The sequence below is a fragment of the Carassius carassius genome, chromosome 27 (genome assembly GCF_963082965.1).
Source record: "Carassius carassius chromosome 27, fCarCar2.1, whole genome shotgun sequence".
NCBI classification, from domain to species: domain Eukaryota; kingdom Metazoa; phylum Chordata; class Actinopteri; order Cypriniformes; family Cyprinidae; genus Carassius; species Carassius carassius.
Window position 1 is genome coordinate 19,105,161 of NC_081781.1, and position 288,358 is coordinate 19,393,518.

The 288,358-nt window shown below is 38.8% G+C and overlaps 6 protein-coding genes, 1 non-coding gene and 1 pseudogene across 16 annotated transcripts; 7 read left to right on the forward strand and 1 right to left on the reverse strand.

The window, feature by feature from the left end:
- The first annotated feature begins 4,258 nt into the window (after nt 1–4,258).
- On the forward strand, nt 4,259–40,474 carry LOC132106949 (meprin A subunit beta-like). 2 transcript variants are annotated; one of them, XM_059513061.1, is made up of 14 exons: nt 4,259–4,489; nt 4,730–4,748; nt 4,833–4,892; nt 4,984–5,021; nt 5,276–5,354; nt 5,518–5,635; nt 36,778–36,956; nt 37,101–37,319; nt 37,485–37,637; nt 38,317–38,532; nt 38,608–39,075; nt 39,215–39,400; nt 39,477–39,589; nt 40,137–40,474. In XM_059513061.1, the coding sequence occupies exons 1-14, from the start codon at nt 4,433–4,435 to the stop codon at nt 40,176–40,178; spliced, it is 1,947 nt and encodes a 648-aa protein (XP_059369044.1). In that variant the 5' UTR covers nt 4,259–4,432; the 3' UTR covers nt 40,179–40,474. The 2 variants fall into 2 exon arrangements, with proteins under 2 accessions (XP_059369044.1, XP_059369043.1); XM_059513060.1 differs by having other exon boundaries at nt 4,261–4,489; nt 4,978–5,021; nt 40,137–40,473.
- Nucleotides 40,475–47,864: 7,390 nt separating this feature from the next.
- On the forward strand, nt 47,865–48,028 carry LOC132107443 (U1 spliceosomal RNA). Its single transcript, XR_009424297.1, has one exon. It is a non-coding gene; the product is annotated as a U1 spliceosomal RNA (small nuclear RNA).
- A 10,921-nt stretch (nt 48,029–58,949) lies between these two features.
- LOC132106950 (meprin A subunit beta-like) lies at nt 58,950–138,094 on the forward strand. Of its 6 annotated transcripts, none has more exons than XM_059513064.1 (15): nt 67,799–67,892; nt 70,015–70,095; nt 70,326–70,344; nt 70,444–70,503; nt 70,589–70,632; nt 70,884–70,962; nt 71,121–71,238; nt 96,090–96,268; nt 96,408–96,626; nt 96,789–96,941; nt 97,723–97,938; nt 98,014–98,481; nt 98,621–98,806; nt 98,883–98,995; nt 99,560–100,216. In XM_059513064.1, the coding sequence occupies exons 2-15, from the start codon at nt 70,039–70,041 to the stop codon at nt 99,599–99,601; spliced, it is 1,953 nt and encodes a 650-aa protein (XP_059369047.1). In that variant the 5' UTR covers nt 67,799–67,892; nt 70,015–70,038; the 3' UTR covers nt 99,602–100,216. The 6 variants fall into 6 exon arrangements, with proteins under 6 accessions (XP_059369048.1, XP_059369047.1, XP_059369049.1 ...); XM_059513066.1 differs by lacking the exon at nt 99,560–100,216 and adding an exon at nt 137,937–138,094 and having other exon boundaries at nt 67,820–67,892; nt 69,964–70,095; XM_059513068.1 differs by lacking the exon at nt 99,560–100,216 and adding an exon at nt 137,937–138,094 and having other exon boundaries at nt 67,820–67,892; nt 69,964–70,095; nt 98,883–98,992.
- LOC132107367 (meprin A subunit beta-like) lies at nt 67,802–137,292 on the forward strand (annotated as a pseudogene).
- Nucleotides 138,095–147,825: 9,731 nt separating the features above from the next.
- On the forward strand, nt 147,826–153,289 carry LOC132106956 (MARVEL domain-containing protein 3-like). The gene is made up of 4 exons (XM_059513076.1): nt 147,826–147,958; nt 148,511–148,637; nt 148,722–148,831; nt 152,567–153,289. Exons 2-4 carry the CDS (start codon nt 148,513–148,515, stop codon nt 153,220–153,222), a joined length of 891 nt encoding a protein of 296 aa, XP_059369059.1. The 5' UTR covers nt 147,826–147,958; nt 148,511–148,512; the 3' UTR covers nt 153,223–153,289.
- Nucleotides 153,290–154,569: 1,280 nt separating this feature from the next.
- Nucleotides 154,570–199,162, forward strand: LOC132106945 (tensin-3-like). 3 transcript variants are annotated; one of them, XM_059513051.1, is made up of 27 exons: nt 154,570–154,719; nt 156,453–156,631; nt 156,746–156,796; nt 157,351–157,473; nt 157,598–157,662; nt 158,189–158,272; nt 159,764–159,873; nt 160,437–160,497; nt 160,612–160,687; nt 160,772–160,901; nt 162,120–162,197; nt 162,313–162,405; nt 168,226–169,056; nt 174,298–174,401; nt 174,590–174,719; nt 177,843–177,923; nt 190,172–190,328; nt 191,660–192,012; nt 192,093–192,179; nt 193,853–193,984; nt 195,304–195,399; nt 196,185–196,262; nt 196,340–196,417; nt 196,495–196,663; nt 197,343–197,411; nt 197,619–197,648; nt 197,753–199,162. In XM_059513051.1, the coding sequence occupies exons 2-27, from the start codon at nt 156,482–156,484 to the stop codon at nt 197,895–197,897; spliced, it is 3,561 nt and encodes a 1,186-aa protein (XP_059369034.1). In that variant the 5' UTR covers nt 154,570–154,719; nt 156,453–156,481; the 3' UTR covers nt 197,898–199,162. The 3 variants fall into 3 exon arrangements, with proteins under 3 accessions (XP_059369034.1, XP_059369035.1, XP_059369036.1); XM_059513052.1 differs by having other exon boundaries at nt 174,298–174,347; XM_059513053.1 differs by lacking the exons at nt 154,570–154,719; nt 156,453–156,631; nt 156,746–156,796; ... (2 more) ...; nt 160,437–160,497; nt 160,612–160,687 and having other exon boundaries at nt 158,191–158,272.
- Nucleotides 199,163–250,715: 51,553 nt separating this feature from the next.
- Nucleotides 250,716–264,826, forward strand: LOC132106958 (insulin-like growth factor-binding protein 3). Its single transcript, XM_059513077.1, has 4 exons — nt 250,716–251,287; nt 256,565–256,848; nt 256,996–257,115; nt 262,589–264,826. The coding sequence occupies exons 1-4, from the start codon at nt 250,930–250,932 to the stop codon at nt 262,706–262,708; spliced, it is 882 nt and encodes a 293-aa protein (XP_059369060.1). The 5' UTR covers nt 250,716–250,929; the 3' UTR covers nt 262,709–264,826.
- Nucleotides 264,827–266,037: 1,211 nt separating this feature from the next.
- Nucleotides 266,038–269,464, reverse strand: LOC132106961 (insulin-like growth factor-binding protein 1). Of its 2 annotated transcripts, none has more exons than XM_059513081.1 (5): nt 268,971–269,464; nt 268,101–268,258; nt 267,415–267,543; nt 267,012–267,164; nt 266,038–266,975 (listed from the first exon to the last, which is right to left on the reverse strand). In XM_059513081.1, the coding sequence occupies exons 1-4, from the start codon at nt 269,344–269,346 to the stop codon at nt 267,039–267,041; spliced, it is 789 nt and encodes a 262-aa protein (XP_059369064.1). In that variant the 5' UTR covers nt 269,347–269,464; the 3' UTR covers nt 266,038–266,975; nt 267,012–267,038. The 2 variants fall into 2 exon arrangements, with proteins under 2 accessions (XP_059369064.1, XP_059369063.1); XM_059513080.1 differs by having other exon boundaries at nt 267,008–267,164.
- Between the last annotated feature and the right edge of the window lie 18,894 nt (nt 269,465–288,358).

The following is a 288,358-nucleotide window of genomic DNA, read 5'->3' on the forward strand; positions in this document are numbered from 1 at the left end:
TTCACTGTCTTGTGCGGTTCATTGTTTCATTGCTACACATTGTCTCACCTTGAAGAGTTGTTGTATTTCCCGTGAGTGTTTACCTGTAGTCAGAGTCCCTGTGTTAAGAGTCTTTTGTTTATTGTATGTTTCTAGTATTGCTAAATCATCTTGTCTTTGCCCTAGTCATTGTTTTCCCCCTCGTGGGTTTTGTTTTCCCCTTTTGTGATCAATAAACCCTGTGTATTGTGCATCCTGTCTGCGATTGAGTTCATCCCAACCCTCCACGTGACACAAAGAAACAACTTTTGTCATTCTTTGGAAGGTGTTCACACTGTAGCACATTCATCACAAATTATGCAATCCTAGAAGCCCCTCTGAACGCAATGACTCATGAGAAGTGTTTACAGTCTCATGACAAAGTGAAATGGACTGAAAAGGCAGAAAATGTCTTCAAAGTTTGAAAATGAAATTACTGATGCATGCCTCTGTATCTAACTGATGTGATCCATTTGTGCAGACTGTGGATGAAAAAAATGTCTGTATGACATTTGTGCAGTGCATGGGTGCAGGTTGAAACCAGTAGGTAATTTTTCTAGAAAATTTTAGAAAAAAAGTAGAAAAAGCCATAATGGCTTCCCAAGAAATCATTGGTTACACTGATGCAACACTGCTGGTTACACACGCTGTGTCAATAATTCTGCTGAAACAGGAAACTTCATATCTGTCTACTGCTCGCTGGCTAAGATACCACACTGTATTTAAAAAAAAAAATATATATATATATATATATATATATATATGTGTATAAAATATGACAGGTCGCTGTGTTAAATCTTAACACTCTGTTAACAACAGAGAGGAAGAAGGTATAACTTTACTGTGTAACTGTGCTTGAAGCTGTTTGGAAGCAATGGCCAGACCTCAGAGAGACCCTCTCTGACAATGCTGACATGATGCTTTTTGAGGGATCAGCCTCTAGAGACCCTGAGACAGGCAAAACGAGGTTGGCTATACTGTAACTACGGAACATGATGTGATTTTGTCGGGGTCATTGCAGTCTATTCAGCCCAAGCAGCTAAACTAGTGGCATTAACAGAGGCTTGCAGAATACTGCCTAATGAATTTAACTTTCTGATTCTATTTCAGACGTGTAGACCTTTGCAAAAATAGAGAAAAATAATGTATATACATCACCAAATGATGATGTAAACACAGGTGCCCAAAAATGATGATGATGATGATTTCCCAGATTTAGTCTATTCCACCATGGGTGACTAAGCCCCCAAGATTTAGTACTAGTTCAAGTTCATCAGATAATGACAAAGAAACCATTGTGTAAGAATGATATAAATCTTTATTAACCATCTATATTAACATGCTGTCCTGATGATTGAATATACGTAATGATTAAAGAATAATCTAAAATCTTAGAAAAACTGTTTGTTAACAGATTAGACAAATTTATTGACAAACACAAATTACTTGCTGAAAGTCAATATGGATTCAGATCACAAAGATCTACTTCATTGGCAGTTTTGGAATTAATAGAAGAAATCACCAGTTCCATAGACCAAAAGAAATTTGCAGTTGGAGTCTTTATCGATCTTAAAAAAGCATTTGACACAATAAATCATGAAATATTATTTAAGAAACTGGAGCGTTATGGGATCAGGGGTGTTGTTTTACAATGGATGAAAAGTTATTTAAGTAACAGGCAACAATTTGTGAAAATAAGTGAATAAGTGCTTGGACATTGTTTGTGGTGTCCCCCAGGGTTCAGTGCTGGGTCCTAAACTATTCATCTTATACATGAATGATATATGTAAGGTATCAAAAATACTGCAATATGTTCTGTTTGCTGACGATACAAATATTTTGGGTATTGGGGAAAACCTCCAACAGCTTATGGAGGACATCACCTCAGAACTGATCAAAGAAAAGAAATGGTGTGACTTAAATAAATTGTCTTTGAATTTGGATAAAACTAAATTTATGTTGTTTGGGAAGCATAAGGGGAACAGCGATGTAAAAATGGTGATAGATGGTATAAATATTGATAGAGTTACTGAAATTAAGTTTCTGGGGGTGATGATCGACCACAAGATCAGCTGGTAGCCACACATTCATCATGTTCAGTCTAAATTATCCAGAAGTGTCTCCATTCTTGGTAAAGCCAAACAGTTCTTGAATATAAAAGCATTACATATATTATACTTTCCATTAATTCTGCCTTATTTAAATTACTGCGTGGAAGCCTGGGGTAACACCTACAAATCCTCACTCCGACCGTTGTGCACACTCCAGAAAAGAGTCATCCGGATAATACACAAGGCAGGTTTTCAGGATCATACAAATGAGTTATTTAGAAATTCCTGCCTACTAAAATTTTCAGATCTGGTAGAATTTCAAACAGCTCAGTTAATGTTTAAAGCCAGGAACAAACAACTACCAGATAATATACAGAAACTTTTTACGGATAGGAAAGGGGGTTATGATTACAGGGGAAGGTGCAACTTCAGGATAGAGGGTGTTCGAACAACCATGAAGAGGATGTGCATTTCAGTCTGTGGGGTTAGGGTTTGGAATAAACTCTGTCAAGAACTTAAGCTATGTCCAAGTATGAGTTTGTTTAAAAAGAGGTTTAGACTAATGATTTTTGTGAAGTATTTAGATGAAAGCTAGAGGTGAATTGAGGTCTAGTACGGTGTAGATATAACTGTACATGTGAGTGGGACGAGATATTTTTGTGTAGGTGTGTATGCATATGAATGTGTATGTGGGCATGGTAGGGGGATGTGTATAAGGATTTGAAGTCAAGGCTCTAGAATTTACTATAAGAATAATATTAGATTACGTTCTATTGATATATGTTTACATTAATTTTCTTTGATTTATTTGTTTATTATTATTATTTATTTATTTTTTCTCCGTAGATTATAAGACTTTGGAAACAAAGTTGTTATTATTGCAAATGCAAGTTTTGAATACTGGAGAGGGGGTAGGATTAAATAAGTTTTTTACTTCTTCCAACCCCTTTTCAGACATGTTAAAGAGTGTTAGTGTGTATTTGATTGTGTGCATATGTATGCGTTTGTGTATATATGTAAGCGTTTGTATATGCATGTTGGTATGTATATGTACCTGTATATGTGTATATGTATATGGGTATGTATGTATGCACGTAGGTGTGGGTATGTGTGGATATATACATGTATGTTCATATGGATATGGATGAGGGTTTCGATTCACATATGTGTCTATGCGCTCAATCTCATGTGGGAGTTAAAGACTGGCTGTATGTGATAGAAACAAAGTGTAGGAACTTATTAACATGTCTGAAATAAATTAAAAAGAAAGAAATAAAGAAAGGTCTGAAAATTAACTGTATATTTGACCATATACATTAAAAAATATAATGCTTGAGCTAAAAAAATCCTGATACTCATTTGTGATCCTGGACCACAAAACCAGTCATAAGTAGCACAGTTATATTTGTAGCAATAGCCAACCATATATTAAATGGGTCAAAATTATTAGGATATTAAGTAAAGATCATGATCCATGAGGATATTTATATCCTACTATACTGTACATATATCAAAACATTTTGATTTGTAATATGCATTACTAAGGACATCATTTTGACAACTTTAAAGATGATTTTTCTTTGCACCCTTGGATTCCAGATTTTTAAATAGTTGTATTTCAGCCATATATTTTCATATCCTAACAAACCATACATCAATGTAAAGCTTATGATGTAAAATTAAATAAATAAATAAAAAAATAATACTAATAATAATGACTCTCATGACTGGTTTTGTGGTGCAGGATCAGAATTTTTGATGATCATGTTCATCACATGCGAGACAAGTGAAAAACGAGAAATTCTGTTTTTTTTTTTACAACACTCTAAACCCCTGACTTTGAAGTAGATACTTAACATTAAATACTTATTCAACCCTAGTCTGGGAGGAAATAGATACCCTAAAAGGAGACATATGAGTATGCATTATGATTGGATGAGATAGAAACATCCTGGTTTGATTGGGTTATAAATACTGAGTCGAAGTGTTCCTCTTTGTCACACACTGTGCAGATGCTCTGTATGATTGTCTGACTTTCTTGCAAGAATAAACCTCGTTTTTTATATATATTTTTTTAGTTATTGTCTCACAACAAGAGTTGGAAAAATTTTCCATACCAAGGGTGAGTAAATCTTCAGCAATATTTCATTTAGGTGAATTAAACTCCTTCTAACTTTTAGCCAAATCGTTTTCAATAATTACTTTTACCATGTCTAATAATATCAAGTTTACCATTAGTGTAATAAATCATAAACCATCGGATACAAGCTCATATCATTGCAGACTAGGCTCTTTTGTTCTATAAACTGGTTAATACACAATGCACTGATGTTCTGAAGAGAGTGTCTCAGAGTGAAGTTCTCATGGCGTCTCTCCATACATTACTGATTCTGTGTGGATGTGCCACAGCCCTGTGTTTGGTGAGTAAAATAATTCAGATGTCAGAGAAACTATTTTGCGATCATGTGTTTATTAATATTGTGTTAAAGCAAAACTTACACAGCTATTGTTATATTAAAAAAAAATGACCTTGTTGAAGACTGAATGAGTTTTATTATAGTTTGTGGTTATTTCATACAATATCAAAACTTACACTGTAATAGCTTGTTTTTGTAAATGTCCACCTCTGACACTTATCTCTCAAATGTTTTCTTTAAAAGCCAACATCTTCACTCACTGGTGAGTATAACATTCACATCATTTTAATATAACTGTTTTTTCTATTGATATTCATATAATATTTTCAGAATTTTTTTTTTGTAGGCAATACAGTGATTGATGTGGATAATGGAAAAGAACTGGATATATTTGAAATAAATGAAGGTTTGTGTTAACAATAATATTGCATCTTAAATCTGTAGCATAATTTCTATAACAGTTTTGCATTAACTGCTGTCTCATTCAACAGCGGCAGGACTTGACCTGGTGGAAGGAGACATTCTGATAAATGAGGTCAGTGTTTCTTTGAACGAATTCTCATGCTACTTTCCACAAACACGATACAAATTAGGGCCTGAATCTCTGGGCTTAAAAAAATTATGGAAATTTTTTTTATGGACATTCTTAACCTTCAGAAATTGTCAACATTAACCTCAGGAGGTCAAAATAATGTGTAAATACAGTTAGATACACTAAACATCACAAACATAAAAATGATAACATTTTATTTAAATAAAATAAATCCTTGTTTGGTTTATATTTAACAGGGAGAAGACAGAAACACTATTCTGGATGAAAAGTATCGCTGGCCGACCACTGTGCCATATGTCCTAGACAGCAGCCTCGGTCTGTGAATATAATAATAACTGATTCAGTTCTGTTGAATTTATGCTTTGACCTGTATCTGATATTATAATTCTAACTTAATATTTGCTCCAAATTACTCACTCGCTGTCCTTATTCTTTTCTTATTTTATTTATTTATTAGTATTATTCTTTTTTTCTGTAGAAATCAATGCTAAAGGTGTGGTACTGAGAGCACTTGAGCAATACAGACTTAAGACCTGTATTGACTTTAAACCCTGGGATGGAGAGCCAAACTACATTTTCATATTTAAAGATGATGGGTAAGAAAACACTACACACATTTAAACTCATCTTCACACATTGTGCAATAATCAAATTGCCATTCACATTTATGTAAATGGATGTCACATTTCTTTCAAAATCTTATTTATAAAATCTCCATGGAATCAAAATTGAATTTTTTTTTTGTTTTTGAGTATGAATATGTTATCTGTAAGCTATAGTGTGCTCCAAAACAATTACAAAATTTGCATTTAAAGATGTAACCATTCAAAACTTACAGGGCCCGATCATACACCTGGCGCAATGCGACGCAAGGCATTTTCCCGTCCAGCGCCATGTTTAATTAGCAAATGTATTTGCGCTCTTTTTTGCGCCCATGGGTGTGCTGGTCTAAAAAACAGGTGTTCAGGCGCATTGCTGGCGCATTGCTATTTTAAGGAGCTGAAAATAGACTGCGCCATAGACCAACTCAAACCTGGTCTAAAGTCTAAAGTCAATGTATTTTCTTTGTTATTTAAAGAGCGTACATGCTGCTTATTAAACACAGGGATGCACAGCAGCACACAAACATGCCAATTAATAAAAATTAAAGGATCGCAATGCATAAGATTTTTTTCTAGGCTAATTATATATATACTGTATATATATAAAAGCCAACATATATATATATATATATATATATATATATATATATATATATATATATATATATATATACTGAGAAATATGTCATGGAATATGAGACTCTGATTGGTTTATTGCACGTTACACCCAAAAAACACCCATTACTCATTAAGAGAATAGGGAAAGCCCGCTTAGACCATGCGCACGGGCGCGCCAACCGTTTTTCCGTCGTTAAAATAGCAAAAGTGGATTTGGACATGCCCTGGGTGCAACTGCGCTATGAACTTTACACTTTGCATTTAGATCGTTAAAATAGGGCCCACAGTCTCTAACTTTTCTCAATATGAATAAACTATTTTTCAGCTTCTCGTCAAACTTTCTGTCCAAACAAATGCTTTCTATAATCCAAAGCACCCCTTCCCTTAGACTAGATGCTGAAATCGGTCACTTGTTCACAGAATTATTATTATTATTATTATTATTATTATTATTATTATTATACAGCATTAAAATCTATTCTTCTCACATTTATTTGTGGTTGTACTGGCGAATCCAGATCTCAACAAGAGATCACAGCAATTTACCCAAGCACCTTACGAAGGATATGTGCAGTGCCCATGAGTGTGATCTTTTGCATTTCACTAGCTGACAGATGTCCTGTGAACATTTTTAAGTTCTGAATGAAACCTTTCTTTAATGTTCCTAATTCTCCTATTATCACTGGTACAGGTCGAGTGGTACAGGTCGAGTTTTACCAGAGGTGGGTAGAGTACCCAAAAACTGTACTCAAGTAAAAGTAAAAGTACTTCTAGAAATATTTACTCAAGTAAAAGTAAAAGTACTAGTCTTGAATAGTTACTTGAGTAAGAGTAAAAGAGTATCGGATAAAAAATCTACTCAAGTAGTTAGTTACTAGTTACTTTGGGTCATATATACTGAGCCTATTTTTATTTAGATATATAGATAAAATGTATGTAATGTATGTGTGCGTGTATAAATGTATATATTTCATCAGCCTTTACTCCTATTTATGTAATTTATTATAAAACCCTGCATGTTTACTTAAGTAACAGATATAGGTGTCATTCCATAACATATTTTTAATACGACTGACTTTATATTAAATGTGAATTTAACATTGAAAGTTAATGTGATATAAATATTGCTACTAATCTTTCATTGTTCAGAAAGAGAGCAAATAACATTTAAATTATTAAAGATCATTTTCACTGACAGTCTAGATTTCAATCACTCTCAGAAACTCCCATTAAAATCACTGAAACTGTTAACACTCTGAAATCAATATCTTAATTAAAGATTCGAACACACATCTGCACTTTGTTGTTTCTGACGAGAGAATTCGCCAGAAAGAGGTATTCAGTCAGTGAGCGAGTGAAGGAAGCACCGGCATTTTAGCGATGACTCATCGGAACACCTTCGGATTGGCTTTAATAAGCTCAAAAGAATCAAGTGTGAATAATGCGCAGCGCTGTAAAAACGCGTCTGTCTCATGCTCAGCGCCAGCAAGCAATCACAGATCTGAATTTAGCAGCTGGAAGTGCTGAACGTACTTGGACCGGTGTGATTGTATTAAAATTAATAAAATCTTAATCGGCTATTTTTTGTCTTTTGGAAGCTGCATTCAAATTGACTCCCCTCTGTTATAAGCCACACACGTACAACAAACTAATGTCACAGTGGTATCGCGTACTGTAATCGAATGTAGCCCAAGTTATTACCTGTTAAACAGTAGACAGCACACGCGTTGTTCATCTAATAAGGATCTCCATCGCTAGCAAATAATAGCCTTTGCAGATTTGCTTTCAATTCAATGCAGTTCCAGCCACGTTTTCAACGCTGCTGATGTTAAACGTTACAACTCCGAGTGAACCACTTCAGACGCTCAGCGCGCGCGGCAGGGAACTGAACAAATCATTCAAACTGATTCATGAACCAATTCACTCGTTTGCCAATTGGTTTGATCAAGCCTTTGAACAGAATTGACTCAAAAGAATGAATCATTCACAAATGGGCATCGCTCATTGCCCAGAGAAAAGTAGACGGCGCGTTTGGAATAAACTGAAGCATTTATAACATTTATTGGATTAAGATAAAGTAACGAGAGGAGCGTCGCCCACAGTAACGGAGTAAAAGTACAGATTTTTCCCCAAAAATTTACTCAAGTAAAAGTATAAAGTACCCATCTTTAAATATACTCCGAAAAGTATTAGTTACCCCAAAAAATTACTCAAGTAAATGTAACGAAGTAAATGTAACTCGTTACTACCCACCTCTGAGTTTTACATTTCCACATCCTTATTATTATTATTATTATTATTATTATTATCTGTAGTAGTAATGGTGTTTCATCAATGTTACAACCAAAAAAGGTACATAATCACATTCCAAAATACAGTATAACCAAACTTGTTCAGCCTTGGTTGATGCTGCACATCTACCATCACACGTGCAATGCAAATTTTGCACATATTTTACACACCTGCATTTAAATGCAGCTGCATTTTTTTAAATTAAATTATATGAAAGCAAGTAGGGCTGGGTGATACATCGATTTTATCGCTTAACTTGAATTTGTAATTTACATCGGTTTGTTTGAATGAAAATCTGTTTTCTTTTTAACATCAACATTTTTAACACCGACGCTCCACTCAGGCTCCCGTAGTTCTGAGTGGCTCAACCCTCCCCGCGAGTCTGACAGAGACACGCTGCAGAGCAAAGGATGAGCGGAGCGTGTGATTCTGACTGGAGCAAGGAGAGGATATTAAGAGTCTGAGCGTCGTGGTTCTCTTACGAGAGTTCTCTCGTACTGCGTCTTAGCTAAGACGCCATGGGAAAAGTCTCTTTTCACGAAATACTGAAGCAAAAAATTATCCTTAATTTTGAATTGTTGTAAAGCGCATTTGCAGCAACACACAGCCATAAGCGAGACGGCTCGCTCGCTCATTGGCTGACTCAAAGGCTGACTCACCTGATTTTTCATCTCTTCAGCGAAGCTCACGCATCGTTGGATCACGAAGGAAGCAAGCGCCGTCTGATGAGCATCTCAGCGGGACGAGCCACTTCTGAAGCCGCTGGCCTTCACCGCCTTCCACTGCCGTTCCTGCTGCGCTCTCCGGCGCCTATATCCTTTATATCCTTGTGTGTATCCTTTATATCCTTTATATCCTTACGAGCTGCGTCTTTTTAAAGATGCCCTCGTGCGGCTCGTGCAGAGCCCCGCTCAGCGAAGGAGACCGTCACGTCATCTGTGTCTCCTGCCTGGGTGAGGATCATGCAGCACTCGCGCTCGCTGACGGCGGCTGCCCTCACTGCGAGCTACTGCCGATGGTGACTCTGAGGACTCACCTGGCATTCTTCTCCGAGCCTGCATCCTCCGCTCCGCCGCAGCACCATAAAAAGCGCCGCTCCCAGCGATTACCGGAACCACCTCCAGCTCTACCGAGCTCGCCGGTTCTCCCTGCTTCACCGGCCTCCCCTGCATCGCTTCCCGATGGTGAGCGCCCGCTGTCTGCTGCCGCGTCTTCCGAGGAAGTGGATCTCAGGGCCGCGTCGGATGAAGAGGACACGTGCTCTCGGCGAGCTTCGGGCAGTGAGGGTTGGGCGTGCTCCGGGGATCTCGCGCCTTCTGCTCAGAGGCCCGGCAGACGGGCTGATATCGAGAAAGAGCTGATGCGAGTGCTCACGCTGGCCGCGGCGAGCCTCGGCCTCGAGTGGTCTGCACCAGCGCCCCCCTCTCGTTCCCGGCTGGATGGTAGCTTTCTGCCAGATGAGCGTATTTCTCCCAGCTCGAAGCCTGCTTCATGAAGAAGTGGCGAAAGCTTGGAATGCTCCATTCTCGGCGCGAACTCGGTTGTCTGTTTCGCCAGCATTCTCCACACTGGATGATGCTAAAAACAGAGGCTACCAGTCACTTCCGCCGGTGGAACAGGCTATAGCAACGCACCTTTGCCCGCCCTCTGCTGGACGGCGGACGAAAGCGGCGTTGCCATCGAAAGCCTGCCGCATGACGTCATCTCTGCTCACACAGATCTTTTCTGCTGCTGGGCAGGCTGCGTCTGCGCTACACACCATGGCCAAGCTGCAGATTTTCCAGGGCGATCTCCTCCGCAAGCTGGATGAGATGGGACCTGAAGCTATCTGCCTCGTGGATCTGAGGAGTGCTTCGGATCTCTCCCTCGTTCTCGCTCTACCAGCCGTCGCCCCGCGCCGCGGGAGTCACGGCAGAGGATTGCGGTGAAGCCGGAAACCCCGAAGGCATCCTAGCACTTCTAGGAAAGTGCCATGGCCAAGCTCTCACCCAAGCGCGCCGCTGTTGCAGTTCCAGGAATTGTGACTGTATCAGCGTTTTCTGCAAAGCGCAAGCCTGCACAGTTGCCCGCTTGCCTGCACACAAAAGTTGTTATCACGGCTACCCAGATATTTCTCGAAAAGAGTGTTATTTCTGGTGTTCCGGCCACGGCCGATGGTGCTATAAATGTAGTGACGATGCCCACTCCTCAGTGCCCATCTCCACATATAAGCACAGCCCTGCACACAGGGCTCGCGCCCATAAGATCGACTCAGCTCGGTCGCGCGTGCTACATAGTAAATTTGCCCACTCCTCAGTGCCCACAAACACTATGTCACACACGGCGCGCGGTTTCTGTAAAAATGAAACCTGTGCACGTACGCTCTGCCCAGGCAGACAGTGAGTCGAAAGCAGTAAATGTGCACGCTTACAGCCCACAGTTACTCGCAGACATCACGAGTCCCACGGGACCCGCTCAGCCCTCCCTCAATCGGTTAAGCACCGTGGCGGGGTCGAGGAAGAGCGATCTGCCCGCTGTGATCAGCGCGCTCCCCGCCTCAAATGCCACAGGCATAATGCCCATGGTGCAGCACATCGAAGCGTTGCCGTTGCCCAGTCAACAGAGCGCGCTTCACATCCAGCCCTTAGCCATTCATGCAGATGCATGGTCAGCGCTTCCAGGGGTTTCGGATTGGGTGCTAGGCATTATAAAGAGAGGCTACTCGCTACAGTTTTTTCGGCACCCTCTGCGCTTTTTAGCGCGCATCGAAACTACGGTCAAAACAGAAGTAGCACACCTACTTAGGGCCGAAATATCAAAACTGTTGAGCAAAGGGGCTGTGGAGCCTGTATCTCAAGCTCAAAGCGAAGCGGGGCTGTACAGCCGATACTTTCTAGTGCCCAAGAAAGACGGGGGTCTCAGGCCCATACTGGATCTAAGACAGTTGAACAAGGCATTGGTGAAACACAGTTTCAGAAACTGATCTAACTGATCTAAATAGATCTAAAGGACGTGTATTTTCAAATACAGATAGCGTCACATCACAGGCGATATTTGAGATTCGCCTTCGAGGGCCAGACATACCAGTTTACAGTCCTGCCATTCGGCTTGTCCGTGGCTCCTCGTACATCGTACATCCTCTCAGACTCAGAGGCATGCGAGTGCTGAACTATTTGGACGACTGGCTGATTCTGGCTCAATCACGATCAGAGCTCGTGGAACACGGGGCCATTTTACTCGGTCACTTCGAGAAACTCGGTCTCAGTGTCAACTGGATGAAGAGTTCGCTGAACCCCAGTCAGACGATACTGTTTTTGGGTATAGCTCTGGACTCACGTTCCATGACGGCGCGGCTGTCACCACAGCGCGTGTTGGGCATTCAGCGCGCAGCGAGTTCTCTCCTCTGCGGCGCGACCGTCTCGCTCAGAGAATTTCAGAAGATGCTGGGTTTCATCGCCTCAGCATCTCCAGTTCTTCAGTTGGGCCTGCTCCGCATGCGCCCCCTGCAGTTCTGGCTGAGAGCGCAAGTACCGCACGGAGCGTGGATATCTGGTCGGCTGCGTCTCAGGGTCAATCAGAGCTGCATTACAGCCCTGAAACCCTGGATGGCGAACGACTGGTACCAATCAGGTGTAAGCCTGGGGACTTCCTCGAAAGTGAAGATGGTGTCGACGGACGCCTCCACTTAGGGATGGGGAGCGCTGCTCGAGGGCAGACCGTCCTTTGGCCTGTGGTCAGAACGGGAAAAGCTCCAGCATATCAACTGTCTGGAAATGCTGGCAGTGGAGAACGCGCTGACGCGTTTTTGTCCCCGAATCAAAGGCCACCACGTCTTAGTCCGTTCGGACAACATGTCTGTGGTGTCCTACATAAATCGCCAGGGCGGTCTCGGGTCCCCAAAACCTGTACGGGTTGGCGGAACGCCTCCTGGTTTGGGCTCAGCGCAACTTGCGCTCGCTGAGGGCAGTTCATGTGCCTGGGCTACAGAATCTGGGTCCAGACAGGCTGTCCAGAAACAACATTCCCACGGGTGAATGGTCTCTACACCCGCAAACAGTCCAGCTGTTGTGGGAGAGATTTGGCAGGGCGGAAGTGGACCTCTTCGCATCCCACGAAAACACTCACTGCCCCGCGTTCTTTTCCAAGAATGAAAGCGCTGTCACGGAGATGGCCGTGCTGACCGCTTTATGCTTTCCCCCCCGTCTCCCTCCTTCCGCAGGTGATAGAACGGGTGAGGGAAACGAGATGCTCAACACTGCTTGTAGCACCATTTTGGAAGAACCAACCATGGTTTCCAGATTTGATGCAGTTAGCAGACACTGCCCCGTGGCCAATGCCGTTGAGGGGGGATCTCCTCTCGCAGGCCGGGGGCTCGATTTGGCACCCTCAACCGGAGTTGTGGTCCCTCCATGTGTGGGCGCTCAACGGTTACCCGCTGATCTCTCAGTGGGAGTGCTAAATACCATCACTCAGGCTAGAGCTCCGTCGACACGACGGCTGTATGCCTCGAAGTGTTTGGTGTTCTCCAGCTGGTGCAAAGCTCGGGGATATTCACCCCTTAGTTGTGAGGTGACAGAGGTTCTCTCCTTCCTGCAGGAGCTGTTGGATAAGGGCAGAGCCCCCTCCACGCTTAAAGTTTACGTGGCGGCTATCGCAGCGTTTTCTGAGACAGCGCTCGGTCAGTCAATAGGAAGGAACGATTTGGTCATCCGCCTCCTTAGAGGAGCTAGGAGGCTGAATCCTCCCAGACCTCCGTCAGTCCCTGTATGGGACCTCGTGACGGTTTTGGAGGCCATGAAAGGTTCCCCTTTCGAGCCTATCCTAACGATTAGCCTCAAGCATCTGTCGTTCAAGACAGTGTTCTTGTTGGCTCTCGCTTCAGTGAAGCGTGTGGGTGACCTGCACGCGCTCTCGGTGAGCCCGTCGTGCTTGGAGTTTGGGCCTAATGACTCAAGGGTCATACTCAAACCTAGGCACGGTTATGTGCCGAAAACCCTCAACACGCCGTTTCGGGCTCAGGTTATTGCCCTGTCTGCCCTGTCGGTGTCAGGAGAGGATGGAGACTCGAGTCTTCTTTGCCCTGTTAGGGCTTTAAGAGCTTATATGTCTCGCTCTGCTGTCTTTAGACGGACTGAGCAGCTGTTTGTCTCATTCAGTGGACGTTCCAAAGGAATGGCTGTTTCGAGACAGAGCCTATCCAGATGGATAGTTGACGCCATAGCGTTAACTTACGCTTCCAGGGGCCTTCAGTGCCCACTGGGCGTCAGAGCACACTCCACAAGTGGCGTTGCCTCGTCGTGGGCGTGGTCTACTGGGATCTCCTTGCAGGATATATGTATGGCGGCAGGTTGGGCCTCGCCGTCTACATTTATCAGGTTCTATAACCTGGAGGTTCCCGCCTTGCAAGCAAGGCTGCTGTCGGTATAGTCGAATCAGGGCCCTGATTGGAACTCTGAGATCGTGAGCGTTATGCGCTGCCGACTGTTATATGGGCAGTATTGTGTAAGACCTGCATTACCACATTGGTCAGGCCTTGCCTCGACTGTGTGATGTCATATTGCCACGTCTACGGGCTCTCTGTGAGTCCCTCGGGTGACTGTGCACTGTAAATCCTGGGCGTTGCTTCCAGGTTTATTGGTGTGTGATCCCTGCGCGCACGGCGCTTTACATGGGGTTCCCGTAGCGTCTTAGCTAAGACGCAGTACGAGAGAACTCTTGTAAGAGAACGTACTCGGTTACTAACGTAACCTCGGTTCTCTCTAGAAGAGGGAACGAGTACTGCGTTCTCTGCCGTGCGTACGATTCACTCTGGTTCGCTTCGGCGATGAATTAAATCAGGTGAGTCAGCCTTTTCGAGCTCTCTTTATAGGGTTAGGCCACACCCGTTTCGGCGGGATGTTGCATCAGCCTGCCGTCGATAGACTTGTGCAGTTGCCGCAGAGCAGCCAATGAGCGAGCGAGCCGTCACGCCTATGACTGTGTGCTGCTGCAAACGCGCTTTACAACAATTCAAAATTAAGGATAATTTTTTGCTTCAGTATTTCATGAAAAGAGACTTTTCCCGTAGCGTCTTAGCTAAGACGCAGTACTCGTTCCCTCTTTTAGAGATAACCAAGGTTACGTTAGTAACCGAGTATGTTTTCACTCGCTTCAAGAGCCTCCATCACGAGTAGAATTCATGCCAACAGCCCGTAATATAATTGCATATTCAGCAATAATTCATGTTAAACATATTTAGCTATGGTTTGATCAGGTTAAAATGACTGCAAGAGTCAAGCGGGATGTTAAAGGCTAAGGAGTTTGTCTGTTTCTATTACTGATTATTTTCGGGTTAAAGCATGATTTAAACAGATACACCACATTCACACGCAATCGCTTTAGCAATAATGCATTCAAACAAATGTAATCTTACAGTGCTACTACATCATCAGTAGGCTGATCTGTAATTGATCTGTTTAGATAAAATAACTGACAAAAATGTACTGTTATTTTCCTCACAAACAAAATTTGCACAGCAGAAAGCAGCAATTAAAGATTTAATGCTTACAATGTTATTAGTTTGGCATGTGATAGGGAAAAAAGTTTACACACAATAGCCTAAGCCACTTTGAAACTCTCCTGTTATTTTTTTATTATTATTATTTTATATAGGCTACGTTTTGAACATAACATTTCAAACATACTGAAGGCGGAGCGGAGTTTATAGTATCAGTGCGCGCGGAGCTGATGCTCTGAGCGCGGAAGAAAGTTGTTGCTGCTCTAGCTACTCTCACAGACTCTGCTGCTGTAAATAATACGATGATATAACCATGCAGTCAATACAGATATTTAATAAAAACATTAAAAACAAGCAGGGCTGTAACATAACCCATTAAAAAACACACGCCAGGTCTACACCGGACATGAGTGGCGTGATCTGACAAAAGACAACAGAACCTAGTGATGGATACACTGGACACGATCCCCATCAGTGACCTGATGCTCGTTCTGTTTTATGATGAAATGTACTGATACTGTGTTCAGATGATTTGACACTATAGTGTGATGTCATCAAGTTTAGACACCCTTTTAGCCCAGTGGGGCGTCCGTAAATATAATAAAATATATTTACACTTGCTCTGTCCTCCGTCCATGACACTGACTCACTGCGGAGCTGCAGTTTGAATATGAACAGCTCTTAACACTGAGTGGATGGTTAGATGCATGATGGGCTAGTATAAACAAATAATAATAATAAAATAAAGGTCTTTTCAGCATTAAGGTAATAACATTACAGTTTTTTTATCATCTTGTCTCAGTTTTACATTTATAACTATATTAAAACTTGTTTTGAAAAATTTCTTTGTCATTTGAATATTGATTTTAAGATCGATTTAAATCATAAATCAGATTTTTTTAGGCCATATGCTATCGCCCAGCACTAAAAGCAAGTAAAGAAGGCTCCCTTTAAAATCACTTAAGTTGTCAATTAATAAAGTTATTTTTTACATAGTGTGCATTTTGTTGATTATAATGAGAGAACTTAGTTTAATCGTGAGGACGGTTTATTAATCCGTCCATTCTTTAGATTTTCAAAGATTTAGCTAAATTGTGCAGGTGTAATTTATTCGTTTCTTGTTTTAGGCTAATTAGGCATAAATAATGTGAACGAAATTATACAGTGCTTCAGGTTTAAACATGGAACAATCCGATCGCCTCAGAGTCAGTCCCCTTAAATTTCATGTGATACCGGCGTCAGACCGGTCTCCTCCCCGTCTTTCAGCGCGCTCTTCAATCCGCAGACCGCGTTGGAGCAGCGCAAGCGCACTTAAACACAAACAGAGGACACAAGGTATGTGTTTATCGATAGATTGTTAGAATATCCGTAACTGTGCAGTTCTTTGTCATAAATACATTTTACAAAAGGTCACGAGGGAGCAGTCGGTTTCTCATCTACTGTAAAGTTTTCGCTTGTCACCGATCATCATACCACAGCTGTTTCCTCCAGCGACAATCTAGCCCTTAACACATATGAACGAACACATACTTTAATTACACTTATTTAAATATACTTAATTTAATAAATATACTTGATCATAAATCAGATTTTTTTAGGCCATATGCTATCGCCCAGCACTAAAAGCAAGTAAAGAAGGCTCCCTTTAAAATCACTTAAGTTGTCAATTAATAAAGTTTTTTACATTGTGTGCATTTTGTTGACTATAATGAGAGAACTTAGTTTAATCGTGAGGACGGTTTATTAATCCGTCCATTCTTTAGAGTTTCAAAGATTTAGCTAAATTGTGCAGGTTTAATTCATTCGTTTCTTGTTTTAGGCTAATTAGGCACAAATAATGTGAACAAAATTATACAGTGCTTCAGGTTTAAACATGGAACAATTTCTTAATCAGTTTACAGACAAATGTCTTTTTTCCAAGAAGTTATCTGTCAAAATAAAAGACATGTAACAATTAACAAAAATGCATGTTGTTTTATTAAAGGAATTTAAAAATATAAATTAAATATAGGCATAATATATGAAAATATTGACATTGCCACTTTTAATGCTCCAATGCAAAGTAAACCACAATTTCTTTTAAATAATATAACACATAATCCATATAATATAAATAATACTGCAAACCTTTTAAATGTATCAAATCTAAAATATGGTTGAATACCATGTAGCTTAGAGAAAATATAAGGACAAGCACAGGCTTGACATTTATCCTGCTTGAATTCATTCTAAGAAATGCACATAACTTCATAAGTACCAAACTTTCATCTGTGAATATTACATATTAAATATTTTAAATATTTTAACTATAGTGTTTTTCTTTCATTTTCCGTGACTGAAGCCATCAAATGTAACACATCAGCGAGGCAAAACTGATGTCTATTTGCGAAAATGTGCTTTGATGCGCTTTTTTGATAACTTGTGGTTAAAGCGCCACTCAGTGGTCAAAAGCTGCAAATGCACTTTACACTGCCGCGGCGGCGGTACCCGCGGCAGTAAAAAGGGCCTTTAGGCTGTCCACTTACTGTAAAACATGACATAAGATACAATTGATAAGGATATATAAAAGTCATGTAAGGGAAACCGGTCAATTTAGCTCAAAAGGAATCATTTAAGATTTAAAAGGGAATTTGAACAGAATCACTGTTTCATGGTTGATCACTGAGATGCCCTGCGATTCATTGAATGAGCCATTTAACATCAAATCCGCACTGGATATTAATATCCAAAGTATAGTGAAAACACTATTAATTAGCACAGTAACAAGATCGGCAGTTTAAGACATTAATTTGTAAGCAGAAAACACAAGATACTTCTCTTTTCAATATGAATAAGGCTTTATTAGATAAATCTAAGACATATAAGCTAATCTAACACATAAGCACTCGCACTCATACATTCACACTAGTTGCAGGAAGATAGAAAATTAGGGAAGAATTAGTTTAAGAGAATGAAAATATGAAATCCCAAGTTTACAGCAATACGTGACATTGCAAAGATATGAACAACCATCAGTCACTTAATTAACCCTCGCATTGAGTTTAAAATGAGGTTAAAATTATATTAGATACACCAGTACAGATCAGAGTCTGGAGGTAAAGTTACTTGCATCAGCTGTGTAAAGGGGTTCCCTTTGTTGACGTTGAAAGCAGAGGTGTCAAGTAACGACGTACAAATACTTCGTTACCTTACTTAAGTAGAAATTTGGGTTATCTATACTTTACTTGAGTATTTATTTTTCAGCCGACTTTTTACTTCTACTCCTTACATTTCCACGCAAGTATCAGTACTTTCTACTCCTTACGTTTTAAAAATAACTCCGTTACTGCTATTTAATTTCAGCTTGTTTTCATTCCGGCTTGTCATCATTCCAAAAAAAAAAAAAAAAAAAAACTATCCAGATAAATTGCGCAATCCGGATGGAGTGAATTTTATTGTGGTTGGATGAGAAGTATAAACATATACCATTCCGACACCCTATTGGTTTGTATGCGATCCATCACACCTGAACATGAGACAAATCACATCACACTCCAGCAAGGACATAGCCAGTTTTGGGTTCGTTTATCAAAAAATATATTTCTTAAAAGTAGGGTTGGGTATGGAACCGGTATCCGATCGCCTCAGAGTCAGTCCCCTTAAATTTCATGTGATACCGGCGTCAGACCGGTCTCCTCCCCGTCTTTCAGCGCGCTCTTCAATCCGCAGACCGCATTGGAGCAGCGCAAGCGCACTTAAACACAAACAGAGGACACAAGGTATGTGTTTATCGATAGATTGTTAGAATATCCGTAACTGTGCAGTTCTTTGTCATAAATACATTTTACAAAAGGTCACGAGGGAGCAGTCGGTTTCTCATCTACTGTAAAGTTTTCGCTTGTCACCGATCATCATACCACAGCTGTTTCCTCCAGCGACAATCTAGCCCTTAACACATATGAACGAACACATACTTTAATTACACTTATTTAAATATACTTAATTTAATAAATATACTTAATCATAAATCTGATTTTTTTTAGGCCATATGCTATCGCCCAGCACTAAAAGCAAGTAAAGAAGGCTCCCTTTAAAATCACTTAAGTTGTCAATTAATAAAGTTATTTTTTACATCGTGTGCATTTTGTTGACTATAATGAGAGAACTTAGTTTAATCGTGAGGACGGTTTATTAATCCGTCCATTCTTTAAATTTTCAAAGATTTAGCTAAATTGTGCAGGTTTAATTTATTCGTTTCTTGTTTTAGGCTAATTAGGCACAAATAATGTGAACAAAATTATACAGTGCTTCAGGTTTAAACATGGAACAATCCGATCGCCTCAGAGTCAGTCCCCTTAAATTTCATGTGATACCGGCGTCAGACCGGTCTCCTCCCCGTCTTTCAGCGCGCTCTTCAATCCGCAGACCGCATTGGATACACCAGTACAGATCAGAATCTGGAGGTAAAGTTATTTGCATCATCTGTGTAAAGGGGTTCCCTTTGTTGACGTTGAAAGCAGAGGTGTCAAGTAACAACGTACAAATACTTCGTTACCTTACTTAAGTAGAAATTTGGGTTATCTATACTTTACTTGAGTATTTATTTTTCAGCCGACTTTTTACTTCTACTCCTCACATTTCCACGCAAGTATCAGTACTTTCTACTCCTTACGTTTTAAAAATAACTCCGTTACTGCTATTTAATTTCAGCTTGTTTTCATTCCGGCTTGTCATCATTCCAAAAAAAAAAAACTATCCAGATAAATCGCGCCATCCGGATGGAGTGAATTTGATTGTGGTTGGATGAGAAGTATAAACATATACCATTCCGACACCCTATTGGTTTGTATGCGATCCATCACACCTGAACATGAGACAAATCACATCACACTCCAGCAAGGACATAGTCAGTTTTGGGTTCGTTTATCAAAAAATATATTTCTTAAAAGTAGGGTTGGGTATGGAACCGGTATCCGATCGCCTCAGAGTCAGTCCCCTTAAATTTCATGTGATACCGGCGTCAGACCGGTCTCCTCCCCGTCTTTCAGCGCGCTCTTCAATCCGCAGACCGCATTGGAGCAGCGCAAGCGCACTTAAATACAAACAGAGGACACAAGGTATGTGTTTATCGATAGATTGTTAGAATATCCGTAACTGTGCAGTTCTTTGTCATAAATACATTTTACAAAAGGTCACGAGGGAGCAGTCGGTTTCTCATCTACTGTAAAGTTTTCGCTTGTCACCGATCATCATACCAAAGCTGTTTCCTCCAGCGACAATCTAGCCCTTAACACATATGAACGAACACATACTTTAATTACACTTATTTAAATATACTTAATTTAATAAATATACTTAATCATAAATCTGATTTTTTTTTAGGCCATATGCTATCGCCCAGCACTAAAAGCAAGTAAAGAAGGCTCCCTTTAAAATCACTTAAGTTGTCAATTAATAAAGTTCTTTTTTACATCGTGTGCATTTTGTTGACTATTATGAGAGAACTTAGTTTAATCGTGAGGACGGTTTATTAATCCGTCCATTCTTTAGAGTTTCAAAGATTTAGCTAAATTGTGCAGGTTTAATTCATTCGTATCTTGTTTTAGGCTAATTAGGCACAAATAATGTGAACAAAATTATACAGTGCTTCAGGTTTAAACATGGAACAATTTCTTAATGGGTTTACAGACAAATGTCTTTTTTCCAAGAAGTTATCTGTCAAAATAAAAGACATGTAACAAATAACAAAAATGCATGTTGTTTTATTAAAGGAATTTAAAAATATAAATTATATATGAATATATTGACATTGCCACTTTTAATGCTCCAATGCAAAGTAAACCACAATTTCTTTTGAATAATATAACACATAATCCATATAATATAAATAATACTGCAAACCTTTTAAATGTATCAAATCTAAAATATGGTTGAATACCATGTAGCTTAGAGAAAATATAAGGACAGGCACAGGCTTGACATTTATCCTGCTTGAATTCGTTCTAAGAAATGCACATAACTTCATAAGTACCAAACTTTCATCTGTGAATATTACATATTAAATATATTCAATATTTTAAATATTTTAACTATAGTGTTTTTCTTTCATTTTCCGTGACTAAAGCCATCAAATGTAACACATCAGCGAGGCAAAACTGATGTCTATTTGCGAAAATGTGCTTTGATGCGCTTTTTTGATAACTTGTGGTTAAAGCGCCACTCAGTGGTCAAAAGCTGCAAATGCACTTTACACTGCCGCGGCGGCGGTACCCGCGGCGGTAAAAAGGGCCTTTAGGCTGTCCACTTACTGTAAAACATGACATAAGATACAATTGATAAGGATATATAAAAGTCATGTAAGGGAAACCGGTCAATTTAGCTCAAAAGGAATCATTTAAGATTTAAAAGGGAATTTGAACAGAATCACTGTTTCACGGTTGATCACTGAGACGCCCTGCGATTCATTGAATGAGCCATTTAACATCAAATCCGCACTGGATATTAATATCCAAAGTATAGTGGAAACACTATTAATTAGCACAGTAACAAGATCGGCAGTTTAAGACATTAATTTGTAAGCAGAAAACACAAGATACTTCTCTTTTCAATATGAATAAGGCTTTATTAGATAAATCTAAGACATATAAGCTAATCTAACACATAAGCACACGCACTCATACATTCACACTAGTTGCAGGAAGATAGAAAGTTAGGGAAGAATGAGTTTAAGAGAATGAAAATATGAAATCCCAAGTTTACAGCAATACGTGACATTGCAAAGATATGAACAACCATCAGTCCCTTAATTAACCCTCGCATTGAGTTTAAAATGAGGTTAAAATTATATTAGATACACCAGTACAGATCAGAATCTGGAGGTAAAGTTACTTGCATCATCTGTGTAAAGGGGTTCCCTTTGTTGACGTTGAAAGCAGAGGTGTCAAGTAACAACGTACAAATACTTCGTTACCTTACTTAAGTAGAAATTTGGGTTATCTATACTTTACTTGAGTATTTATTTTTCAGCCGACTTTTTACTTCTACTCCTTACATTTCCACGCAAGTATCAGTACTTTCTACTCCTTATGTTTTAAAAATAACTCCGTTACTGCTATTTAATTTCAGCTTGTTTTCATTCCGGCTTGTCATCATTCCAAAAAAAAAAAACTATCCAGATAAATCGCGCCATCCGGATGGAGTGAATTTGATTGTGGTTGGATGAGAAGTATAAACATATACCATTCCGACACCCTATTGGTTTGTATGCGATCCATCACACCTGAACATGAGACAAATCACATCACACTCCAGCAAGGACATAGCCAGTTTTGGGTTCGTTTATCAAAAAATATATTTCTTAAAAGTAGGGTTGGGTATGGAACCGGTATCCGATCGCCTCAGAGTCAGTCCCCTTAAATTTCATGTGATACCGGCGTCAGACCGGTCTCCTCCCCGTCTTTCAGCGCGCTCTTCAATCCGCAGACCGCGTTGGAGCAGCGCAAGCGCACTTAAATACAAACAGAGGACACAAGGTATGTGTTTATCGATAGATTGTTAGAATATCCGTAACTGTGCAGTTCTTTGTCATAAATACATTTTACAAAAGGTCACGAGGGAGCAGTCGGTTTCTCATCTACTGTAAAGTTTTCGCTTGTCACCGATCATCATACCACAGCTGTTTCCTCCAGCGACAATCTAGCCCTTAACACATATGAACGAACACATACTTTAATTACACTTATTTAAATATACTTAATTTAATAAATATACTTGATCATAAATCTGATTTTTTTTTAGGCCATATGCTATCGCCCAGCACTAAAAGCAAGTAAAGAAGGCTCCCTTTAAAATCACTTAAGTTGTCAATTAATAAAGTTCTTTTTTACATTGTGTGCATTTTGTTGACTATAATGAGAGAACTTAGTTTAATCGTGAGGACGGTTTATTAATCCGTCCATTCTTTAGAGTTTCAAAGATTTAGCTAAATTGTGCAGGTTTAATTCATTCGTTTCTTGTTTTAGGCTAATTAGGCACAAATAATGTGAACAAAATTATACAGTGCTTCAGGTTTAAACATGGAACAATTTCTTAATCAGTTTACAGACAAATGTCTTTTTTCCAAGAAGTTATCTGTCAAAATAAAAGACATGTAACAATTAACAAAAATGCATGTTGTTTTATTAAAGGAATTTAAAAATATAAATTAAATATAGGCATAATATATGAAAATATTGACATTGCCACTTTTAATGCTCCAATGCAAAGTAAACCACAATTTCTTTTGAATAATATAACACATAATCCATATAATATAAATAATACTGCAAACCTTTTAAATGTATCAAATCTAAAATATGGTTGAATACCATGTAGCTTAGAGAAAATATAAGGACAGGCACAGGCTTGACATTTATCCTGCTTGAATTCGTTCTAAGAAATGCACATAACTTCATAAGTACCAAACTTTCATCTGTGAATATTACATATTAAATATATTCAATATTTTTAATATTTTAACTATAGTGTTTTTCTTTCATTTTCCGTGACTGAAGCCATCAAATGTAACACATCAGCGAGGCAAAACTGATGTCTATTTGCGAAAATGTGCTTTGATGCGCTTTTTTGATAACTTGTGGTTAAAGCGCCACTCAGTGGTCAAAAGCTGCAAATGCACTTTACACTGCCGCGGCAGCGGTACCCGCGGCGGTAAAAAGGGCCTTTAGGCTGTCCACTTACGGTAAAACATGACATAAGATACAATTGATAAGGATATACAAAAGTCATGTAAGGGAAACCGGTCAATTTAGCTCAAAAGGAATCATTTAAGATTTTAAAGGGAATTTGAACAGAATCACTGTTTCACGGTTGATCACTGAGACGCCCTGCGATTCATTGAATGAGGTCACGAGGGAGCAGTCGGTTTCTCATCTACTGTAAAGTTTTCGCTTGTCACCGATCATCACACCACAGCTATTTCCTCCTGTGGCAATCTAGCCCTTAACACATATGAACGAACAAATACTTTAATTACACTTATTTAAATATACTTAATTTAATCATACGTACTTTATACATACACTACTGTGCAAAAGTCTTAGCCACGTTAGTATTTTCACTTAAAAGAATGGTGTTCGGCCAGTTATTTATATATTTTGCTTTAGTGTGTCAGTAGAAAATATCTGTTTACATTTCCAAACATTCATTTTGCCGTTGTCAGACTGCTTGTGCATTCAGAATCGCACAAGGTTATTATTAAAATTAAAGGCAAACTGATATTTCCTACTGACACTACAGCAAAAGATATAAATAACTCTTTTTTTTGAGGTGAAAATAGTAATGAGCCTAAGACTTTTGCACAGTACTGTATTTTTAAAAACGACATTGTTGCTGCTTTATAAAGAATGAGCATACAGTAATTCACAGAGCTGATTAAAGACAGTGACCGACAGCACTCATCTTAACTAAATATCAGAGTGAGTGACAGAGATACAGTAGAAACATTATGTATGGTTTTGTATTAAATAATGACCATGATTGTGAAATACATTTACATACATTTATTAGCCTTAGATAAAGGGAAGCACAACTTGAGAAATGAGAGCATCCAAGGTGAAAGCTATGGATTTATTTGAAATATTTGTAATGTTCTTTAATGTTATCCATAGTTTTTTTTGTGGTTCTTTTTTTTTAAGCATCGGTACAGGCACCGTTTAGGCGCCGGTACCGTTTTAATAGTATCGAAAAGGCAATGGACCCTACTTAAAAGTTATTATTTCTCACTGGCTCATTTACCAAATGCTACTATAAGAAGTTCGGTAGCGAGACGTTTTAATAAATTATCGTTTGCGATTGACGACGCGATTGACAATGTTGTGATAAGTAGGCTATACCAACTTTGTAACTCGTTACCGTTGCATCTTGATTACTTGCCCCAAATTTGACAATCGCTTCTCTGAATTGAAATTGTCACAGATTGTTCAAATGGTGTTAATGTTGAAAGCTGTTCTGTGAAAGAGTTGGTTGGTTATCTTGCTTCTAACTTGTGGCACTAGGAATGATTTACAACATCATGTTGCCTTTCTGAGGAATTTGGCTCGTGTTTCAACCACGGTCCTGATTAACTCTTTAATTTGTCCGGTTCGAGTCTGATACGCTACAGTCAAATGCACCTGTAAATAAATTTAAGGGGGCAAATATTGTCCTTTAATTCACCTTATTTTCCACGGCAACAATGGTGCCGCAATTGTGTTTGATTTGTGATCTTACTTCCGGCTGAGGAACCTGACGTACCTAAGCTAGTGGCTAGATAACAGAACGCAAATATATTGAGTATTATATGCTCAGTTAGGGGCTGCATAACAATTGTATAAAAAAAAATTGCTCCAACGATGTAACGTACACAATGTGAAGCGGTCGGAGTGTTGTGGTGCACCTGACAATTTACACCCACCACCTTAAGAAGAGGAGCACCTGAGGCGATGGAAGAAGGCGCTAAATTTGAAGCGCCCACCCAAGTGCTCTTATGTGTGTTCATATCATTTCATGGACGGGAAGCCGACTGATGAACACCCTTACCCCGAGAAATGGCTCGGCTGTGATGTTCCTGTAAAGAAGTCACGATGGTTGCTGAAAAGATTTGGGTAAGCTAACCTTAGATAGCTATGTGCTTGTTTGCCTAACGTTAGATTTATGAAGTCCGTTCTATGAATACATTTAAGATCAGTAACAAGCATCTAACAAAGTACGTTTAAACACCAGTGTATACTGTTTTGATTTTAATTCATCTCTCTCTCACACACACACACACTATTCTAAGTATGGGTCCCATTATATATTAATTTATTAATTATCATGATATATTTTAAGTACTAATGTAAAAATGTTAAATTATTTCCAGAGATGTATCGATGACCGCCAGTGATGCAGTGGACAACTATGAGGGTGACCAGATCCACATGCTCCTGATCTTGCTGAAAGTCACCAGAAGTTACCTGCTGTAATTGTTATTTTTATGAACCTTTACAATATCACCAGATATTACCTGCTGTGTATTGTTCCCTTTCGATACTTCACTCATACTGCGTATGGGGAAAAGCTCCTTTTTTCCTCGATACTGAAGCCTTTTTTCAATAACGCAGTGCAACTGCACTGCCATTGGTTTAATCTGTAAACTTTCTTAAACCAATGACAGTGCTGCGTAGCTGCACGAGCCTGTGGCGATGCAGCACGCCAAAGCCCGCCAAAATGGGCGGGGCGAATGGCTATATAAGTAGGCGAATTGCCAGAGGAAATCAGATCTCACTACTTCAGCGACGACTTCATTTTGCTGGATCTCAACTGAACGCCTTCGCAGGAACGAGCTCTCGCCATCAAAGAGGCATCGCAGCAGATCAGCTGAGACCGCCGACCGCCTGCAGCACCGGCACTTTTGAAGACAGCCGCTCTTCAGCGCCGATCTCGGACCACCGCTTCTCACTTCTGGCCGCTTCTCAGCGATCTACTGCCTCCATCCGGCCATCACAAAAGAGCATTTCCAGCGGTTTTCAACGCTCTGAAACAGCTGTGGCATATGCAGAGCCCCTCTGCATGAGGATGATGGCCATGGTGAGTGCGTCTTTTGCCTGGCTAAAGCCCACGCTGAGGCGGCGCTCACTGAGACCTCATGCTGCTTATGTGAGGGCACGTTAGTCTCGCCTCTCTGCGCTCGTGGATTGCTTTCTTTAATGAAAGGGACCCCCCCCCTCGCGCCAACACCACCTTCGCACTTCCTCTGCAGCTCTCACCTCTGTAGACGGCTCTCAGGAGAAGGGATATGAGCAATTGCCGGCCCTAGACGGGGCCGTGGCTGCTCACATCTTCTCCGTTCCCTGGATGAGTCTAGCCCTAATGAATCTGCTATTCGTGACCTCCGCAGGGCCATGGATTTGGCCCTGCACGCCACGAAAGCCACGGCCCAGGCCATCCGATGATCTATGTCCTACTTGGTTGTGCTGGAGCGCCACCTCTAGATCAACATGACTGAAATAACGGAGAGCGACAAAGTGGCTCGATGCCCCAGTCTCTCCGTCCGGTCTCTTCGGGCCAGCCATAGATGGATTTACAGAGCGTTTCACTGCAGCACAGAAGTCCTCCCAGGCCATGCAACATTTTATGCCCAAACGCTCCAGCTCTGCCTCGAGTCGCCCCAGGAATGCGCCGACTCAGCACCAGAGCAAGCTTACTCCTTCTACTACCCAGGCAATGGCCCCTAGGGAGCAGCACTCAGCTCGCCCCGCTAAGCGCCAGGGCCCCTGGCAAAGGATTATGCTGGACCCGGAGCCATCTAAATCCTCCTGATTGTGGGGGAAGAAAGAGGATGGGGCAAAGTTCCACCACGGCCAGACCACCCCAGAAGCTCACTCGCATGCCTACTTTGCGACCTGGGCCCACTGTTGTTGCGTCCATGCAAAGCGACATTATTATGGCGAACACAATAAATGTTTCACATTTTCAAAAAGAGAGTGTTTTTCCGTTTTCCACATTCGTCAGTTTTCAGGCTCCTAACCAGTGGCTTGCGATCCGATTCTATCCAGGACTCACTGCAGTTCGCCCGAAGAGATTCCCACTTTGGTAGAGCCGGACGACGCTCAGGTCCTCCACACCGAAGTGATGACGCTGTTAAGGAAGGAGGCTATAGAAATAGTTCCTCCCTCAGAAAGTGATTCAGGGTTCTACAGCTGTTATTTCCTTGTCCCCAAGAAAGATGGCAGTCTCAGACCCATCTTAGACCTCAGACTCCTGAACCTCTCCCTCATGAAATGGAAGTTCAGGATGTTGACATTGAAGCAGATCCTCACGCAGATTTGCCGCAAGGACTGGTTCTTCTCGCTGGACCTGAAAGATGCTTACTTTCACATCCAGATAGCCCCCCATCTCAGATGATTATTGAGATTCACGTTTGAGGGTGTGGCTTTCGTTCAGCTGCCTCTGTGCACTGGCAAAGCACCTCTTGGAATGGGCACTACCCAGGTTGCGATCGCTCAAGGCGACGCATATACTTGGCAAGGCGAATCTGGGAGCAGACATGCTATTGTGGAGCAATGTCCCCTCGGAAGAATGGATGCTCCATCCCCAGACGGTTCTCAAAATCTGGAAGATTTTCGGGAAGGCAGAGGTTGACCTCTTCACCTCAGAAAGCAACTCTAATTGCCCAACTTATTTTTCGAAGGACACAGATACGCTGGCCCACGACTGGCTCAGTCTCCTTCTTTACAGAGTCCTCCTGGTGGCCCCGCTATGGAGGAGCCAAGTTTGGTCCTCGGAGCTATTCAGGCTCCCCATTAAAGCCCCATGACCACCCCCATCCCCCTGAGGTACCTCCTCTCTCAGGCGAACAGGACAATCTGGCATCTGCAGCCAGAACTCTGGGCTCTGCACACATGGTCCCTCGATGGGAGCCTCTAAGCCTCCCCGGGGACATGCTACACACCATTGCTCAGGCGAGAGCCCCGTCTACAAGACGCCTCTACGCCCAGAAATGGTCAGTCTTCGTTGACTGGTGCTCAGCACGGAACGAAGACCCTGTTGAGTGTGATGTATCTCCGATACTGTCATTTCCCCAAGAGCGTCAAGACAAGGGTCCTACCCCTTCCACTCCTAAGGTGTACGTAGCAGCCTTCACAGCATTTCATGCTCCTATTGCTGGCCAATCTGTGGGACGAAAGAGCCTCATTGTGCATTTCCTGAGAGGTTCTAGGTGGTTGAAACCCCCGCGTCCCCTCACCGTTCCCACTTGGGACCCTCACATGGTCCTTGGAGCACTCAAAGGACCTCCCTTTGAGCCGCTGGGGTCAGCTGACCTTCGGCCCCTAATGCTCAAAACCGCTCTGCTACTTGCTCTAGCATCGGTCAAGTGTGTTGGCAATTTGCAGGCCCTCTCGGTGAGCCCTGCATGCCTTGAGTTTGGGCCCAATGACTCGAAGGTCATTTTAAAACCCAGACATGGCTACGTCCCTAAAGTGCTCTCGACGCCGTTCAGAGCACAGGTAATTTCGCTCTCAACTCTGGCTTTGTTAGGTGACCGAGAGCTGGATTTACTCTGCCCAGTGAGGACTTTAAGGATATACATTGAACGGTCACAGCCGTTCAGGCAGTCTGACCAGCTTTTTGTCTGCTTTGGTGGCTGCACCAAGGGGTCTTCGGTCTCAAAGCAACACCTCTCGTGTTGGATAGTCGATGCTGTTGCTCTATGCTACTACTCTATGGGCCTTGAGTGTCCCATAGGAGTAAGAGCCCACTCCACTAGAGGGATGGCCTCTTCATGGGCCTGGTCTAGTGGTGTCTCTATCAATGACATCTGAGGCGGCCAGCTGGTCCTTGCCGTCCACTTGTGTCATATTCTATAACCTGGACATCCCGACCTTGCACGCTCAGGTTCTTTTGGTTTGATACGACGGCCTCTATCAGACTCCATCTTCATGCCACCGCCAGGGAGCTAGCTCCCTCTTAGCATTGTAGCATCAAGGGTTCGACGGCTCCGGCCTCTCACTTATCCCCTGGACCCCAAGGTGTTCAAGATAATTCTTGTCGTTCCCTACCGTGGCACAGCACGGTTGAATTCGTTCCCCATGAGTGAAGTATCGAAAGGGAACGTACTCTGTTACGAACGTAACCTCGGTTCCCTGAGATACAGAACGAGTACTGCGTTTTATGCCGTGCCACGAGGCTGCGGCTTCAGTGTCGTTGCTTCAATCATATAACCTGATTTCCTCTGGCGATTTGTCTGCTTATATAGCAATTCGCCGAGCCCATTTTGGCACGCTGCATCGCCACAGACTCGCGCAGCTAGGCAGCACTGTCATTGGTTTAAAAAAGTTTACAGATTAAAAAAATGGCAGTGCAGTTGCACTGCGTTATTGAAAAAAAGCTTCAGTAATGGGGAAAAAAGTAGCTTTTCCCCATACGCAGTACTCTTTCCGTATCTCAGGGAACCGAGGTTACGTTCGTAACAGAGTACGTTTTTTTATTGTTTTTTTTTATCTTAATTTGATCTTTTTTTATCCTAAATGTCTGATTTGAAGGAATAAGTAATGTCAAGTTTGCAAGTTAATTCAATCTTAGTGTATTACATATGGAAATTAAATGGTGAAATTTTACAGGATGGTCAGTAGAAGGTGTCTCTTGCTTCCTGAAAATAACAAACACTGATCAACAAATCACAAATGATTTTATAAAACTTACATTAAATTATATATTTTCTAAAACACAAATCACAGTCTGTCTTTTGTTTAACACAACTGATTTAAAACAACTTATTTAAAATAATTCAAGTCATCACCCACACCCTCTACATCCCACCCCAATTACCTAATATCCTATCCTTAACCCTAATTATTCTCATTATTTACATATACTATAGTATATAGTATATACTATACTATATAGCATATACTTAAAATAAAAAGGTTTTTAGTCTAGCTACAGTCTTGGCACAGAATTGCTCATTGTATGGCACATGTAGCAGAACTTGCTGTGATGGAACCCAGATGAGCAGCTTACAGGCCCTCAGCCCTGTACAGAAAATAGCAAACTTAAAATACATTTCAAAGCTTTCACAGTTTTCTTATTTAAGAATCATTCATTTTTATTACACTTGATGTTTACCTTCCTTATTCATTGGTTATACTTAATGTTACACTCAGTGTACACCTACCAAATCTTACCGTTACCTTACATTTTGCATATACACTGTGCAGAATTTCTAGGCAAGTTGATTTTAAGATCATATTCTTTTCCCAAATATATTTGACCAATTACAAACCACATCAATCTTAATAACTATTAATTTTGCATTTAATCTTTTATAAGTGATATATAATCTTTGTTTTTTTGGCTCATTTTATCTTTAAAAATAAAATCTGCCGAATAATTATGCACACCTGAATATAATGCAGCGTTTCCACCGAAATTACCCGGAACATTTGTACCAGGAACTTTTTTCCCAGGAACTTTTTTCCCCCCAGACCTGTTGCTTTCTGCGTTTCCACCATGGTGTAAAGTACCGGGAAGATTAGGCTAATAGTCTGGTGATGTAGGTCTGCGCGCGTTTCTCAATACAAAGTATGCTGATTTTGGATGTGCATCCTCGGTAGTTCAGATTTTGCTTATTCGACTCGGGAGTGTGATGTCCGCGACGACGCGAATACGGTAATACTGCAAACAGCAGCGTACTTCATAACTTCAGTAAGCTCGTCTTGGATACTGCAATTTTCCTCTCTGTATATTTACAATAAAACAAAATAGGATATCAAATACCACTGCCTCCTTTCGTTTTCATTTAAACATAATAACAGCTGCAGAAATGTGCTTAGTTCAGGGATATGTGTATATATACAGCCATTACAATGAAACGAAATATTATATAAATTTGCCATTTTTATTTTCATTTTAACATATAGATAAACTGAATACAGACCAAAGATAACCTGTTAGATTTACCCAAAACGAATTATATTTTATGTTTAACCACTAAAGAGACATCAGAGCCAGCGGCACATATCAGAAGGTCTAGCCGAGGAGAGGCTGCTCTCGGCGGATACATGAGGACTGAGCTCTCGCTGATCGAGTGGAGCTCACCGTCTCACAGATCGACGAAACACAATTTTAAATAGGCTCTGTCATTATAAATAAACCACAGATTTGAGTTTTAAACAACTACATTCTCGCCTGAAATACTTTTAAAATTACAGTTCATGACACAATAACAGTAATATTTTGAAAATGATCCAAATAAATGGTGGTTGAACTCAACCAATGCTGCGTGAACTCAACCAATCAGGATGTTTAGCGCCCAATTCCCCGCCCCCGAAAGTTCCGGAACTTTGAAAAAGTACTACCTCACCAGCAGGGACTTTCTGAGGGGCATTTTTTTACCCAGAACTTTATTTAGTTCCTGGTTCCTGCGGTGGAAACACACCGAGTACCAGGCCAAAGTCCCTAGTTCCTGGGTAAAGTTCCTGCGGTGGAAACGGGGCATAAGGCATTTTCACTTCCAATTTCCAGCCTCCTCCTTATGTAATTTATAAATTTCCACTTACCTTACTCCAATGTACAATTAAGAGAATAGACAAGATACTTAGTCTGATGATGGTCATCAGGTCAGCAGCTGTGCATGTCACAAACATGTTAATAAAATGTTATACATTTATAACATAGTATATGTTAAAAACACAATCGCTGCAAGATATTATCATGAATAATAATTAATAATGATGTGTGTGATAGTATCACCTTCCATAATATTGATGCTGTATGGCTACACGACCTTCCCAATCCAGCGATGCATGAACATCCAGTGGTCTCCACCGATCCCTGCTCACTGACCACCACCCACGCAGAGTAGTTTGGATTGCTCAACTGACTGGGTGCACGTTTGCTTTTAAAAGACAAAATCATCCTCGCTGTGTAACTGTAAATGACCCAATTTCCCACTATGTAAATACCTGTAGGCCTCAGTACTTTTATCATTTTTCCTTGCTACTCCACATCTACCCACGTTAACAGTGATGATGGATGGGACAATTTGAGACTATTTGATCATTGTAAGAAGTTTTCATCGTGCTCCCAATTTATAAAATATACAGTAATAACGTTCTTTGTCATTTCGCCACAGTTATAGTTAGCTATAAACAATCTTACAACTACTGAAATAGTTACCGGATGTGCCGTATCAGTTGGATGACAAAATGCGGAAATGCGAAGCATTAAAAATGGGCAGGGCAGAATGAGGTGAAAAGAAAGGATGTAACTGCGGTCTAAGTGGAAGAGAGGGGAATGCAGAAGGATGTTTAATGCTCCAGTGGTACGCCGCTGTAAAAAGTTTGAGAATCACTGTGCTATGTCATTCAGTAAAGTATTACAATTTCCACAAAGCCATGCTAAAAACATTAAAAAGAGTACTAGACAAAGTTATCATCTATACAGCCATGATTAATAATGAAAACTATAACAGTAATATGTATTGTTGCATGAATAATAAGCAACAAATAAAATTATCCACCCCATAGTAAAGTATGAACACATTTTCATACAATAAATCGGCTGCAATTTAAAAATGATCATCCCTTTAAAACAGAGAAAATACCTTTTACAAGCATCTACATGCAGGTCTTTTTTAAAGTGTTCATAGCAGTACTTAAAAAATAAAAAAAAAAATTAAATCTGTTCACTCCGAGCAGAATCTATATTTTAACATTTCTGTTCCTGTGTTCCTCTGATATTATAACCGTTCCGAAACCGGTTCATCGAATGAATGTTTCGATGTGAGGTAAACTTCAACAGATTTCCCCTGCTCAGAGAGTAGGGAGCAATGAACATTTGAAAAACAGTTCATGCATGGAGTTCATTTCTAACGAGCTGATTATCTGAATCAGGTGTGTTAACAAAGAGAAACGTGCAAAATATGCAGAGCAGTCGGGCGCGAGGACTGGAATTGAGAACCGCTGCTATAAGAGGACGTTTTGCCTCCAGAGGAACGTTGGGTGATGTCAAGGGATTTTGAAACATGACATCTTCAAGCTACTCCCCTTCACCTTTACCAGTGAATATGTTCATATTCGTTTTGTTCATATTACATTGAGTTGTATATACACATTATTTGAATTAAATTAATTTGACAGACAGCATTCTGTCAACATCATTGGTCGACATCAGCTGTCAACCAACGTAACCAGAGCTGCCAACTCTCAAGCATTCACCGTGAGACACACGCAATTGACTCTTTTCACACGCTTTCACGCCACACATCAATTTTCTCACGTACAGAAAAACCACGAAGCAAAGAGGACACGGAGACCAACAGACTAGTTAGAGCAGATTACTTATGATATAAAAAAATGGTTAAGTTATAGCTAGCTAATTATCAAACGAAGCTACGGTTAGCCATCGCTAACATTAGCACGTTTATAGAACAGCCTTCGATACATTTCTATGTTATAACTTCCCGAAAAAAAAATACACAAACATATAAAACAAACTTCTAGCGAAATACTAACAGCATCTAACTTACCAATCCAAAAGAAATGTTGCAAGTTCGGTGTCGAACCTCATTTCTTTCAGGTCCATCAGTTGTCTCCAGCGATTGAAAGCAGTGCCGATGTTTACTCTGGTTCGGATCCTTTTCTTATCGGATTTGATTTGTGATTCCGAGCGCGGTTGTTTCCCTGTAGCTGGTGGTGGTCTCATGCCAAGGGCTTAAGTCATCCTTCCGCTCTCTTCCCTGAACTGAAATGAAGTAGTGGGCTGTACTTTCCACATGATTGACATCAGGTATAAGTACGCCCACAAGCCGTGCAATGTTATGCGTGTATTGCAGGTTGGCTGGTGGTTATGTTGCCCACATACCGCCTCCCATGGCCGAAACTGGTATTACGACACCTGTCGGGCCGGGGCTAGTAATGCTACTGCTAATTAAGGTTGATATCTCTGCAGCACTATAACTTGACATTTTTTTAATGACATCATCGCCCTTATTTCTTCTCATACTTTTGATGCGTGTACAGTAGGTCATTTTTTTTTTATATTTTTACCTCAATTTTTGCACATGGCACCTTTAAGGTGAAGCTGATGCCTACCTCTCTCATTCAGCAAGAATCCAAATGTTTCCATATTCCCGAAATATCTGGATGCTTAAATATGATTTATTATATAGTGTTTGTACTTTCATCGACATAAAGCATCATCCTTCACATCGGCTTTATCAGCACAGCACAGCACAGCACATTTTTTAATGGAATGATAAAATAACGTTATTAACTGGTTAATGGCCATTTAACATTTTAGATTCTGTTCGGAACCATACAATTTGATTTCTTTCCGTTTCTGGTTCTGTTCCTGCCAAAATGTCATTCATTTCCGGTTTTCGTGAGTTACTGTCACAATACTGTGTCGGAAGGAATACGGAGCTGAGGATAATCGAAATAGACTTTATTTATCCAACACAATAGGAAATGCAACAGGGAGAACACAACATTATGAGTCTAGGGGTGTGACAGTTCCAAAATAGAGTAAATGAAGTAGCCTATAATATATTTAGTCTGATTAACATGACACACAGGTTTCAGGTTTCTTGATTCTAGGTTTATGTTTATCATTGTCATTACACATTTTGCATTCTGCTCTTTTATGTAGTTTTAGTTTAAGTATTTTTTTCATACAGTAATACATTTCTTTCTTTCCTGCAGAATAAAAAGAAACCATCACATAATTTGTTATGGTTTTACTGGTTATAATGAAAATTTTTTGGTTTTAATGGAAATTTCAATGGTGTCTGTTGGTCTCTGTTGGTAATTGGTCGCCTTCTGTTGGTGACTTTTGCTAAAATCACTAAATCCTAATGTAAAATGTCCCAAAACACACTTCAGGAAACTATTATTTAATGGTTTTAATGGTTAAAATGATGGTTTGTAATATTTGTAATGGTATTTATAGTGGAAATCCTTAGAATTTCTGTGATGGATTCTATTGTGTTGTCAGTAGGGTCATGATGGGTTTTTGTGATGTGATTTGCCATAAATGCAATAGGATTGCTGTAATATCGTGAGATAGAAGCTTCTATTTGTAGTTGTGGTGGGCCTATTTGAGAGAACATTAAGGTTTTTTTTTTTTTTTTTTACTCCCAGTCCGTCCCTGGTTATTACGAATGAATGATTTTCATACTTTTTAATCATGTTATCCTTTCTTGTGTACTGACATCATTTAAATTTGATCTATTTATTGCATTATTAAATCATGTTGATATGGGTAAGGAGAAGGCTGGATATACGAGTATGGACAAACTATCCATTTTAGACAAAATAAATCTTCCCAAGATTGTAAGATCCCTCTGCAGCCATTGATTTAATATTTTTTTTACATTTACCTATGCAAACTAATACGCCATATTATTGTTTGCCTATCCAACACAATATTTTTATTAGTTTTGAATCAATATAGATAATAGCTGTGCAACCATTATAAACAAAGTCTTGGAAAACTACCACAACCTTCATTAATTCCTCTTTTAGTTGGGGAATATTTTACAGGTTCCATGACCTAAAGCTATAGCGCTGATTGTTATATTATATAACATTATATAACATTTAAATGACATTTTTAAATCTTACTCCAAAACCAAAATGCTTAATAAAAAAGAAAAGAAAAAAGGATTCTTAACAGCATCAAACGCTTTATAGAAATCTTAAAAAAATAAAATAAAAAGAAGACCACCTCACCACAATTGAGTAAATCTATTCTAAAATTGTTATGGATTGACAAGTGATCCAATATCATTATCTTTTTTCTCTTCTATGCCTTTGATAACTCATTCTATATCTTTCCTGTTCTCTAACCCTCTCCTTAAGATCAAGATTCTTGCTAAAATAATCATTTTGTATCTCCAAGTCCTTAAATTATTATTATTATTATTATTTGCACTCATTCACCTCTTCCATGCTGAACTGAATCTCCTTCGTTAGGTTTACAATCATGGTGCTGCTTTGTTTGGATTTTTCAATTAAATAAACCAGCTTCTCATACACCCTCCTTACCAGATTTAATATCACCTCCAAAATGGTTTCACTGGCCATCCCACATTCTCTGTTATTTTGCACAACAATCTCCATTGCTGTGTCATGGTCCATTACAAACATTAGGACAAAGTACAAACAATGCACATGTACAAACGTATCTGTACACTGTATCTAAAGGGTGTATACATTTAGGGTGCTGAAAAGGTGATGTTTTTATGTTCAATCAGATGTTACTCAAAAGTGGGGAATCGACGGAGGGGGAAACAAAACTTGTCAATTGGTGCAGGCTGTGACAGTTTAGGAATAGTGGAGCACGAGTTTCTGCATGCGCTGGGTTTCTGGCACGAACAATCCAGATCTGACAGAGACGACTACGTCACCATCATGTGGGACCAGATTGAAGAGGGTAACTATTGAATTCTTAAATACACGCATCAATAATAAGATCATTCTGTCTTACAAAACTCCCAAAATCTACAGTATGAATATAATTATATTAAATACAAAGTAATTTGTTCATCAACTAATTCACGGTTTGTTTTTCACTTAGGTAAAGAGCACAACTTTAATTCATATAATGAAACGGTGTCAAGCTCTCTCGGTGTCCCCTATGATTATGGTTCAGTCATGCACTACAGTAAGACATCCTTCAGCAAAGGCAGTGAACCAACCATTGTTACTAAAATACCAGAATTCTTGGATGTGATTGGTCAACGCATGGAGTTTAGTGACAGTGACCTGCTCAAGCTGAACCGCCTATACAATTGTAGTAAGTTTATGATTAAGCACGTTATGTGGTATAATCCTCCATTATTTATTCCTATATATAAATACACTGACATTAGTTTGACTGAAAAGATAAAGACTACTTTCTCATCTAATACTTTGCTTCTCATACTCATCTTGTTCTAAACATATTTTATAATTCTTCCAGCTACAGCCTCAATATTTCTGGACTCTTGCCAGTTTGAGGAGCCAAATATCTGTGGTATGATCCAGGGTGATGGTGGAAATGCCAAGTGGGCTCGTGTACAAAGAGTAAAGGGCGGTCCACAGACGGACTACACCAACCTGGATCAATGTAAAGGTATGAACACCCCTAACCACAAAAGCAGGATTCAACCCAGCTATGTTTTGCATTTATTTACCATGAAAATTGCCATTTTTGAGCCACAAGATCACTAGCAATAAAACTTCATGCAAGTACCATGAAGTTTTATGCACCATCATGCTCAGTAGCCCTGTCCATTGTGAAACCTTATTTGTCCAAACTCCATATAAATGCAAATATCTTTGATTGCGATGTGTCAAAAATCCAGACTCTAGTCACTGTGAGTCACAACAAGCAGGAGTTTTGTGTGTAATATTGAACTTTTTCACATAGAATATATATTTTTTGCAAAGTTACCACCAACTTTCTCAGCAGCTATATTAGAAAATCCTTATGTTACACTCCCGATATCACATGGAAGACTATTTGTTTTATTTAAATTTTTGTTACTTAACCACTTCGTAAAAGGTTGAATAATACATAGTCCATAATCCTGCATTGATATCTCTTTTTTGATGGTGGCACTTTGGTCTTCATGATAAACACATTTTACTGATACCATTAGGAAATATTCTTTGATTTTCTCAAGACATTTCTTGTCAAGGATTGTAATATGACATGAAAAATATTTTTTCAACTCAATTATAAGGTCCAAAGAGAAAGTGAGAAGACTGGTTTAATGGTCTATTATCTAATAAAGTTTGTACTTCCACAGGTGTTGGGTTCTTCATGCATTTCATCACAGCCACAGGAACCAAGGGTAAAAATGCTTTCCTGGAAAGTCGCCTCTTTCATCCCAAAAGACGCTCCCAATGCCTGCAGTTCTATCACTACAACAGTGGAAGCGTTGATGACCAGCTAAACATCTGGGTGCGTGAATACACAGTTAAAAACCCCAAAGGAGCTCTGAGACTCATTCAGAAGATAAGTGGTAATAATTTTTTGTTTAATACACCAATAGATTAATGCCTTTAGCCTATGTGTAACTTATACTTGTACAACCTAGGTGGACTTCGAGGCTCCTGGGAACTATACCATGTTATGCTAAATGTCTCTGATAAATTCAGAGTAGTGTTTGAAGGGGTTAAAGGAAGAAAACCATCAAAGGGTGGTCTGTCTCTGGACGACATCAACCTTTCAGAGACCAAGTGTCCTCAATACACTTGGCGCATTCGTGATTTTAAAAGGCTTCTCGCTACAACCCCTGCCGGTTCCGATACCTACAGTCCCCGCTTCCTGTCCCCAGATGGTTACTCATTTCAGATTTCTTTGAACATTAATGGCTTGAAGGATAGTCCACATATAATGGCAATATACCTCCACTTAACCTCTGGACCCAAAGACAACAATCTCCAATGGCCATGTCCATGGCGTCAGGCATCTATGGAGCTAATGGACCAGAATCCAGACATCCAACATCGCATGAACAACATTAAGATGATCACTACAGATCCAAACATGACCTTCACAGACTGTAAGAAACAAAGTTATAGTTATGAGTCATTTTTATGTGCCATTAATGCTGATATGATAAATGCAGATACTTGGTTACAAATTTCTTAGAGATAAAAGGCAATATGTGTTTTTAAATAGAATCTTCTCTCTTTGTGCAGCCACAGGTAATGTTAAGTATTTTTGGGACAACCCACGAAAAGTAGGCAGTCTAGTCACTGACACAGATGGTAGTAAATTCTACCGGGGGAGGGGTTACGGTACCAGCCATTACATCACACATGATCATCTGAAGAGTCGAAGCTTCATCAAAGGAGATGATGTCATCTTTCTCCTCTCCCTTAAAGGTGTGCAGTTCTTATTCAATACCAGTGAAATTCTTATGAAATATGACAAGAGTTTAAATTTCAACTTCACCAATAGATGTGACTGGACTTTTGGGGACTCAGACCAGAGAGTCTTGGAGACCGGAAATCAGAGACCTGCGATTAGAGATTGATGACCGTGATGCGGGGGAGCCAAAGAGACAGATGGTTGTATGCATCTATTTCCCAGTTTTCTCTTACTAAACTTGATAATTGTACCATTTTTAAATGTAAATGTATGTACAGTAACTCCCATTCAGTGTTGTTGAGTAACTTACATGTAACCAAATTATGTAGCTTAATTACAAAATAAATATTATAATCTGTTAGTTACTGAATATGTGTAGTTAAATTACAGTTACCTATAAAAAATTACAGATTACAAAAAGGTTATCAGAATATTTTCACTCACATACATATGATTGATTTCTTACAACTGTTTTATTTCCTATTTATGTTTATGTATATGTTTTCTTTATTTAAAGACTGAAAGATTAACCCTGCCTGCTTTAAATGTTTGAAAATGATTAATCATCAAAAACATTAGAAATTTAGAAAAATAATCAAATGTAATCAGAAACATTACTTTATTAAAGCAATTGAAATACACTATTTATTAAATTTTACATAGGGTAACTTGTAATCTGTAATCTATTACACTTCCAAATTTCCAAACCTTCTCAACACTGCCCCCATTAAACTGAATTTTCTCTTACAGAACCCGACAGTCCTGGGACCATGGAATAAAAGATCCCCATGAGATGCAGCATACATCAAGAAGCCTCTATGGAGAGAGAGAAATCTTTCCAGAATTGGCCGTATATTGTGAGCTGAACTGGAGCTACTGAATTATAACCTGCATTAAAAAAAAAAAAAACCTGATAAGTACTATGCTCAAAAAACGTTATTACTAGATTACTAGAACTTCTCATGTTCATTGCCTCCTTAAGATGATTTTCTTCTTGTTTTCCTCATTTGTAAGTTGCTTTGGATAAAACAGCCTGCAAAATGAATAAATGTAAAAGCATCAACACAAATAGTCAACCATCAATGCTCCCACAGTTTATTAGTGGTATATTGTAGTCTGTAACAAAGTGATGTTTTATAAATAATTGTAATGTAATTTACATTCCTGAATTATCAAGAGATGCAGCTGTCCATTGGCACTGCTCTATGTGAGAAACATCACATTCTCTGAGATCATGACCTGGTTGTCATCCTGTAAATTTATGCCTGCGATTGGACTGTAGGTTTAACCAGATATGAAATTTTATTAATAAGATTCGGGAGGAGCGCGTCAGATACTTATCAACTAATCTAATCAACTAGCCTAATCAACACAGGTGGACCATAATCAAGTACTCAATCCCATAGTATAAATATATCGCTGACTTCCCTCTATCCATTGACGGTTTATCAGCATGCTGGTTCGCTTCGTCTGTCACCTTACCACAGACCCAATTTTCGTACCAACGAAGAGAGCTACACAGGGGATTTATAAGACCTGCTGCTTTTGCCGGACCCGAGATCATTTCTACCCAGCCAAACACGGCCGTTGAGCAGCATTAAGCGTAATCGTGACCGCTGCTCTCCTCGCCAAGCCACATGTCGTGGCCAATAGACTGTGCAAGCTCCGAGCTCGCCTTGCTCGACACAACGATCGTGCCGCCCGAGACCGAGCTCTCCAGCAGACCGAATCCAACCAGCCTTAGCCGAACCCCAGTTCTCACCGCGGCTCAGCCTTTCACGCCGGCGTTCCGGCCGAGTGTCAGTTTGAGGCCGCTTCCTCTAGCGGCGCAGACCGCGCGATGTTAACCAATACATTTTCAGGCGAAGACGCTAAAAACAGGTTCTTATTTTTCTTCATTGGATTTTTACGGCAGTTGGCATCTAAAAGCAGGTTAGCGGCTAAAGTTTGTTAAACGACGTCATGACGCAGTTCCGTCTTCTTCTGCTAGTGTTTTATGGCGGTTTTGGCAAACCAGCGTAAAGGTGCATTACCGCCACCTGCTGATCTGGAGTGTGGATTGCGCATAGATTTGGACTACAGATACAAACGTTCCGTCGGATGATGATGCCACTTTTAACCAAGAAGCAAAGGCATTACATTCGCCTTACCGCGCACGTTTAAACCTCACGGAAATGATACAGACATAAGTTCCATGAAAAAAAAACAACAAAAAAAACGACAAAAAAAGTCTCTGGATAAAAGAGTTTCTGCTAAATGCTTAATTTTAATTTCCATGCAAGTTTCCTGGTAGGACCAAATCATTTAGGGACCTATTTCACCGGTGTGATCACTCAAAATTCATCTAAAACGCATATGCCCTAGTGTTTCGACGCAGGATAGCAAGTGTGAGTAAACCCAGATAGCAACAGACTCCGGGGCGAATCCGCCTTCAAGTCGCCTGCTCCGCTGTACGCTCGGATTCAATTCGACAACGCGCACAGAATATGCCCCGCCTCCGCACAGCGCACTGTCAGTTTGCGTGCTCGTCACAGACGCTGGGCGGATTAACTAACCGGACGCGCCTTTTTCAATTATCATCGTCACTGAATCCTTCTCCTCACTGTGGAAAAGCTGGAGCCGACAGGTCGGTGAAGACTGAACACGGTAAGAGTAGTTAAAATATGCTTTATTTGAACAGTTGTATCAAGTAACTTTACCATTAATTGATTTTTTTGAATGTTTGTAATTTAAAAAAAAATGACTGTGGCCAAGTTAGCTCTTCAGTGTCATTAGCGTTAACTCAGATTTGAGTAAAAAGTAAAATATTTAATAAGCTTTTTAAATAAGGTTTCAGTCCAGTGTGACCTAAACGCAAATTTTCACTCCTTTCGAGTAAAATAGCAGGCAAGCTAATATTAGGCCTAAGGTTACCTGTTTTTTCACTGAACTTCTAGTTGTTTGAGTCTATTTTTTTGTTTACATATGATATGACTATTCTCCACCTCATGTAATGTTGTTTCAGATCATTATTTCATATCATATTAATTCATAATTAATAAGTTACCGTGTGTGTGTGTGTGTTCTGTTGCAGCTCATTCAAGTGCCACCAGTGTGTTTTTGGAGTATTTCTTCTTTCTATTTAATCTCGTTTGAGGAAAGTAAGATTAAAAACTGTTTTAAACTTGATTTTGTCAAATACTGATAATGGTCCACAACTACAGCTTTTAACATGTAATAAATGTGCCATTTCAAAAGATTCATACCATTTTATTTCTTACCATATTAATTCATAATTAATAAGTTACTGTTTGTGTGTGTGTTCTGTTGCAGCTTACAGCTCATTCAAGTGCCACCAGTGTGTTTTTGGAGTATTGCATCTTTCGATTTCATCTTAAACAAACATCTGAGTAAAGTAAGATTAAAAACTGTTTTAAACTGGATTTAGCCAGCTATTTTGTCAAATACTGATAATTAGGGCTGGACGATTAATCAAAGTACTCGAAACCGAAATTCAGAACCTCTAACCGACGCAATTGACGTAAAACACAGAGATGGCGCACGAGCAGTGAGTCTTGCGTCTTCACTAAACTGTCAGTTGTATGTGTTTTATGGTTTGTGTATTAGCCTACGGTTTGCCAGTTTAGACATTCAAACGATTATATGATCCGATGTGTATTATATCGAGCTCGGTGCTCATGCTCAATAATTGAGGTAAAATGTTTAATCGAGGTTTTGATTTTAGGTCCTAATCGTCAAGCCCTACTTATAATGGTCCACACTACAACTTTTAACATGTAATACACGTGCCATTTGTTTTCTAAAGATTCATACAAGGTTAAAAGTTTAAAACCTACGTTTTAGGCTGTTTCTTAGGTTGTGTTTGTTATTTGAAACGAGATTTGCATTATATATAACACTGTGGAAAGCAGTGATGGAGTGTACATAGTATACAAAGAATTTTCAGAGAAGTTTTTGTTTAAAAACCTACTTTTTAGGTTTACAACCTACTTTGTTGGTTTCACTTCCATGCATCGGATATAATCAAAATATCTTAATTTGTGTAATTAATGACAGAATTTTAATTTTGGGGTGAACTAACCTTTTAATATATAAGAAATTGACCGCATTTTTGTTACATTTTAGATTTCTTCCCTTGCAACTGTTGGGGGCCATGACACAAAACATGTCAGGTGGAACATCCTTTCCAGCATGTTCCATGATGATGTTGGGAGGAGGATCAACTGGAAGGGTGTGAATGGGGAAAAAAGTATTCAGCCAGACGGAGTCCAAGAAGTTCCTCCTGTGTAAGTAAATGTGGGAATGTCAGCGGGAGCAAACAGTTCTGACGCACACACAACGAGCAGGTACGAAACACATAGGGCGAGGGGAGATTTTCATTCAATCGCAGATGGTTTCATTATCTTGGCCGGATACAAAAGTCTGAGAGGATAAAAGTAATAAAAGCATAAATGTGTCTCCAAATATACCTGGGCGACCCACCCAAGTAAAGTCTATGGTTGCGTCTCAATCAGCTCCCTAGTTCAGTAGTCAGGGCACTGATCAGGGAGTCAGCCACATTAATTCACATGATATACTGATTCATCGACTTAGGAAGCTTTTGGAATTGACTTTGTTCTTTGACAACATGGCTGTTGTCGCATATTTTTGCTGTATGATTGGCTCTTATATTAATCCATATCGAATAAAAATGCCTAGGGCTTCTCATCATTATTGACATATTTTATCGCAATTCAATATAATATCGTTTATCTGCACAGCGCTATGCTAGAGCGCCAAAAGTTACATATTGTACCTATTAAATTTCAGGTTGTACACTTTTGTTTTAAAGGCAGTGGTTATATGTATCCTTTGAAAAAAAAAAAAAAACTGGTAGCTTCAATGTGAATGAATTTTTTAAAATGAAAATCTGCTTGTGTATTACAGGTGCTGTGAGAGCCATGTATCACGTGCCGCCACTGATGAAGAAATCACAAAACGCACAATATATAGTGGGTCAGCCTGGCAGCTGATAAGGGAAGCTCAAGGAACGTCCCACTGTGAGCACCCAGCAGCAGAGTTCTTCAGAGCTTCATTGTTACCTTCAGTGTTTTGAACAGTTACAATAAAATAAAGGTACAAGGTTACTATTTTAGATAAATGTTTTTTTTATTCAAAGAATCAACTTGTTTTTAATTTTCTTTTCAAAGAAAATTAAATGAAATCCAGTTTCTACAAAAAATCAAATAAAAAATTAAGCAGTACAACTGTTAACAAAAAGATGTTGCTCAAATATTTACTCTTCTTAATGTTGTAAAGTCTTATTTTTCATTAAATAATAAATAAAAAAATTGGTACAATTTATGGTTGCATTTCCTTTACTGTAATAATTCTATTCAATACCAATTAATGAACATAATTAATCTAAAAATAATTACAGATTGTAAATGCATTTACAGACTTTTTATAGTTTTATTGTAACTGGCTAAAGTTCTGAATGATTTCATCATGTTTTATTAATATTAATAAAGGCAGACATTAAATATTCAAGCTTTTATAGAGCAATCCAGTCTATCTGATGTTGGTCCATTTAGATTTTAAATATTTATGTGTAGCGAGTTGTGACCAGAGTACTAGTTCGAGAGTGATCTGAAAGGTATCCAGACCAAATGACCCACTTAATAAACGGGTCCATAAATGGATCTGCGGCGGATCAGGTGCTTCATAAACGGCTCCTGATCGGATCCGCGGCGGATGAACTACCTTATCGGCGGACACGGGGCAGCTCTGCCCCGGATCTGATCTGGATCCACAATCCTTATCTGTTCCGGACCCGTTTTGCGGATCCGTTCTGGAGCTTGTGATACCTCTGGGGCGGATCCGTTGCGGAGTCAGTTCCCTTTCATAGGTCACTTCGATGCTGCGGTGACGTCACCACGTATGGGAACACCTTCGGTGTGACGAATGTCTGAAGCCCTATACCATCCCGCCAATCCTATTGGCCAAATAGCGCGCGGCACCGCCCAGCATGCGTAGGCATATATATACCTGGTGCCGCGCGCCATTTACCTCAGATTTCATTCCTTCAGTACGAAGCGAATCTTCTGTGCCCTATTGTCTCGCGTTCTCAGCGATCGTCACGAGCAGTATACTCCTCTCCGCCGACGCGATGAGTTTCAAGAAGTGCAAGGACCCGTGTACCAGGTACATCGTTCAGGGGGACACTCTTGACAGGTGCGTAGTCTGCCTAGGCTTACACCACGCACAGGAGGCGCTTAGCGGCCTTTCTTCATGCGCCCATTGCGATGGCCTGCGACTCAGGGTCCTTCGCTCGAGGGTAGATGTGTTCTCCGATGTCGCCGTGTCTAACCCCCGCCACACCACTTCTGCGACTGCCGAGGCACCGCACGAGGTGATAGCTTGGGGTGACACGTGTGACATGGAGCTCGAGGACAGTTCAGCGATGGAAAATTACTCTCCACATCGCTCGCTCTCCCCTACCCTAATACACAGGAAAACTTTTGAACCTGTCGTCTTTTCCTGTGAGGATTTACGGCCCACACCGGGGGCATGTAGTGCCATCTCCTTCGGTTGTGACCGCCATGATGACGACCTTCTTTCCACTGCGGCCTCGGGGTCCGAGGACTTCGCGGCCGACACGAGCCCTCTCCCTCCTAGTGGACAGGAGAGGCGTGTTTCCCCCTCCTACAGTGAGCTGTTGGATGTGGTTTCCCGTGCAGTGGGTACATTGGGGCTGGAATGGGAGGTTGAGAAGGCCGAGGCCCAACCTTCTTCGAAGCTGGACGACCGTTTTCTAACTAGTCGGACACCTGCGCAGCCCCGGAGGCCTTTACCCTTTTTCCCGGACCTCCACCAGGAGGTTTCGAGGTCCTGGAAACAGCCGTTTGCGGCGCGCATCACGAACGCTGCGGCCGCGGATTTCGCCACCATTTCGGGCATGGCGAGTCACGGCTATACAGCGATACCGCCGATGGAGGAGACTCTCGCCGAACATCTTGCGCCTAATTCGGCCGCGGCGTGGAAGTCCCGCCCCCTCCTCCCCTCGAAGGCGTGTCGAGTCACGTCTAGTTTAGTGGGAAAATCCTATATGGCCGCTGGTCAAGCGGCTGCTTCGCTTCATTCCATGGCGGTCCTTCAGGCCTACCAAGCGGAGCTGTTAAAAGGATTGGACGAGGGGGACGGCATTACACCTGAGGCGGTCAAGGAACTACGGCGAGCAACTGATTTGGCGCTTCGTGCTACCAAACATACTGCTCGAGCAGTGGGCCGTTCCATGGCTGGATTAATTACGGTTGAGCGCCACCTCTGGCTTAATCTCACCGATATAAAGGAAAAGGATAAATCTTTCCTCATGGATGCCCCTGTGTCTAAGGACGGTTTATTTGGAGAGGCGGTCACTTCAGTGGTGGAGAAGTTCACAGCAGCGAAACAACAATCAGCCACTTTCCGCCAGCTGATTCCCCGCAGACCCAGAGAGGTTGAACGCCGTCAGGCGCCCGCGCGTTCTCGCTCAACCTCCTCTCACCGCCAGCGAGTGCCCTCTCGGGAAGAGCCTTCACCTATGGCGCCCCCTCGCAAGGACTGGGGCCCTAGGGTTGTTCCACCGGCTCAACAACGCCAGCGAAAAAGGTTGAACCTGAGTTCGACGGCCAAGGCCTCTCGTTCTCGGGCACATAACAGCAGCTCCTGATTTTTTCGCTGCCTGCCAGGGACTGTGCCCTCCGCTAGAGAGCGCTGTTGGACCGCTTTCGCGCATCCAACACTCTCATTGCAGTCCCCACGCTCAAACCCTGACTGTTTCGCCGCAAACAGCGCCTCGAACAGCATTGGAGCGAACTGTAACACCAATCGCTTCCTCAGACACTATGCACGATCCAGTTTTCAGAGCTCGAGGAGCGCTTCAAAGGGTCTTCATCGAACGGCCCGTCATGACGGCTCGCTCAGCCGCCGCTGTTTCGCTAGCGGCAGAGCCCGATGCTCAATCTGTTGGCCTAATTCCTGCCGTGGACACGTTTCAGGATTACGTACAACGAGATACAACGCCTGCTCTGCATATACTTCCCCTGTGCACGAACACCGTGAGTCTTTCGTGCCCGGACATTTCTATGTGTGCAACAGCGTTGCAGGAAACGAACATGTTGAAACCGCTAATATTGTTTCGGGCCGCGTGGGAACGCTTGCCTGGCATTTCTCAATGGGTGTTACGCACAATTTGTCACAGATACACCATTCAGTTTCGGAAAGGCCCGCCCCCTTTCCGCGGAATTCTCTCCACGGTGATGAAACCGATGGACATGGCGGTGCTGAGACAGGAAATGTTAGCTCTACTGAGCAAAGGGGCTATAGAAGAAGTACACCCCTCTCAGATGGAGTCAGGGTTTTACAGCCGTTATTTTGTGGTACCAAAAAAGGACGGCGGATTACGACCCATTCTGGATTTACGCCGTCTAAATCTTGCACTCAGGTCGAGCAAATTCAATACTTACCTGGCAGGGGAGACGCCATGATCAAGAAGGCGGTTCACCCAGGGCGAGGCTTGTCCATTGCACTACGGCCATGCTGACCCCTGCGAATTCCCCAAATGTGGGAATCTCGACTGCATAATTTATGGTAGTGGGGGACTGCGTTCGCGCTCTCCCCTGAATTATAGGGAAGTCGTGGCCTAATGGTTAGAGAGTCGGACTCCCAATCGAAAGGTTGTGGGTTCGAGTCCCGAGCCGGCAGGAATTGTGGGTGGGGGGAGTGCATGTACAGTTCTCTCTCCACCTTCAATACCACGACTTAGGTGCCCTTGAGCAAGGCATCAAACCCCCAACTGCTCCCCGGGCGCCGCAGCATAAATGGCTGCCCACTGCTCTGGGTGTGTGCTCACAGTGTGTGTGTGTTCACTGCTCTGTGTGTGTGCACTTCGGATGGGTTAAATGCAGAGCACAAATTCTGAGTATGGGTCACCATACTTGGCTGAATGTCACTTCACTTCACTTCACTTCACTTCAAGATGTTGACGGTAAAATCTATTTTGTCTCAGATTCAACCAAACGACTGGTTTGTCACGATCGATCTGAAGGATGCTTATTTTCATATTCAGATCATCGAGAGACACCGGAAGTTCCTCAGATTCGCTTTGGAGGGCAAAGCGTATCAGTACCGCGTTCTTCCCTTTGGCTTAGCGCTAGCTCCCCGTACATTCTCAAAATGCATGGACGCAGCTCTGGCCCCGTTGCGGCTCCGGGGCGTCCGTGTGTTAAACTATCTGGACGACTGGCTGGTGTTAGCGCAATCTCAGACTCAAGCACACTCTCATCGAGATATTGTGCTAAATCATTTACACAGCCTGGGTTTACGCACAAACTTCCAGAAAAGTGTATTAATCCCCTCTCAACGGATTACCTTTCTGGGAGTAGATTTGGACTCTCGCGCGATGACAGCAAAGCTTTCTGTCCCGCGCGCTCAGTCGATTACGTCATGCGTTCAGCACTTCAGGGCGGGTCACACAGTGACAGTGAGACTGTGCCTCAGACTACTAGGTCTAATGGCGGCGGCGCTTCCCGTGATTCATCTGGGTTTGCTTTACATGCGCCCGTTTCAGTGGTGGACGAAACGACAGAATATTTCACCCCGTTGTTCTCCGCATCGAACGATCTCGGTGACGCGGAGGTGTGTGATGTCGTTAAAACAATGGACATCAGCCGAATTTCTCCTCACCGGGGTTCGGCTGGGAATTTGTGCTTCCCGAGAGACTGTCACGACAGACGCGTCTTTGACCGGGTGGGGAGCTGTTTGTCAGGGGCGCCCAGCCCACGGAGTGTGGACAGCGGCACAACGCAGCTGGCACATAAACAAATTGGAATTACTGGCGGTTTTTCTGGCTCTCCAGTATTTTTCGAGTCTACTGACCGGCCGTCATGTGCTTCTCAGAACGGACAACACTGCGGTCGTGGCTTATCTGAACCATCAGGGAGGATTACGTTCTCGCCCTCTGTGCAGACTGGCGAGGCGGATTCTTCTTTGGTCTCACGACAAATTTCTGTCGATCCGGGCTGTTCACATCCCCGGACGACTGAACTTCGGACCAGCTTGTATGCGTTTCCTCCGATTCGGCTGGTCCCAGCGGTATTATGCAGAATACGGCGGGACAGAGTGGGACAGCTGTTGCTGGTGGCTCCGCGATGGCACACACAGCCGTGGTTTGCGGATCTCATCAATCTGTTAGCGGGCTCTCCGGTGGAGATTCCCCTCAGACGGGATTTATTATCGCAAGCACAGGGACTGATCTGGCATCCCAGGCCAGATCTGTGGAACCTGTGGGCGTGGCCTCTGAGCGGAGTGAGTTGATATGTCCCGGTCTTTCTGCTGAAACTACCGAGACTATACTGAACTCTAGAGCAGTTTCCACGAGACGCTTATATGCTTTCAAGTGGAAACTGTTTATGACATGGTGTGAAACTCATGATGTGAATCCAGTTTACTGCCCTGTGGCTTCAGTACTGGAGTTTCTTCAAGACCGTTTTTCGGAGGGATTGACACCAGCCACCCTGAAGGTTTATGTGGCAGCTATCTCAGCTCACCATGAGCATATAGGTGGTGTTTCAGTGGGTCGTCATCCACTGGTTTCTCGCTTTATACAGGGTGCGCGACGGTTGAGGCCTTTCCGCCCTGTGCGAGTTCCTTCATGGGATTTATCCATTGTGTTACTGGGTTTGTCAGGGCATCCGTTTGAGCCCCTGGAAACTGTATCGGATAAGCTCCTGTCTCTGAAGACACTTCTTCTCATGGCTTTATCCTCCCTTAAAAGAGTTGGGGATTTACAGGCTCTCTCTGTCTCACCCTCGTGCATGGAGTTTGCACCAGGCTCTGTGAAAGTGTTGTTGCGACCTAGGCCTAATTATGTTCCTAAGGTCGCGTCTAATCCTTTTCATTTTCAGCAGGTGGTCCTGGAGGCCTTTTCTCCTGCTGCGACAGAGTCTGGAGATCTAAGTCTTTGCCCTGTGAGGGCGTTGAAGACTTATGTGGATCGCACTGCCCCATGGCGTGAGTCTGACCAGCTGTTTGTCTGTTTTGGACATAAGAATAAGGGCCATGCAGTTACGAAACAGCGCATGTCCCATTGGCTGGTGAAGGCTATTTCCTTGGCCTATGAGGCGCGCGGGCTCGCTTCGCCCTTAGGAGTAAAAGGTCATTCCACGAGAGCAGTGGCTTCTTCTCAAGCCTTTCTCAGTGGATCTTCTATGGATGATATCTGTGCTGCGGCAGGCTGGTCCTCACCGAGCACTTTTATCAGGTCTTACAGTCTGGATGTGAGGATGGCTCCTGGCTCCCGGGTTCTCTCCGCTTGAGCAGATGCTTCCTTGGATCCAAGCTATCAGGTACGTCAGGCGTGATGGTATAGCGTTCCCATACGTGGTGACGTCACCGCAGCATCGAAGTGACCTATGAAAGGGAACATCTCGGTTACGTATGTAACCTTGGTTCCCTGAATAGGGAACGAGACGCTGCGGTTCTGGCCGTGCCGTACCTTGATAGCTTTCTTCTCTTCTCGTCATGAAATCTGAGGTAAATGGCGCGCGGCACCAGGTATATATATGCCTACGCATGCTGGGCGGTGCCGCGCGCTATTTGGCCAATAGGATTGGCGGGATGGTATAGGGCTTCAGACATTCGTCACACCGAAGGTGTTCCCATACGTGGTGACGTCACCGCAGCATCTCGTTCCCTATTCAGGGAACCAAGGTTACATACGTAACCGAGATGTTTGCTATCTGGGAAATAACTGTCGCCTTTTAAAGTCCACATGAAATCAAAATTGACTATATTTACTTTGTTCGCCTAAATTGATCGTTTTGTGCTGAACAATTCATCCATGCGAGCCAATCCACTCAAAAAAAATTTTGGCTTCATAATCTTTAATCAAAATCTGAAAATGTCCCTCCCCTCTGCATTGGAGGACCTTCACTGATGACGTAGGCTTGAGGAATTTGGTGTCTGCTTAATCCGTAACCATGCCCCTCCAACTGACACTGACAGTAGACAGGCTGACAGTAGACAGGCTGCCTGTGTGTTTGCGAGCATTGACAGCGCGTGAAAGGAGAGATGGCGAGGAGGTGCATTTTTGTAAATGATCCTCCGTGTGTTCCTGTTCTTCATCTTCCTCCTCCTCCTGCTGAAAACTAAATTGCGACGATTCAGGTGGCGAGTAATCCTCAACAACCGATTGTAAACTTGCGTTTAGATCTGCCTCCATTTTTTGAATAAAACACCTACTTATCTAGATCCAATCAGATGCTAGTTGGAAAATAAGCCACGCCCATTATTTTCCTCATTTATTATTCCGTTTCTCTTGGAAATACGTCACAACACTGGAGAAAAGTCGTTTGCAACTTCCGTTTCACGGGGACTTAAAGGACCGTAATACGAAAAAACTGGCAAGTAAATATCTTTAGAAACCACTTGGAAGCGAATAGCACATAACTGCTATTAACCCATTTGCTTGCAAGCATCGCCAACGGCCCCAGTTTATTATCGTTTCACTTTCACAGCACGTTAAACATCACTCTCTTACTTGATCTGGATAAACCCTGCATCAATTGAAAGTCTAAAGACTTTGGCTTTGATATTTGACCAATATCTCAATAAAACATAATATCAGTGACAGTTATTTAGTAATTATGTCAGGAAAACGATTCCTATTCCTGAACGGTAAACGTCGAAGTGTTAGCTCGTGGACAAATGTTGATCATGGATCTAGTCAGAAAGAATCATGAGCAGAAACATCTTTATTTTGGGTATGTAATTTCTGTCTCCATGCCAAAAATGGGGGGTGACTGGTAAGGGGTTAACGTTACTGCTTAATCATGTCTTTCGGTACAACGTCTTACAAGACTAAACATGCTTCATCATTTCCAAAAGCCTCTGTTTCCACAGTCCATACTACAACGTGAAAACAGCGTTCCAAACATATCCGCTCGGGAGCCCGGAGGCCAAATGAGAGGAAAGATGCTTTTCCAACAGGAACATAATAATGTGGACAAGGCTTGAGGAATTGTCAAATCAGGCAACCAATTGCTGAGCTGGTGACACAGTAGGCTACCAATTCATTTTTGGCTTGCTCCATCAATTGTTACTAACCCTTATTTACTCTTCCCACAGCCAACATCTACAGCAGCCGAAGCAAGTAGCCTTGCACGTACCTCCTCACTGCCGCAGCAGTGTCTGCTCCCACAGGAGCCTCTCCCGTATCTCCCCACTGCCGCAGCAGTGTCTGCTGCCGCAGGAGCCTTTCCTGTACCTCCTTACTACCGCAGCAGTGTCTGCTCCCGCAGGAGCCTTTCCTATTCCTCCTCACTGCCGCAGCAGTGTCTGCTCCCGCAGGAGGCTTTCCTATACCTCCTCACTGCCGCAGCAGTGCCTGCTCCTGCAGGAGCCTTTCCCGTATCTCACCACTGCCACAGCAGCGTTTGTTCACACGCAAAAAAAAAAAAAAAAAAACACACATCACCTCCGCTTATAGGTATGCCATGCATCCTAGGTTGCGGTGATGGCATGATGTATCGACAATAGCCAAGACGATATTAGGCCCATTCTCCAATCAACGTTGGAAGGAAGGGGGGGTACTCTAGGTTCAGGCCATTCCCGAGCTCGGAGCCCTTCCCTGGACAGCACGCCAAATACGCATACCATACCTCAGCTAATTATATGTAAGCATGAACTAGTGAAATGTAGTCTCAAACCAAACATTTTCTGTTTGTTTGGAGTGTTTGTTTGTTTGTTTTCTCTTCTTAGTTTTTGTTATGGTTAGTTTGCAATAATATTTTATCAAAACCTACAGAAGTTGATCAGTGGATATTATTTTTGTCTTTCCAGGGGTAAGAGAGGGCTCTCTTTTGCTTTTGTGTATTTGTGTTTGCGAGTGTTTATTAATTTATTTATTGTTTTTCTGCATTTCTGCAAAAATGTTGTTGTACCGAAGTGCATTTTTCTGATTTTCTTTCCAACGCATTCATTATCTCTTCTCAGAATGTGCCCGTGCCATCTTTTTATTTATTTATTTTTTAACTCTCAGCTGTCCACTTGCAGCTGTTTTCTGATATTGTCATTTTTTCTCCCGATCATATTTTGTTTGCCCTAAGGAGAATCGCAGCATCTTCATTTCTGCTACTTCCATCTGTCGTTCTTATGCTTTTGTTACTGCCTCTGCTTCCTTCCATACAGCATTGCTGATCTGATCAGAGTCTAATGAAGTTTTCCTTTTACTCTGGGGGGTATCTTCTTCTCACACATTACTCCTGTTATTCTTTGCCAGCTGTTCCATCCTGCTTGAATCCTTGATACTTCACCCTCCATGTTCTTGAACTGTGGATCCCAGGTACTTGAACTCTTTTGCTCAACTCTTTTACTCAGTCTGGTGACCTTCTTCTCCTGGGTGTCTTTGCAAGTTGCCATATACTCAGTCTTCTCTCTACTAACCTTCATGCCTCTAATCTCTAGGGCTTTGGTCCAGCTTTTGAGTCTTTCTTCTGCTTTGGTTCTTGCTTTTATTGCACAGAAAAACATCATGAGCAAACATCTTGTCCCATGGTGTTTCCCTTCTCACAGCATCGGTCAGGCAGTCAATGATGGTGATAAAAATCAGCTGACTAAGCGCTGATACTTGGTGGACTCCAATCTTCACTTCAAAACTGTCTCAATCAACCTGCACATTTACCAGGACAGCAAGCAGTTTCAGCCCAGATGCATCCCATATCTTGCCCGCATGGATTTCACGTCTGAGATGTTGGTTTATGAAATACAATTTTAAAAGTAATTAGATTTAAATTATAATTACACCGATTTAAAAAATTATGTTCCGCTAATTACACACTGGTAAAAATGTTGGATTTACTTAAAATATATATGCACCATTTTTGCAACACACTTTTTAAGTAAACCTAACTTGGAAAAATTTTACTAAAAATAAACAAGATAATCTTTGTTATATGAACTTAATTATTTGAGTTGACTCAACGTTCCTTACTTAAAATATTCAACATTATTTAATCTACCAAGTAATTTCAAGTTGTGTTAATTTAACATTTAAGATCATTTATATTTAAAAAATTGAGTTGAACCAACTTAACATTTAAACAGATTTTAGATCTTCAGATATTGGTCTGCTTAGTCATCGCATCTTAAATAAATTAAACAAGCAAATTACACAAAATAAAGCAATTCAGTTTATTTTTTTGACAGGCTGCGGTGAAGGTGAAGCCTAAAACCACACATCATGAATGTACAACAAAATGTGACAAATATACAAATGGAGCTTCATTTCCAACATGTTATTTTCTTGATTTTTCACCCTTTGCAACACTTCTTAAAGGGTTTACATTTTTCAAACATTTACCTTTGTACAAAATTCCTAAAAAAGCATTTTCTTTCTTTCTTTTATGTTTTGTTTGTAACACAGAGATTGCAAACTTCACAATAGATCACTTTTTTTCACCCTTTGCAACAATTTTTCTAACATTTACTTTTGGATCACGCGACAAACATCCTAAGAATAAGTCAAGAATTTAATCGAACAGTTGCAGATAAACATTGCACATTGAGCTCTTTGAAGTAACTCAGATTAATTGCATAAATTAGGCCAAGCAGAAAAACACAAGCCTTTGCAACACCTGCCAATCCCATCATCACCTCTATGCCTTCCAGCACTATCCCAGTCTGTAATGGATCATCTGTTGAGCCACCTTTCATGATAATTTTAAGTGTGAGCAGTTCCAGTTTCTCCTTATTCCCATGAGTATCTTTAAAAAACAAAACAAAGCAAATGTGTATTTACTTACAACACCACTTGATATTTTTTCTGATTGTTTCTCAGTGCAAAAAAAATACATTGCAATGAAATAACACACACACACACACACAAAAATAAGATTTTGAAATAGACATTTATATTTTAAAATTAAATAGGTTATTTATAGCCATTCGTTTTATTTCTATCTATGTTGGTTGAATTTAATTAACTGCCTTTATATAAGTTGTTTATTTAGTTTTGGAGAGTTAACTTGGTTTTTGATCGATTTCAGATGCTCACCTGATGGTGCTTGATGAGATTCTCAGAGAGGCAGACAGTTAAGCATAGAATTACAACTTCTTTACTTTGTTCCACAGGGCTGGTCTAAAAAGTAAAATAAAATGCGGCTTGTTATGCAGCATACACACAAAATCACAACTATACAGTGACTCCATAGAGTTTGTGAATCAAGGCATTATTTGACCAACTCATCTCTGATGACGGTGAAACTGCTGATGGAAATGAAGTTGAAAGGAAAATGAATTTTGAAAGAGAAAATAAAAATCTATACACCACAACAATGATCTGAAATTTCTACAGTGAAGATTTTTTTTAAGCTAATTGGAGAATGGCCAAGTCAGTCAGTTGGTTCACACAAAATGTTTTCATTATTTACTCATCCTCACACTGTTCCTGATTAATGACTTTCTTTAGATAAACAGATAAACAGAAATAGATTTTCAATCCTGTTCCTGAAGAGCCACCACTCTGCACATTTTGTATCTACCTTATCCATTAATGGCACTCTCTTCGGATCAGCGGCAGAGGAAATACAGGTTTAAATTTACTGTTGTGATCATAATTTAGAAGGTTTACTAGACAGAGGATGTCATTTAGAAATAAGTTTGCATGTGTCTGAATCGAGATCACCATTATTTAATTATCATGCATACATATTGACATGTAGCATATGTTTTACAATGTAATATAAACCAAACCTCAAAATTAACCTGTGTCCAGGCCCAGACTGACACTTATAGAGAACATGAGAACAATTATTATTATTATTCTGGAATGGGTTAACACGAACAGACTCTGTTTTCATAAGTATTCATAACACGTTTCTAATTTCAGAAGCATTATTCCAAGTGATTCAGAAATTCAGTTTAACAGTTCCTTTTTAGATCACAAATGCAATAAACGAGATAAATCTAATATTATACTTAGTTTTCAAAAAAAGTTAGCTTACCTCTTCTCACCGTCTTCACATGTGCTTCACAAAATGGCTCCTTGGCAGGAAACAGCATATCGCATGGCTCACAGTCAAATACTTAAAATTTCATGCTATATTTACTTAATTTTAACATAATTGTACTAGTAGTTGTCATGACTTATTTTCTTTCATTGTATTTATGCATACACTTAAGTTCACTTTGTAACTTATATGTTTGTGTTACATGAACTATATATGTTAAGTAGACATTGAAAAGTTACAAATACTTAGTTTTTTGTGTTTAATATATTTACTTTTATAAGTAATGGTTGTTCAGACAACGAATCATTTTTTTCAGTGCAGGGCCTAACATTAACCCAACTGATAGTTGAGTTTTATTGCAAAGCACAAAATTATGGTGAAATTAGATCTCTAATAGATATGAATCTTTCATTTATAAAACCTGACAGATAGGTAACATTTTTCTCACTCTTGCAACACATGAACCAGGCATGGTATATTACTGTTCATGTGTATTACCATATATTAGAGCTGTCAGTCAATTAAAAAATAACTTGTCACATTTTTTTCCTGAAATGAATCACAAATAATCCCACCTAACATTTCATTTTTAAATATACTTTAATATTGCAATAGTTTCAGATTAAATGTTTTAATGAATGTAGAAACAACATGCATTAGTGTATTTTTAATTTTAGTTTAATGGCATATTTTATGACTGAAGGCAAATATCACTGATACCATACTGATATCTCTTGTTTTCCCCCCTAGTATTTAATCATTGACTAGCCATTCAACATTACAGTATAACTGAGAGCTATCAGTTTGAACATTTATTAGACCTTTTAAAAATCTATTTATTTAGCTGCCTGTGCCCTTGAATGAAGTTTGTCAAACACTGATCTTGAAATACAATATAGATGAATACTTAAAGCTACACAATTATTGATTTTCTCTTTCTTTCTTTTGTTTTGTTTTTTTTATTAACAGAATTAACACAGCAGCTTGTGTTATTAGGTTTTTGGTTGCTTTTATTTTAAGAGCTGCCACTGCTGAACTAAATGCGGAACTGGCACGCATCCTGTTTTCTCACTTCTTTTTACCTTTTCTGGCATGCTTCTGGTCTTAAAGTCTCTACTAATGAACTAACAAGTTGAATCAGGTGTGTTAGATGAGGAAGACAGTGCTGGGCTGCACCAGGACATTTTTGAAAGTCACTGCATTTCAGAGACGTGTTCTTAATGTGATTCAAACATAAATACTTATATGCATGCATACTTTAAACTTTATGTTAACTTTATTGTAACATTATGACTTAACTGATGACATAACTATGACATTGCATGCTCTAAGTTTCATTTGCACTTTAAACAAAAATTATATACAGCACACGCCACTGCATTTGTCAGTGGAAATTAAGTGCATTTGCTACAAGCACAGTATAACGACTGACAGGACAGGAAGATTAGATTTTACAGACATATGGCCTGACAACATCTCATCTGACCGCAGTTCACTGTTGTTCTACTGAGGCTCCCTCATCACCTGTCCGTTTCCTTGCCCGTTTGACTCGCTCTGAGGTGGAGTGTGGGTCTGAATAGTCTCTCATTTGATGTGGTCATATAAAGACGTTCTGTGTCTAAATAAACAATTCTTGTCAGGAAAAAAAAGCCCTAGAATCCCTATCCCTGCCCCTGCCCCTGCTTTAATTGCATTAAATATTTTAAACTCCTTTTATCACTTGCGATAACATAATGTTGACAGCACTAATTTTTGTATATTAACCTACAGTGGAAAATATTATTTTTCATTACAGACTGCAGAAAATGTGTACAATTAAAGAAATGGTTGACCCCAAAATGAACATTTACTGAAAATTGACTCTCAGGCAATCCAAGATATAGATGAGTTTTCCCTTCATCAGAACAGATTTAAAGAAATTTAGCATGACATCATTTGCTCACCAGTGGATTCACTATGCAGTGAATGGGTGCCATCAGAATGAGAGTCTAAACTTGCAATCCCCTTTTGCAAAAAGCTGTGTGTTTGTAAGAAACAAATCCATCAATCCATCCATCATCCATTTTTAACTTCAAACCTTTGCTTCTGGTTAAAATACACGAGAGTACAGTATTGATATCAGTCCAAAACAGTTATAAACAAAAATAATTTGGTTTTATCAACTGTTTGGACTCTCATTCTGATGGCACCCATTCCCTGCAGAGGATCCAATGGTGACCAAGTGATTTAATGCTAAATTTCTCCAAATCTGTTCACATGAAGAAATAAACTTATCTATATCTTTGGATAGTTTGAGGGTGAGTAAATATTTAGCAAATTTTCATGTTGGCTGGACTATTGCTTTAAAATCATTCCAAGTCTTAGCCAAATCTTTATCAATAATTACTTTTATCATGCCTAATAATATCACATTACCTATTAGTGTAATAAATCATACACTATCGGATACAAGCTAATATCATTGCAGACTAGGCTCTTTTGTTCTATAAATTGGTTAATACACAATGCACTGATGTTCTGAAGAGAGCGTCTCAGAGTGAAGTTCTCATGGTGTCTCTCCATACATTACTGATTCTGTGTGGATGTGCCACAGCCCTGTGTTTGGTGAGTACAGAATTCAGACGTCATCAATTTTGTGATCATGTGTTGATTTATATTGTGCTTAACAGAAGCAAATGATCATACAGTATGTTATAGCATAACTAACACAGTTATGGTAAAATGGTAATGGCCTTGTTTGAGACTGAATGAGTTTTATAATGAAATAGTCTTTGGTTATACAAGTTTGTTGTTGTAAATGTGCACCTTTGACACGTATCTATCTAATGTTTTCTTTAAAAGCCAACATCTTCACTCACAGGTGAGACATAATCACATTATTTTGAATATAACAATGTACTGTATTCATATGGAAGTGACATGACATACAGCCAAGTATGGTGACCCATACTCAGAATTCATGCTCTGCATTTAACCCATCCAAAGTGCACACACAAACCGTGAACACACACCCAGAGCAGTGGGCAGCCATTTGTGCTGCAGCGCCCGGGGAGCAGTTAGGGGTTCGGTGCAGTTAGTCGTGGTATTGCCGGCCCAAGACTCAAACCCACAACCCTAGGTTTAGGAGTTAAACTCTGTGTATGATGTAATGATTTGATACTATACTATAATTTTTTTAAGGCAATACAGAGATTGATGTGGATAGTGGAAAAGACCAGGATATATTTAATATAAATTAAGGTATGTTGAAACAATAAAGGTCCTGTTCTTCGTGATCCCATGTTTTAAACTTTGTTAGTGTGTAATGTTGTTGTTAGAGTATAAATAATATCTGTAAAATTCTAAAGCTCAAAGTTAAATGCCAAGCGAGATGTTTTATTTAACAGAATTCGCCTACAAAAAACGACCCGTTTGGACTACATCCCTCTAGTTCCTGCAGTAATGACGTCACTAAAACAGTTTTTTGACTAACCTCCGCCGACATGAACACCCAAACAGGGGGGCGTGGTCTTGTTGCACTCCGACGGAGAAGGAGGAAGAGCTGCGTTGGTGTTTGTCGCCATGTCGTCGAAACGCTGTTATTTTCATCTCCAATCATCTTTGTCTGGCCTTCCCAGGGACACTGTACTTGGAGATTAATGGTTAAAATTTATGTTTAACTCGGTTCCTGAAAATTATAATCCACATGTAAAACTATGTGCAGCACATTTTGCTGAGGACAGCTTTCTCAATCTCAATCAGTTTAATGCCGGATTCGAACAAAGATTATTCCTGAAAGATGGAGCAGTTCCCTCTTTGTCTGGAGAAGGCGTTGTTTATGGACCACAACCGGTAAGTGTATTTTATTATTTATGTTGGTGCGTTTAACAGTTTCCGTAACTTATTACACAAAGGGCAACGCTGTTTAGCTTTGTTAACTAGATGTTAGGGCTCTGCAAAAAAATCGAATGCGATTTTCATGCGCATCTTGTCAGTAAAAACGCTCCTGTGATTATAAGTACATCTCCAGCACATGCTCCTTCCCACTTGCTTCTCAAAACTAGTCCAATCGCATTTCCAAGAGGGCAGCCTGCGCTCAGCTGGTGTCGAATCACAACACAGGAACTGCTGGCACAATCACAACTCAACTCGTTACGTATTTTATGAAGGAGGGACTTTATTGAACAAGGAAGTCATCAGCCCGTTTTTATGACAGTGACAACAGCGGTATACAGATGAATTGTGTGAAAAATACTGTGTTTTTTTACACGCGAAACATGAACACATGTTATATTGCACACTGTAAACACAATCAAAGCTTCAAAAAAGCACGAAAACGTTACCTTTAATATCAAATCTTAAATCTGTAGCATATTTTCTAGATCAGTTTTGCATTAACTGCTGTCTCATTCAACAGCGGCAGGACTTGATTGTCACAGTGCCTGGTCTGTGTTTCCCTGTGTGTCCACTAATGGTTTCACTTCCCTATAGTCACCCCACTGCTGGCGCTACAATGGCCACGGGGCAGTGTCTGCTAGCTGCATCAAATCTGGAAACCATGGTTGGTTCTTCCAAAGTGGTGCTACAAGCAATACTGAGCATCTCGTTTCCCTCACCCGTTCTACCACCTGCGGAAGTAGGGAGACGGGGGAGAAAGCATAGAGCGGGCAGCACGGCCACCTCCGTGACAGCGCGCTTTCGTTCATGGAAAAGAACGCGGGGCAGTGAGCATTTTCGTGGGATGCGAAGAGGTCCACTTCCACCCTGCCAAATCTCTCCCACAACAGCTGGACTATTTGCGGGTGTAGAGACCATTCGCCCATGGGAATGTTGCTTCTGGACAGCCTGTCTGGACCCAGATTCTGTAGCCCAGGCACATGAACTGCTCTCAGCGAGCGCAAGTTGCGCTGAGCCCAAACCAGGAGGCGTTCTGCCAACCTGTACAGGTTTCGGGACCTGAGACCGCCCTGGCGATTTATGTAGGACACCACAGACATGTTGTCCGAACGGACTAAGACATGGTGGCCTTTGATTCGGGGACAAAAGCGCGTCAGCGCGTTCTCCACTGCCAGCATTTCCAGACAGTTGATATGTTGGAGCTTTTCCCGTTCTGACCACAGGCCAAAGGACGGTCTGCCCTCGAGCAGCGCTCCCCATCCCGAAGTGGAGGCGTCTGTCGACACCATCTTCACTCTCGAGGAAGTCCCCAGGCTTACAACTGATTGGTACCAGTCCTTCGCTGTCCAGGGTTTCAGGGCTGTAACACAGCTCTGATTGACCCTGAGACGCAACCGACTGGATATCCACGCTCCGCGCGGTACTCGCGCTTTCAGCCAGAACTGAAGGGGCGCATGTGGAGCAGGCCCAACTGAAGAACTGGAGATGCTGAGGCCATGAGACCTAGCATCTTCTGAAATTCTCTGAGCGAGAAGGTCGCGCCGCAGCGGAGAGAGCTCGCTGCGCGCTGAATGCCCAACGCGCGCTGTGGCGACAGCCGCGCCGTCATGGAACGTAAGTCCAGAACTATACCCAAAAACAGTATCGTCAGACTGGGGTTCAGCGAACTCTTCGTCCAGTTGACACTGAGACCGAGTTTCTCGAGGTGATCGAGTAAAATGGTCCTGTGTTCCACGAGCTCTGATCGTGATTGAGCCAGAATCAGCCAGTCGTCCAAATAGTTCAGCACTCGCATGCCTCTGAGTCTGAGAGGAGCGAGCGCTGCGTCCATGCACCTCGTAAACGTACGAGGAGCCATGGACAAGCCGAACGGCAGGACTGTATACTGGTATGTCTGGCCCTCGAAGGCGAGTCTCAAGTATCGCCTGTGACGTGACGCTATCTGTATTTGAAAATACGCTTCCTTCAGATCCATCGATATGAACCAGTCCCCTCTGCGAATATGCGCGAGGAGTTTCCTAGTTGTAAGCATTCTGAAACTGTGTTTCACCAATGCCTTGTTCAGCTGTCTTAGATCCAGTATGGGCCTGAGACCCCCGTCTTTCTTGGGCACTAGAAAGTATCTGCTGTACAGCCCCCCTTCGCTTTGAGCTTGAGATACAGGCTCCACAGCCCCTTTGCTCAACAGTTTTGATATTTCTGCCCGAAGTAGGTGTGCTACTTCTGTTTTGACCGTAGTTTCGACGCGCGCTAAAAAGCGCGGAGGGCATCGAAAAAACTGTAGCGAGTAGCCTCTCTTTATAATGTCTAGCACCCAATCCGAAACCCCTGGAAGCGCTGACCATGCATCTGCATGAATGGCTAAGGGTTGGATGCGAAGCTCGCTTTGTTGACTGGGCAACGGTGGCGCTTCGATGTGCTGCCACATGGGCATTATGCCTGCGGCGTTTGAGGCGGGGAGCGCGCTGATCACAGTGGGCAGATCGCTCTTCCTCGACCCCGCCACGGTGCTTAACCAAGTGAGGGAGGGCTGAGCGGGTCCAGTAGGACTCGTGATGTCTGCGAGTAACTGTGGGCTGTAAGCGTGCACATTTACTGCTTTTGACTCGCTGTCTGCCTGGGCAGAGCGTACGTGCATGGGTTTCGTTTTTACAGAAACCACGCGCCGTGTGTGACATAGTGTTTGTGGGCACTGAGGAGTGGGCACATTTACTATGTAGTGCGCGCGATCGATCTGAGTCGATCTTATGGGCGTGAGCCCTGTGTGCAGGGCTGTGCTTATAGGTGGAGATGGGCACTGAGGAGTGGGCATCGTCACTACATTTATAGCACCATCGGCCGTGGCCGGGACACCAGAAATTACACTTTTTCGGGAAATATCTGGGTAGCCGTGATTACAGCTTTTGTGTGCAGGCAAGCGGGCAACTGTGCAGGCTTGCGCGTTGCAGAAAACGCTGAGACAGTCACAATTGGAACTGAAACTGAAAGAGCGGCGCGCTTGGGTGGGAGCTCGGCCACAGCGGAACTCGTACACCGGCGCTTTCCTAGAAGTGCTAGGATGACTTCGGGGCTTCCGGCTTCATCGTAATCCTCTGCCGCGTCTCCTGAGGTGCGGGGCAACGGCTGGTAGAGCGAGAACGGGGTTCCGAGCTGCATTGCTGGCGCTGTCGCGATGAAGCAGCTGGAGGCGTGGGCGTGACTGAGAGCTTTGCGGGGCCGGTCTAGCGTGACTCGCTGCAGAACCGGAGTGATTCGGCAAGAAGTGCTTAAAAGCTTGCGACGCTTTCTGGTCCTCAACGAATCTTTCAATGAACTCGTTGACAGACGATCCGAATAGGCCAGCAGGAGTCAGCATTGCGTCGAGGAACGCAGCGCGCTCAGACTCTGCCATGTCTGAAAGCGTTAGCCATAAATGTCTCTCAGCCACAGTAGCGGAAGCCATAACCCGTCCCATGGCCTGTGCAGCGGACTTAGTAGCGCGGAGGGAGAGATCAGAAGCACTCCTCAGATCTGCAAGACAGATCACTTCAGGTCCCATCTCATCCAGCTTTAAAAAGACGCAGCTCTTTTATGAGTGAGCTTCGCTGAAGAGATGAAAAATCAGGTGAGTCAGCCTTTTCGAGCTCCCTTTATAGGGCTAGGCCACACCCGTTTCGGCGGGAAGTGGCATGAAGGGCGCGAATCGCCCTCATTGGTCTGATGTTGCATCAGCCTGCGCTCGATAGGCTTGTGCAGTTGCCGCAGAGCAGCCAATGAGTGAGCGAGCCGTCTCGCCTATGGCTGCGTGCTGCTGCAAATGCGCTTTACAACAATTCAAAATTAAGGATAATTTTTTGCTTCAGTATTTCGTGAAAAGAGACTTTTCCCGTAGCGTCTTAGCTAAGACGCAGTACGAGAGAACTCTTGTAAGAGAACCTTTATCTCATAACACCATTTATTGCAGTTGTAATTGTGCAATGTAAATTATATTAATAAAAATTGTATAGGGCCTTAGTCTCACTGTTGAGTAATTCAATTAAATTGAATCTATTGATCAGCTGTAAGAATTGACATGAAATATGATGCATAAATTTAACAAGGTTTAAAAAAATCGACTTTATGAAGGTAAATAACATCCTGAGGTTAATATAAAAAATATGCAGATAAAATTTAAAAGCTAATAAAACACAGATAAAATCTTGCTTCAGAATAAATTTTACACCAGCAGAAATGTCGGTGATGCAGTGCTTTTGTGGGCTATTTTTTATGGGTCTTTTTTGCTGTAATATTTGCTGTAATACATACCCTAAAAGCAGACGTATGTTGATTATTTTTCTTTGTCACACACTGTGCATATGCTCTGTATGATTATCTGATCTTCTTGCAAGAATAAACATCGTTTTTTTTCTTATTCTACAATGTCTGTGTTATTGCCTCATAAGAGTTGGAAAGATTTGAAATAATTTAGATTTGTTTTTGTCTATGTGTTGGTTTTTGTTCATTTTAATAGCATTATCTGGCAACACAGCATCACACTTAAACTGTATCAAAAAGGCCTGAATTAAAAAAACTTTATTATCTATCAACGCTGTCAAAAACAGTAGGGGAGCACGGGGCACAAAGTAACGCTGAGTTATAAGTTGTAGCACACGTGGTTTGAATATTTCCACACGTTGTCATAACAAAATGTACAGTATTTTTTAGTTACAATATGAAGTGAAGTGAAAGTGACACACAGCCAAGTATGTTGATATAAACATTATGAAAAAAAAAAAAGTGCACCAAAATTCAAATATATTTTTTGAAGATATCGCTGAACATTTATTTTAGTCAAATTAAAATTCTGGCTTAAGTAAATTTTTCATCTCAGTTTTTTATATTCATTAATGAGACAAATCTGCTATTATTTTAATCGCCAATCTGTTATTTTAATTTATTTTTTTAATGCTTTGATAACTAGCAGAAGACAGTAACCAGTTTTAAATTCCACTTGCACATATGGGGCATGTTGTAACATTGCGTTACAATGTGCTATTCTATGATATTGGCGATGTACTATACACTATTTACTTTAATTCATTTTAATGAGTAACAATGAGAAACATGTGAATGAAGACTGACAGTCAATGTTTAGTCAGTTTAATGTTTAGAAATTATTATTTGCTCATTTATGTGGGCCGTCACAAGCATGGTTGCAATGTGTTCATTGTCAAACTCTAAAATCTGATTATTTTTCATTCTTAAAAAATGCCTTTTTTTATATTTTATTTTATTAACAAAATATTTTAGTTTGTCATGTATATATTTTTTTCATTTGATCAGACATTTTAACCTTGTTGCATGTTGTCACATTTCACTTCCATTTTTTGAGGGTAGATAAAGAAAAATGTATACACTGTAATTATGAAACAAAGCAACATATTTATACTAGACAGGTGTAAAATTACTGTGGATTATATGTGTGTGTGTGTGTGTGTGTGTGTGTGTGTGTCAAAAAGTGTGGAAAGTGTGGAAAGTCAAAAAGTGTTACTTTGTGCCCTGCTCTCCCCTGGCATTTAACACTAGTGCACAGACTTGTAGAACAAGTAGAGTAGGTTACAGAATGAAATGAAATATTAATTATATACTATTTCATTCAGTATAGTAGTAAACATTTTCCCAAATCATGCTATAAACATTTATAAGAGCACTAGAGAAAGTTATCAGATATAGCAATGCTTATTAATAAAAACTATTACAGTAATATGCATTGTGGCATGAATAACAAACAACTGATATAATTATCCACTCCTAACTAAGGCCCCATGCTTTCAGGTAGTCTACATTCATAATCCTGTGAAGTTTTGGGGGGCTTTTTTAATGTTATTAATTATTTCACCACCAACAACAGATCTAATAGTCTCTCTGAGTTTCCATGTTTCATTATGAACATTAAATTGTTTTAACATGAATTAAACCAAAAATCATGGTTCTTGCAGCCATGGGAATCGCAAATTAAAAATGGTTTTAATACTTCAAATAATAATTTACAAAGAAGTATTAAGGTGATATTTTTTGTGGTTTAAAAACAGATCTAGCCAACAATAGAGCGAAAACACTAATGGTGCTAGCGGTGAACACTTACAGTGTTGCCCTTATGAAAAAAAAATTTATTCAAATGTGCTATTAGTATATTTCATTAAAACATTGGAAAAAATGGGAAAGTATGCTTTTAGTTTACTTTTTATGTACTTCTCAGAAATTGACTTTATGTATTCCTCATAAATATACTTAAATTGACATTTAAGCATACTTTATTTATTGAAAAAGTCTAAATATATTTGAGCTATACTTGTGCTCCTAGAATATGTGTTTTAAATGTTTTATGGTAGAGGGCGCTAGTACACATCTTCTGAACAAAATAAAAAAAAAACACACAAGTAAAGAAGAAAACAAAACAACAGATACTAACACATGTAATCTAACACGATCCTCTGACATGAAACAGCATAAAAACTGTAACATTATGGAATAAGATGTAGACCCATGAAGAGGTACTAATTACAGTCAAGCTTTGGGGTGTTCATCGAGTCTATCTATGTTCTGATTATCATCAAATTATGTTATGTTCTAAATAAAATTAAAAGTCTTTTTTCAGCTTTTTGTTCAAAAAAGCTTTTTTTTTTTTTTAATGAAACTTACCCACATTAAAGTGTTTTAAAAAAAGGTTGCATGAAGCTAGAATAAAATGTTTTTATTTACAAGCAGATACCCTGTTCTTTCTTTGGATGTTTTGTTTGTTCAGATATTTATATAACAAAATATATACAAATTCAAACCTAAATAGGGACATAGTAGTATACTTAAAGTATGATGTAAAGTTTTTTTGTTTTGTTTTTAGTATACTTGCAGTATAAAACTACTAAACTAGTATTTTACTGAGACTATACTTCAAAGTTTACAAAGTATTTAATTAGTAAACTATCAGTATACCTGTAAGTTCACTTTTAGTATAATTAAAGTACAATCTACAAACATAGAGGTTAACTAGTTGTGTACTCAAAATTGGCTACTGTTATACATAAAGTATACTTAAAAGTGGGCCAATTTAGTCCCAAGGAGTATTGAAACAGTACACTTACAAGTATACTACTAGAACACTGATATTTGTATACTTGCTACATAAAGTATACTTAAAATATACTTGAACTTTACTTAAGTATACCTATTAAAATAAAAGATGTATAAAACTTTTTAGAAAGGTTTTTTTTTTACTCTGCAAGTTTTAAAAAAAAAGTGTTTAAAGTGTTAATTTAACTCTATCTAGGGTGGACCTGTATATAATCCAGAAAAAAGTGTTAACTTTCTCACTGTAAGTGTTAATATAACACTATCAAATTTTCTGTAATAGATACCCTAAAAGGAGATGGATGTTGAGTATGCATTATGATTGGATGAGATAGAAACATCCTGGTTTGATTGGGATATAAATACTGAGTCGAAGTGTTCCTCTTTGTCACACACTGTGCAGATGCTCTGTATGATTGACTTTCTTGCAAGAATAAACCCAGTTTTTTCTTATTCTACAATACTCTCAGAGTTATTGCCTCACAATAAGAGTTGGAAACATTTTTCCATTACAAGGGTGAGTAAATCTTCAACAAATTGTATTTATTTGTATATATTTATTTGTGGGGGGTGGTAAGACTTTATATTGTGTCCCTAATGCATGTGTACTTACATAGTAACTAAATGTGTACATAGTATGTAACCACAGTGTAAGTACACAATGGTACATTCTACAGCTGTAATATTTCTGTAACTACACCCATGTAACAATCTTCAGGATGGTCTGTGTAATTACAAATGTGTAAAAGGACATTGATAACAACACTTTTCACTTCACTAAGTACGCGTGTAACATGAATTATATAACTACATTTTGTAACAACAATATGTATAAGAGTAATTGGAACCATTTGATCCAGTGGTTAGAGATGGGTATGTTAAGGGGAGAAAATGGAATTCTGCGGGAGGAGATGGGTAGGTTTAGGGGAGTAATGTGATTCAGGGGGTGGAGATGGGTACAGTAGGTTTAATGGAGGAAATGGGATCCAGTGGGTGGAGATGGGTAGGTTTAGGGGAGGAAATTGGATCCAGGGGGTGGAGATGGGTACAGCAGGTTTAATGGAGGAAATGGGATCCAGTGGGTGGAGATGGGTAGGTTTAGGGGAGGAAATGGGATCCAGGGGGTGGAGATGGGTATGTTTAGGGGAGGAGATGGGATCCAGGGGGAGGAGATGGGTACAGTAGGTTTAATGGAGGAAATGGGATCCAGGGGGTGGAGATGGGTAGGTTTAGTGGAGGAAATGTGATCCAGGGGGTGGAAATGGGTAGGTTTAGGGGAGGACATGGGATCCAGGGGGTGGAAATGGGTAGGTTTAGTGGAGGAAATGGGATCCAGGGGGTGGAGATGGGTACAGTAGGTTTAATGGAGGAAATGTGATCCAGGGGGTGGAGATGGGTAGGTTTAGGGGAGGAAATGTGGTCCAGGGGGTGGAGATGGGTACAGTAGGTTTAATGGAGGAAATGGGATCCAGTGGGTGGAGATGGGTAGGTTTAGGGGAGGAAATTGGATCCAAGGGGTGGAGATGGGTACAGCAGGTTTAATGGAGGAAATGGGATCCAGGGGGTGGAGATGGGTAGGTTTAGGGGAGGAAATGGGATCCAGGGGGTGGAGATGGGTAGGTTTAGGGGAGGAAATGTGGTCCAGGGGGTGGAGATGGGTACAGTAGGTTTAATGGAGGAAATGGGATCCAGTGGGTGGAGATGGGTAGGTTTAGGGGAGTAAATTGGATCCAGGGGGTGGAGATGGGTACAGCAGGTTTAATGGAGGAAATGGGATCCAGGGGGTAGAGATGGGTAGGTTTAGGGGAGGAAATGGGATCCAGGGGGTGGAGATGGGTATGTTTAGGGGAGGAAATGGGATCCAGGGGGAGGAGATGGGTACAGTAGGTTTAATGGAAGAAATGGGATCCAGGGGGTGAAGATGGGTAGGTTTAGTGGAAGAAATGTGATCCAGGGGGTGGAGATGGGTACAGTAGATTTATTGGAGGAAATGGGTAGGTTTAGTGGAGGAAATGGGATCCAGGGTGTGGAGATGGGTACAGTAGGTTTAATGGAGGAAATGTGATCCAGGGGGTGGACATGGGTAGGTTTAGCGGAGGAAATGGGATCCAGGGGGTGGAGATGGGTAGGTTTAGGGGAGGAAATGGGATCCAGGCGGTGGAGATGGATACAGTAGGTTTAGTGGAAGAAATGGGATCCAGGGGGTGGACATGGGTAGGTTTAGGGGAGGAAATGGGATCCAGGGGGTGGAGATGGGTAGGTTTAGGGGAGGAAATGGGATCCAGGGAGTGGAGATGGGTAGGTTTTTGGATATGTAAAGTGGGTGGAGTTGGTGCACCACTGTAATACCAGTGTACTTACCAAAAAGTGTTGTTACCAATGTCCTGTTACACATTTGTATTTACACGTACCCTTCAGTGGGTTGTTACATGTGTGTATTTACACAAATATTACAGCTGTAGATACTATGTACCAATGTGTACTTACACTGTGGTTACATACAGTACTGTACTATGTACACGTCTAGTTACTATGTAAGTACACAGGTATTAAGGATGATTAATATAAAGTGGGACCTTGCAGACTAGGCTCTTTTGTTCTATAAATTGGTTAATACACAATGCACTGATGTTCTGAAGAGAGCGTCTCAGAGTGAAGTTCTCATGGCGTCTCTCCATACATTGCTGATTCTGTGTGGATGTGCCACAGCCCTGTGTTTGGTGAGTATAGAATTCCGATGTCTGAGAAACAATTTTGCGATCATGTGTTTATTAATATTGTGATTAAGCAAAACTAACATGGCTATTGTTATATTAAAATACAATGACCTTGTTCAAGTCTGAATGAGTTTTATGATAGTTTGTGGTTATTTCATACCATATAAAAACTTGCTCTGTAATAAATTGTTGTTGTAAATGTGCATATTTGACATAAATGTTTTCTTTCAAAGCCAACATCTTCACTCACAGGTGAGTCATAACAATTTCTATAAAAATATATTCAATAAACACAACTGTTTATTTTATTTATATTTATATAATATGTTTTGAATTTTACCTTTTTTGTAGGCAATACAGTGATTGATGTGGATAATGGAAAAGGCCAGGATATATTTGAAATAAATGAAGGTGTGTGGAAACATTATTATCACATCTTAAATCTGTAGCATAATTTCTATAACAGTTTTGCATTAACTGCTGTGTCATTTAACAGCGGCAGGACTTGACCTGGTGGAAGGAGACATTCTGATAAATGAGGTCAGTGTTTTCTTTGAACAAATTCTCATGTCACTTTCCACAAACAGGATACAAATTAGGGCATGAATATCTGGGCCCAAAAAAAATAATACAATATTTTCTTAAGAACACTCTTAAACTTCAGAGAATGTCAACATTAACCTCAGGAGGTCAAACTAATGTGTAAATACAGTTAGATACACTAAACATCATAAAAATCTAAATAATTTTGTTTTATTTAAATAAAATAAATCCTTGTTTATATTTAACAGGGAGAATACAGAAACACTATTCTGGATGAAAAGTATCGCTGGCCGACCACTGTGCCATATGTCCTAGACAGCAGCCTCGGTTTGTGAATATAATAATAACTGATTCAGTTCTGTTGAATTTATGCTTTGACCTGTATATGATAATATAATTCTAACTTAATATTTGCTCCAAATTATGCACTCACTATGCTATCTTAGTTTACTTTTCTGTCTTTAAAAAAAAAAAAATATTTATAGACATCAACGCTAAAGGTGTGGTACTGAGAGCACTTGAGCAATACAGACTCAAGACCTGTATTGACTTTAAACCCTGGGATGGAGAGCCAAACTACATTTTTGTATTTAAAGGCAAAGGGTAATAAAATTTCAAAACACTACACACATTTAAACTCATCTTCAAACATTTTTTTTTATCTTATTTTTAAAATCCCCATGAAACCAAAACTTTTTTTTTGAGTATGACTATGTTATCAGTAAGCTATAGTGTGCTCCAAAACAATGACAAAATTTGCATTTAGAAGAAATAAAAAACAAGCATGAAAGAGACGTAAATAGACGTAATTCTTGAAACAGACAGCAATATGGAAGTATCTGCTTAATCTTCTTCTTATTTTTGGCAACCTGGCAACTCTGTGCACGCACTCTCTCTCTCTCTCTCTCTCTCTCTCTCTCTCTCCACTGTGGATAAATACGCTTGCTTTCTGAAAACACTCTTGCAGTTTAGTGATCTCCACTTAAATATTCTCAGAAAAGTGTAATTTATCAACTGTTAATTTACGACACACACACACATACACACACACAGAGAGAAAGAGAGAGAGGCTGTGCATGTATGAATAACCACCATTTTGCCGTGATTCTCTATTAACAGTGAAGCCATAGCTTTAATTCCTTTAGAAACTGATGGTACCAGATGGTACTGATGGATGTTGAGAAAGATGTAGCTCTTGAGCAATTAAGTTTATTAATTACTGCAGGGCAGTGCTAAAAAGTTTGCTCCTGAATGTCTGATTTTGATCGCAACGTGATCTATGTGTGTGACAGAACTTAACGTCAAACTGCTTCTGGTTCACACAAATGCTGGCACATGCTTTGAACTCATCTGTGCACACCTAAGCAAACTAGCAGACGCAATATTTTCTACAAAAAATGTAAATATTGTAAGGGTAAGCCTTTCTTTAACCTTTTTCTGGAATAGTTAAAACCAGGGGCGTCACTAGGCCCTTTTTAGGGGGGCTTCAGCCCCCCTAAACTTCTGCCCAGCCCCCCTAAAAAAATATTTGATTAATACATTTTTGATCACTTCAGTCCCCTTTAAAAAAACTCATTTGAAACGGCGGCAAGCTGGGTCAAGTTTCGGCTCCTCCCCTTATCTGAGTCTGCTTGGATTTAGCGCATTTGTCAATCTGCTGCAGGGGCGCCGAGCAGAGCGAACATCAGAGAGCACAAGGTGTGTCGTGTGTGCGTGCATTTATTGATGGATTGCTAATGCTATGATATTACATTTGCATCGGTGCAGTTCTTTGTCATAAATGCATTGCAGTTTACATAATGTAATGTTACTGGAGCATTGGGAGCACACGGGACGGCTCGGTTTCTCATCCAATACCAATACGTTTCGCTGCGTTCACCTTTAGCCCTTGTGTGATAGTTGTTTTTTATTCCTACAAAAATGAAGTGATTAACACCCATGAAAACATACTTTGGATTCAGAAAACGATCATGATTTATTTTCATTTACTTTTTAAAATTACAGACATATTATTATGTATTTTGACATTACATTATGCAGCCATGCACAGAAATAATTAAAGACACACATCATTGTCTGAAAGCACTAGATGGCCCAGAGAGAGAATGTGGAGTTATTTTGTTTTGTATTATTAAATATAGTTTTGTATTAAGTAATAATGAATCAGGAGGAGTGTCATGATACATAAATTAGAGTAAGCGTAGAGTAAAGGGATTTTTGATTTTCTTGATTTATAGCCTACTATTTATACTAGATTTGTACTTGATTTATAGAAGTGGCAAATTGATGTTCAAACTCATGTTGTTATTTTTAATAAATAGAAATAAATATAGAACAGATTAATCATATTGCCAATAGACAATTACATTAATACATGGTTTGTCTATATTCTTAATGAATATTAGCTGGTTAGTTAAAATACTTAAAATGACATCAATTTTCATGGGGTGACTTTTTGAATATCCAAACTGTATTGTTGATTATAAAGGCTAAAAAGCTAAAAAACTTCAATAATTAATATTTCATTGTAGATGGATATACAAAATTTTTTCTTGTCGTGCAGGAGTAGGTCTGCAAATGAGCAACAGTCAGGTGAGAATAGAACGTAGACAGTCTCTCACACACACAATACCACTATGTTCCCAAGATTCATTTCAGTCATTGAACCCGGACATTGTTTTAATTGTCTGCCAATTTCCCTGTACATTTTATAAGAAAAAGCAGTGGTATCGTCAAAGGAAAAAAATCCTATCTGAGGTTTGTATGTGAGCATAGAAATGCAAAGAGTAAAATGTTGTGTTTGTACTGGAAACATGTGTGCGTGTGTTTGTACAGTGAATGAATCAGGAGGTCTTCATTGTAAAAAAAAAAAAAATAATCGACATTCCCTATTTTCTAGTGGTCACATCCAATAATTATTTTTTTATTACAGTGTTGTATATGGCTCAGTCAGTACTCCTACTCCCATATATGAAAAACAGGGAATACAATGGAATAGTGGATTGCAGTAAGGTTAGTAGCATACCACCCTACCCTAATAGTCAAATAATATTTTTTTAATCATACCCTTATTGGGGGCTGAGCCCCCCTAAAATCAAAATCCTAGAATCGCCCCTGGTTAAAACTATATGTATTTGATTTCTGACTCTTCCATTAAGAAAGCTGTAAAAACGGTTAATCTTTTTAGAAGTTATATTATATTCTTGCTCCCTGGCATGTAGTATATTAATGTCTTTTTGCCTGCTCTGCCAATAGTTAAAAATGGCAATATAGTATGCAGTCTTTGTTTAATAAACAGCTGTTTTACTAAATTCTGCTGAGGTGAAATTCAGTGCAGTCTTTTATCGTGATACGCATTGTATCAAATCAAATCAAGTTTATCATGAATACATTTTTCCATCCAACAGTCTTAAAAGTCCATTAACTGATCGTCTTTTTCCCGTAATATTTGTATATTATTATTAGCCTATTATTATTGGTTATGTTTTTATTTTCATTTATATTATATATCCGAATACTTTTGTAAATAATAGCCTAGTTAACGTTACTCCGCATGAAAGATAAAAACTGACAGAGTTGAGCTGATAATAAAACCCAGTCTAACGTTACAGCCTTTATCAACCAATCGTCCGCATCATTATGATGGCAAAATAGCCTCAGTCAAAACATATAACTTGCTTGTACAGCTACTGTTATTTTTAATAAAACGAACTGTTTGTTCACTTACCAGTGCTAGATATCGCAATTTTACATGTCATGCACAAATCACAAATGGCGGGCGCTCTCACTTGTGAAGTTCATCAAAATGGCTGATCCCGTGATAATCAGCAATCTGCTTTGCTGCAGAAACAGGAAACGTTAACGTTAGTTGTTCGAGCAAACTAACAAAATCGCTCTTTTTATCTCAGTTAACGTTACGCAGCATGAAAGAAAAATACTGACAGAGTTGAGCTGATAATAAAACCCACATTAACAGCTTCGTCAGCATCATTATTATGATGGGAAAATAGATATCAACATATACTTGTAGGCTACAGTTCACGTTACTGTTTTTGAAGAAAACGAACTGTTTGTTCACTTACTGCAAGAGCTCGCAATATTACATGATGTCACGCAAAAACTCCACTAGCTCACTGGCAGAATTGGCGCGCGCTCACACTTATGAAGTTCGTCAAAACGGCTGATCACGTGATATTCAGAAATCTGCTTTGCTGCAGAAACTACAGTTGGTCGTTTTTGAGCAAACTAACAAAATCGCTTTTTTTATCCTAGTTAACGTTTCTCAGCATGAAAGAAACAAACTGAAAGAGTTGTGCGTTGAACATGAAACCCAGTCCACGCAAAATAGCCTCAGTCATAACATATAATTGTCTTACAAGTAATGTATTTCAAGTTTGTAGAAAACAAACCGTTCACTTACCAGATTTGATATGTCATGCAAAACTCCACGCACTTGCTGGCAGAATTGGTGTGCGCACACTCTCGTCGTGAAGTTCATCAAAACAGCTGATCCGTGATCCCGCGATAATCTGAAATCTACTGCTCGACATTCAAACGCAGATGTTCATGTAACGTTACATGGGAATGTAAATTTTACATCGACAAAATATAAATATGAATAAATTACATTATTCTGTAAATGAAAAAAAGAAAGAAATTATTTTATTTGATCATTTACAATTTAATTAATTGTTCAAAATAACAAGTGAACGGTTTGGCTATTGTATAATGTCCCCTTAACTGTTGACAGATAGCCTACAATGTGCAATTCCTACCAGTTTATATTTAGCTAGTCATTTTACAGTGCTGTTGGACCTAAAAGACCCATTGCCTGTTTTTAAATATGAATTTTAAAATTCATATTAACACAGTTATGCTGTACTTGAACATATTTTGTCTGTAAAATATATCATGTATAAAATGTACAGGTTCTTGTTGATAGGCTATTGAGAATATGTATGTCCGAAAAATATTTTAACACTGTCATGTTGTAATTTTAACTGCATTGTTGCTTTCTGCATAGTTTTTTTTTTCTGCTTAAATTGCATAAGTCTGTAAATCTGTAAATTCTACAAATTAATATGATTATTTTAACACATTCTTGTAAAATCAACAGTTTTGTTTAGTTCAGTATTTTACAACAGCATTTGTACTATTTTCAAAATAGTACTGTAAATTTAACAAAATTTCATTGTTTTTCTATTTACAAAATTTTGATGTCACGATTTTACAGGATTACACAGTTAATTTCACAGACATTTTTTACAGTGTACTGTAAATGCTCAACATGCCAATAAAGCTTTGATTTTGCTGAATGGAATATTTGCTGCATTTGCTAGCATTTGCAGTTTAAATTTAACACATATTTAATTTTATTTTGGCTACTTAATAGACCATAATTATAAATACAATAGTGCTTCAGTGAGGAATTTATCATTTGTAAATGAAAACACAACACAGTAATTTATCATCACATATGGGCATAAATACAATCATAAAGTCTAAACTTTCTTGGCATAATTGTTAGGCATTTATTTACAAAATATATGGTAGGCTAGCAAATGGTAGCATAATTATACAAAACATTAGGTAAAGCAATGCACAAATTGAAAGGAGAAATAAGCATATGTAACAATAAATATAAAAATATAGTCCTAATAAGTTAATGCAATATTAATAATATTAATATACCAACATTAAATTAAATGTTTAATGTTAATAAAATGTTTTATCTATTTTTGATAATCCCGGGTTGCTATGGTCATGCAGGTGTATTTATATATTAAACTTGTGGCCCGAATAAAAATATGTCATTACCTCAACATAAGAAGTCGTGGCCAAAAGAAATGAATGTCGTTCCCTCAATATAGCATCTCGAGGCCACGACATAAAGATGTCGCTACCATGACAAAATTATTTCGTTGCCACGACATAATATCATGTTCCCACTAGTTACTATGTAATTCCATCAAATGAATATCTCGTGGACATGACATTTATTATGTTCCTATGAGTGAACTGAACATTTCACCATTAAAAAAAAAACAGCATAAGCATATAAACATTTTTAATATGAGCATAAATATCTCACTGGCTCTTGAGGTTAGTGAACGCAGTCTCGGCTGCGTCCGACCACCTGAACGGAGTACTGGGGGAGGTCAAGGCCATCAGAGGTGAGGCTAGTTGGCTGAAATTGCAAATGAAACGCCGATATAAGTTGGCAAACCCCAGAAACCGCTGTAGGGCCTTACGGGAATCTGGAGATGGCCAATCTATCACAGCCCTAACCTTGTCAGGGTCCGTACGTATTCCCTTGGACGAGACGATATACCCTAGTAAGGGAACAGACTGTGCATGGAATACGCATTTCTCCGCCTTGACAAAAAGCCCATTCTCAAGTAACCTCTGGAGCACTCGTCTGACGTGTTGAACGTGTTCCTGGAGAGATGAAGAAAAAATCAGTATGTCATCCAGGTAAACATATATAAACTGATCTACCATATCTCTCAACACGTCATTAACGAGTGCTTGGAAAACCCCTGGTGAATTGGAGAGCCCGAACAGCATCACCAAGTTTTCAAAGTGCCCTCTAGGGGTATTAAAGGCGGTTTTTCATTCATCCCCCTTCCTGATTCGGACCAAATGATAAGCATTACGTAAATCCAATTTTGTGAATACGGATGCTCCCTGTAACCTCTCAAAAGCTGAAGACATTAGTGGCAAAGGATAGGTGTTCTTTATCGTAATGTTGTTCAGCTCTCGGTAGTCAATACAAGGTCGGAGAGAACCATCCTTCTTACCCACAAAAAAGAATCCCGCCCCCGCTGGAGAAGAGTAAGGGTGGATGAACCTCAATGCCAAGGAATCAGAAATGTATTTCCCCATGGCCTCCCTCTCGGGAATAGAAAGAGAGTATAGTTTGCCTTTAGGCAGACTCTACCTGGCTCTAAGTCTATCGCACAGTCGTAGGGACGATGCGGAGAAAGAGAAGCAGCACGGGACTTACTGAACACCTCCTTCAGGTCCAGGTACTCTGCGGGCACGTTTGATAACATCATGTTCTCTTTCTGAAAGACAGAAACAGGCACAACAGGACAAGCTGAAACCAGACAAGACTCATGACAACTTTCACTCCACAATGTGACAGTGTTGGAACCCCAATCCACTCGCGGATTATGTTTGATTAACCAGGGGTGACCTAAAACAAAGGGAGCTACAGGGGAGTCCATGAGGAAAAAGGATATGGTTTCACAGTGGTTGCCTGATGTGAGTGATGAGTTCAGTATAGTGGGTGACGTGTGGCAGTTCCTGGCCATTGAGTGCGTTGACATGGATGGGTTCGTAGTCATCGACAGGACCGACCGCGTTCTCTCGACTCCAGCGGCCCCTTTCCGGAGAGATGGGATGGCGTGTAGGACTGGCCTGTCTACCCAGGTGGTTAATCCGAGCATCAACTCGAAGAGCCAGGTTGATTAATCCGTTGAGTGCAAGGGGCAGCTCGAGGAGGTAGATCTCCTTCTGAACACGGTCGGCCAGCCCATGCAGGAATCGATCCCACTGCGCCGCCTCGTTCCACTGGCACGCGGCCGCCAGGGTGCGGAACTGGATGGAATAGTCCGTGACCGAAGATCTTCCCTGTCGCAGGTCTGAGAGCTGGTGGGCGGCTTCCCTGCCGGGCGCAGCTTGGTCGAAGACCCGTTTCATCTCCTCAGAGAGGGTGTGGAACGAGGCGCAACACGGATGTTGGTTCTCCCACACCGCCGTCCCCCATAAGACGGCTTTGCCAGATAATAAAGTTAGTGTAAATGCAACCTTGGACTCCTTGGTCGCGAAGGTGTGGGGCTGTAAAGCAAAGTGCATGGAACACTTGTTAAGGAAAGTCTTGCAGAAATTTGGCTCACCGGAATAATTCTCTGGCGCCGGAAGTCGCGGCTCTGGCCGGAAGTGATCCTGGAAGGTCTCCTGGGGGACGGGTGGCGCAGGCGGTGCGATGGGCGCAGTGGGAGAGGTGAGCTGATGGATCTGCTGGGTGAGCTCGGACACCTGTGTCACCAGCGCTAGGATTGCGCGTCCGATGTTTGTGATGCTCTGCTGCTGATCCATTCGATTGACGCTGTGATGGATGAAGTCAGACAAGGAAGTGGTGCTCGCTGCTTTCATGGTGGTGAGAGCATTCTGTGACGCTGTGATGGATGAAGTCAGACAAGGAAGTGGTGCTCGCTGCTTTCATGGTGGTGAGAGCATTCTGTGACAACTGGGTGAAGGAGAAGCTGGAAGCAAGTGCGAGTATAAACAAAGTTTTAATGAGAGTAGGTAAACAAACAAACTGGAACACAAACAACACTGGGAAGGAGATACTGTCCGAGATGGTGGAGGGAAGTGATGAGTCCAGATGGCGGTGGTGAGTTGGCAGCAGGAGAGGGTGGCACAGGAACTGCGGGGAAGCGAGCCGAAGGTAAGTCGTGATGCTTGTGGTGGTTGCGAAGAGTGGACGAGGTTCCGGGGGAAGACACGGACATCCAAAAACACAGAACACAACAGAAAGCAAAGCACGGTTAACAACATGAAACAACGCTCTCACAAACACAAGACGTGAGACAAGCCATCATATAGAGAGGGTAATGAGTGACAGCTGCTGCTGATGACAATTAACGGAGACGCCCACAAACTAATCAGTGCAGACGCGTAACACACAGACTTCACCCACAAAATGCAAAACCCAGAGATCACGGTTTACCAACCGTGACAAAGATCCATCTGCAGCCAGTGATTTATGATTGTTTTACATTTATCTATGTAAACTAATACGCAATATCATTATTATTTTTGAACCAATATAGATAATAGCTCTGCAACCATTATAACAGTCTTGGATAACTACCACCAGGGGCAATTCTAGGATTTTGATTTTAGGGGGGCTCAGCCCCCAATAAGGGTATGATTAAAAAAATATTATTTGACTATTAGGGTAGGGTGGTATGCTACTAACCTTACTGCAATCCACTATTCCATTGTATTCCCTGTATTTCATATATGGGAGTAGGAGTACTGACTGAGCCATATACAACACTGTAATAAAAAAAAATAATTATTGGATGTGACCACTAGAAAATAGGGAATGTCGATTATTTATTTTTTTTTACAATGAAGACCTCCTGATTCATTCACTGTACAAACACACGCACACATGTTTCCAGTACAAACACAACATTTTACTGTTTGCATTTCTATGCTCACATACAAACCTCAGATAGGAATTTTTTCCTTTGACGATACCACTGCTTTTTCTTATAAAATGTACAGGGAAATTCGCAGACAATTAAAACAATGTCAGGGTTCAATGACTGAAATGAATCTTGGGAACATAGTGGTATTGTGTGTGTGAGAGACTGTCTACGTTCTATTCTCACCTGACTGTTGCTCATTTGCAGACCTACTCCTGCACGACAAGAAAAAATTTCGTATATCCATCTACAATGAAATATTAATTATTGAAGTTTTTTAGCTTTTTAGCCTTTATAATCAACAATACATTTTGGATATTCATAAAGTCACCCCATGAAAATTGATGTCATTTTAAGTATTTTAACTAACCAGCTAATATTCATTAAGAATATAGACAAACCATGTATTAATGTAATTGTCTATTGGCAATATGATTAATCTGTTCTATATTTATTTCTATTTATTAAAAATAACAACATGAATTATCAATTTGCCACTTCTATAAATCAAGTACAAATCTAGTATAAATAATAGGCTATAAATCAAGAAAATCTAAAATCCCTTTACTCTACGCTTACTCTAATTTATGTATCATGACACTCCTCCTGATTCATTATTACTTAATACAAAACTATATTTAATAATACAAAACAAAATAACTCCACATTCTCTCTCTGGGCCATCTAGTGCTTTCAGACAATGATGTGTGTCTTTAATTATTTCTGTGCATGGCTGCATAATGTAATGTCAAAATACATAATAATATGTCTGTAATTTTAAAAAGTAAATGAAAATAAATCATGATCGTTTTCTGAATCCAAAGTATGTTTTCATGGGTGTTAATCACTTCATTTTTGTAGGAATAAAAAACAACTATCACACAAGGGCTAAAGGTGAACGCAGCGAAACGTATTGGTATTGGATGAGAAACCGAGCCGTCCCGTGTGCTCCCAATGCTCCAGTAACATTACATTATGTAAACTGCAATGCATTTATGACAAAGAACTGCACCGAAGCAAATGTAATATCATAGCATTAGCAATCCATCAATAAATGCACGCACACACGACACACACCTTGTGCTCTCTGATGTTCGCTCTGCTCGGCGCCCCTGCAGCAGATTGACAAATGCGCTAAATCCAAGCAGACTCAGATAAGGGGAGGAGCCGAAACTTGACGCAGCTTGCCGCCGTTTCAAATGAGTTTTTTTAAAGGGGACTGAAGCGATCAAAAATGTATTAATCAAATATTTTTTTAGGGGGACTGGGCAGAAGTTTAGGGGCTGAAGCCCCCCTAAAAAGGGCCTAGTAACGCCCCTGACTACCACAACCTTCATGAATTCCTCTTTTATTTGGGGAATATTTTACAGGTTCCATGACTGTTACGTGCTCCGAGGATATGGTGTTTTTATCTTGTTTTGCTGTCACTCTCTCCGCTATCATTTTTTAGGGTGGTGCTGCTGGCTGTCCATCATCATTATGACGTACACCTGAATGGGCAGATGTAGTAGTGATGGGAAGTTCGATTCTTTTCCGCAAACCGGTTCTTTCGGACGGTTCGATTCAAAAAACCGGTTAAAAAAACCGGTTCAGCGGTTCTTTTCCGCTCGACGTAATGACGTCATTGGCGATGACGTAATGGCGTCAAGTCTATCAAACATTCAAATATAAAAAGTCAGTTGTCACGGCTTACGCTGCTGGAAGGAACACGGAGCCGAGGGATAAACGAAACAAGGATTTATTAAAACAAACATAGGTTAGGTAAGTAGCAAATAACAGGTGGCAAGTGGCAAGTAACAGGTAACAAGTAGACAAGCTGACAAGTAACAAGTAGACGAGTGGACAAGTAACTAGTAATGAGTAGACCCGACAAAACAGAACTGAAAGGACAAGGCTTTTATACAAGGGATAATGGGGAAACACAGGTGGATGGCATGACTAAATTACCAGGGACATGGAACACATGCGGAAATGACTAGACACACCTGGGAACTAATCAAACCACATAGACAGAAACTGGGTCACAGGGGCAAAAAAACACACAAAATGAGTCCAGGTGTGTGACAGTACTCCCCCCTCCCGGTAGGTGCGTCCTCGCACCGTAGAAACAACAAAGGGAGGCGTGGGTGGGAACTTGGGAGGAGGTTCCGGTGGAGGACAGCCTCCCAGGAGGGGGCCAGCAGACAGGGACTACAGAGGAAGGAGCCAGGGAGGAGATGACGGAGGGAGGAGCCAAGGAGGAGACAGGAAGGATCTGAAGCAGGAGGTACCCAGCAGGACCCAGGCCACAGCCATAACGGCCCAAGGTGGGGCCGACGGTGGAAGGAGCCATGGAGGAGGAATGGTCACCGACTCCAGGGACTCGACCCACGGCAACGGAGCAAGTGGAGGAGGAGCCCGAGGCGGAGACGGAGAGCCGAAGAGCCAGGGTGACGGGGAGGAGCCGGAGGTCCTAGGCGGAACTGATGGCTCTGGTGACTGATGCGGCGATGTGGATCCGGAAGGCCGCGGTGAGGCCAGAGTGACCGAGGACTGAGGTGTAGCCAAGGGGATGAAGGAGCCTGACGGAGCCGGAGGGACGGAGGGATGAGGCGAAGCCAGAGGAGTGGAGTCCCGAGGCATAGGATGGACGACGCCAGACCAAGGCGGAGCCGGAGGGACGAGGGAGCCAGGCAGAGCCTGCGGACTGCCGGGCCACGGCGGAGAGGAAGGAGCTAGGAGCCATGGTGGAGCCGACGGGTCAACGGGCCGAGGCGGAGTCCAGGCCTCAGAGGCTGGAGGCGGAGGTGAGGGAGACGCCGACCAAGGCGTCGCTGGAGGATCGCGGTCCCGCTGAGCTCGCACCACAATGATGGTAGGCTGAGGGCGAGCAGAGGGGCAGCCAGACGACAGCGGAGGAGGAGGCCGGAGTGGGTGGGAGGAGCAGGCATTGGAGTAAGCTCTTGGGCTGGAGCCCTTCCTGGGCTTAACGGAGGATCAGGAGCCCGTCCTGGGCTTAACGGAGGATCAGGAGCCCGTCCTGGGCTTAACGGGGGTTCAGGAGCCCGTCCTGGGCTTAACAGGGGTTCAGGAGCCCGTCCTCGGCTTAACGGGCGATCAGGAGCCCGTCCTGGGCTTAAAGGATGATCAGGAGCCCGTCCTGGGCTTAACGGAAGATCAGGAGCCCGTCCTGGGCTTAACGGAAGATCAGGAGCCCGTCCTGGGCTTAACGGAGGATCAGGAGCCCGTCCTGGGCTTAACGGGGGAACAGGAGCCCGTCCTGGGCTTAACGGAAGATCAGGAGCCCTTCCTGGGCTTAACGGAAGATCAGGAGCCCGTCCTGGGCTTAACAGAAGATCAGGAGCCCGTCCTGGGCTTAACGGAGGATCAGGAGCCCGTCCTGGGCTTAACGGGGGAACAGGAGCCCGTCCTGGGCTTAACGGGGGAACAGGAGCCCGTCCTGGGCTTAACGGGGGATCAGGAGCCCGTCCTGGGCTTAAAGGAGGATCAGGAGCCCGTCCTGGGCTTAAAGGAGGATCAGGAGCCCGTCCTGGGCTTAACGGGGGAACAGGAGCCCGTCCTGGGCTTAACGGGGAATCAGGAGCCCTTCCTGGGCTTAACAGAGGATCAGGAGCCCGTCCTAGGCTTACAGGAGGATCAGGAGCCCGTCCTGGGCTTAACGGAAGATCAGGAGCCCTTCCTGGGCTTAACGGAAGATCAGGAGCCCGTCCTGGGCTTAACGGAAGATCAGGAGCCCGTCCTGGGCTTAACGGAGGATCAGGAGCCCGTCCTGGGCTTAACGGGGGAACAGGAGCCCGTCCTGGGCTTAACAGAGGATCTGGCATAGGTGAATTGGAAACCCCCTCATTTTGACCCATTTGGCGCTCCACATTTTGCTCCCTCGTGGTGGGCAGTGTCGCCGGCTCTCGCACCTGGTCTGACGGGTTGCTCTCTGGCTCTCCGTCATCGGTGGGCTCGGGCTTATGCCTCGTACCGTGGGGAGATTGTAGGCTGGGCTCTGGGTCCAGAGTGGACCTGGCGAGATCCTCCATTGGGCCGACCGTGAGAGGTGACCCATTTCTCACCAGATTCCACTCTATGAATGCGGCGAAATCCTCCCGAGGACCATCTTCGGGCGACAACGCTCTGCACCTGGAGTTCAGGCTGGCGTGATAAAAGGTGCAGAGCGCGTGGTCCGGGTAGCTGGTGGCATTAGCTATCAAGAGAAACCGTCTGGTATGGTCCTCGAGAGACAGTCCCTCCTGCTCCAGCAGGAGGAGGAGGTATTCGGGGCGATAGAGGGGATCCATGACACACTACGGAAAGAAAAAGACTGTGAAAAAACGGAAAACAAAACGGGGGGAAAACACGCAGTTTTTTTAACTTTTTAGGTCGGGTCTTCTGTCACGGCTTACGCTGCTGGAAGGAACACGGAGCCGAGGGATAAACGAAACAAGGATTTATTAAATCAAACATGGGTTAGGTAAGTAGCAAATAACAGGTGGCAAGTGGCAAGTGGCAAGTAACAGGTAACAAGTAGACAAGCTGACAAGTAACAAGTAGACGAGTGGACAAGTAACTAGTAACGAGTAGACCCGACAAAACAGAACTGAAAGGACAAGGCTTTTATACAAGGGATAATGGGGAAACACAGGTGGATGGCATGACTAAATTACCAGGGACATGGAACACATGCGGAAATGACTAGACACACCTGGGAACTAATCAAACCACATAGAGACAGAAACTGGGTCACAGGGGCAAAAAACACACAAAATGAGTCCAGGTGTGTGACATCAGTTAAAAACCTCATAATCATGAAACGTTTACAATTAAGTTTTGCAACAACGCACCCAAATACAGTAACAGCAATAATGTGCATATGACGATTTAAGTCTTGAAGATATAAAGTAAATAAATTAGGTGTCATCAACGCAGAAACCATGATCCACTTACTATACATAATCCATTGCGATGTATTTGTTATTAAATGAACTTACGTTTCGCCAGATTGCCCTTCATTCAAGCCCTCGGTTTACCCGCGCTCATAACATTAACACAGAATCAGAACGACAAGGAGAATCGCTCTAACCGGCACGTGCCGCAGTTCAGTATCATCAGCTGCTCTACTCGTGGTCATGTTCTGTTAACTTCAAACTCAATTTGTGAATGTGTCATCAGTAACTATGAATACAGTACAGATATTTCATAAATCATCCCTTATTCCTATTAAACATAGAGTCTTTAGAGTCTTAATTATTGTCCAACTTCCCTGAAACCCCCTTTTGGCCTATACATTATCTACAATATACAGATTAGAAACATTCATCTTAAAAAAAAAAAAAAGGAAAATAAAATATAGTTTATCACACTTTCCAAGGTTTAACAAAATACTTAAAAAATTACACGCATGCGCAATTCATCGGTTCTCAAATCGGACGCGTCCGAAATAAACGGTTTTCGGTTCAGTGTACTGGTGATCCAGAAACCGATGCAACCGGTTCTTGACTCGAGAATGAGAATCAGCTCATCGGTTCTTAAATCGGACGCGTCCGACAGAAACGATTCTCGGTTCAGTGTACTGGTGATCCGAAAACCAATGCAACTGGTTCTTGACTAGAGAACGAGAACTGCTCCAGGAGTGGGCGTGTTCGTTCGTCATCTGGCTCGGCTCAGTGTTCATCTTCAGTTCGGTCTTCACAGCAATTCAGTCAGTGTACTGTTTGAGTAAATTCATTTCTCCGGGATATTGAGTGTCAGTCACGTTAAAAAAGGTAACAGCTTAAGTAATTTGTGGATTAATGCTTATTGGAGATGCGAACCGTTTCAAACGATTCAGTTCGATTTTGTGAACTGGTTCATCCGGTTCACTAAGAAGAACCGGTTAAATTGAACGATTCGTTCACGAATCGGACAACACTAGGATGTAGCTCGGAAGCGGGAGAGAGAAGGAGCTCTGGTGGTTTTCTTTTTGGGCTCACACGGTAGCATGCCTTTTTTTTTTTTTTTGTTAACCATGGTCAGGGTATTTTCTGGCAAACCGTTTACCAATCACGTTTCTCACTCGGCAAAGCAATCTGTGGTACACGGCTCTACCAACACACGATGAGTGACTCGCGAAGCACAAAGTTCCTCCGTGTTTTCTCAGCACTATATCATAGAAAATACGAGATTTGAGAAGTAGACGGCGGGGCAACATTTAAAACATTTCAAAGTTAAAGTTCATGCAAACACATTTTGATAGACAAGTTTCAGTCAAATATTTATGGTTAATGCCTATAACAAAACCCAGTGTTAAAGCAAAGCGCAAACAATTATATCTGGAACATTAGAATGGGCTAGGTGCACAAGATGGCGCCGGTGAGCTTCAGCGACGCGAGTGTGTGCATACTTATTTCCAGTCCTGTGACGCTCGCATTTACTATAAGGGAAACTTACATACGAAACTTGGCTAGATGGATATAATTAATGTTTTTCAAATTTAACAGCTAATAGTGGTATATCAAAGACACGAGGAAACATCCTCCCTACATTTTTGCATACCTCTGTGTGGAAATTCATCAAGATACAAGGTTTCTGACTGTCAAACGAGACAGATATTTCTGATAAAGTATGTATGTTTTATTAACTTTATTTGATAACAGTTTATAACAGTGTACAATTAAACGTAATGCTATTAAGGTAGGTTTGCATTAATTAAAAGATCGCTGTTTGCATGCAACATTTTATCTATGTTTTTATCATGTTTATCTGTTTTGTAAAATATCTGCAGCATCAATAATTTTGTCTATAAGCAGCGCATGTATTTTGTTACGAATTCTTCAGATAAAACAAATTTTAAAATTAGTCATGTATTAGTTGTATTATTTTACAGCCCGTTTTTTTTTCATTTCAAAATGTTTGATGCAAAGTTGACTATGTCAAATAATAAAATATGTTGTGAAAATGATGATGAAACAAACTAATGTACGTGCACAATTGAGAAATGTGAAGATAAATCACAGCCCATGTCTCACAAGGTCAACATTTCATTAACAAAGAAATAAAAATAATAATCAATGTAATACATACATTTTCTAGAAATAATTTATTTTTACATTTACATAATTGGTAAGGTAAAAATAAATTATGTATCTGTGTGTACACACCATGAGTTCAATTTTCATTTCGTGAACAGTAGGGAACATTAGTGTATTTAATTCATTCACCGGACCCAAACATACAGTTTCAAATGCACTGGCTCAGTTAACATTTATCGAATAGTAATAATAGTAGTGTAAATCATATTTGTATTTGAAGTGATATTATAAATCCTGTAAACATATATAGAAGGTAATATTTGGATTTCTCCGGTTCTCTGCACTGGCGTTTAGCACAATCGGAAGTATCAAAGCACACACTCGCAAGACCGGAAATCCAAGATGGCGGAGATATGCAACTATTTATTTATTTTTAATTTTTTTTTGTGCAAAAATTATACAAAAAAATGTACAAGCATATACATCTCACAACAATTACAAAAACAAATAAACATTCATAAGAATATGTAAAATAAAACAATTCATGCCTTTTTGTTCTTAATTTTATCTAATGTAGTACCATATTGTTTAATCTCTTTTATAAAATGTTCAAAGTTTGGCTTAGCTTTAGACCATTTTTTCACATGAATGTGATATTTTCCAAGCAAAATTAAAAGTTGCGTAAGAAAGCACATTGTACTTTTTGAATCAACATTGTCCTGTACAAAAAAAAAATACAATATCATACAGATCAATTTGTATACAGGTTCCAAACAATCTAGAAATGAAATTAGATACATCCAACCAAAACATTTTTGAATAAATACAATAAAAAAAAAGATGAGTCAAAGATTCTTTGGCAGTGCTACAGAATTCACATGTATTTTCAGTATTTAAATTGAAACGTTCGAGCAATTCCTTAACAGGGTAAATTTTGTGTAATATTTTATAGATACCTCTCTAATCTTGTTATTAATAAAAAACCTATTTGTTATTGACCATACTTTTTTCCAATTAACGTGTTCATATTTAGTAGACCAAAACATTGTTGAACATGGTAAATAGTTTGTTTTTAAAATGTTTCTAATATATTTATTACTACATTTATCTACTACAATATTAATATCTCCAATAAATATTGTATCACTACAAAAACTAGTTTGATGATCAATGCTAACAGGAGAGAATCCTGGATTTCGCAATAATGATACCACTCTGCCAGGGATTGCATCAAAGATAATAGAGTATTCTCTTGGCCTCACAGGGATCATAAATTTATTGAGAAATTCAGAATATGTTAAAAGGAGACCTTGTTCATTAAGCAACTGACTAACTGTAAGAATTCCACTGTCGTACCATGTCTGATTAAAGATTGACTTTTTTTTGTACAAGATATCTTTATTATTCCATATAAAATATCGGTGCGGTGAAAAGTTATTTTTATAGATGAATTGCCAAGCCAGCAGTGCCTGCTTATGAAAGTTTGCCATTTTCACTGGGATTTTTTCAACTGGAAAATTACATTTTAAAAGGAAATTAATGCCACCCAAAGAGTTAAATATGTAATTGGGGAAAACATTCCATACACTATCTTTATTTTTAATAAATTCAATTATCCATTTGATCTTAAACACATTATTAAGATCTGTAAAGTTTAAAACTTCAAGGCCACCAAAGTCGGAGATATGCAAACTACCCCATACTGTAGACTATCCAATATGCGTCACTTCCACGTATCCATTGTGGGCATAAAGAACACGTTTTTTAACGATCACATGCATAGTTACAGTATGTCCAATAACAATATAACACGATATAATAAAAATCAGAGATGGTTTAAATGTCCTTTGAAATCACGCTAACCAATTGTTTTTGTCACAGTGTCTGGGTTGTGTTCCCTGGGTGTCCACTAGATGTCCTCTTTTCCCACGGTGTCTTTCACTTCATTAATCACATTCCTCACGTCCCTGCTTAATTATTTTATAATTATTTAATTATAAATAATTATATTAGCACCCAGCTGTCACTAATTACCTATCATCACAGCCTGTCAGTTTCCCATTAGCATTTGTCTCTCCTTGTGTATATAACCCGGTCTGTCTTAGTATGTGTCTTAGTATGTGAGTCGTTGTGAATTCATGTCCGTCAATCTGTCTTGCCCGTGCCTTGTCTTCTTGTTCTTGTTCTTGTTCTTGTTCTGTTTATGTTTGGATGTATGTTTTGGTTTCGACCCCTGCCTGGACTGTTATTCTTTTGGATTAACCCTTGAATAAAGACTTATCTGCAATTGGTTCTATCTCCGTGCCTCATTGGATCCCTGCCGTGACAGTTTTGGTATGTGGGGCATTTTAAGTAGATCATTAATTAAAACATTTATATTAGCAGATTATTTTATTACTAATAAGATCAATAAAAGCAGTCAAAATTATTTTATAAATAAATTATATAAATAAATTACAATATCGTATTTTGGATTTAGGTTTTAGGACAGCTTTGATTAAAGGATTTGATCCACTTCAAACGTTGACTACTGTATAAACACACACACACACACACACAAAGAAAACAAGTAGTTAGAATATAAATATTTAGAATATAGAAAGAAAGTGGGTTTTTTTATGAAAAACAAGTAGCCTAAATAGAAAACGAACAGAAAGCAGGTAGAGGGTCAAGTGTTTTCTTTATTTAAATGCAAACATGTAAACAAATAGGTTCAGAATTATGTGAAGTTACATATTGACATTATTTTTAAAGTTACATTTTGTGACATAGGTAAGTATAGTTTCCAGATGTGAATGGGTGGGGGGTATTTTCTTCATCAAACCAAAGTCACAGTAAGTGATGTATCATTCCTGAATCCTGATATGAATCAGTCTTTGAAAGACCCATTATTAAAGACAATTCAGTGACAAATTATTAAACACAGACACTTTAATTTTTCCTGAATGAATCTGAATCTCGGACGAATAGATTGAATAAAAGGCTTCTTTATTAACACAGTAACTTACCGACATCTAGTGGCGATATTATTTTCATACGTATCATAAAGTAGGCATATCATTTCATTTTGTCATTACACATTTCTGTGTTAAAAATGTTGTATTAAACATTAATCTCATTTCATTATACATCTGTAATTGCTATGTAAAGGCATGTAAAGCCGTCTGATCAGCATTAAACTGTAAACAGGCCTACTACATCTAAAAGCAGCTTCAGACACAGCTTCTATCTCTGAAGGCTTAATTAATACTTATTTAATTGGTAACAGCCTATTGTCATATTACATGTATTCTAATTTAACATTATCATTTAAGAATTTTACATTAAATATGACATACATACAAACCCGATTGCAAAAAATTTGGGACGCTGTAAAAATTGTGAGTATATGGAATAATTTACTAATCTCATAAACTTATATTTTATTCACAATAGAATATAGATAATATATCAAATGTTGAAAGTGAGACATTTTGAAATGTCATGCCAAATATTGGCTCATTTTGGATTTCATGAGAGCTACACATTCCAAAAAAGTTGGGACAAGTAGCAATAAGAGGCTGGAAAAGTTAAATGTACATGTAAGTAACAGCTGGATGACCAATTTGCAACTTATTAGGTCAATTGGTAACATGATTGGGTATAAAAAGAGCCTCACAGAGTGGCAGTGTCTCTCAGAAGTCAAGATGGGCAGAGGATCACCAATTCCTCCAATGCTGCGGCAAAAAATAGTGGAGCAATATCAGAAAGGAGTTTCTCAGAGAATAATTTAAGAGTTTGAAGTTATCATCATCTACAGTGCATAATATCATCCAAAGATTCAGAGAATCTGCAACAATCTCTGTTCGTAAGGCTCAAGGCTGGAAAACCATACTGGATGCCCGTGATCTTCGGGCTCTTAGACAGCACTGCATCACATACAGGAATGCTACTGTATGGAAATCACAACATGGGAATACTTCCAGAAAACATTGTCGGTGAACACAATCCACCGTGACATTCGCCGTTGCCGGCTAAAACTCTATAGGTCAAAAAATAAGCCATACCTAAACATGATCCAGAAGCACAGGTGTTTTCTCTGGACCAAGGCTCATTTAAAATGGACTGTGGCAAAGTGGAAAACTGTTCTGTGGTCAGACCTATCAAAATTAGAATTTTCTTTTTTTTTTTGGAAAACTGGGACACCATGTCATTTGGACTAAAGAGGACAAGGACAACCCAAGTTGTTATCAGCGCTCAGTTCAGAAGCCTGCATCTCTGATGGGGTTGCATGATTGCATGTGACATGGGCAGCTTTCACATCTGGAAAGGTACCATCAATGCTGAAAGGTCTAAGGAGCTGGAAAATTTGAAACTTCCACATCATTGCATTCTGTTTTTATTCACAATGTCCCAACTTTTTTGGAATCGGGTTTGTATTTAGGCCTAATACGACATTGTTTAAATGGTTTATAAAAATTATTTTCCCCTAATGGGAACGCAAATTTCTGACACTGATAGAATCATTTCTGGTGAGTGCAGGTTTGAAGTAAATTTCATTTTTCAGATTTCTGAATTAAATTAAAAAACGATTGGGATGAAACCCTGATTTTATGCAGATTCTTCACAAAAACGACAGTCTTCTTTAGGCTATTCATTTATTTTATGTGAGAATTAAGAATAAAAAAAAAATCTGCTGGCAGAATTTGGAAGAATATAAATCATTAAAGCACAAACATCTGCAATTATCTTAAAGTAATTAGTCATTTTCCTATCAATACATAGTTGCTGAATATAATTTTTCACTTGCTGCCTTTTCAACCTAAGGAAATAGGCAGCAGAATTCTGCTCACTTGTCGCCAATTCAGATGAGATCTGATAAAGCCATGGATTTACAGAAGCCTACTAAGTGTATAGTTACTTCAACCCTGATACTACATAAGTAATTGATAACTGAAAACGCCACACAGCAGTAGATTAGCTGATGCTAGGATTAGACATAGCACAAGGAATAAATTAAAAAAACATTTTACAGATTGCAATGTAACGGTTAAAATAATGTAAATATGTAACTTCATAGTTCTGTGCATATTTGTTTACATGTGCACCACTGTTTGTAAGTGTGTATTGCTACTAGATCTTAAATTTCAAAGTACAGCTGTGCAATAAAGGTGTTCTATACTATAAATTCACTATAATGAAAGTGTGTAATATATTTAACTGATACAATAATTGCCAGGTAAAATACTATTACAAACATTATTACAGTATGTCAACCATTACATCTTTCATCTTTGACCCTCAAACTCTAGCACTGTCTATTCTAATTATATTTTATCTATTTTTTTTTTATTCTAACTGCTTGTTTTTCCTCCAACACTAAATTTCTGTATTCTTTTTAAATTCTTTCTATTTGTTTCTTTGTTTTCTTTGTATTGTATGTATTTATGGATGTGTGTTTTGTGTTTATATATATGTAACGAATTAAAACTTCCTAATTACGGTAAGGAGGCGGGAACCGGCGGACAATCAAACGGAAACTTTAATGACAAAATAAAGACAAAACAGTGCGTCAGCCCCTCACAGACGACTGACGCGCACAAATAAAAACCAAACACAACTTAAACCCAGGCCTGGTCCTCTCTCGTCCGTCACTGTCATCACTCCTGTTTTGTATCCTTCCATCTCCTACATGGGACTCGAGACCGGTGGGTCGAGCAGGTGTCGCTCATATCCAGAGGTGGGTAGAGTACCCAAAAACTGTACTCAAGTAAAAGTAAAAGTACTTATAGAAATATTTACTCAAGTAAAAGTAAAAGTACTAGTCTTGAATAGTTACTTGAGTAAGAGTAAAAGAGTATCGGATAAAAAATCTACTCAAGTAGTTAGTTCCTAGTTACTTTGGGTCATATATACTGAGCCTATTTTTATTTAGATATATAGATAAAATGTATGTAATGTATGTGTATGTGTATATATATATATATATATATATATATTTAATCAGCCTTTACTCCAGTCTTCAGTGTCACATAATCCTTCAGAAATCATTCCAATATGTTGATTTACTATCAGTGGTGTTCTTTTTTTTTATCTTTCTGTTCATCAAATAATCCTAAACAAAATCTCACAGGTTCCAAAAAAATATTAAGCAGCAAAACTGTTTCCAGCACTGGTAATAAATCAATATATTAGATTTATATTTTGAAGGATCATAACTCTGAAAACTGGAGTAACAGTTGATGAAAATTCGGATTTGCATCACAAAATAAATTATATTTTAAAGTATGTATTATATATGTATAAATAACCTCTGACACAGAGAAGAGAGAAAACTCCTCACATGACCGCTAAGTTACCGAACATCTGAACATAACAAACCAAATGCACATTGATGGATCTTCTTCTGTCTGCACGCAGAAGTATATTTCTGCAAGCGTAAATATTGTGTAAATATCATAATTAATTGTGTCTAGGCATATGGGGGTCATCATGTGACACACAGCAGCCAAAACAGCATATTGGCAAATTATTATTAAGCATTATTTTTTTTTTTTTATTAGAAACATTCCAAGATGCATGAAATATATAATGAAATATCTCGATTCTCGAGCCTAATTATGTAATTTATTATAAAACCCTTTCTAAGTAACAGATATAGGTGTCATGCCATAACATATTTTTAATACGGCTGACTTTATATTAAATGTGAATTTAACATTGAAAGTTAATGTTATATAAAAACTGCTACTAATCTTTCATTGTTCAGAAAGAGAACGAATAAAATTTACATTATTAAAGATCATTTTCACTGACAGTCTAGAGTTCAATCACTCTCAGAAATTCCCATTAAAATCACTGAAACTGTTAACACTGTGAAATCAATATCTTATTTACCGATTCGTACACACATCTGCAATTGGTTGTTTCTGACGAGAGAATTCGCCAGAAAGAGGTCTCCAGTCAGCGAGCGAGTGAAGGAAGCACCGGGATTTTAGCGATGACTCATCGGAACACCTCTGATTGGCCAATGCTTTAATAAGCTCAACAGAATCGTGTGTGATTGGTTATAATGCGCAGCGCTGTATACACACATCTATCTCTGGCTCAGCGCCAGCCAGCGAACACAGATCTGAATTTAGCAGCTGATGATATAACTTGCTGAACGTTCTCATGCCGGTGTGATTGTATTGAAATGAATAAAATATTAATCGGCTATTTTTTGTCTTTTGGAAGCTGCATTCAGCTTGGTTCCCTTCTGTTATAAGCCACACGTACAACAAACTAATGTCACAGGTATCGTGTACTGTAATCGAATGTAGCCCAAGTTATTACCTGTTGAACAGTAGACAGCATCATCTAATAAGGATCTCCATTGCTAGCAAATAATAGCCTTTGCAGATTTGCTTTCAATTCAGTGCAGTTCCATAGCCTCGTTTTCAACGCTGCTGATATTCTTAAACGTTACAACTCCGAGTGAACCGCTTTAGACGCTCAGTGCGTGCGGCAGGGAACTGAACGAATCATTCAAACTGATTCATGAACCAATTCAATCGTTTGCCAACTGGTTTGATCAAGCCTTTGAACAGAATTGACTCAAAAGAATGAATCATTCGCGAATGAACATCACTCATTTCTCATTGTCCAGAGAAAAGTAGACGTCGCGTTTGGAATAAACTGAAGCATTTATAGCATTAATTGCATTAATATAAAGTAACGAGAGTAACGAAGTAAAAGTACAGATTTTTTCCCAAAAATTTACTCAAGTAAGAGTAAAAAGTACCCATCTTTAAATATACTCCAAAAGTATTAGTTACCCAAAAAATTACTCAAGTAAATGTAATGAAGTAAATGTAACTCGTTACTACCCACCTCTACTCATATCCAATTACTCCACCGGCCTCGCTCCTGTTCCCACGGTTCTCGGCCCCGCCCCACTTTACAAATAGCAGCAGGCGCCGGCCCCCTGGCGACTCCTCAACTCCCTCACGGATGGCAGCTGCCCCTCCACATTACCAAAACAAGTGGTTAGCGTGATTTCAACACGACATTTAAACCATCTCTGATTTTTATTATATCGTGTTATATTGTTATTGGACATACTGTGATCGTTAAAAAAAAACTGCACGTGTTGGATATGCGGAAGTGATGCATATTGGATAGTCTACAGTATTCTAATGTTCCAGATATAATTTTTTGCGCTCTGCTTTAACACTGGGTTTTGAACCATAAATATTTGACTGAAACTTGTCTATCAAAATCTGTTTGCATGAACTTTAACTTTGAAATATTTTAAATGTTGCCCCGCCTTCTACTTCTCAAACCTCGTAGAAAATACCCTGACCAACCATTTGGTTTTCTATTGGAGGTTGTTACTTTTGAATAACGTGGAACTTGAGTTCTTACGTGTTTTTTTTGTATATTGCTTTATAAACCAGGGAGTAGTGAGTAGGAAAGTATGTCACGTGACTTCCATGGTAAGGAACGGTGCTACTTGTGTATGTTTTGGTTTTTATTTAGTGCAGGTTAGGTAGGGCGTGTTGTGCACCGTTGATTTTGTTTTTGTTTTATTTTTTTGGTTTAGTAGATTAGTGAGGATGGGGAATGTAGTTGGATAGTGGGTTTTGTTTTGTTTATTTCTTTAATTTAGCACCGCTCAGGTTCCTACTCCCTGGGCATGGTTTTTGTATTCCTCTTTTGTGCATGTTGGTGATATAAATGAATATATGTAATTTTATGAATCAAACCCTATTTTTGTCCTTGCGTCCTTTTTGCACCAGCACCTTAAAAACGTTAAAAGGGTTAATTAATATTATTTCATGTTGTGTTCCCTCATGCCCTTAGCCATTTCAGGGACGTAACAATGACCTAAAGCTATAGAGCTGATTGTTATATTATATAACATCCTATAACATTAAAATGACATTTTTAAATCTTACTCCAAAAAGAAAGAAAAAGGGATGGTAAACAGCATCAAATGCTGAAAACAAAGATGGAGAAATCCACCTTACTACAGATTTAATATCACCTCCTAAATGGTTTCTTTTGCCATCTTTCCATTTTTTTTTTTTTTTTGCACAGTAATCTTCATTGCAGTGTCATGCTCCATTACAAACATTAGGACAATGTACAAACAATGCACATGTAGAAACATTGGGGCTTTTATTCCACTGGCTGTATCTAAGGGGTGTAAATATTTGCAAAAATATGAAATTCAGGTTGATGAAAAGGGGATGTGTTTATGTCCAATCAGATGTTACTCATATGTGGGGAATCAACGGAAGGGGAAACAAGAGTTGTCAATTGGTGCAAACTGTGACGATTTAGGAACAGTGGAGCATGAGTTTCTGCATGCGCTGGGTTTCTGGCACGAGCAATCCAGATCTGACAGAGACGACTATGTCACCATCATGTGGGACCAGATTGAAGAGGGTAACTATTGAATTCTTAAATACACTCATCAATAATAACATCACTCTGTCTCACAAAACTCCTTACATCCATACATATAATTATATTAAATACAAAGTAATTTGTTCATCAACTAATTTGCGGTTTGTTTTTCACTTAGGTAAAGAGCAAAACTTTAATTCATATGATGAAACGGTGTCAAGCTCTCTCGGTGTCCCCTATGATTATGGTTCAGTCATGCACTACAGTAAGACATCCTTCAGCAAAGGCAGTGAACCAACCATTGTTACTAAAATACCAGAATTCTTGGATGTGATTGGTCAACACATGGAGTTTAGTGACAGTGACCTGATCAAGCTGAACCGCCTATACAATTGTAGTAAGTTTATGATTAAGCACTTTCTGTGAAATAATCCTCCATTGTTGTTTTTTTATAAATATATTGACATTAGTTTGACTGATAAGATAAAGCCTACTCGCTCAACTAATAATTTACTTCTCTCACTCATCTTGTTCTAAACATATTTTATAATTCTTCCAGCTACAGCCTCAATATTTCTGGACTCTTGCCAGTTTGAGGAGCCAAATATCTGTGGCATGATCCAGGGTGATGGTGGAAATGCCAAATGGGCTCGTGTACAAAGAGTAAAGGACGGTCCACAGACGGACTACACCAACCTGGGTCAATGTAAAGGTATGTACAGCCCTAACCACAAAATCATGTTTCAACCAAATTGAGTTTTGCATTTATTTACCAATGACAATTGCAATTTTTGAGCCACAGGATCACTAGCAATAAAACTTCATGCAAGTGAGTTAGGAGCATTTCACAATAGTTTTTTACCATTTATCATGCTCAGTAGCCTCACCCATTGTGAAACCTTATTTGTCCAAACTCCATACAAACACAAATATCTTTGGTTGTGATGCATCGAAAATACAGACTCGTCACTGTGAGTCACATCAAGCAGGAGTGTTGTGTGCATAATATTTAACTTTTTCACACAGCAAATATTTTTTTTTAAGTTTACACCAACTGTAAAAGAAAAAAAAATCTACTATTGCATTTTCATGACTTTACAAGAGGAATCAAAATATATAGAAGTATAAAAAATAAGTGCAAACTTACAGTCACTTTCTCAGCAGCTATATTAGAAACTTCATACTGTATGTTACACTGCCAGTGTCACACGGAAGACTATTTGTTTTAATTTTTGTTACATAACCACTTTGTAAAAAGTTTATTAAATCCATAATCCTGCATTGATACCTCTTTTTTGATAGTGGAAGTTTGGTCTTCATGATAAACACATTTTACTGATACCATAAGGAAATATTCTTTGACCTTGTCAAGACATTTCTTGTCAAGGATTGCAATATTACATGCAAAATTATTTTTAAACTCCATTATAAGGTAAGAAAGTGAGAATACTGGTTTAATGGTCTATTATCTAATAAAGTTTGTACTTCCACAGGGGTTGGGTTCTTCATGCATTTCAGTACAGCCACAGGAACCAAGGGTAAAAATGCTTTCCTGGAAAGTCGCCTCTTTCATCCCAAAAGACGCTCCCAATGCCTGCAGTTCTATCACTACAACAGCGGAAGCGTTGATGACCAGCTAAACATCTGGGTGCGTGAATACACAGTTAAAAACCCCAAAGGAGCTCTGAGACTCATTCAGAAGATAAGTGGTAATAATTTTTTGTTTAATACACCAATAGATTAATGCCTTTAGCCTATGTGTAACTTATACTTGTACAACCTAGGTGGACTTCGAGGCTCCTGGGAACTATACAATGTTACGCTAAATGTCTCTGATAAATTCAGAGTAGTGTTTGAAGGGGTTAAAGGAAGAAAACCATCAAAGGGTGGTCTGTCTCTGGACGACATCAACCTTTCAGAGACCAAGTGTCCTCAATTCACTTGGCGCATTCGTGATTTTACCAGGCTTCTCGCTACAACCCCTGCCGGTTCCAAAACCTACAGCCCCCGCTTCCTGTCCCCAGATGGTTACTCATTTCAGATTGGTTTGTACATTAATGGCTTGAAGGATAGTCCACATATGATGGCAATATACCTCCACTTGACCTCTGGACCCAAAGACAACAATCTCCAATGGCCATGTCCATGGCGTCAGGCATCTATGGAGCTGATGGACCAGAATCCAGACATCCAACATCGCATGAACAACATTAAGATGATCACTACAGATCCAAACATGACCTTCACAGACTGTAAGAAACAAAGTTATAGTTATGAGTCATTTTTATGTGCCATTAATGCTGATATGATAAATGCAGATACTTGGTTACAAATTTCTTATAGATACAATGCAATATGTGTTTTTAAATAGAATCTTCTCATTTTGTGCAGCCACATGTAATGTGAAGTATTTTTGGGACAACCCACGAAAAGTAGGCAGTCTAGTCACTGACACAGATGGTAGTAAATTCTACCGGGGGAGGGGTTACGGTACCAGCCATTACATCACACATGATCATCTGAAGAGTCGAAGCTTCATCAAAGGAGATGATGTCATCTTTCTCCTCTCCCTTGAAGGTGTGCAGTTCTTATTCAATACCAGTGAAATTCTTATGAAATATGACAAGAGTTTAAATTTCAACTTCATCAATAGATGTGACTGGACTTTTGGGGACTCAGACCAGAGAGTCTTGGAGACCGGAAATCAGAGACCTGCGATTAGAGATTGATGACCGTGATGCGGGGGAGCCAAAGAGACAGATGGTTGTATGCATCTATTTCCCAGTTTTCTCTTACTAAACTTGATAATTGTACCATTATTAAATGTAAATGTATGTACAGTAACTGCCATTCAGTGTTGTTGAGTAACTTACATGTAACCAAATTTTGTAACTTAATTACAAAACAAATGTTATAATCTGTTACAGGCACTGAGAGAAAAAAAATATGTGTAGTTAAATTACAGTTACCTATAAAAAATTACAGATTACAAAAAGGTTATCAGAATATTTTCACACACATACATATGATTGATTTCTTACAACTGTTTTATTTCCTATTTATGTCTAGCCTATGTATATGTTTTCTTTATTTAAAGACTGAAAGATTAACCCTGCCTGCTTTAAATGTTTGAAAATGATTAATCATCAAAAACATTAGAAATTGAGAAAAATAATCAAATGTAATCAGAAACATTACTTTATTAAAGCAATTGAAATACACTATTTATTAAATTTTACATAGGGTAACTTGTAATCTGTAAACTATTACATTTCCAAATTTCCAAACCTTCTCAACACTGCCCCCATTAAACTGAATTTTCTCTTACAGAACCCCACAGTCCTGGGACCATGGAATAAAAGATCCCCATGAGATGCAGCATACATCAAGAAGCCTCTATGGAGAGAGAGAAATCTTTCAAGAATTGGCCGTATATTGTGAGCTGAACTGGAGCTGGAGCTACTGAATTATAACCTGCATTAAAAAAAAAAAAAAAAAACTGATAAGTACTATGCTCAAAAAACGTTATTACTAGATTACTAGCACTTCTCATGTTCATTGCCTCCTTAAGATGATTTTCTTCTTGTTTTCCTCATTTGTAAGTTGCTTTGGATAAAACTGCCTGCAAAATGAATAAATGTAAAAGCATCAAAACAAATAGTCAACCATCAATGCTCCCACAGTTTATTAGTGGTATATTGTAGTCTGTAACAAAGTGATGTTTTATAAATAATTGTAATGTAATTTACATTCCAGAATTTTCAAAAGATGCAGCTGTCCATTGGCACTGCTCTATGTGAGAAACATCACATTCTCTGAGATCATGACCTGGTTGTCATCCTGTAAATGTATGCCTGCGATTGGACTAGGTTTAACCAGATATGTAGTCTCGAACCAAAACTTTTCTGTTTGTTTGGAGTGTTTGTTTGTTTGTTTTCTCTTCTTAGTTTTTGTTATGGTTAGTTTGCAATAATATTTTATCAAAACCTACAGAAGTTGATCAGTGGATATCATTTTTGTCTTTCCAGGGGTAAGAGAGGGCTCTCTTTTGCTTTTGTGTATTTGTGTTTGCGAGTGTTTATTAATTTATTTATTGTTTTTCTGCATTTCTGCAAAAATGTTGTTGTACCGAAGTGCATTTTTCTGATTTTCTTTCCAACGCATTCATTATCTCTTCTCAGAATGTGCCCGTGCCATCTTTTTATTTATTTATTTTTTAACTCTCAGATTTCCACTTGCAGCTGTTTTCTGATATTGTCATTTTTTCTCCCGATCATATTTTGTTTGCCCTAAGGAGAATCGCAGCATCTTCATTTCTGCTACTTCCATCTGTCGTACTTATGCTTTTGTTACTGCCTCTGCTTCCTTCCATACAGCATTGCTGATCTGATCAGAGTCTAATGAAGTTTTCCTTTTACTCTGGGGGGTATCTTCTTCTCACACATCACTCCTGTTATTCTTTGCCAGCTGTTCCATCCTGCTTGAATCCTTGATACTTCACCCTCCATGTTCTTGAACTGTGGATCCCAGGTACTTGAACTCTTTAGCTCAACTCTTTTACTCAGTCTGATGACCTTCTTCTCCTGGGTGTCTTTGCAAGTTGCCATGTACTCAGTCTTCTTCTTACTAACCTTCATGCCTCTAATCTCTAGGGCTTTGGTCCAGCTTTTGAGTCTTTCTTCTGCTTTGGTTCTTGTTTTGTTGCACAGAAAAACATCATGAGCAAACATCTTGTCCCATGGTGTTTCCCTTCTCACAGCATCGGTCAGGCAGTCAATGATGGTGATAAAAATCAGCTGACTAAGCGCTGATACTTGGTGGACTCCAACACTTCACTTCAAAACTGTCTCTCAATCCACCTGCACATCTACCAAGACAGCAAGCAGTTTCAGCCCAGATCCAGCCCATATCTTGCCCGCATGGATTTCACGTCTGAGATGTTGGTTTATGAAATACAATTTTAAAAATAGTTCGATTTAAATTATAATCACACCGATTAAAAAAATCTGTTTCGGTAATTACAGGGCCTAACATTAACCCAACTGATAGTTGAGTTTTGTTGCAAAGCACAAAATTATGGTGAAATTAGATATCTAATAGATATGAATCTTTCATTTATAAAACCTGACAGATAGGTAACATTTTTCTCACTCTTGCAACACATGAACCAGGCATGGTATATTACTGTTCATGTGTATTACCATATATTAGAGCTGTCAGTCAATTAAAAAATAACTGGTCACATTTTTTTCATGAAATGAATCACAAATAATCCCACCTAACATTTCATTTTTAAATATACTTTGATTAAATTTTTTAATGAATGTAGAAACAACATGCATTAGTGTATTTTTAATATTAGTTTAATGGCATATTTTATGACTGAAGGCAAATATCACTGATACCATACTGATATCTCTTGTTTTCCCCACTAGTATTTAATCATTGACTAGCCATTCAACATTACAGTATAATTGAGAACTATCAGTTTGAACATTTATTAGATTAAAAAACCCAACTAATTTAAGTGAACTTAAAACAATCTTCACATAAACCCATTATAATAAATTTCATATTTAGCTGCCTGTGCCCTTGAATGAAGCTGTCAAACTCTGATCTTGAAGTTAAATATAGATGAATACTTAAAGCTACAAAATTATTGATTTCCTCTTTCTTTCTTTTGTTTTTTTTTATTAACAGAATTAACACAGCAGCTTGTGTTATTAGGTTTTTGGTTGCTTTTATTTTAAGAGCTGCCACTGCTGAACTAAATGGGGAACTGACACGCATCCTGTTTTTTTTTTTACTTCTTTTTACCTTTTCTGGCATGCTTCTGGTCTTAAAGTCTCTACTAATGAACTAACAAGTTGAATCAGGTGTGTTAGATGAGAAAGACAGTGCTGGGCTGCACCAGGACATTTTTGAAAGTCACTGCATTTCAGAGACGTGTTCTTAATGTGATTCAAACATAAATACTTATATGCATGCATACTTTAAACTTTATGTTAACTTTATTGTAACATTATGACATAACTGATGACATAACTATGACATTGCATGCTCATAGTTTCATTTGCACTTTAAACAAAAATTATATACAGTGCACGCCACTGCATTTGTCAGTGGAAATGAAGTGCATATGCTACGAGCACAGTATATGACTGACAGGACTGACAAAATCTCATCCGCAGGTCACTGTTTTTCTACTGAAGCTCCCTCATCACCTGTCCGTTTCCTTGCCCGTTTGACTTGCTCTGAGGTGGAGTGTGGGTCTGAATAGTCTCTCATTTGATGTGGTCATATAAAGACGTTCTGTGTCTAAATAAATAATTCTTGTCAGAAAAAAAAGCCCTAGAATCCCTATCCCTGCCCCTGCCCCTGCTTTAATTGCATTAAATATTTTAAACTCCTTTTATCACTTGCGATAACATAATGTTGACAGCACTAATTTTAGTATATTAATCTACAGTGGAAAATATTACTTTTCATCACAGACTGCAGAAAATGTGTACAATTAAAGAAATGGTTGACCCCAAAATGAACATTTACTGAAAATTGACTCTCAGGCAATCCAAGATATAGATGAGTTTTCCCTTCATCAGAACAGATTTAAACAAATTTAGCATGACATAATTTGCTCACCAGTGGATTCACTATGCAGTGAATGGGTGCCATCAGAATGAGATTCTAAACTTACAATCCTCTTTTGCAAAAAGCTGTGTGTTTGTAAGAAACAAATCCATCAATCCAGCCTGATCTCACAATCAAAACGTACATATTTAGACGTAAATTAAAACTGTCCAATACGTATGTGCCTTTACGTATTTACAGTGTCATTTACGTATTATCTGGACGTAATTACAGGTTCGATACGTATCGAAATTTACGTAAAAACAACCTCAAATACGTACAGATAGAACGTGTTCTCTGACCAGTCAGTTATCCATAGAAATTTGCTCATGAAGCTGCTTTTCAATGCGTATCAGATTACTTTTTTTTTTTTAAATATGTATGTATATTTTCCCTTTTTATAATTTTTTTTGATAAATGTAAGATCCCTATACCTCACCCGAACCTAAACCTACCCATTTTATACAGAATGTTAAAAGAATAAAACACAATTTTAGTAAAAATATAACATTAAAACGTTATTTTGAGCCACTAACGTTAATCTTACACCTACCCCTAAACCTACCCATAACCATTTCTTAAAACTACATAACGTTAATGTTATAAATAAACAAATAACAGACAAACAAACATAATGTTAATCATTTATTTTTTGCGAAAAAATATCAAAAGTGGTACCAAAAGTAGTTCAAATGATAATGAGTTCCAGTCGCAGTCCTCTCTGGAGGTAATAGTTTTTATAGGGTACAGAGCAGAATTTAATTTATTAATCCGTGAAATTATGAATCTGTCTTCTCTCCGTGAAGGCGCACTGGCGCAGTAGCAGTACTGATTTCAAATGATCAACTGAAACACGACATATCGCAATCTGTGACGAATTATGTGAGAACCAATGAGAGTTCGATGTTAGTGCCGTAAACATGTCGTAATGCTTTTGTGTATCTATGGTTTGCAGCATGCACAGAAATGTTATTTCCTATTAAGTAGATGAGTAAACTGCTTTCAATAAATTCAATAAAAACATTTATTGATATGACAATTAAATACAACAGATTTAAATCATTAAAGCCACGATTTTAATATTAATACATGGGAATTCATATAAATTCACACTTTACGTTAGATTATTTAAGTTTTTTTAGCTGCTAACACCTACGTATTTGTACGTTTTACTGCTATAATTACGTCTAAGTTGTACGTTTTTATGTGCATGAAAACGTAAGTAAATGTACGTGTGGTAGAACCACATTTAACGTAAAAATACACACGTATTCTCATGAGATCACGTTGATCAATCCATCCATCATCCATTTTTAACTTCAAACCTTTGCTTCTGGTTAAAATACACGAGAGTACAGTACTGATATCAGTCCAAAACAGTTATAAACAAAAATAATTTGGTTTTATCAACTGTTTGGACTCTCATTCTGACGACACCCATTCCCTGCAGAGGATCCAATGGTGACCAAGTGATTTAATGCTAAATTTCTCCAAATCTGTTCACATGAAGAAATAAACTTATCTATATCTTTGGATAGTTTGAGGGTGATTAAATATTTAGCAAATTTTCATGTTGGCTGGACTATTGCTTTAAAAATCATTCCAAGTCTTAGCCAAATCTTTATCAATAATTACTTTAATCATGCCTAATAAAATCACATTACCTATTAGTGTAATAAATCATACACTATCAGGTACAGGCTCATATCATTGCAGACTTGGCTCTTTTGTTCTATAAACTGGTTAATACACAATGCACTGATGTTCTGAAGAGAGCGTCTCAGAGTGAAGTTCTCATGGCGTCTCTCCATACATTACTGATTCTGTGTGGATGTGCCACAGCCCTGTGTTTGGTGAGTACAGAATTCAGACGTCATCAATTTTGTGATCATGTGTTGATTTATATTGTGCTTAACAGAAGCAAATGATCATACAGTATGTTATAGCATAACTAACACAGTTATGGTAAAATGTAATGGCCTTGTTCGAGACTGAATGAGTTTTATAATGAAATAGTCTTTGGTTATACAAGTTTGTTGTTGTAAATGTGCACCTTTGACACGTATCTATCTATAGTGACATGACATACAGCCAAGTATGGTGACCCATACTCAGAATTCATGCTCTGCATTTAACCCATCCAAAGTGCACACACAAACCGTGAACACACACCCAGAGCAGTGGGCAGCCATTTGTGCTGCAGCGCCCGGGGAGCAGTTAGGAGTTCGGTGCCTTGCTCAAGGAGACCTAAGTCATGGTATTGCCGGCCCAAGACTCAAACCCACAACCCTAGGGTTAGGAGTTAAACTCTCTGTATGATGTAATGATTTGATACTATACTATAATTTTTTAAGGCAATACAGAGATTGATGTGGATAGTGGAAAAGACCAGAATATATTTAATATAAATTAAGGTATGTTGAAACATTAAAGGTCCTGTTCTTCGTGATCCCATGTTTTAAACTTTAGTTAGTGTGTAATGTTGTTGTTAGAGTATAAATAATATCTGTAAAATTCTAAAGCTCAAAGTTAAATGCCAAGCGAGATATTTTATTTAATAGAATTCGCCTACAAAAAACGACCCGTTTGGACTACATCCCTCTAGTTCCTGCAGTAATAACGTCACTAAAACTGTTTTTTGACTAACCTCCGCCGACATGAACACCCAAACAGGGGGGCGTGGTCTTGTTGCGCTCCGACGGAGAAGGAGGAAGAGCTGCATTGGTGTTTGTCGCCATGTTGTCGAAACGCTGTTATTTTCATCTCCAATCATCTTTGTTTGGCCTTCCCAGGGACGCTGTACTTGGAGATTAATGGTTAAAATTTATGTTTAACTCGGTTCCTGAAAATTCCACTTGCACATATGGGGCATGTTGTAACATTGCGTTACAATGTGCTATTCTATGACATTGGTGATGTACTATACACTATTTACTTTAATTCATTTTAATGAGTAACAATGAGAAACATGTGAATGAAGACTGACAGTCAATGTTTAGTCAGTTTAATGTTTAGAAATTATTATTTGCTCATTTATGTGGGCCGTCACAAGCATGGTTGCAATGTGTTCATTGTCAAACTCTAAAATCTGATTATTTTTCATTCTTAAATTTTTTTTTTTTTATATATATATATTTTATTTTATTAACAAAATATTTTAGATTGTCATGTATATATTTTTTTCATTTGATCAGACATTTTAACCTTGTTGCATGTTGTCACATTTCACTTCCATTTTTTGAGGGTAGATAAAGAAAAATGTATACACTGTAATTATGAAACAAAGCAACATATTTATACTAGACAGGTGTAAAATTACTGTGGATTATGTGTGTGTGTGTGTGTGTGTGTGTGTGTGTGTGTGTGTGTGTGTGTGTACACAAACGGAAAGTCAAAAAGTGTTACTTTGTGCCCTGCTCTCCCCTGGCATTTAACACTAGTGCACAGACTTGTAGAACAAGTAGATTAGGTTACAGAATGAAATGAAATATTAATTATATACTATTTCATATAGTATAGTAGTAAACATTTTCCCAAATCATGCTATAAACATTTATAAGAGCACTAGAGAAAGTTATCAGATATAGCAATGGTTATTAATAAAAAACTATTACAGTAATATGCATTGTGGCATGAATAACAAACAACTGATATAATTATCCACTCCTAACTAAGGCCCCATGCTTTCAGGTAGTCTACATTCATAATCCTGTGAAGTTTTGGGGGGCTTTTTTAATGTTGTTAATGATTTCACCACCAACAACAGATCTAATATTCTCTCTGAGTTTCCATGTTCCATTATGAACATTAAATGGTTTTAACATGAATTAAACCAAAAATCATGGTTCTTGCAGCCATGGGAATCGCAAATTAACAATGGTTTTGTTACTTCAAATAATAATTTACAAAGAAGTATGAAGATGATATTTTTTGTGGTTTAAAAACAGATCTAGCCAGCAATAGAGCGAAAACACTAATGGTGCTAGCGGTGAACACTTACAGTGTTGCCCTTACGAAAAATACGTTTATTCAAATGTGATATTAGTACATTTCATTAAAACTAAAAATTGGAAAGTATGCTTTTAGTTTACTTTTTATGTACTTCTCAGAAATTGACTTTATGTATTCCTCAGAAATATATATAAATTGACATTTAAGCATACTTTACTTATAGAAAAAGTCTAAATATATTTGAGCTATACTTGTGCTCCTAGAAAATGTGTTTTAAATGTTATATGGTAGAGGGCGCTAGTACACATCTTCTGAACAGAATAAAAAAAAACACACACAAGTGAAGAAGAAAACGAAACAACAGATACTAACACATGTAATCTAACACGATCCTCTGACATGAAACAGCATAAAAACTGTAACATTATAGAATAAAATGTAGACCCATACTCAAGCTTTGGGGTGTTCATCGACTCTATCTATGTTCTGATTATCATCAAATTATGTTATGTTCTAAATAAAATTAAAAGTCTTTTTTCTGCTTTTTGTTCAAAAAGCTATTTCTTTATTTATTTTTTTATGAAACTTACCCACATTAAAGTGTTTTAAAAAAAGGTTGCATGAAGCTAGAATAAAATGTTTTTATTTACAAGCAGATACCCTGTTCTTTATTTGGATGTTTTGTTTGTTCAGATATTTATATAACAAAATATATACAAATTCAGACCTAAATAGGGACATAGTACTATACTTAAAGTATGATGTAAAGTTTTTTTGTTTTGTTTTTAGTATACTTGCAGTATAAAACTACTAAACTAGTATTTTACAGAGACTATACTTCAAAGTGTACAAAGTATTTAATTAGTAAACTAGTAAATCAGTATACCTGTAAGTTCACTTTTAGTATAATTAAAGTACAATCTACAAACATAGAGGTTAACTAGTTGTGTACTCAAAATTTGCTACTGTTATACATAAAGTATACTTAAAAGTGGGCCAATTTAGTCCCAAAGAGTATTGAAACAGTACACTTACAAGTATACTACTAGAACACTGATATTTGTATACTTGCTACATAAAGTATACTTAAAATATACTTGAACTTTACTTAAGTATACCTATTAAAATAAACGATGTATAAAACTTTTTAGAAAGGTTTTTTTTTACTCTGCAAGTGTAAAAAAAGTGTTTTTAAGTGTTTAACTCTATCTAGGGTGGAGCTGTATATAATCCAGAAAAAAGTGTTAACTTTCTCACTGTGAGTGTTAATATAACACTCTAAAATTTTCTGTAATAGATACCCTTAAAGGAGATGGATGTTGAGTATGCATTATGATTGGATGAGACAGAAACATCCTGGTTTGATTGGGATATAAATACTGAGTCGAAGTGTTCCTCTTTGTCACACACTGTGCAGATGCTCTGTATGATTGTCTGACTTTCTTTCTTATTCAATTATACAATACTCTCAGAGTTATTGCCTCACAATAAGAGTTGGAAACATTTTTCCATTACAAGGGTGAGTAAATCTTCAACAAATTTTATTTATTTGCATATATTTATTTGTGGGGGGTGGTAAGACTTTATATTGTGTCCCTATTGCCTGCGTACTTACATAGTAACTAAATGTGTACATAGTATGTAACCACAGTGTAAGTACACAATGGTACTTACCATTCAGGGGGAGGAGATGGGTAGGTTTAGGGGAGTAATGTGATCCAGAGGGTGGAGATGGGTACAGTAGGTTTAATGGAGGAAATGGGATCCATTGGGTGGAGATGGGTAGGTTTAGGGGAGGAAATGGGATCCAGGGGGTGGAGATGGGTAGGTTTAGGGGAGGAAATGGGATCCAGGGGGGTGGAGATGGGTATGTTTAGGGGAGGAAATGGGATCCAGAGGGAGGAGATGGGCACAGTAGGTTTAGTGGAGGAAATGTGATCCAGGGGGTGGAGATGGGTAGGTTTAATGGAGGAAATGGGATCCAGGGGGTGGAGATGGGTACAGTAGGTTTAATGGAGGAAATGTGATCCAGGGGGAGGAGATGGGAACAGTAGGTTTAATGGAGGAAATGGGATCCAGGGGGTGGAGATGGGTAGGTTTAGTGGAGGAAATGTGATCCAGGGGGTGGAGATGGGTACAGTAGGTTTATTGGACGAAATGGGATCCAGGGGGTGGATATGGGTAGGTTTAATGGAGGAAATGGGATCCAGGGGGTGGAGATGGGTACAGTAGGTTTAATGGAGGAAATGTGATCCAGGGGGTGGAGATGGGTAGGTTTAGGGGAGGAAATGTGATCCAGGGGGTGGAGATGGGTAGGTTTAGGGGAGGAAATGTGATCCAGGGGGTGGAGATGGGTAGGTTTAGGGGAGGAAATGTGATCCAGGGGTGGAGATGGGTAGGTTTAGGGGAGGAAATGGGATCCAGGGGGAGGAGATGGGTAGGTTTAGCGGAGGAAATGGGATCCAGGGGGAGGAGATGGGTAGGTTTAGAGGAGGAAATGGGATCCAGGGAGTGGAGATGGGTAGGTTTGGGGATATGTAAAGTGGGTGGAGTTGGTGCACCACTGTAATACCAGTGTACTTATATGGTAATTCCTCAGGAACTGTCCACTTAATATAAAAAGTAACATTCTGGACACCAACCACAAATTATATGTAAAGCCTAACTTACTGGTCGCTGCTGTGTAACATCAGAATAATTGCATGATAAATATAATATAAAGTGTAACACTTTCTTTACCAAAAGTGCTGTTAGCCCTGTAACACATTTGTACTTTCATTACCAAAAAGTGTTGTTACCAATGTCCTGTTACACGTCTAGTTACTATGTAAGTACACAGGTATTAAGGATGATTAATATAAAGTGGGACCTTGCAGACTAGGCTCTTTTGTTCTATAAATTGGTTAATACACAATGCACTGATGTTCTGAAGAGAGCGTCTCAGAGTGAAGTTCTCATGGCATCTCTCCATACATTGCTGATTCTGTGTGGATGTGCCACAGCCCTGTGTTTGGTGAGTATAGAATTCCGATGTCTGAGAAACAATTTTGCGATCATGTGTTTATTAATATTGTGATTAAGCAAAACTAACATGGCTATTGTTATATTAAAATACAATGACCTTGTTCAAGTCTGAATGAGTTTTATGATAGTTTGTGGTTATTTCATACCATATAAAAACTTGCACTGTAATAAATTGTTGTTGTAAATGTGCATATTTGCACATAAATGTTTTCTTTCAAAGCCAACATCTTCACTCACAGGTGAGCCATAACAATTTATATAAAAATATATTCAATAAACACAACTGTTTATTTTATTAATATTTATATAATATGTTTTGAATTTTACCTTTTTTGTAGGCAATACAGTGATTGATGTGGATAATGGAAAAGGCCAGGATATATTTGAAATAAATGAAGGTTTGTGGAAACATTAATATCACATCTTAAATCTGTAGCATAATTTCTATAACAGTTTTGCATTAACTGCTGTCTCATTCAACAGCGGCAGGACTTGACCTGGTGGAAGGAGACATTCTGATAAATGAGGTCAGTGTTTCTTTGAACAAATTCTCATGCCATTTTCCACAAACAGGATACAAATTAGGGCATGAATATCTGGGCCTAAAAAAAATAATACAATATTTTCTTAAGGACACTCTTAAACTTCAGAAAATGTCAACATTAACCTCAGGAGGTCAAACTAATGTGTAAATACAGTTAGATACACTAAACATCATAAAAATCAAAATAAATCCTTGTTTATATTTAACAGAATACAGAAACACTATTCTGGATGAAAAGTATCGCTGGCCGACCACTGTGCCATATGTCCTAGACTGCAGCCTTGGTCAGTGAATATAATAATAACTGATTCAGTTCTGTTGAATTTATGCTTTGACCTGTATATGATAATATAATTCTAACTTAATATTTGCTCCAAATTATGCACTCACTATACTCTCTTAGTTTTCTTTTCTGTCTTTAAAAAAAAATATTTATAGACATCAACGCTAAAGGTGTGGTACTGAGAGCACTTGAGCAATACAGACTCAAGACCTGTATTGACTTTAAACCCTGGGATGGAGAGCCAAACTACATTTTTGTATTTAAAGGCAAAGGGTAATAAAATTTCAAAACACTACACACATTTAAACTCATCTTCAAACATTGTGCAATAATCAAAACTCTATTTTTATAATACAAAATTCGCATTTAGAAAAAAAAAAACAAGCATGAAAGAGACGTAAATAGACGTAATTCTTGAAACAGACAGCAATATGGAAGTATCTGCTTAATCTTCTTCTTATTTTTGGCAACCTGGCAACTCTGTGCACGCTCTCTCTCTCTCTCTCTCTCTCTCTCTCTCTCTCTCTCTCCACTGTGGATAAATACGCTTGCTTTCTGAAAACACTCTTGCAGTTTAGTGATCTCCACTTAAATATTCTCAGAAAAGTGTAATTTATCAACTGTTAATTTACGACACACACACACATACACACACACAGAGAGAAAGAGAGAGAGGCTGTGCATGTATGAATAACCACCATTTTGCCGTGATTCTCTATTAACAGTGAAGCCATAGCTTTAATTCCTTTAGAAACTGATGGTACCAGATGGTACTGATGGATGTTGAGAAAGATGTAGCTCTTGAGCAATTACGTTTTTTAATTACTGCAGGGCAGTGCTAAAAAGTTTGCTCCTGAATGTCTGAGTGTGATCGCCATGGGATCTATGTGTGTGACAGAACTTAACGTCAAACTGCTTCTGGTTCACACAAATGCTGGCACACGCTTTGAACTTGTCCGCGCGCACCTAAGCAAACTAGCAGATGCAATATTTTCTACACACTGTAAAACCCGACATGTTAACTTAACTCAAACCGTTTGAGTAAACAGATTGCCTTGATTTAAACCATGTAAGGCCTAGTCCACACGGACACGGGTATTTTTATAACCAGAGTTTTTCCTCCTGCGTTTTAAAAAAAAATCCCGTCCACATGAAAACGTCAAAACATGCTATCAAGCGCTGTCAAGAGCATGCCACACCAGCAGGCGGCGATATAACCCAAATTGTAAAGTCACCTTGGCCAATCAGAAGCAGTCAGCAGCGCACAATCTGACGTCAAACACAGCGGATAACGGCGCACGCTCTGACGTCGCAAGGCAAAAACCCCGGTTATACTGTCCACACGACAACACTGCAACCGACGTTTCTGAAAATGCTCACCCTGGCCGTAGTTTTCAAAAATGTTCGGTTTCGGTGCCCTGAAACTGCGTTTTCATGTGGATGAAAGGCCGAACCGCGTAAAAAAAGTCACGGTTATAAAAATACCCGTGTCCGTGTGGACAGGGCCTAAGTTTTAAAACTTTGCATTCAAGTAATTAAGTGAATAACTAACTACAACTGACTTCAGACACAGCCTTAGATGAAATCAACTGAAATAAATTACATGAAATCTCTCAAGATCTGATTAAACAACCCCACAAACAGCATCACCAGCTCCACTTATTAATAACCAGACTGACTTTATTTCTGTCAGACGTCTACAGAAGATCTTATTGAGAATGAACTAAGGTTTAGATGTTGATTTATTGTTTCATTTGAAGTAACCATGTTAGAGATCAGTGTTTGCTTTAGTTGGGCTCTTGACCCTTGATTTTTGTCTTAGTCTTTTCTTTGGCTGTTATAACCGTGTGTTTCTAAAACACATTTGTTGTAATCCAAAAGCCCAAAAGAAATATCATCAGGTGTTAACCTGTACCTAGGTGTAGGTTGTTATACTCTATATTGGTGATGATAATCATCAATTATTGAACTGTACTGAGTCTAATCTCTGATGAAATAGGTGTTGTAAAATTTGATTATATAGTAAAAGTGATTCTAAGTGGAAGTGGTTCTGTGATAATCAGTTAATGACTTTTCAAACTGTGTGGTCTTCTATGGTTTCAAACAGTCACACAAAGACATCAATAATCAGAATATGAACCTCAACAATGGTGACCATAAAAAAAAGGCTGCAGAGCATGCTGGGAGCCATGGATGAGTTTTGTACTACAATAGTACCCAGCATGCATTGCAGCATGTTTTTTTCGTCACCACTGTAGAGGTTAATATTCTGATTATTAATGTCTGTGTTTGACCAATTACTGGCATAGAAGAACTAGGTCCACTTCTACTAATTGCACATTTATTAATCAGAGATTAGACTCTGTACAGATCAATAATTGTGAATAATAATGAATAACTATCATCACCTATATAAAGTATAACAACCTACATCTAGGTACAGGTTAACACCTGATGGCATTTCTTCTGGGTTTCTGAATTACAACAAATGTGTTTTAGAAACACATGGTTATAACAGCCAGAGAAAAGACTAAGACAAAAATCAAGGGTCAAGAGCCCAACTAAAGCAAACACTGATCTCTAACATGGTTACTTCAAATGAAACAATAAATCAACATCTAAACCTTAGTTCATTCTCAATAAGATCTTCTGTAGACGTCTGACAGAAATAAAGTCAGTCTGGTTATTAATAAGTGCAGCTGGTGATGCTGTTTGTGGGGTTGTTTAATCAGATCTTGAGAGATTTCATGTATTTTATTTCAGTTGATTTCATCTAAGGCTGTGTCTGAAGTCAGTTGTAGTTCTTGTGTTTCTCTTTTCTTCAGTGATTCTGTTTGTTAACAGCAGCTGTTCATCACTAATTCACAATTATCACTCAATTAATCACTTAATTACTTAATTGCAATGTACAGCTTCTTTCAGTGAACTCAACTGAATTAAGTTCAGAGTACTTATAACTGTTAGTTTTTTCAACTTAAATGGTTTAAGGCAATCGGTTTCCTCAAATGGTTTGAGTTAACATAACTTGTCAGGTTTGAGTGAGGCTGTGTCTGAAGTCAGCTGTAGTTCCTTTCTCTCTTTTCTTCAGTGATTCTGTTTGTTAACAGCAGCTGTTCATCACTAAAGCTCAATTATCACTCAATTAATCACTTAATTGCAATGTACATCTTCTTTCAGTGAACTCAACTGAATTAAGTTCAGAGTACTTATAACTGTTAGTTTTTTCAACTTAAATGGTTTAAGGCAATCGGTTGCCTCAAACGGTTTGAGTTAACATAACTTAAGGATATCTGTTTACTCAAACCGTTTGAGTTAAGTTTAATTGTCGGGTTTTAAAGTCAAGGCAATTGGTTTACTCAAACGATTTGAGTTAAGTTAACTTGTTGGGTTTTACAGTGCACAAATGTAAATATTGTAAGGGTAAGCCTTTCTTTAACCTTTTTCTGGAAGAGTTAAAACTATATGTGTTTGATTTCTGACTCTTCCATTAAGAAAGCTGTAAAAACGGTGAATCTTTTTAGAAGGTATATTATTTTCTTGCTCCCTGGCATTTAGTATATTAATGTCATTCTGCCTGCTCTGCCAATAGTTAAAAATGGCAATATACAGTAGTATACAGTCTTTCTTTAATAAACAGCTGTTTTACTAAATTCTGCTGAGGTGAAATTCAGTGCAGTCTTGTATCGTGATACGCATTGTATCATGACCTCTGTATCGTGACATTTGTATTGTGATATGTATCATATCAATACCTCTGTATCGTGATACGTATTGTATCGTGACTTTGTTGGTGATACACAGCCCTACTGACCATACCAACCCGGATTGTTAGAGATGGATTCATTAATATTTTATTTTGAATTAAGAAATTATTATATTATTTATTATATAAATTATTACATTATTAAATTATTATATTAACCATAGGCCTTGGCCACCAGACTGTATTACGTGCGATAGCCAGCATTCAAATCAAGTTTATCATGAATACATTTTTCCATCCAACACTCTTATAAGTCCATTGACTGTTCGGCTTTTTCCCGTATTATTTGTTTATTATTATTAGCCTATTAATATTGGTTATGTTTTTATTTTCATTTATATTATATATCCGAATACTTTTGTAAATAATAGCCTACTGTAAATGCTCAACATGCCAATAAAGCTTTGATTTTGCTGAATGGAATATTTGCTGCATTTGCTAGCATTTGCAGTTTAAATTTAACACATATTTAATTTTATTTTGGCTACTTAATAGACCATAATTATAAATACAATAGTGCTTAGTTGAGGAATTCATCATTTGTAAATGAAAACAAAACACAGTAATTTATCATCATATATGGGCATAAATACAATCATAAAGTCTAAACTTTCTTGGCATAATTGTTAGGCATTTATTTACAAAATATATGGTAGGCTAGCAAATGCTAGCATAATTATACAAAACATTAGGTAAAGCAATGCACAAATTTAAAGGAGAAATAAGCATATGTAACAATAAATATATAAATATAGTCCTAATAAGTTAATGTAATATTAATAATATTAATATACCAACATTAAATTAAATGTTTAATGTTAATAAAATGTTTTATCTATTTTTGATAATCCCGGGTTGCTATGGTCATGCAGGTGTATTTATATATTAAACTTGTGGCCCCAATAAAAATATGTCATTGCCTCAACATAAGAAGTCGTGGCCACAAGAAATGAATGTCTTTCCCTCAATATAGCATCTCGAGGCCACGACATAAAGATGTCGCTACCACGACAAAATTATTTCATTGCCACGACATAATATCATGTTCCCACTAGTTACTATGTAATTCCATCAAATGAATATCTCGTGGACATGACATTTATTATGTTCCTATGAGTGAACTGAACATTTCACCATTAAAAAAAAAAACAGCATAAGCATATAAACATTTTTAATATGAGCTTAAAATATCTGAGAGCACAAAAAAAAAACAGGGAAACATAGCCAAGGAAACATAATTTTGTGTTCAAGTTAGTTAATGTTTGAAATATTATCTCAGTTTGTGCAATACTATTTTAAAGTATGCTTATGCTTATATCATTACATATTACATTTACATTACATTTGCTTATTTCCCCTTTCAATTTGTGTATTGTTAAACCGAGGTCCTGACTCTCTGTGGTCAGTTAAAATTCCAGGATGTCTTTCGAAAAGAGTAGAGGTGTGACCTCAGCATCCTGGCTAAATTCACCCATTGGCCTCTGACCATCATGGCCTCCTAACAATCCCCATATCTGCTGATTGGCTTCATCACTCTGTCTCCTCTCCACCAGTAAGCTGGTGTGTGGTGGGCGTTCTGGCGCATCATCCAGGCTATGACTATGTAAGGCGCTTTGAGTGCCTAGAAAAGCGCTATATAAATGTAAGGAATTATTATTATTATTATTAATAAAGTTTTTAATATTGTTTAAAGTTTTGTTTCATGCTTATTTTTTTATATGTGTTTATACATTTTTGTATATACACGTATTATTTTTTGATCCGTGACAATTGTTTTCTATTCTAAAAACATTGCTTTTACATTTTTTTTTATTTCTTGCAATATAATTTTTCTTGCATTTTTACATTTTGGTTTCATACTTGTTATTTTATTATAATTTTTTTCTGTGACTGCAATACATTTGGCGGGATTCTGATCCCATACCGCGCCCCCCCCCCCCCCCCCCCCCCCCAAAAAAAACCAGCCGGTGGTCAAAGGGGTATTTGGCATGTACGGCACCAGGCCTTAATGATGAATTTGTGAGAACCATGGAAGGCTGGGTTCCATATTGAGACCTAAGCAGTAATCCTATGTGTATAGTCCACGGTATAGTCTTAGAGCCCGTGTTTCCCCGGCAGACTTCTCCCTTCCCAAGAGGATTTTAATCACCTTAAATTTCTCCATATACACCTAAATTGATGCTACATGTGCCTTTGCTTTCGAAAACTCCTTTGGGAAGGTTGGGGCTTCCGCAGTGTCCCTGTTCCAATCGGAATGTGTACATTATCCCAGTGTTATCCAATCTCACCTAGTGAGGTAGTGCTTTGACAATGGTGAGTGGAACTACTTGTTCCAAGCCCTGTCCTACACCTAATAGGTGCGCAGGCGGCTCGCACAGGGCGCTGGAAGGGGCAGGACCCATGGTGCTTTGGTAGGGATCCCAATTAGTCGGTCACCGACGTGATGTTGAGTGTGACCAACTGAAAGGGAACATATCAGTTACGTATGTTAACCCTCGTTCCCTGAAGGAGGAAATGGAGACATCACGTCCTGTCGCCACAGTTGCTGTACCACAGCTGAGCCGCCGGGTCACTGGCTCGGCTCCTCAGTGAAAACCTGGTATACATTGCACCTGCTGCCTTATTATAGTCAAGCTGTGATCAGCAGCTGGATGCAATACTTGGATGCCAGTGTGCATTGGCTTGTTTAGTTTACAGTCAAAGTAGATTGGTCTATCGAAGCGATATTCCAATTGGTTGGTTCCCTGACGTGACATCTTCGCTACTTCCTTCAGGGAACGAAGGTTACCACACGTAACAGAGATGTTTATAGTACGGTGTCTTGTATATTAAAGAGAAGAATCTTTAAGATAACTCTGTCTATCTATTAGCAGTCTAAGAAATGTACGGCATCTTTTTTTATATTTATCGTCAGAAATGTTTATTATATATAGTATGTTATATATAATCTCATTTCATGTATTACCATCTTTTTTAAAAGAAGAGAATGGTGTGTTTAATAAGTACAATAAACTTAAATGTTGATTACTTGTTTAAAATGATTTTTTTCTTTAATAGCATAATAGTAACATGCTGTCATATATAATTATATATTTTATGTATATATTTGCATATTCTTTAAAATAGTGATAAGTCTCTTTTTAAGTTAATATGTTTCTGTACTGTATATGTATGCTTGTTCGTGTGATTTATCAGAATACAAATTTTTATAGTGGCATGGATATTACACTGATATAACAGGGTAAAAGCAGTTTATGATGAAATTTCTTAAGCAGTCATAATTCAGATCGCTTAAAAACTTTTATCAATTTAATAAAAAATGTAAGTGCATGCAGAATTTTATTGTGTGGTGGTAGGTGTACAGTAAAGAATAAAAAAGACAATATATATATATACGTATATATAAATCTTTTGAAAAATATAAATTAATACTACATGATCTATATAATTTTTGTAATGTTAGGTTTAGGGGATGATACTGTATAAAAATCATTAATATAATGTAAATATGAATATTAAAGTTATACATATAATGTAGAAAATGTGTAGCAACAATTAATGTGAATTGAATGGAATGGAATTGTGCCTATGCAAAGTCTGCATAAAACATGTCAATGACATGTCCGGACATGTCGGGGTCCACAATAGCCCATATCATTCAGGCCTGTTAAATTATATATTTTTCCCGATCCTGGTAAAATGTACAACATTTAATTTTTTTTAGTGATGATTAAAACTAGTGTAAAAGGTTTGCATTGTTTTATATCATGTGATTACATAGTTAAATTATTTTTGTTTAAAAGTAGAAAATAAGACTTGGGGGCGATTGAAAGTGTACACGTGCATGAGAGGGAGGGGGGTGGTGTTGGGTGAAAGAGAATTGTTCTTTCAACCTAAACCAAGCACAATTTGGGAAATATTTCCCTCATTGAGCGGTCATTCCAGTATTAGAAGGAAACCTTTGTCTCGCAGAAAAAAAAATTTAAGGTTAATTTTATATATTTATTGTTTTATTTTCAATTTATTAATAGTCAAGTAACCTATTTTATGTAAATTATTTTATACAGCCAACAGATTATATGTATGATCTGTTCTCATGAAATGTTTAAAATTGTTTATTTATTATTGACCTTAAAACCAATATCAATATCAAAAAGTCAAAGCCATCAATCAAATTTTGACGTTTGGTGTAGCATACAGTATCTCTCTCTGACATGGACTGTACATTGAGATCGATTTAAAATTGTTTTCATGATTAAAATACAAGCAAGAATGCAAATTTCCCTGAAAATCCAAACAAATGTGAAATACATTTTTAAAACAGTTTAACAAAAAAAAAGGACATTAAATTTTAAACGTAACCTTAATTTTAAACAGAATATTGTCATGTTTGTTCTATTTTACAAATTTATAAGACTTCAGACGAAATCCGTATCATGGTGTGCATCTCCAAGCAACATACAGCGGTGTTTCATTAGTGCATGAATCTGCAGCTTTGAACGATTCGGAGAGTCAGTGATTATTAACCTATTCACAACTTAAGCATTTTGCTTTTGAATGAATGAATGAATGAATGAATGAATGACATGATGACTGGCTCATAAAGACAGTGATTGGCTGACACCTATTGGTGGTTTTATTTGTAAGTCTAAAAATAGCCTATCTCTTCTATTTGCCATGATTTATTTCTTTATTTATTACATTAATAATACACTTAATGGTGTGTTAAGAATAAAACATGCATATAAAACACGACATAAGATACAATTAATAATGATAGAAAATATTTGCCTATATAAATTGTAAAATGCACCTGTAAATCAATTTAAGGGGGCAAATATTGTCCTTTAATAGAAAAGTGTAACTGCGGTCTGTAACGACTGGTACACAGGAGACGAGAGATCCAAGAGCAGTGTGAGTTTAATGGGTAATCCAAAATCAGAATCAAACAAGCAGGGGGTCAAAACCAAAAATCAGTCCAAAACACAAACAAACAAGAACAGGAACTCGAAATACTAGGAACGCGAGGAAACCATGTAACGGAAAGTAAGGACTCCATGAAACAGACAGAAGTGCCTGAGGTGAGGTGCCTTGGGGAAGTGAGACCACTAGTGGACACCCGGGGAAACACAGACCAGACACCGTGTCACAGTCTAAGTGGAACAGAGGGGGTATGCAGAAGGATGTTTAATGCCCCAGCGGTACGCCGCTGTAAAACGTCTGAGAATCACTGTGTTATGTCATTCAGTAAAGTATTTAAATTGTCACAAAGCCATGCTAAAAACATTAATAAGAGTACTAGACAAAGTTATCATCTATACAGCAATGATTATTAATGAAAACTATGACAGTAATATGTATTGTTGCATGAACAGTGTTGGGGAGTAACTAGTTACATGTAACGGCGTTACGTAATTTAATTACAAAATTATTGTAACTGTAATTAGTTACAGTTACTGCGAAAAAATGAGTAATTAAATTACAGTTACTTATGAAATTTTTTAACGATTACAAAGGGGATTACATTTGAATGTTTACACGCATCCACATACAGATTTAACTGATTTATTTCCCAAATTGCACTGACTATTCTGAGACATACCGCCCTAATAATTTCTGGGATGCGGAAATACAGTCTGGTTCATAGAATCCAGTCATAAAAACGGAATGCCTAACGCGGACGGAATATGGCACATTTTGGATGACTAAATCAAAAGTAGGTCAGTACACTTGAATCAAAACATGACATCCTGTACCCACTAAATTACTAAAAGAGCTGTTGCCTGTAGCCGAAGAACCGCTTCTCAATATCATTAACTCGTCGTTATCTTTAGGTCACGTCCCAAAACCATTCAAGCTGGCGGTTATCAAGCCTCTTATTAAGAAACCAAAACTAGATCATAGTGTACTGGCAAATTATAGGCCTATTTCAAATCTTCCATTTATGTCTAAAATTTTAGAAAAAGTTGTGTCTGCTCAATTGAGCACCTTCCTGCATAAAAATGATCTGTATGAAGAATTTCAGTCAGGTTTTAGGCCCCACCATAGCACAGAAACTGCACTTGTTAAAATTACAAATGACCTGCTTCTTGCGTCAGATCAAGGCTGCATCTCATTTCTAGTCTTACTTGATCTTAGTGCTGCGTTCGACACCATAGATCATGACATACTCATAGATCGATTACAAAACTATACAGGTATTCAAGGGCAGGCTCTAAGATGGTTTAGATCCTACCTGTCCGATCGCTACCATTTTGTTTACTTAAATGGGGTGTCATCTCATTTATCATCAGTAAAATATGGAGTGCCACAAGGATCCGTCCTAGGTCCCCTTCTATTTTCAATATACATGTTGCCCCTTGGTAATATTATTAGAAAATACGGAATTAGCTTCCACTGTTATGCTGATGATACTCAGCTATATATTTCAACGAGACCAGATGAAACTTCCCAATTATCTAAGCTAACAGAGTGTGTTAAAAATGTAAAAGATTGGATGACAAATAATTTTCTCCAATTAAATTCGGATAAGACAGAGATATTAATTATTGGACCAAAAAACACCACACAGAATCTTGTAGATTACAATCTGCAACTAGACGGATGTACTGTTACTTCCTCTACAGTCAGAAATCTGGGTGTTATATTAGACAGCAATTTGTCTTTTGAAAATCATATTTCCAATGTTACAAAAACCGCATTCTTCCATCTTAGAAACATTGCCAAGCTACGAAACATGTTATCTGTTTCTGATGCAGAAAAGCTAGTTCATGCTTTCATGACCTCTAGACTGGACTATTGTAATGGACTTCTAGGTGGTTGTCCTGCTTCGTCAATAAACAAGCTACAGGTAGTCCAAAATGGAGCAGCTAGAGTCCTTACCAGGTCAAGAAAATATGATCATATTACCCCAATTTTACAGTCTCTGCACTGGCTACCTATTAAGTTCCGTATCTGTTACAAATTATCATTACTTACCTATAAGGCCCTAAATGGTTTAGCTCCTGCGTACCTAACTAGCCTTCTACCACGCTACAACCCATCACGCACCCTAAGGTCACAAAACGCTGGACTTTTGGTAGTTCCTAGGATAGCAAAGTCCACTAAAGGAGGTAGAGCTTTTTCACATTTGGCTCCCAAACTCTGGAATAGCCTTCCTGATAATGTTCGGGGTTCAGACACACTCTCTCTGTTTAAATCTAGATTAAAAACGCATCTCTTTCGCCAAGCATTCGAATAATGTATCTCTTAAATTGTGAGTGTAGTTGCATCTGCATTTTTATTCTTTAGCTTGGGTTAAACTAATTTTACTTTGTTGGATCAGCAGCTATGCTAATGATGTCTCTATTTTGTTTCTATGTTTTAAATCCCGTGGTAACTAGGATTTACACAAGCTCCAGTCTGGATCCAGAACACCTGAGAAGAGATGATGCTGACCCTCAGAGGACCCCAGATGATGCTAACCTTGAATCAACAAACAGAACTAACAATTATTGCTACATGTGTGACTGCATCCTATAATTACTATTAATTAATAATATTGATAGTTCATCATCTAGCTGACTACGTCTTGTATTATTATTATTATTTTTATTTTTCTAAAATCCTGTCAAACGTGCACAAACTACTAGCTACTACTAAATATTGTAGAAACATAATTTTCTGTAAAGTTGCTTTGTAATGATTTGTATTGTAAAAAGCGCTATACAAATAAACTTGAATTGAATTGAATTGAACATCGACTAGTGTCTGTGAATATTAAGCCACAAAAATGCAATATATGACTTGCACATTCTGCGTGTCTGTGGAAATCAGGCGCGGACTGGACACCGGGAGAACCGGGACAATTCCCGGTGGCCTGGCAGCCGATTTTGCCCCACTATTTAATATCATTATTGTATAATTGCCTGCCGAATGTACTAAAGCGATCATTTGCGAATCCGCCATTTGATAATAAAATCTCTAAGTCATGAATTGTTAGTCATGACTCGCGCGCTCTCCGCGCCTCCGCCAAACGGTTTGGATCAGACTCAGAGAGAGAGAGAGAGAGAGAGAGAGAGAGAGAGAGAGAGAGAGAGAGAGAGAGAGAGAGAGAGAGAGAGAGAGAGAGAGAGAGAGAGAGAGAGAGAGAGAGAGAGAGAGAGAGAGAGAGAGAGAGAGAGAGAGAGAGAGAGAGAGAGAGAGAGAGAGAGAGAGAGGACTGCTGGAGCAGAGAAGCAGAACTATACTGTTCAGGGTTTCAGGTCAGTTTCATCTGTAAAGATGCTTTTTTGTCTTTGTTTTTTTTATTTATTTAATCAAGCAGCAGCACGTTGCTCACCAGTCATCACTCAAAATACTATATAAAGGACATCATTATTATCTGTTGTAATGTTACAGTAGTAATTTAGCTGAAAAACAATCAGATTTTTTTATAGGTTTAGGGGGAGCTACGACAGACAACAAAACAACCCTTACGAAAATTAACATTTTAATATTTATCTATAAATCCAGAGAAAATGGTTACTATTGTTTAACTGTGATAACCAAAAATTTTAAATTATTTTACAAATGCATTTATTTAAAAATAAATACAAATTCATTAGCAAAAAAAAAAAGAAAAAAAAAATTAAACAAGGTTATTTTACTTTTATATAGGCTAATAAAATCAAGGTTAATTTTTGTAAGGGAAAAATATGACTCGTGTACAGTATTAGGATTTTTCTATAAAGATATTGTAGTATTGTAGAGTATTGTATTGTAAAGTATAGTTGTGTTCAATCTTGAGTATTAAAGTCACGAGAGAGATGGATAACAGGGCAAAATAAAGAGAAGTGAAGGTGCAGTTCAGGAGAGAACTTTTAATTATTTTGCATGTCCCCAAATTAAAGATTTAAAATAGATAAAAATCGTTAGATAAATGATTATAGACGAAATAGATAAAATAAAAAATAGTTTGGTCCATGAATTTGTTTGTATGAGTTTGAATTTTCCAGTCAGAATTTTTTTCCATGGTTTTTTTCCATGGTTTTTATTTCCAAAGACATGGTTTCATTTACTACACATAGGCCTACTGAAGCTCGCAGTGTTTTCAACCTCTGCTGCCTCAATATAGGAGTACACGAGCACATAAACATAATTTCTAGAACTGCTCTGTGTCACTTCATGTGCATTTTACTTATTTTTAGAAAACTATCATCATATACAAAGAGACAGCAAAAACACCAATGTTTAGGAGTTTATTACACAGAATACATCACATGCTTATTAGATAACTGTATTTAAGTTTATGTATATGCTTTTATTTATTATTCTTTAATTTTCACAAATTTAGAAAAGTAATCAAAAAGTACTCAAAAGTAATTAGTTACATTACTTTAATAAAGTAATTGAAAAAGTTACACTACTATTACATTTTAAACAGGGTAACTTGTAATCTGTAACCTATTACATTTCCAAAGTAACCTTCCCAACACTGTGCATGAATAATAAGCAACTGATAAAATAATCCACCTTCATAGTAAAGTATGAACAGATTTTGATACCATAAATAGGCTGTGATTTAAAAATGATCATCCCTCCCTTTTTTACAAGCATCTACATGCCCGTCTCTTTTTTTAATTGTTCATAGTTTATATTAGAGTTGTATTTGTAGGGGATGTTATAGCACAATTCTTTAACACCCGTAGTCCTAGTTCCCTAGTTTACTGCTATTTATACTCCACATTGTCTGACATGAATATTCCATTCATTCATAAAGATACAGCAGCGATTCTACAACAGGTTACATTTGAGAGATACAGAGTTACAAAATAGAGTAAATGAAGTAGCCTATAATATATTTAGTCTGATTAACATGACACACAGGTTTCAGGTTTCTGGATTTTACTTTTATCATTGTCATATTACACATTTTGCATTATGCTCTTTTTATGTAGTTTAAGTATTTTAGTTCTTACAATAATACATTTATTTCAATCCCCTGCTGAAAAAAAGGAACCATCACATAAGTTGTAATGGTTTTACTGGTTATAATGAAAATTGTGTTGGATTTAATGGAAACTGCAATGATGCCTGTTGGTCTCTGCTGGTAATTGGTCACCTTCTGTTCGTGGCTTTTGTTAAAACCACTAAATCCTAATTTATTATGTCCATAAACACTATTCAGGAAACTATTATTTTACGTAGTTGAAGGTTTGTAATGGTATTAATAGTGGAAATTCTTAGAATTTCTGTGATGGATTCTATTGTTTTTGTCAGCAGGGTCAACATGGGTTTTGTGATGTTATTCGCCATAAATGCGATAGGATTGCTGTAATATTGTGAAATACCTGAAGTAGCTACTGTTTGTACTGTAGTTGTAGTGGGCCTATTTGAGAGAAAATCGAGGGCTGTGTTTTTACTCACAGTCCATCCCTGTTTATTACGGATGAATGATTTTGATAATTTTTAGTCACATTTGTCTTATTTATCTCATTAATAATTCATGTTGATATGGGTGAGGAGAAGGCTGTGTATATGAATATGGACAAACTATCCATTTAAGACAAAATAACTCTTGCAAAGATTGTAAGATCCCTCTGCAGCCATTGATTTAAGATTGTTTTACATTTATCAATGCAAACTAATACACAATATCATTATTATTTTTGAATCAATATAGATAATAGCTCTGCAACCATTATAAACAGTCTTGAAAAACTACCACAACCTCATTGAATTCCCCTTTTAGTTGGGGAATATTTTACAGGTTCCATGACCTAAAGCTATAGAGCTGATTGTTATATTATATAACATTTAAATTAAATTCAAAAACAAAATTCTTAAAAAAGAAAGAAAAAGGGATGCTAAACAGCATCAAATGCTTTATAGAAATCAAAAAAAAAAATGCTCATATAAGGAGTTCCTTCCTCGTCTACGTCATTAGATCCACGATTGGAAAAAAAAAACAGCCGAAACTTGTACCAACCCGGAAGTACGACCTTCAGCACAGAAATTCTCAGTCATTTTTCTAAATTATTTTTTAAAACTTTGGCCATGTTTAGCATGAAAATCTGTCTCTTTAACACTGTGAACAACTCTGGATACATGAAACACCATTATAACCCCCCTTTAATATCACCTCCAAAATGGTTTCTTTTGCCATCTTTGCGTTATTTTGCACAATAATCTTCATTGCAGTGTCATGCTCCATTACAAACATTAGGACAATGTACAAACAATGCACATTATTTATTTATTTAACCAGGAAAGAGGACTCACTGAGATTAAAATCTCTTTTACAGGAGTGTCCTGGCCAAGATAGGCAGCTGAGTTTACATAGACAATTTTACATCGAAGTTACAACACACAAACATAAACAAACATCATTTCATAGATATAAAGAATATGCATCTGATTAGAAACATTTACACACCATTAATTTACTCTGATGATTGTTTAATAAATATTTAAAGTGACCGCAAGATACTAAATTTTTTAACTTCATCTCAGTCTGGAGAAGATTCCAATCTGAGTTCATATCAACCAATAGGATTCCATGTACGATGTCGCGTTTTCATTGGTCAGTCGTTAAAGCCTATTTCTGATTGGTTGTTGCCATTTTGACAGCGTTTATGCCAAAAGCAAAGAGAAAGAAATCGAAGAGAAGAGTACTTGGCAATGCGCGAATGCACTGGACGCAGTCTAAGCACATACACGCTTACATTAAGCGAAGAGGAGAGATTCGCGATTGCACTGAACACGTTTTAAGTGCAGGCATACTCTCTGAGCGAGCCCAGAGAAAATTCTTACAAGAGCAACGTGTATCTGAGAGCGCGTGCCCAGTTCCCGCACGCGAGCAGAGAGATTTGCGCTCTGCACATTATATTCTGCGCGCGAGCAGAGAGATTCACGCTCGCGCATTATATTAATGTACTTTCGCACTACAATTATGCGCTCACATATGACAGGGAAATAACACCATAGAAAGCAGACTGTAAAAAGGCTACAGATTGTTGCTTAGAGGAAGCTGAACAATATATAATAGTGTCATCAGCGTAAAAATGGAACCTTGTATTTTCAATATTAAAATCTAAACAATTTGTATATATGCTGAACAATAGTGGTCCTAGCACAGATCCTTGAGGGACTCCCCTAATGACCTCTAATGGATCTGACCGAATACCTTTCATCTGGACACATTGGGATATTCCCCTTAAATAAAAACTAAACCACAAGATAACATTTTCTGATAGTCCTACTGATCGAAGCCTTTTTAGTAACATATCATGATCCACAGTGTCGAAGGCCTTTGATAAGTCGACAAAAATAAATGCACAGTGTTTCTTGTCATCTAAGGACTCCACTATATCATTCAAAACTTTTAAAACGGCTGTAGACGTACTGTATCCTTTACGGAAACCGGATTGGTTAGTAGACAGAATATTATGAGTATTTAAATACTTTGTCAATTGCGCACTAACTAATTTTTCAAGATTTTCGAGATAGTACACAGTTTAGATATAGGTGTATAATTGTCCATTAAAGAAGGATCACCCCCTTTGGACAAAGGAACGACGAATGCTGACTTCCAGATCCTTGGAATTTTGTTAATAAAGAAAGGTTAAACAAATACGTCAGTGAGGGTGAAATAAGATCAGCCGCTAATTTTAAAAACAATGGAGCAATATCGTCAGGACCTGGTGATTTATTTAAATCCAGTTCCTTTAAAGCAGAACAGACGTGAGAGCAAGTAATTTGTTCAAAAGCAAACTCATTTTGCAATAGATTATGTTCTGCTTCAAGAAAATCCAAATTTGAATGTATATAACTATTTGTTTGAATTAAAGACCCCGATACTATAAAATTTTTATTAAAACTATTAAGCATTTGCTTTTTATCTACGATTTTAATAGAATCTTTAATAAAACTGGAAGGAAGGTCTGCAGTTTTATTACCAATTAAGAGCTTAATATCCCCCCAAAACTTCCTAGAGTTTGTTGAATTTATTGTAGTTTTATCAAGGAAATAATCTGATTTAGCCTTTCTGGTCACCACCGTGCATTTATTTCGAAGCTGTCTAAAGTGCAGCCTATCAGAACCTAGATTTGTTTGTCTAGCCTTAGTCCATGCAGCATCCCGTTCTTGAATGAGATCACATAATGCAATCGAGAACCATGGATTATCACGACATTTAACTCTAGGTTTTTTTATGGGTGCGTGCTTATTAACATAAAATTGTCATAAAAATATTCCCATGCGCAGTCAACATCCGGTATTAGAACAATTTTGTTCCAATCAATTTGAACAAGATCGTATAAGAATGCTTGTTCATAGAAATATTTCATGAAACGTCTCGTAATAATTTTTGGATTTTGCTGAGTTAACTTCATGTTTCTAACTACTGCCACAACACAGTGGTCACTAATATCATTGGCAAATACAGAAACTGACGAGTATTTATGTGGGACATTTGTAATAACAAGATCTATTAATGTCGATTTTTCCATAGATTTCGAGTTAGGCCTAGTTGGTGAATCTACTAATTGAAAAAGATTTAGATTGTCCAATTTAAGTTAAAATCACCTAATTAGACCAGTTCTTTATAATTTAAAGAAGCCAACGAATTCAATACTAAATGCAAAGTACAACTAGTTGCCGACAGAGGTCTATAACAACCAGCTATGGTGAGCTGCACGTTATTAGACACAGATAAATTTAGAGCTAATAATTCATATTGCTTAGCTATGGAAGTTGAAAGTAGCAATGTTGTCTCAAAATGTTCTTTGACATAAATTGCCACCCCTCCACCCCTTATTGGTCTATCAGCTCTAAAAACCTTGTATCCAGAAATACTAATTTCTTTGTCTGAGATCGATTTATTTAACCAAGATTCTGATATATGACATCCGCATTTGTATTTCTTGCCCAAATATATACCATATCTAATTTTGGCAACAGATTACGAACATTTAGATGAATAAAACCCAGTCCTGACCTGGATTTTAGTTCAGTCGGAGTAGTAAAATTTGAAGCAGCATAAGGTCCTGGGTTAGACAATACATTCCCAGACATTAATAATATTAAAACTATTAAGCACCTTCGTTTAACTAGATTACTCACTCTAATTCTAAAAATCGGCCGACAATTATATATATTAATAATACAATAATTCTCTTCCCTGGTTAAAGCACACCTTGTAAGATCAAAATACATAATATTTAAGGGATACAACAACCGATAATATTGTTCAGAAGAGACAATGTTAGTAGACAGTCCCTAGAGAGTCCAGTTTTTTTAATTGCACAACAATGGTAGAGCACCAGAAACATACCCACGGCCGCTGATGTAAACTTGGTACGGTGTCCAACAAAAAGAGCTCAGAAAGAGCACACATCCAACGGTTACACACCACATTTTTCGCCGAGTAATCTATAGCCACAGGGTCCATTTAAGTCCATACAAGTCGAAGCACGTACCGAAACTCCTTTGTACTTGACCAGGTTCACCAACCAACGCCCAAATTGCGGGACCGAGCAGCCATTTCTCAGGACTCAGATCGTTCCAAAAATGAAAAAAAAATAAAAATGTGCAGACAAATCCTGCTCTCCTTCGTGCACGTGCTGTTTCACAAAGTGGCTGCAACTACGAAGCTGTTTTCCCACGCTGTCAAGCCCGTGGATGCAAGGTTGACAAACTCCTTTGCGCATGACCAGGATCCCCAGCACACCGTCGAAAAAGCCAAGTTTCAAAATAAAAGCAGCAAATTCTAGATGTAGTTAGGGAACAATACCAATAAAGCAACAGCAAACAAGCCTTTGTTAAAAGGCTCGAATCCGAAGTTACAAAGACGTCTAAGGATAGACTACTGTTCTCCTTCACATGCGGGCTGCTTTCCCTCGCTGCCAGGCCCATAGAATTTGTGCTGAGCCCCAAGCATACGTTGGTTAACCAAAATTTACTATAATAAAAACGTTTGCGGAGGTTGAAATCATTTGTTTGTTGTATCTGTAGTCCATTCAAACATTTAAAACAAAATATAAAACATACAATAATAAAGAACAAAGAATAAAAACAGACACTGTTAAACGCAGACGCTGATAAACTAACAAGCTGCCATCTTGGAATCATGTACAAACATTGGGGCTTTTATTCCACTGGCTCTATCTAAGGGGTGTAAATATTTGCAAAAAGGTGAAATTCAGGTTGATGAAAAGGGGATGTGTTTATTTTCAATCAGATGTTACTCACAAGTGGGGAATCAACGGATGGGGAAACAAGAGTTGTCAATTGGTGCAGGCTGTGGCAATTTAGGAATAGTGGAGCATGAGTTTCTGCATGCGCTGGGTTTCTGGCACGAGCAATCCAGATCTGACAGAGACGACTATGTCACCATCATGTGGGACCAGATTGAAGAGGGTAACTATTGAATTCTTAAATACACTCATCAATTATAACATCACTCTGTCTCACAAAACTCCTAACATCTATACATATAGTTATATTAAATACAAAGTAATTTGTTCATCAACTAATTTGCGGTTTGTTTTTCACTTAGGTAAAGAGCACAACTTTATTTCATATGATGAAACGGTGTCAATCTCTCTCAGTGTGCCCTATGATTATGGTTCAGTCATGCACTACAGTAAGACAGACTTCAGCAAAGGCAATAAGTCAACCATTGTTACAAAAATACCAGAATTCTTGGATGTGATTGGTCAACGCATGGAGTTTAGTGACAGTGACCTGCTCAAGCTGAACCGCCTATACAATTGTAGTAAGTTTATGATTAAGCACTTTCTGTGAAATAATCCTCCATTGTTTTTTTTTTTATATAAATATATTGACATTAGTTTGACTGATAAGATAAAGACTACTTGTTCAACTAATACTTTGCTTCACATACTCATCTTGTTCTAAACATTTTTTTTATAATTCTTCTAGCTACAGCCTCTATTTTTCTGGACTCTTGCCAGTTTGAGGAGCCAAATATCTGTGGTATGATCCAGGGTGATGGTGGAAATGCCAAATGGGCTCGTGTACAAAGAGTAAAGGGCGGTCTACAAACAGACCACACCAACCTGGGTCATTGTAAAGGTATGTACACCCCTAACCACAAAATCAGGTTTCAACCAAACTGAGTTTTGCATTTATTTACCATGACAATTGCAATTTTTGAGCCACAGGATCAATAGCAATAAAACTTCATGCAAGTGAGTTAAGAGCATTTCACAATTGTTTTTTACCATTTATCATGCTCAGTAGCCTCACCCATTGTGGAACATTATTTTTCCAAACTCTATATAAACACAAATATCTTTGGTTGTGATGCATCAAAAATCCACTCTTGTCACTGTGAGTCACATCAACCAGGAGTTTTCTGTGTGTAATATTTAACTTTTTCACATAGCAAATATTATTTTTGCAAAGTTTACACCAACTTTAAAGGAAAAAAAATCTACTATTGCATTTTCATGACTTTACAAGATGAATTAAAATATATAGAAAGTAGTATAAAAAATAAGTGTCAAACTTACATTCACTTTCTCAGCAGCTATATTAGAAACAATAGGTTACTGTCGTAACCCCGGTTCTCTGAAACATTGAGTGGAGAGATCCACCAATGGGAAGGGCATCCGTATCTGACCTCTGCAGAAGTAACCAATTCCACCAAGTCTGGCTAGACAGACAGAAGCGCGCAGCCAATGCCAGGTAAGGCCCCGCCCCCTTAACTAAGGGCATATAATGGCTGTGGCGCTGCTATTCTCCAGTAAGTATATTCGCTTCTCGTGCTGCAAGTGGGGCAAAGCTGGTGGATCTCTCCACTCAATGTTTCAGAGAACCGGGGTTACGACAGTAACCTATTGTTCTCTTTCATCATCTCGTGTTCGAGATCCACCTATGGGAGAGACATGGACAGCTCCCCGATTGCCCAATACACTCACAGTGAGGTTCTGAAAGCCAGAGAAGGATGGTCGCCCCAAGGAGGCGGTGCCTGACACGCCCCAAAATCATGAAACTTCAATGCTGATGCACACACGACTGCTGTGCACATGCAGCACATGAAACATGTATGCAGCACACACATGATAATAACTCCAGCAACACCAATGTGCATATAAATACACCCAGAAAAGGAATGGAAATGCATGCTTGGTGACAAGAATGTGCATGGCCTGCTGGCCCATTCACTCCTTATTCGTTACTTTCAATGGGGTTGCAGGGAAGGGATAAGAAGACCCCACCCCTAAAACCGAATGTGCTACCGAGGTTCTGGTGACATCCAGCCAGTAATAACGCACAAAGGTATGAGGAGAAGCCCAACTGGCAGCGGAGCAGATGTCCTGCCGTGACACTCCCCTAAACAAAGCCCAAGAGGCGGCTATGCCCCTCGTGGAATGAGCTCTGATGTCCCCCGGGGACTTCACTCCTTTGGATTCATAAGCCAAAGCTATAGCATTCACAGGCCAATGTGAGATGCGTTGCTTAGATATGAGATTCCCTCTATGAGGGGGTGCCCATGAAATAAAGAGCTGGTCACTCTTCCGGAAAGCACTGGTCCTGGTCATATATGTCTGTAAAGCACAAATGGGACACGGAGCATTTAGGCTCTCATCCTCCAGGGAGGAAAAAGCGGACAGTTCCAACACCCCCGAAGTGAACGCAGGGAAGCACTTCGGCATGAAGGCCAGATTAGGCTTAAGGGAAACCTTATCTCCACTAAGAGAGAATTTAGTGCTAAAGGGATGAACCGACAGTGCATGTAGCTCACTGACACGTTTAGCCGATGCCAAGGCCAAGAGCAAAGCTGTCTTGAAAGACAGCAGCTTTAGGGAAATACATCCCAGAGGTTTAAAAGGATATTGAGATAAAGCCTCCAGCACCATGGAGAGGTCCCACTCTGCAACAGATTTCCTGATGACTGGCAAGGAGCGACGGGCACCCTTCATAAATCTGCGGATTAGAGGATGCTGCCCGACTGTTGAGCCCTCAAAACCCACATGACAGGCTGAAATCGCAGTCAAGTAGACCTTGATTGTAGAAAAAGAACTCCCTTTTTCCAATAGGTCTTGAAGGAAACATAAAATATCAGGAACTGAGAACTGATAAGATGTGAGACCACGCCCATCGTACCACCCTTCGAACACTTGCCACTTACAGCCATACAAGGACCACGTAGAAACGGCCCTGGCATTATGTATAGTAGCAATCACACAGGGCGAAAGCCCCAGTGCACTTAGGTTCGTCCTCTCACAGCCAGGCCCAAAGAGCCACCTTGTCTGGGCAGCGGGGAGGCGCCAAGGCTCAGCATATAACAGAGGGATTGTCTCCGCCAGCCATGGTGCTTTGGGCCACCTGGGTGCTATTAGAATGAGAGGCAGGCCCTGCTCTCTCACCCTGGCCAGTGTGGGAATTATCAGGTACAGGGGAGGAAAAGCATACAGCGGCACTCTGGGCCACGGTTGGGCCAGTGCATCTACCCCAAGTGAGTCATGCGTAACGACAGGAAAACTCATCTGCTCCACAGCAAATGCTTGTAAACTAGAGCGTGAAGTTTCGACGAGCGCACGCCGCCCTGACGGTTGATATAAGCCACTGCTGTGGTATTGTAGCAGCGTACGAGCACATGATGTCCCTGCAGGCGAGGCAGAAAACGATTCAGAGCCTTCCATACAGTCAGAAGCTCTAAATAATTTATGTGTGCTGAACGTAGTCTGCTCGGCCACAGACCGTTCACCATTCTGCCCCCCTGGGTGGCGCCCCAGCCTGTTAAGGACGCATCTGTCGTCACAACTTTCTTGTGCATAAAAGTCTGCGCTCTTCCAGTGGCGCAAGGCTGCCAAGCAGGCGCACGTCACTATTACAGAGCGGCAAAGATCACATGTCGGGTTGAAATGTAGTGACAAAACCCATTTCATGAACGCTCTCTTTCTCAGGAGTCCCAGCGGAACAACCTGGATAGATGAAGACATTAGACCCTACAGCCTGAGGCATGTGCAATATTCTACTTTCGCCCCCTCTCTGAACTGCGACAGACAGTTCATTCGAGAGAGAACACGCTCTTGAGAGAGACGAGCTCGCATTGAGACTGAGTTCAACTCCAAACCCAGGAAAATTACATTCTGACTGGGTGTAAAATTGCTCTTACTCACATTCACTCTGAACCTGAGAGATGTGATGTGCGTGAGCACACGGCAGGTGTCCTGCAACACTTTCTTCTTTGATTCGGCTATGATGAGCCAATCGTCTATGTATGTCAGAATCCTCAGACCTGACATTCTCATGGGTGCTAAGCCCGCCTCTGCACACAGACAGAAACACCAGGGGCTTAGACTGAGCCCAAATGGCTTATCTGTGAATTCGTAACATGTGCCCTGTTAGGCAAAATGTAGAAACTTCCTGTGTGGCGGATAAATGCTTATATGGAAAAAAGCATCTTTCAGGTCGACCGATGTGAACCAGTCATTCTGTTTGATGGCGCGGGTGAGTGAGCCATGAGTCAGCATTCTGAATTTTTTTTCCTCAAATGTTTGTTCAACACACGAAGGTCCAAGATAGGGCGGAGAGAGACGTCCTTTTTTGGGACCAGGAAATAAGGAGAATAAAATCCCTGATTCGTCAGACTGGGGGGCACCACCTAAATCGCTCCCTTGTTTAGGAGGGAGGATATTTCCTCTTTCAGAATGTGTGCGGCGTTCTCTTCCGTGTGCGAAGAGAGAACGCCGCTGAAATGCGGGGGTTTCATTGTAAACTGCAGTCTGTATCCCTGCATTATAGTATGCATCACCCACTCGGGAGCCGAAACAGTTTGCCAAGCCCGTTCGTGACTCGCTAGTGTTGCCACCTGAGCCGCAGCGGAGCTGTGTAAGCCCAGCTGAACATCAGGTAGGCCGCTTACGTTTCAAGTCAACGGCGGTGGGGTTAGATGGTCCTCCAGCCACGGCGGGAGTTGATTTTCCCCAGTGCTTAGCAGGCGGTGGGTTATTCTGCCGTGGAGGGGGTTTGTTGCGGGGCCTTTCCTTGCCCTGGTGGAAATGCCGTCCCAAGGCAGGAGTCGCACAGGGGTTGCCTGGCGTGGGGCTGCCTTCCTAGGAAGTCATAACTTGAAGGCCTCATTTTCCTTCTTTTGTCGTCACACCGTTGTTGCATCAATGCGACGGCGGGGCCCAAGAGAGCTCAGCCGGGCTCCACCGATGCGTCGCAATGTGCCGCTTCTCACTGTCAGGAAGGCCACCACAGAAAGCGCCATAGAGCGCCCGCAGGCTTGGATGGCCCGCCGAGCATTACGGAGGACGAGGTCGTTCACCGTGAGGATCTCCTTCCACAATGGTAGAGAAGGAGTTCCCTTTTCCAGCTGTTGCCCTAATTCTTCCAAAACCTGGTAAGCGGAGAGGAGAGAAGAGACGTTCAGGGCCCTGAAAGCCAAGGCCGAGGACTTGTATGCTGCCTGGTGAACCGAGGCAGAAAAACTGTCCATCGTTTTGGGCAAGACCAGCTTAGGGGGAGCGAGCAGCCCACCTTGAGCGGGCTTAAGGTGCCTGGTGATGGAAGGCTCGATAGCGGGGGAGTCACCCATACCATGAGCTGTCATTTACTTTAACTCAAGGCCCGTAAGGCTGTGTTTGAAGTCGAGCGGGGCGCTCCAATTGTGCTCATGTGCTTAGCGCACGCTGGAAGGATGGGGAATAGTTGTTTGCTCGGACCGGGAGGAGGTCCCAACACTTTTCCGTCGTAAATATCCCTCTCCTGGTCGGTGGCACTCTGTGGAGCCAGCCACTCAATGTTGAGGCGAGCGGCCGCTCGCTCACAAACTTCCAGGAGGATGGACTGAGGCAGAGCTGCGTGGGCGCTAGCCTGGGGAACACCAGAGGGCGGGATGGCCTCCTCGTCCTCTGAGACCCCAAGAAGGGCCGCATCATTCTCATCACCGAAACCGGCCAGTTCGTCGGCAAGTGTGAGATTGCCCGTGAAGATGTCCTCTTCGGGGAATGTGGAATTGGGCTGGTCAGCCCAAATAAGTGAAGAGGAGCCCACAGAACACAGCAGAAGGCTGAAAAGACGACTGTCACGTCTGGCGGAGGCTGATCAGGCGATATGTCCTCCTGAAGACATGAAAATGAGCAGCATAATCCAACCGAACTGTGTCAGTGCAGAGATCGCGAGAAGCGAATGTCAACTGGAGAATAGCAGCGCCACAGCCATTATATGCCCTTAGGTAAGGGGCAGGGCCTTACCTGGAATTGGCTGCGCGCTTCTGTCTGTCTAGCCAGACTTGGTGCAATTGGATGCTTCTGCAGAGGTCAGGTACGGATACCCTTCCCATAGGTGAGATGATGAAAGAGAACTCCTTATGTTACACTCCCGGTGACACATGGAAGACTATTTGTTTTAATTTTTGTTACATAACCACTTTGTTAAAAGTTTATTAAATTCATAGTCCATTATCCTGCATTGATATCTCTTGCTCGATGGTGGAACTTTGGTCTTCATGATAAACACATTTTATTGAAACAGTGAGGAAATATTATTTGACCTTCTCTAGACATTTCTTGTCAAAGATTGTAATATGACATGCAAAATACTTTTTCAACTCCATTATAAGGTAAGACCGTGAGAAGACTGGCTTAATGGTCTATTATCTAATAAAGTTTATACTTCCACAGGGGTTGGGTTCTTCATGCATTTCAGCACAGCCACAGGAACCAAGGGTAAAAAAGCTTTCCTGGAAAGTCGCCTCTTTCATCCCAAAAGACGCTCCCAATGCAGTTCTATCACTACAACAGTGGGGGCGTTTATGACCAGCTAAACATCTGGGTGTGTGAATACACAATTAAAAAACCCAAAGGAGCCCTGAGACTCATTCAGAAGATCAGAGGTAATAATTATTTGTTTAAAACACCAATAGATAAATCCCTTTATCCTATGGGTAACTTAAACTTGTACAACCTAGGTGGACTTCGAGGCTCCTGGGAACTATATCATGTTACGCTAGATGTCTCTGATAAATTCAGAGTAGTATTTGAAGGAGTCAAAGGAAGAAAACCATCAAAGGGTGGTCTGTCTCTGGATGAAATCAACCTTTCAGAGACCAAGTGTCCTCAATTCACTTGGCGCATTCGTGATTTTACCAGGCTTCTCGCTACAACCCCTGCCGGTTCCAAAACCTACAGCCCCTGTTTCCTGTCCCCAGATGGTTACTTATTTCAGATTGGTTTGTACATTAATGGCTTGAAGGGTAGTCCAAATAAAACAGCTATCTACTTCCACTTAACCTCTGGCCCCAAAGACAACAATCTCCAATGGCCATGTCCATGGCGCCAGGCATCTATGGAGCTGATGGACCAGAATCCAGACATCCAACATCGCATGAACAACATTAATATGATTACGACAGATCCAGCCATGACCTTCACTGATTGTAAGATACAAAGTTATACATATGAGTCATTTTTATGTGCCATTAATGCTGATATGCTATTTTTAAATAGAATCTTCTCTCTTTGTGCAGCCACAGGTAATGTTAAGTATTTTTGGTACAACCCACGAAAAGTAGGCAGTCTAGTCACTGACACAGATGGTAGTAAATTCTACCGGGGTCCGGGTTACAGTACCAGCCATTACATCACACATGATCATCTGAAGAGTCGAAGCTTCATCAAAGGAGATGATGTCATCTTTCTCCTCTCCCTTGAAGGTGTGCAGTTCTTATTCAATACCAGTGAAATTCTTATGAAATATGACAAGAGTTTTAAATTTCAACTTCATCAATAGACGAACTGGACTTTTGGGGACTCAGACCAGAGTCTTGGAGCCCGGAAATCAGAGACCTGCGATTAGAGATTGATGACCGAGATGCGGGGGAGCCAGAGAGAGTTTTATTTATCTATATCCCAGTTTTCTCTTACTAAACTTGATAATTGTACCATTATTAAATGTAAATGTATGTACAGTAACTCCAATTTAGTGTTGGGGAGTAACTAGTTACATGTAAGCAAATTATGTAATTTAATTACAAAACAAATGTTATTATAAACTGTTACAGTTACTGAGAAAAGAAATGTGTATTCAAATTACAGTTACCTATAAAAATGTTAGATTACAAAAATAGTTTATCTGAATATTTTCACACACATACATATGATAGATATCTTTCCCAAATTGTATTGATTTTTTCTAAAATATGAGACAGCAACATTTCAAGAGTTTAGGATACAGAATAGGACAAATTTTTATTTTTTGACGGTTTTATTTCCTTTTTAGGTTTATGTATATGCTTTATTTATTCACTCTATAAGTTTGACAGTAATAAGTGTTAAATTCTGCTGAAAGATTAACCTGCCTGCTTTAAATGTTTGAAAATGATTAACCATCGAAAACATTAGAAATTTTGAAAAGTAATCAAAAATGATAAAATGTAATCAGAAACATTACTTTAATAAAGCAACTGAAATACACTATTTATTACATTTTACGTAGGGTAACTTGTAATCTATTACATTTCCAAATGAACATTCTCAACACTGCTCCCATTAAACTGAATTTTCTCTTACAGAACCCCACAGTCCTGGGACCATGGACTAAAAGATCCCCATGAGATGCAGGATACATAAAGAAGACTCACTGGAGAGAGAAAAATCTTTCCAGAATAGGCGGCATTGTGTCTTCATTACTGAGCTGGAGCTGCTGTATTATAACTTGCATACAAAAAAATACTGATAAGTACTATGCTCAAGAAACGTTATTACTAGATTACTAGCACTTCTCATGTTCATTCCCTCTTAAGAATGAATTTCTTGTTTTCCTCATTTGTAAGTTGCTTTGAATAAAACTGCCTGCAAAATGAATAAATGTAAAAGCATCAAAACAAATAGTCAACCATTAATGCTCCCACAGTTTATTAGTGGTATGTTGTAGTCTGTAACAAAGTGCTATATTATAAATAATTGTAATGTAATTTACATTCCAGAATTTTCAAAAGATGCAGCTGTCTATTGGCACTTGCTCTATATGAGAAACATCACATTCTCTGAGATCATGACCTGGTTGTCATCCTGTAAATGTATGCCTGCAACTGGACTGTAGGTTAAACCGACAGACAGACAGACAGACCTACCGACCGATCGATTTGTTTGTTTTCTTAGTTTTTGTTATGTTTTGTTTGCAGTAATATTTTATCAAAACCTACAGAGTTGATCGGTGGATATTATTTTAGTTTTTTTCCAGGGATTAGAGAGGACTCTCTTTTGCTTTTGTGTATTTGAGTTTGCGAGTGTTTAATAATTTATTGTTTTTCTACATTTCTCCAAAAATTTTGTTGTACCAAAGTGCAACTTTCTGATTTTCTTTCCAACACATTCATTATCTCTTCTCAGAATGTGCCCGTGCCATCTTTTTGTTTGTTTGTTTGTTTTTTTACTCTCAGCTGTCCACTTGCAGCTGTTTTCTAATATTGTCATTTTTTCTCCCAATCATATTTTGTTTGCCCTAAGGAGAATCGCATCATCTTCATCTCTGCTACTTCCATCTGTCGTACTTATGCTTTTGTTACTGCCACTGCTTCCATCCATACAGCATTGCTGGTCTGATCAGAGTCTAATAAAGTTTTCCTTTTACTCTGGGGGGTATCTTCTTCTCACACATCACTCCTGTTATTCTTTGCCAGCTGTTCCATCCTGCTTGAATCCTTGATACTTCACCCTCCATGTTCTTGAACTGTGGATCCCAGGTACTTGAACTCTTTAGCTCAACTCTTTTACTCAGTCTGATGACCTTCTTGTCCTGGGTGTCTTTGCCAGTTGCCATGTACTCAGTCTTCTTTCTACTAACCTTCATGCCTATATATACGGCTTTGGTCCAGCTTTCAAGTCTTTCTTCTGCTTCACTTCTTGTTTTGTTGCACAGAACAACATCTTCAGGAAACATCAAGTCCCATGGTGTTTCCCTTCTCACATCATTGGTCAGGCAGTCAATGATGGTGATGAAAATCAGCTGACTAAGCGCTGATCCTTGGTGGACTCCTTCACTTCAAAACTGTCTCTCCCCACCCTGACGGCTGAGCCGCTCACCTGCAGAGCCAGGTTGATGTAGTCCTCCAGAGTCTCCCCGGGGTGCCAGAATGGCATAAGGGACCTGAAGGGCTCGGCTAGGCCTCCCCAAAAGCACACCATAAGGCAGGTCCTCTCCGTAGCAGACAACTGAGCCGCCCCCACAAAGTCCCTGGCATAATCCTCGATGGTCCGATCTCCCTGTTGAACATTGAGAAACCTCCCTGCTGGACCCATGTTTGCTGGCTGGATTCTGTCACGGCGCGCTAGGACACGCAGAGGAAGAAACAGGGTCTGGGTCCAAGTGCAGGGAAGAAATTTATTTTTAATAAATGAGAACAAAAAGGCCAACAAGGCAAAAACAAAACAAAACCAAAACAACAGGGACATGAGCAGAAGCAACCGGAATGTAAAACATGAAGGACAAGCAACAACCAACAAATCACAATTAACATTAATCCAGCCAGACAGAGTGGTGTGAGAGAGGAGAATATATAGCCAAGGCAATGGGCACCAGGTGTGTGTGTGAGTGGGTGAAACAGGTTTGCGGATTGAAGGTAATGAGTCCGGGAATGAGAGAGAGAGAGAGAGAGAGAGAGAGAGAGAGAGAGAGAGAGAGAGAGAGAGAGAGACAGGTGGAGCAACTAAACAGTAATGAGGTGACAAGGTGGGCGGGGTCAGATAAGGACAGGAGAGAGCACATGGCACCAAACCAAAACAACACTCGCAGAAGACAGTGACAGAAAGAGAGAAGACTGTGACACAAGTACAGTTCTTTACTCAAGCAATGTAGCACTGAGAAGAAAAAAAGAAAAAAAAGAATATGGTTCACTTACAACCCAGCAAACATTGGTCCGACGGTGACGTCGTGTGGCCAGCCAAAAATAGTCGCGGTAGGACGGCATAAATCGGTAGAAATATGTAACACAGAACATTTCCTAAAAATGCATTCAGATATGTTTGTACATGTCTATAGTTCTATGGGGTTGCATGTATAATTGTTACTTTGTGTTACACCTTGATTAATACTGCAATAATTAATTTAAGTGCACCAAGTAGTTTTTAAGAGGTTTTAAAGAGGTTGTGAATAGACGTCCACTGACGTCTTTTACACGTCTGGTCATGGTTGTGAAAAGACGTCCAAGCAAGACTAACAGGAAAAAAGATTTTTTTTATACAAAGTAAATATATTTACTTTATCTTGTTTAAATAAATTATAATGACAAACTGCCCAGTGTGGTTAAGTGATTGCCATGCTACAATTTAGTCATCATTTCAACTTGTTTTATGTATTCATTGTTATTATTTTTATGGAATCTATGCGTCATGTAAAACAGATATATATCCGGTCACCATTTCGGTTGTATGTAATAACCAAAACGGTGCTGCCAAGATGTACTGTAGACACAAAACATAGTAATATATTTCGTAATTTAAAAAAAATAATAATAATAAATAAAAATTTCGTGATTTTACAAAATCCCGCGATAGGATAGATTATCTCGCGAGATCTTGCGGTCTTCCGGTTCCCGGTGAGGACTCGAAGAGGACTCAAGAAGGGAGATGTATCGATATATATTATATAAAATCTACTGTTGGGTAAGTACATTTTGTATTATTTGATTAACGTGCTTGAGTTTTACTTGTTTGACACGAAGGAACCGAGAGAAATGATGCCCACGTTGTCAACTGAAATTCACTGAGTATGGCTAAAATTCGCTAAGGTTAGAAGGCTAAAAGTTACTTATTGATGTAATTTTTATTGGCACGCTTTAATTAATTATTCAGGGGACATCACAGCCCTCCTGTCTTATCAGAAATGTCCTGTTTACTTTCTCACAGTTACACACCCAGTTAAGGGTGTTTCTCAACGGCAACACATTAAAACACAACATCTTTTATATAATAAAAATAAAATCAAATGCATGTTGATTGCCTTTTTCTAATGTTTCATTCATGATTCATTCGTCTTGTTCCAAGGTTTTTTATTTATTTTTTAGCTGTAGACCATCCATCCATCCATCCATCCATCTTCTTCCGCTTATCCGGGGCCGGGTCGCGGGGGCAGCAGTCTAAGCAGAGAACCCCAAACTTCCCTCTCCCTAGACACTTCCTCCAGCTCTTCTGGGGGGACACAACGAGGCGTTCCCAGGCCAGCCGGGAGACATAGTCTCTCCAGCGTGTCCTAGGTCTTCCCCGAGGACTCCTCCCAGTGGGACGCGCCCGGAACACCTTCCCGGGAAGGCGTCCAGGAGGCATCCGGAACAGATGCCCGAGCCACCTCAACTGACCCCTCTCTATGTGGAGGAGCAGCGGCTCTACTCTGAGCTCCTCCCGGGTGACTGAGCTTCTCACCCTATCTCTAAGGGATCGCCCAGCCACCCTGCGGAGAAAGCTCATTTCGGCCGCCTGTATCCGGGATCTTGTCCTGTCGGTCATGACCCAAAGCTCATGACCATAGGTGAGAGTAGGATTGTAGATTGACCGGTAAATCGAGAGCTTTGCCTTGCGGCTCAGCTCTTTCTTCACCACGACAGACCGGTACATCGACCGCATTACTGCAGAAGCTGCACCGATCCGTCTGTCAATCTCCCGTTCCATCCTTCCCTCACTCGTGAACAAGACCCCAAGATACTTAAACTCCTCCACTTGAGGCAGGAACTCTCCACCAACCTGAAGTGGGCAAGCCACCCTTTTCCGACTGAGGACCATGGCCTCGGATTTGGAGGTGCTGATTCTCATCCCAGCCGCTTCACACTCGGCTGCAAACCGTCCCAGTGCATGCTGAAGGTCCTGGCTTGATGAGGCCAACACGACAACATCATCCGCAAAGAGCAGAGACGAAATCGTGTTGTCACCAAACCTGACCCCCTCCGACCCCTGGCTGTGCCTAGAAATTCTGTCCATAAAAATCATGAACAGAACCGGCGACAAAGGGCAGCCCTGCCGGGGTCCAACACACACCGGGAACAAGTCTGACTTACTGCTGGCAATACAAACCAAGCTCCTGCTCCGGTCGTACAGGGACCGGATAGCCCTTAGCAAAGGGCCCCGGACCCCATACTCCCGGAGCACCCTCCACAGGCCGCCGCGAGGGACACAGTCGAATGCCTTCTCCAAATCCACAAAGCACATGTGGACTGGTTGGGCAAACTCCCATGAACCCTCCAGCACCCTGTAGAGGGTATAGAGCTGGTCCAGTGTTCCACGGCCTGGACGAAAACCACACTGTTCCTCCTGAATCCGAGGTTTTACTATTGGCCGGATTCTCCTCTCCAGTACCCTGGCATAGACTTTCCCAGGGAGGCTGAGAAGTGTGATCCCCCTGTAGTTGGAACACACCCTCCGGTCCCCCTTCTTAAAAAGAGGGACCACCCCGGTCTGCCATCCCAGAGGCACCGTCCCCGACTGCCACGCGATGTTGCAAAGGCGTGTCAGCCAAGACAGCCCCACAACATCCAGAGACTTGAGGTACTCAGGGCGGATCTCATCCACCCCCGGTGCCTTGCCACCAAGGAGTTTCTTGACTACCTCGGTGACTTCAGCTTGGGTGATGAACGAGTCCACATCTGAGCCCTCAGCCTCTGCTTCCTCAATGGAAGACGTGACAGCGGGATTGAGGAGATCCTCGAAGTATTCCTTCCACCGTCCAACGACATCCCCAGTTGAGGTCAACAGCTCCCCACCTCTACTGTAAACAGCGTTGGTAGGGCACTGCTTCCCTCTCCTGAGGCACCGGACGGTTTGCCAGAATCTCTTCGAGGCCGACCGATAGTCCTTCTCCATGGCCTCACCGAACTCCTCCCAGGCCCGAGTTTTTGCCTCCCCAACCACCCGGGCTGCAGTCCGCTTGGCCTGCCGGTACCTGTCAGCTGCCTCAGGAGTCCCACAAGCCAACCAGGCCCGATAGGACTCCTTTTTCAGCTTGACGGCATCCCTTACTTCCGGTGTCCACCACCGGGTTCGGGGATTGCCACCTCGACAGGCACCGGAGACCTTACGGCCACAGCGCCGAGCGGCCGCTTCAACAATGGAGGTGAAGAACATGGTCCTAGAGCTAGTTTCCGTGTCCAGGGATCGGGCTGTCGAGGCCCCCGCCTTCGACTGCCGCCCGATTCTCTACGCACCGGCCCCTTATGGTCCCTCCTGTAGGTGGTGAGCCCACGGGAAGGCGGCCCCACATCGCTCCTTCGGGCTGAGCCCGGCCGGACCCCGTGGGGGGAGGCCCGGCCACCAGGCGCTCGCATACGAGCCCCAACCCCGGGCCTGGCTCCAGGGTGGGGCCCCGGCTGCGCCATACCGGGCGACGTCACGGTCCTATGATTTAATTTCCTCATAAGGGGTTTCTGAACCGCTCTTAGTCTATAGACCATAGTCTGTAGACCATAAAGATATTTTGAAAATAAGTGCATGTCATTTATTTCAATTTTTTTATTTTATTTATTTAAAAAATAGATATATTCTCTTCCCTCAGATGCTGTGAAGAGGTGGAGGCTCTGAGACTGATGCAGCGATGGTAGAACACCTGAAGCTCGCTCCAGAAGAGCTGAGGGTGGAGGTTACAAGAAATGAGCCAAACTACTGTAATGTGTTTAGGGATAGTTCACCCAAAAATGAAAATAGTCATAATTTTCTCACCCTTATGTTACGATCATAATAATTTTTTCCTACAATGGCAGTTAATGGATTGTGAGATCTGCTTGGTTACAAATATTCTTCCAAATATCTTTGTGTTTATAAGACAACTGTGTAAGTCAATGACAAGATTAATAAAGACATGATAAAAAGAAACCATCTTTTAACATTTTAGTCGAAAACACGTGAACGCATTCTCAGAAATGTTATATTTTAATTCATGTCAGTTCTATATAGTTTAACATCATTTACGCTACTTTGATTTTATAAATAGCAATGATTTCAAACATATTTTATGATGAGGGTCTTCTCCCACTGCGCAATGTGACGTCGTAGGGACGTCATTTTCATGTAATTTTTGGATGTCCAAATTTGGTCCATTGAAGGGGTTGTTTTGTAACGCCAGGCGACGTCTTTCGCACGTCATTTTTCGACGTCCATCCACAAAAGTTTGTTTACAATAAATCGCGCTCAGTGCTCTCAAACAACACACACATGCTCTCAAACAAAAAGTTTGTTTACAATAAATCACGCTCAGTGCTCACTCACACGCTCAACCGCGCTCAGTGCTCAGTGCTCACACAATCGCGCTCAGTGCTCACTCACACGCTCAACCGCGCTCAGTGCTCACACAATCGCGCTCAGTACTCACTCACTCACACACACACACACACACTCACACACACACACACACCTTGCTTTGCCTGGGATTCGAACTCGTGTTCATCTGCTCCACGTGCCAACGCTCTACTGTTTGAGCTACAGCATCAGACTTGTATGCGTTTCCAGTTATCAGTCTAAATGTTGAATAATGATTATTAAATCAAACAATCGATCGAGTGATTTGAGGGTGAGAGAGTGAGATAATTTCTGATTATCGCGTTTAGGCTAAAAATAGGTTCGGCGCTTGGAACATAAGATCACGAGCATCTTGCAGTACATTTAAAATATTTTAAATATAATATTTTAAATATTTCAAAAATATATTACATTTTAAATATAGCGATTTAGAAACGTGGATGGAGCAGTGAATAGGTTCATTACACAGCAAAATGACATGACAAACTCGCGTTTTGGAAAAGAGCTCTTCATTTGTAAATTAAAAAAATTATAATAATCATGTAAATTTCCTGCACCTGTCATAGACGTCCAAATGACGTCCAAAAAATTACCCAGTTCAGGTCCAATGTTGAACGTCAATATGACGTCCAAGTTGGGTCATGGTTGGACGTCCAAATAGTGGACCTAGTTTGGACGTCGAAAAAAATTACCCAGTTCAAAAGTCCAATGTTGAACGTCTATATGACGTCCAAGTTGAGTCATGGTTGGACGTCCAAATAGTGGACCTGGTTTGGACGTCGAAAAAAATTACCCAGTTCAAAGGTCCAATGTTGAACGTCAATATGACATCCAAGTTGGGTCATGGTTGGACGTCCAAATAGTGGACCTAGTTTGGACGTCGAAAAAAATTACCCAGTTCAAAGGTCCAATGTTGAACGTCAATATGACGTCCAAGTTGGGTCATGGTTGGACGTCCAAATAGTGGACCTAGTTTGGACGTCGAAAAAAATTACCCAGTTCAAAAGTCCAATGTTGAACATCTATATGACGTCCAAGTTGAGTCATGGTTGGACGTCCAAATAGTGGACCTGGTTTGGACGTCGAAAAAAATTACCCAGTTCAAAGGTCCAATGTTGAACGTCAATATGACGTCCAAGTTGGGTCATGGTTGGACGTCCAAATAGTGGACCTAGTTTGGACGTCGAAAAAAATTACCCAGTTCAAAAGTCCAATGTTGAACGTCTATATGACGTCCAAGTTGAGTCATGGTTGGACGTCCAAATAGTGGACCGAGTTTGGACGTCGAATAGATGTCCAGAATTGGTCATGGACCGACGGACCCAATATAGATATGATTTGCACGTCTATCCGACGTCCAATGTTTAGTGGGTATGTTTTATGATTTTCTTGTCACATGAAAACAATGGCTCCTGCAAGGTGGTTATGCCACGTTCAAATATAATATTCTTAATATTATTTATATGATTAAAGTATTTAAAAATAAATGCAATTAATAAAAACATTAATAAACAAATACTGCGAAAATAGAAATTTTTGACAATAATAATGGACTTCAAGAGTATTTCAGCACTTTTTATTCAGTGATGACCCTCATTAAATCATATTTCTGACGAAAATGGTAGACCTGTAAACTTATTTCAGAAATCCAAAATGGATACAAAGATTACATTGAAAAACTAATTTTTTAAATAGATTTTTATCATCTTGAACATTCTTATTTGTCATTGACCCAGTAAAGCAAACGTGAAAACAATATCGTCAGAACATAGAAAGGTATACAGGTTTGAAACATGAGGGTGAGTAAATGACAGAATTTCCCCTTTATATAATAATTCAGTATTTTGTAATTGGTATTTTAGTTTGGTTAACAGATGCTAAACTGTTCAAAAACAATAAAATGTGCTAAATCAGAACATGCTTCTTTTTTGCATATGTCCACAAATAATGTGTTATTGTTTGTGATGTACTCTTGATTAAGACGTTTAATGGACGTTCATGTCTGAATGGACCGATCTAGAACTTTTGTCAAGATGTGTTAAATCTCAAGACATAGTTGATTGCCTTTCGCGATGTTACACAGTGGGTGTGTGATTATTTTATATGCAGGCTTATATATACATACACTTAAACTATGCAGCAACGCATTTAAACATTTAAACGACGACGTCCAGAAATCGACGCATTTGGACGTCCAGAAGACGACACATTTAGACGTCCAGGAGACGTGCAGAAAAGACGTGCAGTTCACGTCCAGAAGACGTCAAAGACGTCGGTTCAACTTTCATTTTGGAACTATTTTTCAAGACGGGACGTGTCGGACCGACGTCTTTTCAACGGTCAAAAGACGTCCAAATGTTTGCTGGGTAGACATATAAATACCTAGACGCCTCATTGGCCGCTCGACCGCACGTCAACGTCGCCACCATATTGGAGCGGGCAACTCTCATTACTCACATCAGGACAGAAGAAAACATACCTAATTCATCGACAGATTAACACATTAACAGATTAACATCAATAACATGTGTTATTATTTGTTGTGGAGTTCATCTGTAGGCTATAGTGCTATCAAAATGAAAAGCAGACTACAATTGTGTCACTTTTTGATTTGTATTTACTTGTTTTATTCAATTTTCTCAATTAAAGATGTATCATTTAGATTTTATCCCAGTATTTCAAAGGGAATGAGCTGTGTTCTGACCTGAGACACAAGAAAGAGAGAGAGAAAAGAACGAAATATGTTGGGATTGAACAAAGAGAAAGCAATAAAACAACTACATTTCATTTAATGTACATTCAAATTACATTACATGCATATGTCACAGTTATACTAAATTAACATTAGAATTGTAAACCGAAAAAAAACGACGAAATCAACAAGTGAGACAAATGTGAGCTTTCACAATTCCTTACGAAAATTAATAATTTTCCAAACCTAACTAAATAACTGGAGGCAAAGTTTTTTTTAGCTGCACGTAGATCACAAACCTCTGAAATCGGTTGATAAATGTGAACGTTATCGTGTTTTTATTCAGAAAAAACCGCAGCTCCCCCGTTTACTTTCATTTGTTTTTAAGGCAGTCTTGCCCTCACCTAACATGACGGACGCGTTGACGTATCGCGGCAACGGCTCAAAGCGGCCAATGAGGCGTCTAGGTATTTATATGTCTATGGGTGCGTCTGTCACCCAAGTAAACCCCACCCATTGTAGGTAATCATCGCGTGACTTCACTGACGGGGTTCGATCAAAATCTCATGTCTGCGGTTTTGATTAGGAAAAACAAAACAAATGTTATCGACGTCTATTAAGCAGGTAAGATGTGTTTGTTCAGTGTGTTTAGAAACATTATTTGATATATGTATACGATAAAAAAATTAAAGTTTAATATTTTGGCTGAAGTCATCTGAAACGAGACGAGTGAAACTTCTTTACTGATTCTAAGGCGCAGGTGAGGCAGAAAGCGGAAACAGAAGGATTGTGATTATGTATAATTGACAGATCTGCTTTTTAAAAATACAAACTACCTTAGCCTGCTCAAATCTTTGTAGTGTTAATTATGTATAACAATACAGATTGCAGGCTATTTTATAAATCTATAAAATAAATAAATCTATGGACCTCTGGATGTTACGGTGAGTCTGTGCACTCACACACACCCACAAAAAAAATACTAAATAAAACTTATATTCTATAATTGAGATATACATAAAATGTATGTACATAAATGTCATTAATGACAGTTATTACATCCCTTTTTATATTGGGGTCTCTGGGTTGCCTCAAAGTCAGTCTCTCTGGTTCTGTAAAATATGCAAACTTATGCTATAAGCACATAATGCACCAAAGCATATTTCCTTCATGAAGCAATGAGCCAGCCGTCCAGAAACCATCGTCCGCAGAGAGAGAGAAATGGGGGGTACTACAGTGAGAGGCGAGACCGAGAGCCCCGCAGCCAACGAGACAATCCTAGAGAGCGATCAGGCAGTGAGAGGTGAGATGACAGTCTGCCTTTTCAAATAAACATACACATTTAAACCGGATTGTTTTTCATCTTTTATAATTGTATCTGACCCAGGTCATCTGGCCAGCCGCCGTACTACCCCAGAGGTTCTCAGAGACATGTGAGGAGCGCTCCTCGAGAGGAGCACCGGGAGTCAAAGTGCTCTTACATCTGTTCCAGGAGAGGTAGGCATTCACAGACAGATGCAACTATGGAAGGGAGATGAATAATAGGATGAAAGGCAAACACTGCAGTGTGTATTTTAGAGTTAAGTATCCACAAAACCACGTCAAAATGTCTGAAACCAGTTTCAGTTAATTCTCTTAATTTGGGTGTCAGATTTTCAAACATGCACTCACACAGGTTTGGTTTCAGTCTAGCTCAAGTCACACCTTCTGACATGACACAATGTATTTTACCCCCCTTCCTCCTTTCCGCTGGTCTAACCGGTTTGGCTTTTTTAAGCTTGTTGATACCAATCTTTCATTTTCAAACCCTAAGAGATATGTAACAATTTTTTTTCTCATTCTCGCAATATACAGTGTATTACTGTTTATGTGTATTACTGTATGTCATTTTTATTTTAATATATTAAAAAAAGTTTTCACTTGCTGTTATGTTAGCAGGTGACCTGTATTTGCATGCTTGTATAAACAAAAGTTCATAAAATGGAGCACATACATGTCAGTATGTTTTTCTTTCACACTTAAAAACATGCTCAGTTGCACAAAATAAAACTGAAATTTAAGGGCACTTACAGATATATTGATTGTCTTTGTAGGAGTAAGGGGTTTTCTATAGTATTCTCGTCCCTTTTGACTTAAAGTCCAACCATTTTTCAACAAAATATATTTGAAGGCCCCCATGTTTCCTCTTGTATTTCTTCTGTTTTCAAACGGTTTTATTAACAGAATCTGGGGTTTTTGTATATTAAGCTAATTAAACAAGATTAATTACATGATTCTGTAAGGTTTAAGATTCTGATTCTCTATGTATTTTATTTGAGAAAAAAATACTTGAGGTAAAAAAAAAAAAATATATATATATATATATATATATATATTTAAAAAATGCATAAAAAGGATAAATCCTCTAGTAGTAATCCTCTAAAATTTATTTATTTAAGAGTAAAATATATAATTTTGGTTATTAATCCTAGTCAAACCAGGTATCGAGATCCTTGCAGGTGGTTCATTCTTTTGAATGGAGAGAATTCCATCATATTACCCTTCCAGTTTTGGCAGATATTGTTGTACATCTTAATCTAAAAGTGATGTTATGTCACCTCATCTTTTTAAGCCGATTTTTGCTAGTGTAGGGACCAAATGTCTTAGCCAGGACACCTGTCCAGCAGATTTGAAAGCATGCTACAGTAGGCCTAATTTGGCAATAGAGGATCATGTTAGAGCAGTCTCAAATGTACCTTTTTTATTCAAGGTAAGGGTCCTTAGAAAAAGTGCTCTTTAAGCAATTACAAGCAGATATCACTATGGATTAAATTGGGTGAGACCTTTTAGTCGGCCTTTAAGCCCTGCCATAGCACTGAGACACTGTTGGTCAAAGTGTTAATTGACATCTTCGTTTCACTGGATAATGGCGAAAATTATATTTCAAATTAGCTTGACCTTAGTGCAGCGTTTGATATGGTGGACCATGAGATTTTAATTAACCGCTTAGAACACTGGGCTGGCCTAAAAGGTAATGTTCTCAAATGGTTTAAGTCTTCTCTCACAAACAGAGTTTTTTTTGTTAGTATTGGGGGCTGTAATTCTTCAAGATTACATCTTCATTGGGGAGTCCCACAGAGATCAATTATTGCTCTTTATTCCCTTTATATGCTTTCTTTGGGGGCTATTTTTTTAGAAATATAAAATTATCATTCCATTGTTATGCTGATGATACGCAGATTTATTTGCCAGTGAGTGATTCAAATTCAAATTCACTTGATGCTCTATATCAGCATGCATTACAAGGTGTTAAGGACTGGCTGGCTGCACATTTTTTTTTAAGCTTAACAAAAACAAAACTAAAGTTATTGTGTTCAGCCCTAGAAAACATGTTGTGCTTTAGTGCTTTAATGCAACTTCTTTGACTGATTTTGTGAAATGTATTTAAAGGTGGTGAGACCAATTTATATATATATACAGGTCCTTCTCAAAAAAAATTGGCATATTGTGATAAAGTTCATTATTTTCCATAATGTAATGATAAAAATTAAACTTTCATATATTTTAGATTCATTGCACACCAACTGAAATATTTCAGGTCTTTTATTGTTTTAATACTGATGATTTTGGCATACAGCTCATGAAAACCCAAAATTCCTATCTCAAAAAATTAGCATATCATGAAAAGGTTCTCTAAACAAGCTATTAACCTAATCATCTGAATCAACGAATTAACTCTAAACACCTGCAAAAGATTCCTGAGGCTTTTAAAAACTCCCAGCCTGGTTCATTACTCAAAACCGCAATCATGGGTAAGACTGCTGTCCAGAAGGCCATCATTGACACCCTCAAGCAAGAGGGTAAGACACAGAAAGAAATTTCTGAACGAATAGGCTGTTCCCAGAGTGCTGTATCAAGGCACCTCATTGGGAAGTCTGTGGGAAGGAAAAAGTGTGGCAAAAAAACGCTGCACAACGAGAAGAGTTGACCGGACTCTGAGGAAGATTGTGGAGAAGGACCGATTCCAGACCTTGGGGGACCTGCGGAAGCAGTGGACTGAGTCTGGAGTAGAAACATCCAGAGCCACCAATGGGCTACAGGTGCCGCATTCCCCAGGTCAAGCCACTTTGGGCTACAGAGCAGCAGCACTGGACTGTTGCTCAGTGGTCCAAAGTACTTTTTTCAGATGAAAGCAAATTTTTCATGTCATTCGGAAATCAAGGTGCCAGAGTCTGGAATAAGACTGGGGAGAAGGAAATGCCAAAATGCCTGAAGTCCAGTGTCAAGTACCCACAGTCAGTGATGGTCTGGGGTGCCATGTCAGCTGCTGGTGTTGGTCCACTGTGTTTTATCAAGGGCAGGGTCAATGCAGCTAGATATCAGGAGATTTTGGAGCACTTCATGCTTCCATCTGCTGAAAAGCTTTATGGAGATGAAGATTTCGTTTTTCAGCACGACCTGGCACCTGCTCACAGTGCCAAAACCACTGGTAAATGGTTTACTGACCATGGTATTACTGTGCTCAATTGGCCTGCCAACTCTCCTGACCTGAACCCCATAGAGAATCTGTGGGATATTGTGAAGAGAAAGTTGAGAGACGCAAGACCCAACACTCTGGATGAGCTTAAGGCCGCTATCGAAGCATCCTGGGCCTCCATAACACCTCAGCAGTGCCACAGGCTGATTGCCTCCATGTCACGCCGCATTGAAGCAGTCATTTCTGCAAAAGGATTCCCAACCAAGTATTGCGTGCATAACTGAACATAATTATTTGAAGGTTGACTTTTTTTGTATTAAAAACACTTTTCTTTTATTGGTCGGATGAAATATGCTAATTTTTTGAGATAGGAATTTTGGGTTTTCATGAGCTGTATGCCAAAATCATCAGTATTAAAACACTAAAAGACCTGAAATATTTCAGTTGGTGTGCAATGAATCTAAAATATATGAAAGTTAAATTTTTATCATTACATTATGGAAAATAATGAACTTTATCACAATATGCAAATTTTTTTAGAAGGACCTGTATGTATATATATACACACACACATATCTGTTAGGGAAGACTAAACCATTTATTGTATATCATAATATTGGATAGAAACCCTATCCTTACAGAAAATTTAAATATGGGCATTCCTCACATGACTGATCATCATATTTGGAAGATTTAGGCATTCAAAAGTTAAGAAACCTCCTGCTCTATACATGTTTGCAGTTTCTAAGTTGCATGTGTTTCTGTGTTTGTTTCAGGTATTGTGTTAATATGTGCCGTGCTGACCAATGCGTTGGTGCTCATCTGTGTGGTGGCCGCTCACATGTCACAGCTGGGTATGTCTGCGATGGGTATGGGCGGAACGAGCTTTGTTGATGCCATCATTCCTTTTGAGGGGGTGGAGCTACAGCAGGTGCGTGAGCTTGACATGCAGTACGGACAGCTGAGAGCACCAGGAGTCTATGGCGGAGTGGCCTTCAGCCTTACCTTTGGTGCACTTTCACTCCTATTCATAGTGTCCAGCAGCAAACCCCCCCACAGGCTTCCACGGAAGCTCCTGATTGGACAGTTTGCATTCCAGATCATTGGTGCAGTTGCTTACGTGGTTGCGGTAGGTTTGTATCTGCACTTCGTGGTCTCGGTGAACTCAACTGATGTGTGCTCTCGGCGTGAACGACTGTATGCTCGTAATGGATATACCTGGATGAACTGTAGTGTGAATGGGGGGGATGCATCTGTTGCACTGTTTGGAATTATAACCGCAATTCTGTATGCTGTTGGGACCTTTTTTACGGGAAAAACAATCCAGGATGTCAGTCGTTACTTTAAGGAGCGTGACCGCTTTGAAGCCGAACGCAGAGAACAACCCAGAGCTCCTCTGAAAACACTTCTTGGTCCTGACGATTATGTCTGAGTTGTGCAGGAAAAATATGGACTCTGGAATGGATGTACATAAAAATGGTTTTTCTTTCTTTTTTCTTTTTTTAAAAAAAATCTGTTTTTAGAATTTATTTATTTTTGTACAATTTTTAATGGTTTTCAGGTTTCAGTTCAGTATAGTATTGATGATAACGTTTTTCATTTAGAAAACACTGAATAATTTCTGTATATAATAAATTAAAACTGTGGCATTTACCCTCATGAATAAACAACATAGTCTTAATATTCAATATATTTGTCAATATGTTTGTCTTGTTTCCAATTCAAATATCTACACAACCTTAATAGAAAATGAATTTACTTGAGATGCAAATTCAGATATGCGTGTTCAAAATAAATTAAGATAAGACAGATAAGCCCACTGGCAGTACACTTGTACACTTTTTTTTAGTGTACAGATGTTATACACTCACTTAATTTACATGAATTTTCACAGAAACAACACTTCTTATATAATTTTTGGATTTTGATTTAAGAATTTGTAGACCTTTGATTCTAGTTAAGCAGTTTATTTTGTATCATGTTTTGGATCCAGACTGGGGGTTGTTTAAATCCTAGGCAAAACTGTTCCAACCAAATACAATTAATTTATATCTTAAAATATCTCCTTTTGCATTTTGCAAAATAAAGTAAGTTATACAGTTTTGGAATGACACGAGAGTGAGTAAATGATGATTTTTTTTCTTCTTTGACTGATTATCCAGCAGGGGGCAGCAGATACACATGCATTTTTGGCCCCTCAGCCTGACCTCACATGTACTATGATACATCACCTTAAATAGCCTTCCCGCCGAATGTGACTTTAGTATTCATTATACAAATGTTTTATATAATCATTTTCGAGACATTATTAAAAACGATTTTGAAGTTTCCTTATGGATACAGCGTTGTTTGGAATCAACTAGCAGGTGTATTAAATAGCACTAACTGTACATACCTAACACAAGTTTCCACTGTTTTGTGAAGCTGTCACACTCCTTCATAGCTGTGATTGACAGCATAATCTCGCAACACCAGGCATCTCAAATGCACATGCTGGTAATATTTAACCATTATGACCCAGTTACAGTATATAGATGGGAAAAAAAAAATCACACATAGTTTTGTGAATTATCTAGAAATCAATGGGTTACTGATAATTCTGTGTATTTTAATGTCACCGTCAGTTCTATGTCAGGTCTGGTCTTTCTAATATGCAAAGAAAAAACCTAGACATTACTACATCATATGTCTACATTGTGTGACTCAGGGCTTTTTCTTTTGTAATAGGGAGGTGTGTTCCCCTGGTACTGTTTCTTTACTCATGCTTACCACACAGCAAGTGCTGACAACGGGTGAACACACGCACATACAGCACTACGGCCAAAGTACATGAGAGCTCAGACAAAGCCTTGTGCTGCATTTCTTTTCTCTTTTCTTGTTCACAGGTTTTCAGAAGACTATAGAGAGGAGATTTCAGCAAGACAGAAGGGTGAGTTCTTTCAGCTGATTCTATATTGTTCACTGAAGACAGCACTCAAGTGAGCCATTAGTATTTAATTTGAGTTTTTGTATCTTTTTTAATGAATCTAGTTGAAGGTGGAAGGTTAAAGACAGGTTAAGGATTAAACATACTGTAGATTAGTGACCAGATGTATGTACACTGACACGAGGAGCACATGGTGTAGGTGTGCAATCCTGAAAGTGAAGGTGGGTGAATCTGATCTGCTGTGTAATTTAAATATAAGGTTATATCTGTTTTGAATTACATGGACAATAAAGCTTTGCTTGAAGTGGAGAATGGGTAGGTTTGGAAGCAGGTATTTATACAGAGATGTAAATAGAAACGAGAAGCAAAGTCCTCTCTGTCTCTTTATGTGTTGTCAATAGGTGTGTCCACTTATTTCAAGTCCGCTCACAAAACAAACAGTCTGATTGGTCTAATATTGAGTCTTTCTTCAGTTCAATTGATCTGTTTTTACCTTATCACGTGCCAAGGGTCAGACAATGCCACTAAAGAGCCCCGTAGGCTGTCATGTGTTTGCGTATTGAAAGCTGTGTGGTCTTGCGCACTACATGTGTTTGTGGGTCAGAAAATAAGTAGGCAAAAATGGCTGAAAAAAGGAACTAATTTGGATGAACTTTGTAAAGCATTATATTTTGACTCTGCTTAGGCATACATGTATTGTAATTCACAAAGTAGTATTATTATGAACTTATTATGTCTTATCTTTTCAGAGTAAAAGGAAATAGTGAATAAAAAAATAGAGGAAGCGTCTTTGGTGTGAAAGAGTTTATCTTGTGACTCTGAATCTTTAATGAAGGAAATGTTGCTGCTTAATCAGACTGTGGTTTCAGTTTCCTTTTACGCGCTGGGTTTTAAATACAGATAATAATATTCTTCTTATTTTTTTTTTTTTTTCTACTTTTCAAATGTATGTCATAGCCTACTCTCTCCTGGTTGAAAAGTTTAACCTGTTAACTGTCACCCTGCGCCTCGGTGGGACGCCTACGTTTACTTCACTATTACAATTAAATCCTAATTTGAGGATTTAAATCTAATCCTAAAATGATGCTGGAAATTCAGCTTTTCCATCACATGAATAAATGATATATTAAAATATATTTTAATATAAAACATATTTTAAATTTCAATAATATTTTACTTAATATATTTTTAATGTGAATTCCACCTTTTTGAGTATGAGACTTTTTAATGATAGTTTATAGATTGTATTGTTTTACCCTTTAAACTTTATCATACAACTATCATAAATATTAGCAGTAACATTTAAAAAACTATGAACTAATAATAAATAAGTTTGATATTTATTTTCTGAAAAAAAAGATTTACATATTTGTGTTCTTGTGGCATAATTGAGATTGAATTTGATGTGTGAAGAAAAATCGAGCTAACTATGAATTACTTTTTTCATCTCATCATTTATCTTAGCTGTAATTTTGTCAAATAATGCGAGAAAAAAAAACAAAAAACTTTGACCTTTTAGAAAAAAAAAAGGAGATGACCATTTGACCACAGTGGAAATGCTGATGGTTGGAATTATATTTTCATAACGTCTGTAATAAAATCTCTGCCATCAGCATGTCCACTACAGAACACTACTACACATAAGACTTTCATAAACTGACTGAAGTGTCAGATTTCTCTTGTAAAGTATTTGTGTTCACATTATTGAACTGAAGCCTTTCTCATCCTCTCTGCAGATCTCTTTCCATGAGGGAACACTATCGTGATGGCGGAGGGATCTGAATTTGACCTGGACTACATTACGGAGTGTATCATTAGCATCACCTTCCACCAGTCCTGCACAGAGCAGACGTACCAGCACAACCTGCGCAGCATCACGCAGATGCTGCAGTCCAAACATGCGGATCGATACATGGTGAGCAGACAAGAAAACAAACGAGTCAGGTGTCATTGTGTTTGTTTGTTGACTGATAGTAGACTGTTGCTATTGGAGTCACATGGAACAAAACCTTTATTTTCCTGCACGCAGGTCATTAACTTATCCGAACACAGTGATGATCTCAGCAGGATGAACCACAGGGTAAAGTTAAACTGTGTCATGTGACTGTTAATGATGTGTAATGGTATGCATACTTCCATACTTCCATTCAAAAGTTTGGGGTTGGTAAGATTTGTAATGTTTTTGAAATAAGTCTCTCATGTTCACCAATTCTGCATTCATTTGATCCAAAATAGTAATATGGAAAAATATTATTATTCAAATATTATTAGATTATAGTATTTTATTGTAAAATAAAATTGTTATATGTTTTAAAATGTTTGATGGAAAAGCTGGTGATTTGCTGCTCAAAAAAAAAAAACATTTCTTATTATGAATCTTGAAAACTGCTTAATATTATTTTGTCATGGTGCATTGTGTCAGGATTTTTTGACTAATATAAGTTTAAAAGAACAGCATTTATTTGAAATAGAATTATTTGCTAAAATTATAAATGTCTTGTCTGACATTTTTGATACTGACTCATTTAATGCAATCTTGCTAAATAAAATTATTAATTTCTTAAAAAGAAACTGACCACAAACTTTTGAATGGAGGTATATGTTAAACTGTTACCTCACGTCTCTGACTGTTAGGTGGTGGATTTAGGATGGCCAGAAGGAAAAGCTCCATCGCTCCATCTGCTGTGTTCAGTGTGTAAAAACATGGACAGTTGGCTTAGGACACACTCTGAAAACGTGCTGCTGCTACACTGCAAAGTGAGATTTAAAGATATTTAAATATCATTCTCAGGTTTGAAGTCCATTAGGCCTATCTGTCTCTGGGACTTTGACTCCTGTAGGAATGTACATGTTGGTTAATGTCTTCCTGTGTCTCTCATAGGGCAGCAGAGACAGAGTGGGTGTGGTAATATCCTCTTACATCCAGCTATCTAATGTTTCCACCAGGTACCACTCAACAATTCATATTCATTGTTAACAAGTTAAAAAAAATCGTTAAAAAGACGACTGTCATCTCAGACAAGCTGCTTAATGAGTTAGTTCATCTCAATACAACAACAATTTTGGTTCTATTTCTATTTTTGGTCTCTCACCCTCATGCCATTTTAAACCTGTGTGAGTTTCTGTGCGATTAAAATAAATGGTCACTGGCAGAACATTGACAGAACATTGATTTTTTGGATCTACTGTTCTTTTAAGACCTTTAAATGGATTGTTTACTCAAAAATGAGAATTTTTGTCATCATTTGGTCGCCCTCATATTGTTCCAATGTAATTTCCTGCTGTAACATGATAATGTTTAATAGTAATCTTAATAGTTTCATCTGGCATAATTTCAAAAATCTGTGTTTAAATATATAAAAGCATTGTGAATTGATTGTGAACTGCATGTTGTGGCATGCACTTTATGTTAAATGATTGCATAGTTGACCAAACAAAAAGATTTGTTTATACTTTCGTTTGTGTCTTTCAGTGAGGAACGTGCGTTAGAGCTGTACTCCATGAAGAAGTTCTGCAGTGATAAAATGGTTAGCCTTATGACTCCATCTCAGAAAAGGCAAGGCTCATTTGTTTATGCATTAACTTTCTTTTTCCCTTTGTTCCTGTTGCTTTTCACCTGGAAGCATACTGAGGTGTCGGTGCTGTTATGGCTGTCGGTCACTCAGCAGTCTGTCATGAGCGAAGGTTACACAGAGACACATTCATGAGAGGAAATCCCCCTATGCAATGTGGATGTCCTCATATTATTCCCACTTCCTTTTTCTGTGAAATATCTTCATTTTACAATTTCTTTTTTACATCACACTGAAAGACACCGCCTGTCATCCCTCATGCATGTGCAAATGTTTCCCCCCTGATGTTTAGTGCGCTATAATTTTCTATCCCTTATGTTCTTCTATCTCTATTGACTCTATAAACACTTTTTGGAAGATGAGTTATTGTAAAGCTTAAAAAATGGCAAAATAAATATTCTTCTCTGATCTTTTGCTTGAACAACACAAAGAAGCTGTTCTTGGCAACACTATAAAGAAACTATTTATTCTCTTTGATAGTTAGGTGTACCCAGAATAGCATTAAATCAATGGAGAAAGGTCAATTTTTTCGGCTTTCAGAATCAGTAATACTTTTCTTTGGAAGCTTGTTTCCACAACAGACTTTGTTCCTTCTCAGTTCTAAGTTTAGATTATATCTTGCAAGTTTATATCTAGCTGTTCTTTTTCTCAGAACTGTAGCGCCTCAGTTCAAGTGGCACTTGAACCGATCATCTTTTCCTCTTTACTAGTTATTATAGCACAAAATAAACATGAATGAACATCAGAAGGGTTCTTCTTTCAACTGCAGAAAGATGTCAATATACATAATTGTTCAAGTTCGAGTCCACCAACATTAATCTATTCTCCTGTCTGGTTTGTTTGTTTGACAAAATGGCAGAATCGGCATTATGATTGGTCATATTGCCATTGTCAATCAAACTCCTAGCGAGCTGTGAGGAAAAAGCAGAATTATAAGATAAATAGTCAGACTTGACTTTTTTCCCTCGTGGCGGAAACAAAAAACAGAATTGCGAAATGTAAAATTAGGGAACATTCAGAGAGAAAAGACACGTGTTAACTAACAGTTGCGAGTTTATAAAAAGTCAGAATTCCAAGAAAAAAGTAAGAATTTATATTGCAATTCTGACTGTTCCTCGTAATTCCGAGTCTTTGCAGTTTTTTTGAAAATTTTGAAAAAAAAACAAGACAGAATTTTGGGATAAAAAGTTGGAATTGCCTTTTTTTATTATTAATTATTGATTTTTTTATCTTGTGGTCGAAACGGGCGCCCATACTTTTCACACCTTTGGCTAGTTTATTTGGAAATATTCATGCATTCTTTCTTCCCCCTAAATCCTTTTGTTTTAAATGCTGAAAATAGCCAAATAAACCAGGATGATGCATCTTTTTACTGTTTTATTATTGACATCATCTGAAGTTGTGCTGGTGTTATGAGGCCTGATTTATTATTGTCTTGTCAATATGAGTGACTGAGGTGTTTGTGGATGTTTCAGGTATGTGCAGGTGTTTGGCAGACTCCTTACCCATCAGATCCGTTTAAACTCTTCCCCGCTCTTCATCCATGGCATTAATATCCATCCCATTCCTGACTTCCACCCTACAGGTGATAAAAACACCCATATGATGTACATCCAGTCTTTTAACCTTTAAGTGAAAGTGTTTTTAGTTTCCAAATAATTTTAAGAGTTTGTCATCCAATTTAGTATCTTAATGATTTATTTCGTACATTACCAGAGAACAGATCTTTCTCAGAATCTCTGTCTTCCAGTTTAAACAAATACTTCAGTAATCTTACTTAAATATTAGTTCACCCAAAAAGGAAAGTTCTGTTATCTTACTCTCATTTCTTTCTTCTGTGTAACACAAATGTAAATGTATGTAAATTGTATATGTAACCTAGATTTAGAAATTCTGTAAGAGTATTTCTGTATCAAATTCTTTCAAACCCATTTTATCTAAGCTCTGACCTCTATGTAAAAGTTACAGTTCTTAATTTACAATATGCATTCTGTATTTAGTTGAATATTTTCTATCATTATTTTAACAAAGGGAGTCGAAAAGAAACATCTGAGGCAAAGTTGAAACTCGAAACTTTACTGAGATCTCTGTTATGTTAACTATAACAAAAAGGTAATACAATTTTCCTCTGGGACTGTTTGTTTTCAGTGTGTCAGCTGTTTATCAGAGTGTATCAAGACACACAGACAGTTTACACATCAGGAATGCAGTAAGACACCATTATATGAATATAATGTAAAATTCTGAACATACTTTGTGTATCATCATGTTTATTCATGTATTTATAGTATGTGTATGTTTAGTGCTTGTGTATAACTCTCAGGCAGGTTGCTGTAGGTCAGACAGACAGAGTGTGTTTTGCTCTGGAGCCCCCACAGATGCTTAGAGGTGATTTCATGGTGAGATATCTCACAGACAGACAGACAGCACTAATCTTTTGAAAACTGCACACTGTAGCATCTTCATTTCTGCGTTCTCTGCAGATTGCGTGCTATCATATAAATGATACCATGATGACTCACGAGACCGTGTTTGGTGTGCAGTTCCACACTGGAACTCTGTATGGAGACCAACTGTCTTTGCAGAAAGAAGACCTTGATCATGCAAACGAAGGTACACAAAGTAGTTTTAGTAGTCAAATCCTTGCACTCAAAGTGTCGCAAAGTTTTTTGAAGATAGGAATCTAGGAAAGTATTTCCATTTGAATAATAGCAAGCCAAATAATGTTTATTTTGTATCCAGAACAAACTCTTTTTATCTTTTCAGATAAATCAATAGATATATTGTTCAAAATGTTGGCATCACATGTTTGAACCATAAATCTGGATGAGGAATGTTATTGGAAAATGTTCACAGTTGATGTGATGAACTATGGCTGTGATAAAAAATGTATTTACTTGGAGAACTGAAACTGAACTGAAATAAATCAAAATATATAAAGCTTAAACCTATATTATTTCAGCTAGTTGCTTATGTGTCAATTCTCATTTTCGTTTAGTTTAAGTTTATGTACTAAAATGTAAAAAAAAAAAAATAAACAGTATAAAAATGAATCATAAAACCAAAAAAATTACAAAAACATGGCAATTCTGGAAACTTTTAACTAAAATTAAAATCTAAATATTAATAAAAACGATTATAATATATCAGTGATACTAAAATAACACTGAAATGGACTGAATACAATCAAACTTTCTGAACTGTAAATGGTCTGCAAGGGAATTATTTTAAGAGTTAGAGAGGAATTAGCTCCCCATGTTATTTAAATAATGGGGAAAATACAAAGCGTCCATAATACATATTAATGTTTTTGTTTTATTGTAGAAATAATACCTGTCTTTGTCATTATATGTGTTTTCCTAAAGGAAAGAAACTGATTTCCTACATCCACTAACAGTTGTCTTCAGATACTCTTTGATATTTTGAATGTAATGTAGGGAAATTCATACTTTTTGGGGTCAACATACTCAATTGTTTTTAGTACAGGTTCCTTTTTCCTAGTGTATGAGTGTGCGTGTGACTGAGCATGTGAGCAAGTGCTTTCAGAGTGTTTTTGGTAAATAATGACAGAGAAGACACACAGTGACCCAAGCAGATCTTTGATTAGATCAGATTTTGCTCCTTACGTAATGGGAAGCCTTAATCAACTGTACCTTTGGATGGACAGAAGCCAAAACTGTCACATTGCTGTGACCAATGTGCTTACAAGTCACAGATAAATCAGCTGTCATTGAACTTGTGTGTGTTGATGTTCCCACATTGCTGTGCAGTGTAGTTTTTTCCATGCCTTTCATCCCTTTCAGTCATCATTTGCTCTTGTCTCCATTCAAGACCCAAGATTCCCAGGGGAAGGTGTGGTGGAGCTGCTCTTTTCAGAAATTGCCGACAGAAACCCATCCCTTGCTTCAGGTATCCTCACATTTCTCTGGAAAGAAAGGTGTTTTATGTGGATTATTCAATATAGCTGGTTCAGGAAGAAATTCATTTAGTTATAAATTAACACTCCGTGTATCTCCATTTTGAGATTTTGGCTACTGGAAGAACAGTTCAGCAGTTATCACTGAAAATGACCCTCTGGATTCACTAAAGGCTCAGTGGGGAAATCTTACAGAAGCAGGTAAAAGACTGGACTTCTCAAGCTCTTTATAATGTCTCCAATACTGCTCTTGAATAGAACTTAAATCTCTTTTCGAACTTTCTATTCATAAGAAATATGAAACTGCAAAATTGAACAACATACAGTAAAAAAAAGTATAAAATTATGGTTGTAGCCAACAGAACTTTTAAAACACAACAATTATCACTTTAATAAATCACTTTGTGATTTATTATTGTGAAAGTGTGTACAACAGTGATGATATTAGGATTTTAGATTGAAATAGAGAATTCACTCCAAATTGTTCTAATAATAAAAAAAAGTATTTCATGTTTAAAACAAAAAAGCATTAATGCAATAAGACCTTTAACTATTTTTACTGAGATTTAGCCCTTGTAATAATGTCCCATGAGATAACTAACCTCAATTACACTATACATGATATATAGCAAATTAAATGTGAGCTAAATTCCTGAAATAACAATTTTTCACAATATTTACCGAAAATTCACAAGTGTTGGTCTGTTTTAGAATATTACTTGGGAAAAGAATAAATCAAATTTAGTTTTTTACTACATACACTTTACTATATCTTTATTAACATACTGCAAGCACACTAAATCTAGCTTTGCATTCACTAATACAGAACATGTTTTATAGTACTTCATGTGCCTCTTGAGGGACTGAAACCACGGGAATGTGGGATTTATTTTAGGATAGAAAACAAAAGCATGAATGCACATGTAAGCAGTGTTTACTTCAGGATGCAAAGAATAGTTTTCTGAGACATGAAGGTTCGTAATGGTCTAGTAATTGTCAAGTTGGTCTGCTACAGGAAACACGTTTTACCTCTAATACTGTTATTAAGTCTGGGCACTGTGTGCTGAGGTTAATTGGAACATGAGACTGTGCGGGACTGTTCAGAATGAATGGAAAACTTAACCTACAATAATAGTAAAGTTCTTGTATTTGACCCTAACCTAATCTTGTTTGGCCTTAAGCCTCCAGACCATAATGATTCCAAACCAGGCCTGTCAGTTACCAGAGTATCGCCACAGCACTCAGCGCTGTTGCCCTGGCTGCATTCCTTGAGGGTTTGTAATTACTGTAAATGTTAAGGTTGCTGCACTAAATGAACTGTAGTAAAACAGAGCTGCTTAAACTACATGATGTTTTGTTGAGGAGAGCGAGTCAGGATGGAGACATAACTGACCCAAATTACTCATTTGTTATTCAAGAGCCAGACTAACAAGATGAGTTGTCTTCTAGGCAAGGAGAAGTAAGAGAGATGGAACAAATGTGCTGAATGGTATGTCAATGATGGCAACCATAATATTATTTTAGCATTTGTATTGTTTGTAATGTATCTATATCCCAGTCTAATAAGGTGATATGTAAAGATCAGCTTGATTTTACAAGTCTTGTGCCCAAGATTGTGAAACTACAGTGTGCTTTCAATGATGGCATCTTTACATATATATCCACTTTTCAGTCATCAGATATTTACTCTTTAAAATCAAGGTAACGGAGTTGATATTTTAAGATTGTATTGCAAAAAAAATCCTTGTCTTAATGTCTTGCAGGGATGATTTTATTGACAATTTATATTATTGCCATTATAACAAGGTTTTGGTTATTTTGAAGAAGTTTGTTGCAAGGTACCAGTTTCTATGATATTTCTGAAGTACACATGATCCTTCAGAAATCATGGTTGTAAAAAAAACTGTTGTAATGCTTAATATTTCTTTGTGGAAACTGTGATACATTTTTTTCCTCTGTATTCTTTGTTGAATTAAAAAAAAACAGCATTTATTTGAAATATTTTGCAACATACTGTAAGTGTATTTACTATCATTCTTTCTTAAAAGAAAATCTTACTAACCTCAATCTTTTCAACAGTAGGCTATTTTGATAAAAAAATTCAGTGTGGCTCAACTTACCCACTGGGCACATCTTACCCCAAATTTCTTTAAAGAGTAGAACTTAGTGAGTGTTTAACTCCACAAAATTGAACTTTGTTCTCCTTGTCCAGTTAAAGTTCAGTGATCAGGGAACAAATAAGTTGCACTTGTTATGTTTACTATTCACTTCTGCACATAGTCTAGGCTAGGGCAATGCACAAGACTCGGAAATTCCAGGGCCGGATATCTAAAGGTTGGGAGTTTCTGTGCACAACTGCAAAAAATCAATCCCAACAGTTTAATGCGTGTGTGCGTGTGTGTGTCATATGGGACTGAGGCTTGATGCACATCTGGTTGTGTGATTCCATCTCGAGCAGCCATGTAATTTAGAGATACCTCATGGTTGGAGCACAAACAGCCTTTACAATTTACAATGCATAAACTCAAATATAGAATTACACATGCTCAAAAACACAAACCTTATGTCTGTAATTATTGCCATTCATAGCGACAAACAGTCTGAAGGAATTCTGCTGCCAAATGACTAAAAGTTGCATGTTTGTTTTCCCTCTCTTTCGTTATCTTGCTTTTGCTTTCTTTCCATCTCTTTCATCATTGTGAGTTTCTTTTTACCTGCTACTCTTGTTCTTTACAATACCAATACCTTCCTTATCTTTCACTTTGTCTCTTTTGCGCTCCGTCCCTCCACCCACACATAACTCCGCCTTTGTGTTTACATTCCTTGCTCCATATTTGGAGGGTTCAAGGTCCTCCGAGCGTCCGTTCGCGCTCTACAACAAGCATATGTGTGTGTGTGTGTGTACAGCTGTATTCCGAGGAGCATTGGCTGGCTCGAGCGGAATAATGCTTCCCAAGCCAGGATTTTCCCGTACACCCAGGAGGGGCACCTGAAAGGGGTTACCTGTGTGGAGGTGGAGAGAGAGAGAGAGTGAGAGGTAGAGCGAGCAGTACTGTAAGAGGAAAAGGAGGAGGGAAAACGGGGGAAAGGGAGGAAAGAGATTGACTGAGAGAAAGAAAAAGAAGAAGAGGAAAGAAAAAGAGACCCAGGGGAGCTGTTATCACCTTATGGGAAAGAATGCAAGCTGCCTGTCTGTTTAAAACTGCACAAGGAGAGAAGGAGAGAAAGAGAGAGCAAGACAAAATGGGCACAGATGCCTGCAGGATGAACACGGTCAGGACCGCTTGACTCTTTCTTTATTCCTTCAAGAAATGTTGTTTTTTCTTTTTTTTTCTGTATGGTAGAGGCTCTGTTTCTCACTTGTGACCATGTCAGATACCTTTTTACTCTTCGTCATAGTTTCCATTGTCAAAGTCATCTCGGATACCTTTGGGGTCTGATTCGAGAGGATGTTTCTGGAAAGCATTAGGTTTGTGACTCTACATGCTTTTTTGAAGCGGTGCAGGGTGGTGGGATATACTTTCAGCAGCAACATGGTTGATTTATTTCAAGAGTTGCTGAAAGCTCTTGTGATAAACGAATGCAGTTAGGCTTCATTTATCAAGAAAAGTTGCAGCAGTAGGTCACTTTTAAAGTACTTTTCAGAGGAACAAGAAGTCTCAGGTTTTTCATTTGATGTTTTATGCAGTCTTAAGGCACTTGGCTAAAACATTTCTGGGCAGAATTTGAAGAAATATTAGTATGTTGTCCTTTTAATAATTTTTAATGTGGACTTTTTGTTAGGTGCAAAGTCAAAGTCAAGTTTGTTTTAATTTTTTGCAGTGCCGGATGATACATTAAAGTAGTTGGTTTTGATTCCAAGTGGTCTATTGAACATTTATTTTCGATTATGATAAAGTTTGTTTGATAGTATGATGACTATTGAATCTCAGTTGTTGGGTGTGTGTTTATATGCCTGTGTGAGTGTGTGAGAGAGAGTTGCCAGCTGTGGCTTTTTATCATGCATGCCTGGTATTTGGATTTCAGTCTCTTGAGACTAGGGAAGCTTTACTGGTTTAGTTAAAAAGGTCTGTGTTTTTCACCAGTTGACTCTAACCAGTTTTGTCATTGTGATCAATCCCAGTTTATATTAGGTGTCTTTACTTACCATGCTTGCATCAAAAAAATATAAATTCAATGTACTTAATGTGTTCATATTGTATTGCATAACAAATTTGTCACTATTGAGGTGACACGGTTAGCAGTTTTGTGGTGTGGTTAGTGCTAAGGGTTGTTTAAGGGGTAGTGTAAACAATGTAGTTACAGAAATTAATCACAGATGTAATTACATAAGGTTTTTTTATATATTAAAAGTGTGTATGTACACAGTTGTATCAAATTTATGTTAGTACATAGTAGTTAAAGACAGTATAATGTGTGTATGTGTGATAGGATTGTTTCTGTTTGACGAAACACAAATTGCACATAACTTATATCTATAGTGTCTATAGAGTGCTGCAATTATGACATATTTTCACCCTGGTTTTCTTGACAATAGCCTAATAGAATTTTTGATTATTTCAAAAATAAAGTTTACGATTTATAGATGTTTTGGTTATCATGTCAGTCTTCAAAAATAAACACAACTTGAATGAATTTTGAAGCCTAAATACCAGAAGGTAAAAGCTAAACATGGTCGAATGATTTCAGTGCCACCACCATTAAGTTTCCGACAACTCTTTCAATGTTTGTTTAAAAGTATTTTTCCTAAAAGTTTGAGTTAGAATAGTTCTTAAGAGCATGATTAACACAACGAGATGTAAGATCTTTATGTGAGAATATCTTGAGATTGTGTTAACCAAAACCTTTATTTTCAGCAAAACTTTTATTTCAGTATGCATTGAGAACTCAAAACCATTGCTAAAACTAAAAATGCCTACTTTTTGGGGTTTTACCTATAAAAACATATCTTCCATGGTGCACACTATTGTCAGATTGATCCAATTTTGAAATTAAACCAAAACAGATCATAACCATAACACATAGAGTGTGGTGTGATGTTAAATATCAGTGTTTGCATGTGTTTGTACAAGCCTGCATGTGTGATGCTGCCTTCTGGCTTCATGTTGTACAGTAGATATGTGTTATCAGTCAGGATCATTGCTGTGAGACTCTGAGTGTGTCGTGACACATGACACTATCTGCTGCGTCTTCGCTATAACACACACAACGGCCACACAAAGACATATTTAGGTTTGTGTGTTTGTGTGATGACTAAGGTGTCTGCAACTCTTTATAGACGTGTTAACATTTCCGCTGGAGTGGGTGAAGATAAGGGGATACAGGTCTGACTTTGTTTTCAACACCTATTTGTCACCATGGTAACTTTTGACACTTTAAAATAGTTATACATAAAGAAATGAGTAGTAATTTTAACAAACTTGTTTGAAATGAAGTACTTTCACATATCAGATGTCATGGATGCCAAATAACGACTGGGAAAATCTCTAAAATCTGCACTTTGCCTTTGTATGATGCTTCATCCACACCAACAGGTGTCAGTATAAATTATATAGGCTAGACAAAGATATATTTGAAAATGTTGTATCTATGTAAACTGGTAAATGCCACCTCAATGTCATTAAAACAATAAAAGTTAGGGGGATGTCAGTAAGAGAAAACATGGTGGACACCATAAATTCAGGATCTGTTTTGATGTTACATTTTGCTGAAATGTATTAAATTATTATTTAAAATAAAATAAAACACAATTTTGATGGTTTTGAACATTTCTGATATATATATAACTATTTAGTTTACAGCAACTTCACAAATTTAGTAACAACAACAACTTTGCTATTTATTCTAGCTTTATTTTGCTCCTTCCAAAGTGATTTGAACACACCTGAAATAATAATTCCATCTTCTACTTCTACATTTTAGGAGCACCTGAACACACCATAAGTCCTAAATGAGTTCCAAATTGTAGAGGTCAACTAATTCTCTAGTGATTGAACTAACTTTTCGTTTGTTCTTCCACAGCCAAGCAAAAAGAAGGTGCACGCTCTCTGAGCAGTGACTCTGGACTCTCCAACTCCTCCCAGTGGACTGGAGGACAAACCTCTGGGCTCCCAATCAGCTACGGCTCCGAGGAGCATCCACAGCTCCCCAGAGTGATCCCTGTGCTCAGAATGGAGGAGGAACAAGCTTCTCCTGGCATCACAAGATGTGACCCTAAAGCCAATCAAGCTACTTTTGATCATTCCAGTCATTTAAATGGTGAAACAATGTTCCTAGAACGAGAGACAGATATTATAGATGATGATGAAGACATCATCGCTCCGAATGCTGCTGTTTTAGACTATAAAGACACACTTTCTTCAAAGGAAATGTCTGGCTTGTCTTCAGGTGAATGTCAGAACTCTGTCCAATCAAATGATAGTCAAAGTGAAGCTCTTCCTGCTATATTTAGAGACGTGAATTCCTCTCACACACTCTCACACACTTCAGTTCCTTCTGGATATCAGACACATATATGGGTAAAACAGCAACAGTCCACGTCTTATATGCACACTCCATCAGACAGACTGGAACACAGAGAGGAGATGGAGCTCCTAAAAAGTGCAAGCAAACCTTCATTACCAGACAGTGGCTTTCCGGAGACACAGTCTGAGCCAGACAAGGATGATGAGTTTGCAACACTGGCTTTGGATGTTGATCAGTCAATCGAACAGCTCAATCAGCTGATCCTGGACCTTGACCCTGACTTTGAACCAGTCCCCACAAAGGCAAGGAGTCACATGACCCACTCGGCCTCCCTTCAGACCAATGGAATGACGCTTTCGGTTGGAAGGGCCAAATCCCTTCAGGCAGGTAAGAGCAAATCCTGATACATTGTATTGATTCCAACTGGCCAGCAATCCACCAAATACTTCTAGTTATGTTTTTGCACAAAATACTGTGATATTCTTTGAAATACACTGGTGTGTCATATAAATGACACAGTATATGAATATAGCAAGCATTGTGTAACATAGCAGAATTTCTACACATGCCCTGCAAATGAACCTTTTTATTACAGTAAGAGGCAATATTTGTTTACCTTTTTTTTTACCTATATTCTGTAGACTATGTTTGTTTTTCTAAACATAAAATGCACAGGATGCTGTGAATTCATATCAAATACTTTAAATATATATTTGAATTTAGATATATGCTCATAATTTCATTATCATGACTCTAAAATCAAATTTATATCAAATATAATGGTAAATAGATCTCATAAGGCAAACAATTTACAAAACAATTTTATATATTCTACAGTTCGAAAGTTGGGGGTCAAACACTTTTTTTTAAAGCATTAAATTCAAAGTTTCATCAAAACATCTGAATTTGTGCATTAACTTTAAAGACATGGATACTCTCGCAAAGATTTCTATTTTAAGCAAATGTTTTTCTTTTAAACTTTCTATAAATCAAATAATCTTTCAATCCCCTAAATTATTATTATTTTTTAAAACATCATCAACAAATCTTACTGAACCCAAATCTTAGAATGGTACAGTGTGTGTGTATAGATACATATTTATCACATTTCAAAAACATGTGGAATTTTTGGTGCTTTCAGTTGCAGTTTTGCCTTGTTCATTGGTTAATGTCTGAGCAAAAATTAATGTTTGTGGTGTCTGTTCGCAGGGGCCTAATTTATGTTAATAAATGCACACAAGTAACATACAATGGTCCCTTATGTGCAGCTCCTGACAGGTTTGCTTGTTACAGGTTCTGCCTTTCATTTGTGTGTGTGTGTGTGTGTGTGACAGAGAGAGAGAAAGTGAGTAAGTGTGTGTAAGTGTGGCTGTGCTTGAATATGTAAACATCCAGGTCTAGTATGGGAGTTTCACTTTTATGCTTTCATGCTTGTTTATTTATTTATTTATTAGAATTATAAATAAAACAATTTTTATATATGAGAGTCACTTAATGAGCATTTGATTTAATTTGAGTAAAACTATCCTCATATCATATACACACAGAAATGTAAAGGTATTCTCAGCTACCCGTAAAGATAAAAGTTTGGTTTAACTTGAATAATCACACAATATTTCTTGAATGTTTTAATTGTAATTATAAAATTATAATTAATAAAATTATATTAATAATAAATTATATTTAACCTTTATTTTCCAAAAAAATATATATTATTATTATTATTATTATTATTAATTAAAAGATAAATTGAATGTTTTATGCCTTGAAAATTTAAATCATAAGGCGATTGTAAGGATAAATTAAACTTGTTTTTATGCTTTAAAATGAATAGACATGCTAAAACACAAAATTTGGTAACAATAAAACATTTTTGGGCTCTAAACATGTCATTTTTGTTAAACTTTTAATTTATGTTAAACTGTTTAAGTTGTATGATTTTAATTAATTAGAGATGCTTTTTGATTAATACAATTTTATTTAACCATTAAAAAGGAGTCCAGGAAAAAGTAAACCTAGGGGAAACACTGTAGTCTATATGTAAACCTTGTGTTTTTTGACAATATTAGCGCAAAAGCTAGCTTAGTCCAGTAATCAGGAGCTGTCTGACAGGCGGTACCCCCTCAGAAAAACCACACGTCAGACCAGCGCAAGAATGAAATGTTTCAACGGCTCTAAAGCACATGCAAATAATATAGATAAGACAGCTGCACAAAAAAAAAAACTGACATTACCTCAACTAGTTTTTTAAATGAGAGAACTTTATCATCCAAAGGCAGCTACAAAACTAACATTTAAGTCTTTATTTCAGACATTCATACATTTTGGGATACACTGATCTTAACTATTCATGACATAATCCAATACAGATTTTTTTATGTATTTTATTTAAGCAAAAGACAAGAAATAATGAAAATATGAGAAGGAAGAATATGGTTAGTTGCTTCATTTAAATTAGACTGTATAATTTTAAAACCTGAAGTGAAAACAGAATGGTTTGACTTCAGCTTTGTGAAATCAGGCTACATACATATCAAACAGCAGATGGGCTGAATAAAAATGCAAATTCACACTATGTCATTCTCTGCAACCGCTCATTGGAAAGAGGTTATATTCTCTGCATATTGATAGCGACCCACTGATGCACGAAACTTATATGCAATATTAGAATGTTTGCAGAAGTGGACAGGACTGGATACAGTCCTTGCATGGCTCTAATACAAAAACACGCATTTTTTAAGGACCAAAGGGGACCAGGAAAAAGAGGACATATTGCCATCCTAGCCAAATTTGACATACAGTATTTTGAGATGGAGGATCCAGAACTGCATCTGAAAGAATGCACTATAGGACGATACAATATTTATTCAAATGCAGACCGTGGAGACCTTTTTATCGTGACGATCAAAAGACCATCATATCGCACACCTCTAAGCCGAACCAATGGGCAGCATGGGGGCAAACTGCAGTAGTCTGAAAAAGTTTGGATATTTGTCCTTCCATAGCCTACTTCATCTTTAAGTTTCTCAAGAGTAATCGGCGAGGCACATTTCATAAGGTCCATTTCAGCTGTCACAAGCCGAGGGTGAATCTTAAGGATCACATATATGCTTAAACTGAATTGCCTGTCCAATTCAATGTTTAATAACTTGCGAAAGCAGGAAAATAACGAAAAGAGAGTCTTCTCATGTCCTCTCAAGCGACTTGAGAGGATACGGGGCTTAAATAATTCATGTAGCCCAAAACATACTCATTTTAACCTCTAAAATAACAAGATAATACAAATAAAATTAGAAAATGTGAATTCTTTAATTTATATTTTTTATTTGGGCCAATGCTAAAGACCCCCCATGCCCCCCACACTCTGCCTATGGCTGACATAGTGTAAATGTGACCTCTAAGCTGCCTTTAAGTTTAAAATTGGACATAATCATATTTCTAGCAGTGTAATAACAATGCCCTTGCCAACCATTTAGTTACTCTTCATAATGTTATATTGACTGCTGCTTTTACCAAACACATCTGTGATGCAGTCTGCATGAACTCAATACTCTGTCTCCTTTGACCTGAGCATACTGAGCAGGTCTTGTTGCTTTTGAAATGTGTCCCCTGCCTTGCATGTGTCCCCTTTCTATTCTGTTATAAGATCCCAACATCCTTTCTTACTGGATCAGCCCATGTCAGAGCAACTCTGACACCTGGAATGAAGGGTCTTTGTGTAGAGCGGAGAGTTCATCCTGCTGAACAGAAATCTATGCAGCGTGTTATTATTACTGTAGTATGTCACCAGATATATGCCCTGCAGGGAGTGTGTTTGAATATACATGGTGTAAGGGCTGAGGAATGCCTTTGAAGTGAGCATCTACTGACAAAACATGTTGCCTTTCCCCATCGTTGAGTCTCATGGATTTTGTTTGTCTATTCAGTGATAGTAAACAGAGTTTGTACTGTTGCCCCTTTGTAATTAATTATTACCATGTTTTTTATAAAAAAAGATTGATTTTTATTTAAACTCAGAAATAATCCAATAAATAAATACAACAGAAATATAAAATTAAGATTTTTTTCAGAATCAAATTTTTGTTTAGGTCTCTACTCAAATAAGACAATTTGTGTCATTGATCATGTGATTCTTTTTATAGAGAGTTAGATGTTTTTAAAACTGATTAAGGTTTAAAATGATCTTTCTAGAGTTTTCTTGTATCTTAAGTGGTGCTGTCATTAAAGCAAAAGACATAAACTAAAGATAATTTTAAATTAAACTTTTTAGTCAAACTATTATAATATAATTTATAATGGTTAAAATGATTAAAAATAGAATAATTAGAATTATATCTAATATGCTGATTTATTATCAGTGCTGTTTTTTTTTTTTTTTAACCAATTCATTCGGAACCCTTTTTTTCAGGATTCTTTGATAAATAAAGAGTTAAAAAGAAGAGCATTTATTTAAAATAGAAATATTTTCTAACAATATATATTACTGTTTAAAATAAAACTGCTGTCAATCAATAAAAACTTTTAATCTAATTAATTACATATTTTCACTGTACAAACAAGGCATCTTGAAGATGACGTTGACTGCTAGAGTTGGTATCATGGGACGTGCTAGGTCGTACCTCCGGATTAACGTTAACTCCTGGATGCTTTGCATTGATGTGGTACTTTAGAGTGGATGAACTCCGGTGATATGCAAATTCATTGCTACAGACATTGCAGACGACTTTATTTTTATCAACACTTCCATCAGGCCGTTTTTTATAAGTAAATGTTCCAATCAATGATCCAGGCAGCGCCATCGCGTTCTCGTCTCCCTCCTTCATCTTACAGTCGAATGGTGGCTAGAACGGCTCCAGATTCAAAGGTCAATACGGAATGGATTAATCTGCGTAATTTTTTTTTACGCGTTATTTTTTCTCAGATTAATTAATCGAAATTAACGCGTTATTTTGACAGCCCTAGTTTAAAAGCTTGGGGTCAGAAATTTGTTATTCTTTCTTTTTTTGAAAAGAAATTAAAACTTTTATTCAGCAAAGATACTAGAAGTGATAGCATATTAGAAAAGATTCTATAAATTAAAATGCATAAATGCTGTTCTTTTTATTCATCAAAGAATCCTGAAAAAAGTATTGCAGGTTCCTAAATGAGTGAATAAATAAATAATATATATATATATATATGGCTGATGGGAATTCAGTTTTGCATCACATGTATTTATTTAATTTATGAAAAAAAATTATTTATAAAATTTTATAAAATGTATTACAATTTTTGTTTGTATTATTAATACTTTTTGTTTTACTACTACTACTACTACATTTATTAATTTAATTTAATTTAATTTAATTTAATTTAATTTAATTTAATTTAATTTAATTTAATTTAATTTAATTTATTATGTTTTTGTGGAATGTAATCCAACACAGCCCTGAAGTCAATGGCTTTTTTTTATGCAAGGTCATAAACTCCTCATAGATCTCATCTAAACAAGTGTTGTTTGAGAGCATGCTATTTTAGTTCCTGTTGTTTGTTTGATGTTGTTAGATGTTCTGAATGACCAGCCACAATTAAATGTGATCTGCCATGCATTGAATATGAACAGTGAATTCAGTGTCTCTGTCTGTACAGGTTGGAGGCAGAAACAGCTCAGTGATGTCTCTGAATACTCTGTGCAAAAGGTGGGTGGCGAACGAATGCAGAAAAACCAGAGAATCGTCTTTGGAATGCCATCGGTACAAATTCACAAATAGCCTCATAACTGTATAGCCTCAAAACTTAAACATTAAATATTTAACTCGAGACTAGTGCGATAAAATCGCTTACCAACCCTGTGCAAATTTTTGCCCAATGTCAACATAAAGTTGAATTTGAACTTGGAACATTGCTACCACAATGCCTCGTATGTTTTTGTCTGTTTCAGCGAGGTCTATATCACACTGATGCTGTTGACTTTGGTGACCTTCCTAAAGAGGTTGACAGTCCACTGTGGGTGGTTCTACATCAAGTTCCGCCCACACCGGCATTTCCTGTGACACCCCCCACTCCATATGGTAAGACCGACACTCAGTGTTGGGAAGGTTACTTTGGAAATGTAATAGGTTACAGATTACAAGTTACCCTATTTAAAATGTAATAGTAGTGTAACTTTTTTAATTACTTTAATAAAGTAATGTAACTAATTACTTTTGAGTACATTTTGATTACTTTTATAAATTTCTAATGAATGTTAATTTGCAACTGTTAATCATCTTCAACCATTTTACACCATGCAGGTTTAACCTTACAGTAGTGCTCAATAATGTCAGACTTTCACCATCCTTCATCACTTAAATTAAGATGATCACATTTGAACACATCCACCACACAATCAGACTTTACTTAGAGATTGATTTGAAGTTCAAAGCAGATTTAAAATCAAAAGAAATAGTTTATAGATACTGTTTTTGAAACCAAATCTTTGCATAACTACAGGCATCTAACTGCATCTAACAATGGTTTGGGGAAAAATAGTTAATAAAAAAATAAAAGCATATATATCAACTCAAATACGGTTATCTAATAAGCATGTGTCCTATTTTGTGTACTAAACTCCTGAAACACTGCTGTCTCTTTGTATATGATATGATGATAGTTTCTCAAAACAAGTAAAAAATGCTCATGAAGTGACTGTTCTGGAGATTAATTTCCATGAGGGGCGGACTGGGGAAAAAAATAGGCTGGGAAATCTCAAACTCATACACCCACAACCCATTCTGAAACATGGACAACCCTATTTTTTTTTTTTGGACCTTACATGAAAAAGATTTGAATCCTTAGGTTGGGGGACTTGCAACGTAATTAAGAGTTCTCTCCTGAACTGCATCTTCACTTCCATTATCCATCCATCTCTCTCATGACTTTAATACTGAAGATTTTTATTTGACTTTTACCATGTTTTGTAAGTGCAATTTTGTTTTTTTGGCAAATGAATTACCACTTGTATTTATTTTTACTACAAATTCCATAATTAAACCACGGTTAGTGCCATACCATAGGCTATATTAATTTTCCTAAGGGTTGTGTTTTTGTATCCACTAGCTCCCCCTAAACCTATGATAAAATATGATGATTTGTCTGCTAACTTACTACTGTAACATTACAAAAGATAATAATGACGTCGTTTATACAGTATTTTGAGTGATTGCGAGCAATGTGCTGCTGCTGCTTGACTAAGTAAACAAAGACAAAACTACATTAGCATATTTACAGATGAAACTGACCTGCACCTGAAACCCTGAACAGAAGTGTCGCTTCTCTGCTCCAGCTGTGCGCTTACACAGTTCACTCCGGTCTCTCTCTCTCGCATTGATTACTCGGAGTCTGATCCAAACCGTTCGGCGGAGGCGCGGAGAGCGCGCGAGCCCAACCATTGCCAGTCACGACTAACCGATTCATGATTTATTAGAAATGTAATCATCGAATGGCGGATTCGGAAATAATCGCTTTAGTATATTCGACCTGCAATTATACAATAACAATATTAAAGTAGAAGGCCAAATCGTCTGCCAGGCCACCGGGAATAGTCCTGGTTCTCCCGATGTCCAGTCAGCGCCTGATTTCCACAGACACGCAGAACGTGCAGGATTCATATTCAGTCTTTTTGCGGCTTAATATTCACAGACATCAGTCCATATCGGGTTTTGATTCAAGTGTACTGACCTACTTTTGATTTATTCGTCCAAAATGTGGCATATTGCGTCCGCGTTATAGGCTGAATTCCATTTTTATGACTCGATTCTACGAATGTGTTTTCCGCGTCTCAGAGATTATGGGCCATATGTCTTAGTGCAATTTGGAAAAGAAATAGGCTGTATGTGGATGTGTGTAAATATTCAAATGTAATCCTCTTTGTAATCGTTACAATTTTCATAAGTAACTGTAATTTAATTACTCATTTTTTCTTAGTAACTGTAACTGATTACTGTTACATTTATTTTGTAATTAAATTACGTAACGCCGTTACATGTAACTAGTTACTCCCCAACACTGCCGACACTGTACTTGATGTTTGTTATGTGAGTAAGCCTAAAGTACTATTATAGTGCCCTTGTCTGATCATTATTTGAAAATACAGTGGTGGCCAAAATTATTAGAACACTATTATTTTCAGCAGCTTAAAAACAGTGTTAATTGAGTTTTTTCTATAATTTTCTATAGTCTGTTGGTAGGAAATATCAGTTTACATTTCCAAACATTGATTTAAGCCATTAATTGTAATAATCCAGTGAGATCTTTGTTTGCACAACAAGGAGTTTGACAACAGCCAGTGCTAAGAAAAAGAACAAACTGAGACAGACTCAGACTCAGTCACAAGAACTGTGGCAAAGTCTCCAAGATGTTTCAAGAAACCTACCTGCAAAAATCTTACTGGATTTTTACAATTAATGACAAAATGAATGTTTGGAACTGTAAACCAATATTTCCTACTGACGCACTACAGCATAAGATAGAAATAACTGGCTTAAAAACCATTTTTAGCTGGTGAAAATATTAGTGTTCTTATAATTTTGGTCACCACTGTATATTTTTTTTTCAATAGCACATTTACAAAAAACATGCATTGCCCAAAGTACTTTTCAGTAGATGATCTAAACAGTATGAACATTTACATACACATACACACATTAAAACCTGGTAATGTATCATTTTAAAATGTCTTTATATGCAAATCAAACACATTCATTGTCAGAAAAAAAAAAACTTGGAAAATAATAACATAGTTGGGAAGTAGAAAACAGAAATGGCTCTATCATTTTTTGATCTTCAAGAATCTTAAAATTAATCCTAAAATAAAATGGCAACCAATGTGAAGACATTAAAACTGGAGTAATACTATTGCTCTTCTTTGTATGGGTCAGAAGCCTAGACGTATTAGTGATAAGATGCAGATGTACTGGCCAGAGAGGCTTTAACCTTGCCTAAGCAATGTACTAGTAAACAAAACAATTAAGACCCACTTGGAGTGCAATATATACAATAGTTTTGTATCATCAGCACATAAATGTTAAAAGTTTAGTATTTATGAGAAATTTATTCTACTGGACACATATACAATGGAAACAAAAATGGTCCAAGAATAGAACCCTGTGGCACACCACTGCTTAATGTATTTTATTGTCTCTTTCTCCTCATAGTGAAGAGTGGACATGACACCATCCCTTCAAGATCAGGTTCTCAAGCCAGTAGACACTACATGGGCTATCCAATATCGCAAGGTAATCAGTTGCCCACAGTGGCTACATCCTTATGCTACTTTTTTATACTGTATCTACAGTAGCAAAATCATGTTTATATCTACATAAGAGGACAAGAATATGTGTAGATACCAATTTGTGCATGTCTTTGGTTGATCTAGTCAGTAAAGTTTCCAGCTGTATCTCACACAAATGTGACTTGCTGCTGTCACAAATTCTGTGCTGCTCAAAATAATTCTGCTACAGGATGTGGCCCTCTGGGTCAGGGTGCATACTTCCTGTAACCTGGCGAGTCAGTGCTTTGGGAACTAGAGCTGTGCTTAGAATTAAGCCCAAAGTGCACTTCAGATTTGACACAAACTCTTAATGTATGCGTACAGCTGAACACATATCCTTCCAAAGTGTGCGCTGCATAGCAGTGCATTTGAAAGTTTCATCCTTGTCCAGCTATTTATCTCCAGACTTTATAAGCAAATAAAACGTCTTTGTACTTATTTAAACTAGACTTGTATGCATTTCTTAACAACCTCACGCAAGTCCTTGTCAATGCTAGCAGCTGTTATTATTGCAGTCTTGTCACTTTACAAATGCTATTCTGTCAGTCATTTCTTGATTTCCTTATTTAGTAGTCAAATTCATATTTGAATTCATATCAAAATCATTATAGTCAAAAATATCAGCACATTTGCAAAAACCCAAAGATTTATTTTGCACTCATAACAAATCATTCCATTGGTCATTTATGTAACTTTAATGGGGAAATACTATTGCCTGATTACATCTTTATAAGGCGGCACAAGAAAACATGATAGATTGGAAGAGCAAGGAAGACCATGTTAAATAACATTATATTATACAGCATGATTCACAGCTCCAAAAGATATTTTACAATTTTTCTTTTTTACTTTTTACAGAATCAATACATAAATAGATATAAAAAAGCATTTAATTAAATAGCATTAAATATCTTATATCTTATAAAATCTTATGGAATATAAAATATTCCAGATTTTAAATGGAAAACAGTAAACAAAGTGATAATGAAAAAGATTTGTTTCATTATACAACATTTAACACATCCGGCCTCCAGCAAGTTTGGCTCAGAGGAGGGAAGGATGTCTTGTATATTTTAATTTCCTGAAGTGGGAAGATTTGGAGGTTATGTAACATCAATCCATCTATGTTAGTGTCTAAACAGGAGAAAATAAAAGGTCTCACAGCCAAGCACTTTCTGACAGACAAATGCAAATATTTACACAGACATCTGAGGGGGAAGGAAGGGTAAACCACAGCCCCTTTAAATGAATATATGTGTTACAGTGGCTGAGGTCATCTCAGGGACAATATTATTTTCATAACAACAATCTTTAGATGAATATTGATTTCTTTGTAATTGAACATAGTTATAGAGTTAAAATTAGTTGTGTCCATTAATAAGTTTGTCCATGTATTTATTTATTTATCAATTTATTTATTTATTTTTATATACATTACTGTAAAAAAGATTGGGGTTGGTAAGTTTTTTAAATGTTTTTGAAAAAAAGTGTTTTAATCTCATCAAAGCTGCATTTATTTGATCAAAATTACAGTAATGTAATGGATTAGAAAATATTATTATTATTTTTTTTGTAACAGTGTATAAATCCATAGTGACTTTTGATCAATTTAATGCATCCTTTTTAAAATCATATTGACCCCAAATGTTCGAATGGTTTTGTAAAAAAACGTGAACTTTTTTTAAACAAGATAAATAAAAGTCTGGGACTGCCAGTTTATTTTAGTTAGTTAGTTAGTTAGTTAGTTAGCAGGTTTTCTCTGGAGTCTCAAAAGTTTTGATGGCCAGAATGATAACTAACAAAATACTGCTTAAGAAAATGTCTGTTTTTGCATAGAAGCAGATGTTGGGAGCAGCAGCACATGGTGGAGAGCATTATGTTGTCCATAAAAGGCCATCCTCACTCCTGACCCCAGTGCTGCGGTGAAACAGACTGTGAGAGTCTGCGGAGAACAATGCTTGAATGGCCTATCAAAGGCAGGAGAGCACTCATGAACTCAGATGGTAATGAGGCCATGGGGGTCTTTCACTGCCTTTCTGCCTCATGCCAGTTGGGGGCAGTCATCCTTCCTCCCTCTTCCTTTTCCTTCTGCCCTCCCCCTTCCCTCCCTCCTTCCCTCCTCAAAGCTGGAGTCAGTCAACCAGTGGCACAGTCCTTCTGGAAGAATGAAGTAGTTTTCCATCTGGGGTTTAACAGAATCTCAAAAACTCAATGACTTCATTCAGGCTAGACACAAATGAATAGAGAGAGAGGAAGGGTACAGTGTTAGACAGAACAGCAACTGTGTGACGTGCCGCCCGTGGTCAGTATTTGTGCTGGGAAGCAGACAGCACAGTAGAGAGAGCGAGATAGAGAGAGAAAATGTGAGGTGGAATAAGTGGCAAAGTAGATGTTACAGACTGGGGCCATGAAAGACTGAGACACAAAGAAAGCGTGCAGGAGTGTCAGAACACAGCAGTGTCCGGCAAGTCTAGCTTATCTTCTGTGGAAAAGTCTCTGTTGAGAAATACTTCAGCATGACTGCTTCTCTAGGTATGTGGGGAAAGATTTGGTGTCATTTTGACCCAACTTTTTGAGTTGTGCTTGTGTTTTTGCATGTGTGTGAGAATATGCCTCTGTGTTTGTATGCTAATACATCAGCCATTTGCTCTAGCCATCTCTGGCAGACTTGAGTTGTCTTCTTGTCAGCATGAAGTCTCTGTGAACACCCCCCTTACCATGGACAAGACTTTCTCTTCTCTTCTCTTCTCTTCTCTTCTCTTCTCTTCTCTTCTCTTCTCTTCTCTTCTCTTCTCTTCTCTTCTCTTCTCTTCTCTTCAGTATATCAGTCTTGTTTTCCAGTAAAAACATGTAAACATCCTCTGTACCTAATGGACAATTTGGTATGACATGCAGACTTGTTTTTGAGAAAGTATCCTTCATATTAATTTCTCTTGTTTTAAGCATTGATTACATTAAATGACATTTATGCTTAATATAAATATAACAAAAACCATAAATACCCAGCCCCTGGGTAAAAATAAAAATGTCCCAATGAACTCAGCATTTGGGGTTAACAAACAAAACAAATAACCCATATTTTTGTTTTTTTACTTTTTTTGTCTCAAAATTTAGACTTTTTCTTAGATTTTCTAAGTTTATATATTGCAATTGTGAGTTTCTAGACTCACAATTCTGAGTATTTTTCTCTACATTTTGAATAAAGATCTTACAATTTAGATTTTTCTTTCCCCAGAATTTAGTTTGTGCATCAGTCATAAAAAATAACTGTGAGATGAAGAATCCTATATAAACACTTTTTTTAAAGAAATATCAAAGTACATTGATATATGGAAGTTTTATTTTTTAATAATTTTTTTTATTATTTTACATTATAAATTCTATACATATTTATTTCATTCATTGAAATTAATTCTATAATTGTGTGTTACTTTTAAAAATGAACTTTATCTTGTTTTGAGGATGTTTAGATTTGTATTGGGTAACAAGACATAAATACTGATTGAAATATTTTTTATAGTGTAGTGTGTTCTCAAGTATATGGCAAGTTTGGCAAGACAAATTAATTTATATAGCACATTTGGAGAGGACGTTTATGTATTTGTGTGTGTGTGTGTGTGTGTGTGTGTGTGTGTGGTAGGCTCTTTTGGTTTGTTTACAAGTGAATGTTTCCTGTTTCAGCTGGCTTTTAGACTTGGGCACTTTGTCTGTAGATCTGAATGAGTCATTTGCATGGCCAAAACTTCACTGATAAAGACAAACACATCAGTGAAGTTTTGTGTTTTTGCTTAAACTGCCCTATATTTTGTTGGTTCTGTCAGTGTTTGGCATTCATCGTGTGCTTTCTCACACACCCAGCATATACTACTTCACCAGTGGGGTGTTTTGTTGAAAACATCTTGCATTCACTCTTTTCTAAAGCTCATTTACACTTGATTTGTCCCGTAAGTCACCTCAGATCGGTGATTTAGGCATGGCACTTTCTCATCTGGCCAGACAGATTTATCAAGCAACCATGGGAGGTACTAAAACAAAAGAGATGGATGCTCTTGTTGTGAGTGGTAAGTGAGCTCTCTGATGGAGGTAGAGTGGAGACAGTGGACACTGTTCTACCCTCTGTCTCTGGACAAAAGACAGTTTTGTTTGGGCCTGTGTTCAAATGAATGTGGATGGCGAAAGAATGTGTTGCGTAATCGTAGTATGAATCTCAGATCAGTTTGAGTTTAAGATTGAACAACACGCATCCAAATTATCCAAAACAAACTATTTGGTCTGTTTATTACTGTTCTTTTGCCAGGGTAGGACTCAAAATAGGAACAGGGACAACATTGATTAAATCAACAAAACACTGAATAAATCTTAATGTATGTTAATGTTCTTGACATATTTTTTTCTGTTTCTTTAAATCACAAATGAAAGTTTGATATGTGCGATTTGTCACTAAAAGGATAAGTGGATAGGTTGTGTAGAACATCTAGCGGAAGAAGTTGTGTATTTGGTTATGAATGAAGCTGACATTTAAGAGTAAGCCCAGGTGTCAGATATATAACTCAAACTAGAGCTTAATCTTATTGCAGACATATTTTACACATGTATCATGGAGTAATGCCTTTGACTGGAAAGTATTTAATTCTCCTGTGCTGAATTCTCTCTTTTTATTTTCCCCTCCACATATTCTCTCTGCTTCTCAACTTTGCAGCTTTGATCACAACAGCTGGACATTTTTCAACTTGGCTCACTGCATGTGTGCGTGTGCATTCCTCCTTTGAATGGCGAGTTTGTTAAGTCCGTAAAACTGAAGTCGTCCTTTGTTCTCGCTGGCATGCGGGAGATTTAATCCTGAAAGACCTGGTCTGAGCACACAAACACGCTTACACACACTTCTATCATCCTTCTCTTTCATTTGCCAGCCCAATGCCAAACTCTGTAGGATGTTGATATGACGTGCAAATAATGAACGGTTATACTGTATTTTCTGCAGGACTGTAGTTAATGTTAAACAGTCTGATACACATATGTACACACGTGCGAGTGTCTGGTTTACACTTTTTTATAATCTCATAAAAAAATATTTTCAAAGAGTTTTCTTTATTAATTGTAGATTCACACTGAAGGCATCAAAACTATGAATTAACACATGTGGAATTATATACATAACAAAAAAGTGTGAAACAACTGAAAATGTCATATTGTAGGTTCTTCAAAGTAGCCACCTTTTGCTTTGATTACTGCTTTGCACACTCTTGGCATTCTCTTGATGAGCTTCAAGAGGTAGTCACCTGAAATGGTCTTCCAACAGTCTTGAAGGAGTTCCCCGAGAGATGCTTAGCACTTGTTGGCCCTTTTGCCTTCTGTCTGCGGTCCAGCTCACCCCTAAACCATCTGGATTGGGTTCAGGTCCGGTGACTGTGGAGGCCAGGTCATCTGGCGCAGCACCCCATCACTCTCCTTCTTGGTCAAATAGCCCTTGATGCCTTCAGTGTTACTCTACAATTTTCATAGTCATGAAAATAAAGAAAACTCTTTGAATGAGAAGGTGTGTCCAAACTTTTGGTCTGTACTGTATATATAGTGTATAGTATATATAAGTGTTTTGATACATGAAGTGTAAATTTAAAAAAAGAACTGTAGCATCTGATCTCTTCATTTCAGTGCTGATTCATTTTTGGCATGTAATTTCTTGTTAGACCCTCAGACCTCTTTCTTCTGTCTCGAAGGGTCATCCAGATCTTCTTTTCTCTTTGAAGGGCCAGAATAGTTCAATAGATCATTGACCTCTTGGCTGCAATCCTTATGTTACCCTAACTTCTGTTGATGCCAGTGGATTCAAGCGAACTATGTTTGGATGCCTTTCTGCTTAATTTGAATCCATTTATTGATTTTAATGAACTTCAGTGCAAGTCCAGGCTGGTTTATTCTGTGTTTTGGCTGATTTAGCTGGTGGATCAGTGAAGTTGTGTTATTCAGTAGCAGTGTGTGGCTGGTGGACCAGCATGGGTCTTTCAGAAGAAACTGATTGGGAAAGGAAGCCTTGCTGGTTAAGCTAGTTAAGGAGCCTGGTGGGACATGCTGACCACCTGCATCCAAATCACAACACGTGAACAAGCAGACCAGACCACCCATCTGTGGGAAGCAGTTTTGGGATTCCTGTGTCTTGGGAATGAGTTTCAGGGTTTTTTGGGTGGGTCACAAGATCTATTTTTGGGAACACTTTAGACTCATCTGTATCCAGATGCTGTCTGTGTGTTTATAATTTTATGTATTACATTTTCAAAGACAACATCTCCTTGACAACATCTCACATGATGTGGTTAGGGGTGAAGTCATGGCTGAAGAAGAAGGTACCATCACATTATGGCATATGTTTGATTAGTAAATGTCTTCTGAAGGAAAACATTCATGGGAAATCCACCATTAAGATGTGGAGCTAATTGCTTTTTATATAATTATGGAATGAATGGTTACTTGGAACTGTTGGTTAAGTTGGCAATACTCAAAACAGCAGCCTGTTTCTCTCTTGGAGTTATACGACTTAAAATTACAAACATGTGAGGCCCTTTCATCATGAGGGACAAATTTGCCTCAAGGGCCAAGAAGTTTCATCATATTTCTTTATTATTTTTATTTTACATTGGACAAACAATTTTCATTGATCTGCTATTTTTTTAGATAGTTTTAGGAGTTTACAAAATGTATTGAGATTAAATTTTATTTTTTTTCCTTATTATCATATTTATTCCTTATTATCATTATCATAAATTTAAATTATTATAAATTTTAATTATACATTTATTTATTATTTTATTATTATTTTTATTTATTTTTTGCCAGTTTACAGAATTGTATTGGTCCATGCACACACATAAAACGTTAGAAATTATAAATAATAAATACAATTTTCAAAAGAGTGCAAAATGTTACTGCTACTTTGAAATTACATGATTGCTGAAAAAAGAATGCATAAATATTAGGGCTGTCAATCGATTAAAATATTTAATCGCGATTAATCGCATGATTGTCATGAGTTAACTCGCGATTAATCGCACATTTGTATCAGTTCTAAATGTACCTTAAATTAATACTTTTCAAGTTTTTAATACATTAATCAACATGGGAGTGGACAAATAGACGCTTTATGCAAATGCATGTTTATTATTAGTGAAACCATACTTAACATAGGATGAAGACTGGACATCTATCAAAAGGACCATAGTATCAAAAGTCATATGTTTATCAAAGAACTTGTTCATGTCTATTATACACATGAAAAAACAACAACATAGAAATAAACGGTTCCCATTACTTCTCTTTCTTTACTCAATTTACTTACACAAACCTATTTACATTTTTGCACGATAGGGCAGCTCACTTCTTGTAAACATGCTAACCTAAATGTACATTTATTATTACTGAAATCACCCTAAACAGAGCATAAAGAACATTGACATGTTTTACAAAGAACGTGTTCATGTCTATCAAACAGGTGGGAAAAAGAATACAAAAACCCACAGGTTCCTCACAGATTATTTCTCTTTCTTTGCACTGAGCCAGTTGCTCAAACAGACGAGCCTGTTTACATTTTCAGATGACAGGGCAGCTCGATTTTTCTGAACAACATGTCCTGAGAGTGAAAACAATCGTTCACAAGGTACGGATGTGGCAGGTGTTGATAAGTATATGCGTGCAAGGTAGGCCATCTCACTGTGTGCCCCTTCATGATTGGACCACCACTGCAGGGGACAGTCCTCTATGCCAGTGGTTCCCAAACTTTTCCATTCCACGACCCACCTAGACAAGTGTAATATATTTCACGACCCACCAAAATATTAAAAAAAAAAAAAAAACAACGAGTGAAATTACTTTAAACCTAATCTTACTTAAAATTTTTATGACAGAAATTAAGTATTTAAGAAAAATAACCATTTTATTTTAGAGTACAACTGAAAATTTCACTACAAATTTACAAGTTTTAATTTTTGTTTACTGGCGTTAAAATATGTAGTGTCCATAAAAACGTGAAGCAGGCTCACTCCAGTGAAGTGTGATCTGCGCTGCTGTGTTTTGTTGCATTCATGATCCTTCCGTGTGTGTCGGCGAGAACGGAGCACAATCCAACACTTTTTTAGAAAAGCATAAGAAGCAAAGCAGAACTATCTAAAACAGTTTGGAGATTAAAATAATTGTGAAATAGGTAAAAAAAGACCGATTGAACCTTTTAATGACATTGCTCTGAGACCTTCAAAACACGCAACGCACACGGACTTAATTGCAATTTGAAAATCACACTAAGGATATTGCAGTTCATTATTAATGTTGGTGGGCTATATCGTTGTGATGAGTGGGTTCCCAGTTCCCGCCTCCTTCTTCCTGTGATTGTGAAGATTTTAATGTTTTACACTGGTGCCGAAGCCAGGGAGGAAGGAGGGGCGCGCTGCCGAAGATCCTTCGCCGCTGGGGTGAATCCGCAGTGCCATCGAGCAGGGCGAAGGAGTCTGCCGCCGAGGGTGCTCGATGTGGTGGGCTGGAGTGAGTTGCCGGGGGGGGGGGGGGGGGGGCGAACTCACTCCAGCCCACCGCCTCGATGACTCCTTCGTGGAAAGAGGTGGGAACCGGCGGACAATCAAACAAAGTTTTAATAACCAAATAAACACAAAACAGCGCGACAGCCCCTCTCGGATGACTGCCGTGCACAAATAAAAAACAAACACAAAATAAAACCCAGGCCTGGTCCTCTCTCGTCCTTCACTGTCATCGCTCCTCTTTTGTATCTTTCCGATCTCCTCCGTGGTTCTTGAGACCGGTGAGTGTTGCTCATTTCCCAATCACTCCACCGGCCTAGCTCTGTTCCCATGGCACTAGGCCCCGCCCCACTCGTCACATTCGTGCAGCCCTAGACTGAACTGTGTTAGTGTCTGTGTGTCATTGAAACGCAAAATTAGCTGCAGCCAAGTGACTTTGTGCGACCCACCTTGTTCCATTCCGTGACCCACGAGTGGGTCGCGACCCACAGTTTGAAAACCCCTGCTCTATGCCAATAGAGGGCTCTGCCTTGTAGCGCTCCACACATTTCTCAATACAGTCCTCTTCATCATCATCAGATGAAGATTCTGGCACAGACATGAGACATGTTATCTTCTTAGGTGGTTCAGTTGTCACTGGTTTATCTGGCTGTGCAAGCCCCTCCCTCTGGAGCAAGGCACAGACTGAACTCCACACATCAGCTCTGTCAGCCCTGCTCAGACATTTGAGGTCCTTAAACCTAGGGTCCAGTGCTGATGCAACCCTCAGCCATGTGGTGTTGGTTTTTTCCTTCCGTTTGTCCATGTCAGTTGTGAAAGTTTCCTTAAACTTAATCATGTAGGCTGGGTCATCTTCTGAGACCTCCATCACACGTGATAGATGACACAACGCGGGCAGCACAACTGAGCAAGAAACAAATTTCTCTCCTCCTAAAAGTTCACTCACATACCTGGAATAATAGAGAAAAGCACTTTAGTTAGACATAATGAATCTCTCACTCACTTTCAATCTCTCACTCTTAACACACGCGCACACGCACACACACACACACACACACACACACACAAACCTAACCATCACAGAAAACTTTCTGCATTTTTACATTTTCAATACAACTCATTCTGTATGATTTATAAGCTGTTTAACTGGACCAACAAATGTCCCCACAAAAACAAGGATTTCAGACATTTCTATGATATTTTGTCCCCATACTGTATACACACACACACACACACACACACACATCAGAACATAAATCCACTCTATTATAAATGTCTCACACACACACACACAGTCAAGACACATCAGAACAACATAAATCCACTCTATTATAAAAATGTTACACACACACACACACAGACGTCCCCACTTTTGACACAACCTTACTTTGACTGAGAGACAAATATAATAATAATAAGAGTATCAATAAATTACCTGCAGTGTTCCAGCACAGTCTCCAACCTCTTCAGTTTATCAAATTCAGCTGCAGTTGGCATGTTGATGTTGCCTGCATGTAGGGCCAGTGCATCTCTCAATGGTTCTTGATTTCTCTGAACACGCTTTATCATTTCTAGGGTGCTGTTCCACCTAGTAGACACCTCCTGTACGAGTGACTCTTTCTTTTGAAGATGTTTGACTTGCTGCTGTTCAAGCTCGGCTGCGTTAGCAGGGCTATGCTTGAAATGACCCACTAACTTCCTGCATTTTGCCAAGGCGCCATCAAACGGGCTGTTTTGGAGAGAAACTGTGATGGCTCGGTGGAGGCTGTGTGCAATGCAAGGCATATGCTCGAACGGGAGCTGCCTGGCCGCTGCAATCATGTTGCGTGCACTATCAGTGGTCACTATTTTAATTTTGAGTTCAATGTTCCACTGTCTGGCTACTTGAAGAAAGTGCTCAGCGCAAACGTCAGCATAGTGTCTATCTTCTGTCTTCATAACGGTCAAAGCGTGAGACTGAAGTTTCCAGTGCGCGTCAAAATAATGTGCTGTGACGCCTAGGTAGCTATGGTTACTGAGGGAAGTCCAATAATCTCCGGTGAGCGCAACCGTGTTTGTCTGTCTCAATGCCTCCTGAACTTTAGCTTTCTCCTCTTCATATAAGTTGTGAATCTTGGTTGTAATGGTGGCTCTTGAAGGTAGTTCGTATGTAGAATCGTTAGATGCGATGTGAATAATTTCAAGTAGACCCTCGTCCTCGACCACATTAACTGGTCTACATGCTGTAGCCACCCATTTAGCTATAGTTGAGGTGAGTCTATTAGTTGTGGACTTATCCATCGATCTCCGCAGCAAACTTTGATCCATTGTGGTCTGCCTTTGACGAGGGGGAGGGGGGCTCTCCGTGTCAGTTGTATGCTTCGCCATCAAGTGATATTTTAAACTCGACGTGCTGCGGTGATAACTTAATTCACATCGACAATAAATGCAGATAACTTTTGTCTTGTCGACAGAACCATCAGACCTCGTTTTGTATATAAATTTTCCGTTCAGAAGACCCCTTTCTTTTTCCATTTCTGTTTGCTGCTGCATCTCTATCTCTCCAACTACGGGCTAGGCCACGGGTCAAACAGGTGATGCGCGCTGCGTTAATCGTGCGTTAAAAGAATTAGCGCCGTTAAAATGAATTTGAGTTCATGCGTTATTAACGCGCTAATTTTGACAGCACTAATAAATATATATTTTTTACTGGAGGAATATTTGAGAAAATATGAAAGATAATTTTAATAGATTTTTTTAATGAATCTAAAAATCTAATTTTAAGACCATCCAGTAAAATAATAACTTGTAATAGCAAATAGTAAACTAGTTTGTTTGTTTGTTTTGCCAGGATATATCATTAATGGGATTCTGCAAAAATAAAAATAAATAAATAAAAAAAGAATGTTTTGTTTGATTAAAAAAAGATTAATAATATTAAAAGATAATGAAAAATGTAATGTAATTCCATGAGAGCTGAAAATGTACACTTTTGCTGAAAAAAGGATCCAGGTAATGGCTCATTTATTTCTAACTGATTTTTTTTTAAAGACTATCAATTTCATTAAAACAGTTATTATATTAAGATGATGACTGGGCTTGTGTTTGTTGTGATTTACGATTTTTAACATATACGTGCAGAATATAGAAACTGTTCTGGGAGCAATGGGTCAGAAATATGTATGGACAGGTATTAGTGGCAATATCTGACAGTCAACAATTAGATATTTCAACTTCTTTTCTACAGTTGCTTCATTATGCCTCCGCTAAATACTGCTTAAAGCTATAGGTTTTTGTTCTCACATTTAATTGCAGACAAAGTTCATAGAGGATAGACCACAAAATTAATATGATTATATCCAGCCAGTTTCCAGACAGGGAAGGAGGGAGGGAGTGAGAGACAAACAGAGAGACATTCCTCCAGGGTCCCTCCCCTGTGGTTTGTTATGTGCACAATCTGAAGAATGTGTGTGTATGGTCTCCTGCCAAACCCACAAGCCCAACTCCCTTACAATGGTATATCCAATAATACCACTTGATTTATCACCTGGATTTGGCAACTAGAAGCAGGTTGCACAGAGCAGGTCTTCAAATATTTTGTGGACGTGTAATAATACATTGCTCATACTGAATGGAATCTTCAAGAGACATTAGTTGAAGGTGTGTGTGTGTGTGTGTTCAGGTCTTTAAAATCCTGTTGTGTATTTCCCTTCAGAGTCACGAGGATACGTGGACAGCATGACACATAGATCTATGTCATCCGACGGAGAGCTCTTCCATTCTGATGTCACAGGAAGTCCCGCCTCCTGTCAGAGGATGTTTGGATCTATGCACTCGATGTCCACCCCCAGCCCATTGGTCAACACAGACAGGTGCTGTCTGTCAATCATAATAGAGATGCTCAATATATTGGTACCATATCAGTCAGTCAATATTGGTTTTCCCAATTTCACATTTAGATTACATTTGCTATCATTAAATCATGAATTTAATTTAATAATGTAATAAACATACTTTTTTTTCATACATTATAATATTGTGATCCTTAAATACACAGTTTTTAGTTATTTAAAAAAAAATTGTGTTTATAAATTGTATATACGCAATAGTTGTTGTTGTTTTTTTATTATACTTAATTTTATTCATTAGGGACACACTAGATCGAGCAGAAGTGACATTTATAATGTTGTAAAAATATATATATTTCAATTAAATGCTATTCGTTTGAAGTTTCTATTCATCACAGAATCTTCAAGAAAATAACAGTTTCCACAAAAATAGTAAGCACTACAACGGTTTTCAACATTGATAAGGACTGAAAACATTTTCTTGAGCACCAAATAAATACATTAGAAAGATTTCCGAAGGATCATGTGACATTGAAGACTGGAATCATGGTTGCTGAAAATTTTGATTTGCCCCACATGAATAAATTACATTTTTAAATATAATTTCTGTTCCAAATAGAAATTAGTTCTTTAAATTGTAACAATATTTCACAATATTATATTAGTATTTGTGATCAAATAAATGCAGCCTTTGTGAGCATAAGATACTTATTTTAAAATAATAATAAATAAACAAATAAATAAATAATTGGATATAATTGGATTGGATTATACAAATCTTCAATCTTAATTTAATACACAATTCTTATAAATATATATGATTTGATTTTGCAAAAAAAAATATTTTGTTTTGTTTGATTAAAAAAAAATATATGTATATATAATATTAAAAGATAATGAAAATTGTAATGTAATTCCATGAGAGCTGAAAATGTACACTTTTGCTGAAAAAAGGATTAATTCTAATAGATTAAATTTTAAAGACAATTTCATTAAAACAGTTATTATTATAAGAAGATGACTGAGCTTGTGTTTGTTGTGCTTTAGGATTTTGAAGAAATATGAATGGACAGGTAGTGGAAATATCTGACTATATATAGCTTATAATTTTATATAATAACATAAAATATATAGTAATAGTTTTTGACTAGTACATTAACAAAATTGTTTTCAGTCAAGGTCAGTCAATACCTCTCTCACCCAATTGAAGTAAATCCTGGCTTTTCAGTAACACCAGGCTACTTGTGTGGTCTATTGTGTATCTAGTCTATATTTAACAATGTATAAACACATGGTGGGGTGTGTTTGTCTATGCACAGGATATGTAGGATAACTGTTTTCTATTCTCCATGCAGTCCCGCCCCAGCTCATTCCTGGTTAGAGGGTGGATCCAGCACCCCTTTGAGTCACTACACCCCTCAGCCCTCTCCACCCCTCACCCTCTCGGCCCCCAACTCCCACAGCTCCCCTCGCGGAGCCCCCCGCGGCCTGTCCTCCTCTCTGGATGTCGGGGGACTGGAGAGCAGCCTGCTGGAGGCGGTGGAGGGTCTGGAGGCTCTGGGTCTGGATGTGGCTCAGCGTCCCCATCTGCCCCTGAAGAGACGAGGGACTGAAGGCTCAGAGACCATGTTCCCGCTCAGCAGGAGTGCAGTCAGCACGTCCTATGCCAGTCACAACAGCTCACCTACCAGATCTACACCAAGTCCAGGTTTGTAGTGTGTCTATCTGTAAGCGCACACACAGGCACATTAACACGTCACATTAACGTGGTATTATTCTTCTTTGCAGATTTTATGGCCAGTAAACCAGAAAATGTGAAGTTTGTTCAAGACACGTCGAAGTTTTGGTACAAGCCAGACATCTCGAGAGAGCAAGGTAACAATATTAAAGCTAAATTCAGAGTCATGTTAAATGTATTGTTAACCTAAAAATTAAATGTTGTCATCATTTCCTCACCTTCATGTTGTTCCAAATCTGTATAAGTTTCTTTTTTATGTTGAAAACAAAAGAAGATATTTTGAAGAACCAAATAGTTTTTTTTTTATCCCCATTGACTTCCATAATAGGGGAATAAATACTATGGAAGTCAGAGGGGAACATCAACTGTTTGATTGCCAATATTCTTTAAAATATCTTCTTTTATATTCAGCATAAGAAAGAGACTCATACAGGTTTGGAATGACATGAGGATGAGTAAATGATGACAAAGTTTTAATTATTGGGTAAACTATCCCTTTAAATGTCTATGGCTGTGAGGGATATACATTATCATTCAAAAGATTGGGGTCGGTAATTGTTTTTTTTATGTTGTTGATACAGTAAAACATTAATATTGTGGGGAAAAAAGGAATTTAATATGAATTTCTATTTTAAATGTTTTTTATGTTTTTGTATTCCTGTGCTGCTCATTCTAATATTTATTATGATTTCAATGTTAAACACAGTTTTGATAATTTGTTTTGTGGAAGCTGTGGTTCTTTTTTTTTTTTTTTTCAGAATTCTTTGATGAATAGAAAATTCAGAGCATTTATTTGAAATCTATAAATATTTTGGCACATTATGAAAGTCTGTGCTGTCACTTTTGATCAACTGAATGTAATTTTGTTTAATGAATTCATTAATTTCTTTAAAAAAAGTTACTTCTGTCCCTCACAGCCTTGTTTTTTCACTTACTATATATGTATATTTTTTTAAAGTTCAGTTGTTTTCAATTATTTTAAGCCCCGTAAATTCTTTTTAAACTTCTTTTACTGGATTATTTTCTTCAGATTTATATCAAGCAGTTTAACTTTCACCAGTTTATTTGTCTCCTTGTCAGCATTTGTGCCAATGCTGCATTTTACACCTTTTAGTCCAGCATTCAAAATAACTGATTACAATATATACAAATTATTCATATTGTCACCATGGCTTCTGTGAAAGACATAGTGTTTTCTGTTTAATGGTGCTTTATAATGTATCTTGATCAACTGATTGTTCTCAAAGTAGCTTTCATTGCTCTATCTTTGTCTATCTCGGCTAAGGTTTTTAAGCGTTACTTCCTCTTTGCTTCTTCAATTATGACAGCAGAATGCACCACAAAACCTTAAGTCACTGGGGTATATTTTTAGCAGTAGCCCAAAAAAAACAAAAAAAAAACATTGTATGGGTCAAAATTATAGATTTTTCTTTTATGCCAAAAATCATAAGTATAGTAAGTAAAGATCGTGTTCCATGAAGATATTTTGTAAATTTCCTACCGTAAATGTCAAAACTTAACTTGATTTTTGATTATTAATATACATTGCTAAGAATTCATTTGAACAACTTCAAAGGCAATTTTCTCAATATTTCGATTTTTTTGCACCCTCAGATTCCAGATTTTCAAATAGTTGCACCTCTGACAAATATTGTCCGATCCTAATATATGATTCATCAATGGAAAGCTTATTTATCCAGCTTCCAGATTATGTATAAATATTAATTTTTGAAAAAAAAGATTTACACTTAAGACTGGTTTTGTGGTCCAGGGTCACATATATTTTCAAATGTTTCTTTTTTTTTTGTAGCTATTGCCATTCTCAAGGATAAAGAGCCAGGCTCCTTCATCATCAGAGACAGTCACTCATTCAGAGGAGCTTACGGATTGGCTATGAAGGTGGCCACGCCCCCACCCTCTGTTGTACAGCAAAGCAGAAAAAGTAAGAGAACTTTACAAACACATGACTTTTGATAACAACTCTCACATTTCCGCTCACTCGAGCTGAACAGTGACACAATGCGTTTTAAATGGCCACCTCTTTGTCTACATATATGAACTGTCCATAGAGTCTGAATATACAGGACAATTCCTTGAATAAAATTTTGCGGTGAAATTTTGATGGACTTTAAGACCATGGAGAGCAGGTCGTTCCAACACTATTGTGTGAGAAACAGCTGAATGAGTGTGAACACAGCTGGAGCGTTCATATCTAGAGCCCCTCCGTAAACACAGCCTGTATCTCAATCAGAGGAAGGAAGGCACACACACACACACACACACACTGTCTATCTCCTTCTGATTCACAATTCTAGGTGACTAGTATTAAGCTGTTTTTTTTCTGTACCATTGGAAATTAAATTTAGCTTTATCTTTAGAGATAAGAGTTCATTGTATGAAAACTTAATCTGAGTCTATTTTCAACATCAGATACACGCCTGGTGTTCACAAACTTGGACCGGTCAGTCAGGGTGAGGTATTATGGAGGAAGTAGGATGCATTCCCACATTCCAGATGAACTAATGATTAGAGTTAAATACAGGAAAGTCTTTCTGAAGGATCTCAAAGTTAGAAACAATCCAGTGAAATGCTGTTTATAACAACATCCCTGATCATTTCTGAGCAATTTTTATTGTTTGCATGGCACATTTCAGTGCAGATTGTTTTTGTTTGTTATTGAACAATTTAAAAAGACACACACACACACACACACACTAAGGGTCAGTCAGAGGCTGGAAAATGCTTATAAAATGCTCAATTATGAATGTATTACTAAACAAATACAGGCATTACAGCTGAGCTTTAAATAATTAAACAAATAAAAATAGCATGGTAGAATTCTTGAGGAGAAATAACAGTATAAACAAATAAGACAATTCTCAGTGAGACAACCATGGTGTTGAACTAAAGTTGCTTTTTTTGCAGACCACTGAAGTCTCTAACTTTTGCTCACAGACGTTGATATCTTAGGAAATCCAAGCGCAGTTGGAGACTATGTTAAGATCTCTTCTGAAACCATAGGAGCCACAAGTGAGATTAGTGAATCCTCAGGAGAAAAATCTGAGCTGGGTTTTTGTTCAGGAGAAGCAATCAAGCTCCATTTTGTTCATGATTTTTTTCTGTATATATGTGGGTCTTTTCACATTTGGTCAACACTTCTCCATCCATTTCCTCTTGCTACTACATATGTGTTGGCATTGCTTCTTTAGTAATTAAAAATATTTTTTTTCAAATGAAGTCATTTCCTGTCTCTTTGCACAGTGGGTGATCTGTCCAATGAGCTTGTGCGGCATTTCCTGATCGAGTGCACACAAAAGGGAGTGCGGTTAAAAGGCTGTCCCAATGAACCTTATTTTGGTAAGTATCTGTTCATGTCTGTGTGAAGGGTAATAACAGACACGAGAGCTGGTTAGAGCTTCATCATTGCACGGTCAGGAGCTCCCTCTAGTGGCTGAAGTCAGGAGCATCGTGCAACTGTTGCGCTTTTTTTTCACTCCCTCTAAAGTTTGGGGTCAGGAACTTTTTATAATAGGCTACTTTTATTCAACACGGATGCATTAAATCGATCAAAAATTACATTTATATAGTTGGAAAAGATTATTTTGAACTTTTCTATTTATCAAAGAATCTTGAAAAATATATAACTTGTAAAAAAACAACAACATTCAAATAATCACTTTTTAGCTAAATCAGCATATTATATCAGTATATGACACTGAAAACTGGAGTAATGGCTGCTGAGATTTCAGCTTTTTTATTGCCAAAATGTATTACATTATAAAATCTATTAAAATTCAGAAAAAAAAAATATTTTACTCTATTTTAATCAAATAAATCCATCTATAGTAAACATATCTTTCAATGTTATTGCCGACTCCAGGCTTCTGAACGGTAATGTATATATTTTAAAATTTAAGCAAAATTGTAACAACCTTGAATTGTTATTGTTTGGAAAATATGGTAAAACATTCAGCTTAAAAATATTGTTTCCCATATGTACATGAAGTCTCACAAACCTTGTGTAATATAACTTGTGTTTGTTTGTTTGCTGTTTTTTTTATTTTTATACTTGTATGTTTTAATTTGCCATGAAAGTAGCATTAAATGCTGGCATGGCATTAAATACATATATACTTCTACAGGAAGTCTCACAGCTTTGGTGTGTCAGCATTCAATCACACCCTTGGCTTTACCGTGCAGACTCATTATCCCAAACAGAGGTATGTTCTGATTTTAGTGTTTGTCTGTGTGAGTTTTATGTTTTTAGTGTTTTATGCTAACTGAAGACATATTTTAGATCCTCTAGAGGAGTTCAATGAGTCTTCATCACAGACATCTACAAACTCTGCAGCAGAGCTACTCAAACAGGGAGCAGGTAATGAAACGCCTGAACAATATCCGTGATTATTTGATCTCATCCGTGTGTTAATGTGTGTGTGTGTTGTTGCTCAGCGTGTAACGTGTGGTTCCTGGGCAGTGTGGATCTGGAGTCTCTGACAGGAGTTCAGGGTGTCCAGAAGGCCACCACTGGGATTTTCAGTATGGATCCAGCACCCACATCCACCGTCGTTCACTTTAAAGTGTCTGCACAGGGAATCACCCTCACGGACAACCAGAGGAAGTGAGTCTCTCTCTTTATATTGCAAAGATTGAGTTATATATAGATGTGTTTAGGGGGTGTTATTGATAATGTATTGCTGTCAGTGAAATGGGACGTTTATGTTTGCAATCTTTTGAATAATTATGTAGTGGAAATGAAAGCTAATCTTAGTTAGTGTAATCTCAATAATCACCTGTTGTTTTTGTGTGTAATTGGTCAAAGGTTTGTGGTCTGTAAAAATGTTTTCATGTTTTTAAAAGTGTCTTATGCTCACCAAAGCTACATTTAGTTGATTAAAAAACAGTAATGTTATGAAATATTGTTCCAATTTAAAATAACTGTCTTCTACTTGTGAATCATTTCAAATGTAATTTATCCCTTTGATGCAAAGCTGAATTTTCAGCATCATTTCTCCAGGCTTCAGTGTCACATGATCCTTCAGAAATCATTCTGATCTGTTGATTTGTTGCTCAAGAAACATTTGCATATTTTTGTGGAAACCATGTTACTTTTTTTCAAGATTCTTTGATGAATAGAAAGGTCAAAGGAGCTGCATTTATTTGAAATAGACAATAATTAAAAAAAATATTAAATGCCTTTACTTTTAATGCAAAGCAATGAAGAGTGATAAAAACATATCATGTATAATGTATAGACATATAATGTTGTCCTGAGTTTTTATATTACTGTGTGTTTCCAGATTGTTCTTCAGGAGACACTATGCTGTCAACACAGTGATATTCTGTGCCCTGGATCCTCAGGACAGGAGGTACGTAACACACACACACACACACACACACACACACACACAATCTTGCAATCTTGTTTGGACATTTGTTTGCCTGCTTTCCATTAATCTACAGTCTACCGGTTTTACACTTGTAAAGAATATTTCAGACTTCACAATATAATTGAATATTTTGGTGTAAATGGGTTTTTCTTGGATGTTCTGACTTCTTCCCTGCACTGCTCACAGGTGGACACGGGACGGCTGCACAGCTGCAAAGTACGTTTTAATCAGGCTGTCTCAGTTCAGTTCTGGAGTAGTGTCAGTTATGTATTTGAGTGTGTATATTTATTCATAGTTGTGTATGTGTGTGTGTAAAACAGGATCTTTGGCTTCATTGCGAGGAAAAGCGGGAGCAGCACAGAGAATGTGTGTCACCTGTTTGCCGAGCACGACCCTGAGCAGCCCGCCAGTGCTATTGTCAACTTTGTCTCTAAGGTGATGATCGGCTCTCAGAAGACCAAATAGAAAAATCATAAGCAGAGATTCCTGCTGAACTGTGAAGGGGACAGACTCTACATCCTTAAAATAAAATGTTGAAGAGGGAACCGAATTTACAGTTTCGCTACTGTTATCAGACCGCTTTTACTTGCTGATGGTGTAGAGACAGTGAGACGTCAGTATTGGAATAGATGAAACTTTATTTTATGTTGGATTCTCCCTGTTTTTTGAACAAGATACACAGGGATGACGCTAAACTTCATGGGGACCAGGAACAAGTTTTATAGGTGGGCTGCCCTATCTCAAGGACTGGGATAAAATTCCCAATTGTCCCACCTGATGACTACCCTAAACAAAAGAAAAAACATTCCACAGGAAGTCTTTGAAACCTATGCAGCACTGTTGCATCACAGGACACGTCCAGAAGAGGGCGTCATACTTCTCCAGCTCATTTTCGCACTGCCATAAACAGTCTGCTCAAAGCAAACTCGAAAGCCTAAGAGGAAAAACAACTTACTACCTTTTTTTTTTTTTTTTTTTTTGCTATTTTATTTGCAGTATTTCTGAGGTCCTAAGATTCGTTTGGAAATAAAAATGATTGAGGTGTAAATGTAGATTAATTTCCATGTTGTGTCTGGGCACATACATTCCCAAAATGCAGACCAAAGAGCATTTTGCATATCAATTTACAAAATCTAAATGTTTTTGGTTTTATATATGTGTATACATTATCAAATAATACTTTTAACATTTTTATAGCTCAAAATAATCAATTGTTGTTTATCTCTGAATTTGTTTATAAGTGCCGAGCTAACATTTTTCGATTAATGCTAAGTGGTTTCCTTAAAAAGCATATTTGCTTTGACTTTGTTTATATATTTGGAAATATTTATCATATAACTCATATTCTGTGTATACTCATCTCTTACTCATCTATGTGGCATGAGACTTAAGCCATCTAATTTTGATAGATCACCTCATTTGAGGTAAACAACATGACATGTGAACTCAGTACTTCTGACAATTTTTTTTTTTTAACTGACAGAGTAAGTAAATGCTTGATCAAAGAGGATTTTGCAAATAAATTTTTCACTTGGAATTCATCTGAATCAGACAAATGTGCCTGTGCCATTACTTTTCTTACTTTAAGAAGCAAGGACCATGTTTTTATCACAAAAGCTATTCTGTACTTTCTTTATACTGTCTAACGCATTGGTTTATTTGTTAATCAATAATTTATGGACTGTATACAGGCACATAATACAATATTAAAGAAATTTTACGGCACTAAATTGAGGCAGTTTTGGTCATATACTGTGTTAAAAGGATATATGTCATCAGTTTCTGACAACATCATGTTAGCGTGATGCTATAGGGAGATGAGAGGGTCTGTATTAGAAAGCAACAACTAACTTGGATCATGTGTGCCATAATAAACTATCACATTACAGCCTTACAGCCGTTTATGGATACCATAGGAATGAATGAGAAGTGCAGTAAGCTGAATCCCACCTGTCACAAAAAGTCAGTGACTTCTCTTATAAAACAGATTTTTTCGTGGTAAACTCTAAAAACTATGTACTGTAGTTCAGTCCAAAAGTATTGTCAAACATGTTGAAGATTAGCAGATAGGCTGTTGATTCATTAAAGGTGGGGTAAGTGATTTCTAGTAACCAATGGTGATATTTCAAATCACCAAAACAAACACACCCCTATTTTGATAGCGCTGCACCACACATACCTACACAACCCAGGCAACTATTATTGTGCCAGCTCGCCGAGGGTATGATGTCATCAATAAGTGAAAGCAATGTGTGTTTCTATGGTAATACAGGTTGAATGTGTTTTGATAGTACTGTGTTCCCTTACCAAAAAGTAGTATACTTCATGGTTATTTTATATAGGTATAGCTTTAGGGGAGAGCAGGGGCAAAAGTACCATTTTCCAGAAAAACATAATTTTAAAAGATAATGTAGTAGACGGATATATATATTTCTGCTGTGACCAGTAACTCAGAAGTGTGGTCTATCAATACCAGCTGGTATTTTGTAGAAATGTAGAAAGACTTCAGTATAATTTCTCTTTGAACATAAGTTGCACATTATTACTTTTGACCCCATCGGTTGGGACGAAAGTAACACACAGGTGGGTCAAAAGTGACAACAATATAAGCTAGATTTTTTTCTGTTACTCTTATTTTTATGAAGTATACCTGAAATGAACTATGACCTTGTTAATATATAACTGCAAACATATTTTTTCCTTTATTTTTGCAAAAAAAAAAAAAAAAATTAAATTATATTTTAGTTAAGTTTCATCAAATGAAAAGACTGTACAAACATAAATAGTTTAAAATATTTTTTATTGGCAATTTAAATGTACAATATAAAAATGTAATTACATTAGCATAATATAACATAACATAATGTAACAGTAGGCCTATTCATGTTTCCATCCAGTTGTTTTTATGCATAAATTCAAAATGTGCATTAAAACATCTGGAAACACTGCAAATTCATAGCTGGAGGTGTAAAAGCTAAGGTATGGCTAAAACCTAAATATAACTAAGGTAAATGCGACGTAGCAGCTGCACAGAGAGTGATGCTATTTAATTAAAGTTCAAGTATATTTTAAAGTATATTTTACATAGCAAGTATACAAATATCAGTGTTCTAGTAGTATACTTGTAAGTGTACTGTTTCAATACTCCTTGGGACTAAATTGGTCCACTTTTTTAGTATATAAAAGTATACTTTTAAGTATATTTAAAGTATAACAGTAGCAAACTTTGAGTACACAACTAGTTTACCTCTATGTGTGTAGTTTGTACTGCAATTATACTAAAAGTGAACTTATACTGTAGGTATACTGATAGTTTACTAATTCAATACTTTGTACACTTTGAAGTATAGTCTTAGTAAACTACTGCAGTTTGATACTGTTTTCTTCAAGTGAACTTTACATCATACTTTAAGTATACTACTATGTCCCTATTTAGGTTTGAATTTGTATATATTTTGTTATATGAATATCTGAACAAACAAAACATCCAAAGAAAGTACGGGGTATGTGCTTGTAAACAAAAACATTTTATTCTAGCTCCATGCAATCTTTTTTAAACCCTTTAATGTGGGTAAGTTTTATAAAAAAAATAAAGAAATAGTCTTTTTTCAGCTTTTTGTTCAAAAAGTTATGAATCAGATTCAGAATGATAATCAAAACGTAGATGAAGTCGATCAACACCCCAAAGCTTGACTGTAATTATTACCTCTTCATCGGTCTACATTTTTTTCCATAATGTTACAGTTTTTATGCTGTTTCATGTCAGAGGATCGTGTTAGATTACATGTGTTTGTATCTGTTGTTTCTTTTTTCTTCTTCACTTGTTTTTTTTTTATTCTGTGCAGAAGATGAATACTAGTGCCCTCTACTGTATAATAATAAAAACACAAATTCTAGGAGTATAGCTCAAATATAACTTTTTGTAAGTACATAAGTCAAGTATACTTAAATGACATTTTAAGTATATTTCTGAGGAGTACATAAAAAGTAAACTAAAAGCATACTTTCCTGTTTTTTAGTTAAAAAGAAGTATACTATTAGCACACTTGAACAAACTTTTTTCGTAAGGGTTTTTTAATGTGAATATACATATGTTTTAACAGAATATATTAGTTCTTTGAAACAAACCAAAAACCAATGTTACTCACCTACTGAGAAGAAACAAAGCAACCCCGGCATCCAATCACAGGCCTTCCTAGTCCTTGATTTCTCTCCAGCGATGGAAAGCTGGTCCGATATTTACACGTGTCATACTTCTTGCCTTATCATAAGCCTTGTTTTGTTCCACAGACGTTTTTCTCTTTTGTTTTTGTTTTTTATCCGCCATCTCTATCTTTCTGTTGTCGATTGGCTCGGCTAATGTCTGTCCTGTGCACTGAGCGCTCTCTCTCTCGTCACCATCATAAGAAGACACGCATGTTTGTTTTGGTACCCGGCCCGACTCAGTTTTCTAAAGCATTTTTTGAAAAAAATACACATACTTCTAAATGATAAGCCATTTCTCCTAAAAAGCTGTTTATTGCATAGTGAAGCCTCTCCATTGACATCCATTAAAAAAAATGGCTTCTGATCTCCTTTCTCACGTAGAAGAAGTGGTAGCATTAGCTATTATACTTTTTTGGCTTAAGGTTGCAGGCTTGCCTTCGAGTGGCTTTGGCAGAAGTATGCAAATACATATGTTAGGACAACCTATCGTAGCCCTCAAACCAAGGGATATGATTGGATAAACATTTCATGGTCCTATGGCTTCCACTGATGTTATATATATATATATATATATATATATATATATACATTTAGACCGCTTAACTTATTGATTGCTATCGAGATGTGAGGAGACTTTCAACCAGCATAACAAAAAGATGTAAATAATAATAATATTTTGAACCAAATCACCTGCCTTGCCTTTAACTTGTTCGGCAAGATTTTTCGCAAATGGTTGCTCTGCCTTAAGCCACTTTCATACATTACAGAACGAAAATTGTAACTTTATTAGCTTCCACACTAATGGATGATAATGTTCCTCTCATCTTAATTATGTGCTGCAGTAATGTTGTCTGCCACTTTAAATGCTCTAACCCTGTCATTTGTATTCTGGTTTGTTTCTAAATTGTTGTAAAAGTAATTCCAACTTTTCATTTCCGCTTCTCTATGTCATTGTCATTATATTTGTGGTGTGGAATATACTATTCTCACGGAATTAAAAAGAATATTAAAACAGTATATTGTTAGTTTCTCACTGATGTCCATTTAAATCTATTCTGAAATTATTTTTTGCAAGTAACCAAAATGTACTTCAGATGTAGTTGATGTTTTGAAGAGCACATAAATGCATGAAATAGACTTTAGTCTGGTTAGATGCCATATTGAAATGAATGCTAATGAAAACATGGTTGGGAGGAATATATTTACTGTCTTTACAATGCCACGCACAATTTTAAATACTGTTTTATGGATTTTTTGCCTACTGAAAATATTTCTGAACAATCGGCATGTTGTTAAACAACAGTACAATCCATTCAAAGCACTGTACTTGTCTCGCACAGCCTCATTTTTTATTCTTGTCAAAAATTAAATATGGCTACCCTAAGGATGTGTGCTATATTGTCTGCTGGAGGAAGTTCTAATATGGAATGATCAGCCACATGACATTTAGAACTGAGATGATTGGCTCAAAAAATCTCCATGGAGCAAAGATGGCAGCAATCAGGTTGTGCACTCCCAGGACTGCATGCTTCAGCTGAGCAACTGCCATTGAGATGAATGGGAATGTTAATGGCTAGCCACATCCAGGCATCCTATTTGGATAAACAGGATGAAATAAAGATTTATTTATCAGGTGGTAGGGATATTGTAGAGTATGTGTTGTATGACAAGAAAATGATACTGTGCTGTAGTTAAAACATGGATCATTTTTACTATGGTTTTACTGTAAATGTTGTACAAAAACAAGTATTGTTGTTATTATAGTTTCACTAACTCTTAATCTATGGTTAAAACAAATTTCTCTAATTTTGAAATTACTATATTTATACTGCAAATGTTGTAGTAAAACCATGTTGGTTTACTATGATTTTACTGGAAATGTTGTAGTAAAACCATGATTTACTATAGTTTTACTACAAAGTTCAAATGAAACAAATCATTCAATAATTTTTAATAAACAATCATTGTTAAACCATGGTTACTCTAGTAAAATCTGTAAATGCTGTATTAAAACCATAAGTATGTCCTTTACTAAACCTTTACTATAAAACACTTAAAGGGATAGTATACACAAAAACGAAAATTCAGTTATTAATTACTCACCCTCTTGTCATTCCAAACCCGTAAGACCTTTGTTCATCTTCGGAACACAAAGATATTGTCAGGATATATACGAGGACAACAAGGTAAGTAGGATTCAGAAAGCTTTAATAGTAGAATGGCAGGAGATCGTCAGATGAAACAGACAGATGCAGTAATAAGTGCGATGATGATATCTTGCAGAGAAATGCTTGGATGTAGAAAGGATATGCAAACCGGGATACACAGGAAAGGATCACAGGAGAATCGAAGAGTATTCAGGAGGAATTGCTGGGTCTTGGGCAGAGAAGCAGTAGGTAAGTTCTTATGCTGGAATTCCGTAGAGTAACACTGGAACAGCAGAGTATACGAATCTGGAAATCACAGAGAGAATGTAAGCAGGTCGGTTCCTAGTTCAAGGTTCGACGGAGACTGGATGAGAAGTATGCTCTTTTGTAGTGCTCAGTGGTGTGATTGAACGACAGGTGCAAGTGGTTAATACTCAGATGATTTTGATCTTTGTGCAGTGGGTGTGAATGAACCTGATTGATCCCTGACAGATATTTTTGATGAATTCAGAGAGCTCTCTGACCCTCCACAGACAACAAGGACCCCAATCAAGGTCCAGAAATGTAGCAAGGACATTGTTAAAATAATCCATGTGACATCAGTGGTTCAACCATAATTTTTCGAAGCTATGAAAATACTTTTTGTGTGCAATGAAAACAAAAATAACAGAATTTTAATTTTTGGGTGAAGTATCCCTTTAAGTGTTTCATAGTGAACTATCCTTTTAACTAGTAACACCATGGTTTATTTTGTAGTTAATATAGTTTTACTGTAAATGCTGTATTAAAACCAGCTATGGTGACTCTAGTTAAACCATGATTCATTTTTTAGTTACTACATACTCCCACAGTTTAATGATGGTTACTCTAGTAAAATCATGGTTAATTTTTGTAAGGGATCACAGTTTGACAATCTCAAAGACACTGATTCAGCATAATGTGGTAGACTGCAGGTGGCATGAGCTCACTGTATTCTCTGGAGAGAGAGGGTAGTATAATGGTTTGCTTATTCAGAGGTTTGGTCGAATAAAAAGATAGTGTCTCACTTGTTCAGAAGTGATTACTGATTAAACAAACTGCCCCTTTATATGGGCTATGGGCTAGGGGGTGGAGGTTGTTTCGTCTAAAACAAGAAAAAACGAGACACAAAGAAACTCAGAACATTTTCTGAGTCAGCTAAGTTGGATTTCTCCAGCGCAGCGCCCCCTATTGGCCCACCCTCCCAAATACAACAAGCACAGTGAGTGTTTCTTACTTTTCTGTTTCTTTAACCTTCTCACTATGGGTTTCAGTCTGATTGAGAGGAATGCCAGTCATGCAACTCTCCACACACACACACACACACACACACAATTCATCTCAACACCCCGCAGGTCTCCACATGTTTGCATAAACACACACATTGGAAAAGAGCCACAGTCGGGAGAGTTTGATTAAGCACTGTGAGTGTATTACACATATATAAAACAAAGAGCTGTGTGTGTGTAGAGCTGTGTATCAGGCATTCCTCTTCGTCAGACTCATGGTCACGACTAGGAGGTCTGTGTTTTTTTGTGAATGTTTAGTTTTGCACGTTTTGCTTGCCGTCTAGTTCCAGCATCTCACCGGGAGTGTGAGCTTTGGCCATAAAGGCACATTGTGAGGGGCGGCTGTGTCATAAGCGTGGCCCTGGGGTGGTATTTTCTGTATGGATACAGACTTTGACCCTGCAGCTTAATTATTTGTGGGTTGGGGGTGCAAGAGGTCGCTGAAAATTTGTATTTGAATGAAATGTGATAGACAGGGGTACGTGCGGTACGTGGTTTGGTGTTTGTGTCACATTTTGATACATTTCTGATCTTTTTTATTATTATTTTAACTTTATCACTGCTATGACCCTGTTGTTGTTGTTGTTTTAATGCAATTAAATGTTTCATACAAAATGCAATTCAAACATAAAATTACTTAAATAAACCTTTTCTATAATAAGATTTTTTGACATTAAAAAATGAAATTTTGTTTCAATATTCAATGTGTTAACAAATAGCTCAAAAGAAAACCCATCTTGACCCTATTGCTTTATTATTGTATATAAAAAATATATATTTTCATATATATGCAAAAAAATATATATATATATATATAATAAATTATATCACATATTGAACCCCTGCAGGTTTTTATGATTGTGTCTCAAGGTCAGATTAAATTATCAGATAATTCGACTTTTTATGACAAGACAAGGTTAGTTCATCTTGTGAAATGTCATGTGGTGTAACGTTATAAAACTTTATGAAAAGAGTACTGTTTATGAATTAATCATTAATGGTATTTTTAAAGAAATGTTTTAGATTGCAAAATATATTTAAAAACCTTTAAAAAATAGCGATATATCGAATAATATTAAGATTTGTACATTAGGTATTTAAGGTGTAAAAGCAACTGTAAAATGCATTTAACTTGATGATTACACCACATGATATATCTAGAGTTATTACATTGAAATTTTGCTTATAAATAATATAAACATTTATCTAATTCATATGAAACCTCCTTGAATACAGCAGGGTGGATTTCTATGCACTTGCACATTTTTTTTTTACCTAGATTTTTTTCCATTATCATGGACACATTTACAAAACTTTCTTACAAAACCCTCACTTGACCTTCATCACAATCCTATATATGTGCACAAACAAGTGTAAAGCCAAGAGCTTGTTGTATACCTCCTTCCTGTGTGTTTGTGAGTGTGTGAGTGGGTGAAACAGATCTGGTGGGGTGGGGGGGTTGAAGGGATGACCTCATCAGGAAAGGAAACTTTCCCACAGTCTTTACACAAAGCCCACTGTCAAAAGGTGAACTGAAAGAGAAAGAGAAGAAATTTAACACACTGGATAAAAAAGGCCTAATCTTAATATACAACCTCTCTAAAAAATCTCGGCTCAAATATTTAGCAGTGAATAAATGGTGGTTCTCACTCACGTCAAATTTGTTCCAGAAAAGATTCTTGAGACGATGTTGAGTTGCCATTTTGTCTTGTCTTATTGCCAAGCTCTTAACAGCCGTCATGAGAGGGATCATTGGTTTATCGTGCAAACAAATATTTTCTTAATGACTGTCAACGTATAATACATGACACATGTCTTTCTTAAACACACTTGACATGTTTAATTCCTGTCTTTGACACGTGAATGCACTTGGGCTTATAGCTGTAGGCGTTGCTGATTAGCTGAGGCATGCGATGGGTGATAATTACAGATGGAGGCCAAGCGCACGAGTTCTGCCTCTGCAGCAGTACACTGGACCGATGATGTTTTGCTATTAAACCGCCAAGTGTTTTTGTCTGGCTCGCAGATTGCAGTGGTTTCTAAATTAACCAAATGTGCTTCTTTCCTGGAAATGGGGTTTTATGCTTTTGCACTACACAACCTCCTCATGCAATATGACAGAGCCACATTCTTGGACCTCCTCTCAGACAGGCCGCAGATTGCAGAAAAACCATAGAAGTGTGTAAATTTTACCGTATGAATTATGAAAGTGCATGATGACATGCTAGATGAGGGATTCATAGTCTGGTAATGTCACATTCATTGGTGCTTGGACAATGATGAGGATGTCATAAAGAGAATACTGTAATGGGACTTAAATGCCTCAGTATTTTGGAATGAAACTTTTAGTGTTTGTGTGAATCATCTGTCATTCTTAATGAATTTCCTTGCTTGCCCAGACAGGTTTACACAGCTATGTTTACATGCACCCATATAAAACATTAGTACTCAGAGTGATGTCTCAATCGATTGAAACCCTTCACGTAAACAGCTGAATTGATCTGACTGAGCTGGAAATTCATTTCACATTGAATGCCCTAGTTTCATATAAACAACGTTCAGACTCTGAAATAGGATTGGATTCATTCAGGTTGATGAAAAGTAGTCCATGTAAATATACGTATTGACTTTTTTTTTAATTTGGCAGATGCTCTTGAAAGCAGAGCAAGTCATGATCTGTGTTTCCTTGGAATTGGACCTATTAGCCTGCTGGTCCTATAGTTCCATACATGTTCTACCAATATATATATATATATATATATATATATATATATATATATATATGTGTGTGTGTGTGTGTGTGTGTGTGTGTGTGTCTGTGTATCTTTATATACATATAAATATATACAGTACAAACATATGTCATATAAACAAATTTGTTATTTTGGACTTGATCAATCGCCATTAATCAATTTGAAATCCCTAAAATAAACAATAAAATTAAATTCAATTAAATAAATTGCCTCCTTTTATAGTTACTCTGTCAACTCATTTTGTGCAATTAGTTTAAGGAGGTCTCTAATACCATTAACATTCCTATTGATCTCAATGGCAGTTGATTGGCTGACGCAGAACCCCCTGAAGGTGTGGAAACTGCTTGCAGCCTCCTAAAACAGACACAAATAAAACTACAATGTAGTAAGTGCTATAATATAATTAACAACTACACTCTGAAAAATGTCGGGTTGTCGAATGCTGGGTTCGGTATTTTTGATATTTTTCTACCTAAGCACTGGGTTGAGCGTGTCTGCTGATAAAACAACGCAGCTGCTGAGTTACAGTCAGAGCGGGCTTTTTGCGTATTACAAGAGCGAGCGGTTCTCAGCACCACCGCTGGCGATTTGGTGCACTCTTTCTTGGAAAATAAAGGTTTGTATAGATTTATTTTTCTAATTTCTAAAGTCTTTAATGTAATGTCAATTATATCATTCTGCACAACGCAACATAAGGATGTGATGTCAACTGTGTCATCTCAGCAGCAGTCGTTTCACTCTGGAAACGCCTTCTAATAATTTTACTACAATAGATGACTTAAATTAAACAGTCCAGCTTGGTGGTGTAAAACAACTGGGTCAAAATAACCCAGCATGTGTTCTGTCCAGTATTTACCCAGCGCTGGGATGCCAAATAACCCAAGTTTGGTTGTTTTTAACACAGCATTTTTTAGAATGTACATTTTAGATACATGCAGTCCTGTTTCTCAAGAAATAGAACATAGTGTTAAAAAGCCCGTTCATAGGGTCAGTTCAAGTCAATATTTCAAAAAACAAAACATGTGCAATGTAAGCTGGATAAAAGTATGTCAAATTCATAAATGTAAGTTTATTTTTGAATCATTTATGCTGTTTGCAAAGTATGTCGGGTTAATTTTAAATAGCGGTCAGTGAAGAAATTTGCTTTTTGAATGGTGAATTTAAATACAGAACCAAATAGTTTCTTGATTTGAATGTTTCATTGTCATTAAAAACTGCAGGAAGTCAAAAGCATATGTGCACTTCAGATGAGCATGATGAGTGGGTATGTTTAAGTGGACATAGCATTGACCCGGGCCATTGGGTCTTAAGAACATTCCCTCTGTAGCACCCTTTCTCTCGTGACAATGAGCTCAGCAGTTTCTCCTCTCCTTGCTCAGAAACGGGGCCGTCACTCACTCACTCTCACGTTCCCTTTCAGCTGTAGCCTACGTGCTGTAAAGCACATGCTCGGTGCACTTTTGTGATCTGCTCCCTCTGTGTATTGTCTGTGATTTGAAATACACTCATACACGTTCACACAGAGACTTAATGAACCTGTGTGTGGGGGTGGGCAGGGTGATCACACTCACTTCTCGGCCGAAAAGAGGCCAACAGATTCGTTTTCATGACATCAGCATTTCTACAATACTGTTAATGAGGGAGTCCCTGTGTGAGTAAATTATTGAGGACTATCTGTTCCTACTTTTATCTTTGCTCTCTCATAATGTTTCTTTTTGGGTGCAGTTCATCAAATAAGGTATGGGTGATTTAATTCTGGTATTTTGGGTCTGTGAGGAAGAATTCAGATACAGCGTGTCAAGATATGTGGTTTGAGTTGTGTCAGTGTTAGCTGGATTAATGGTTTAGTGGCGTCAAGCTCTGCTGTAAAGCTGCCTTGCTTTCTACTGTCTGCATGCAGAGGCAGCTGCCTTCTAAGGCAACACAGACTATGAAATTTGATTTATCAAAACAAAAGTGACAGTTTTGAAACCCTGTACATAGGTACCTGCACGTAACACAAACAGTGAGTGCTCATCATGTAGAGCTCATCAGGAGACTTAATACAACTGAATACAGTGGAGTTTGGCATTAGCATGTTACTAAGCTAACGCCAAGATATGAATTTAATTTACTGAACTATTAATTTAACTAACTTGAACTGAATAAATGATAAGAATATTTATTTACACTTTTCTGTTATCTCTGTCTCTATCCATCATTTTGGTTACCTGTGAAATATATATATTGGCACATAGAGCTGTAATTATGCTGATTCACATTTGAAATGAATTTGGATTTGGACCGCTGCCTGGTCCAGTAACTCTGCGCTGGAAAGTGTTTACATAATATATTTTTTTTATTAATCAAACAAAGATCATAAAGTTTTACTGCTGACAGTTCGAGGTTTTTTTATTTATTTTTATTTTACATTTAGTCATATATGATCATAAAATGTTATCGTTTACATATATTTTGTTTTATTTATTATTATTATTATTTATATATATATATAATTTAAGATTATTTTAAATTATTTAGTCACAAAGAGTCTTTATTTATTTATTATTAATATATTATTTTATTTAGTCATATAGGATAATACAATGATATTGTTTACATATATTTTGTTGTTTTGCTTATTATTATTTAGCTTTTTTATTATTTAAGATAATTTATTATTTATGTACATTTTTAAATAGTATTATTTAGTCACAAAGGGGGCATTTATTTGTGTGTTTTTATATTACCTTTTTTATTTTATTAATATTTTGGCTAAGAGTGTGCATGTACACACACACATGCTTAACCAAAATAATACAATAATACAAAAAATAATCACAAAGTAATGAATATATATGTATATATATTAATGCTCTGCATTTATTTCACCAGTTCCTGTTGATTAGTGACTGTAAATTATGAGGCTGATTTATGTTACATCACATTCTGGTCTGTCTATAATGGAGATTAGTAATTATTGCATTATTGGATTTGGTGTATTGTTACTTTGGGAATGGATTTGGAGCTAAATGGCTATGCAATCATTGTTTTGTCACTACTGATTTATAGTTGAAAATCTAATATCGACCTCAGCGCTGGTCCAACACTGGCCCTTGATCCGGAGCAGCTGTGAGTTCTGACCCAGATTCCAACGGCTTGTTGAGAGGAAGAAGCATAGAAATCAGATAATCAGCCAGTGAAAGAGAGGACAGAGAGAGACTGAGGGAAAGAGAGAGAGAGAGAGAGAGAGAGAGAGAGAGAAGAAGAAATCAGGAGGAAAGATACAAGAGCAAGAGAGAGAAGAGGTGAATGAGAGACAGATGAGGTGAGTTTATAAATACTCTTAAAGGCAGGGTAGGTAAAAAAAATTATAAAAAACTTTTTTCCCAAATTTGTTTAAACTTTATTTATATATCAATACATAATTAAAATGTAAGTACTCTGAAAAAGAAAGTATAAAAATCGAGTGACTGTAGACCTCTCACGACTGTTTTAAAGACAGCTCATTATTTCCATTCACTCCACCCCCTCCCTTCTGGGCTCCTTCCAAAGCCTCTACCACGGCTCGCTAAGTAATGTTATGTTAGCTATATTACGCAGCTACGTGTGCTAATGACACATGCTTCATGAAAAAAATATGTATGATCAAAATACAAAAAGAAAGATTTACCTGTCCAGCAGAAATAAAGCCATCAAGCCCTCAGTTCTCGCCATCGCTGGAAAGCCACGCCGATATTAACTCGCATTTTATTTCTTTGTTTATCCAAATACTTTTTGTTCATTGCCTTTTCTTGTACTGTTACTGTCTTCCTTTTTTTGCCTGGTTTGCCTTCACTAACTGCATAGGCTGGTACTGTGAATTTTGCTTGCTGTTTCTCTGCCATTGTTTTGGTATTCCTAGGATCCGTGCCTGTTGAATTCCTCAAATCAAACGTGCATGCGCAAGTGGGCAGGTCATGTGTGGCAAAAGGGTGGTTGCCATGGTTGCGAGAGAGTGACAGTCGCCTAAGCCAATCCTATGTTTCGTCCCGAAATGGAAATAATGAGCTGTGTTTAATACAGATTAAACGGTCTAGAGTCACTCGATTTTTATACTCTTTTTATCAGAGTACTTACATTTTAATTATGCATTGATATATATAGAAAGTTTAAAGAAATTTGGAAGAAAGTTGTTTATACATGTATTACCTACCCTGCCTTTAAGGTCGTTTGGGATGACAGCATTGTCACAGGCCAAAAACCACTCATTCCCACAAACTTAAGAGGGGTCAAAACTGTCCTCTGGAAAATCCAACACTGGAGAGCAGAGAAAACCATAGCTTTAGATCAAAAGTGCACTTTGTGATTTTAATTTAAGTTGCACTATGGCAGTCGTATTTTAATTACTGACACCTAGTGGTGTGACTTTAGCACCATGCAAAGATTCCCGGTTATCAGTGAAATCGTTTAGATGCTGTATATGCAGTCAGTTACCATTCTTACCGTTTCTTCTGTGTTTTTATTAGGCTAATTTTATGAATGCACTCATTTTATTGATACACTGTTTAAAAGTTTTTGCTATTTTCTTTGCTATTACTGGAATAAGTTATAAATAAAATAATATAGAAAACGGTTATATATTATATATTAAATTATATTAAACTGTAATAATATTTCACAATATTGCTCTTTTTTTTACTGCATTTTTAAACAAACAATTGCAGCTATGATGAGTACAAGAGGCGTTTTTCAAAACCATGAATGTTTGATCTAGGTGAGTAGATGCAGTATTTCTTGTAAGGGCTGTATGTGTATGTATTTGGGTTGTAAATACCCAAGCAAGTGGTTATCAAAATCCATTTCTCTCAACAGTGGGCGAACCTGTAACCCCCCCAAGGTCAGAGGTCAAGACCCCCAGACAGGCCCACGAGAGTTTGCCTTTTAAAAGCGACCTCTTCTCACTCTAAATCCCTCAGCTGGGGGCATTACATCACCCTTTTCCCATCATTATCAGGGGTGCAGAGAGACTGACTCTGTCTTTGTGTATGCGGGGGTCAGTGGGTGAGAGATGGAGATGTCCAGGAACAGAAAGGGATAAAGAGATAGGATAGAAAAGTGGAACACAGAGATTCTATTTAAGTGACGAGAAACTCGTCTGTGCAGTCTGTGACCCAGCGCAAGTCTCTCTCCAATACACACACACACTCACACGCTCCATAGGAACAAAATGGCACTCTTGGTTTAGCCCAACAATGTCAGTGACACTCTAGTACCGGCTTATGGGTTTTATTGTTAGCATACAATCCTCTTGGCATTGTGCTTAACAATGCCCTCAGTTAATGGGCAGTCTAACCTACTTGCATTGTCTCTAATTGGTCTCTCTGGAGCAGGAAGAGAGAAAGAGAAGGACCAGGTTGGAGAGGGGAAGGAGCCGGGCTCAACCATCGCTTTAGTGCAGAGTCAGGGAACAGACATGGACAAAGGAGCTTTTGTGGCACCAGAGCCCAGAGTTCAGGAAATGCACCTGGTCCCCCTCTTTAGCTGATAAGAGCTCTCACTAGCCATTACCTCATCACACACACACACATGCAGGTAGCAGCACTCATGTAGACAAGACTGACATGCGCTAAAGCAATTTTCTGTAAGTATGTAAAATGAATTGACTTTCAAAGTTTTCAAATGTGCTTTACTGGTAAAATTAAGACCTATTTATGCATTCAGAAAAAAGTAGAAATTATATGTCATATTAAATATTAAATATACATGTTCAATCAAGAAAATTATTATTATTATTATTATTTATTTATTTATTAGAGTGCAAAACAAGAAGCTTAGAAGAATGGACAAGCTTCTATTTTCCATTAAATGATGATCAGGGTCTGTCAAACTGGATTTTTAGAGAGTAAAAAAAAATGTTTAAATAAATTTTTTTTATAGAGGTTTAGAGCCCCTGGTTCCCACCTATTGAGCTTGGGTCATAAATATTCATGATAAATACCACAATAAATACATAAATCAAAACAGTATGTTTCACAATTAATAAACTAATAATTAATTAAATATGCTCAACTAAAAAAAAAAACATTTAAAATTAACCTTTTCACTGGTGAGTTTAAAATACTCTAGCTGTACCCCGAGAGTTTTTTTTTTTTGGTGTTATTTTAGAATGTTTCCCTTACCGTTTCCATGGGAATGCATCAGGCATGTCATGTGACACACCGTAGCCACGAAAACCAACATTGTATATGACAGAAGGATCACTTTATTTAGTTTCTCTTTTTTTAATTAAAAATATTTACACACTTGCTTACCATGTCATTAACTATCTGATATTCAGATTCACAAATACGTGTTAGTGAGTGTGTTTTGTAGTCTAAAAACCGTCATAAATGAGCCTGATTGTTATCTATAACGTGAGATGGGCGCCGCCATGTTTGTTCGCGCTGCAGTTCAGAGAGTCCTGTCAGTCGGATTCACAGCACGTGAATTCATCGATTTCTCCCAAAAAACATGCAAGTAAGTGGGTGGTGAACTGAGAGAAGAACAGAGAAAACTGTATAGCTACTTACACTATGTGTATCTGATGAATAAAATACGTCGGCAAATTATATTTGAATGGATTGCTATTGCTGCTTCCATAGACATACCTGTGTATTTTACATACTCTAAGGCCCAATCCCAATTCTATTTTATACCCCTTCCCCTACCCCTCCGCCTACCCCTTCCCCTTGTCCCTTGAAACAGAGTGTCAAGGGGTAGGGGAGAAAATATTCCCCTAAGGATTGGGACACCACTACTATGAAGTCACACGCCATCATTCGTCGTCTAGCTCTTACAATACACACATATGCTGGTGTGCTGGTGTGCATTAGAGCCTTTAATTATCATTCTGTATTAATGAGCTGCTTACTGACACACACACATATTGGAAATCGCGCAGCTCACACATCCAGGAAAAAATAAACTTGTCAACGCTGGCCCACGACTTTTATTAAATACAGTTTAAATACTGAATTGCTACATTATATTTTCCAGCGACGAGAGGATACAATCGCTGTTTTTAAGTAAACTCACTCTAAAAATATGAACGCACAGACGCGAATACACGCATCTTCCTTCTCTATCTCTCTCTCTCTCTCTCTCTCTCTCTCTCTCTCTCTCTCTCTCTCTCGAATATGCAATATTTGAGAAAATGGTTTAGCGATTTCTAATTATTGGGGGGATTAGTCTACGGCAGTTATCGCCCTGATCAGACATATGCTGTGGCACTATCTGCAGTCTGTAATGATATGACGTTAGCAAATATTAGCGATTTTTTTCAAACATTTCTTTGAGTAACATGACCATTAATATGAACTCACAATTGAATGTAACATAAAACAAATGATTACTTTTCTTTAAAATATTTATTTATAAAAAAGCTTATATTTATGTGTCTTTTTGTTCGCTGTAGCAGCCATGTTTCCGAGATAATTCATACCCCTTCGTTTGAAGTGTGGTCCCGAAAAATCTTCATTTGAAGGGCTATCTGGCCCTTCCCCTTACCCCTTCCCCTCCAACCAAAAGAGAATCGAGACACCCCTGCCCCTTCACGTGAACGCGTGAAACGGAGGGGTAGGGCAAAGGGGAAGGGCAAAGGGGAAGGGCTAAGGGGTAGAATTGGGATTGGGCCTAAATGTATTGTTTTTCTAGTACTTATGTTTAATTAAATGTCTGAAACCTAAAATAAACATTATGTGGTTCAATCAGCTCAAATCAGCTTGAATTTGGCAGTTATGTGACGTCACCAAACGTTCTAGATCCCATACTCTCAGGGGCACAGAAATAAAAATCCCACATGTGGGACCTTACCGCTCAAAGGGTTAAATAGCTGCAACGTTAAGCCTTACATTATTTACTCCCTCTCTTCTTCTGGCTTTTGCTATGTCTTCCTCTAATTAGATGTTCCTGGCACGCTCTCGCTCTCTCTCTTCCTGTCCATCTTTTTATGGCCATGCCAGATATCCTCTTTTACACTGGCCTACTTTTCTATCTCACGGCGAGGAGCTCTCCTATGGATGGAGTTGGCGCTGAAAGAGGAAATAGTTCCAGACCAACAAGTGATCTGAATCTCCAGGGGGCTTTTATGAACAAGAAAAGGTGAGGAATTGTGCTGGTGGCATCAATGGTTTTCAGATCTGTACAAAACGTTGCCTTAACAGTGATCAGATATTCACACACATGCACACACACACATACTTCCCTTTTAGCATCTGAAGCTACAGGAATGAGGAGAGGGAAGGCTCTCTGGTATTTGGACTGTTTTGTAATCATCAGTCACACATGGTTTGTCAAAATAAAAACGATACTGAACCGCAGTGTAAAACTATGCTTTCTAATGTTTAGAAACCCAGATAGGTATTCAAAGACACCCAGAAAAAATGTTAAAAGGAGGCCAAAAAAAGCTATATCAAATTTGAAGTTTGCATTTAAGGTATTGCATCACAGATAATCAGTCTTGCTTAATGCATCAGTGTTTTACAACATCCATAGTCACGGCTGGTATGTATGTCTTGCAGTTCTACCAGATCATAACTTCTGAGTTTAGCATTGCTGGGATATGGCAAGGAAAGGCATCTAGTGAGGAATAATATAGAAAACATGATATGGTCTGTGCATGGAATTTGAGTGTTAAAAGCACGAGCGGGGGCTAAAATCAGCTAAATAGAGATTTGGTCTATGAATACACTCCAGGGTACTTACTTTTTCTGGCTTTTTATAGCTCAGATTGAGACTTAAATAGCTGGTGAGTTGGACTTTGTGAGGTTTTTCCATATGCAGCAGGGTGGAGAAATAAATTCTGATAAAAACGAGACATAAAAACACAGGTCTTAGTTTGCAAGTAAAAAAAAAAACGAACAAAAAAAAACTGTATATTATAAATATAGCTTAGAAAGAAAGATAGTTGAAGTTAAAAAGCCAAAGACAGAGAGTATGGGGAGAAAGAGGGAAAGTAATGCATTGGCACTTTTAAATAGACTTCATGGAACATCAAATCCCTTCCACCAAATCAGCTGATGCCTCATCATTTGCCAAGGGGGTGAGGAAAAGACATAAGTCTGTAGGGGGACAGGGGTGGAGGCCAAAGATGAGCATCAGTGACAGATCAGAATCTTCACACATTAACCATGAAAGAAAAAAAGAGTGATCTGCTATATTCATGGATTTTATTTTACTGAAACATTAAATCTTATTTTTATTTTTTTAAATAATTTTTTATCTTTAAATTACTTTTTAATGAATTGTAATTGACTACCTTTTGTTAAACTTTTTAATGGAATTTTACATTTTTCTCTCTTTTTTATTTAATATTTCTATTTACACAGCTGTTACTTTATTTTCCTTTTTTTTTCTTTACATGTAATTTCATAACTACTTATGTTGTCTTTAATGGATTTTTGGACTTCACTGAAACTTGTGTGTCATGGTTTTTAAATACATTTGTGATTACACATTTGTAATGACAAAGTTGCAATTTAGTAAGATACTTTAAATGTAATATCAAAAACTATGGCTATAATAAAAGTCACAGTATGTGCTTTAGTATGTTAATCAACACATTCAATTAAGTGTATTTCTTCAACGTACAAGATATTAAAACATAATTCTACATTTTTTTTATATTATTAAAATATAAAATTCGTAAAAAAAAAACTTTACCTTTTCTTCATTATTACAATAGACTATAATACTTTATTAAATTATCTGCAAGTACTTTTGTAAATATTTTTATAAGATTTGAAGAACACTACAAGTACACATTTACAGTAAATGCAGTTAATCATACTCCTTATTTACAAAGAAAAATAAGGTGCGAAATAGAGCAAGATGAATGTGATCAAATCCCTAACACACTAACACAAACTCTCTGTTCTGCTCTGGGAGTCACAGTTTCCCAAAATATATTGTGTTTATGAGGGAAGCAGGCCCTAAAGCAGTGATTTCTCAGAACCCCTGTCTCTAAATCTCTCTCTCTCTCTCTCTCTCTCTCTCTCTCTCTCTCTCTCTCTCTCTCTCTCTCTCTCTCTCTCTCTCTCTCTCTGTGTGTGTGTGTGTGTGTGTGTGTGTGTGTGTGTGTAACTGGCACAGTATTTAGATTCCTGAAATGTTCTAAATGCTGTTTGCCTCACTTCCTCCTGACTGATTCTCTTTGTGTGATATGATGACAGTCTCAAAAAAACAAGCTTCTCTGCCTTTCAGGAAAACACACAAAAAAAAGCAAATTAATTATTTCCTTTTTTACCTCGCTATCATAAAATTACCTGAAATGTCTTTAAAACAGACTGTGTAATAAGTCTGTCACCATTCTAAACACAGCCATTCATTTATTGTGCCCCCATGCAGTGTTTCTGTGAATGCAATGAGACTTCCACACATCCAACAGTAAATCTCTGCTGTCTGGGCTCAACTTACCATCAGGATGTGCTTCTGCTTTCTAAATATCTCCGTCTCCTCTCTTCTTGTTTTCTGCGCTCCATCATTACAGTCTCTCCTACATATAACCTCACTCTAATAATAAAAAAATAAAATAAAATACAATACAAATGTTTTTATTAATTCATTTAACAAAGGAGATATTTTAATTAAGAAGTAGTGTACAAAATGTTTTAACTATATACACTTGTACTTACATATTCTCAATTATATTCAGTTTGAGTTTATTTGTATAGTTTATTCTATTAAAAGAGACGAGTGTGTCAAAGCAATGTCAGTAACACACAGCTTTTAAAATAATGCAAGTTGTGTGGTCAGTAAATATCATGTAGTATTCAGTTAAGCAGACATAATGAACATGTAAGGCACTGATTATAGATGTGATCATAATGATTGCAACATCTTGCCTATTTAAATACAAATGTTGCAATCAGATGCATTGCTTGTGTTCCTGAAATCTGTATTAGGTCAAAATATGAATTGCATACAGATAACACTAACAGTACAGCATAAAAATACAGATACAGATAGATACAGATAGTATCTGTATTTTAAGTATTATAAGAATGAACCATTTCATATACCAAAACCAAAGTTCAAGGGTGAGTAATAAAGTTGATGTACAAACACAAACTTTCATGACCTCACACAACCATACAGAACTCTTACACAACACTAGATGATGTTTCCTCAGGGGCTAAAGATATGTGTTTGTACATAAGCAAATCCTCTTATGAAGTAGGTGATGAAAATCCTCGTTTGAGCATTTAATCTCTAGTCTGACGTTTGTGCATTTTATTGGTGCTTCTGTGACGTGACTTTAACACCAGCCTTGAATAGTTTACAGGCACCGAATGCCTTCCATAAATCGGTTGTCAAACGAATAGGTTATGAATTCATGTTTGGTGTGTATTCATTCATATGCATAACAGGCAAGTTCATTACATGTGCATTATTTCTCAATGAAAACCCGGATGGGTTTGCAACCAGCAGAGGGAAATTGCATCAGCGTTGTGGACAGATCAAGCATGAGGGCCATTCGCTGTCCGGTCATGAGAGGCATGACACATTCAAAAATAGCACACACTCACCCCGACACACTTTTACTGTGACACTTTCTAGATGTTACACAAGTAATACCCTAGCATAAACACTTTGGGCAAATTCCTTGTTAGCGTCACTTTGACCTATTCACCTTGGAAGGTGCCAATCTCATTGGCTGTTTGGAACAGCATAGTGAAATCAGTGTTGTTTTCATAATCTAACAGCAAATTTTTTCATAAATTGAACTGTGTACTGTCTCTTTGTTTGGTATTTGGTAAAAACCTAAAACGCTATAAAAAACCATGCAAATTGTATTCTGTAGATGCTTTTATCCGAAGCAGCTTTGCGTTGCACTCAACCTTATATATATATATATATATATATATGATTTTTTTTTTTCAATTCAATTTTTATCTTTCATATACTTTCTCATTAGCTATTATGTGAATTTTGGGAAATTGTATATATAAAGAAAACTTTGGATGGAAATGCAAGGATGTACATAAATCCTAAAAATGTGCATAAAAAAGATATGTAATCAATTGAGTTGAATATATTTTTATCCAATAAGAATCACATAAGCTATGATGGAAACACATTTACTAAAAAAATTCCTCAATGTGGATCCAAAAAAGTCACGTGACTTTGCCTCAACAGATCATATGATTGGATAAATGAACTAGCTAACTATTTGGTAATCACCTCCCATAACAGTCTCTAATAACTGTATTCCCAAACACCAGGCATCTGAATGCAAGATAAAATGACAGTATTCGTTATTGGGCTTCAACTGGGGCTAGTCATTTATTATGGAAAAAAAAGGTCAAATTTGACATCTTTCTCTCTTCTGGCTAACAAAATCAATTTCTCTTTCCATTCAACACTATAGAAGTTTAGCCAACTATGACTATTTCTACTTAATAGAACCAGATAAATATGAAAGGACCATTCATAATCAATTATAGGAATTATACACAAAAATATTATGAAACAACTGCTTAACTACATCTTACTGTTGAAACCTATGCCATTTTAAGTGTTTCCACATGACATTGCAGCGGTCAGGTGGCACAAGTCAGAGCTCTCTGAAAATTAGTTTACAAGTTGTAATTACGAGTTCTAGAGCATGAATGTTTTTTATGGAATCACATAATTACGGTAATTCTGACTCAGCATGAACACACCTTAACACCTTTTCATTTTTTACTTGCTCTTGCTAATTGGAGTTATACTGTATGTTTGATTTTGCAGATGTTTTGTCATTCACTGTGAATAAGAAGACTGATCAAGATTTTTGGCTCATTTTCCATAAGACGTGTACACTATATCTGTCAGCATTTATCTTGTCTTATTTTAGAAGTAAACTGATATAGAGATCAGTGCTAACACAGACATTAAAACCAGCTAAATTCAAATTTCAGTTTGATAGAGTTTTTAAGATTTCATTTGCTTCCTTGACAGTGAAGTATTTTTCCCAAAACACTCACAATTGGTCAACAAACAGATAGTCCCACCTCCAAATTTACACCATTGGTTGGAACAATCGGCGTACAACTAGTTATCTTACAGCTGTCTCAGCATATTATACTGAGACAAAATATTACTTTAATATTACTTTGAAAATGATCACATACTATATAAAGGTCTATCAAATAGAAAATATATCTATAAATAATGTTTCACAATTTACTTTATATTAATTGTGTTTATATATAGGTAAAGGGTCTATAAAAGGTAGGCTCAGACAGCTGCAAAGAATTCCCATTAATTACTTTTCTTATTTAATTTTAGAATCATAATAATAATAATGTTAATGATTAAAGGTCTTATAAAGTCTTAATATGTCATTCAGAAAAAGGAATGGAAAACTGCATATAACAGAGTGAAAGGTGGTCTGTGTGAATGTGTGTGTGTGTGTGTGTGTGTGTGTGTGTGTGTGTGTGTGTGTGTGTGTGTGCAAACAATTATTTAACCCTGAAGCATCATGGCTATGGGGGGAGTTAGGATTACCTTCGCCACAGTGGGCTGACTGACAGATTGCATCCGTTTTAGTCAAGACCCTCTGATTGGTCAATTCGATCTCCTGATACCCGTTGACCGCAGGACCTATGTCACACCATATGACGTGTGAAAATCTCAAACGCAATTACAAGCACATACACTTATCAATATAATCAATATTAGCATGAATAATACCTAGAAAAATCAATACCGGCAGCATCTGGGCAGCTAACTAAATATTTGTTATTTAAATTCAGTTTTATTAGTTAAACCTGAATCCTTTAAAAATTAAATTTTTTTTAATGTAGAATATAATTAAACTGATTTGAATCTCATCCAACAGAAAATCCCATCAAAAAGCGGCTTTCTGAAACGCACCATGTTGCTTTTCTTTCAGTAGCGTAGCACTTTTCAGTCTCCTTCAAGTAACCCTAATATGATGGTGGAAATGTTATTTGTCCAAATTCTCTGCTTTTTATGGCACTGGCAACATGTGTGTTTGTGTGTCTGTGCCGGCAATCCCATTTAAATTTGTGCTGGCCAGTGCACTGGCATATGTGTGTGCGTTTGCCCTAAAGTCGTTGTGGTTGGACGCCGTCCTTTTAACTTAATGAGAGTATGTTCTGTATGTCTCACTGGGGCACAAATACACGTTGTACAGACAGAGCAGTATATCATTACAAATCGCTTCAGAAAAGCCCAAACCAGACCCAGACGTGCACACCCACGCTCGCTTAACTCTACACACACCACAGGCTTGGTCTCTTCCACTCATACGCAGATACTTGCCCTCAGATACACACCCTGCGATTTTTAATAGACACAGGGACGCACATACATGCTATTAACTCAATGGCTTACATATGCACTTCTTAGATACTGACTTTTGTTGATCTTGAGCGGTGTTGAACCATAGCTGTGCAGTCTTCTGAAACTCTTCATTTAGCCCTAATGTAATGGTTCTGCATGGGATTTCTCACCTTTGCTTTTCTCTTTTTAATTTTGCGTAAAAAAAGTATTTTGGCCATGCAATAGGTTTTTTTTTGTTTTGTTTTTTTTTTGCGCTCAAAAGTGGTCAAACACTGAAAATGAATGGCAACTATAATGATGCAAATGTAAATAAGGATTGGATTTCAGTCTTTTCTTCACATAAAGCTTCAGAAGACTTGAAATATAGTACACACATTTTGTGTTATTTTTATTGTGTGCATTATTTATTTAAAAATTTTAAAAATCGTCCCTAGGTTACGAATGTAACCCTAGTTCCTCGAAGGAACGAGACGCTGCGTTGAGCGCTTTTGGGGAACGCCTTTGGCAAGAACAACTCTGAATATCGTGTGCAATCAGTCCAATGGAAGAGCGTGACGTCACAGACGGGTTGAAGTAACGACCATGAAGCTATAAAAGCACGTGTCGTGCAGCTGGCTTCAGCTTCGAGTAGGGAAGCAAGCGCCGGCAGGGGTGCCGGGAGTATGGCTCTGCGACGCAGCGTCTCGTTCCTTCGAGGAACTAGGGTTACATTCATAACCTAGGGACGTTCCTCTTCAGGAACTCGAGCTGCGTCGAGCGCTTTTGGGGAACGATGTGCCAACGCTGCCAGACTACCAAACCCCTGCCTAGTGTGTATCCAAAGAGCACAGCTAAGGCAAGAGGACAGAAGAGCCAGGAGCGGCTCGCATGTCAAGATTGTAAAATCTGGCAAATGTAGAGGCCGTGGACCATCCCGCAGCATTGCAGATGTCCAAGAGGGACACACCTGCTAGAAAGGCCTTAGAGGCAGCCATACCCCGCGTAGAGTGAGCCTTGGCTCCCAAAGGAAGGGGAAGACCAGAGGACTCATAGGAGACGTTGATAGCCTCGACTATCCAACGACTAAGGGTCTGCTTAGAGGCAGGGGAACCCTTTTTAGGAGGACCGTAGCAAACAAGCAATTGGTCAGATTTTCTCCACAGGGCAGCTCTGTGGACGTATGCGTCCAGTGCTCGAACCGGACACATACAATTTAGCTTTTCCTGGTCTGGCTCCCGAAAGGGAGGAGGATAGAAGGCCTGCAGTACGATAGGTTGTGGTGTAACAGAGGGAACTTTATGAACATAACCCACTCGAGGGTATAAGAATGCTTTGGCCATACCAGGGGCAAAGTCTAAGTAGTTAGGGGCCATCGAGAGGGCCTGAAGGTCTCCAACTCTCTTTAGAGACGTAATCGGCAGTAACAGGGCAGTCTTAAGGGTCAGATGTCTATCTGAAATATCTCGAATTGGCTCGAATGGAGCTTTGCAGAGAGCCTCTAATACCACAACCAAATCCCACTGGGGAATACGGGACCGTACTGGAGGTCTCAGCCTCAGTGCACCGGGAAGGAAACATGTAACTAGGGGGTTACACCTTTAGGGTGGAGTGAGTTAACCCTGCAGAGAGCCTAGCTTGTAGAAACTCCAGAACTGTACCAACTGGGCAGTTAACAGTAGAGCCCTGCACGGGCCTCAAATCTAGGCCCGAGCCCGGCCCTGGCCCAAGACGCTCAGGCCCTAGCCCGACCCGTGTCCGACAGCTCATCAGAATTATCAGCCCGAGTCCGACACGAGCCTGTGTTTTTATTTATTTATTTATTTATTTTATTACACAGCAGAAGCCTGCCCTATTTGCAACAATTAAAAAGGGGTAAGTTTTGTGTTATGTTTCTTTTCTTTTCTTTATCAAGGTAATTTAGAAAAATGTTTGGAGCATTTTTTTTAAATGAAGATTTATGTTAATCAGCCGAGCCAACAGCGAGTAGCCTAAAACATATTTAATCAATTAAGCCTCTCAAATTAACGCTAATACTTTACTTGACTACAATAAAATCCATAGATATAAAACACTTCAAGCATATCACACAGACAGTTAGTTTAATATATGTTTATTTATTAAACCACAGTGAGTAAAATAAAAAAATTGAAATACTGAGGCAGACTTGCAACAGCGCTCGCAAACGAAATGAGAAATAGCCTACAATCTAAACAAATTAAATTAATTAAAAACAAACTTGCAGGTTATCTTACCTCAAAAATGCACCACTTAACATGTCCATTCTTTTTTCCATTAGTTTCCAACAGTTAAACGAAAATAAAGTCCAGTCAAATGAAAAGTTAGAACAGTCTCTTACAGAGCATCGTGGAGAAAAAGAATAGCATCCAGAGTGGAAGGTTTTAACCCAGTCCTCCTCTCTTCTATCACTCTTCCCGCTGCGCTGAAGACACGTTCGCTGCTGCTGCTGGCGGGACACTAAACACAGAGCGAGCCAGTCTTGACAGTTGCGGTAGCAGGTTCTCGTGCTGTTTCCACCATAGCAGCACATCTCGTCCATCACCTTCCATGTTGTGTTTGAGGCGCATGTATTGCTGTACCTCATCGTCGTCATCCTTGTACTGCTCCACAATGTTTTCAAACTCCGCCAGCCCTCTCTTCTTTCCTGCGTGTCCCGCAACAACAGGTGCAGACACAGAAATGCTCGCCGCTGAATCATCATTTTATAATTATTAGTTGGACAACTAGGTTATGATTAATACATTAATTTAGAGGCCTATAATAGCTACTACAATAAGTGGATATAAGTGAAGTATAATCGTGGGTCGCGCTGACGGAAAAGCGTGCGTGCGTGCGTGAGACTGTCGTGTCAGTATGTCAGTATAATTATAACGGGTTGAATTATCAGATTATGAAAGTTATGAGGTTATGAAATGTCTATGTTTGTTTTTCTATCGTCGACGTGAACTTCTCTTTTTTTAATTTTTATTAATGTCTAAAAATATAAATAGAAGGATAACCCAAAAAAGGCCCGAGGCCCGGCCCGCATGTGAGCTATAACGTGAAAATTGGCCCGAAGCCCGGCCCTAGGGGCATAAATAAGTCGGGGCCCATCGGCCTCGGGCTGAAATGCAGGGCTCTAGTTAACAGGGTCAAGCTGGCGGTCTCTGCACCATGAGGTGAAGAGTTTCCACCTCAGGGCGTACAGTTTCCTCGTAGAGGGAGCTCTGGATTGGAGGAGGGTCTCAACAACCTCAGTTGAGAGACCGGAAGCTATGAATTGTGTCCCCTCAGGGGCCACACCCATAACTTCCACAGCTCCGGGCGAGGATGCATTATTCTGCCCTGCGCCTGAGAGAGTAGATCTGTCCTGATCGGAATCTCCCATGGAGAGCCGTCGAGGAGAGAGATCAGATCTGCGAACCATACTCGGCCCGGCCAGAATGGGGCTACTAGCAACAGACGGACCCCGTCCCGGCGTACTCTCACCAGAACTCCCGGGAGCAGAGCGATGGGGGGAAAGGCGTACAGACGAAGCCTCGGCCAAGTCTGTGTCATGGCATCTTGTCCCAGTGGAGCTGGGTGAACTAGAGAGAACCAGAGGGGACATTGCGATGTCTCTCGAGTCGCGAAGAGGTCCACCTGAGCTTTGCCAAATATCTGCCATATCTGCTTCACCACCTCGGGATGAAGCATCCATTCCCCGGGCCTCGGCCCCTGCCTCGACAGCAGGTCTGCTCCCACATTCAATCTCCCAGGAATATACAGTGCTCTTAACGAGAGGAGTTTGCCCTGGGACCACAGGAGGATCTGGTGTACCAGCTTGTATAAGGGGCGTGAACGCAGACCTCCCTGGTGATTGAAATAAGAGACCACAGATGTGTTGTCGGTGCGCACTAACACATGACAGCCTCTCAGGTCTGGGAGGAAATATTTCAATGCTCGATACACTGCTAGCATTTCTAGACAATTGATGTGCCATGTCAGATGGCGACCGCTCCACAGACCGCGGGCAGGGTGGCCACTCATGACCGCACCCCAACCGGTGAGGGACGCGTCTATCGCTAGCGTTACACGGCGACCAAGAGCTCCCAGCACCGGGCCCTGATTCAAGAACCAAGGTTTCTTCCATATGTCTAAGGCACGAAGGCATCGCCGCGTGACCTTGATAGTTCGGAATGGATTTCCCCTCGGGGAAAACCCCTTGGTCTTGAGCCACCACTGTAGGGGCCTCATGTGCAGGAGGCCAAAAGGTATCACGTTGGACGCAGCTGCCATGAGCCCTAACTGCGTGACAGTGAGTGGCCTTCTCTGACTCTCTTGACTGAGGAAAGGATTGACTCGATCCGAGCAGGAGACATACGTGCCTGCATCGTGATCGAATCCCATATTACGCCTAGATAGGTGGTTCTCTGAACTGGAGAAAGTACACTCTTCTTGGCGTTCAGTCTCAAACACAGCTCCCCCATTTGGGCGAGAACGACACCTCGATGTCGAACCGCCAACTGCTCTGACTGAGCTAAAATCAACCAATCGTCGATATAATTCAGAATGCGGATGCCCTGCATACAGAGGGGTACCAGAGCCGCATCTACACATTTCGTGAACGTGCGGGGTGAGAGTGCAAGGCCGAAGGGAAGTACTCGATATTGGTAGGCTTTACCCCCAAAAGCGAACCTCAGAAACTTCCTGTGTTGTGGAAGGATGGATATGTGGAAGTATGCATCTTTGAGATCTATTGTGACAAACCAGTCCTCGGATCTGATTTGAGCTGCAACCTGTTTGACAGTGAGCATTTTGAACTTCAGTGACATTACTGAGAGGTTTAATTGACGTAAGTCTAAGATCGTACGCAACCCTCCATCCTTCTTTGGAACTATGAAATACCGGCTGTAAAATCCGGACTCCCTGTCTAGAGGAGGGACCACCTCGATGGCCTCCTTCCTTAATAGGGTATTCACTTCTTGTTCCATCACCAGAGCCTGCTGGGGGCCGACGACTGTCAGTGTAACCCCATTGAACCTCGGCGGTGGACGGCCGAACTGAATACAATAGCCTCTTTCTACTGTGTGCAGGACCCATTGAGACACATTTGGCAGTAGTTTCCATGCTGCTAAATAATGTACTAAGGGAATCAGTCTCTCGAGACTGATCTCTGGTGTAAGAGGCCCCCGAAGGGGTGGCAAGCTTCCCAGCTCCGCTACGCTCGCAGGCGGACATAACTGGGAGTGACACTCGCGGGAGACCGCTGTGCCCTGAAACACTGGCTGGGTTGGCAGACCGGCCTCTAGAGGGCGCTGGGGTGAGACGGGCACCGTATAATGAGGTGGACACCGCTCTACCCCAGTAGGGGCTACCCTCATGGTCACTGCACCTGTGGCGTCAGGACCTCTTTGTCGAGGACTTCCTAGCTTCGATAATTGCACGAAGATCTGACTTTGCTTTGGAAGTCCCCGACTCAGCTTTTGAGCCTCGCGGTATGAGGAGCTCGCTTGTGGCGTGGGTATCTCCCGTCCAGATAACCCACGAGAGCGACGAGGGAGGAAACTCTGGAACGCCGCCTGTTTGCGCGCCTCCTGGAACCTGTCGACGATGGTATTGACTGTGTCGCCGAACAGGCCCGAGGCTTGAAGCGGAGCGTCCAGGAGGCAGACCCTGTCACGCTCTCTTATCTGAGACAGGGTCAGCCATAAGTGCCTCTCCGCGGCCACCAAGGCTGCCATAGACTGCCCAACCGCGCGAGCGGTCTCTTTGGTGGCACGGAGGGAGAGATCAGCGGCCCGTCTAAGCTCTGCAATATCGTCGGACTTGATCCCCTCTCCCTCGTCTACATCTCTCAGCAGGTCAGCCTGATATGCTTGGAGGATGGCCATAGTGTGAAGGCATGCCCCCGCCTGACCTGCTGCCACATAGCCCTTGCCCATTAACGTAGATGTCATTTTTAACGGTTTTGTGGCCAAGGCCGGAGCCTTCAGAGACGACGCCGATAATGCAGACTGCATTATTTTATTTATTATTTAATATAATAAGCAAATATTTTAAAATATATTTACAATTTTAAACAACTGTTTTCTATTTCAGTATATTTTCAGCCTCATTACTCCAGTCTTCAGTGTCACATGATCCTTCAGAAATTATTCTAATATGCTGATTTGCTGCATAAAGCAATATCTTCTCTTCCGTGTCTGTTGTGAGTGCGACTGCTCTGAGTGTTGACGTATGATGCTGCTGACATGTTTTCTGGTGTGCCCAATAACAAAGATAACACGTCAGCAGCGTCATACATCAGCAGAGTTACTGCAGTGTTGTAAACACGCTCACAACAGACCCGAAAGAGAAGACAATGCTGAATAAAGTCGTAATTTTTGTTATTTTTGGACCAAAATGTATTTTCGATGCTTCAACAAATTCTAACTGACCCTCTGATGTCACATCCCACATGGAAAGAACCTATATGTGGATATATGCGAATATATGAAACCTATATGCTGTGTATATGCACATATATGCTGCATATATGCACATATATGATAATATATATGCAGCATATATGCGTATATATACTGCATGCTGCATATATGCCGTATATATGCCACATATAGGCAAAATTGAGGTGCATATATGTGCATATACAGGAAATATAGGTCCCCTGTAATGCTTCATCATATCCACATATAAGCCCTATACATACAGGATATGTCTTCTATATAGCTAATGGCAGGATCTGGTCATTTTGTAGCTCATATCTCATTTTTGACTGTTATACATGATGCCTAGATCATATTTTCTATTATCAAAGCAAAAACTAAGAATTAACGAAAAAAATTATGTGAGAACTTATGTATGTGCGAACATGTGAAATTGGTATCACATGTAATTGGCATGTTATGGAATTTAACTATGGCAATATATTAACATGATATACAGACCCGGACAGTAACGATGTACATTAACTTGAGTACAGTACTTAAGTACAATTTTGAGGGATCTGTACTTTACTCGAGTATCATTTTTGGGGAGTACTTCTTCGGCCCCGTCCACACGGAGACGGACCCCCAATCTTTTTTACCCTCGTCTCAAGAAATATTCACGTCCACACAAAACCGATGTAGTAAACATGCCAGACCAGCATGTGGCGCTGTAATTCTGCCACAGAGATACACTTAAAACGGAGAAGAAGACATGGATTTGCTGATAAACCTTGCGCGTGGTACACAAACGAACATGGAACAATACATTTATTTATCCGTGTTAATGTTAGTTAATAAAAAATACAATCGTTCAGTGTTTGTTCATGTTTTTGTTGCTGTTACGTTATGAAGGGGGTTTGACTAGGGGCAAGACGTGGGCTGAAAACGTCATATTTTCAGAAAATGTACGGATTCGCCGTCCAGACGAAACGCAAAGGCGGCGTTTTCAAATATATCCACTCTGGGACCCAGTTTCAAAACATCGGTCCCACTCTTCCAAAACGCCAGATCCGTGTGGACGAAAATGCCTATCCGCTAAAAAATTTGTGCGCCGAAAAAAAAAAGGAAAAAATAAAAATCGGACACCCTATCAAATGTCATTTGATAGTGCAGGAAGGAAGAGGAGGAGGAGGAGGCGGCGGAGGAGGAGGAGGATGATGAGGCACGTCATGACAGACCTTCAAAGAATAATAAAGGTTTTTTTTTTCTGTTCAGTTTTTTTGTCTTATTTTTGTTCTTGTACTATTTGATTGTTCTTGTAAATACATAATGTACATTTCTATATTTTGGACTTTTATTTATGTTGCCTAGCAGGTTTTTGTCTTATTTTTGCTCTTGTACTATATTTTTTGTTTTGTACTATTTGATTGATCTTGAGTAAATAAATGATGAACATTTCTACATTTTGGACTTTTATTTATGTTGCCTAGCAGCTATGGATTTAAATTTTACTATTATAGGTGAACATATAGGTGCATATATACGTGCATATATGTAGCTATATAGGTATATGTATGCACATATATATGTGTGCATATATGTGTATATATATGTGTACATATATGTGTATATATATGTGTACATATATATGTGTACATATATGTGTAAATATATGTGTGCATATATGTGTACATATATATGTGTGCATATATGTACATATAATATAGGAAAACGGCCAATTTTATATATGTCACATATATTAAAAGCGTATATTGAAACATATTTGTTTATTTAGGTTCTTTCCAGTGGGATGGACTACTTTGATGATGTTTTTCTTACCTTTCTGGACATGGACAGTAGACCGTACACACAGTTTCAATGGAGGGACTGAGAGCTCTCGGACTAAATCTAAAATATCTTAAAATGTGTTCCGAAGATGAACGGAGGTCTCACTGGTTTGGAACAACATGAGGGTGAGTCATTAATGACATAATTTTTGGGTGAACTAACCCTTCAAGAAACATTTATTATTATCCATGTTCAAAACAGTTGTCATAATTTTAGGATAAATAGAAAGTTCGATTCAACATTTGTTTGGACTAGAAATGTCTTTACTGTCACTTTTGGCCAAATTATTGCATCCTTGCTGAATAAAAAATAAAAAAAAATAATAATAAATCTTTACACGGCACTATGTGTATAATGTACCCATTATGCCCCTTTTTCCAATCATGTAATATTAGGCTTAGGTTCTCCCCAGAATCTGTCCATGAAGTTTCAGCTCAAAATACCCCACAGATCATTAAATATATCACTTTGAAAATGCCTATATTGAGTGGAAGCAGAAACAGGCTTTTTTCGTGCATGTCTCTTTAAATGCAATTGAGCATTTATTATACCTCAGATTTTCTTAAAAAAAAAAAAAACATATGTTTGGTTTTCATTATCATTTCTAATGTACTGAAGGCCATATGAGTTTAAACTTCTGATATACAGTTTTCTGTGAGCACACATCCGAAAGCACACTGACAGAGAGCAACTGTCACATGGCACTTAACACACAAGTTTATGTTAAAAATACATGTGACCACCCTACATATAGTTTGGGTCACAAATTAAATTATTTATATATATTTCATTTTTATTTTTACACATTACTTTCTATTTACATGCATGTATATAAGTTTTATTTTAATTACTTAAATATATGATGAGTTTGCACTGTGTAGTTCAGCTGCATTTTCTGAACTCAGGGTGACAGTTGAGAGAGTAGAGTTACCATGACGATTGCAGTGCATCCTCAGACAACAAAGAGGACCGTTAAGGAAACAACTAATTCTTGTCTCTCTCTCTCATTTAATGTCAAGTTGATTACTGCTTACAGTCTTCCCGACTGCCCGGGACCTGTAACAGATTTTGGGGGCTCGTCCGGGATGACTGTGCAAAGAACGTATGCCTCTGTGCCTAAATCACTCTATCAGGAAGTCAAGGAGTACATTCAAGACTTGTTGGTTAGAGGTTGGATTGTTAAGTCCAAGTCACCATACTCTGCTCCTGTTGTATGCGTAAGAAAGATGGTTCACTTAGACTTTGCATTGACTACCGTATGCTTAATAAGAAGACATTACCACACAGACATCCTTTGCCTCGTATACAAGATATTACAGATACTTTAGGGGGTTACAGCTGGTTTTCCATCCTTGACCAAGGGAAGGCATACCACCAAGGGTTTATGGCTGAGGGATCCCGACATCTGAGGGCTTTCGTTACACCAGTGGTTCCCAACCTTTTTCAACTCGCGGCCCACACAACCAAACATATATGTTTGCGCAGCCCACTGCAAAAAAATTTATAAATAACTAACCCCACTATTGTTGGGTTAATAACTTAGTTCTCAGAAGCTAGATTGTTAACTGTATTTATTGAATGAACTAGGGCTGTGCGATATGGACAAAAAAAAAAAAAACATATCGCGATTTCTTTGATCAATTTTGCTCTTTCGATTTTAATCACAATTTTGATGCACACATATATGCTTTACAGTCATAAATGCATTCAGGATGAATTTGAAACATATTTCCAAAAGAAAACCAATTAGAGCTTTATCAAAAAGTTGTAACGTCTCTAGAACAGACATTAGTCAAAATAATCACTATAGTAAAGGTGTAACAACATTTATAGACTTATGGCAAAAAAATAAATAAAAAATAAATATATACAGTATGTGTGTGCGGTGCAGAAGCAGCAGAGAGAGCGCATTATTGTAACGCGAAAGCACATTACAATAATGCACGAGCACGAATCTCTCAGCTCGCACGCAGATATCCTTTTGCGCTGTCACTAAACCAGTCGTGCTTCCTCAGATACACGCTGCTCTCACCCGGTGAGAGTGTGCGCACTTAAAACGTGTCTCCTCTCACTTAAACTGCATCCTGTGCACTCACAACTCTCTCTATGCTCATGTGCTAGATATTAATTATTTTCGCACGTTTTTATTTCTAGCCTTTTACCGCGTGCAGTGTGAACGCTCTGATCCGTCAACATGGGCTCGGAAAAAGGGCGCATCACAGACAGAGTGTGAACCTGGAGTTACGCATATGCCCGGTCTGTTCTGTCCTCACACTAGGCGCAATGCATTCTGTTTGGTTCCACGGTTAAGGCCGTGGAAAATCATCATGCTATAAAGCGATTTAGAAATCGCGCAGGCTTAAATCATTATTTTATGACGATTTCTATTAATCGCACAGTCCTAGAATGAACTGGAAATGAACAGAAAATAACTCGGGCTGCACCGCTCAGCAAAACAGGAAACCAGATCCAGTCAGAGCTCGGCAGCGGGTAGACAGTCAGCAAAGCAAGCAGTCAGGAGGAAACATGTTAACAGCATTTATGCATGTTTGAATATGTTGTTCTGTAGCATATGCAAGATAAATTGGCGGTTTATTCTTAAACCAATCAGCGAGCTCGAATAGTGGAAGCATAGTTACAGTTTAATATTTATTTTTTGTTATTTAATTATATAAAATATATTATTATTTATTTTATTAGTAATTGGCGGCCCACCTGCAATACCATCGCGACCCACTAGGGGGCCGCGGCCCACAGGTTGAAAACCACTGCGTTACACCATGGGGGTTATATGAGTGGTTAAGGATTCCTTTTGGGCTGACCAACGCACCTGCTGCATTCCAGAGAAGCATGGAAGTGATGCTGGACTCCCTTCGAGATGATTGTTGCATACCTTACCTGGATGACATACTCTGTTATGCAAAGAATTTTGAAGACCACCTTGAAAGACTTAGAAGGGTCTTAAAAGCACTATAACAGCATGGGGTGAAACTTAGACCAAAAAAATGTGAGTTCTTCAAAAGAGAGGTTCGCTATGTGGGACGACTCATTTCTGCTGAAGGTGTCCGCATTGACGCCAAAGACATCAACGCCATTTTGTCAGTTGGAGAAAAGTTACCAAGCACCATTGGAGAAGTGCGAAGATTGCTGGTATTCTTAAGCTATTACAGAACATACATCCAGGACTTCTCTAGAATTGCCAAACCCCTCTATGATCTTCTGCAAGTAAAGAACAATAATACAGACAGACTAATGGAAAGAAACAACAAAACCAAAGGGAAAGGTAACCAGCTTCCTTCTAAAACACCAGTGGTCTGGACTGAAGAACACAAGAACACCCTGGGAACACTGATTTACATTCTTACCCATCCACCTGTGCTGGCTTATCCTGATTTCAACTCGCCCTTCACTCTTCATACTGATGCATCTCAGAAGGGTTTGGGGGCAGTTCTCTATCAATGGCAAAACGGAAAGTTAAGGGTCATTGCTTATGGATCCAGAAGAGTTCTTTCCCCAGCAGAGAAAAATTACAATCTTCACTCTGGCAAGCTTGAATTCCTAGCTTTAAAGTGGGCTATATGTGAGAAACTCCGGGATTATCTGTTTTATGCACCTCACTACACTGTGTACACTGATAATAACCCCCTAACCTATGTGATGAGCACTGCCAAGCTCAATGTTGTGGGCCACCGTTGGGTGGGAGAATTGTCCGATTTCCATTTTGACATCAAGTATAGACCAGGAAAGGAAAATATAGATGCTGACACTCTCTCTCATTGTCCTCTGGACATAGAATGGTATGTGGCCTCATGTTCAGGAGAAATGTCAGTTGATGCAGTCCGTGCAACTTGGGAAGGGAGCCAGGTAGCAAAGAAAAAGGATGTAGCCTGGATAGCTACTCTCATTACAGCTCAGAACTCTGATATTACCAACACATGCCCAGAATCGTCTCACCATAGTTTTCTGTCAACAATACATCACAGTGAGTTACAGAGAACCCAGAAAGAAGATCCTGCAATTGGGGACATATTAAAACTTAAAGTAAACAACCAAACTCTCACCAGTGAAATCAGAAGAGGGTTACATGGCCCAGTCAAGAAATTATTACATGAGTGGAAAAAACTGCTAGTTGAAAATGGCTTGCTGTATCGAAGGACCACTCACCAGAAACAACTGGTCTTACCTGCTGAATTTAAGAAAAATGTCCTGAAGCATCTTCATGATGACATGGGTCATGTGGGCACAGAAAGGGTGATACATCTGGCAAGAGAGAGATTTTATTGGCCACATATGAAAATGGATATCGAACATTATGTTACCAGAAGATGTTCATGCATTAAGCAAAAGAAGCCTGTTACCCATGAGAGAGCTCCAATGGGAAGCATTACAACTACTTTTCCTCTTGAACTCGTTTCCATAGATTATCTACACCTGGAGAGAAGTAAAGATGGTTTTGAGTACATACTGGTTGTAATTGATCACTTTGCCCGGTATGCTCAAGCTTATGCAACCAAGAACAAGGCTGGAAGAACTGCGGCAGAAAAGATATTCAATGATTTTATTCCACGCTATGGATATCCAAATAAATTACATCATGACCAAGGAAGAGAGTTTGAGAATGAACTGTTCAAGACCTTGAATAGACTGTCTGGAGTTGGAAACTCAAGGACCACACCCTATCATCCCCAAGGTAACCCAGCTGAGCGATTCAATAGGACTCTCTTACAAATGCTGAGTACACTCCAAGAGAAGGAAAAGGATAACTGGAAAGAACATCTAGCATGTGTTGTCCATGCTTATAACTGCACGAGACATGAGGCAACTGGATTTTCACCCTTCTACTTAATGTTTGGCCGATCTCCTCGTCTGCCAGTTGATCTACTGTTTGGATTGAATTCAGAAGAAACAGATGACTCTCCAACAAGATATGCTGATAAATGGGCTGCACGAATGAAAGAAGCATACAGAATTGCAAGTGGAAACAGTAAACTGTCTAGCGAAAAAGGAAAAAAATATTATGACAGTCAGTCAAGTGGAATCACACTGCATCCTGGAGAAAGAGTACTTGTCCAGAATATTATGAGAAAAGGTGGACCAGAAAAACTTAAGTCTTACTGGGAGAAACAAATCTACATCATTAAAGAACAACTAAATGACAGCCCAGTATATAGAGTCAGTCCAGAAAATGATACGTCAAAAATTCGTACTCTACACAGAAATCTGCTACACCTTGTAAATGACTTACCTGTTGACCTACCTGTTTCATCACCTGTATCCGAGATGCCACCTGCAGCAAGAAAGGGGAACAATATAAAGACAAGGTCTAAAACAAAGAGAGATACTTCATCAAACAGTGATGTGACTGATTCTGAAGAAGAAAATACATACTACTGGTTAAGGATACAAGAGAGTACACAGAAAAGAGAAAGAAATGTACAACCTATGTTGTCAAAGGAGAGTGATCCAACTTACCAACTATCATCTGAAGAACTTACACTTCCCAGTCCGAGAAGGCCTATAAGTGCAAATAGACAAAGCAAACAAAAAGAGCAACTTACAGAAACACAAAAAGATGAGGAACATCTACCTGCAGAAACACAAGCGGATGAAGAATACTTGCCTGTAGATGAGGATGTACTCATACCAGAGAGCATCCATGAAAATGGAGGCATTCCTGTTTTCCAAACTAACTCACATACAACTAATGAAAATCCCCCTTCAATACAACCCAGAAGATCTACAAGACATCAAAGACCAGCACAGAGACTCACCTACTCACATTTAGGTCAGCCATCATTATAAACACACGCAGCAGTTAACACTTTAGGGTTGTATGGGACACCAGCCATGCCAGCAAGCAGTTATTCCCAATACTACACTTCTCCAACACCAACATACATACCATTATTCTACATATCTGCTCCTTTCATACCAGACAATTACACCATTATACGTCTATTGAGAGATAAAAGGAACCAACAAGTTAATATGGTTATTTTAAGAATATTTGGAGGCATTAGCTTCTTTGTTTTTATTAAAATTATTTATATATATTTCATTTTTATTTTTACACATTACTTTCTATTTACATGTATGTATATAAGTTTTGTTTTAATTACTTAAATATATGATGAGTTTGCACTGTGTAGTTCAGCTGCATTTTCTGAACTCTGGGTGACAGTTGAGAGAGTAGAGTTACCATGACGATTGCAGCGCATCCTCAGACAACAAAGAGGACCATTAAGGAAACAACTAATCTACTCTCTCTCTCTCATTTAATGTCAAGTTGATTACTGCTTACAGTCTTCCCGACTGCCCGGGACCTGTAACATACACATAGGTTACAGAAATGTTATCTCGTTATTTCTGTGAAGGTAAATCACATGTCTATATATCTGTGTATATGTGACAGCAGTGTAATATACAGTACCAACACTGCTGTTTACACTGTTAAAGGTACAATTTGTAAGATATTTGCAGTAAAATATCCAAAAACCACTAGGCTAGTGTTATATATTTTTTCCAGCTGATTACTAACAATATCTCTAATATTTTCAACTACTTGAAAATCATGAGAAAATTCCCATTCTAAACAGTGACATGGGGCAGTGCAGTCGCCTGTCAATGACGTTAGTTACCCTTTGTTACCGCCTTTACTGACGTAGAAACCACATGACAACAATGTCGCGGACAAATGCAGAAGTAGTATCTAGCATCCAGCAAACCACTAGCTTGCTTCAAGCAGTTCCTTATTTACTTCTTGCACGTTTTATGGTGGATTGTGTTACTTATTTATGGAACATAATTACTGTTTACCACTAATTCTGTCGACAAGGACAGCTCCCGTAAACGTAAGCATATGGGGCAACCAAACTACCCAAGAAGAGTTTGGGACAAGAGGAGAGAAAGAGCAAGGATCAATATCGGGGTTGTATTTTCTAGATGGAGAGAGCTTCACGACAAACTTCAACTAGAAAGAGATGCCGATCTCGCTTGTGTTTTACTCGACAGGTGAGTTGTTTTGATTCATATATTTAAAGAAAACGTATGCTATTATAACGATCGACAAGATTAACATTATAGGGCATACACGCCAAATGAGGGGCATCACGTCTCTAGACCCGCACGAGGAAGCATCTGATCCATAGTCTGATCACGTCTTTGCATTGAATTTGTATGCGCGTTTGCTATGTATGCCCAACTATTATGTTTGATTGTACACGAGTGTATATATTTGTTGAACACTTGGTAATCGTTTTCATATCGTCTGATTGATGGCTGTCAGCGGTTGGGTAGAAGACAACAAATCACATCATTCCACACACTTTTTTAGCGTCATCAAACCACGCGATTGTTATTGTTTTGTTAGTGCGCCCTCTAGTGGCAGGTCCTACGACCTGTACCTTTAATATGACCCAATCAATAAAATAAGAACAAAAAATCACTAACTGCTCTGGACTGAATAACATCTATAGCTTTAATAAAGTAAAGGTGATTTTGCATATTAGCTGCCCTTTCTAAACATTTCAATGGCAGTGTATAATTTTCAAGAGCATCATGAACATTTTCATGAAACAACTTCTTTTGAGTTTCACAGAAGAAAGAAAGTTAGGTTTGGAATGATATGACTTCAAACAATAATCGTTGTCAGTTTGGGGTAAACGATCACTTTAATTCTAAGATTTGCAAAATTTGGACTAGCATGTGTGCACATGACTGCTTTTGTGCATGTCCATTAATCATGTTTAGTATTTGCTTAGAGCTAATAAATTCAGGTTTAACCAAAAATGGAATGAAAAATAAGGTCAGTGAGGGTACATGATGCAGAGCACTGAACTGTACGACCCTGACCACCTGCTGCTCGACTGCGTCTCCTCACACCTCGGGTAACTTCATTAGGTCAAACACACTGGTTGGCCGCAAAGTTAACCGAATTTCCATCTAACAAGATAGAATCTTTTCTAACGGCATTTGGTGCTGATATTCTGGATTTAGGAAGAATGTGTTCTCTATAGAGCCACATATTTTTACATTCTAATGAATCACACTGTAGATATTCTTCCAGACTTAAATCTGATGATCTAATAAATCATGTGTAATAAGTATTTCTAGAGGAATGCTTTTAATAAAAAAAAAAGTAAATCCAATAAAAGTAATCAAGTTTTTATTGCACCCAGATGAGACGTCCTTCTTTACTCGATCATTAGATCCAGCTTTCCACAGCCATGCATTTGTGTGTTTGCATTTAGCTGCTTTTATTGTGGCCAAATTGTTTTGATTTCAGAAATAACAGTTGATGGTTACACATAATTATAAAGAATTTAGCAATTACTGATCCAGTACTGATAAAATCTAAATGTCAGAGCCAAATGTGTCATACACGCACGCAGCACAATGACGAGTCAGCATTTCCCTGAGATTTATGTGAAGCTTAAACACTCCAGTTCCAAAATTTAGATGTGTCAAGGAGATGAATAGGGTGCCTATGCGGTGTACGGTGATGAGGTCATTAGTGTTACTGGCTTTTACAACGCTATATGCAATAAATGTACATTTGCATTTAGAATTACAATTTATTTTCTGTCGCTTAAGCAGCATCTTAATCCTCTTCTTCTTTTAATTTTTATGGTGAGATTTGGGATTTTAAGAATCTACAAAACGGATTATACATGCAATTTTCTTTTGACTAATAAACAAAAAAAATAACGAGCTAAATTATTAACACTAAATAAATAAATAAATAAATGCACTTTCAGTTTTCTGTCAATTTTATGATAATCTGTGGAATTTTCAAATGACTAACAAACTACAAAATAACTACCTAAACTAATTAAAAAACCACTTTCAGTGTGTATATAATATATGAAGCTTTATACTAGCGAATTATGAACTACCTACCTACCAATGTACCTACCTAATAACTAACTAAATAAATAAAGAAACATAGGAACTTTCTACTAACAAACTATAAACCAACCAACTAAACAAACAAACAAATAAATGCAGTTTAAACTTTCTGATAATTAATTTTTTCTGATAATCTGTGGAATTTTACTAATGGGTAATGAGCTAATAAACTATAAACTAACTCAATTAAACTGAACTAAAGAAATCCATGTTTATGGAGTTTTCTGCGGTAACTGAAAATAAACTTTGGAACTTTTTACTTACTATTAAACTAACAAACTATGTAGTAACTTGCTTACTAACTATATACATACATACATATACAGTGCATACAAACCTAAATAAATGCACTTCTGTTTTCAAAAACAATTAAATGTGCTGTTTTTCCCAGTGAATACTATTAAGCTGATCAGCACTTAAGCTATGCTTACATACTGTATTTTCCACTGAAAGCACAGAACATCCTTTAATAAGGCGTCCTTTGATGAGGATCATTGTTATAGTTCATGGCAGAACAGTATGTCCTGGATATCTTATTGAACTGAGCATACCATGAGATTTTAACCGGCTTTTCCAGGAACCGCCCCTCATAACATTCTCACAGCCAGAGTCTTTTTGCTGATGTATGTATTGGGATATATGTACGGCGTGAAATGAAGCGAGTTTGAATCAATTCCAAACGTCTGCACACACTAATCTAGACAACAGCCTAGACATTTTCTACACATATGCAGCCAACATAGGTATACTGAACACATGTTCACATACATCAGGCCTAAGTTTGTTCAGTTTTCTACTTTGTTCAAACATAAATATTTCAGATGTGGCTGAGCATGATTCATGTGTGTGTCTGTGCAGAAAGTCAAGTCAAGGCTTTTCAGTCTAATAATTTTTTTCATTAAATAGTTCAAGAGCAAAATATAATAAGATATATTTCAGAAACATTTGCTGTAAACCAAATGTGCATCTAGAGCAGAGGTCACATATAACCATTCAATAGTTTGGGATTGGTAGGATATTTTAGTTTTGAAAGTCTCTTATGTTCACCAAGGCTGCATTTATTTGATCAGAAATACAGTAATACTGTGAAATATTATTACAATTCAAAATAAATGTTTTCTACTTTAGTATATTTCAAATGTAATGAAATGTAATTTATATAATTTATATTGAAATGTATATGATATGTAATTGATTCCTGTAATGCAAAGCTGAATTTTCAGTGTCATTATTTCAGTCTTCATTGTCACATGATCCTGCAGAATTCATTGTAGTATGCCGATTTGCTTCTCAAGAAACATAATGATTATTAAAAATGTCGAAAACATTTGTGCTGCTTAATACTTGTGTGGAAACGGTGATACACTTTTCTTCAGAATTCCTTACATTGGCATGTGTGAATTTGTGTGTTTGCTCATATAAGTGTGTGTAATTCCATTGGGGGTTGTTTGTTTTGTGACTGTTTGCAGCGTCTGGTCATGTGTTGAAAGATCTTCAGTTCAGGGGTCTCTTAGCAAGGCACAGGCTAAACATCCTATAAGCTGGAAATTTAGAACAAAGAAACGTTATGATACACAAAAAACCCCACAACAGCGCCCTTTCTGGTTAAGAATGCAGCATGTACTGATGTTGCATTATCAATGGCACATTAGCTTGATTTCACACTTCATAAAATGCATTTGAATTCTTGCACTGAGTTTGTTTTAGACCCACCATTACCACAAGATGCCCCTACCACATCACATTCTCCTCCATTTGCCATTGTTTTTTTTTTCCATCCCACACTCTTTAATTTTACCCACATCTGTATCGCTCGTTCCTCCCTCTCTTTTGCTCTCTAAGATAAAAGGTTAAGAGATGTGTTTCCCGCTGACTCCGAAATGGCTAAAACCTCATTTGAGTGTTTCATGGAATTCAGCTCCAGATGTTTCCCAAGAAACCCTTTACACACTAACCACAGCATCCGTCATGGATGAACCCCTGCCATAGATTTATTGACAGACATTGTTCCAGTTTGTTCCTGAAAAGCAGCTGCTCTGTGAGACTGAATAACATCTTTGAGTTACGCAGCTGTCCGAACTTTAATAGGCCTAATAAAGTTGTATTAAAATGAATGGCATTGAATTACAGTAACAACCTAGATTTTTATGAAGTCAAATGAGGACTTTTGGCCTCTAAATGTGTAAGTATTTTGGCACTTTATCATCCTTTATGAGCCTGATCAAAATAAAAATAATAGCGCACCTTTTCTAAACAGATCGAACAATTTGACATATCATTCACGTCTGTAGCACAAGAATTTAGGGGCAAGTAAAAAGGCAAAGTTTAATACTTAAAAAACCCATTACTTTTGAAAAACCCATAACAAGAACCACTAATGACACTAGAGCACACAAATGGCCAAATTCACACTGCATAAACTCCGATATTTGGTTTTACAGTAGAGAGGGGTGATACACATTCATGGTGTGACTTTAACCATAAATGGAAAACCCTGGGAAAGGGTGAATGCCCTCCAAAGGGAAACACAATCATTCTCCGTCCAAGAAAACAGCAACAAAAATACCAGGCTGGGATGGCGACTTGGAAAAATATGTTTTATGGAGTGGCAAGAAGGAAAAATAAAATAAAAGCAAACAAAAGCTGGCGAGTTAAAGAGCAGAACGAACTGGTTTCCATTTATAGAGCTGCTAGAGAAAAAAATAAAAATACATTTTAAGCTTTTAACAAATTGACATGCCAGATTACTCATACTTAGGACCTCTAGTAGAAAACGTGAGTAATAGAAAACCTGACCATCTCAAATAATCCCATACATAGATATAGTCATTTCTTATTATATAGAAAGGAATTCACTACAAATGAAATACCACTGTTCTTATATTGCTTTTAAGCTTTTACCGCATTTAATTTCACACTAATGAATTTAGGAAAATCAGTTAACTGTGCAAAATCTGGAACAATATTTGTCAAATCATCCACAAACTCTGTGCTGAATTAATTTACACAGCATAATTCCCATCTGTTTGACAGAAAAGAGATAACAAGCTGAAATAAAATGAACTAGTATTTATTTTATTGCATGCATGCCATGTAGTTTATACTATTAACACCTATTTAAAACAGTCACAAAAATATGCCAGATGATTTCTACAATCTGACATATACTTTACTGGGACATCTGGCACAATTAATGCCAAAACTGCTCTCATTTGCACCACATGTCTGAATATATGCTCAGTTAAAGTGCAGTTGTTTTTTTAGATTTAGCCTAACTGATGACATTTTGCCAACTGTTTCATGAATACAGTAAATTTACACCAGTGCTGGGAAGGTTACTTTGGAAATGTAATAGGTTACAGATTACAAGTTACCCTAAAATATAATAAGTAAACTATTTCAATTACTTTATTAAAGTAATGTAACTGATTACATTTGATAACTTTATTTAACAAATGATTTCAACTGTAAATCACTTTTACAGCAGGCAGGGTTAACCTTACAGTAGACATTTGAAATTCTTCATCACTTGAATTCAGATAATAAAAATAATTTTAAAGAACACACTTTTAGCACCTCCTTTTACTTGGAGATCATTCTGAGGTTAAATACATGCAGATTTAAAATCATAAGCTCTAGTTTACTAGCTATGATACTACTTTTGAAATCAAATCTTTGCATAGCTATGACAGGAAACATCTAGCAAGGCTTCTAAAAAAAAAATAAAAAAAATAAAGCATTTACATAAACGCAAATAGTAAATTGAAAACAGTTATCGAACAGGCATGTGTCCTACTCTATGTCCTAAACTCCTGAAACACTGGTGTCTCACTGTATTTAGAGCTGTCAATGCAATTTGGGAAAAAATCTATCAAATCTGTGTGTGTGTGTGTGTGTGTGTGTGTGTGTGTGTGTGTGTGTGTGTGTGTGTGTGTGTGTGTGTGTGTGTGTGTGTGAGTGAGTGTGAGTGATACATTTTAGTTGTACCCCCGTTTGTAATTGTTAACATTTTTATATGTAAATGTAATTTAATTACATACCATACACAAGTCCGTTACATGTAATCAGTTATTCCTCAGAGTCCCTGACACTGATTTAGACATATACTCTGTTTACATACCGTTTTTGTCTTCTATAGTAGGGAAGTATGTGATTTCAGCTACAGTGAGTGACTTATTTAAATTAAAGAAAAAACTTGTTAGTGACTGTTCACCACACTGTCCACTCCTAAGCAGTTCTCTACAAGGGAAGTACAAGAGAAGAATTTGCAGATCTTGCTGAGGTGGCTTTTTTGCTCACCACCACAGCTACTTGGACTTAAGGACACCCTGGAGACTGCGTTGGCATGCTTATTCTCAAGTGCATTTGCAGACTCCAGTGTCCCATAGCTAATGTGCGACCCCAAACCCTTCCCTTCTCTTCTACCCTTCACATTCTTGTCATGATTGGCGGACTGTCAGCCTGTAAGTGATAGAGACTGTCAGTTCTGTCATCACAGAGAGTGAGTTAGGGAGCTCAAGACTTTGTTTCCACCAAACGAGCCTGGCAGGGGATAAAAGTGGCTGGCGTGGGAATTTTATTTACACTGTTCCAGCCTAACATCACTGCCAAACAATACTTAAACGCGCACACACACACACACACACAAACACATACAGATACCCTCCACACCAGCCGCCTCAGTTACCAAGAGACGTTCTGAGAATAAGCATTTTAGGAGAAAGCATCACATGTAACTTTTGTCCAAAAGGCAATCCCAGAATGCACTGAGATAGTTAACAGATCAGTAAACATAAATCTAAGATGGCTTACAAGAAGAGAAGAACGTTGTATTAAACTCTTATTGGGTTTCAAATAAAAAATGACTCCACAAGGCAAGACAATTGTTAGTTGTTGCTCAAAATAGTTCAGCGCAATTAAAATGTATTATTTTACGCAGTGTTGTTTGTGACACACATTTTTTTGGCTTGAGCAGTGCACTGTCAACTTAGGTATAACTTCCTCATCTCAAAATCCATTCAATAACTGATAAACAGGACCGTACTGTACATCACAATACAAAAGAAAAGCCATGGAATCATCAGAAACTCTGTGACTCTAATATGTTATGTTAGCACACTTAAATATCAGTACAAGCCCACAGTCAGTTGTGGAGGGTTTAGGTAGACGAAATGATTGATGTATGACATACATCACCAGAGAGAATTATTTATTTATTTATATTTTACCAGAAAATGTAATTATGACATTTTGATTAAACATTATGAGATTAAAAAAAAAATGGATGATTCTTTCACAATAAAACAACACCAAAATAGCACTTACAAAATATCTAGGGTGAATTTAGATTTCATACTGACTTCCAAGTCCAAGATGGACGAGTTGAGGAAGTCGTTCACAAAGCAAAACTTCGCTCACAAATGCTATAAGGCATTATATTAACATGAAATGAAAATGACATCAACAATTTTCTGAAGACAGTCAGTTTCCTTCACAGACATGTTTACTCAATGAAGTAAAAGCCTTTTGGAAAATGTATTTGCTGCAGTCAGTTTTGATATGCCACAAATAAATCAATGTATGGGAAACCCAACTTCAATCTGCTCATAACTTTAACTTTAAATGCGTTTGCAGTTGACGCCACTAGCCAGACCAATAAAAAAAACACAGACTGGAAGTTAATTTCGGGCTATGTGCATGGGTCCCGATGAAACCATCTAGAGTTTTGCTATTCTCTGCTCTCAAACACTGGGGGCATGTCCGCTGGTGGTGTTGAAACCACACCCACTCACGGGAAAGCTGCCATCTCTCTCAACTTTCAAATATTGCTACACCTGAATGGATCTTCCCTCTAGAAGCTTAATTGGATTTACACAGCCATATGGTATAGCTTGCTAGCAAACAGTAGGCAGTATTAACTAACAACAATTACAGTAACTCACGAATGAGCGAGCAAACCACCGATACTAAGCGCTCTAAACTCTAAAGGGGTCGTGCTCAGTGGCTCCATTGCATCATCAAAATATGATTTCAGGACCGCGCACAAAATCCTGAACACGAAAATTCTGAAAAAAAATTCTAACATTTATGATGTGTTTAGAAACAATTCTCTAAATGGTCTGTACACAGACTTTAATAGAGTAGTGTGTTGTTAGCTTATAGCAACATGTTATTGTCAAACCCTGTAGATGCACTGCTCACATGAGTTCCCTGACCAAGATGGTGGACATGGTTAGAGAAAAGTTGATTAAGTGAAAAAATGGTTCTCTCAATGGTGAAAAGAACAAATAATTTAATAATAGCCAATATTTGTTTGTGCTATGCAATTTTATTCTTATTAGAGCTGTATGCTTTTAGTTTAGTTACATGCTAGATGGATCTCTTCTTCAAGTGCTATTTGTGTTATGCTGCCTTGGTAGAGTTCCAAATCGGTCACTTATGAGGTTCCATGACCGTCTCGATGCTGCCTTAGAAGGCATATGCAGTATGCATAGTGAACTTAGAAGATGTGTGTGTGTGTGTGTGTGTGTGTGTGTGTGTGTGTGTGTGTGTGTGTGTGTGTGTGTGTGTGTGAGAGAGAGAGAGAGAGAGAGAGAGAGAGAGAGAGAGCATGTGGTGAATGGGCACAGTGTTGGGCTAAACCTTTATTGGGTCTGTTCCATCTGTTTTGGCTCATACTCAAACCATGCAGTGCAAAGTCATGCTCGGATCTCACACATTCCTTCAGCTTTATACGCTCTACTGTGTGCTCACTATTTCCATCTTCAGAATTGCTCTCACAGAGAAGCTTTTCCAAAAATAGAGTGAAGCTTAGAGAGCTTATCGCAAAAACACAAAATGATTATGTTCAGTCCGTTTTGCTTCTGATATTTCTCACAGTGACAAACCACCTGTGCTTCATGCCTGCTTTCTCTAAATCGGTGTGAGCTCCCTCCATTTCCATTCTGATCTCACTCTGTAGCCAAGCAAAAGCAAGTCTTTTCTGCTACCCCCAACCAATTACCTTCACTCATTACCTTTTTTTGTTTGTTTTGTTTTTTGCTGCTGCTGCTGCTGCAATAGCCAAACAGCAAGTGATTATAACACGGTGGAATTTGATCTCTGCGCTGTTAAGTCGCATGCTGTGACTGTAATTATTCGTTCCTGAAGAGAGAGGCACAACAGAAGAACAGAGCACAGAAACATTCAGGACATATTCAGTTCTGGACTGTGAGCGCAGTGTGCATTTGGTTTCCTTCCTGGTTGAATTACAGTTGCTATCGAAATCTGGAGAGGCTTTGGGAAATGGTCCATGGAAAGATGATGTTGTTCTTCACAGGCAATGAGTTTGTTTGAGCCAGATCTGAAAAATAATGTCTTCGTGAGTTTAGATTCAGTGAGGCCATTTATCTGATAATGTTGTTTACATTTTTAGCCTGCAAATGGGCACAGAGGCCTCACATTGAACGCTTTCTTGGCTCGGAGTGTGCGAGGGGCATGGTCGTAGATTTGGCCATGTGCAATGCAAAACAACTATTGAATGTACAATATAAGTATTGTATGTTTCTATGCAGTATTTATATTTTATATGTCTTCATAACTTAAATTACCAGTTTGTTAGGTGCTGTTTAGAATGAGTTGTTTATTCTTGGCACATCTAAGTGGTGTGTATTTTTAGTTTACATTTTAAAGCCACAATATGTTTAATTTTATACTTAAAATCATTTACTTTTTTTTTTTTGTTGTTGTTGTTGTTGTAGTTGTTTTTTAACATACTGTGTACATATTTTTGCTTTTAATTCATTTAAATAAAGCATATTAAAAAATAAAATAAAAAAACAGCATACTTAAAGTTTCATAAAGTATTTAAATATAATATATTTTACAAAATATATATCTGAAATAGTGTCTACTTTAGGGACTTTTCTACCTCAAGGATCATTTTAACCCCCATTAGCATTACTGAAATAGAAATAAGATTATTGATAATTATATGAGAAAGAAAGAAAGAAAGAAAGAAAGAAAGAAAGAAAGAAAGAAAGAAAGAAAGAAAGAAAGAAAATTGTCCTGAAAATAATGATATAACACATTACATCTTCTTTATGCAAAATATGATCTTTTCTCATCTTTCAGTTGTAAGGTTAAATAACTTTAAATAAAATTTTACATTTTGTGACAATGACACAAATACTCTTCCTAAACAAGAACATCTGATCATCTGCAGAGACAGCTGGTAGACAAGAGAGTGCTGTGCTGGTGTCTGAGGCAAATTTTTGATGTGTAAATGAGGAAATGAATAAAATGCTGTTTGAATTCTTAACCCAAGGCATTGTAAATCTTTTTTTTTTATGATTTCTTTGTGTCACAACATGATGACTGAAGCCAAATCAAATCTTATTAAAAACACATGGTATCCTAAAATAAGTGAAATACGGATACTTTAAGAAAATTTGCTTCCCAGCTGTTACACAAAGGGGAACATGTGCATAACAGAAACAGGCACACTGCGAAAAATGTAAAAATTGAGAAAACTTAAAAGTTTAAGGCAGCCAGCTTCAGCAGATGTTTGAGTTTTCTCAGCCTTTTATTGTAGCTATAAACTGAAAACAACAAGTTGAGAAAACTAAAAACTGGTTGCCTTAAACGATTAAGTTTTCTCAACTTCCTATTTTGCTCTCTGTTAGAACAAATCAAACCCTTAGTAGGAGATGCACTGCACATATGCTTGCAAGACAAAAACATTTGAGCCAGTATGTGTAATGTGACAGAAAACCTAAATGCCAGCAATAAATCATGTAATGTACATGTTTAGTGCATTAATGCATATTTGTATGTGATTTATAATATAAAGTGGCAATGCCATCAGGGATGTGTTGTTTTCTATAAAACTCCCTTGGAGGAACGAAACAAATAAATTAACTCCTCCACCCCCTTTCTCTCATTCCCTCCATCCCACTCCAGAAACCACCGAAGAAACCTAATATTAAATGAGTGTCACAGTAACGGCTGTCAAATGTGACACACAGCAGAGCAGGAAGGACAATTAATGATTTACCATCCAATTCTGAGAGCAGCCAGAGGAATGTGAATGAGAGACAGAGTGTTGGAGACGTGCTGACACTCAAATAAAAAGTGTGAGATTCAGATAGATTATAGAGTATATGAAGACTAAGAGACACTTAAAATGTAGGCCCGCAGCTTGGCATCTGTCCTTTGGAGCACAGCGTTTTCAATAAACATTCAGCCAGCTGCAATAATATTCACAGAAATAAACACTCAGACTCGCACACACCGGCAAACAGGCGCTTCTAAATGCGATCCAATGATTTTGAGAAGTTACACGTTTACTGGCTTGCACTGATAAGGAATCGTTATTATGATCCAAGGCAATAACCCAGTCATGGATGGCACCGTCAATCACTATCTTATCAGATTTTACAGTCGTGCTCTGTTTGATTTTCGGTCTTTGTTGCTCCGTGCAGAAACACTAGGCAGGCGCTGTGCATTCCATTCCCAAAATGCTCCTGGAGACTAGAGGAGAGCCCTCACGTGTCGCTTCTCTAAACAGAAGGAATTCCTGAGGTACACAGACAGACAGACAATAAGAAATCAAGAGCAGGAGAGCGAGGGAGAAATATGCAGAGTCATAAGAAAACTAATCTTAGTAGCAGAGGGTGTTGTTAGTGGGGTTGTATGTGCTGGGGGGTATTTCCTTACCCCCTCTGCTTGTTTTCAGTGGGCCAGTCTCAACACTGGGGTCTGCAGGCAGGCCTGTAGGCCTTTATTTTCCCAAAGCTGGAGCCACCGAGCTGTATAGCCTGTACAGACTTTGTGTTATTACAGAGCAGAGGCAAGAGGGGAGTTCAGCGCTGAAGCAGCACAATCCAACATCCAACCCACACTCTAATCATCTCTTACCACCCAGTGAGAAGGAGAGATTGACTGAAAAAGAGAAAGGATGCAGGCCTGTCGTGAACATTCACGGGTCAACATTATTCTCCCACAGGCCCAGTGAGGAGTCACGGGGGTCAAGGTTACTAGTTGGATGGATGAGTGGATGGTGAAAAGTTGCAAATGGTCAGTGAAGATTCTGTATGGATGAATGGGCTGATCTTGGTACAGCAGGTGTCATGAGACCGCTAATGCCTGACCACCCAAAGTGCATTTTCCACAATATTCTGAGAGTTCCTCTAATATTCATTGGTGAAAATTGGTCCGGGCTGGCTTTTTAATGTTTTGTACACATTACAAGAAGACACCGAAACCATTGGATTAGGTTGCCATTGTATTTTTGTTCTGAAAATAAACAGATGCATCCGTCAGGCCATTTCAACAGACTATTTGATTATTTTGAGTCAAGTCTAAACGTATTTCTCAGAGCATGATTTCAAAAAATATTTGTGTAATGTTTTTGAAATATATACAGTGGATTTCATTAATTTTGACTTAAAATTTGGTGAACATTTTATTTGCTGTTATTTTTTTCCATAAATATTAAGCTGATGTTTCTATTGTTCTATTGTTAACAGTTTTCTTTTTGTCTGTATCGAATGTACCATGACCCTAAAGAGGACTAGTGGTTTGGCTTACAGTCTTTTCAATAGCACACACTCTATAAAGGGTTTAGATCCTGTAATTTTCGCAACACAACTTTCAAATTGTTTTACAGTGTTTCTTTCCATAAAGATGTTTTGTTGTTAAACAACAGTAAAGTCCATTGAACACGCTACTTCTATCCTTCACTGCCTTGTTTTCATTATGGTGAAAATTTTTTATATAGTGCTACCCTTAATATTTACTTTAAAATAAATTCAGATGTCTAATATCATCAGAAAATATATGTAACCTTGGATAACAAGACCAGTCATAATTAGCACGGGTATATTTGTAGCAATAGCCAACAATACACAGTATGGGTCAAAATTATCGATTTTTCTTTTATGCCAGAAATCATTAGGATATTAAGTAGGCTAAAGATCATGATCCATGAAGATATTTTGTACATTTCATACCCTAATTATATATCAAAATTGTATTTTTGATTAGTAATAGGATATGCATTTAAGAACTTCATTTGGACAATTTTAAAGGCAATTTTCTAAATATTAATTAATTATTTTATTTTATTTTATTTTATTTTATTATTGGGGCATCCAAGCAGTTGAATGTTCTAATTTTTACTAGTCTACATAAGTTCATTTTATTTTGATGTGTATGTTTGATGTTGCCTATTTCATATGTTGGTTACATTACCTTAGCGGCGTCACTCGCTACCTTTTTCAGCTTTCCAAATAATGACCGGTCTAAAAGCCCTCGCAAGATTTCCCTGTTTTCCACCCACGTCTCTTTTGTTGAATGGTTTCACTAATTATGCGCGCGGTCCCTTAAGACCGAGACCGGTGACTACATAATTCATACCGAGGGGAGTGACTTAGTGCCCGTGCTTCTCCTGCCTGTATAAAACCTGAAGTTCCACTCAAACTCACTTACAGATGGAGAGACCCAGCCGCTTCGTTCACAGTCCTGTCAAACCGACGTGACAGCACAAGCCAAAGCGCCGCTACTTTCCCAAGGCATATGTTGAGTGCTCGGGCTTTAGTGTAATCATATATCCAGGTGAGGTGATCTGACGCACCGTTTTTCCACGCATCTACCCCCTTCAGCGCCTCGGCTCCATGACGGGACTGTGTGCGCTCTGCCTGACCGCGCTGCTCGCAGCATTCGCCCGGCGGGCTGAAAGCGTCAGCCCAGTGGTCCGCTGCGAGCCATGCGACGACGGGGCGATGGTGCTGTGTAAACCGCTGCCCCGGGACTGCCCCGAGCCGGTAAAGGAGCCAGGCTGCGGGTGCTGCATGACTTGCCCGCTAACCGAGGGCCAGGCGTGCGGAGTGTACACAGGGCGCTGCGGTACCGGGCTGAGCTGTCAGCATCGCCCCGGGGAAAGCAAACCTCTGCAGGCTCTGCTGGAGGGACGGGGCGTGTGTGCGAAGGCACCGGACAAAAAGCCCAGCGGCAATCAATCGCACGGACACGGTAAGCGCACACGGTTTGTCTGTAAATAACTCACAGCCGTCATTTCACCATTAGAGTACCGTATGCGCAGTATGCTATTTATTCAGTGACTTTAATGGGAGCAGACTTCTTGTGAGTTAAATTAAAACTTTGTAGCATATACCTGCGGTTTGTTTAATAAAGGATAAATAAAGACCGGACTTTATGTCCGATACACTCTCGAGTAGCATACTGTTGCTATGGTTACCTCTTAAGACGAGGGATATTTGTTCAGAAGTGCATTCTGACTGACCTGTAATATAACTTTTTGGTTTACTGAAACGTTTGTAAGTAAACATTTATACATGCAAGTAGGTGCATAAGCAGACATGGGCTACTATATACACATATACTTTCTTTCAACAAAACCAGCATAATCCAGCCTATGATGGTCCCCGAGATTGGTTGGGCTATTAGATAAAAATGATAACCAGGTAGACCAGGTAGGACCAGTAAACTATTTTAGTATATATATATATATATATAATAATTTAAAAAAAAAAAAATGTTTTTTTATTTTTTTTTCAGCAGTGAAGCATGTGCTTAGTGGGGTCGGACACCCAACCCCCCCCCCCCCCCCCACCCCACCACCCCCCATAATTTACAGTGTGTTTATGTGTGGTGTCTTAAACATCCCATCAAACACTATCCATACTGTTGGGCGTATGGCTTGTGTTTCAATTGTATATCAGTGTGAGTTTACGCTGCTGTGTACAACATGGTTTATATGTTTACTGGTTAATAATGCTGCATGTCTTTCTCTCTCTGTATGGTGGGGGGGGGGCTTTTCCACTGAATTTTCATAAGATACATCACATACCACAGCTTCACTGCATTCATGCCACAATATAGACATTAACATCTCTAAACAGGTTTTTTAGAGTTGTGGGTTACTCTAGATAAACAAGATAAGCTACCCATGTTGACATCCTGATATATATTTTCTGCATGACAACACATTTTTCTTGTTTTTTTAATGCATTACATTGGTAATACATCCCAACAAGTTATTTTCTGCCTGACGAGATATTGTATTTTTAAACATGACTACTGGTAGGTCATCTTGAGCAGGTAGGTCAGAGTTTCAGAACACCGGCATGACGCAGCGACCTCCGGTCACAGGCAGTCGTCATGAAGTCCAGCCACCGAGAGACGGCCCCACACTACTGCCGTTGTTCTCGAGGTTCAGCGCTACAGCGGCCTCTCTATGCTGTTTTATGTGTGTGGTGTGTATGTGTGTATGTGAGAGAGAGAGCCAGAGATGGAGAGAGAAACAGCTCTGTGTATCTGTGTGTGTGTGTGCACTAAAATTTGGCTTCACCAACCCAATCGTTAAGAATGCCACATTCGTTTATATATAGTCTCTGCAGAAGAGCGGAGATCACCGTTTTGTGAATGATGCTCTCTAGATGTTTACTGGCTCAGGAACTTTCATTGAGAGGGTCAAGAAACAAGCAAAATGGAAATGATTGGCATAGGATTTCTAACAAAGTCCTTACCTTGCGGACGAGCTAAGAAAAGATCCAGCGGCACCTTTGTCAAAGGTTTTATTGTGCATCACTTAGTATGCATTTATTAGCTTGCACCAAGCCAACACATTCATCCTAGCGAATTCCTTTAAGACAGGGAAGGCTGCGGACCCACACGACCAAAATAAGTAGCGTTCTTGGTCATAACTGACGTCAAACTAGCTGACTGACTTTGTTTTTATCCTCTCTAGTTATTTGATAGAGCCGCTGTGGTGTGTTGAAGCAATCAAGCATGACATTGTCACACACACAAAGGCTATTGTTAGGACCCAGAGTCACTTTTAAAAAGCAGTTTTGGGGCGCCAACTGTTTTACAGTAGTGCCTTACCTCATGTTTTCTCCCTCCGCTGCCCTTTCATTTGAGCCCATGATGCTTTTCAGTGCTCCTTTCCCATCATACCACACTTTATGGTAATTACACACTCTGGCCAACCAGAAAGCAGAGCTCCATTGCCATGGTGTGTGGCTCCACCCCATGGCCTGCAACACATGAATTATAATATTTTTGCAGGGCTTGATTGGTCTGGTAGCAGTGTGGCCCTGTGTGATTCTGGGTGGGAACGGTGGAGAAAGAGGAATGAAAGATCATGAGGTTATGAGTTATGACGTTGTTTGTGCTTATGCAGTTATATACTTAATTGGCAGATTCATTCTCGTCCAGAGCCTTGGTAGTGAAATTCACCTGCCTTGTGCCCAGTCACTCATTTTACTTTTGAGAAGAAAAAAAACCCTGCGTCTGTTTCACCCTCTCATTCACGTTCTACCCGTTTCACCAGAATGATAAATTGTTTGCTCATTTAGGATTGAACAAATAGTGAGGTTGAGTGACTCAAAACGGGCCACTGGTTGCTGGAAAAAGGCATAAAAAATTCTAAAAGTTTACAGTGGGGTTCAATTTTAATGTTTTTCAAGTTCCTTAGTTAGATGGCCCTCCATTCTCTTCCTCTGTCCTGGATTTGTTTATGTGGAAGGTACGGTGGGTCATGCAAGGGAAGCAGGCATTGACATGTCGCACGTGTTATTAGATGTCATTATATGCGATCATTACAATTGCTTACCTTGTTCGAGTTTGTTATGTTGCAGAAGTTGCTGTTGATGTTGTTATTGTTGTTGTTGTTGTTGTTATGTCATCGTCAATGAAGGCTTAGTTTAATTCTGGTTTGGAGAGCAGCTTCCATGGCTACAGAGGAGTGTTTGGTATGCCACAAGTGCACACTTATTCACATACACACACGTGGAAAACCTGTTTTCACTTAACTCTTTCACTCTGCTGAATCCTGTCCACTATCTCTACAGTTCTTCACAATATTCAGATCTTGTGCACCTTCATCTATCTCTCGATGCCAGTCCTGTTCCACCACCCTCTTTCCCAGTCTTTCTCTCTCACTTTCCATATTTAAAAGCCCATTTTGTTTGTCTTTTTTTCTAAATATCTATTTCTCTTCTCCTCCAGCTGTTTATTAGTCTCTCATTCCTGCGAGAACTCTGCTTTGTTTTGTTCGGCCAGAGACTGAATATTTATTCAACAGACAAGAGCTGTAAAACCCCAAGAGGACAGCATGTTTAAACAGTGCCGTAATTCATCTTCGCCCACTGCTCTCGCCAGGCATTTGTTGAAGCTGACAAATGCACTCCTTGCTGGACCCTTTACTGGTCAACCCTTTTACTTGCATTTGAGAAATTGCCATGCAGTTAGTAAAAACAGTAATTAGTTTGCATTTTGGGACATTGTATCTCAAGTGCTTGAATTTGTCCACAGTAAATGGCTGCTCAAAGGCACATTTAAAAGAGTGATGAAGTTGTCCTGCGAAATCTGTGCCAGCAACAAGCTCTCTACATTTAGCTTAGAGGCAGAGGTTTTCTTATCAAAATGACATACAAGAGCAAATATTTTGTTAGGGGAAATTAAAGGGAATTTGCATCAACATCTACTTACTGTATCCTTGCTCCAAACGTATAAAGCCCTTACGTTATCTAGAGATATCTAAGAATGTCCTTGCTGCTCTTTTACATAAAAGGATAATGGTTGGTGACTGGACATGGTCATGCTTCAAAAAGGCACCATAAAAGTAGTCTATATGCTTTTGTGCATAAAAAGGCATACAAATGTTTTCTGGGAGGAACAAACCCACTCTTAACTTGCTATTCACTTTCTAATCCTCTTCATGTTTCTGCACATTCCAAATTTGCACCTTCATGATACTGTATATACAGGAACCAATGGAATTTGTGTATGGTCTCAAGCGTGCTATGCATTATAAAGTAGTTATTTCATACCGAAACTGGTTACCTTCCATTTTCATTGTAAGCCTTATCATTTTCCTCAATAATTTCTTTTGAGTTACAAAATGACACTTGTTTTTAATGAGATAAGGATGAGTAGATGATGACCGAGGTTGACCTATTCTTAAAATGGATCAAGTAGTTAAAAGTAAATAATAATTAAGTGAAATAGGGATGTTGATACAAATGCACTAATAATACATCTAAATGTTATTTAGTAGAATGAGTATAGGGTTCACGTATTGAGGAATGGTGTGGGATGAGAGGAAAGGACATTTAGACCACAATGAAACCACATTTGCATTGAATAGGTTTTGTGAGCAGCCACAGCAAAGCTTCAGCTGGGCACAGAGAGGAAAGCATGGATGTTTGTTGGTTAGACCATTCTACCGGACCATGTTAGTTGAAGGCAGGCAAACGCTTCGTCCTGTAGCTGTATTTGGTTTCTGGGTTTCGGGTCAGGTGGTCTGTCCTCTGCTTATAATGATTGTAACTCGGTGCAATGTAAATACTCACACTCCTCTGCTTCCCTATCCCCCTTTCTATATCTTTTTCTCTTCTGTTACTTTTTACTCTGTCTTTCTGATGAGCTTTTACACTTTCTATTGTAAATGCTTGCTTGTAAAAACAAGTAAAATGCCTATTCTGGCGGGAAAGAATCTTAGAATAGAGCTGTTCAGTCTGTAGTCCTAAAAGCTGGAAGACAATTAGCCTTTTCTAGCCACGGGTTCCCTCTGGAATTTCAGATGTTTTTTTAGAAATGTGGTTTTTCGATTTATGAGTGAAATAAGGCCTGCGGTAAACATTACTTGCAGAGATTTTAATGTTTTGCTCTACTCAATAAATTACATAGTCATAGCTCAAAACTGAATTTGGAAGCTTCTGGGTTTTTTTTTTCAGACAACAATTGTAGCAACTTACATTTTAAATAAACACAACAACTTCACAATTCTGGTTTTAGGTAGGACTCAATAAGTCTTTTCAAAAAGTGTTAGTCACATTGAACCTTACTCATAAATTTAAAACCACTATGCTAAAACCCCAATCCATAATAAATTCCCAGGAAAGTAGCCATCTTGGCTGGCCTACAAATTGATGTCATCGGTGATCTACTTTATATGTTAATAGATTAGGATTATGCTATTCCAGGGCTGTCAAATTCTGCCTCTGGAGTGCCGCTATCCTGCAGAGTTTAGACCAGTACTCATTAAACACACTTAAACACACTTAAACAAGCTAATCAAGATCTTCTAGAAGCTTCTAGGCACATGTATTTAGGCAGGTTGGAAATAAACTCCACAGGATATTGGCCCTCCAGGATCAGGATTGGACCCCCTGTGCTTTTCTGTTTCATATGAAAAGATACAGTTGTACAAATGTTGTTTTTGCTGCTTTTGTTAATAGTCAGATTGTTCATATTTATGAATACACTTATCTTTTGATTCAGATAACCCTGAAGAGGAAGGAGAGGAACATATCTCCAATGGTACCAGGGCAACTGGCGCCGGGGGCGCTGAGACAGTCCAGGACACAACAATTGTTTCTGGAGACACACAGGGAGGGCCGAGGATGGCAATAGAGTCCATAGATCCTATGTCGCACCACAAAGAGGAGACGATCAAAAGAGATCAGTTAAAGATACGTCAGATCTTTAAAGGGGAACCAGTTTCCAGAGGGGTTCATACAGATATTCACAACTTCAGTCTGGAGTCAAAGAGAGAAACTGAATATGTAAGCACTCACAATTCTTCCACCAACCTACAATTTTAAGACAAAGTATGTATTGGAGTGTACATTCTTTTGCCATTCTACTTGTTTGCATGTCCAATCTCCTCACATGTTTGCAAGTTTATAATTCTGCATTCTCTGTGTGTACAGGGCCCATGTCGTCGGGAGATGGAGAGTGTTATGAAGAATTTAAAGATCTCAAATGTGCTGAACCCAAGAGGCTTCCGCATTCCAAACTGCGACCAAAAGGGTTTCTACAAGAAAAAACAGGTAATTACCTTTTACCCGAATGCCTTGACTTTTCTTTTGCAGATGCTTTCTATTTAAAGTTTCTTACTTTGCACCAATTACAGGGCCTATCCCCCTTGTGGCTAAGTACCTTGCTCAGGGGGGAAACCGGCATCCTATTTTTAGACCATCCTTACCTGGGATCAAACATGCAACCTTTGTATAATCAGCCCAGATTCTCAAACTATTATTCTACCACCATCTGTGTACAAAACGATAAGTAACTGTCATGGCAACTGTCACAACAGTATCGGAAAAATAGGTGGGGGCCTATCTGTATGTGCATGCTGGTTCTTGAAAGTATCTGTTGTTTCCTCAACTGACAGGGTGCATGAGTGAGTCTGAACAAAGTGGTTAGTGGGGGCAAATGCAATTCTCGGAAATTTGTGAGTCACCCGCAACCCCCTATTAAGAACATGAGTCAAAAGGCCTTGTCTGAATGGCCCTAATGAGTTTGGGTGAATTTGGAAAACCTCTCTGACAGATACCACAGTGACCCCGAAGGCCTAATGACAACACTGGAGACCTAGAGATGGAAATGTTTCAAAAAGAGGATGAGATTTAGAGTCAATGTGAAACACGTGTTGTTAAGCAGATGCTTCATGCTGAAACTACAGAGTATGAAGTCTACCCTGATATGCACACATATAACCAAACACATGCTTAGTAGCATGTACAGGTAGTTCCATTGAACATGTAACCCACTGAAGGGACCCTCTGTTTCTGAAGAAAACAGGCTGTGCTCTAGTGCTAAGATCTCAGAGTGACGAGAAAGTGATAAGTTCAGGTCCCAAGAAGCATGTTCTGCAAACCCTTAAGGGGAAAGACAAGGGCCTTGCAGATGGTTTGCATAAATACCTAAGAGAGATTCATAGTGGCACCTGTATCAAATAAAGTTTTGGAGACCATTCTCATGCTCTAACAGTAAGTGTAGGTGCAAATCTGGCTTTGACATTTTCCAATCCTGTTCCTGCCCTCTGTTCATGATTATCCATTTAAAATCCATGTTTGAAAGAAAGGACAGTGACAGGTTAACAATTCAACTAATCAATGTCTAGTGGTTTTACAGCGCCAGCAAAAGACAAACCGTATATTTGAGCACAAACAACATAAATTCAAACCATGCCATATCCTTTTCCTGTATCTGGCTTGCACAAATAGAGTCTAGTTTGTTTTGTAAAATCAAACCTCTACGCTTGGATCTCTGGTAATAATAGAAGAACATCTGTATGACAGGCTGTGTCCACACATGATGAAGATCAAGCCGATCAGATTCCCCTCTGACTGAATCCAACTGAAATTTCTTTGCTTACATCCTGGTGATTTAAGCCAAAACCTAAGTCTTGGTCGACCCTAAGATCAAAGTCATTCATTTTTATTTTGGCATTAAAAACAAACATGCACAAACTCCTGTACATACATTCTCACACAAGTGAACTGTAGATGTCCTGGATGCCTGGTGGTGCCTACACATTTCCCGGAATAAGATCTGTAATGGGAGCATTTGTATACGTATGTGGGAGTATGTGTGTCTGAAGGCCATTCCTGGGGAGAGCAGAGTCCAATCCATGCTAATTTTAACCTTGATTATATGAATTGGCTCTGTGTGTTAGCGGAGGCCCCCAGGGCCGCCAACCCCCTTTACTCTTCCCAATCCAGATGCATCTCTCTTCCAGGTAACTGTACTCATGCGCTGGGCTGGAGCATTGCTCTGCCCCCTCATCTACTGGCTTTCCTTGCTCTCCCATGGTCAGGCAGTCCACTTAGGCTCTCACGCTGAATAGGATCTCAGTGATGCGGGGTGAGAGGCTAGAAGAGAATGCCAGGCATGCTGGGAATGATCCAGGGTGCACATGCTTCCACTCAAAAAGATTCTGACTTGCATATCATATTTGTTATCTTTTTACCCTCTGTGCTTGCAGTTGCACCAAAATGACTATATAATGATAATGTACTCCAGGGTCAGCTTTTATCCCAAACGGCATACTACTTAACAGACACAAACACACATGCACACACTGCTTGTGTAGTCTGGCAAAGAAAACAACCACTGTTCTAATTCGCATGCAGTTGTTGCATTCACATATTGTGTATGTGTGTGCGTTTTTTATGAGTCTTTATGAGTGTTTACCCTGTGGCTGCTTTTAATGACCTTCCGCCTTCCTGCTGCCCATAAGGGCATCATTATGGGCCAACGTTGACTGAGTCTTGCTATGTGATACACACACACACACACACATATATATATATATATATATACATACAGTTACACAGACATGTATACAGATAGTCTCTTTCTCCCGCTTTACATAGATATCACAGGTCTGTTGTAACTTGCAACCTCCGGAAATTGCGATGCTGACTACTTATGCTATTCTGTTTTTCTCTGATACTGATACAGACACATACACACATATACAGAATGTGTAGACATGCAATAATCAATCATCAATCAGGCCACTATGCATTTTAAGGGTATGTACAGTATTATAATATGTAATGTTCTTGACTCTAGTCATATGTGACAGGACTTTAACTATGTTGTTATGTGGATAAAGATTTGTCACTAATTTGATTTCACTCGGCGTCAGCAAATAAATAGAAATTGTGCGTTCAGTTGAGAAAAAAACCCTGATTTACATTAACATATCACTTTTATTGCCTGGTTAGGACACTGTGGTACAATGAAATACCTAGCTTTAGTCATTATTAGTCCCCTTTACATCAAACGGAAAGCATCTTGTGTGACTGTACAGTCTGAATGGAACATTCCCATAATACATAGCAGCTCTGCACTGAGTAGTTTCCTGCCTGGCTTATTTTTTTCTGGAATAAGCAGGATCTGGATCCACTTCCTCTGGAATTGGATCCAGCACCTATTTGTAGCATGTAGTCGATCCCCCCACCTTATACGCCTCTGGAAGAAATTGATGCAATGACCATATGTTTAATGAATAAGCAAGTATAATATTAATGTGATCGATAACTTGCAATATTAAAAAGAACAAAAGGTAACCATAATTCATTAATTATTAAGAACAGAATTTTTATATCTAATGTACGTTTATAAGCAAGACTGTGATGCACGTTTTTAATTTATTTCATACAATTGATTTATTCCAGTCCAGGTTCCGGGACTTCATAATTTACAAATTAAGCACTGGCTTCCTGTACACTCATTCTTTCTCTTTTGTTCAGATGCAGACAAACTCATGACCAAACAAATAAGAAGTCTAGTGATATGTTACTTATTTAGTAAAATACAAATATTTGTTATAGGGAAAAAAAATTAAATGGGTGGGAGACAATTGAAATTGAAAGATTGAGTGTAGCATTTGAAGCAGCCCCTTGTAGAGGCCAGGTTTCATTCCCAGACTGCTCTTGTTCTGCTTGAGGTATTTTAATTTGGTACTCTTTCAATAAAACTGCTTTTGATCTCTTTTTCACTCTCTCTCTCTTTCTCTCTGACTCATGCACTCCACAATGTCTGTTTATCTTTCTTTCCTTCGTTCTTTCTTGTTTGTTACCTCATTTCCCCTTGTGTCTGAAAGAATAGATTTTCATTAATGAATGTACCACATGAGGATGTGTGTGTGTGTCGGTGGGTGTGGATGTTTGTTTGTGTGTGTATGTTTGTGTTTGTTTTGCTTGTGTAGTATAATAAAATAAGCTCCAGATGACTTTGAATCTATGCCAGTTTCCTAAAATAGACCTAGAAGCCCTTTAACAGTCCATGGCAAATATTTTAGCTTGGTCAAATTTAACTGTTTTTTTGTACAGAAAATCACAATTTCATCAGCAGCAGGCTGACAGAGACATTAGGGCTACACAATTATGACAAAAATCATAATTGTCGATAATTCCCTTGAAATTGTTATTGCGATTATTAATTATGATTATCCCAATTTACAATTTCAAGCTGAAAACACTAACTGAAAAACTTTTAGTGCTTTTCTATTGTATTAAGCCTCTATTGCAACTATACATCAGATTGGTTTCTTCTTTAAATTATATTATTTATATATATATATATATATATATATATATATATATATATATATATATATATATATATATATATATATATATTTACACACTGAACTTTACACACGCTTGATAGCGCAACACTCTAGCAGTTGAGCTACAGGAACACTATATATATATATATATATATATATATATATATATATATATATATATATATATATATGAATGGTATTATAATTACACTAAAACTAAAAATAAGATAATGGGAAAAACTCTCAAGATAACATGTAGAAAAAAAAACATTCTTCAATTTAAAAAATTAGATACCTATTTAGTAAAACTTGTAGTCTACAATTAGTAATCCGTAAATACAAAAAGTCTGTTTGAGGGATCCATATTAGATAGCACATAAAAACATGCTCATCGTAACTAAGAATATCTTAAGTTAGCTTATCAAAAGAGATTTTCTTAACTAGCTTTTGTTAGTGCTAAGCTAGTAGACTAATGGCACTTTTCCACTGCGTGGTACGATACGGCTCAGTACGGCATGGCGCAACTCAGCTCAGTTTGCGATTCCACTGCAGTTTAGTACCTCTTTAGAGTGGGTGGGATTATTCATATATAGTAATAGTTGTGCTACCTCTACTACTGCAACACGTGAAAAACTTTTTCATTCCGCGTCGCCTCATCAAGCTCTCGCTGGATTCATTAGCATGTAGCATTAGCATACACACATAGTTCAACACACATTGAGTATGCAACATTTGACACATACGCACTAAAAAGATTAATTCTTGTCCAATGTCTGTGCCTTTACACTTCAAAAGTTATGTGATAAAAATTTACTTATTTTTTAAATAGAATTGCACACAAGCACTTATTAGTGTGCATAGTGTTCTGATGATAAAATCTGCATCGCATACAATACGCATACCCTAGCAATCACTTAAAAAAAAAAAAAAAAAAAAAAACTAATTATACTTTGGCCTTATCAATACATTTTTTGTCTCAGCCAGTACAATTGCTTTGGGGTCCAAGAGGGATAGATATTTGTGAGGGGATATTGGGATTTACATAAAAATAATAAATAATTGCACCCTAAAATTATCAATTGAAACTCCCCAAGAGCAGATGAATAATATACACACTGAATATAAATTAAATGGGATATTTTATAGTTGTGCATTATATATATATATTTCAATGCATTTCACTTGCTCTGTCCCTCTTTTCCTAACATACTTCCCCTTAAATCCCCTCTGGCATTTCTTTACCCCAATCTCTCTCTCTCGTTCTCTCTCTGGCTCTAGTATCCGTGTTACTAGCTCTCACATAAGTGTGATGCGATGAGAAATGTGTTTATGCCACTGTCTCTTCCATTTGGAGCATGTTGTCTGTTTTGCATATACCTGTCCAAGTATCATATGGTTATGCATTTCTCTTCCTGTCTCACCCACTGTGTCCGCAGTGCAGTCCATCCAAAGGCCGCAGAAGAGGCTACTGCTGGTGCGTAGACAAGTATGGACAACCCATACCCGGCTACGACGGAAAGGAGAAAGTCCACTGCATTAACATGGAGACAAAGTGAAGGGGAGAGAGAGGCAGAGCGGTGGAAACAGGGAGACAAAGAGGGATATCTCCCCTTAAGAACTACATAAATACAAATTCAAAAGTGCTGTCCCAAAGCTGACCTCCCACTTGTATGCTGAGGCATGGACTCACGTGACCAGAACCTCACTTTACACTTCAGGAGAGTGGGGAGAACAAGAGGAGGAGACACAGAGTGTCATGTCTTCAGTTTTGGACTGTATCCTGAGAGGGAAGTGTGAACATAGTCTAAAGTACAAACAAATTTTAACTCCGTAACGGCACGCTATGTACTCTTGTGTACATGAGGGAGGTTGTGTACTTGTTCCGTCTCTCTCTTCTGCTACAGCATGTATCGCTCTCTGCGGGCGGCTCTCTCTAAGTCCTACTTCCTGTTTCTGCCCTCCTGGTGTAGGGTCGTTTAAACTGGGCATGCTCCGTGGCACTAGGCGGCTCTAGCCATAGACTCCATCTGAAGCACAAGCACTTCATGCACTTTGGCCCCTCCTGAACACGTAATCCAGCCTGTCACTAGGCCAACAGATAAATATAACAATTAGACCAATTGTAAACGATTCTATACCAGGACATATTTAGATGTACACCCTTTTTGTTTATATTATCTTACATCGGAGGCAGAGCTGTTAGCTTGTGTTGTCGGGACAGCATTGATATGCACCGCATGGGCATTATCTCACTTTCAAAACATTATGAAGCACTTTGATTGTAGCTCCAGTCGCTGACTATCATTGTCCATCACATTTCTAGCATGTATTTTGCGCGACGTCTTGTTTATGGGTTTGAATGTAACCATAACGCCACAGTGCCCTGAATTACCGTTGCAAAATCAGTGTTGCTATGGCAGTTTGTGAAATCGATGCCTTAACAAAAACCCGTGTGGAAATGTGTCGCAGGTTTGTTCGCCCTCTGCCTCTCTAAAAATCCATATTGATCGCCCCAGTAGTAAAGCTACAGGCTAACATGGCGGCCATGTTCGATAACCAGGGCTAGTGTTGTCTCAAAACTGACCTCCTGAGAAAAGACTTGAAAGGTGGAGGGTGCCAGAGAGGTAGCCCACACGTTAGCTTATTAGCATAGTGTCAACAAAAAGCTCACCCTTTTCCTAAACAGCTTAAGAAAAGACGAACAAAAATATTTGGTGCTACACCTTATCTGACTTGATTATGGGGAAAGAGCATACGAGTGTGCTAAGCTATTAGCCCTTCCTTAACTTGTAATTTTGTCTTGTGAATTTTTTTTTATATGAATATATACAGTATATTGTTTCAGACCAGCTAAAGAGGCATGTGAACTTTATGCTAAAAAGATTATTTATCCAAGAAAGAAATATAAGCTGATCCAAACTTTGTTTTTGAGAACAATTCAGTGACCCGTTGATTGCACAGTAGTGAAACATAGAACTCAGCATATTTTTGGGAATATAATCACTAAAGTCTTTGGTTTTTGTTTTAGGTTTGTTGTTTATCTACAGTGCGTAGTACGATGTGTCTTTTGTTAGCTTAGCGAAGATGCTGTCCTCGAATCGTTTTGTGTAAGGTTTAGTTTAAATCTTCAGGTTATGTAGGCCTTCTACGGTATGAATTAAGCTAAATCTAAGCTTAACTTTAGCTAACCTAAGCTAAACTAAGCTAAATTAAAGTGAACGCCAAGATTCAGTAAAGCTGAGGCCAAGCTTGTGTTTCAAAGAACATCAAGGTCAATGTTCAAGCTAGTTGATCTTCAAGAAAGCTTGCCACATTCATTCTGTGCAATGCCAGGGTCTCTCACCCGCAAGTCACTTTTAAAGATCCCTCCGTTCACGGGTAATTGCTTTTTTTTTTTTGCTTTTTTTTTCATTTAAATTTTGATTCTTTAAAAAGCTTTTATGTTACTAAACTAGAAATTATACAGCTATCACTTTCTTCAAGAAAGGAAATATTTTTTGTCCAAATATAATTTGTATTTAATGCCTTGTTTGTTTGTTTTTTTAATAAAAAATGTAAACACTCTTTTATTTACACTATGACAGAATTAATGTAATTTCACAGCTTCTACAAAATTTAAGGGATTGTTCACCCTAAATTGAAAATTCTGTACAAGTTGTACATAGAGTGAAACTCAGTGGAGTCCAGTGTTGTTCAACTGTTGTCGAGATCAACCGACAAAAGCAGTTTTTTAAAATGTCTTCTTCCACAAAATAAAGAAATAAAGGTTTTGGAATGACACAAGGGTGAGAAAATTACAGATTTTTTTGTTATTCATGGGTGAACTATTCCTAAAGTGTATTCAGTTTGGATTTGTTTTTAACATTTGGAGCCCATTCATTCATTTTAGATAAGGTGAATAGTGTCACCATCAAGAGTTCCAAAACAATGGTTCTTTCACAGAAAGTGTATTTGTTAGCTACAGTAATTTTGTCATTAGTATAACAGAGTGCCAGGGGCAATGGAGATTTAAAATCTTGTGTGTAACAGGTCAACATCTTTGAAGCGCTTCATTTCACACTCTAGCTTGAGCCCCACACAGGTCATTACTCCTTAAATCTACACACAGAGACCCCATTCACATTAGCATAGTTATTTGCTTGTCCGAGGCATGTCAGCGCAGCCAATTCTAAAAAAGAAGCTGCGATGCTACAATTCATGAAATGAAATCGCTCAAACACTCAAGAAGGTACTCTTTTTTTTCCTCCCAATTTAATTTTAGGTGTCTATAATGAATTCTAAAATTCCATGAAAATACCACAACAAAGTGTTACAATTACCTTCCATATCGTGTTTGTTTGCTTCTAATTGGGTAATTTAGACACCCCCAATGTCTGGCTGGATTATTTCAATGAAGCAACTAAATTTTGTCTCCTGCGGTTTACAGGACTGAGATTAAGGTGTAAAGGGTGGTGCCACGGAGGCTGGTCATCAGGAAAAAGGAGGGAGGGGGGTTCTGCTGGCCGGCCAGCACAAACACAGCCCAGGTCAAAGGCACCATAGAGAGAGTGGAGCCCGGTTCCCCAAAATACTGAGCTATAGTTAGTCTGGCTCATTTGAGATTACCACGATAAGGACACACATATGCGCCCACACACACGGTTCTCCCTGCAGGCAGTTTTAAATATAGACAAGACAGAACATAATCAAGCCTTAGCAGGAGAAATCGAGAAAGGTATGGGAATTTTTTGCACTTTGTGGTTTTTGTTAACCAGCTCTTTTATGTTCAGGTGTTTTTTTTTTTTTTTACCTGACAATACTAATTGAGTTTGATTAAGTCTTGCTTCATAGTTCACTGCAGCTTCTCGTCTGACCCGAGGGTGAGTTTAAACAGCTGACAATGAGGTGCTTGTAAAGATGATTTATTAAATAGTTATTTTTTACCCACAATGACTTACAATTACAAACCATGAAAAATATATTATACACATGAGCGACTGCTTTGGAGTGAAGCAACGTCTGAATCTCTTTTCCTCATCACTTAAAAAAATAATAAATGGACCACAGTATTAGACAACACAAACATGATCGACAAATACAGTAAGACTGTAATCTCACTTTGATGATACAGACAAGCAATTTACAAACACTTGATAAAGAAAAAAAAAATCTTAACTTAAAAGACAGAGAGGTAGGAACAGGCAGTTACCCGTTTCAAAAGCTATGAAAATCCATACTCTTGCATGTAAAAAACACAGGATTGTTGGGAAAAAAAGATTCCCACTTTTATGCCCATCTAATCTCAATATTTATAAACAAAAACAAAGAATTAATTATTAAAATATGATGATGATGATAATAATAACATATACAGTATAAAAATATGGCAATGTAAGGACAGTGACAAAGAGGTTTGGTCATGCAGTGCTTTTTTTCCATAACAGTCCTTTCCAACAAAGCAAGCCTGAAGGAAATCTAAGACAAGAGACATCTATATACAGCAAATATACAGATTTACACCATACAAAAATATATATAAGACATAAAGAATAAATATTCTTATTCAGATATCGAAATTAATACATTCAGTTTAAATAAATAAGTATTGGTTACTTCATGTAAAATACATTTTCTTTTTTTTTTCTTTTTTACAGAAAAATATTTTTTTTTTTTTGAGTTTTGGGAGTTTACCAATCAAAAACAGTGTACCTGAATTAAATACCACCACTAAAAATAAATAAATACTAAGATATTTTTAAAAATATATAATGATAAAAATCAGTGGTATAATATGTATGTTTATGAGAGAGAGATCAGTGGTTGAGCACTTCAGATCCTCCAGCATGTGTGTGTGTGTGTGTGTGTGTGTGTGTGTGTGTGTGTGTGTGTGTGTGTGTGTGAGACAGATTAGTGGTTGAGTTCCTCGGGACACTCGGCATCTGCTGGCAGGTCACTTGATCCAGGAATCTTCTTCCCATTCCAGGATGACACACACCAACACTTCCCCCTCTGACCATCCAGAGATGATTCACACTGCGGGGAGAACGAGACAGAGAGAGTGAGCGTGAGACGGGTTATTTCATTCTCTAGAAACACAAGCTTGCATGCACAGCCTAGTTCTCAGTGAAGTGTGGTTCTAACACTTGGACATCACACATATATCATCGTGTTGATGAATATCACACGTTAAGCTTTAGATACCAACACACAAACTCTCAATGTGAAATCAAGATGTCAGGTGGTTTCTGTAACACATACTTGCACACAAGGCCCTTCTTCTTACCTGTTTGACTTTGTAGCGACCGTGTTTGTCACAATTTGGAAGGTAGAATCTGGTCATTTTGTCTCCCAGTTTCTGCTGTGATTTAGTGATCTTGTCAAGGGCTGTCTGCAGGTCAATATGACAAGGACCCTAGAAAGATCAAATATAGTTATTTAGAAACATTTTTCAAATAAAACACAGTTTTTCAAAAAAAAAAATTAAATATTTATATATATATATATGTTTACATTTCAATTGTTTAGGAAATTATTATTAACAAAAACTATAACAATAATAAGTATAATTGGTGGTTTATGTTGTCGCTGTTGTAAGAATAATACATTTCAACTACTTTTACAACAACTACTACTAATAATGATTATTGTAATAAATATAATTATTAAGAAAAATTTTATTTGTTGTTATTTTGATATAATTGTGCCATTTTTTTCATTGTTTAATCATTTCTGGTTATTGTTATTATCATTTACAACCTCAAGAACAATTTTTTCGGCTAAATATAGTCACTCTTAAATGCAGCTGCTGTGAAAAAGTGCATCAAATGATGCATCCTAATTCCACTTGCAGCATATACGAAAACATTGCAAGAAACCTTCTACTGTCCTCTGGTGGCCGCACATTGTACCAGAGTCTCATTTTACTAAGCCTTTATGCATATCCAAACAACTTTGGCGCTTTAGATTCACCTGTTGTATGAGTTTATTGCGTATTGCCTTGATTTTGGCCTTCATGCTCTCTTTAGAAGCGATGACCCGCGGGTCGAAGGGCTTGCCGTGGCCGGGCACGAACACCACTGGGCCGCCTTCATTCACTGCGGTTGGCCCGTTGTGTAACTCCGGCTGATCTGAAAGAAAAGGAAAGGACAGAATTATTGGCGGGGTCCCTTGAACAGACTTTAGTTAAAGTAGTTTCCCATTTTAATTGTCTCTTCAGAATGCTACATACAGGTTTTAAACTTTGTTTTTAAACGTTTGTGCTAAATCGATAACTTAGTCAGAGCTAATATTTCCCAAAATGGCGCTAAATTAACAGAATCCCTAGAGTACGTAACCATAACAACGGAACGTCTCTCACGCGCTTTCCGCCGAGATTCTTTTTGACCGGCAAATCGACACAATGTGACAAGTCTGTTCTTTTGTAGCCTATAATTGTCTTTATAAATTTACATACCACGAAACTTTGTGTTGTTGTTGTTGTTGTTTTTTTAAGAAAGTTTTGTTTGTTTTTTTTGCTTAATATAATTGAGTTTGCGCCAATTTGCATTGGGCTATACTAACCTCGACAGATTGCGCCCTTTTGCTTTTAATAGCTAATGAAGCAGACATTTATTTAGATATGAATATTTCTTTTTTAAAACTGCAATTCCATTACAATAGTCGATCCTATTGTTCGCTATATTTATTCGCTGAAGATGCATATCTATCTATACATCTAGAATATTCAAGTGAGTTGTTAACGCTGATGAAATCTCGCGAAGGGTTGAATCAGCGAGATCACATGATGCAATGAACTATTAGGACGCAGAGCTGCGGTGCAGTCATGTTAAACGCGGGTACCTGGCGTGTTGTCGCTTTGGTTCTGATCAGGCTCGGGGTTCTCGGTGCACACCGCCTGTCCTCGGGTGAGCGCGTGGAGGGGCCGGGCTTCTCCAGGTTTGGGCAAGCAGCGGAGCCCCGAGCCACAGGGCGCAGTGTAGATTCCGCACGAGTCACCTCTCTTCAACGCGCAGGCGAGGCAGCAGCCACAGCCCGGCTCTCGAAGCACCTCCTCACAGCCGGCATCCACCGCTGGACACTCGGCCAGCCGCTCCGGGGAGCACGGGACGCAGCGGATCGGTTCCAGCCCAACCACTGGAGAAGCCCGGAGCCCCGGCGCTGACAGGAGTGCGCTGAATGCTGCCACCCAGAAAAAGTTCAGAAGCAGTCTGTTCATCCCAAAGCAAGGCTCAGAATAAATAGATAAATAAATAAATATCAGTTGAAGTGAACTGAGGAGTTCCTCGCTGGCTTTGTGCTCTCCAAAATGACTAGCTCTCTCCGGGTCGCCTCGCGTTATTTATACGCGCCCTGGGTCCCGCTGACACGCTCATGTTTGACGCATTGGCAATATTAATGATTTCTTAAATGATCTCCCTCTGCTCCTATTGGCTGGTGGAGATCCAGTCCTAGGTGTTTCCTTGAACACAGTGCGTAAAATGCGTCACTGTGTCGGAACATAATGTGTATAATAGTGAAAACGTGCGCTTAGGCTACCCCAAAACATCATTTCGGAAATAACAACAAGGTGTCTTCTCCATAGATTCAATCCGTCTATTTGCAGACTAAATACGAACTGTGTTCTTTATGAAAATAAACTAACTTAAATGTATTAGTTTTAAAATATAGATATATTAAACAGGACATTCAGTATACATAAAAAAAAGTTTTTGTTTGTTTAAACAGTTTATTAAATATTATATTTTTGTCTAAATTCCTTATACATGAATGCAAATGCACAAGGCTATTAGAAAACTATTAGTTAAACCAGGCAGTAAAGCATTGAAATAATGATTTTGAACTATATTCCGCTACCTCATTTTGGACCATCATTCATTTATGATATTGAACAACAACAACAACAAAATGAAAGTAGGAATATTTCTAGCTCTTTCCAAACAAATTTTCCAGGTTCAGGTTCAGGTTCATTTCACAGCTATTCAGGTTCTATTCACAGCTTACTGAAGCTGAAGAATTGAGTAATGTAATTTGTGATTAATTTTAGGACAGCCGAGCTCATCACTCATTAAGTTCCCTCTTGAAATCTCTTATACAACCCATTTCTAATGCAAAATTGTCGCATTCCGTTCCTTTGGTCCGGGATTCAATTTGACGCGTTTATTTGGCGCAGTAATGAGATGATAGACCGCGCGCTCCAACATCTCTGTGGCACCGCGTGCACTCGCATCGTGGTACGTGACCTCACTCAGGTCAGGACGGGACCCCGTTTTGGACAGCTCGAGAACACTCGAGAATAATAGCTGCGCGAAAAAAAAAACCACATAGCCAGCTACACGTCTCCTCCTCTCCTCGACGCGCGTCGCGAGGCCCTTTGTCGTGCTTTCGCCACGGAGTTTATGAATGGGCTACAGGATGTAACACTCAGCTGGAGAAGGTTGCTTTAATAATGTGTCAACCGCGGGGGTCTCAAATGTCTCTGCGAGAAGTTTTGTGAGATCACATGATCCACGCAATTGTCTTTCGGAGTTGCATCATTTATTTATTTATTTTTTCCTCAGAGCGTGGAGAGTTTCTCTGCGTGTCACGTGACAGATTTGTCTGTTCACGCGCGTGTGGAAGCTCGCGTATCTGCTGACGGAGATAAATATGCACGCGCGTCATACCGGTAACAGTACCTACTCTACTCCTCCAACAAAAACCCCAGGCATGACTGCCAAGAATTCATTTAGAATGAATAACCTGAAGTGTACATGTTGTCAGACTATATAGGAGCTTATTAGAGTGTCAAACCCGTTTTCTACAAAGCCTGCAGTTGTTATTAAGCCAGTAAAACCATATAAAAATAATACCTATAAATGAATAACAAATAAATACATATAGCATCTCCCCCCCACACACACACACACACACACACACACACACACAAAGTTCATTCAGTTATTATAAGGGGGAAATGTGTTTTTGATAATACCACCCTCATGTTACATCATGTTCTTTCTTTATCATGCCATAACCATGCAAACGTCCAAGTTTTTCATGTTGGTGGTCACTAATGTCTATGACGATAATTTTGCAGCCTAATTCTCAACGGTTAGACACTGATTTGGAAGTGCTTTATCACTGAGGACACAGATATATTTTTGCTTAAGAGAGTTCGAGATAAAATAAAAAAACACATTTGCTCATCTGTGATGTATGGAAGCCCATTTCTGCCATGTAAGAAAAAGAAAAAAAGCCATAATTTAGACTTTTTAAGTCATGGACTGTTTCTTACGCGTCGGAAATGGGCTTCCATAGTGATGCAGCAATTTTTATACTCAATTATTAATAATAATGATGTTTTTTTCAGCATCATTACTCAATTCTTCAGTGTCACATGCTCCTTCAGAAATCATTCTAATATGCTGATTTGCTGTTTGAGAAACATTTCTTATTATTATCAATGTTGAAAACAGTCATCCATGCTTAATATTCTTGTGGAAACCAAAACAGAATGCCGATAGAAAGTAAAATAAACAGCATTCATTTGAAATATAAATCTAATGTAACATTTTAAAATGTCTTTACTGTCATTTTTGACAATTTCATGCATTTAATGATTTTTGATAATACCACACCAAGAAAAAAAAAACTTTACATTTGAGATCTTAAGAACACTACTTTTGTTTAACGAAAATATCAAAAATAATAATAATAATATTAAATAAAAGAACAAAAAAAGGCATTCCATATGAGTTATAAATATTTACACCCCTTGTTAAGTTTTAGTTTATTTGTTCTTTATTAATCCACATCACCACCAAACAAAAGTTTTTGTTTGCTGTCGTTCCTAAATCTTTAAGAAAAAGACATTTCCAGCGTCTGGAAAGAGCTGGGGTTATGTTTACAGTGCGTGTAACTTAAACAAGAGTGCACTTGTGCATGTCACTAAATAGCAAGTGGTGTTTTTGCCTTAGTATGACAGGTGTTAGTTTTTTTGTCCGGCAGAAGCCATGTGCATCTACGTTTCCATTCACGGTGTGGCTTCTATGTTTGTGTTTTCAGCTCAAATGAGACAAAACAAACCAGTCAGACATTTAGCTTAAAAAATATAACCCTCTTTAGGCAATAAAATCATGAAAACATCAGGTCAGTGTCCTTAAATAACTATCAAAATGGAGTACCCCCACTCCACCCCCGACAAGCCAACCTTTATTAACAGCCTACTCAAATGACCTTGTTTTTCTGAATAAAAGAATGTGGGAGTGTCTTGAGCCTTGTGGGAGTGCAATTACTGACAGAATATCCTAAGACTCTTGAATTTGGTTTTCCATGACAAGCTTAATGAAGTAAATCCGTTGTTAAAGTGAGCCATTTAGACATGTTGTCTCGAGAATCTCTTGAGGCTGGTGTCACTAATGTTTTCGTAACTTTGAGATCAAAGAGTCCGAAAAAAAAGTTATCAAAATAGTGTCATTTAGGGTCAGGGCCAGACCCAGTTTGAAAGAGGGAGAAACAACATGCACACCCACAATGACATCAGCAGATCCAACATAAAGAGCAGGACATAAAAGGTCATGTGCATTGCAAAAGCTCTCATGTTCAACTCCAAAAGAAGACAAAAACATTCAGAATGACACAGGAGAATTGCTGGTTAAATAACAGAAGTGCGGAGCACTCGCATTAAAAAACAAAACAAAAAAAATAATAAAATGGACAAGCATTTGCTTTTAAGTCATGACCACTCTCTGAATTTGTATTTTTTAAAATTAGCACAAAACAAACTATACTGTATATACCTGCAGCTCTAGAGTTTGTGACATATTGTTTATCTGTTGGTCATACATCTTGATGTGTTCACTAAACCTAAACTCTGAAATGCAGAGAAACTCATCTGAGCTTGTGTTTCAGTCTCCCGCTTTCACATACATGTAAATGGAAGTCACCGTAACAAAAGTTTAGTGTGACCAAATGTTAGTGTCTTAAAAGCTTAATTTGGCACAGAGAGCTTAAATTATGATGCTGGATGTGACTTTTTTTAGTCTTTGCCTTTGTAATGGCTATAATTCTCTCTTTTATGATCAAGGGGTGAAAGTTTAGATGGTTAGCATAATGGCAGGTTAGCCCCTACTGGTAGATGTTGTAATAACAGAATCGTGACCCACAAAACATTTAATATGTATATTGCTTACATTTCATATATATAGTATAGTAAATATAGTAGATTTTTACTGGTAGTCGATTTGCTTTCAGAGGCCTTTAAAAGCATAAATTAGACATTTTTCCATGTGTGTTGACTCTCATCATAGCTCAGGATAGTCGCTAGTGAAGGGCTTGGGGTTGTCTGATTTCTATCAGCCATTAAATGTTGTTATGACATCATGCCATTGTAGTCACATGAAATGTATGGCTTGTTTGATTGGCTTAAAACGTTCTTTGGTCACAAAAAATCAAATTGCATACTTTCAGGAGGTCCTGGACTAGTAAAGGTTCATTGAGATGAATGCTAATGGACAACTTTCTCCAGGTATAGACTTATTTGTCCAGCCAAGGCTTGTTGGAAAAATGTTCCTGTGGTGATATTTCTGCTAAATACATTATTGCATGTGACTTTAAAAGTTAATGTCCAGTGAGTGGTGCTAAATGTGTGTTCAGTTTTATCTAAAGCAGATGAAGATGAATCTGTTAACTTTTTATTACATTGGTTGTTGTACATAAATAGGCAGTCTGGAAATTAAATGTCCAGTGAGTAACGCTAAAATCTTAATACTCTATGGTGTTTGAAAATAACGCACCACCTACACTAAACCCTCAACCAATAATGTTAACAAAAGTAGATCAAATGTGAGATCAAAACGTATTTATTTAAAGGAATAGTACAAGGGTATTTAAATTCCATTATCATGTACTTACCATCATGTTGTTCCAAACCTGTATGAGTCACTTTTTTTATCTGCTGAACACAAAAAAGTTGCCAGTAGACGTTGCTTTCAATAATATTTTTTCCCTACTATGGTCAATGGCTAGATGAAACTGCTTGTTACCAACATTCTACAAATATCTTTTGTGTTCAGCAGAACAAAAGAAAATCATACAGGTTTGGAACATCCTGAAGAGGAATAAATAATATATGGCTTTTTTAAAATAGTAAACTTGCTCAGGAGCTCACCTGGTTCTTATGTGATTAAAATGTTAAAATGCATTAGTATTTCAAATCATAGTTTGGACTATGATAAACGTGTTTTAAGATTATAACATAGTAATGTGCAAGGAACTGAGTGAAAAAAAAAGTTTTTTATTAATAAGTACTCTGCCCCATCATCATAATTTGTGTAAAAAGGAATAAAAGTGTTTTTTTTTACAGCAACCAGTGCTCATTTCAGTTAGAAACTGCAGTGAATCTTATGTATTTGTATTTTAGTTTTGGAACATTGTAAGTAGAGGCACTTTTTCCAGTGAGTATATGGTGTTTTTATATCTTTGAAAAGAAGGGGGGGAAGAAAAAGAAAGATGATACTGCAGATTGAGAATCAACCATTCTGTTTCATACGATTGTGTGACATGATAAACTGCACCTCTATCTGATCTGTTCTATATATAGTTCACACTACTGGAGAGGTTAAGTAAGGTAATACGAGAGAAAACATTTTTTCCATTCCTGCTCCTTAAAAGCATGATTGTGGAATGTTCTTTAGGGTCAGGCATGGCTAAGGATGATAATCTAGTGATTAATGCATCTTAAATCCTTCCAGATGTCTGTGGAACACACATATGAAGAGATCTATCAGTTTAGTACGGTACCAGCAGAACTGAAATGTGAGATGAAAGAAGTGACACATACACAAGTTCACATGTACACACACACAGTCTGTCACACACTCGCCACCTTTCACCCACATTGTCCACCAAGAGTTGAATAAAATGTTCGCTGGTTGTGAATACATGACTTTGGATCAGAAATCTCATAGATGATTGTGGGTGTGACCACACGTTTGTTGTTTAAAGAAGCAGCTGTTCCGGTGCCAGATCTCTTGTCACAGCGTGCATTTCCATCAATTCTCATGAAAGCCTTTATTCCCGAGATGTACACACACATATAGGATGACTCTTGCCTCGCTGGACCCAAGAACTTTCTTTCCTTCTCGTGGTTAATGTTACGTACACCATGTAGCCTACTTCAGGAAATCATCTGTAAGTGAACGGCAGTTTAACTCTATTATCAGCTTGGATGTGTGTTTGTGGTTATTTGCGCATAATGCTTAGAAGTCAAAGTGTCAAAATGGTTTTATATGTGTGTGTGTGTGTGGGAAAACTTTTTCATATGCGCTCTCATGCGCAGGCCTCCATTGTGTGAGGCTTCCTCTGGCTCGTCTCTCCAGCCAGCATGGAAATGGCCAAACGAGTGGTGTTTATTTGGTCAACGGTAAAGTCCAGGCATATCTAACACTCATTTATATACATACACTCACACACACAGTCTCTTCATCTGTGTCAATTCAAGCTGGGCAATCCCACATTTCTTGGATTCAGCAAACGTGATTATGCCTTTATCTTTATCACCAGAGATGGATAGATTTTTGACAGATGTTGTAATGCTAACTTTTGACTTCTGTTCCGCCTGTTACAGATCACTTGTTAAACCTGACAGAATTTAAGTAACCTGCAGTACAGTACAATGATGTTGACACGTCAGAGTCGAGCCACTCCTGTAGAATGCAAGTTTCATGATGCAGGCCAAACGTAATCTGCAGAAATACAGTTTGGGGTTGGTTAAAATATTTATATGTATATAAAATAAAAATGACTGGCTAAGTGGGCTCCGGCAAAGACTGCCATGGTGTCTTCTGGCTATAACTCGGCACGTCACGACATTGGCGAAGACAGCACCGCAGCTGAGCAGTTACAAGCCACTCTAGAGGGAGGTAGGGTTCCCATCCTGGGATCACTTCCGGCCAGCTTGCTGCGCCAGCAGTCACCAGCCTGCACGTCTCAGATTCTGAGCTTGCTGGCAACGGTCACTGTTGGAAGAGAGAGTGGGATCGGTCACACAAGCTTTTCTCACTATAATCCATTCATTGTGATGGTATGTCACAGACGTCAAGTACTGCGGCGATGGGCAAGTGGCAACGGGTGCAGGTGGAGGATACCACTGGGAGCACTTAACCTAACAAACTTAACAGTAACAAACCTGCACATAGGCGGACTGGGTGTGATGGTCGTCTGATGCTGACCTGGAATGACAGCACCATCCGTATCCTGCCCAGGTGTCAGAGCAGCCCTTTTTAGGGACAGCGCTGCTCTCTTCCACGGAAGAAGGGGATAGAAAAGGTTCCCTAAACATCGCTCATTCCACTTACTCTGCTGGTTCACCGCGACCATCTGAGTATCCAATTCTGCGGTAGACAAAAAGTACAAAAGATTAAGACTAAACTGTGTCTAGCCTCTTGGAATGTGCGCACACTTTTGGACTCTGCCAATCGTCACGAACGGAGAACTGCAATCATTGCCCGTGAACTGGCGAGATACAGAATCGACATTGCTGCTCTCAGTGAGACGAGAATTTCTGGAGAAACCAAACTCACAGAAGTCAACGGCGGCTATACATTCTTCTGTATTGGGCAGCCCGATGGTCAGCCAAGGCAGGCTGGAGTTGGATTTGCAGTGAAGACATTATTGCTACCACTCTTAGAAGTGCAACCTCGCGGCCTGTCGCCAAGGTTGATGACCTTGCAGCTGATGCTTAAGAATGGCAATAGTGCTGTTTTGATTAGTGCCTATGCACCCACAATGACTGCCAGTGATGACCAGAAGGAGTCTTTCTATGAACACCTTAACACTGCCTTACGCTCAGTGCCTCATAAACACCGGCTCTTCCTTATGGGAGATTTCAATGCACATGTGGGACGTGATGTCATTGCATGGCCGAAAGTCTTGGGGCAACACTCAGTAGGAAACGAGAACACTAACGGTACGCTGCTGCTGGAGATATGTGCGCAACATGAGCTGGCGATCACAAACTCTTTCTATCAGCAGGCGAACAAGTACAAGACCACGTGGCAACATCCTCGATCAAAGCACTGCCACGTGTTGGATTACATCATCACCTGGCAGGAACATCTCAGGGAGGTCCATATAACTCGAGTCATGCGAGGCACAAGCTGTTGGTCTGACCACCGACTGCTGCGTAGTGTGATGTCTCTGGATCTAGCTCCATCTCGTCAACATAAAGCCAAAAGGCAAAAGCGACTGGATGTTTCTAAGCTTTGTGTTGACTCTTGCCATACTAACTTCTGTCAGACTCTTTCAGACAGGCTCAGCACACTGGATAATCAAGCTGCCAATAATGCTGAGGAGACATGGTCCAAAATCAGAGATATCACGTACAACACAGCTGCTGAAGTCCTCGGCTTCACCAAATCCAAACATAAGGACTGGTTTGACGATCAGGATGTCGAAGCGCAAGCCCTGTTGAACACAATGCACACAGCTCCCTTGGCATGGGTAAATGATAAATCTAGCACTGCAAAGAAGTCAGCATATACTCGAGCAAGAAATACAGCACAGACCTGCCTGCGTGAAATGAAGAACAGATGGTGGCAGTCAAAAGCTGAGGAACTTCAGTCTGCTGCAGACCGACATGATATGAAGACATTCTATCGTGGTCTTAAGACAGTCCATGGGCCCCTGAGAGCTGGTTCTACACCTGTACGTGCTATTGACGGAACCCTACTTACTGACAAGGCTGAGATCCTCAGACGCTGGGTCGACCACTTTCAATTGGTATTGAACCAGCCAGCTGCTTTTGATGACTCAGTGCTTGGTGACATAGCGCAGCGGCCAACGGCCTCAGATCTGGACGACACTCCGTCGCTCGAAGAAATCGCACGTGCCATTGAGCAGATGCCCCCTGGTAAAGCCCCGGGTTCTGATGGCATTCAAAGTGAGGTGCTGAAGGAAGGCGGACAATCTCTTCTTGCCGCACTCAACGCATTATTCTGTAAAATATGGAGCGAGGAAGCTGTGCCTCAAGATTTTAAAGACGCATTGATTGTTCACATCTACAAGCGCAATGGAGACAGAGCCTGCTGTGATAATCATCGTGGCATCTCGTTGCTCTCCATTGCAGGCAAAGTTTTGGCACGAATTCTGCTGAACCGCCTCCAACGACACATTCATGACAGTGAAATCATCCCAGAAAGTCAGTGTGGATTTCGTGTAGGCCGCGGTACTATGGACATGGTGTTTAGGCAGTGTGCTAGGCAGATCCAGGAGAAGTGCCGAGAACAACACCTTGACCTTTATATGATCTTTATTGACCTCACAAAAGCCTTCAACTCAGTTTCCCGCACCGGGCTTTGGCTCATTCTTCATAAGGTTGGATGTCCAGAGAAATTCATTAATATTGTCCGTTCATTTCATGATGGCATGCTTGGTCAGGTTCTGGATGATGGCAAACTGTCTGACCCATTTGGCATCTCCACTGGCACCAAACAAGGCTGTGTGCTTGCCCCACTGTTATTCAGTATCTTCTTTTCCATGGTGCTGTCCGTGGCTTTTAAGAACTGCGACATGGGCATTCCAATCCAGTTCCGTACAGATGGCTGTGTCTTCAATCTACGCAGGCTCCAGGCTCATACAAAGACACATTCAGCAATTCTGCGTGACCTCCTATATTCAGATGATTGTGCACTGATGGCGCACACCCTTACCGAAGCTCAGTCACTATTCGATCGTTTTAGAACTGCAGCTTCTAGGTTTGGGCTTACTGTCAGTCTAAAGAAGACAGAAGTCATGCTTCAAGCGGTGAACAAGTCAAACTCCAATCCACCGGTAATCACTGCAGGTAAGACAGTGCTGGCGGCCGTTGACAAATTCTGCTACCTCGGTAGCATTCTTGCAGCTGATACAACAGCGGACTCCGACATCAGTGCCCGCATCGCAAAAGCTAGTTTTGCCTTCGGTCGACTGTCCAAGAGAGTATGGGATGAGCACGGCATTCGACTGGACACAAAGGTGGCAGTATATAAGGCAGTCATCCTCAATGTGCTGTTGTATGGATCTGAGTCCTGGACCATTTATCGCCGGCAGATTACCAAACTTGATCAGTTCCATATGCGCTGTCTCCGTCGTATTGCACATGTTAAATGGCAGGACAAGGCCCCAAATACTGAGGTACTTCAGACCTGTGGCATCACTGGTATTGAGGCCTTCCTGCTTGCTGCGCAGTTTCACTGGTCTGGACATGTTGTACGTATGGCAGACTCATGCATACCGAAGCAGGTTTTTTATGGACAGCTCCAGAGTGGCATGCGCTCTCAAGGAGGGCAACTAAAACGCTACAAGGACGGCCTCAAAGCCAATTTGAAACTGTGCAATATGGACCCAAATGACCTTGAAGAGATGGCTGCAGACAGGACATCATGGCGAGCACAGTGCCTCCTTTGAGCTCAGCCGTATTGTTACTGCTGTAGACAAAGGAAGACGCAGAAAGCACAATGCCTTAACATCTAGAACAACATCTAGCCAGTTTGTGTGCGACACCTGTGGCCGGTCATGTGCGTCAAGGATCGGCCTCTATTCACATCGTAGGACGCACCAACAACAACAACTGTGACGAGATCTGTCGTGTCGACAGCTCAGACCAAGATGTATATAAAAGCAGTCTCTAATGATCATCAGGGCTGCATTTGTTTGAAAAATACAAATATACAGTATTTATCAATGTTGAAAACAGTTGTGCTGCTATAGTATTTTTTTTTTATAAATGTGTTTACTGCCCAAAAAAATCTTCAAATTTTTGAAAATTTTTAGCATTTCTGCAGTGTTTTTCTTTGTTTGTTTTTTTTTTTTTTGGAGAAAATGTGTGGTTCTCTTACGAGAGTTCTCTCGTACTGCGTCTTAGCTAAGACGCTACGGGAAAAGTCTCTTTTCACGAAATACTGAAGCAAAAAATTATCCTTAATTTTGAATTTTTGCAAAATTTGAAGCCCATTTGAAGCAGTACACAGCCATAGGCAAGTCGATCGCGCGCACTGCATAGTAAACGTGCCCACTCCTCAGTGCCCACAATCACTATGTCACACGCGTCATGTGGTTTCTGTAAAAACGAAACCCGTGCACGTTCATCCGGCCACGGCCGATGGTGCTATAAAGGTAGTGACGATGCCCTCTCCTCAGTGCCCATCTCCACATGTAAGCACAGCTCTGCACACAGGGCACGCGCCTATAAGATCGACTCAGGTCAGTCGCGCGCACCACATAGTAAACATGCCCACTTCTCAGTGCCCACAGACACTATGTCACACACGGCGCGTGGTTTCTGTAAAAACGAAACCCATGCACGTACGCTCTGCCCAGGCAGACAGCGAGTCGAAAGCAGTAAATGTGTACACTTGCAGCCCACAGTTACTCGCAGACATCACGAGTCCCACGGGACCCGCTCAGCCCTCCCTCAATCGGTTAAGTGCCGGGACGGGGTCGAGGAGGATCGATCTGCCCGCTGTGATCAGCGCGCTCCCCGCCTCAGATGCCACAGGCGTAAAGCCCATGGTGCAGCGCACCCAAGCGCCGCCGTTGCCCAGTCAACAGAGCGCGCTTCGCATCCAGCCCTTAGCCATTCATGCAGATGCATGGTCAGCGCTTCCAGGGGTTTCGGATTGGGTGCTAGGCATTATAAAGAGAGGCTACTCGCTACAGTTTTTTTCAACGCCCTCCGCGCTTTTTAGCGCGCGTCGAAACCACGGTCAAAACAGAAGTAGCACACATACTTCGGGCCGAAATATCAAAACTGTTGAGCTAAGGGGCTGTAGAGCCTGTGTCTCAAGCTCAAAGCGAGGGGGGGGGGCTGTACAGCAGATACTTTCTAGTGCCCAAGAAAGACGGGGGTCTCAGGCCCATACTGGATCTAAGACAGCTGAACAAGGCATTGGTGAAACGCAGTTTCAGAATGCTTACGACCAGGAAGCTCCTCGTGCATATTCGCAGAGGAGACTGGTTCATGTCAATAGATCTGAAGGACGCATATTTTCAAATACAGATAGCGTCAAGTCACAGGCGATATTTGAGATTCGCCTTCGAGGGCCAGGCATACCAGTCTACAGTCCTGCCGTTCGGCTTGTCCGTAGCTCCTCGTACGTTTACGAGGTGCATGGACGCAGTGCTCGCTCCTCTCAGACTCAGAGGCATGCGAGTGCTGAACTATTTGGACGACTGGCTGATTCTGACTCAATCACGAGCGGAGCTCGTGGAGCACAGGGCAGTTTTACTCGATCACCTCGAGAAACTCGGTCTCAGTGTCAACTGGACGAAGAGTTCGCTGAACCCCAGTCAGACGATACTGTTTTTGGGTTTAGCTCTGGACTCAAGTTCCATGACGGCGCGGCTGTCACCACAGTGCGCGTTGGGCATTCAGCGCGCGGCGAGTTCCCTCCGCTGCGGCGCGACCGCTTCGCTCAGAGAATGTCAGAGGATGCTGTGTCTCATGGCCTCAGCATCTCAGGTACTGCAGTTGGGCCTGCTCCACATGCGCCCCCTGCAGTTCTGGCTGAAAGCGCGGGTACCACATGGAGCATGGGTATCTGGTCGACTGCGTCTTAAGGTCAATCAGGGCTGCGTTACAGCCCTGAAACCCTGGACAGCAAACGACTGGTACCAATCAGGTGTAAGCCTGGGGACTTCCTCGAAAGTGAAGATGGTGTCGACGGACGCCTCCACTTCGGGATAGGGAGCGCTGTTCGAGGGCAGACTGTCCTTTGGCCTGTGGTCAGAACGGGAAAAGCTCCAACATATCAACTGTCTGGAAATGCTGGCAGTGGAGAACGTGCTGATTCGCTTTTGTCCCCGAATCAAGGGCCGCCACGTCTTAGTCCGTTCGGACAACATGTCCGTGGTGTCCGGCATAAATTGCCAGGGCGGTCTCGGGTCCCGAAACCTGTACAGGCTGATGGAACGCCTCCTGTTTTGGGCTCTGCGCAACTTGCGCTCGCTGAGGGCAGTTCATGTGACTGGGCTACAGAATCTGGGTCCAGACAGGCTGTCCAGAAACAACATTCCCACGGGCGAATGGTCTCTACACCCGCAAACAGTCCGGCTGTTGTGGAAGAGATTTGGCAGGGCGGAGGTGGACCTCTTCGCGTCCCACGAAAACGCTTACTGCCCCGCGTTCTTTCCAAGAACGAAAGCGCGCTGTCACGGAGATGGCTGTGCTGCCCGCTTTATGCTTTCCCTCCCGTCTCCCTCCTTCCGCAGGTGATAGAACGGATGAGAGAAACGAGATGTTCAATACTGCTTGTAGCACCTTTTTGGAAGAACCAACCATGGTTCCCAGATTTGATGCAGTTAGCAGACATCGCCCCGTGGCCAGTGCCGTTGAGGAGGGACCTCAATGGTCATCCGCTTCCTTAGAGGAGCTAGGAGGCTGAATCCTCCCAGACCTCCGTCAGTCCCTATATGGGACATCGCAGCGGTTTTGGAGGCCATGAAGGGTCCCCCTTTTGAGCCTATCCAATCGATTAGCCTCCAGAATCTGTCGTTCAAGACAGTATTCTTGTTGGCTCTCGCTTCAGTGAAGCGTCTGGGTGACCTGCACGCGCTCTCGGTGAGCCAGTCGTGCTTGGAGTTATAATGCCTAATGACTCAAGGGTCATACTCAAACCTAGGCACGGTTATGTGCCAAAGTCCCTTAACACGCCGTTTCGGGCTCAGGTTATTGCCCTGTCTGACCTGTCGGTGTCAGGAGAGGATGGAGTCTCGAGTCTTCTTTGCCCTGTTAGGGTTTTAAGAGCTTATGTGTCTCGCTCCGCTGTCTTTCGACAGACTGAGCAGCTGTTCAGTGGACGTTCAGTGGACGTTCCAAGGGAATGGCTGTTTCAAGACTCTATCCAGATGGTTAGTTGAATCCATAGCGTTAGCTTACGCTTCCAGGGGCCTTCAGTGCTCACTGGGCGTCAGAGCACACTCCACAGGGGGGCGTCACCTCGTCGTGGGCGTGGTCTACTGGGATCTCCTTGCAGGATATATGTATGGCGGCAGGTTGGGCCTCGCCGTCTACATTTATCTGGTTCTATAACCTGGAGGTTCCCGCCTTGCAAGCAAGGCTGCTGTCGGTATAGCCGAATCAGGGCCCTGATGGGAATTCTGAGTTCGTGAGCGTTATGCGCTGCCGACTGTTATATGGGCAGTATTGTGTAAGACCCGCATTGCCACATTGGTCAGGCCTTGCCTCGATTGTGTGATGTTGTATTGCCGCATCTACGGGTGCTGCTAGATATGGGACGGAGGGCTCCCCCCCTCTCCTGTCCCGGACTCTCTGTGAGCCCCTCGGGTGACTGTGCACTGGAAATCCTGGGCGTTGCTTCAGGTTTATTGGTGTGTGATCCCTGCGCGCACGGCGCTTTACATGGGGTTCCCGTAGCGTCGCAGTACGAGAGAACTCTCGTAAGAGAACGTACTCCGTTACTAACGTAACCTCGGTTCTCTCTAGAAGAGGGAACGAGTACTGCGTTCTCTGCCGGGCGTACGATTCACTCTGGTTCGCTCTGGCGATGAAATAAATCAGGTGAGTCAGCCTTTTCGAGCTCCTTTTATAGGGTTGGGCCACACCCGTTTCGGCGGGAAGTGGCGTGGAGGGCACCAAGCGCCCTTATTGGTCTGATATTGCATCAGCCTGCGCTCGATAGGCTGTGCACTTGCCGCAGAGCAGCCAATGAACGAGCGAGCCGTCTCGCCTATGGCTGTGTACTGCTGCAAATGCGCTTTACAAAAATTCAAAATTAAGGATAATTTTTAGCTTCAGTATTTCGTGAAAAGAGACTTTTCCCGTAGAGTCTTAGCTAAGACGCAGTACTCGTTCCCTCTTCTAGAGAGAACCGAGGTTACGTTAGTAACCGAGTACGATTTCTGTGACATAATTAAACTAATTATTATTTACAAAAAGGAAAAGTTGGCAAATCAAAGTGTCAGATGAACAAAACATGTAATTAATGCATGTTCTCAACAACAGTGAGATTATTAAATTAGCCAAAATATTCAATTAAAATTTTTTTTTTCTTTCTTTCTTTTTTTTTATCTGTGGTACTCAATTAAATTTTGCAGGTCTAGATACCATGTCAGTCTGCTAATTATATTACATATATGTCCCACTTTCTACAGTCTTTCTCTATAATTGTTTTTGTTAAAAAGCATAAAAAGACCAATTAAATTAAAAAGTAACCTTTCAACAGTAATTTTCGACACTAATTTAACCAATTATAAAAATACCTCCCTCCTAGCAAGCTCTGACTATAGCATAAAGAATGCCATTTATTGCCGTGATCCTTCATAAAACATTCAATTTTTATGACAATGACCTCTTGTGCCACATAGTTCTCTGATTATTCCTGATCACCTGCCTCAGTAAAATCTTACAACTAAAAGTCTTATAGCTAATACTTAAATTAATTATTATACAGGTGAATCATGTTTTTTTTTTTTTTTTTTTTTTGGTGGCAGTAAAGTGGATTGATGATCTGCCAAAAGCCCAATAGACTGCGAATACATAATACTCATCGTATTCTGAAATGAATGGAGGAGTCTGTTTCGCTGCTATTTTGGTGTCTTTCAGGTTGCCAAGTTTGAGCTCGTTAATCCGTGCAACTGAGTTTCATTGTGATTGATGATGCAGATTGCACTTTCTAACAAGTAGACATTGCCGAAAGCCATCGTTGTATTTTTGAGGGCAAACTGGAACGTGTGGCACTTTCACAAAAGAGTACAAGACTGAATCTCATGAAAAGAAAACTTTTTATTTTATTTTTTTACAAATGGTCTGTGAAAAGAGCTACGTGTGTATGTGTGTGAGAGAGAGAGTTTTATTAAAATTTTTTCTTGGTTCAAATATTAAGGGAACAATCAGTTGCGAACATTATTATTATTATTTTGCGAACATTATGGGATTTTTTACTTTAATTATTACTTTACTCTGAAAATTCTTAAACAAGGAGTAACCTAGTAACAAGTTAGACAAACATCCAACTTACATTTAAGGGGGAGAAATGGTTCTATGAATGTTTAAATAATGTTTTTGTGATAATAATTTGAAAACTTTATTAGACCAGATAATCTTTAATAAACTTTCTATTAATGTTACTATGAAAGAAGGGTTGTTAATAACTTTCAGAGAACCTTTAAAAAATGTAAGTCAGTTTTGTTACTCTGAGTCAATGTTCTCTGTTTTGTGATTTATTATTTATTTTTTTTCAAAATAAATAAAATTAAATTAAGTGGTTTTGAGATATTGAGCTTCAAAGTTTTTGTATTCCATTCTACTTTTTCATAGAACTTTTTTGTTTTCAAAATAAATTCCCAAAATGTACACAACTTTAGTAAAAACATCACATCATGTAAATAAGTCACAGAATAAGAATATGCAAATAACTAAATTTTCACAAAAATGTCAGATAGAACCTTATAATTCCAAGGTGATGAAATATAACTAAAAAACTATAATAGATTGGTATCTTGGGCTTTGGAAGTTTGAACTTATGTTCTTTCTTATTGACAAAGTTTTCTATACATTTAAGAAAAAAAATTGTTTGAATATCAGTAGCTTTTCTAGCATGGTTGAAGTGTTGAAGAGTTTTAAATGTTTAAAACTATTTACTTTTCTTGGCTGGGTTAATTTTATAGTACATAAAAGTTTATGAGCATATCAAATAGGAAACTCGTGTATAATGCAAAGAACATGTGTTCAGCAATTCAATAGTGATTTATCTGAACACAATCAGTGTTCAGTGTAAGACAATCAGTGTAATTACACAATCAGTGCTTGACAGTTTTATTTGTGTGTTTTATGATCTTAAAATAGACCACGCCATGCCTTGCATAAAATCAAAATACAACACGCTTTCATCAGTGCACACAAAAACAGTCTTTGAGTCCACCATTGGATCCTCTTATCAGATATGCTTTCTGCACTCAATAGCCTTGAACTGTATGCCTGCCTGAAAGCAATTGTGAAAGTGTTTTGTCACAATTGTTCAGTTGGCTAACTCAAAGTGGAAATTGATTATTAGCCCCACGCTGATCTGAGGCCATCTTATCCAATCAAGTAGCTGCGTCGTTGTGATCTCAACAGCAGATGGGTTTGAGGTGTGCAAGCTGATGACCTGTTAGCGCTGCTGTTTATCTTGGCATGTCAGCCATAAAAAAAGTCATGAGTCATTTCCTCCCTGCAGGTAATAAACACTCCTACGCCTTACTCATCAGCATTTACACAGAATACACACACATCTTCATTTAGCAGGAAATGTTTAGAGTTTCCAGTAAGAGGGGGCCGACTGTTAAAAAGGGGAAAAAACAAGTTCTGGCAAGACATTTGATGGGAGGTAAAATGGGAGTGAGCGATAGCATCTTCGTATGAAAGTAATTGTAAGCGCTGAGGGCATAGATTATCATTTGAGAGATGAGGAAAGGAATGGGCTTGGTTAAGAACTGGAAAAGCAAGCCCAGGCCTGATCTGACACCGCTACAGTATGTGAGTTACATGACAGACTGCAGATCTTCCATAAGCAAAGCTCCTTGTTAACTCACAATGGGTTCAGTAGGCTGGGCTGATTATTCCATTGCATTCACTCCAGCATAGGGGTGCAGGTAATTCAGCAGGGATAGTTTGCACATGCAAAAAATATATATTCTGTCATCATTTTCTCACCCTCATGTTGTTTCAAACCCATATCACATTATTTCTTCCATGGAACACTCATCAAGATGTTTTTTTTTTTTTTTTTGAGCAAGAGAAGACATGACTGAAAGGAAAATAAACACTTTCTAATAATAGAATTGTTTATAAGAGTGTAAAATGTGTTAGTCTAGTGCTTAAAGGGACAGTTCAGCCAAAAATGAAAATTCTGTCATCATTTACTCACCCTCATGTTGTTCCAAACCTGTAAGAGTTTCCTTCTTCTCTTGAGAATAAAATATATTTTGAAGAATAATCAAAATTCTAAAAGTTTGAAAAAAAAAAAAAAAGTTTGTGGAAACAATGGAAGTGTTGCCCCCTTAGTCAACAACAATGACAACCTTTGCTTTTCTGTAGATTTGTTCGGCAAGTGGTGTTTTCTTTTTTGTTTTTTTTCTGCAACAGATTTGGGCTGCAAGCTTTAACACAAACAAGCGTTAACTGCCGCTCGCTGGTGGACCCCCCAAAACATACTGTAAAACAAGTGGACACAACCATATATACTTCAACAATGTACTGGCACATTTTCAATGTCACTTTAGCACTACATTAATCTCTGAGCGTTTCGTCCAGCCTTTCAAATATCTCTTAAGCTGGCAAAAATTATAATTCTGCTATATAGCATTACTACGACTGTAGAATTACAATACCCTTACCTGTTTATAACCCACTTAACGAAAATATCCCTTTGAACTTAACTATTTCTAAACTTACTTAGTATAAAGGATACAGATTCAGGTGATCAGTGCTAAGCTGAGGTTGTACACAGCAGGTAACCACATCAGTATTTCCACCACAAACACTCCAGTTCACTGGTCGAAGTGTGGGCTCACCCACGGTGTCAAACATGTAGAGATTCCTAGGCCGCATGTTTAAGGCAGAAATTCTCCTCATTGGTTCTGATGCAAAGTCACCCTCTTCATGTTCTGCTTCTCCTTTGGTTCCTTCCTCCTGCTCCTGATCCCCTTGAAAATCTCCCAGTACCTGTTCATCAGATTCCTCTGGGTGCCCCTCCAGGTCAGGTAGGTTTACAGATTCGTAACCGATTTCTTCAGTGTCAGGTTCCCTCTTAGGTTTTCTGTTTCTCTCCCATCATCTTGGTTGGAATTCTGCTGCACATGGATCCAGATATGTTCCTGTTCTCTGCATTGGAATCCACAAGTCAAACTCTTCATTGCAGGAATTGTCCGTGCTGTCATGGTGAGTATTCCATTGTGGTTGTGCTTCATGTTTTGACCTGTTGCTCTGACCTCCTTTTCTTTCCGAAGGAACATCGGCTGTCATCTGCTCATTAACCAGGTAAGGACAAGGTAATAGGAAGTTTTGGTGTAGCACTCTTTCCTTTCCAGTCCCATCCAGTGGTACTACTTCATACACTGGGCCATCCTCTCCTCTCCTTCCTTTCACCACTTATGTTTGTTTTTCCCAGTACGTTCGCAGCTTTCCTGGGCTGCCTCTTTCTGACAGGTTCCTCACCAACCCATGATCACCTGGCTCCAAGACAGAACTCAGTGCCTTCCATTTGTAATTCCTC

Excerpts from the sequence above, each read along its gene's own strand:
- LOC132106949 (XM_059513060.1), top strand. The coding sequence starts at position 4,433 with ATGGCGTCTCTCCATACATTACTGATTCTGTGTGGATGTGCCACAGCC. Across the intron at positions 4,893-4,977 it reads TATATTTGAAATAAATGAAG|CGGCAGGACTTGACCTGGTG; the intron begins GTTTGTGTTAAC and ends CTCATTCAACAG. Across the intron at positions 5,355-5,517 it reads TGTCCTAGACAGCAGCCTCG|AAATCAATGCTAAAGGTGTG; the intron begins GTCTGTGAATAT and ends TTTTTTCTGTAG.
- LOC132106950 (XM_059513065.1), top strand. The coding sequence starts at position 58,961 with ATGGTGTCTCTCCATACATTACTGATTCTGTGTGGATGTGCCACAGCC. Across the intron at positions 96,942-97,722 it reads CAACCTGGGTCAATGTAAAG|GGGTTGGGTTCTTCATGCAT; the intron begins GTATGTACAGCC and ends GTACTTCCACAG. Across the intron at positions 98,482-98,620 it reads AAACATGACCTTCACAGACT|CCACATGTAATGTGAAGTAT; the intron begins GTAAGAAACAAA and ends CATTTTGTGCAG.
- LOC132106956 (XM_059513076.1), top strand. The coding sequence starts at position 148,513 with ATGAGCCAGCCGTCCAGAAACCATCGTCCGCAGAGAGAGAGAAATGGG. Across the intron at positions 148,638-148,721 it reads GAGCGATCAGGCAGTGAGAG|GTCATCTGGCCAGCCGCCGT; the intron begins GTGAGATGACAG and ends TATCTGACCCAG. Across the intron at positions 148,832-152,566 it reads TTACATCTGTTCCAGGAGAG|GTATTGTGTTAATATGTGCC; the intron begins GTAGGCATTCAC and ends TGTTTGTTTCAG.
- LOC132106945 (XM_059513051.1), top strand. The coding sequence starts at position 156,482 with ATGGCGGAGGGATCTGAATTTGACCTGGACTACATTACGGAGTGTATC. Across the intron at positions 174,720-177,842 it reads GACACCCCCCACTCCATATG|TGAAGAGTGGACATGACACC; the intron begins GTAAGACCGACA and ends TTCTCCTCATAG. Across the intron at positions 177,924-190,171 it reads GGGCTATCCAATATCGCAAG|AGTCACGAGGATACGTGGAC; the intron begins GTAATCAGTTGC and ends ATTTCCCTTCAG.
- LOC132106958 (XM_059513077.1), top strand. The coding sequence starts at position 250,930 with ATGACGGGACTGTGTGCGCTCTGCCTGACCGCGCTGCTCGCAGCATTC. Across the intron at positions 251,288-256,564 it reads CAATCAATCGCACGGACACG|ATAACCCTGAAGAGGAAGGA; the intron begins GTAAGCGCACAC and ends CTTTTGATTCAG. Across the intron at positions 257,116-262,588 it reads GTTTCTACAAGAAAAAACAG|TGCAGTCCATCCAAAGGCCG; the intron begins GTAATTACCTTT and ends CTGTGTCCGCAG.
- LOC132106961 (XM_059513081.1), bottom strand. The coding sequence starts at position 269,346 with ATGAACAGACTGCTTCTGAACTTTTTCTGGGTGGCAGCATTCAGCGCA. Across the intron at positions 267,544-268,100 it reads GCAATAAACTCATACAACAG|GGTCCTTGTCATATTGACCT; the intron begins GTGAATCTAAAG and ends TGATCTTTCTAG. Across the intron at positions 267,165-267,414 it reads GTCGCTACAAAGTCAAACAG|TGTGAATCATCTCTGGATGG; the intron begins GTAAGAAGAAGG and ends TTCTCCCCGCAG.